This window comes from Bombus vancouverensis, chromosome 4, assembly GCF_051014615.1.
Source record: "Bombus vancouverensis nearcticus chromosome 4, iyBomVanc1_principal, whole genome shotgun sequence".
Lineage (NCBI taxonomy): Eukaryota > Metazoa > Arthropoda > Insecta > Hymenoptera > Apidae > Bombus > Bombus vancouverensis.
In genome coordinates this window covers 553,877-797,669 of record NC_134914.1, presented here as the reverse complement: position 1 = coordinate 797,669, position 243,793 = coordinate 553,877, and the positions used below count along the sequence as shown (strand labels likewise).

Here is a 243,793-nt window from a genome sequence, read left to right as displayed (position 1 = left end):
CACCGTAAACGATTTTTTGGTTCGTTTTTCTATTCATAATAGTTCTTAAGAGATCGGCGAGGTCGTCAACAAGGGTTTCCATCCTGGTGCCACTCACTCTTTCGCACCCTGCCCCGGTTAAGGCTGGTGCAGGGTTACGGGGAGCCCCACAAGAAGGTGAGGTGAGTGGTCTTGGCAGATACGGGCCCACCAACTTCTCCGAGTTTCTCCCTACCGGATCGGAAAACTGGCGGGGGCCAAAGGCGCCGACCAGTCACCATCCGGCTATAGGAGAATATCAGATTCATCGGGGTTTCCCAGGGCGTGGTCATACGCCCTGAGAACCCGTAGCCGCTTCGTGCTCCCCATAAAAAGAGAACCTAGCGTTAATTCTACGTGGAATAATCGTTAACGAAGATTCAGATTGGCACGTAGATTGTCAATTTGCAATCGTAAACGAGGGTGGATCCCTCTAGTCGTTGCACGAAACAGCCCCTTTCGTTCTAACAATTTCACGAGAATCGTCCTCTGTACGTGTTTCTCATTCGAAAAATCCATTCTATATTTAATTTAATATTCCTAGTATCATTGTTCGTTCGAGATTTCCCGAATTCCTTTTAAGCGTAGAAGTTGATTAAATTCGGTTGAATAATTGAAAGAAAAAAAATGAAAAAGATGTAAAAAAAATACATAACATATTTAAAATATTTTTCATAATAGAATAAACAGTGGTAGAGTAAGTAACCGTTCCAGTTAAAAATTGATACGGTATCGATGGATTGGAGGTGGAAAGGAACCGCGTTGAAGAAATGGGTGCGAGCGATAAGAGTTAGCTCGATGATTGTATTTTAACAAGAAAATCCTCACGGCTCGTTGATCACTACCACCTGCTCCATGTGATAAGAAACCAGCGACACACATTTATGGCAGAGGGAGATCCGTTCGTGCGTCACGTTTACATCGCTCACTTTTTTAATTTCAAACATATTCCCTTCTTGCAAAATCCTCATATAATTGCGAAACGAATAATTTTCTTTATATAATCTTTTAATTTCTTATTTCAATTTAATGTTTATAGACTTGACAATTTTTCCCCTTTTTCGTCACTTTTTTCCCTCGAATCGTTAGACATTAAAATAAAACCGTTGATTATTCTGGCTGTTTTTTTTTTAAACTTTTTCTTGCGGAAATTCTTTTTTGCTGGTGTAGAAAATAGATGAGAAATTGTTTCGATGCCCCTTTCCACGAGTTCGGGTAGATCTCGTTTCAATCAATCGGTAGCCCAGATTCTTGTTCATTTCACACCCCCGTATCGCATCATTCCCGTGCGCAACCGTGTCCTTTGCCTCTGTGGAACCCCGTGAAAGGATCCTGGCACAGTTCCACGTCGACCATCAGGACCGTCAGAAGCCTTAGAGAACTTTTTCAAGATTTTCGATATCTAAAATAATAATAATAATAATAATAATAATAATAATAATAATAATAAAAGACGAAGTTTTCTCGAGGATTAAACTTTAAACAGCATTAAGCTTAACTTATAGATTCCGCAGTTTAAACTTAAGAATTCCAGAATTTACAGGACGTTCTTGAAAAAGGATCGGTAACATCTTAGTGATTATTTTACGAATATTCAAAGTTTCGAGGCACAGCGACCGATTTATCGAATGCCATGACGGACGTGAATAGCAACAAAGTGTCCAACGAGTCTTCGAAAAAGTCGCTCGAACTGGCGAAGAAGGAGTTACGCGCGATAGTGACGAAGATTGAGGAAACAACACTTCCTAGCAGGTCTGTGAAATTGTTTCGCGCTCAATGTCTTCTTAGACCCGGAGGATCGAAGTTCCGCAGGAGACACCTGTGGATCTTGCTGATCCTCGCGTGGATTCTAGGTCAATTCCTCTGGAATTACGTGCACACCGTTCGTTACGACAAGGTGAGCCACGAAATCAATCCTTTTCGTTAAAAAGAAAGATAAGAAAGTCGACCGATCTGAGCTTTAAAACAGATCAATCCTTGGGGAAATCGTTTTTTCAGTAAAAGATTTGTTTTTATCTTTGCTTCTTTCTATACGTACTTCAATCATATCATTTTTGTCACGCGATTGTAAGAGAATTTTTAATTTTCTGTCTTTTTTTTTTTTAATAGAGTTAATCGTTGTTTGTGATATCTGACCTATTTTCGAAGAATTTTAGTAAACATTTTGGCAAAATATCGGTCTTTATCCTCGCGTTTCTTCCTATTCTTAAATCGGTTTTTAGCGTTAGTAAATCGATTTTTGTTAAGGGTTGAATATTTTTCAAGTGCCTGGCGGAAGTACCTTCGTTCACGCAGAAAATATTCCGGCCAGCCGAGGATTGTTCAATGTGTCGGGACGTTCAACAGGTTGACAGGATATCAAACGTGGATCCTGCCATTTTTGAGGAACGGTACTGGCTCGTCCAATTCCCCTAGTTCTTGCTCCACTTACGCTCTTGAATTAATTTTAATCCCCTCTCGTTCTGCTTTATTCGTCCGTTAATACACAGAAGTATATGTGAAATTCAATTTTATTATTTTCTATGTTGGAATCTTTTTCATCCTTTTGTGCTCTCTTTCGAGGAATAGATATGCGTATTCAGGAAGACCGGTAGTGATTACGGATGCCATGACTAACTGGACAGCAACGGAAACATTCTCGTTTTCTTTCTTTAAATCGTTGTACGACGGAGAGGACGCGAATTGCCAGTTTTTTCCTTATAAAACCGAGTTTAAAAGTCTTCAGGACGTGTTCGATATGAGCGCTAGTCGATCATTGCTGGAGAAAGGGACGAAGCCATGGTACGTGGGCTGGTGAGTACAATTTCCATTGTAATTTTCATTTATTTCATTTTTCTATTTTATTTAATCGATTTTATATGTACATACATGATACATGTGACATAGATATAATATAATTCATTAGTAGCCGATATAACGTAGATCACGAGTAAGATTCTTATAACGCGAACGCATGTTTCGTCGAAATAGTTTCTGAAAACAATCAAAATAACTCCGTGTCTATTAACGAAGCAAGAAGTATCTCTATTAACGAGGTAATACTGTATTACGATATTGTGCTATATAACCTAATTATAAATAAACGCTGGATTAAAATAATCGTATTATTTTGTAGCATTTCTATAGATTATACATAAAATAAAAGAAAAGATATAGATCTATTTTTTTTTATTTATTTAATTCTTTACATTCACAATTTGTCCAGTTTGGACATTTGGTAGAATTTTTTAGCTGTTTGATCGTCATTTAGGTGGCAACCCCCAGTGGGATACCATCTTTGTGTTTGTTAGGTATAGATTTATTTGAAATTTATTTTAAAGAAAAAGGGTAGTTTGTTAGCGCTAGATTAGGAGAAAGGATATAGGGGATGGTATTAAATGTCACTGTCAGTTAAATCTGGTGATGCTTTTTGGCCAAGGTTTTAGTAAGTGTCCCGAGAGTCTGGATAAACGGTGCCCGTGAAGAAGGCAGTTTTGGGGCTTCAATAACTGCCCTAAAGCTCGCGCGTATGCACACAATCCGGCTAACGAGCTTCCAAGCGAACTATGTAGTTTCCAGCGGCCCGTATTCATCGAAACGATTACCTAGAAACTCATATTCGTGTCGAGCGACGCGTTCTTCGTTACCTTTCCTGTCTGATAACTTCGCATTGTGAAGTGGACTTTGTATTGTTTTGCACAGGATGATATAAAAATATCGTTACATGTTAAACAAGGGAAGAGAATTAGAATCTATATGTTAAAACAAAGCGAGAAAAAAAATTTCGTACATTCGTTGCTAATAAACTTAAATTCATAAAAAATTCTGGTAATTTGGTTTGCAAATAGATGCAAATTATTAAACATGTATATATGTATAATAAACTAGCTGATAATAAATAAATATAGAGAAATACAATATAATTATAATTCTTGTTAAAGGAGTAACTGTGACGAAGAAATTGGCGGTGTGCTCAGGAAACACTATCAAAGACCGTATTTTCTGCCTGTCACTGCAGAAACAGAGAAGACCGATTGGATTTTTATGGGTAGCCAAGGATATGGGGCCCCTATGCACGTAGGTACTCCTTCAATAAATATTTATTTTCATTCCCTCCTTTTATCGATGAAATATTTCGACTTTTTCAGGTGGACGACGTGGAACACCCTTCGTGGCAAGCTCAGGTCAAGGGTGAGAAATTGTGGATGTTGGAACCACCCAGAGAGTGTCATTACGCTTGTTACAGGTTGAAAGTCGTAGTACATCCTGGCGAAATAAGTAAGTCTGGCTCGATTTCTTCACTGTGAAATTTCCTAATGATCGATTTGTCGCACAGTTGTCCTGGATACCAATCGCTGGTACCATCAAACGGTAATCGTTTCCGAGGAGATGAGCATCACTATCGGAGCAGAATACGATTAGAGGAAGCTACAGGGACGTTCTAAGGGCATTTCGATCGCTACGACAGCCTTTAACGACGATACGTGTCACCAAGATCAATAAAGTTGTTTTGTCTTGATATTCACGAGTCTGTCATCCTGCGAATAATTTCTAATAGAAATTTCACTTGAACCAAACATTACAAACAAAGTTCTCCAATAACAAACTGTCCTGATAACTCCTACTTTCGATTGACACTTTACAAAATGCCTTATATTTATCATGATTTAATTGCCAAGAATTTTCATCGACCGTTGAATAATTTCCACTTGCAAATGGAATTTTACAAATTTAATCTTTATCCATCGCAATTTGCAATACACGGTCCTTCAACTTTGAATTTACGACGCTGAACGAGCCGGAAGACGCGAATGGACTAAGCCAGGATGCTCGACGCGGATTCCACGGTCCGTGGCGAGCAGTTGATCGGTTTCCTCTAGGAGGTCGGCTGAACACGCGCCAGGTAACGTATGATCACGGGCACACGCGTGAATCTATCGAGTGTGAGGGGACGTGAAGGGGCTGCAGGGAACCCCTGCCGTAGCCACCACCTGCCGCCAGGTGCGACTTCACGAGACATCTGTATGAGGGGCCCGTGCCGCGTTTCCTTTTCACCGTTGAGTTCTCCACAGTTCACAAGCTCGTTGACCGGTGTAGGAACATTAGGTGTCTGTCTGGAGCCGAGGACAGGCTTATTACCGAAGTAATTGGTCGAAGCCGACGTTCGATGCACGTTACTGGCCCTTTGATAAATTTGACAACTAGTTTCGGTTATTGTCTTCGGAGGGGCAGATTATGCAAGCGTTGAATTGATTTTGGGAGATCTTTTTGCATCAAATATGGAAGAAAACTAAATAATAAAGGTGATATTAGAGTAATTGATTCGAATTAAAGAGTAATGACACGTTGCTATACCTTTGATAAATTTGAGAACGAAAAGGTCACAGATCTATTAGCAGTGGTAGACGTTTTCTGCTAATACTCGTCGAAGGGCGCTCTTCCTTCAAATCCCTCGAATCTCTGCTCGTAATAATTCTTTTAATATTTGGAATTTATTCCAATAACTTTTATTACCTTAAAAGATATTTTAAAATATCCTTCTCCAGAAAGAATAGGAAGAAACAAAATTAGAATAAATATTCTTTCGACTATCGTTAACTACAATTAATATGATTTACCAAAATTTTCAATCAAATCGTTTAATGGCTTGTTACGTGAAAACGATCGTAGATTCGTAGATGGCGACTGTGTGCAGCGAAGGCAGATGCAGCGGAGAATAAAAAATGGCCGGAAACGGGGGATGCATCGAAGGAGGCCCGAGGGCTTCCTGTTTCAACCTAATTACATTCCATTCGACGCGGGCTATGTAGAGGGTGGAGACTGGGTGGACGCGCAACAAAATCTCGTTAATTCATAAAAATTCTCCGTCCATTTCGCGGCAGTCTTTTTGCCCGCGCGAAATTAAAATCCTCCGCGCGGTCGAATAATCGATAGCGGAGGAACGCGCGGGATTCCGTCGATCGAACTTTCCTGCTTCTTTTTCTGGCGGATAAAAATGCGAATTTTTATCGAATGCGGCTAAGTGGAAAAACGCTTGTGCTGTTCCTAATTCTAAATCGATATTTGAATTTAAGGCAATCTTGGTCGATCCCTTCTTTCAGTCACGAATTCGAAAACATATCCACTGCAGTAAAATGATACACTACCGTTTACGTATCCAGATACTTCGATCGATTTATATCAACGATATCTAAATTTTATGTTGCCAGATTATTAACTTATATTTATGAAAAAGACATAGATTAGACATAGAAAAGACATAGCAATAGCGTATTCTTCTACGTACTATACATATATTCTTTAGTATACACTTGTACTATTTAAATGCCAATATCAGGATATTCAGCGTATTTTATCACTGTATTAGGTATACAAGTTCTATACAAACTTTACGAATTCTTATTGTAAACTACAGAACCGAGAACCAGGAAAGGTTGATTTCTATTTCAAATAAAATCTAGGTCGCTGTGGTTTGAGTTTTCTAAATGGAAGATCTGCACAAATCGAACGAGATCATAACGCACGAAGCTATTTCGCACCGCGAGATGCGTCATTCAAGAAATGAAGTTTAAGGGGTGCGCGGAATGTTCTCGATATTCCATCAAAGGAAGCGAGGAATTTCAATAACAGCAAACAACTAAGCCGAAAAAGTATGTTAAAAATAACCACAACATTTTTTCCAACAACCGCGTTTTATTATTCTATCTCCTTTAAAAAACGAGGAAGAAACCGCTGTAAATTCGTAGAATAAAGATCGCAAAGGCAACGCTAGCGCGAATTATTTATTTAAAAACCGACGCCAGCGAGACACGAAAACATCCCGTGGACAGTTCTAACAGGAAGATAAGTCGATAAACCGATCGAACTTTCGAGTTTTCGCGTGATAGCAGCACGAGCGATGTGATTCGCTGTTTGCGGCACAGTTTCAGAAAATTTCAATGGCCGTCGAGGGTGTAGGGTGCGCTCGTGGTTCGCGATGACCACCGACCGACGGTTGCCTGTAATGGCCCGTATACGTGTGCCTAAGCGTACGTACGCGTTTCAATCCCCACCGTGCATCCCTCGCAGCGTTGCCGGCCTCTCGGTCTCACCCGTTTGCGGCTATGTACAAATTTCACGTTAGGTACATATGGTTTCCCTGTTTGCATCTTGCTTTCTCTCAATCAGCAACACCTACAAACGTGTTCTTCGGAGGTTCTCCCTTGTCCCTCGGCCCCTGTTGCCCTCTTCGTCGTTTCAGCCCCCCTCGCGTCCTTTCCGTCTCTCTGTCGTTCCATATACTTGTGGTCGCACATACTTGGCACGTATGTGTTAGCAACTATCTGCCTCCCTTTCCCTTCGTCGCTCTGCGATTCTCTTTCGAGGGACACGTACGGTTTCACAAGCGCGTCGGCGTTGCGCTCAACCCTCCTGCCAACCGTACACGAATTTCTGCCTTTCTTCTTCTGTATCCCATCTTTGCATCTTTTTCACGTGTTTTCACGTTCGTACATGAAATTCTTCTTCCATTTTAGCTTTTTTACGCGCTTATACCTTGTTGAATTTACGGGGTGTATTTTTGTATAGTGTAGAGTGTCCACGGGGATATCCATTTTATTTCGTTTATTCTGTTCTCTTCTTTGTTTATCGCTCTTTTAAACGGGTAAGTGTAAATGTTATTTGAAAATGTTTCAGATTATTTCTATCTTCCTCGCCCCTATAAAGTTAACTTTACACGAGTATCTATCGTGCAACGGACAAGCTTTTATTTTCTTCTCTCTCTCTCTCTCTCTCCCTCCCTTTCGCTTTAGAGACCTGTGCGCGTGCATTTTACTTTCACCTTTTGCCTGTTCGTTCGCACCACGGCGATACCCAACGCTCTCTCTTCGCACCCCCGCCGTTTTCACACATCGCCATGTTTATATGGAAAATCTGCACAGAGTTATTATTAGCCGGCCCTCGTTTCGCCGTTTGTATACTGATCTTACGCCCACGCTCGTCCCTTTTTCCCTCGACCGTTCTACTGTTTCGTCATTAGAGACAAGGTAACTCTAAACTATCATTATTTGCCCACCATATTAACACCCTTATCTCTCTTTTAAGCCGGTATGCAAATTTTATGCTCGTGTGCTGCCTCTTTGTATATTTATCTTGGATATACCGACCATTTCTTCTTCTATCTTTATACTATGTATAATAGTCTGTGGTGGTGAAATAGCGAGGTCGTACGTTATTGCATTAAGCGTTGGTATCGATCGATGTCGCGACAACATCGATTAATTCTGTTTTATCTGGTCAACATTTCTTAAGGCGCTATTTAAACAATTTGTAGAAAGATTTGTAGTTTCGTGCTTGATTAACTTTACGACCTTGCTATTGCTCTGTTAAAGAACATACGTAACGTATATACAAATTCGCGTGACTTCGTGGAAACGATAAATTTGTAATTATATGACTCTTTAACCTTCTTTACTCTGTTCTGTTCGTATTCCAAGATTCACGAGTCGAAATCTACAAATCTGAATTTTATCACCTTACTTCGCCTGCACAGTTCCAAATTACGTTCTATCAATCTCGAATCTACCACTGGGCTAAATCTAACCAGTTTCAGCCATTTCCGCGCGAATTATCCGCTTTCGTTTGCTGTCTATACGTAAAACTTCTCGCTGTTTCTATCTTTTTTTTATCTTATGTTCCTTTAATTCTCTATTTTCAAGGTCCGTTAATCGAAATCTACAAATTTACCGATGCTTGATATTCGATTTCAAACTACGTTCTATCAATCTCAAATCTACACTCTGACCAGACTTGTTCTATGATTTCCACACGAATTATCTATTCTCGTCTGTTATCCGTATGAAAAACTCTTTCTCGCTCTTTTTCATTTTATCGTCAATTCCTTGTTTCCGAGATGAATCAATCGAAATCAATGAATTTACCACTCGATATTTCCCATCCAATTCAAAACTACGTTCCATTAATTTCGAATCTGCCTACCTACCTACTACGATCAGTGATTGTACTTTACGATTTCCACGCGAATTATTCGTCCTTGTTCGTAAAAGTGTTCTTACACCCTCGCCACTCTTTTCCATTCTATTTTAATATTCTAAATTTTTCGTTTCCAAGATCCACCGGCCGAAATATGTGAATTGTCACGAATTAATTCATCGATCCCTCACTCTTCTCACCCAATTCCAAACTACGTTCTATTAATTCCGAATCTGTCCCTTACTAACCCGTTTCTACGACTTCCGCGCGAATTATCCATTCTCGTTAGCCACGCATACGTACGCAAAACTCCTTGTCCACGTTCTCACCCTCGATCCACTACCCTCTGCCTCGTTTCCGTGTTTATGGCAGCATGCGTTTACGTGCATAGGCCGGCCGTTCTTCCTCTTTCGCCCTCGCCACCTCACGTTCCTCTTCTCTGTCTCTCTACCACGGTTCGCGTGTAACCACACACATAGTGCTTGGTACATAGGAGTCAGCCTGCGCTCGTGTACCTCCTCTATGTACGTACGTATATAGTACGTAGGCGCTTGGTACATACATATCGGTCGTGCTATCGATTATTTTACCCATGTGGAACTTTCCCCTATCCTCCGGTCGCCCCACTAGGCGTCGCGACGCCCGGTATAGAGCGCGATATCGACGTTACATCGCTGCCTGCCCCTCTCCTGCCTCTCCCCTCCACTGGACTAGCCTCAGGAACGGCGAAACTGGACGACGCTATCGTGCCCTCGTTTCAAGATCGACCCTCGATTTTTCCACGTTTTTTCTACTCGCTTCATCGTTTACACGATAAACGTTCTTTGATCGTTATTATTATCAAATATTATTCGCGATTAGATATTATTTACTCATGACCAGACTATGGACTCTTTATGCAAATTCACACTGTTATGGAAACTGTTACGAAGAAGAAATCTAAGCAGAGATTTGTTTAACACTGAATATTCTAACGAGAAATTTATTTTGCGAACGTTATCTATCTTTGCGTATTACGCGCAGTTTGCATATTTTTGTACATTAACACTTTTTCATAAGTGCAGGAAAATTCACCGTGTAGTTGTGATACTCCGTTTGAGAGGAGTGGATCATAGGGGAAAGTTGGATCATGGAATTTTTTAGCTTTACCCTTCATAGAAAGCACGGACTTTTCCAGAGGAACTTGTGCTACGTTTTGTGAAATAGAGTTTATGTAGGTTCAGGTTGTAATTTAAATAGTCGGTTAATCATTTAACAGGATAATAAATTAACCTGTTATTCCTAGTGTAATATCGAAAAATAAGGATAGAAATTTTTTTTCGATTACTTACAATTTATTAATATTAAACTGAATACACAGATATAAATTGGACAGAGAACGATATTTAACGGAAACTAAATGCAATACTCGTATCTATATCAAATAACTTTACAGTTATTTGATCACTCTCGTCACAACGAATCTAACACACACACTCTCTCTCTCTAACAAATCTATCAATTCTCACGACTCTACTCTTCGACGACTCGAAACATCTAACGACTCTACTCTTCGACGACTCGAAACCTCTAACGACTCTACTCTTCGACAACTCAATTAGCTCAAACGACTCTACTCTTCAACGACTCAATTCGCTCTGACTCTCGCAGTACACTCGCTTTTCGACTCGCATACTCCGACCTCCCGGTCGTCCGCCCTTGAAACACGAAACCGTCCTTCTGCTCTAACGTTGTTTCTTGTTTTTCTCATATCTCTGTAAGAACCAGGTGACTTTAATCACATAGGCGCTCTTAAATGTAAACGAACCACAGAAGGACGACGTACACGGTTTTTTCTATTTTCAACCGATCTCTAATTCAAATCTATTCTACGATATTACACTAGTTACTTTGTAATTTGTAAAATCTACTTGTAGGGTGTCCCTTTTTTTTTATTATCAATTCTTATTGTCACGCAAGGTAATTTATTAGTAATGACAACTTACTTGTTAAACTTCACTTTTCCAATAGAGCCTTCGAGATGAATTTTCCTGTTACCGATAGATAAATATAAAATTTGATCAAATTTGAAAACAGATAGGACTTTACGTTCTGATACGATTTCATATTTATTTAAAACTAAATATTATAATGATTCAGGAATGTTTCTAAAAGATTCTAAAAGACTGGGATGTATTCTGCTGTTATTTTTTTCGAAAGGATTAAAATTGCTCCTTACAGAACCGCAGGGAAACATAAGACAAGTGTATATTCTACTTAAACGAGCAAACCAATGAGAAATCGAGTCGAGATTCCTCGAGATTCCACAAAAAGTGGCGTGTCCTTTCTCTAAAAATTGACCGCTACATCGAAGGGAAATCGAGCGGCGGCTCGCGAATCGCGTGGGGTTTCTCTCTGTCGGTTTGCTGGGGCGCAACGCGTTTTTATTTCTCGCTGTTCGACTTGACTGGCCGATATCGATTTTATTCGGTCGCGAACGCCGATGGATTTCGTGCGGATTGTGTTCTCCTCGCGTGGCTCGAAATCGGTCACAGGTGTGTGACCATTTCGATTCCACCGATCGATTGGGTTACCTGTTCTGTCTCGTGCGCTAGTCCAGCACTTCGCGCGGGAAAATATCCCAAAGTTCGCGCGCGTTGTTTACGCTGCGGAAAAGTTTTGTCACGATTTTATCAGTAATTTTCCAATTAAAATACACTTTGTCAAAAGTAAGAAAAATATTTCAGTCAGTATTGACGATAAAGGATATTTATTTTCCAAATCGTTTATTTCGAAATATTCGTTACTTTTGTAGAGGACTTGTGTAGAGGATGTTTGACCGTGAGATTTATTGGACGAGATTGCTCGTTGTTGAAACCGTCGAATATATTTAAAATAATAAATTAGTATACAGGCTATATTCGCTGAGACGCTCGTACACTGTATAAGTCGTAAAATAGGATCGCTAATGGCTTGTTAATTAGATTGATAGTTCGTTGGTAATTGGTTGATAACTGATCGACGACTGACTGTAATTCTTCCTTGCGATCGCGTCCGCTTATTTATACTGGTCGGGGGAGAGCCGAAAAATTCAAATTCGTCTTTGTTCGACCGTTGTACGTAGCGGCGACATTGTTTTGCTCGGAGTTTATTTATTCTTACATTACGTGTATCCTACCGACCTTGATACTCCGAGGCAAAACAACAATATGATTTGTACCGCTACACTTTATCACATCATCAGACAGTTAAAATACATAGCGCTATAGAGAACTGAATTGTAGAAGTCAGCCGATATACTGCAACAGGGTAATTATTATAAAATAAAATTGACTTGCCGAAGGTTTGAATTGTAGAAATTAGTGCATGTATCGTTCATTACACGCTAATTACAATTGCGTTAATTAATTCGAATCTACCTAAGCGTACAACAGTTTAGTTGCTTGTTTACCGTTAAATGAGACCTGCCCTTTAACGAACAAAAATAGCCGGCTAGCGTTTGCAACGGTACAATAATTTACACGAAACGTGAATCTACAAAATGTCGAGCAACTGTCTTTTGTCGTAGAAACCAATCAAAACTTCAACGGCAATCGACACGATATCAAAGATAACAATTCTAGCAATGAAAAGATATTGCTAGTGATTTTTTGGAGTTCTACTACAATAATCGTTGTACATTCGTCGTATTACTTTAATTTTCATTTCTCCTGTACCAACGCCTGATTCTTCCTGTCCGCTATATATCCTTTGCCCTCCAAAACTTTACTCCCCTGACTCTTTTCTCTGATAATTGACTTCTTGATGTTCATATTACAGATACTTCCAGTTAATTGAAGCGCTTAAGGGAAATATAAAGATAGTGCGTGTATCTTTCGCAAAAACAATGGCTTTTTCTATTTACACGCTAGCCACTACATTTCCGTGACAAAATACACAACGAGAATAACAACGACAACGAGATGACGAAAAATTTCATCAGGTAGCGAAACGAACCGTCGCGTCGTAATATTCAACAACAACGGATGAAAACTGCGCAACGGCTGCAAGAGGACAGGTTTTCCTTGGATGAGCATCCCTTAGGCCGGGGGTACTAAGAACAGTCAGTCAGTCCCTGAACGACCCCTTCGTAGCGTTTCGACCTCGTCCCGCTACCCCTCCCGACCCGTCCCTCCTCTAGACCCCTGCGTATCGAGTTCGTTACAGATCCCCGTCGCAAGATCTCCACCCCTCTTTGTTCCCCACCCGATAGACCCCTTCTCGTTCACCTCCCCGCTGGCCCTGCTCGTCGCGAAGGACGCACGAAGCGGCTCGTCGGCACGTAGTAGTCGCGTTCGCGATTTGCGCAACTCCGTGCTCGCTTCCTCTTGTTCGAAAGCGAGCGGATTCCTCTCGCTCCCTCCGTACTGGGGTTGGAGCGCGCGCCGTTCCCTAATCCGCGGCTAACACACCTGCGATTGTATCTGACATCGACTCGTTAACCAGCTAATAGTTGACTGCAACAAGGATAATCATAAAGAAAGGCAGAAGGTTGAAACATCTAAAAATTCTTTTTCGAGATCTCGAGGCGGAAGATCGTGTTGCCGCGAGTTGCCACGCAGTTTCTCTCCTTCTTAGTCCACCGTTGCAGGGGTGGCACTCTACGAAGGGAGGATAACAGACAGAAAGAGAGAGAGAGAGAGCGAGAGAAAGAGAGAGAGAGAGGAGGTGGAGAAGGACGGTGAGAAAGGGTGACAGGTTCCGAAGGGGTGCGCGCACGCGTGCGCGTGAATGCGCACCAGCAACGGTACAGGCAGGGATCGCGAGTCGAAGAGGATCACGGTCGGGGATGTTCGTTCCGCGTGCTTCCAATCGTCCACGATTCAACGATTCATCGACCGATAGGCTTTGCTCCCCACCGATACGGCATCATCGCGGTCGAAGCCGTTCCTCGATGGCTGGAATCGAACCGGGAGAGTAGAGAGTAGTACGTACGGTCGCGACGAAATCGATCCGACGTCCGCGCGACGACGCCTCTTACCGCCACCCCCGCCATTGATCCGACCTATCGACGCGTTCTCTCCCCAGGGTCTGTCGCGATTGACACGCCGCTTCGACCGATCGCTTCGAACCGATCGCGCTCAGACTGGCTAGACCGTGAGCTTTGCCACACGCGCAGGGGTCGCTCGCGTTCGAGAAGACTCCGGGAAGAGGACATCTCTGCTCCCTACCCTTGCAGGGACGGGGATGCGCGTTTCGATCGTGTAATTGCGTCGAAACCTGTGAACGAGACGCGCTGCTTGCGACAATCGCATCGGTACACGTGGAGCAACGCTGATCGATAGACCGCTGCTGTACAGAGCGGTTCCGCGGTTCGATTGTCGATTGATCCGGAGATTCGGTTCGAGACTACGAATTACGTTGGAGTGTACTGGTGGTTTTATCGGGGGATCGAAATACGTTCTAATCCGGATCATCGTTTCATCGGGAAGTATGTTTAAATCGAAGATTATCCGGAAAAACTAAAAAAATACGAGAAAACACCGTAAAGATTCTAGAGAGTGGAACCGGTTGAAAGAAAGAAGAAAAATGTTTAGAAGATCACACGCAGAGACGTTCGTGTAATATCTGAAAGGAAGTAAGAACGACAGTGGCACCGATTAGCTTTGGTTTCGTGGAGAAAAGAAGATCGAGGTGGACACTCGATAATCGGATCGAGCTCGGAGACAAGGACGCGCTCATCGGTCGAGGATAGGTCGCTGGGTAGTCGATGTTTATGCTCGAAGTATCGGCGCATCGAGCAACGTTGGTCACGAGGTATCGGAAAATCGATAGAAAGCTGACTGACGCCAGAGTGGTAGCGGCGGCGGCGGCGGCGGCGGCGGCGGTGGCGGCGATGCTGGTGGTGGTGGTGGTAGTGGTGATGGTGGTGGTAGTGACAATGTCGACGGCGCGCACGTAGCGGTCCCTCGCATCCACGACGACGAATATGCCATCGTTGGCGACATAGACTCCGTTGGGGGTGGCTCCAGTCGCTTCTTTCTCGGCCGGGAGATCGAAATATTCCGCGGAGACAATTTCACACCGAAGTCAATTTCACGCATCTTTGAGACTTTGCGTCCACGGAACACGGCGGACGCGTACTTTGGAGAAGCGACAAAGAGAGAAAGAGACCGAGAGAGACAACGTGTCGTGGAAGAGGAAAGAAACAGAAAGAGAGAGAGAGAGAGAGAGAGGACGAACAAAGGAAGGAAGGAAGGAGGATAAGAGAGGTCGCAGAATACGCGACTGCGTTCAGCTGGTTAGTCGAAAATCGGAAGAAAGATCGGCTCGAATCCCGCTCGTGCGAAAAGGGGGTTAGGTTTTCACGTGGTGATCCGCAGTGTCTCGGAGGAAGAGAGAATCGCGCAGGTACGCTCACCGGTGGCTCGCGAGAGACCGAGTGGTGGTGATGGTGGTGGTAGAACAGGGGTGTACACGTCGGTGGCGCGGATGTGCCCGTGAGCGCGAGATGAACTGAGGGACACGCGAATAGAGACGATCGGAGGGAGTCGGAACGAAAGAGAGGGAGAGTGAGGAAGAAATCAGAGGGTGAAGAAGAGAGAGAAGGAAGGATATACGGAGTGGCACGAGTGGCGAGTCGCGAGGACGAAAAGAGGAGAGGATATAGTAGTACGGTACGAGTCGCACCTGGACCCGGAGGAATCGTGCTTAGAACGTAGCACGCATCAGGATTGTCGCGCAGTGAACTCGTGAACCGAACTTACGAAAGACCGAACGAACGTGTATTAGCGTGAAAGAAGGAGAAAGACAGAAAGAGAGAAAGAGAGAAAGAGAGAGAGATAGAGAGCGTGAAGAACGCACGAGCCCGCCGCTAAAAGCGTGTAGAGTGAACCAGGTGGTAAAACAGTGCTACTGGTGGTGGTAGTGGCTGGTGGTGGTGGTGGTGGTGGTTGTTGTTGATGGTGGTGGTGGTGGTGGTGGTGTTACTGGCAGTGGATCTGGCGGCGGCTTTGGAGTCAGAAGGGAAAGGGGCGGAGTGAAACGGAACGGAAGGGTCCCTTGGACAGCTCGGTATACCGGCGGCCACCTAGGGGGAGGGAGAGAGAAGAAGAGAGAAACTGACGGAGCGAGACGGATAACAAGACTCTCGTTCCTACCCCCCTTCTCTAGTCGGTTGCCCGCGCTCGCCTGCTCTCTCTCTCCGTTTCGTATGCTCTTTTTCCCTGGCACTCTCTCTCCCTGTCGCTCGACACGAACTAACGTATTCACTCGAGCGCAGAGTGTGTGTTCTCACTCGCTCCGCGTATGTCATGGGCGCACGGTGGTCGCCGCCGCTGTGGTACCGGATCTCTATGCCGATCCGACGTGCTGAATGTGGTGGAGTAACAGTAACAGCAACAGCAACAACAACAACAACAACGGCAACAACAACAACAACAACGTTTGATTCATCCACGTCGAAAGGAGTAGTGGCGGGAACAGTAACGGTAGTAACAGCAGCAACTGGCAAGTCGACGGTGTCCTCGTGCACGAGAGACGTCGTCCTCGGTCGCGGTCACGGTGGCACGACGATTCTGATTCGCTCGAGGTATCCGAACACGAGGCAGTGCTCGTGCTGCTGTTGGAGGTTTGAGTCTTTGTCCTCGTTGCTCGCTCCACCTTTGTCTTCGTCCTCGTTGTTCTCGTTCTCGTCGTCGTCGTCGTTGTTGTCATCGTCTTCGTCGTCGTCGTTGTCGTCGTCGTCGTTGTCGTTGTCGTCGTCGTCGTCGTTGTCATCATCGTCGTCGTTGTCACCGTCTTCGTCGTCTTCGTCGTTGTGTCGGTGTCCGTCGCGATCGTTCCTTCGGTGCTCGTGAGGTAACGCAATTCGCGACTAGTCTTCCGCTGAGTGACACGCCGCGACAGTTGTGCCAGACGCAGACCAGAATCGACGAAAGGGAGAGAGAGAAAGGACGAAGAAACGAGTAGTGGTGTGATAAAAACTGCGACGCGAGAGAATCGTGTTTCGGGTACGCGCGTGATTATTCTTACTATTACGAATATCGATAATATCGTTATCGTACGGTTGATAATAACAGTATCGCGGAGGACCGTGACAGCCAACTGTAGAGAACGGCTGATCGAAAAAGAAAACGGAAGTGGTGAAAAATACACGACACGGAGCTCGCGAAGGTGCACCGACGACGTACAGCGAAAGACAGAGAGGAAAGTGCGCGCGCGATATTCTCGCGGTGAAACGATCGTATCCCCCGGTGTGTGCACGCGGTGTGTCCGAGCACGGGAGAGCGAGTGCGCGACCACCCGAACTAGATGTGCGTAAATGGAAGGTATAGGGGACATAGCCGATCATCAATCGCATAGCGAGCAATTACTGGACTCGGTCGATTCCCCGGCGGCGATTTCTACGCATGGCCGGGGAACCAGTGGGGGTGGCTCGAATGGGAACTGCGCAGGTGGAGGAGGGAACGGAGGTGGTGGAGGTAGTAACAGTGGTGGTAGAGGAACGGTGGTCGGTGGGGGTAGGCATCACCATCATCACCACCACCATCATCACCACCATCACCACAATCAACAGCAACAGCAACATCAGCAACATCATCAACAGCAAGCAACGATTCATCTTCATCCCCAGCATCATCATCATCATCAGCAGCATCAACATCAGCAGCAACAACATCAGCATCAGCACGAAGGCAGCGGAGAAGGAACGGGAGGTAGACACATCCTTGTCGGTGGAAGTGGTAGCAACGGTGGAGGTGGTAACGCAGAGGGTATGTCGTCTTCCGCGTCGCAAAGTCCCGACATCGCGTGCGCGAGCTTGCCGCTGGAACTACTGGCGGCTGGCGCGCTCGGCGTCAAGGAGGAGCGAGAGCTCGTCTCCGCGGAGGATTTGTCGTCGTCCCAGGAGCCATCGGGAGGCAGCAGCAGCAGTAACGGAGACGCCGGTGGCGGTAGCAGCGGCACGAGTGGTGGTGGTGGTGGCGGCGGCGGTGGCGGTGGCGGTGGCGGTAACATTGGCGGCGGTGGTGGCGGCGTTGGCGGCGGCGGCGGCGGCGGTAGTAGTGGTGGTGGTGGTAGTGGTGGTAGTGGCGGCGGTGGTGGCGGTGGTAGCAGTGGTGGTAGCAGCAGCAGCAGCAGCAGCAGCATTAGCAGCAGCAGCAGTGGCGGCAGCGGCGGAGGTGCCGTCGGTGGCGCCGGTGGTGGCAACGGAAACGGCGGCGGCGGTGGCGGTGGCGGTGGTGGCGGCGGTGGCGGTGGTGGAGGTGGTGCCGGTGGTGGTAGTAGACAGAACGCGAGGGAGTCCCTGTCGGTGATCGTGCCACCTCAGGACGTGGACGTGGACTCGCGCGACGCCGACTCGGAGCTCCTCAGTCCGGGCAAGCTAACGCCGACGTCGGGGATAAGCGTCTCGGTCGCGAGTATGATCGACGCGACGGACTTCAGGGCGATGCAGCCGGAGCCGACCTATCAGACACTAACCTCGGTCGCGGAAAGGATGTCACCGCCTGGCTTCAGTCCGGGTTCCTCTTACGCGACCCTGACGCCGTTACAGCCGTTGCCGCCGATCTCGACGATGAGCGACAAGTTTGTATACAGTGCACACGCGGCTGGCGGCGTCACCGGTAGTTTCGCGGTCATGCAAAACAACGGCCTCGGTAACATCGGCCTCGGGATGGGTAGCTCGCCGTACGCGTACGACAAATTGCCTTCGATGAGCATGTCGCCGCCGCACAATTATCCTTCTCCGGGCGCGGGCCTCCAGCCGAGTCCTTTGTCGCCGCAGAGCGCCTACAGTCAGAGCGGATTGAACTCGCCGCACAAGTCCGCCAGTCCTCACTACGATCCGGCCTTTTTGCCGAGGTTGCAGCAGAGCCCAGCGGCGTTGAGTCCAGCTTCGCCGCCGACCGTCTCGGCGACGGCCACTTTCGCGCCTTCTCATCATTCCCCGCCCACGCATTCGGTGCCCGCTGCTTCGCCACCACCTATGCAGGCCCAGCTGCAGCAACAACAGCAACAGCAACAGCAACAGCAGCAGCAGCAGCAGCAGCAGCAACAGCAACAGTCGATGCCGCAACAGACGATATCGCACACGCAGCACGTGCAACACACCTCGGTCGTTATGAAGACCGTTCCGCCACCCGGCAACGGGGCCGGTGAGGTCGAGGAGATCAACACGAAGGAACTGGCGCAGAGGATCAGCGCCGAATTGAAGAGGTACAGCATACCGCAAGCGATATTCGCCCAGAGGGTTCTGTGCCGTAGCCAGGGCACGCTCAGCGATCTACTGCGCAATCCGAAGCCGTGGTCGAAGCTCAAGAGCGGCCGCGAGACCTTCCGACGAATGTGGAAATGGCTACAGGAGCCAGAGTTTCAGAGAATGTCAGCCTTGCGACTAGCAGGTTAGTCCTTCAGTCGAAATATCTCTTATGATACAGCGACACACTCCTTTTCTCGTCACCTTTATCTTTGCTAACCTCTCTAACTGGAACAGTGTCTGCAAATGTACTTATAATTATATATTATGTCTATATTCTAACCAAAAAGAAGAAACAAAATCGCGCTATCGTCTCGAGCGCGCGCGCGCGTCTAATCCGTGAACGCGGTCTAATCCCTGATTTACGGCTTTCACGCGTATATCGTTGTCGTTCCCCGCGACGCGACGGATCCAGCGTGTCGCTCGCTTCGGGAATCTTTTCGTTATGATTCCCGCCTCGAATTTTGCCTTCTTACTTGATCTTACCTTTGCCAATCGCGAATGCGAAATGCTTGCCAATCCGTTCAACAGATGTGCATACATCACCTTCTCAAACAGTCTCTATAGCTCCACGTCGAATCGCGTTTTGCTCGGATATTTCCAAGCTACCCAAAACCTCTCGAAGTACTACGTCTCCGTAGAAAGCTAGCTTATACTGTTCAACAGATTCTGTTCGACTCGTGTCATAATTCTATTCTCCCTTGATCCCTAAAACGTTCAGAAGAATCCAAGATCGAATGTCGATCGTTATTTATTCGTTATCGTTATTTTATATCGTTATTTGGAACGACGAATACGACAAAGGATAACTGTCATATACGCCGAAGGATGTCCGGGTGACAAGAGGACGTGGTGGCTTCGTGAAAATCACAGAGATCACGGACAGTCGGAGGACGGACGGATAAAGAGAGGAAGCAGGGCGGTCTCCGTGTTTTGGAGACGGCCAGACGAAATCGGACGAGCGCGTGCACGCGCGTAAGAGACGCGGGCGGAAGCGCACACGTGGCACCCACGTGGAGAGGCGTTCCCTTCCATATCATTCAGAGATAGACGCGCGGAATAACACTTTTCGAATTCAACATCCTTTGCCCCGGCACAACAGCGCGTACAGGTATTGATCGTGGTCACGCGGTGTTCGCGGCCAGGCGCAGACGCGACCTCGACGACGCCATGTTCGCCATGCCGCCGCCACGCTGTCCGCCATCCCCTCTCCCGCCTTCCGACAACCCTTGTACCATGTCCAACCGAGGAGCGTGTTATCTTCTGCTCCGTGTGATTTCGCGCCGGTGCGTGCGCCCTTCCGCCACTTCTTTCACATTTTTACTCGAACAAGTCACTCGATGACAGTATTATTTCCATCGTTTTGAGATTTTCCATTGGTCGCAAATGGTCTTCTTTCAATGTTCTTCGATATCGAGATTTCACGACGGTGCATGAGATATTTTTCTTTACAATTATTATTTCATACAAGATTTCTTCTCCTCGTTTCGGTTAGGGGTAAAATACTTGTAATTGCAATCTTGTATAGCGGCTATTGGAAATTCCGGTGGGATCTCAATAGGAGATGTTGACGCAGGGTATTGGTTTCTCGGTCTGTTTAGGTAACGAGGTTTAATGACCCGGCGAATCGTTGATTGATGATCTAAGTTTCAGCGGCTCATGGTTTTAGTTTGTACAATTCGAATAGGTTCTCTGACTTCTAATCATCTTCTTGTAGTGGTATATATGTGTATATATCTATGTAGAAAGTGTCATTTTCTGATTATAGGGGAATAGGAGATGAACAGAGAATAAACGATAGTAGTAACATCTGTTCCAACATATTGACCATTGTCTATCTTCTCTTTTTAATTACAAGTCTTTTACGATAACGCGCGAAAACAAAAAGAAAAACGTCGTCAACTTTCGAATCAACAGCCACGATAGCAACATTACTTATCGCTATATAATAGACGCAACGCGACGTAAACGTTAGTAATAGCTGTGCTGATATCGACTGAAATTTTCTCTATCCAACTCTAAATCTTTGACCCTATTTGCTATCAATCCCAATGACCAAAACGAGTCGCTATTTCAGACGAGAAATGACTTTTCTGATTCTAACTGTCGCGTATATAGCAAAGAAGGTCAAGACACAGAGATGGCAGGGGGTCAGAAATAAGAAAAGCAAACTCGCGTACAGGGAGGACAAACATTTCTCCCAAGCAGCGGGCTCTATTCTCACCCTCTTTCCGCCGTTCCTTTTGTACGATGGCAAAGGCGTAAAGATAATGTCGAGGAGGGGCCAGTAACTATTCTGTAGCCAGTCGAAGCGCTTCCTCCATTCTCCCTTTCGCTCCTTAAAGCCTCGCATAAGGGTCGCGGAAAGGCCAGGAGCGGGGAGCCAGAAGAAAGCGTGGAAGAAAAGGTGGCAGTAGCAAAGGGTTCGTCGACGAAACAATGCTGGGAGAAGAAGGGTTCGATCCAATGCCCTTCAGATTAGAGTCCCCGCCATTGTTTCTCACGTTTCTTTTTCGCTCCGTTTCCAAGTGTCTTGGTGTCGTCTCATTAAAAACACGTTCGAAAGTGGCGCGCGCGCGAAACACAGGCGGTCACCCCCTTGGGAATCCTCAGGATCTCAGCCATCCCCTTTTCTAGGAAGACAACCCATGGTAAAGGTTATTCGATTCCTCGATCGATTCTTCTTGTCATTTTTCTTGAAGAAATTTGTGTGCCATAGAATTCTATTTCTATTTGTAATCTGTACGCATCGAGGCAACGGTTTATACAACTGGGTTTTATGTAATACTGCCGTTCTAAAATAAAATATTCTAGTTTCAAGATACATATCATCTGTTTTTTTATCTGTTTTTAGGTAAGCTTATATTATATGTATAGGTTGTTGCAAAATAACGACCAATATCTTTAATTGTTTCTTCAGTTTCGGAGTGGTAGATAAAGACATTTTAATCAAGGAGGGCAGAACAATAGCAGTTCATGTTCCGATAAATAAATTCAGCCGGCGGTTCATTTAATAGAACAATAACTAAATAATTTCATTTCAATAAATACACCGTGGATGCTTATGCATTTATGAGAAACAGGTGCCAAAATATACAAAATGTGTATAATATCCAAAAAACGTATGAAATATTTAGAGTAAAATAATCTTTATAATATATAATAGATGAAATAAATCTCTTAGTTTAGCCTCTATTTCTTTAGTTGCGTTCATAAAAATACAAAATTGTATAAATATTCGTATGTTTCTAATAAATGGAATTCCGATAAATTCAGTCACACTGTCAATTACCAGAATATTCTTCTTCCGTAAATACGAAAGTATCGTGTCAGAAAAATGTAACAAATATCAAATGCAAATGTATAAATTTATCGAGAATTATTCAGGACAGATATTTTAAAGTTTCCGTTAGTCCAAATTTTGGTCAGCTGATCGTACGACATAAATAATTGACTTTGCTTCGCACTTTCATCGACGCGTAGTTTTCTCAGAACTAGAAGCTAAAATTTCCACAAGGAAACTACGATTGTTACAAATGAAGAGGACGACTGCGATACCTAAGAACGCTTTCGTTTCGCGGCAACTCGTGCACAGCCGTTATGTATACGGCCTCGTAAATGATTCAGAGCGAGGATCGATGGGAAAGCGGTGCTAATTCCAGTCCCCGTATCTTCGGTTTGTACGCTTGCAATAATGGACGCGCGGCTGTAGTAATAGTCGTATCGATCGTGCCGCGAACTCCGAAGCAACAAACGTTTCGCATTCACCAGCTTTTTCCTTTTTCTCAATCCTACTCCAGTCGAACCTTCGACGCTGTGCCAACCGAATCTTCACGAGCGAATTCAATTTAGACTTTCGATCGGTCTAATTTCGATACGAAAATTCGGTCGAACATGCTTATAGAACGCGGTCGTATCTTTTTTCATTCAAAGACTCCACTTTTTTCTAGCGTATCTCTCCGCGAATCCATAACGCGATGCAACGTTTAACGGGAGAAAAGGTATCGTTGACGACTCGTGCTAGCGCCAAGATCGATTGTTCTCTCGATTGTAAAAACACATTCCACGTGTTTTTTTCCTTCGTTTTACGTGCTCGATCTATTCGTAGATCGCAGAAACGTCATCGGCGACCTCATTACCGTTCGGCCTGTAACCTTGAGGCGACTTTTTCCTGAAAGAAGCAAGCCTCTAATTTAAACTTCATTAACTATGCCTGTAACACGCGTTCCAGGAGCAAACAGCATCGACGAAGATCGAAGATAATAAATCATTTGGCGGTAGACGAAACTTCTACTAGGATTCTATTTCTTCGATATTCATAAGAATATAGTAAAATATACGAAATTGCATAAACGTTCGCAATCTAATGCGATTTACGTAGGTGGGTTTTAATTTTACGAACAAGTAGACGAATGAAAGGATCGCCGGAATTTATATTGGAAATTCGTTTTTATCGAAGTCGTGGCAGCTACTGATCGAAATTTATTCGATAATGACTGTCTCTGACTTGCCTCTGACTGTCATTTGCGCTTAATCGCGTTCACCGGTGTTATCGATCGTTAAAACGGGTCAGGTACATTAGTTACAGAGCCAGCGGGTCTCTCCTGTCCACGTATTTACTTTTCCCCACCCTGATGTGTCATTATCCGTCCTCGTAACTGCGTCTCTGATTTCGGTTTCCATGATCGGTGCTCTTTCAGCTCGCGTGCCAACTTTCGCCCAGGGAAAATTGCCAGATTCGTCGTCTGAGCGGTTCCCGATTTTACAATTAACTTCGCTGTTTCAAGCATCGATATGCGACGGATTTTTAATCTGTTTAGATTATTAGTCTGGGTTTTTATCTTCGCGGCTCAAAGTTTGCAGCTTCGAGGTTACATTGTCTTATTTGTTGGTATCTCTGTGATATGAATTTTTGCATATTTTTCTGACTTTAGGAACATCGAAATTTGGGTATTTGAATTGACTCAGCTAAAAGTCGGCCAAAATACTCAAGCTAAATGAGTTCAGAATTTTTGTGCAACCAGTCGTCAAAGTTTCAGCGATTCAATGCCAAAAAATTCGATCGGGATAGATTAAAAAATTTGAGTTTACTTTCAAGTTTATTGTTAGATAGTCGTATGTCGATGATCATGCAGGCATGCCAGCAGATCCCAGCCGGTTCTAATCGTGGCTACGCGATGCTCGCTCGCGAAAGAAATTACAGATGCGAATGACAGCTGGCTGGAAAGGTGTCGTTCGCAGGCCCGAAACGCAAGGAATAAAGAAATGGCGGCAAGAAACGAAGAGATATCGAGAATAGGAGGGGAAGCACGAAGGGGGAGAGAGAGAGAGAGAGAGAGAGAGGAAACGGTCGTGTAAGCAGTAACTGCCGTAAGCAACGGGGACGAGCGACGTCACGGCCCCTCGTGGTACCCACATCATCTGTCGTCGTTGTAGAGGTGCTTCGAGAAGCGACAACGAAAAAGAAAAAAAAAAGATAAAAAGGGAAAGGAAAAAATATTCAAGAGGTTTCGTCGCGATCGGCGCCTCGTTTCAAGGATGCGTACGCGCAAGGATCACTTCCTGTGAACCTCTCCTCACCCCTTCTTTCCGTCTATTCTTTCGCGTATTTCTGTTTTCGTTCGCCGTTCACGATCTGCTCCATAAAATCGAAGGTGGATCCCTCGAGTCTCTCTCGTGCTCCCTTGTGACCTCGATTCCGCTGCTCCTGATAACGCCCTCGTGGCCGTTTGCTGGCAGCTGCTCCCGTTTTGATTCTATTCGATTTGGGCTGTTGCGAGTTTGCCACCGGAGTCCTGTCGAGAGATGGTAATTTACCGGTGAAACTTCTTCGCGTGGAAGGGATGTCCCGGTGTATAGATTTTAGGTAGTATTTACTCGGAGTTACGACACTGTGTCAAAGCCTCTACGATAGCATGGAAATTCTCGTCTCTTAAACAGAGACCTAATTGTTAGTCGTTGTGATCGATCGAAGGACAGATGGGAGATGCAGAAGGAGTTCTTTAAAGTGTTCGTTTAATTCTTGCGATTGAAAAAATAGAGGGAAAAAGTGGTATCGAGAGAAGATTCATCGTTGGCGTAGTGAAAAATCTCGTGGAAGCACGTGCGTTGGTGCTCGAAACGCGTTTCCTCTCGTCACGGACAATAAAGAGCAATCGATGCGGGCTTTTACGCGACGAAGAGGACGCGCAGCGTGGTGACCGCCGCGGTTTCCGGCCCGTAGTCACAGGACAATTATTTTCAACGTGCTGGCTCCCCTGTTCCCTCGCAAGATTCCTCCTTTTCCAAGTATAGAATGTCCCCTATGCGCATGGCGACCGCTTCGTTTATTAATAACAATCGAAGACGCCGAAACCCGACTATGCTGGGATTTTTCATAAAACTCAACACTCTCCAGTATAGAAAATATAACGTAATTTTTAAGTATATACATTTGAAGTATAATTCGAAGCACGTTGCACGCTGGTCACGTGGTCACGGTGAGACTTTTTATAGTTGAAAGTTTCAGAAGGAAAACAATCCTTGTTCGCGTTTCTCTTTGTCTAAAAAAGCGAACGAATACTGTGATATCTTTAATCTCGCTGTGTCTTTTAGTCATTTCCGACATGATCGAAAGATTGGAAAATGACGTAATAATTCAATCTCTAATTCACATAATCTAGTCCAAATTGGCATCGTTATTCGTTAACTTTGTCTGACCGAATTTATTTGATTTTCAAACGACTCTAGCCCGTGATAATATCGTTGGGATGAACATAGAGTTTGAACGAACACAGGAGGAAGATGGGAACGGGTTCCAGGTAGTCGTGATCGCAGCACGCGCCGAAACACGACACTGATCGCTCAAAGAGGCCATACATGCGCTCGCATGTGCGATTCGTACGTGATGCTGACGCATGGCCAGTGAATTCCGCGCGTCTTGAACTGCCTATAGGCCATCGTTTCCGTGGCACATCCTGCCTGGCTTCGCGCGAACTCCGTTTCCATTTTCTATCAGTAAAATTCAGGGCAGATGTCTGTTTCGCAAAAATTTAAGTATTTTAACACGATGTTTTCGAAATGTTCCATGCGAAAGAATATCGTTCATTCGCTAGGTATGTGACACGACCGAGAAAAATAAATTTCATGGGAAATCTGTCTAGAATAAAATTTTTGAAATGAAAAATTATTAACATCAGGAACCCAGATATTTTATCTCATTGCAAATTCCGCTGGTGATTATTTTAGCTTTCTTATTTATATCTGCTTTTTAGTTAAATTATTTTCATTAGTTTCATTAACTATTTCTCATTGAAGCACCGAATGTACTCCGCAAATGAATCACCTATTCGGTCGTGTTATACATAATTTTTAACAATTGTACCGAGTATAATATTTTTCGAATCTTGAGAGTTTCTTAGGCGTTAAAACAGCCCCCTTATATAAACATTACAATTTCATTATGTAATTACGACATTCCCATCTTAGTAAACGTCTCATTTATAGACTTAATGTTTGAAGATTTCCAGAACGAACAATTTCAAAAGTGTATCACCTCCGTAGAAAACCGACGATATTACCTTCAATTCTCTGTTTAACTCCGCACGAAGGATTATCCCGTTACACCATGAATTTTACCTCGATCTATATATCTGTCAAAGCGATCCTTTTAAACAAAAGGTCAGAGGTATTCTTTCACAAAGCTCGAAGCTTCGATTTCTTCTCTGGAAACCTCTGTTTTTAACAATAGATATATCCAAAGATCGGAAACGTAGTAATAATTTACTCTACTTTCGTTAATCAAAATTTGACCTTTTACAAAAAAAAAAAAAAAAAACTCTAACCTCTTTGACAGTTCGTATATAGCTCAGAGAGTATCTTTTTTATCCATTTTACATTTCAAAACTATCGATCGGTGATTCTGCAATTCGAAGAAGCAACGTTATACATACATATAACATCGCGAGCACGAGGGCAGTGACGATTCAAAAGCGGCACGAAATCGATCGATGGAAACTGCCTAGACTACCGAGGGCATTAAACATCGATCCCCCTGGGAAAATCGATTTTTTCCAGAGCCGACAGTGCACGCGCCAGAATCGCGTCCCGGTCGAGCAAGTTTGTTTTCGGATAGCCGTCGACCGAAAGAAAAGGCTATTCGGTAAATAAGCGGTGAATGGCCGCCACAAGGGGAACCAAGGTGCAGATGTCACGTTGGGAACACCTTTTCTGGAACAGCTGTTACGTCGATCTACGGCCTAGGAAAATCCTGACCTTCCACCTCTCGTTTCGCTTTTTATGATCCTAGCCCATTATTAAATCTAAGAATTCAATACTGAAAGAGGAGCTGCTTATAAACGTCGAATTCTCGGACATGTAGTTTGCCAGCTCGTAGTTTGACTACTTGATAGCTGGCAAAAACTGTAATTGCCTGTTTCGTCGGTTGATTGAATTTCTGAATCGTGCTGGAGGTTTTGTTTCGATCAGGGAATTCCTATGATTCTTCTGGTTTCGATTAGGGAATGTGATTTTCATTGTAATTGTGGTATAACGAAGGTTAGATGTGCTTATGGCTTTTGTTGCAGTTCATGGCGCAGTGAAAAGACAAAAATTATCTGATTTCCATCAGACAGTTTTAGTGGTTCTCGCAATAATTGCGTTAAATGCTCTTTCGAATTTTGTCGCAATTTCCGATGAAATGAAAAAATTTCAATTTTGCCACGAATGTTTAAGATCTCTCTGATTATTTTCCGTAAATAGTGTTGCGATGAGAGCGGAAGGCACATAACAACATATAGACGGATAAAAAGACGAAATAGATTTGTCGACTTAGTTAGGTAGTAAATTATCGTAAGAGTATCAAAGAATCGAACATGTCCGATCATAGTCAAAGTAACTTTCTAAATACCGAAGAGGAAGAGCGGCGGTGTATTTGTTCCTGCTATGAACGTTGATTTTCACATCGCGTTCTCGCGAAGGCATTGTCGCGGTCGCTGGAAGCGCGGCTCGAATTAAACTTCACTCAGGTCGTTGATAAACGAAAGGCGACACTGGTATGTTTTACGATAAGCCCGATCTCCTCGAACGACACGGCTCGGTAAACGTTAACAGGAATTCTTTCGCGTCGAACCAAGAAAAAAAGAGTGCCATCGACTCCCGGTGATCGTCGCGAGTCACGACTCTCGTTCCGATGTTTCAGAAGCGACTCGCCTTGATCTAGAACGAAAAACGTCGAATCTTCCCCGTTGTTTACGAGAGTTCTTTCGAATTTTCCTTCCGCGATAACTTTGAGCAATTCGCCTGACTTTTCGAAATGTTATCCTCGTATCATCTTTCTTCGAATTCGTAGAAAGATTTTAAGCTTCGAAAGTTCTTTCACACCTGGAAAGTAACAAATTCCGACAATTACGAAATATCGTTCACCCCGTAGGATCTTCGATAATTTACATATGTACCTTCTACTCTAATAAAAATTTCAAAGATTTCTTCAACCTTCTGAAACTTTCAAAGGGACTCCATATATCCTGATTAAAGTTACCTAAAACGAAAATCTTCGACGTATCAACAAAAGAACAAATAAAAGAAGAGAAAGGAATAAAAAACCTTAAAGTATCATCGAACCTGTTCAAAGAAGCTCGCTAACGAAGTCGATTTCGCGACGAACATCATCGAATCTCCTGTCAAGGGTTGGCCATAGGAAAACGAGAAAAAAAGGAGAAATATTTCCGGAAAGTTTCGTGATGAATTCTCCCTGAAACTGCCTTCCGCAAGCTGACTCATCCTCCACGTCATGCATGCGGTATATGCCTATGTACACCACACGGAACAAGTATTACACAATGTCTCTTTCTCTCTCTTCATCACATTTGCAACAGATACACACACACACACACCAAACACACACACACATACAAACCGAATGAGAGAGAGAGAGAGAGAGAGAGAGAAGACTAACACACACGTACGCAGCCACGAGGTTGTAGCGGCCCTCCTTCCTCTCTCTTTCTTTCTTTCTCTCTTTCTCTCTGTCTCTCGCTTTCTACCCTCTTTTCCAGCACGTAGACGTAGCGTAACAGGGTTCTCAGTGGGAACCGGCTTACTGTTACGAGGCATACATGTCAGTCTGCTACTGTTACGTACGTGACTCGCGTATGTACAGGCTGGTACCACCAACGTGGAAGGGGGATGATTCTTCGCGAGGGGCAGAAGGGAAGAAGGAGAGAGGAAGAGGGGTAACAAAGAGAAGAGAAAGAGGAAAGGAAAGCTCGCGTCGGCCCTCAACTCTTTTTGCGGCACCGGCTCGTTCCCGTTCCGTTTCGTGTTAACACTCGCGCGCACGGTTAATGATTAGTTCGCGCCGCGTTTCGCCGGATCTACCAGCCGCTGATGGCTGTTATTCAACGTCGAGATCGGGACTCGAACTTGTCAGTCGTAACCCTCTCCACCCCTAGGCGACTCTCATCGTATTCAGGTTTTCTTCGATCGAGTTCGAGTGCCTCGATGGAAATTGTTTATTGCGACATCGAAACGACAATCTCAAGTGGATTTCGTGATCGAACATTGGATTCTAGGGGTGAGTTTAGGACAGTCGCGTTTCTCAAGGGCCGTAGTTCGTTGTTTCGCACCGATTAGCCGGCTCGTTCCTTAATAAACGATTTCTATAATTATAATAACGTTTCTGTAATAATATTTCTGATTAGAATTTGTGTGTTCTTCGAGGCGTCAATCTCAATCGCCACGAAACTAGTTTTATTGCTTTTGACTTTCGTCTCGTTTCCTTTAGTTGTTATTCTATTTAACTTTGATAGTTATCGATGAACTCAAAAAAAAGGCGAGATGTTCCTTCATTCCGAGTTTCCAGCGCGAACCAGACTTGGGAACAATTTACAACTTTGTATAATCATTTCATCGTATATCCGGATGATTATTCGATGCTGGTTGGTGAAATTGTTCAGGACGTTCGTTGAAGACACAGCGGGGGATGATCGAGTGTCTTTCAATTTCGTCTGAAACGATGAAACTTACGAGGGGTGACTTGAGAACGCACTTCTTGAAGCGGTTTAAATACTTCGTTTAGAAGCTTATCTTCCGAATTTCGTTTGGTTGGGTCCAAGTATCCTTGTCATCGATTACCATACTACTAAAGATATTGGTACGAGAAGAAACATTCCTTGGAGAAATATCTTCAACTTCCGCAACATGACAAACCCTTGTAAACAGGAGAAATATAGTGGAATTTCACCAATAGAGTCGTATATAACGCAATTAAAAGCATTACTGACTGGTGTTTTAGAAAAGTTTTACATCTAGATTAAATTTTATGTTCAATGTTCAGCGTAGTCTCTTTTTCTTTCCATAGAATCTTGGTCATTTCTGTACAGTTACCAAAAGCATCAGGAAATTGTAAAAAGATTTAAAAATGCAATTTACTTTCTTCGAGATGATCACTCGAATTTTCTCCTTACATCCCGTAAAATAAACCAACGAGAATCACTCGTGAATGTCCCCCCCCCCCCCCGTCATCGTTCGAAGATCGGAAGTCTACACGGAAGATCGCAGCGAGCTGGTCTCAGAAGAATCTGCAAAGCTAAAAAGAAAAGACAAAAAGAGAAAGGAAAAAGAAAGAAAAGACGAAATTGTAAAGAAACACGCCTGATCTCGAGGCGTCAAGCGTGAAATCGATATCTCGTGGGGTTCATCGAGTCCCAAACAGCCGGAACACGTTTTTCCGAATACCTGTTCGTCTCGAGCCAGCCAAACAGATAGACAAAGACACGCACCACGAATCGATCTACGTTTCGCGATATCGGCAATTGCAATGGTTTCGTTCCGCGTTTCTTTCGCCGACTTTTCCTTTCAGTTTGCCCGCGAACACCTTCCTTCTCTTTCCCTTCGATCGCTCCCTCCGCTTCCGGTATCTTCGATGGAAATTCGTTTTCTACCCTTTGCTACCTTCTCCTTCTGGTTTTTTCTGTTCATTTCTCTTACCACTCTATTCTGTTCTGTTGCTTCTATTTCTTTTTTTTCAGTTTTACAGTGAACTGTTTTTTGGAAAGTATAATGTCAACCGGATGGTGTCTTCGAAGTTGAGGTCGGCTACGAATCGCGATAAAGAGATATTTTATCGCGAGGGGGATGACAAGTTAGTCAATCGATCTTTGGTATTGATAGAATCTTTAGAAGTTTTCAAGTAACGAATAGGGCACGCGTGGAGATGGAAGAATCTTTTGCATAACGACGAGCAAATGTAAAATATTTTTAGATCAATATTTTGCAACGATGAGCGTAGAACATGTTTGATTTTCTAATTATAAGCCACCTTTTCGATAATGAAATAAGGATCGTGCTTCGAAGACGCCCTCGATCGGCCAACCTTTAGTTTGTATCGATAAGTTACCGAGTACCTCTTAAGCGAACGCGTGACATACCCCTGCTTTGTGTTTTATGATTTCTTTCTCGGCACGTTTTGTCTCTTTTCCCGATTTTCTTCAGTTTGTTCGAACAAGGAAACGGAGAACGAAGTCACGTACTACGGGAGAAAGAACGATCGGAGAAGAGAGAGAGAATCGAAACGGTCGCGACGCACCGCTCTCGATGATTTTCGTCGTCTCACCCTTCCTTTAACTGCACCCCGGCGCGAAATAAATATCTGAATCGTTTCCTGGCGTCTCATTAGTTCTGCAATCTTTTCGTTCCTTTCTTTGCTGAAGATTCGCGTCGTAAATTTGGTTCTTAAGCTTATTTAGAAAAGAACACTTAGAGAATTGGAAATTCCAAGTGTAATTTTGGAAATGTAAATACTTGGAATTTTTGAAAGTTGAAAAGCTCGAAAATTCGAGAAGTTGGAACTTTGAAAATCGTATATGAAAATACTTGGGAATACGAAAATTTCGAAACTCGAAAATTCCAGCGTTAGATTTCCAACATTTGAAAATTTGAAACTTTGAATGTTCAAAAATTTGAAATTTCGAGCGTTCGATAATTTGAAAATTCGAGAAAATTTCAGTCGATCTTTAACTTTAATGCAAAGAAATTCAACTTTTACGCATGAAACGAAAGGCAAGGGAGGCGTCGAAAATCAAAGCGCGGGTGTGAGCGAGACGCGAAAGAAATTATAAGGCGAGGGTATACCGCGCTATGACGGAACGTCACCAACGCAAACTGATTTGAAGTTTAAACGCAAGGTGTGTGTCTATCGGTTTGGTTTTAGCCCTGAGCAACTGCTCTGAAAGCGGAGGCGAGCCGGAAGCCATGCTGGATATCCACCACCCAGGAACCGGTCTCGAGTCTCATCACCAACAGTTTCACAACTCATATGGTAATATCAAAATACATCACTTTAATATTTTACTTAAATTACACATCTTCCATCGTCAAATAGATAGACAGATAAATAAAAATACAACTATGTAGATTATCCCAAAGAAACCTTCCCTCTTCGTCGAGGGTTCGATCTTTATATCGCAACAGAATTTTCCCTTCACCGCCAATCAGCTGATGATGAAAGTAGAAATATGTTTTATTTAAATAATTGGAAGAGAACGTAGGAATCATTTGTAATGTTTTTATTATAGCGCCTTAGAAGCTGCAAATGTCACAAAGAATAGATTATTGGTCGAAATCGCGAGAATTTTACTCCGATGTCCAATCACCTCTGAAACTTGGCAATTATTCGCAAAATCTTGTCCTCCTAAATATTTTTAATAAATCTAAAAGCTAGATAAACGATTACATCCTTAGCGTAGCCATTTTAAAGCCCCTTTAGACTTATCATTCAGCCATCTTAATAGTAGATTCTCGCGAATGCTTGATCCAGCGTTTTATCGGCTATTGATATCTTACGTCTCGTCGCGTCGCGTGAAATCGTGGGTGAAAGCTTTTGGGGAACCAAGGCATATCGTTCTCATCCTTTTCTTTTTATTTTTATTGCCTTTCCTTTTTTACTCGACATATGTATCATTCATACAGATTTTTCGGTCTAATCGATATTTCAAACGATCCTTGTCGCGTATAATCTCAGGCTAACCATTTAATAATTCCGTAGCTGATAAATTGGGTCGTGAATTTTCGTTCTCTGAAAAACAGGCTAAGAATCAAACGAATGCTGTCCCGTTAGAAATTAACCAGTGTTATTTGGGTTTAGAACGAGCTGTCTGTTCGCTTTCGAATATCAATTAAGGATACATAGATTTCTATATTCTAAATTTTATAATACATCTAACATTATACATTTTTTCAATGAACCTATTATTCCTTGTAATTCGTTTTAGCTATTGAAAACGTTAAAACTTTCTTTTCATCGTATCTCACGATAAATATAAATGTTCCAAAAATTGTACAGGGTTTAGTATTCCGATAGTCTGTGCATGATAAAGGTGAAAATACATACAGATACAACCGTCCAAAAATGTTAGGATGGTCATTGTTTCGGTTTCTAAATTGGAAAAAATTAAATATATAATAAAGATATAAAGATATGGGTATTTGCACGATAAAGAAAGTATATATACGCTTCTATTATATTAATGTTTTTATTAAAACATGCGTACAATTAAAAATTCGCAACGTACACGAGATGTCAAGGTACTACAGAAGGTTGTACAGAAAAGGAGAACATTAAGATAAAGAGAAAAGCAAACTTCTAATTTCGAAAATATTTAAAATGACGGATGAATGATATATAGCTTCCTTTTTTTTTTTTTTTTTAAAGGAAAGGGCATTATTTCATTTCCCTTATGAAATTATTTGTATCATTCACATTTTTATCATTATGGATGGAATCACTGTCAAAAATTACCGGAGTAACACGTCTTCGTCTCGTGGATCTAATAACGAGTTCGCTATAGCAAAAAATTGCACTTTTAACGTTCAAAATTTCCATAAATTTGCGACGAAAATTATATGATCGGCGAAAGGAAAGAAAGAAATCGAGATTATATTCCGTAGATTGAAATATGCGCCAAAAATTCAAATTCGGAGAGGGGAGCGCGCGATTTCAAGCGACAGAAGGAAAATCCGCGTTATCTGGCACAATTGAATTAATTAATCGGCCCCCGTTTTCTATCGATCTAGTCGTCATCGAGGCGTTGTGAATAATGCGAAGCTCCGTTGGGCGTGCAGTATTTTGATCCCGCGAATCGCTCGAGTTCTTCGGATCCTCCCTGAAAATATCGCAATCGATCATGCCCGCTGAAAATTCTGACTGGTAGCCGCCATCGATCGATCTTCGATCAATCCTCTACCTATTAACTACGACCTACCAACTTACGAAAAATTCCACCAAAGAGAATTCGACATACATTTTTACATTTACTGTTAACAAATTTAACTTTGCTGTCATCCTCGAATTTTTAAATGTCGATTGCATTCTCGTTTTGACAAAGGAAAAGATTTCAAGGAAATTTGAATATTTAAACAATTTTTTTAGCATATAATTGAAACGAGGAATATCGTATATCGATGGTGATTATAATATGATAACAATAAGCTAACGAAAGTTTCTAACGACGGAAACGTACAACTAGGTTAAAAGTCATTCAAAACGCACAGCAAGATTAACCCTCTATAGCACTATTTAATTTACAATGTACGTGCCTCCATCGACCTTCATTTTTGAAATTTTATTTTATTTGTCCTTTATTTAATTAAAATCCGTTTGATTTATATGTTATTTACCGTTTCAATCAAAGTGAGAGCCTAAGATCTATCGCGATCTTTATCTTTACAAGTGAGCAAAATTCCAGTTGTAGGGGGTTATAAATCTCAATATACGAATATTATCATCATCATTACCATCGCCATGGATTTAAATACTAATAATAAATCCATCTATACGATTCTCCACCTCCGCGTTTTGCAATTTAATCACCGATTCATCGTCTATGCCGTCATTTACTCCACTCAAAATCCAAATTCAGCTCCGTGCAACGACCGGCAACTAAAGAAATCTGGCAAAAAAAGAGCATCGTTCCCCGACGACCAATTCGAACTTTCATTTTTCCTCTGTCGTTGTGATAGAGAACGATGCCAAAGAAAAGCACAGAAAAGGGCGACTCGGGGATGGGTAGAATAAAATCAGACTACCGGATACGGGCTCAAAAATCCAGCCTTCTCGTCGCAATTCGCGGAAGGAACGAGTCGGCGCTCGCTTCGATTCGGCTTGTAAGAAAGAGCCGAACGAATGAGAAAGTCTAACGTGCTCTTCTACCCTGCCGAAGTTTAATTAGGTGCGCCTGCTGCCTCTGTGTGCTTTTGTGTGTGTGTGTGTGTGTGTGTGTATTGCACGCGAGCCGATACACCACGGATTGCCAGTCTGTATCGAGGGAAATGGACGCTCGACCGGTGCGGTGGATACGCCGTCGGAAGAGGGTAGCCGGCTTAAAAGGACGGCTGCTGGGGGTGGCTCTCTCTGGCACACGTACGCACTGGTACACGTACATTACCGCGAAAAAGTTACTCCGATGACACACAAGCTTCGTTTCGTCTCGAGCTCGATGAATCAGCAGAGGTAGATTTGAAGTTTGTGTTTTTAACACTATAGCTAACAGAGTGACCATACTGATCAGTTGATAATTGAAATTTGATAGATTTAGAAAGGTACATTTGGAGGGATTTGAATGATTTTTGAATAAATGTTTGTTTTCTTCCTTGAACTACGTACATTTTTAGTTTGACATCATTTTTCAAAAGCATCTGAACATTCGCTTATTGTAGACGAGATATATTTTAATTACGAGATTAGGGGTAAATCGAACTGCGATCTGTGCACATTTTGGTAACCACACATTTCACACAAATGCATAAACGTCCTTAATCCAATTATTAATTAATAAAGTATTATGAAAGTGAGCTAATTTCACTACATGCTAACATATCACTCTTTCCAAACCACCTCCAAATCTTACCCGCTGAACAAGCCTCGCCCGTTTGCTTCGCATCCGATAACCTTTCCTCCGTCGTATACGACCACCATAATCATCGTCGTCTCCCTATACGCGAACTTTTGGCCGGCAATGTACCAGCGCGCGTTCGAGTGGCTAGATTCAAATGGACTGGTGCACACGTGTGCATCGAGGATGTACGTGGGCGATGGGGTGGTCCGGAGGCGGAGGATCACAGAAATGGACCGTTGCCTCGAGCACGAGTCGCTGCTATGTCACGAGGAGGCGGAAGAGGAGGAGGAGGTGGGAGGCGGAAGAGGAGGAGGGGTGGGAGGCGGCAGCGGGGACGGAAGGGCTCGACTTTTGTACACGTCAGATTGAAATTTAGCGTAGGATTTGAATGAGGCGGCCGAAGAGTAGCGAGATTACCTTCCTCGTCCCGCTGCTTCGACGTGCCTCCTCGACGTTTTTCGTCCGACTTAGCCGTCGTTTCGACGCCGATCGATCCCTTGCCTTATACCACTCTCCCGATTCTCTATTTTCTCCATTTTCCCCTTTTTTTTTACAGCTTCTATCCGCGGCTGTCGTATTTTTTTTATTTATCTTGGTGGAACGTTGGATTAGAGACAAGTCGTCATTGGGAGTTGGAGATTCGTTTCCTTTATTCGTCACCTTGTTGTTTCAGAGAATGGTGGAATTTCGTGAAACAGGATATCTTGGTCAGGTTGGAGGTGGAAAGTTTCTTTTCCAACCAGTTTGTTAGGTGTTTTGTAGGGATAATTGGAGATATTTTACTTGGAAATAGAATATCCCATGTAAAAAAGATTAAGTCTGAATGGTTAGTTATTATGTTAAGTGCCACGTTATTTTAATGATTTCCACTTGTTAACCTTTTATTTATGATAAATATGACGATGCGCAAGATCCACGAAAGATACATGCAACGTTAGGCATATTATCCAAGTATCTGATATAAAATTCCAGTGTTTAACAGGCCGAAAAATCTGCGCGAGTTCATCGAACTGTTCACTGTATCTTGGAAAATCGCGCCTCGTGCGTTCCTCCTTTATTTACCAATCTCGTCAGACTCGACAGAAATTCGGTCAAATTTTTCCACTTCCACGACAGTCGCACAGAAATACTGTCAGCCGATCGTCAAGCCTTCCAATCGTAAGGTACCGATAAATCATATCGGTAGCGCTCCTCGAAAATATTCGCTCTGACTAATAATTAGTTGATTGCTAATGAAGTTAATTGCTACCGCACGCGGTTGCTACCCAATCCGAGCTCGCTACGAGATATCGTCGGGCATCGTTGACTAGTGTCAAACGCACGCCGCGAGCAACAATATCGTGCGCTGCTCACCATGCGACCGCGAAAATTCCAATGCCTTCCGCCCCTTTGTACCCTTTTTGCCGGTATGGCGATGCGAATACACGCGGAACAAATTTTTGGCATTTAGATAAACGGTCGTACGTTGAAATTCTTGTCTTCTCTCAACTGATTCGGCATTTTTCGATCGTTGAGGAGGAGTTAGTCTGAAGATGACAGTCTGCGCTGGAAGACGAGGACGCGATGTACATAAAGTATTTAAACATACATAAAAGATTGGTAATATTCTAACGTTAAAGTTCACCTTGCTTCTCTTCGTCTAAATGAAAAGATTCGTGAGAATGCACTATCCAAGAGGATGAACGCTCTCTAAGCGGCGCGACCGAAGATTTCGAGAGTTTCCTAAACTTTCCACGAAATTTCATCGGTGTCGCGACTCTTTTAAACTGCGCCAATTAACGCGGTGTGTTTCGAGGCAAAGTTTCGTCGCCCGTGAGAGGAGAGAAGGGGTGGAAGTAAAGAGTTTAAGCGGCCCTTAATTCGCGGGGTCGATTGTACGAAGGACGACGTGGGAATCAGGACGGATGTCTGGCGAAAAGTTTCGGCGGAGGGACACTTGTCTAATCAGATCAATTTTTCGATAATGAAGCGTTGTTCCCTTTTGTATCCGCCGGGGTGGACACTCCACGTGGGGTGGCGGATCGGAAATCGAGGTGGAACGCCTCGTCTCTGTTTTAAAATGTGTCTTGAAAGTCGTTAATGCCTTTAGAGCCTCTTCGTGTTTCCTAGATATCCGATGACCGATAGGGATGGGGGTTCTGACTAAGGGTAGCTCCGAGGATACGGAGTAGACGGAATTCCCTTTTGTCTTCTTCGTTTTCTAATTTTTACTAAATGCTGTAGAAACAGTTCTTTCATTTACCTTCACAAATGAACGAAGACATATACTATATCTATTTTCATGTAATCTCTCTTTGAAACTCGGTTGTAATTAGAGAGAGCGCAGTTTACACATTTTTATTAAACGCTTTATATCTCCTAAATATTAGGTTACAGCATATGAAGTGTTTGCTGTATCGATCTTTTATATCTCCTTTTCTATTAATATTTTCTTTTGTGCAACGATCAAGTCATGTTTTTAGTCAGATCGTAGTTCTATTTCGATGTAATTTATACATTAACAAACATTTTTGCAATATCGTAATTTAGAAGACACGGTATAGATACGAGTAAAATATTGTATAAGATTGTCTCGATCCATATCTTTCATACTTAAAAAACTTTCCACTTCAGAATCTTGTTTTTAGCTTAACGACCTCGAAAGTTTTCCCATTTTACAGATATTCCTCAAAGAACAAGCTTTCCTGTCTCAGTTTGACCATCAATGCCATCCTTACAAAAATTTCGACGAATTTTATTAAATTATGCTTGACGTAACATTTAAACTTTCTCTCTATATTTTTACCTTTCACTGGAACTGTAATCGCGGATGATTCCGTTCAATCGAAGAAAATAGCGGTATTCCCTCTCTCGGCGCGCATCTCTCTATAATACGAGGAACAAACGTCCCAGGGAAGATATCAGTGATTTTTCACGCAAAGGGGAGGCGACTTACCTCGCGGCCCACTAAATAAATGCGGTGGAAGCTCTTCGAATCAATCTTAAACCGTGCTCGCGGATTGCTTCGACGACGTTCGAGGGTTTAAGTGAGTTTGAACGACGCCCGCCCCCCTCCCCGAGTTCCCAACCCTTCCCTCGACTTTCGTAACCATGAACGCGGGTACGTGTGAAATATTATTGCGACATTTATCTCGCCGACACGGAGGCATTTCCGAGCAGAGATTCCAGGAGCGTAGAATTTTCTACAACGTGCCCCGGAATCTTCGATCAACTTCTTCGAGTATTTACGGAGATGGTAGAAACTTGAAAGGTGCACACCAAACGCATCTAGATTAAATCTATACGATATGTCCAACTTTTAAAGAAACATCCGTGGAAAAGATATTTTTTGATAATTCTTTGTTCGTCTGTGAAATTATATTAAGTTAAGAACAGGAAGTAACAGAACGTAGTTAACTGTTTTCAAGATTGGATGGGACGTTTTGTAAACGTCCTTTTACCAGCTTCGCCTATGCGTCTAAATAGATTAGCCACTATTTCGTACTATTCTTGGTTAATTATAATACAACTTTAAACAAAATTATCTTACCGTGTTAGAAATCTGGTTATTTTGTTCCACGCGATCATTCATTTTACAAGGAAGCGCTCCATTCAAACAGCCCGATACATTTCCCGCTATTTCGTCGGAACTTGGAAAATTGACAGTCGTTATTGGACACGTGGAAACGGATACTCGATAGGCGAGCAGGGTCGGTCGAATTATTTAGTTACGTTGATTACAGAATGGCCGCGTTAAGGTCCATCGAAAATGCGCGCTGATTAGACGGCTTTGTTATCGACGTTTCGAACGCTCGATTAACTGCGCTTCGACGCTCGAAAAGTTCGCATCGTGAAAATTGCACGACGCCCAATTGCCCAGCTGCCTTTTTGGAAACTTCTTTATTTCTCTCTCCGTGTTCGATGTAACACCTTTGCTACTTCTCTCCCTGTCTCCCTCGATCGTCTGACGGATCAGCGAATTCAAAAGGATGAGTTTAATTTATCTATCTGATTATCGGTGCGATCATTCATTCAAGATCGATGTACTTCGTTCTATTATTTGCTAACCGCGAAATGAATTTTACTAAATTATGCACCACGCAGCAGCTTTTCGCGTGTCTTAATCATGAGCAGACGTCGATGTTGATTGACACTCTCGTTCGATTGATCAGTCTCGCGAATTCTCTATTTGGATCTTCGGAGACCAAGCGATAAAAGAACGATCGCTGTAAATTCGTTGAATTGGAAAATTCGTTCCAAAGTGAAAAATTAATCGAAGCAGAAGATTCTACACGGAGATGTAAATATTTGAAATATAACTGAAGCGAGGATAAGGTTTCCAAAATAGAAAAGTTTGATTTTTATGGAGATCCTAAACTCACAAAATTTCAATTAACGTTGGTAGCAGAAACTTAATAGCTGAAATCAGACGAATCAACGCCATTGAAAATTGCCACTAGCTCGAAGAACTTAAAGAGGCAAATGGAAGGCAGAGGGAAATGATTCGTGGAGGCAGAGCTAGTATCGCGAGCGTAGGGTAGAAAATTCCGTGTAAGTAGGTAGAACCAAATAAGACAAAGTTATAGAGGGTTGAGTGGGGTGGTGTACGAGCTTGGGTTGACTGGGATGGTGCGATCTAACGGCGGCGACGTAGTTGCTTCTACCGAGTAGTTGTGTAACGGAGGCCACAGGGACGGCGACACGGACGATCGGAGGGTGCTGGCGGGGGTGGTGGTGCCTTTGTAACGGCGCGGGGCACCGTGCATGTAACGAGTTTCCAATAATGGCTCAGCTGCGTTACGCCATTGGCCGCTAGTTTCGTTGCCGGCACACAAGTCGAACCAAGAAACCTTACCGTCCACCCTGTCCCCTCGACAGCCCTCTCTGAATCTTCGATCTTTCGCGATTTCAGCACTTTGCACGACTTTTCGACCGTTCCCCTCTCCGTCTCTTTTATATTTTTCCTCTATATCGTAGCTGTAGGTCGTACTACGGCCGATCTCACTCTCGTTGACTCTCTTCCTCGTTGCACTCCCATTGTCTGTTTATTAAATTTGTTTAAACGAGCCAAGAATTTCAAGGAGAAGTTTCCTGTTAAACGTTCGATTTAAAACATCGATTCGGTCTGATTGGTGTTTTTCAGCGCCGAAGCGGCGATTCCTTCCAATTAGGAGTTATAATTTTTGTTCTGCAGTCGAGTTCCAGGATCCCGAGCCACCACCCCTCTTTTCATACTCGCTTCCTTTCAGACCTCGGCCACCCTCGACTCTTTCACCTGCCTTATTAGACGGTAGTCTTTTCTTTACTTGACGATTCTTCCCCGGCCGTTGCTTCTAACCGGCAATTTTCTTCCTCGATCTTTCAACCCCTTTTCGAACTAGCTTCGACGTAACTTCGGCGTCGATAGATCTTTTCCGCCCTCTCTCTCCTTCCTACCTTCGTTTCACTGGCCATTCCTCCGTCTTTTCCTTCATCGAATTCCGTGGTTCGATTCAATCCACTATTTTCGTTTGTTGGCAATCTTTTCTTTCAGGGTATTTCTCTCTCTCTCTTTCTCTCTCTCTCTCCTTCTCTACGTTCTATTTCGATCTTGACGAGTCGATCGTGTTCCTCTCGCGACTTAATTACCCCATTTCTTTCTTTCTACCAAGGATTCTCGTATTCTATGGAATTTTTCCGTTTCGGCTCTTTGATCCTTTTGTGTGTTCGTTTCCTCCACCGCGACTTTCGTCGAGTTCCTGGACTAGTCTCCGCGCTCTCACTTCCGTTCTCCAGTTCCTGCTAGTTTGGATCTAGACACGCGCCGCAGAGAGTTACGGTTGTTTAAATGGTTCCACCGCTCCTCGATCGATTTTGTGACTCGAGTGCAAGGTACACACGCTGCTCTCTTAGCTTGGAGCAACTGGACGCAACGATGCGGCTAATTTTCGACAGCAGACCGGTCTTTGACTTCGACGTGAAATCGCCCTACACGGGTTGCCTTAATGTTGCGGTGTTCGGGAACGATCAGTCGTTTATAGTGACGTTGGTCGATTCTTACGTGAGATCATCGAAAGCGACCTCTTTGAAGTTGCTAAAGTATAACTTGTCGAGTAAATTCCGTAGAATTTTAACATAAAACTATTTTAATAGAGTTTTAATACAATAACAAACTTATTGACAAACTATAGGTTATATAACTTTTCGTAAGATTGTAAAGGAACATTAGATTGTTCTAGCATGGGTTGGATGTAATGTGGGTGGAAAGAAATTTTTATGGAATCATCCGAGTAAAATTTATCGAGTATAGAATCATAACGTATATCGAACATTAAAAGAGAAATCTGGTCTACAACTGTTCCAACGAATTGCAAGGGAATTACAAAGGATTTTTTTACTAAAATACGCCTCTCGAGCTTCGATTCCTCATAATTCCAGTGTCGAATCCAAAAAGTTAGCCTCAGAAAGCCATGCAATTGCATTACTGCATTTTCAACCTAAGAGACCGCTAATCGTTCTCTTCTAGCTTCAAAATCCCTCCCGAACCCAGCTGCGTCCGATGGACCGAAACGAGACCGCTCCGTCTCGAACGGAGAACAATGTTCCTCCGGTTTCCGCGGCTAGGAGCCTCTACTTTGTCGCCGCGGAACGTTCGGTCATTGATTTACGATGTTGATTTATTAACCAACCGCCTCTCTATTCCCTCCATCCGTCGCTGTGTTCTTCCTTGCCTCCACGTAACCATCGTAGTCTCGATGCTGGAGATCCTCTGGTCTCGAAACGATCCTATCGTTTCGTTTCCTATCGGCGGTTACCATTACGCTATTATTTCGTTCCGTGCGGTAATTGCACGGTCATCGTGCAACATTCGACCGGGCGAAATTATCGGTGCTCGCACAATAAAGAAGAGGCCGAGGAGAGGGAGCTATAGCAGTAGACAGACCGTAGCAGAGATTACACGGTGAATAGAAGCTATCTGCTATCGCTGCTCGTCGCCGCTCCTAGTGTCTCCAACGAATAATATGTATACATATATATGGTTGGAAAGGCAATTACCGATCGCACAATGCCTTGATTCGTTGGTAGCCGAATCGTATGCGGGAAAGAAGCCGATGCAACCTCTCCATATCTTCGACGGTTTCCACGTCGATGGCGAAACGGCCTCGACAGACCCCGCTCTGGAACAATTCGAGGAACGTCTCCAGGAAACGATGAAACGGATTATCGACTCTCATCGTTGGTGGGTGGGTACTTGTCGCACGAAGGCAACCGCACGCGACAACAATAACAACAAGAATAAGAGAGGAAAGGACGGAGCAGAGCAGAGAGCAGTCAGGACGAAACGAACGAAATTCATGCATCCCAGGCTTTTAACGAGTACCGAGTGCCGTGGCTCGCTACGTACGGGATTTCTTGGCCGACTTTCACGGCTATTATAAGCTCGAGTATTTTCATTATACATTTTTTTTCTTCCTCTTTCTCTGCGGCCACTTCGCATTGATACGCCTCCCTCTCTGTTCGCCGCTCCATCCTCGATGGATCCCTTTTCCACCCTACCGATACAGCGTCGCGGATCGACGTAACGATCCACTTATGGAAAATGCCACGGCAGAAGAAGAAAAGCTCTTGTCGCTTCTACTCGGACATCAGACCATCCCAATCACCTCCTCCTCCTCCTCCTCTCTCTCTCTCTCTCTCTCTCTCTCTCTCGCTTTCTCTTTTTACCTCACTGCTTCCTCTCTTTTCTCTCTCTCTCTCTCTCTCTCACTCTCTCTCTACTTCCATCTCCGCCGCATTCTCTATTCCGCCTTTTTTCGGAGAGAATCCTCTTAGTGCTCTGGTGGCTGGTCGTCCTCTATACTATCGAATACCGTCCCGGTTTATAAAATCGCGCCTGTCCTCTGCATTTACATAGATTGCCCACTTTGTTCTCCTTCTTCGACTTCTTACACCCTGCTGGTTGTTTTCGTTTCATTCCTTGATCGTGATAATTTTTCTTTCCGTGGTAAATGGTCGAAATTTGAGAATATAGCAGATATTATTTGAACTAATGTAATAGCATTTGGAATCGGGAAATCGTATTAAGTTGAAGTAAAAGGGCGAGGGTGTCGTTTCAACGATATTCTTCGTCTTGCGACTACGAATTATCTTTCTCCGATACATTTTTCCATCGAAACATGATGTGTTGATTGAGAAAGATAAAAAGACAGAGAGAGAGAGAGAGAGAGAGAGAGGGAGAGAGAGTTGGAGAGAGAAGCGAGGTAAAGAGAGACGGCAGCGTAGCCAGGCCGTCGTAACGGGAGCATCCGACCGCCAATTAATTAGCCAGTTAATTAAACATTTAGACGCCGCTGGCGGTCGCCTAAAATTTAATTCGGCCATTAATTAATGCAGCCGCGGCGCGCGGGCGGCGTTCGAACGGAGCAGCGACCAGCTCGACTGGGGTATAAGGGGGTGGTAACGGTGGGCGGTTGGGGGGATGGGAGGAGGACAAGCTGGAAAATGCATTATTACCGAGGCTTGGTTCTCAGGTATTCATATTTGGACAAAACCGATAGAGAGCTCGCGCTTATCGGTGAATTTTTCTAGCTGGAACGCTTAACGAGGAAGGGAGAGCTCCGATAACACCGTGTATCGGACGAAGGCCTACATAGGGGGCCGGTACGCCGAAGTGGGAAGGGTAGAAAAAAATATTAAGCGAATAAAAAGCGAAGGAAAAAGGAAAGGAAGAAAAGCGGGAAACAGGGAAAAAGAGTCAGAGAGTGGCAAACGAAAAAGAAGGAACTCATTAACGGGGTCCAAGCCGAGAGGGATTCGTTTCGTTTGGGGACGGTGGTTGGGGGGAGGGGCGGGAAGGTGGGGTGGAGGTGGAGGGGACGACAAGCACATGTGCGCATAATGATCTCCGGCTATAGCCAGGTTATGTCGGCCGCGGGCCGAAAGGTTGCCTTTAATTAGCATAACTACCGCGTACCAACGTTAGCCAGAACGTAGCCTGGCCTAGCCGGCTGGTTGGCTGGCTCTGGCTCTCTGGCTCTGGTATGGTGGTAATATGCGCCCCGACTAGTCCTTGAGTTATTGCCTGATCAATAATCTATATGTAGCCAGCAACAGTAGCGTACACCGTACCGCTACACACCGTAGGGCGAACTACTACCGCCGCCACCGCCGTTTCTGTCCACGTAAAGCCGAGGCACCGTGCGCTCTCGCAGCCTCCGCGGCACTCTAAGCTTCTACCGATGAATATTGCAGCTGGGGTATCGCTCTTCGTCGATAAATCTTCCGCTCCTACCGTGCAAAACAAACGAACGGAATGAAAAAAAAATATATACATATTTGTATATATCCTATATGTATATCTATATACGTATATTGTATTACATAATGTGTGTATGTGTGTGTGTGTGTACACGTGATGGAGAGTATATACATACGCGGTGTATAGTACCTACAAACATGATAGGAGGAAGAGAGAAAAAGGAATCGGGTAAGGGTTAGAGGACCAACAGAGAGGGTGGCCAAAAACAGAACTGGGCTAACTTCCGGTCCGCGACTGGAATAAGCATTAAGAGGTAGTAGGGATACACCGGCTCGTGTCCGTGTATACATATTACTTCCCACCCGTTTTCGCTCCTACGTTCGCAGTGGGAGCATAACAATGCTCTCTTTCTTTTTCCCTTTCTTTTTTCCTTTCTTTTTTCTTGCTGTTTTATTTCTGGCTCGGTTCCTCTCTTCCTCGCCTCCTGTCCTTCGTAGAAATGGAATGGAAAAATGCATCCAACCGCCACGCCGGTTGAATGTATCGCAGAATTTTTTCGGCCGGGTTATATCGGGACTCGCCGTCGATTTTTCTGCTCCTGGCAGCCTGCTCACTGGATGAAGATTACGTGCACTCGTAGGGGTGGGAGGGGATGGAAGAAGGTTTTCTGCTAGTTTACGTCCGGAACGGTTCGCGGAGACGGGTCGAATCGGTTGATATTGCCGATTCTATTATGTATCAGCGTTCGTGGCAATACCCCCTGCTAAGATTTTCAATCGCATTGTTTAAATATTTGTTTGTTTAAATATTGGTATATTCTTTCTATACTTTATTCACAGAACTCTTCAAATCAGTAAATTTTACTGATAATAAACTTTCGGGAAAGAAAATTACAAGCGTTTTATCGTGTCTGATTCAAGAATTTATTTGTATCGACAGGTATACATTTGTTTGTATCGTTTGTATTGTTTGTATTGTTTGCAAATTATGTATGAAGAATTAGTAGAAAAATATTTTAACTAACTTATAAATCAAAGGAAAGCAAAAAGAAAAAAAGAGAAATTGAATCGAGTAATTAACAATGTACGATAGATGTATTTTAGTATTAATAGTTAATGTATAATGTAAAATATTAATATTAGTACTTTTCATATAAACTTTCCGCGATTGTATTCGAGTCAGGTTACTTGGAACGCGATAGAATCAGTAGAAACGATCTACCCTGTCGACGATCGAAATCGCGACGCGACGGTGTGTTACGCGGATTATGGTCTGACCTATATCGGCTATTTCTACTTCCACTTAGCCCGGCAGTTTCGATATTCGGACGCCTAACTCGTAACGAAATACTGCTCCACTGTGTACTTACGCGAATTATCGTTATTGTAGTATTAATTTCTAGAACATCGTTAATATACTTCTACCGCGAAAGTCTGAACGAAGCTCGATACGCGGTGTAAACTTTTCATGTTTTCAGTCAAACGTAGTCGTACATTAAATAACAACTGTCTTTTTCGACTTTCAAGATATTTGAATCGAAAGAGAAGGAAAGGAAAGTGGGGAGATTCAGAAGTAACGTCGATTTTCGTGTCACCCTAATTCGATATCGATTCGAGCAGGAGCCGTTTCGCGAGCAAGCTCGTCAATTCGGTGTTCGACGTCACTCGAGCTCGTCAATTCGCGTCACCGTCCGCCGAAATCGATTCCATCGAGTCCGCGAGCCTCTTAATTACCACAATAATCATAAATAATGATTGCGACGCGAGTTACCGCTACACCATTCACGTGCTACTCCGGTATTTCAGTATTGACGCATGAAATACTAAAAACAGAGAATCGCGAAGACTCTGGCGGACAATAAAATGGCAGAAAAATCTGGGCCACCGTTGAGAGGTTCGCACGAACCTCCAGTGGCCCCGAAACGTCGCGGTTAATCTGATTATGCGCTAATTACTCGTTACGCCATGAAACTTATCATTGGATTTACGTGACGGAGCGCGCACGTTGAATATTTCACAACAGGTCGGTCATAACGCAGTCGTTTTCAGGAATCGACTACTCGACGGGCTTAAGCGGCAAGCCTGGATCTCTAACGTCCGATTAGATAAAGAAATTTCGGTTGAAGAGATCTGATAACGTGTAACAAATTTTATATTGAAATGTTGCTTTATTAAATAAAACTTTAACCGTACATAGCTTTTTCAAAACAACGCACTATGTAGTTAATAAAATAGTTTTCTAGTGATTCGATGCATTTTTTCATCGATTTCATTCCTACGAACCTTATTATTACAGGTTTATAGGAGTTATTTGTTCTAATATAACGCCTTCAAAATAATTTATGCATTAATAAGTTATCTATCGCATACTATTCACCAAATGCTAGATTTATACTCATAATTTTCACAGCACTTTTCCTAAATCTAAACTAATATTAGAACATTGCATAAGTATTTTAATTATTCGTCAGTTGCTAATGAGATTTCGATACTGTTGATACAAACCTTTTTAACATTCGATGTACGTAATTTAACTTTTTCAGAATCGAATGTTTGGTGGGGTTGGGTCTCTTTGACAATTATCGAAACACATCTTTCCTGATCTTATGTGCAAGGTAAAATGCACCGAAATTTGGATCAGCTGTATCGAACACAAATACACTTTTCGATGAATTAGTTAATAATATTGTAAAGTACAAAATGTTGCTTATATGCGTCGAGCGTGTACGGGTTAAAGCGAATTTCTTTCTTAATGCGATCGATGATTGACGTTGTCGTAAAATTTAGTGTCTAATATTGGCCCGCCGAATTCTAATTTTTGGGAATCCGATACTTTGAACGAGAGTAGGTTTAGCGTTGACGTGTTTCCGAAATTTTTATTTTTTAAAATTGCATCTCCTTCCATTTTCTCTTTTTATTGTTACAGGTAATGGAACGGGGTAGTGCTCTTGCTATTCTTTCTATTAGAAATAATCGAACTCGGTAATTCCTCGGCATTCTTTCCGCCACGGGGAATCGATTTTGGCATTCACGGTATTGTTTCCATTAAGGGCACTCAAACTCGCTATCTCCACGGCGTTCCTTCGATATTCGCCTCGATAATCGCACACTGCCTCCCATTAGAAATGATCAAACCCACTGTTGCTTTCTCTGTACATTTTTTCTTCCTCCTTTTATATTAAAAACAATCAACTAACTCGACTGTAACGAGCTTTCTAGGAAAAAAGTCTAGTCAACTGTTCGTTCCATCTATTTCGGCAGGAATGAGAAGCTGTATATCAGTGAACCGGTTACAATTCGAATTTTCTAACGAAAAAGCAGAAACCGGAAGAGCGATGTCCTTTGGAAGAATTCGTGTGTTCCAAGGTTCACTCACCCTGGATCGACGCGTTATCGTCATCCTTCGATTCCTCACGTGTACGTGTAGTCGCAAGGCGGGGGTGAACAGCGAGGGGGTAGAAATGAGAGGAAAATAGAGACGGAAAAAGGGCGAAATAGGGGAAGGGACAACGATAACGAGGAGGACAGAAACGAAAGAATACGGAGTTTGAGTTGGGTATATGAGTAAGGGTGAGATAGGGGAGGGGGGATTGGCGAATTGGGGTGCTATCGAGAATTCCTTGCGTTTCGTAGCCAGAGTGTACCGGTGGCTACTAATTTCGAGGACGACCAGGTATAGAGAGACGTCGTGGTGGCCTGCGACGCGTTCGAGGAAAAAACGAATAGGTTGGGGGAGGGGACGAGCGATTGGAAGCGGATGGGGGGTTGGGAACGGGAAAGGCGCGGGAATGAGGCAGAGGGAGAAACGAACGAGACCGATTGCGCGAGAAGGCGAGAAAGAGGGAGGCGGAGAAACGAAGAAAGAAAGGGTGATAGGGCCAGAGGGGGGTGGAAGAAGCAAGAGGGAAAAAGAAAGCCACCGAGCGACCAGTCCGGTTCTGGTTCGACGCAGTTCGGTTCGGTTCCTAGCCAGTAAGCGGTAGATTAAAGAGAAATGGCTACACGTTCATATTGATTTTTGTCCTCAGTTCGCGGGTGGATACGAGAGAGGGTGAGGGTGGCTGGTCGAGGCTGACGGTGAAGCGAGCTCACTCAGGAGGAGGAGGAGGAGGAGGAAGAGGTGGAGAAAGAGGTAGAGGACGAGAAGGAAGGAGACGGAGGTGGTCTGTAAGCGGGAGAAAGACAGACTCTATCCTCCGGTTGTCGTTCTCTTTCCCTTTCTCGTCTCTCCCTTTCCACCCTCTTCTTGTTCCTCTTTCTCTTCGTACCTCTACATATATCTCTCTGGCCTCTTTCTCTTTCTCTTCCCTCGTCCTTCCCCTGTTTCGTCGCTGTTCGTCGTCGTCGTCGTCGTCGTTGTCTCTCTCTCTCTCTCTGTCTCTGTCTCTCTCTTCCCCTACTTGCCATCGCGTCTCACCCTCTGCAACCCGTGTTTCCCTTCATATACCCCTCGTCCTCCTCTCGATCGAGACTAGAGGTCTTTCTCTGTCGTTGGCGCGCGTTTCTCTCTCTCTCTCTCTCTCTCGCTTCTCTCGTGCCACCCTTCCCGCGGCTCTCCGGCTTCCTCCCTGGCCTCTTCCTCCTCCTCCCAGCGGCTTCTCATCCTACGCTCTTCAAGCCCCGTCGCCCCCGCGCTTGCCTGTCCGCCCCCGCGCGCCTCCCACGTCCCTCCAGCCGGCGCAGGCCGTGGTGCCCGCTATTCGAAGCCCTCCTTTTCTTTCTCGCCGCATTCACTGCTCCCGGACTCCATCCTTGTCCCCGTTCCATCCGACGCGGTCTGTCAGTCGGCGGAGGGATGCCACCCCCGCCGGCTGAAAACTCGTCAAAAAATATACATTCCACGACGGCCGGCAATACGTCGATGCTTGTAACCGAACGCGCACCGAACGTCGACTGGAAACGGAGACGGATGGAGAGAGAGGGAAGACTAGCTGAGAACGAAAGAGAAAGAAAGATAGAAAGGGACACAGGGTGTAGGGGTAGGGGTGAACAACGGAGAGGGAACCCGGAAGGATTGATAAAAAAGAGAGAAAAAACAAGAAATAGAGGAAAAGAGGGAAGGGGAACGAACTGATAACGATGCAAATTTTCCAGGTATCTGCCTCCTAGGGAACACTGGGCTCGCGGTTATTCCGCTCGGGGGATGCGGCAAATGAAGTTGAGAACGTTCGCCGGTTGTCTAGTAGGGGGTGGTCGAACGAGAGACCCGATTAGCCGCGTTCCCCGTGTGTCGTTCAATGGCATCGTTGCTCTCGTGGACACCATACGATCGTGATCAACGCGTTTTTCGAATATCATTAAAGAACGTTGGATAATAGGTCACGAGTGGAAAGAAGAACTAGTCCCAGAAGGTCGTTAAGGGTCTTTCTCAAAAGTTGTCGAAATTTCGTATTCTATCTGTAATTCTATCGGTCTCTAATCGAAGATCGCCTTCTTATTTCTGGAACCGTGCTCGTCGATGCTCGAGGGTAGTTTTCTTGTACCCTCATGAATTCCTTAATGAATCTTACCATAGTCGTGCTGAATTCTTAAAGCCGATCCGTTTTCTAGTCTGACGGTCTTACCGCTCGGGTTTTCTATTTACGGAATCAGGTTGAGCCATCGGCGAGGGGGGGGGGGTGGTTTTTCATGTCCATGAGGTGCCGCGAGATAAACAATTAACCGCGTGCGGCGAGCATCGTTAGCTTCCTCCGTTCGCGATTTCATTGTATTTTCCCAGCTGTTGAACGATCGCAACGCCTGAAACGACGCCTCGAGGGGGATTAGAATCCGGCTGCTCGCCCATTGCATTTTTTCATCCTCTTTCGCCATTCGATATGCTTATCAAAAAAAGGAAAAGGTGTCTTCTTAGATGCACGTTAATCCTCGCGTTCAAAGCGTTAGTTTTTCTTCTCCTCTCCTTTTAGAGCTAACTCTGACGAATAGACTTCAAGCTACATCGCAGATTAGAAAGTGTTTCCTCTTATAGATTTAATTAAATAATCGCTTGCCGTCAACCTGATTGTCTCCGAAATTTACGACTTCTCGATATTTACGACTGACAATCGAGGTTGATATATCGTGACTTTAAAACGTATTCAGAGACGATTATCGCGTTTCGTGGCACGCTAATTTTGCAATATACCGTTTGTTATAAAAATCACAAAAATGTCTGGTAATTTGGTTCCCTTTTGAAGTTAAAATATTAAACGGCTTGAACAGAAAGTTCTGAATGAGCTGTGGGTGACCCATGTGGTACTAGTGAAGAATATTTTGGACATATGGTTAGATTTTCGATAGATTTTATTATCCAACGATAGAACGAGGATCATTGTGTCGAGATATGCGAACAACTCGAATCGATTTACGCCTAGCAGCGAGTTCTGTCGCCCATAAATACAATTCGACCGACCTTGCGGTTTGCATTCTAACTCCGGCCGCGGCTGCGGCTAACGTAATTATTGCACCGACTCGGAAATTGCACGTATGGAAAATCAGGTTTAGATTCGGTCCATCCAACAATTCACCGTCATCCGGTCGAAATCGTTCTTCACTCTTGCGTTTCGTTTTTCCTTCTCGCTAATTTTATGTTTCATCCACGTTTACTTCGACCGAGGAATGAAAAGAGTCAAGTTGTTAGCAGATCATGAAACGTACACGGTGTTAGTGAAGTGCACAAGATCGACGTGTACGAAAAGTAGAAATTCGTTCATCACCCATCGAACGTTTGAATTCGAAAGAATCCCCGGGAAAATCGTTGCAGGAGGAAACGGTGTTCGAGGATCGCCGATAGGAGCTCGCGAGAGAGAAGCACGAATCTACCGACCAACCAACCGACCCAACGTACAGACGAACGAACGAACGAACGAACGAACGAACAAATGGAAATAAAAAAAGAAGAGAAAGAAGAAAAAAAGAAAATATCACACGAATATAATTCTACCAGGCTGAAAGAGAACTGGGAGGTAGGCAGTAGGGTTGGGCGAGGCTGCGGGGCAGAAATAATTTCTTCCTTCGACGCAACTTCGACGGGGACGAACGGACGAAGAGAAGAGGGCTGGCAGTCTCCTCTGGCGGAACTTGACAAATTTTCAATAAGATCGCTAATTGGCCGGTTATTTCATCCTCCGCGAAAAAGAATTCAGTGACGCCGGACTTGGTCTCCTCGCCACCTCCTCCTGGCCAACCCACCAACGTCCTCCACCTCCAGCACCCACCGCCTCTTCTTCTTTCCTTTTTCTACTCCCTTCAGCCCGCTCCCGCCGCCGCTGGCCCGATATTCCCGCTCATATCCCCCGGCTATCAATGTATAGCCGCGTTATCGATCGGGTCCGGCTTTCATTTTTTGCTTATTTGACTTTTCGGCCCGGGCTTTCGTCCGTTCGTTAGCTCTTCTTCGAGGGCCATCGAACGACGCCCCACCGCAAATAATTTTCCAGATAAGCCCGCGCGAGCCGTTGCGAGCCGCGCCGGGCCCGGCCGGAAATTTTTTCGATCCTTCCCGCCTTCAGCGTTCGGAGACGGCCGCACTAGCATAGGTTTATTTCCAAATTTTCTGCTTATGACGATTGTCTTTGGCTTTTCAATATTCTTCGGAAGAATGTCAATGTAGTTTAGGGTTTGGTCAATCGGTTGGGAATGGTCAGAATCAAGTTTGTGCTTTATTAATCGCCCCTATGTTATTTCCATCGAAACCTATATCCTTAATTAACCCCAATTAATATTTTTAAATTAAATTTCACAAGACCTGTTTAAATCACGAACATTAAGTTACATTTTATTCGAAACAGTAATTGATACCTTTAGATCACGTGTGTCAGGTTCTGAATTTTCGACACCTCAAGCTATATTGTAATGACGAGCAATGATGGATAGTGAATTTGATGAAACAAGCATATCAGTTCTAATACCATCAATATCATGCGACAATTATAACTGATTAATTACATTCGCAAATTTTCCGCGCAACAAAAAATGTCTCATCCGTAAATATTCGTTTGAGTGTATTCCAAATTCTCGAAGCTGCCGATCTAAATTACTCGCGCATACCGAAAAGGACCCAATCTCGCAATCTCGAAATCGAAAAACCATCGCCGAACCGACACCAAAATTATTCACCGGCGAAGTGTGCCTTCGAGTCCGCGTGGAAAAATCCGAAATGAAAAATTCCCGGATAGAAATAACGCGTTTCTCCGGCGTGTACATCGGCCAAGTTCATCGATTCCTCGATCGATTGCGCGGCTTACAATTACCTCGGCCACCCCCGTGGCCACCCTCGGGCGCGTTACAAGCGAGCGAAGCACCGCAGCCTTCGGAAGTCCGCCGGTATTCCGGCGTATTATTAATAAAATATTGTAGAACGCTTTATAAAAAAGTGGCTGGCCAACTAGAAACAGAGAGAATGATAGAGCGAGAAAGAGTTGATAGAAAGAGAGAGAGAGAGAGAGAGAGAGAGACAAATGGAGAAGGAGAGAGAGAGAGAGAGAGTGAGTCGAGTCAGGGGTGCGGTTCGAGGCAGAGGCTCGAATAAACCACAGATACCCGCGCTATAGAGAGCTCGCGCGCTGCCTGAAAGAGAGAGGACCCTGCCAGGAGAGCGGAGAGGCAGAGGGGGCGACCTGCAGGGGGTTGGAAGGGTGAAAGGTGTGCGCTGCGGGGGACGGGGCTTGGTGAGAGAGAGTTCTGGAGTTCGAGCGATATATTGCGACTAAACCAAACTGACGGAATGCCAAAACTTTTTTGTAATTAAATTTTTCACCGCGGTAGAAAAGCCTGCAGGTTAGGGAGGGGGTTTGGCGGAGAAGCAGAGGGTGGCAGCCACTATGCACACGCCGTCGTTGCACGGCTTTTTCGTCGACGACGCGCCGCGGTCCCAGCGCAGATTTTTTCTTTCCTGCCTGTGCCCTCGCTTTTTTTCTTCTCCGTCTCTCTTTCTCTCTTTTTCGTATTTTCTTCTTTTTTTCGGTTCTGTCCTTTTCCTTCTTTTCGGTTGGCTCTCATCGCTCATCAATCCCCTGGCCAGCTACGGCGGCCTTTGTTAATGGGTTACAGGGACCAGACGCGTCCTTCCCGGGGAAAAATAATAATAGTTCGGCGAGCTATGTTGCGTACGGCTACGTTCTGTTCGTTGCTTTTCGAGTTTCTCTTTTGTTGGTTTGCTTTTTGTGGCGAGCCGGTTCATTCTGCGGAACGATGGGGTGAGGAAGGTTGATTGGGTGTACGATGCACATTCGTGGGATGAGTGTTCAGGCACGTCTTGGGATTTCAGGTATTTGGAGATTGATCGTGTTAGCTTTAATCAAGACGCTCTGTCTTTGGATATCGTAGAATACGTCGAATTGAATACGAATCGTAGATTATGGAATCGTAGAATATCTGCGAAATTATATTCCGCGGCGTCCTTCGATTATCATAATCTTAATTGTTGTTCTTAGTCTCTCTTTTTCGTCTTGGAATTTAACGTATTTGGAGCTTAATCGTATTATATCTAAGAAAAAACTCAGCCCTTAGATATCGTGCAATATCTATTAGACTTTGTTGCGTGATATAAGATTAATTATCGTAATTCTAATGCTTACTCTTGTAATTACTATACTCTATTATTTTTCTCTGTTCTTCTTTCTCCAGGCAATCAAACGTTTCGCCTTTGTATCCACTTCAATTTCTAATTATCTCCACTCTTAAACAAAGCGAGTCACGCCAAACTTCGATGAAGTACCCCTAGCCTCGAACCTTCTACCCCCAAAACACTCTTTGAAAGCAAGAACGTAGACTCGTGCCGGTCGATTTCCTAGCCAACTGCTCGCCTTAAACTAGCAAACAGTAAACTCAAGGCAATGTCGTTTTCTCCGTCCGGAAATTTAGGAAATTAATAAAAGGTAGGGACCGATCACGGGGGTAAAAATTCTTTGGTAGAAGCTGGGTAACGGGGGTGAAATTTACGCGGACGATCGCGCACGTGCCCGGCCAAGGAGACCGAGTAAATTACACTGCGAGTAATTACGTTGTCAGAATTTTATGCCCGGCATCTCCGACCGAGTTCCTCGAACAAACGATTCTACGACAGTTCGAAAAATGCCGTCCCCTTCTCTTTCACGTAAATAATTCACGAGAGAATGAGAATTAACTCCATTGCCGGACAAGGGGTTCTCTACGCGACCACGCCGTTCCTTTTCTACGTGAACGTTGAAGTTGGTGAAAGCTTCGTCGATGAGACGAAAAAAAATGTTTTATCATACCGAAGAATCGTTATGCTCTCGCGAGGAATATGTTAGCATTTGAAGAGATTAGAGAAAAATATTAGGTTTTAATGTATGAAATGTCAGTCTGAACGTTTTATATCCTTTAATTTTTAATTGTATTAAGACACGTACCGTTTGCTTACAGTTTGATTTAGATGAGATTGAATGAATCCATTTATGCTCTTTCGTTGCGCGTGTCTAAATTAGTATGCTCATAAGGTTTGAATAATCACAATACAAAATGTTGCTGATAAATAGGAATTTCCGTTTTGGAAAAAATGCATTTGTCTTAACGAACGTGTAATTTGAAGCATGTCCCTTTAGCATTAATTTCTTTTTCTATAGTGATCCATTTATGTAAACGTGAGGGGTTGAAGTTGAAATTGAAATAGTACGAAGTTTAGGATATCAAGTACGAAATGTGTAGAGAATGATATTTTACAAAATCTTATCGCGCGAATTCTTCCTTAGAAACAAATGGAATCTTCAGATTGTCCACTAGTCTCGAAAATCAACATGACACGTAACGCAATTATTCTAGCAACTATATCTCATCTGTTACCTCGCCCCGCCAGCCATCCTCTAAAATCACCCTTATAATTAAATAACAAGCACCGACCAATCCGTATCTCTCAAAAAAAATACTCCAATTACTATTATCCAATTAACCACCACCGATATACTCGCACATACGTATCACGCGAAAATCAGGGAAAATCCCTTTCATTTCTGTCTAACCGGACCCTTCGATTCGCGAATATCCAGCTTGGAAGCCGCGATCGATCAAAGCAGAAAGAAAATTTCATGGAAAAAACGAGCTCGAAAAAGGAAAACGAGGCAAAAATGAGGAGAAACGAAACGGACCTGCGGTGGGGTGGTCAAAGGGGTGTAGGAGAGGTAGTCAGTTCCTGCGGGCACGATCGTTCGTTGGCCCACGGAACCAGTCCTTCCGCCCGGTGGATGAAAAATGTGTAATTTTTATTAATTGTACCTTTATTAATTTTCGCCGGCGAGTCCTCGCCACCGAACGGGGGTTGGCGGTAAGAGGGTGGAGACGGGCGGCATGGAACGCGGCACGGAAAGCGTTACATGCATGTACGGCACGTGTGCGCGTATATACGGTCTCTGGCTGTAATAATGGCCCCTCGGCGCGACGTCGACTCCATTTTCCTCGATCGGTTCGTGTTCCGTCTCGATGCCCCTGACAAAATTGTTTCGTACCGATGCTTCTGATAAAACGGACGAGCCAGCTGCCGGTCTACTCCGCCCCCTCCCTCTCTTAGCATCACAGCTGAATTTACCGTTTTGTCGCTGCTTTTTCCGTCTTTTCGATTTTGGAGAATTTTGAAGCTTTTGTTGCGAAGAGTTTTCAATCGTAATAAGGACTTTGTCGAACGGGTGACGTTATTGGGATTCTTTGGAGTACAAGGTTAATCGAGTCGCCGTATGGAAGATTTTGGCTTCGACCGATCGATGAGCAAAGTTTGTCCAAAGACCGAATTTAAGAGATGGGCTTTTGCTTTTGGATTCGTTAGAGGATTAGAAGGTCCTAGCGCTCCTCGTCGAAAGCTTTGGCCACTTCGATCTTTGTCTTTCTTTTTCGTTTTGCCACACACGTGTCTGAAAAGTCGATGTTCATCTTATCAAGAACAATGATCTCTTTTTTCTCCTATCCTCGTGTCACGATCTACATCCGAAGCAGCATGGATCGTGGATCGTGCAAAGCGCGGTACAGTCTGCAGCCGCGAATTCGATTAAGAAATTTCACACGGCGGCCTGAATTTGAAAACGCCGTCCAACCCGCTATCGAATTAGTCCCGAGGGAGAGGGAGAGAGAGAGAGAGAGAGGGAGAGAGGGAGAGGAAGAGGAGGGAAGAGAGAGAGAGAGAGAGAGAGAGAAAGCGGGTACGTTCCTTTGTCGTGCCGCGTGTCCGCTGTACCAATTATTCTCCTCTTTTGTGCCATGCTGTGAGCGGACGCCTGGTATGGAAGTAGCTGTATAACGTTACCGGTAACTCAATAACGATCGGAAGGGCCACCGGTAACCGAAACCGGAAGCGCACGCGGATAAGGAAACCCTATAGCAGCCGCGAAGCTCCGTGCCCTAGTGCGCTGCTCTCTGTTATCTGTGTAGTATGCTTGGGCCTAGAACGCACTCGATACGGATTCAAGGTAACGTAAAAAGAGAGAGAGGATAGTGGGTAGGGAATTTTGGTGGAAGTTACGGATCGGTGGATTGAAAGGCTTCGAATTCGAAATTTATTCAATTAAGGATTAAGTAATTACATAACGCGCAATATTATTGAGAAACGTATATAAAATAATTTACATATTGCCCTTCCAAGAGGCAACGAATTTATCGGAATAACAAATCGAAATTAAAAAAGACTTCTATGATTGAAAAATGTCAACGTCAATAGGTACTTGGATCCTTTTATAATTCATAAATAAATCCATTCAAGATATGTAATAATCTATAGAAACACGTAATATATTCACAGAAGATTTGTATAAGTATCGTAATACCTTCGCGGGTCACTGTCTATAAAACTAGGGATCCATTTATTGACTTTTATTTCGTATATCATTTGTTTGAAGCAGCGTATAAACTTTATCATTATTCTGTTTGCAATAGTATCCTATAATGAATTTGCACGAAATTCCAGTTTATGAGTTTATATCCAGTTACTGCGTGGTCAAATATTTAATATTGTTTTCGAACAAGATGCTACCAACCCGTCTATCGTTGCACCTCCAAGTTCAGTTTCACCAATACCAGATTTAGAAACGAATAATGGGGCAGACTCACATACGTATTGCGATATGATTGTTTAATGGTAAATTAAATTGATTAATGTAACTTAATCATATAATCTCAAGGGATATCAATATCATTATATATTATCAAATCTTGATACGAACTGTTTGGAGATCTAAATGTATTAACCATGTTATAGATCTCGAATTTTCATATCACTGTTCTTCTCCCATTTCAATAAACAACACGACATTAGACATTTTAAGAAAATCCTTAGAGAAATAATTCTCTTGCATCTTTTTCAAACTTAAGAAGCTTCGCTAGAATTTGCGGTTCGAAAATAATCCATTGAACCAATAAGTTCGATCCATTCTATCGTACAAAATATAGAAGCAAATGTTAATATTATGAAATTCATCAATTCCTAAAAATTCTTTTCTACGTGCAACCTCTCCACAGGGAAGGTTAAACAGGACACTAGTCCAAGGTCCTGTCGAAGTCGGAATTTATCGACGTTTCACTTTCCTTACGACCCGGATAATCGGCGTACCTGTGACGTGCACGATCCACGCCCCCGCGATAGGATCTTCCTCTTGGGACTCTACTAGCGGAAGCACCGCTTTAACGCTGATTAATCGTCTCTCAGTCACCTTTCAAAATATCTTTGAACCACTTCTCAAGTTGCTTGTTTCTTCAACTTCTTCTTCGCCAAATATTTTTCCACAATTTCCATTATTTGACTAAAGCAAAAAAGCAGATAATACAAAATATTTCAAAGGAGACTCGTTTCCGTTTTCGCGAACGGAACGCGTTGGAACATTCGAGATACGTCGAAGGATGTCCGGGAAAAATACCACGAGGCCGATATTCGAGGGTGGAACGGTTCCGGTTCTCCTGGATCGCGACGGTCGATCTAGACGCTCGAAGTCGTCGATCCTCGACGTCAGCCGGTAGCGCCGCTCGTTTTCAATGCATATTAATCACACGGGGATCGCTGGCTTCGCGATCGCGGCCATTCATCAAACCGGGAGATTCCGAAATCTGCTACGCAGCAAACTGCAGGCCCGCCTCTTCGACAAGCGTCACCGTGAACGAAATGCGTTCCTGCGACAGAAAAAAAAAAGAAATAAAAAAGAAAAAAGAAGAAAATCCACCGGATCCTTCCTCGATGCAGTGCAGAGGAAAATTCGAAAGGCGCGTTGATTGCCGCTGATATTTTCTTGCGTTTGTCATTCGTAGATTTAAGAGGTGTGGTGGTGTGTTTTGAGAATTAAGGACGGAGAATGATATTAATTTAATATTGCTATTTGCACAGGTGGTGCTATTTATTAATTACGTCAACACAAGTTTTCCTCGTTGACAAAGAAGGATATAGATTTAAGATGACAATTTACAAAGATGATTCATTTTTTATTATTTTTTATTATTGACGGAGTTATTAAGAAGAGCATCGCAATTTACATAAGAAACACGACAAAGACTTCTTTATCAGTTAATTATATCAAACAACATTTTGGTTAATCAATTAGATGTGCAAGAATAGCGATTTGTCTTTGATTCTTCTAGAACAGTTCGAACTATTAACTAGGCTCTGATTCCTCCGTAATATTGTTCAGGACACCCTCGTCCAATCGTCAGAGTTACAAACATTCTCATTCTCATAGCAACACATTTTCTCGAACAATCTCTCTTACGCTCCGTACGTCTCCACTTTAAAAATCAACCTGACAAATAATCCGCATCTCCGCTCCTCGACACCCTTCTACACGGCGCAAGAACGTTACCTCCTCAAATGGTTAATTAACCCGCGCTCCTCGTACGGAAAAAATAATTCAGCCCCGTTAACAGCCAACAATCTCCGCTCGATCGAATAGCTGTACTTTCGTATTAATTACGATCCTCGTGCAACGCTCCACCCTCGCCAATTCTCCATCGTTTACTTTCATAGATTCAGGCAGTGGGCCAGGAAAATCCCAAATTTCTCCGTGCATACGTCCTCCTCCGTGTAACGCACACACGTATGCGCTCGCACATGCTTAAATATTTAAGCGCACGTACACAGCGGCATGCACAGGCGTGCGTTTATCGTCCCGGTTTACCGCGGAGGGTGTATTTTTATTCGCATAATTAGATACCCATCAATCCTGCCGATGGCAGTTCGCCCCGTCTGCTTCCCTTGCATTTATAATATACCGTGGCTGGACGGGGGTGAAAAATGTGAGAAGAAATATGCTAGAAGCTCCGTCGTATATAAATGTAGATATATAGATACACATACGTGTATACGTATATATGTATAATATAGAATCGAAAGGGGTGAGAGAAAAAATCGTTGGGGCGATTTTTCCGTGGATTCTTCGCCATCGCGAGAAAATTATAAATTATAAACGCGTATCGAATGGAGCGGAGTAATCGGTTTCCAAGTTTAGCCAGGAGCGGCTCGATTCCAGCTTTCTGTACGTCCCTCCGCGGTACGTACCGCAGCTAGGGGTGCAATAGGAACGAGAATATGGGGGACACGTGCCGGACAGATATTAGGCATTCTTCGGATACTCGGTATGGAAAATTGCGCGGGAACGGAGGAAACTATTATATGTCGGAATATTTAGTCTCTTATTGTTTAGGGATAATCGATGAGTTCACGGATAAAACGCGAGGGGCGAAAGCCTCGCGGTTCCAGTTATCATACTGTACTCACATGGAACCAAATTTTTCCCTATTTCGAAATGTTATTAACTTCCGAACCAGGTCGATCAAACATCATCTGCATACAAAAACCGCGACAAAGCGGATGCTCCAACTTTCTCGATGATGTCATAGACCAACAGACCACAGAACTCGTCCCGAAATGCGGATCGATCGGAAATTATTTGAAAAGTCACAAGTCTGCCCGATGGCGAGCAACCGCCGCATCGCGTCGCGTCTCGTCGCGTCAGGAAATATCTAAAAATCCGAAGCAAACAAAACAAGGCAAACAAACAGAAAAGAAAAAAAAAAAGAAAATAAAGAACAAAAAGCAACGAAAAATAAGTTTCAACCGGTAGGAGAAACTAGCACAGTCCGGTAATGGCTTAATATCGCCTTAATAAAAGTCGAGGCAGCGGTATACCGGGTTTGGATTAGTTCATGTCGATGGAGATATCCCGGTCGCTAGACGCTGCCACCCTCTCTGGTTGTCGCCCACTTCGGAACCAGCGTTGTTAGCCGGATATAAAATATACACGTCGCTAGATATCCTGGCTATAGTTCGAATATGTGTGCGCATTGGCATATTAAGAGCGTTTCGTTCGGCTCTGTGTCCGAGCGTACACATGTGTGTCTGTGCGCGGTCGCGCGCTCGTTCGCGTACCAACCTCGAAAACCAGCGACTAGGGGGTAGGTATTGTGTTTATATGCATATCGGGGGAAGCCTCCGAGTCTCTCTTGTACTCGAACTCGGCGTTTTCCAATATTCCAGCCGAAACTCTCGACCGAAAAGCTCGGCCTTCGAATTCGTGTGCCTGCCCAACCCTTCCTACCGCCCCATCACCCAGCCACCCACACCGCCCGCCTCTGGCCAGTGTACATCGAACCGTCATATTTGGACAAAATCGAACGTATCCTATCTAAACGTTTGCCCCTCATCCCCGTGCCTCAACGCGTCCTAGGAACCATATGTACGTTTTTTAACAGCCCTCTTCTTTTTCGACTCGACGGGGGTGGCTCGTCGAAGCTCCTATCTGAAGCTCTTCGTTCAGTTCTCTTCTGAATTTAGGCTTCTTTTCTCTCTCTCTCTCTCTCTCTTATTCTGGTCAAAGTTGAGCCGTAGCGTGCAATTTTTGAGAAGCGTTCGATCGCTATCCGTAGTTCGGATTCGTACACTCGAGATGTCAGCTATTTTGAGGACCGAAATGGTCTAGTACTGTCGAGTAATTAGACGATCAAAAAATCCGGATAGTAGAGTTTTTTTCAGTACGATCGGTGGAAGCGATGTAACGAGGTCAGAAAATTGGTTAGAAGATAAAGTTTACAAGTTTCAATGCTTGACTCGCTTGTATTATAAAAGATCCTCGCCAGTTCTTGGAACTGACTTAATCGACCGAGTATCTGATGCTAGCTGTAGCCACAGTTGCGGCTAGATCAATTAGCGTGTCCACGTAATGCTTTAATTTGTGACCACACTGTATCTCTCCCATCAAGAATATATGCATGTGACTTGCACTTTAGCCACTTAGAAGACATATTAGTCAAATTCATAGATTGAAAAAATAGGAAAATTTGACGATATTGCAAATATCTTTAACATTTTATATTTTGGAATTTACGAATATTTACTTGTAAGAAATAAATTTACAAGACTAAGTCAGTTTTTGTAAGAAATTGAGCATTAATCACATATCCAGATAATCGAATTACGAAATTTACAGTAATTGAAGTTGATCAGTGTGGCTTTATGATGTTTGGAAAATAACGCTAGAAATATAATTGGCTAAACAAGTTCCCCACTCGTGGCCAATTAAGCCACCATTACGTCATCGTTGCAACCATCAGTACAAATGTACAAATTTTTCATCGAGAATTCTCAAAAGGAACTTGATATTACTACTTCTTCTCTCAGGAATTTCAAGTTCAATTAATTCCTGTTTCTGACTTCGACAAATTTGACCTAGTTTCCTCGACCCTTAACAACCGCACCCTATTTTCAACAACACCTCGACCCTTTCCCCGATTGTCGTTATTATCTCGGAACTTGTCGTGCACCATCTCTCGGCCAAACCATCGAAGGGGACAGGAAACGCGGTGGAAGGCAACAGTGCACGCGGCGAAGATCAATCGACAATCGTTAAAGCCCCGAAACGGACGCTGAGATCCAAAGATATCCGTCGGGAAAAAACGCAGTTACGTCCGCCTGTCGTTGGGTTGGTCTGCTGGGGGTTGGGGGCGAAAGTATTCCCGAGCCGAAGCGGTAGAAAAGATAGACGGACGCGCGTGCATACAAAGAGAAACAGCGTTGGAGGGTGAGGATGAGCGAGAACAGAATGATAAAAGGAGAGAAAGACAGAGAGATATCTGGGGTACTGGAGGGAGGATTGGAAAGAAAAATCGGTCCGCTCGGTACGGCGCGGCAAAGGATTTATCCGCGGCCTCTCGACTAGGATTGAAATAGTAATATGTTATTGGTAAGCTCTCCTTTTACATCGGCAGCGCCAATAAACGCTGCAGACAGGTTAACGAACCGTTCAGCAAGCGTGCCGCGAGATAAAGACAGGGAGAAAAAGAGAGTCGGAGAGAGCCGTCAGAGTGGTCCGCGAGAGGAAAAGACAGACAGCCGGACGAGGCTGGCTGGGTGCAGCGGCAAACGGCGAAAGGGAGACGACGGAGGAGAAAGAGTATCAGAGAGAAAAAAAAAAAAAAATAGAAGTGACCGTGGATGAAGAGAGCTAGAGCGGGGAAGGAAGGGTAGTTGGGCTGGATGGAGATAGAGCTGGCAGATGTGTAGATTGAAAAGGGTGGGAGGGTGAAAGGTGGGAAGGACGGGAATAGAGAGAGAGGTCTGTAGAGGTGGCATCGCTAAACTGTCGACTTCAAGCTTTTAATTCGCGATCAAAGGCCTGTAACGATCCGTCGGAAACCCTTTCGCGGCGCTCTTGCCGACGTCAAAATTACTTTTAAATTCGCCGGGCCCTGCCCCCGTCCCTCTCTATAGCTGACCTCTCTTCCGTCGAGTCGATCGCCAACCACCCCGTTCACGATCCCTAACCCCCATCGATGGCCTTCGCTGCTCGTCCACTTTCCCGCTTTTTATAGGGCGGTCTATGGCCGGATACCGAATTCGGCCCGCTAGGTAACGAGAGAAAAACGACACGAACAGGTGGTTCCGTCAAAGGTAATCGACTCCCTTTGTGGTGGATCGAATTTGGAGAATCGTTCCTCCTGTCCAGTTCTTCGAGAATTGTCTGGGTATCTCGTGACGATCGTACGAAGTAACTTCCGCTAGCTGAATTACAGTTGTAGGCATGTACGAGATGGAAATGAGTGTTGATGATGCTTAAGATTCACGAGTACAGAGTAGCGGAGTAGAGAGGCGCAAAAGGAACGAGCGTAAGGGGATAACTTCGTAAGAGATTGAATCCTTTATAGAGAGGAGGTCAAAGTTTCATTTTTAATGAGCAAAGATTGCTGAAATTTCTGTAGTAATTCCATAGTTGAAAGGACGTTCGACGAAAATATTTTTTTTGTTTGGATTAGTCAATGACTGTCGAATTTTCCAATGAAACAACAACGTGCTGGATTTGGGTAGTTTGGAGCGATATATACATAACGAGTATATTTGACGAAATCGAAGATCTTAAATCTTTTCTTATCGTGGAGCTAACGTAATATTTTATAAACTGTTCGTGTTCGATCCGTTGCATAAAATTCTTTTCACGGTATTTCGAACGTTATTCTAACTCGAGCAACGCGTCAACGACAACGATATGCCTCTTTGTTCCCCCGCAGCAACTAATCTTCTTTTCAGATATCTGGAACCTTGGCGTCATTATGGACATCCGGATATCTTAACTTCATATTGTATCGAAATTAAATATCGATCGATTTTGCAAGTTTTAATCGCATTTATAGAAGAAAGAGATTTCATAGTGCGCCAAGGATCTGTAATGACTTTCACCGAGAGTCGAGCGCCTGGATCGAGCAAGTCCGAAAGAACGCGAACGCGAAGAGACAGACCGCCGAGAGAGTGAGAAGAGAAAGATAAGCAGGGAGAAACCGCGCGGATTGTCCCTTTCGATCGGGACGCGTGCTCTCTGTTTCTAAAAATTTACAAGCAAAATAATACACTTACTTCAAATTTTTATCGAATCGAAAAGAAAGCGAGTCAAAATAGAAAAAAAGTATAATCGAAACAGAGAGTGAGAGAATGAGAGGGAGGGAGAGAGAGAGAGAGAGAGAGAGAGAGAGGAGAGTGAGAGAGAGAGAGAGAAGAAAAGGAGCCAAAAAACGAAACAGATGATCGAAATCGAGACGAGCAAAGAGTACAAGAGAATCACGAGAAGCGGTCGTTTCGCAGGGGATCCGTTGCCAGCCCCTACAGATTCTCCTGATCTTCTTTATTGTTCTAGCGCCGCGCGAATATTCACCCCGTTCCTTTCGTTTCGAATTTAGAGTGGACTTCTGCTCGCACGTCGGCACCCTCTCGTTACACGGCGACCGACTGACAGGCCGCGCGACTACTCGACGATCCGTGTGCGCAATTCCACACGTCGCCGAGGAAAGAAAAAAAGGCAAACGAGTTACCTATTTCATTCGACTGGCGATCACGCGCCCCCTCTCGCGGCTCCCCTGTTCCGCTTTCCGTCATCCTCGAAAGTCGATTCCGGACGGACTTGCGTGACAGTACGAGAATTCTTCTCCGAGAATCAGTTTTCATACTTCTATAATATCTAAAATTTCCATTATTTATGATTTTCTGTGACGCGCAGTTTGAGACTTGAAATTCATGTAATACATTTCTACCAATTATTCATTTGCTTATTTAGTTAAAGAAACGATTTAAAAGCAGATTGTTGTTTTTGGTATTGATAATTTAATTATGGAAAATTTCGTGAACGATAATCGGAGCGTTCTCGTGTTGCCACAAGCATCACTTCCGAGACGATCGATGATTTTTACCCGCGAACTGGCTCGACGCTTCCATAGTCAAGGAACGCCGGGGTAAGCGCTGCGTTCCCGTCGGAATTCGAGGGATTGAACTCGGTGCGGCGTCGACATACCCCAGGCACCCTGTGAACCCTGCACTGAAAAGAACGTGAAAACTCTGTGACCCGAGAGATGTCATGGAAAGCAAACTTCGCGAAATCGAAATATCTCTTATATACAGAAACAGGAAAAAGAGAGAAAGAGAGAGAGAGAAAAAAAGAAAGCAAATCGAATTAGGAAGAAGGGCTGCTTTGGGAGCCGACCGCGGTGACCGACTTCAACCCCCCTGGCGTGGAAACGAGCACTGAGAACACAGACGACGGCTTGCGACGGGGGTGCAAACTCGTTGACAGTAGAGAGGGTTTCAATCGAAAGTAAAAGAGAGGCAAAAAAGAATTGAATGGGGGTTAGTAGCTCGCACCGCCCCTCACCTAAGAGACAGAGATTATAGCGTGAGAGATAGAGACCAACTCGATGCAGAGTAATAAAGAAACAGCGCAGTAGAGACCGATAGAGAGACAGATAGAGAAAGAGCGAGAGAGAGACAGAGCCGACCACCTGGTGAATGAACGACAAGAATTAACTGAAAAAAAAATCGAATAAAATTAAAGAATGTCTATATATATTCGCTCGTGTTTTTTGTCAACAAAAAAGACATTGTTGAAATCTGAGAAAAAAAAGTTGCTTTTCGTTTCTCGTCACCTCGAAAGGCCGTCGTCCGTCCCTGACCCTACCAAAGTGTGTTTTGCATTGCAGACTACCAGATGCGCAATGTTAACGTGAGATCGGTCAACTCTAAACGAAGGAAAACACCCTCCTCTTCCTGCTTGTGAGTCTCTCAGTTTCGGTGTTTCGTAACTAATTCCACCTATGATAACTACACTGTTCTCTATAAACCAGATTATATTGTTATTATATTATTATATTATATTATCTTATATATATATATATATGACGTTGTTGTAATGGATCGAGACGTACGTTGACCTTTGACCTTGCCTTTATATATACATATATATCCATATATATATACAGACATATATTCTCTCTATACGTTACATACAACTTACATACAGACATTCTGTGTGATCACACACGATACACATTAACATATACCACCGCGTGTCTCGCATACTTCGTCAATTACGCAACTGATACGTGCGGGACCGATGGGAATTCCTGACCGAGCCGAGAGATATTCCAAAAATTCTGTGGTTTTTTTCATTGAACGGAATAGAGATCGCTTCTTCCACGAAATGATAATGCTTCGAATTTGAAAAGAATTCTATCGCGCATCAGCAGTGATTACAATAAAGGAGCTGTTGGAGGAGCCATTAATTGGAGAAACGACTCAAAATTCCCGCGAAATTGCGATCTTCGCTCTTTGGAGTCAAATCGAGGATACGCATTAATGTAGAAAATATTTTTTGCAGAGAAAATCTAGTTTCAAAAGAAAGATCGAACGTTCAGCTATCTCGATTTCATCGTCTACTCTTGCGAATGAGGAGAAGGGATCTAATCAATGAAAAACGACCCTCTTTTTGATATTTCCTGCTCGCCAGCCAAGTTACCAGCGGAACTCTGCGCGGACCGGAAGCAACGCGACACCGCTCTCGCCTTTTTCTCTTTTCGTTCAGGTCCGACCTGCCTCAATATTGATTTTCGATTCGAACGACCCGACGGATCGATCGATCGATTCCCCGCGGTTTTTTATCAGTTATTTTCGTTTTGCCACCGCGAACGCTCGTAACAGGCTTCTTCTTCTTTTTCTGTTCACAAGCCCTCAGTCCCAACCCCTGCGCATTCTTTCTTTCTTGTTTCATTTCCACGATGACCCATGCAGTCGCCATGATTTTGCATCGCCTTCGAATCGTAATGGCGGCCCGTGCAGCTCTCGCGATTCTTTCCTACCTCTAAAATAACGATTTCGTCTTGTTAATTAAATACTATATCAATCCATGGAAGGAGATCAACTCTACAGAGTATAAAAGCTTATTAGGAAAGCGACTTAAGTTAGATAATTTTTACAAGTACATCAAGCTCGTCCTTTTTGAAGAGCACTAATCTTCGATTACGAATTTGTGGTTAAATGAATCGAACGAATGTGCAAGTTTCAATAAATAAAAAAAAATTGATTTCCTAACCTAATGAATCCTTCGTTCGCGAGATCTGCACGAAACAATACCTCAACTTCTCGTCGTGCGAAAATTTCACCAGAGAAGTAATTACATTCTGAGAAATATAAATTAAAAATATAAAAGAGACCGTGGAAGTTTAAAAAATTGGGTCTCTTACCCGTTTTATTCTTCGATCCACTCGAGCAAAAAAAATGAAAAAAGTTGAAAATTCACCAGCGCGGTTCGTCGTCGTAGATATTTCCGAAATTATTTGGATTGTCATTGGTTGCTTTCGTGTTTTTCTTTCATCGTCGATTTCGCGGTTTCTTGAAGGAAGTTCGGTATTATTTTCCGAGGGAGGATTGCGAGCACCGAGCGATCACGCAGACGTACGCTGCGTGGTTCGCTCGAGCAAAGTTTCGTCTCACTCCTGATGATTGATCCTCATGATCGATCCACTTCCTTGACGACTAGGTTCTCGCTACTCGGTCGCGTCAGAAGCTACGGATGTCCTGCGATTGCAGGCCTCGATCACAGGATGTCTTGGCTCTGGCGCGTCGCGACGCCTGTTCCTCGTCGTCGGAATCGATTCATCGCGTAAAATCGACGTTGATTAGCCGCTTTTCTGTTTTGAATTTTTATAGTTATATTTCGATGTTTCAAAGACGGAAGATCGAGCGATTATTTTTGTTATAATCCATTTTGTGATAATGGATATTTTGGAAATCTCTTTTGTAAAATGGCAAGGATTTTTGATAGAATCGATTTTTTGAAGATTAAACAGTATCGAACATCGAAGCTTTCTTCTAGATCAGACTTGTTTCTTTGTCAAAACATTTTTTCCCCTCTGAAGTGCGCGAAAAATTGGAGGGATAAGGACTCTCTTTTCTAGCTAGAAATTGAAATAAACCGAAACAGTTTTTTTTTCTTTTTTGATAATTTTCCTATTTACATGAAAATGGCGGAAATATCCAACGGAAACCGCGCTGTCGCGGAACCAATCTTCGAAGCGTAAAATCCCTCTCAGAGGTTCCGACCGCATCCGTTTACATCCGTTTGCATCAACTTTCGTTTCCCTCGTTTTGCCGCCAAAATAGCAGAGCACCGTTACAAACAAACGCGTCCAGACACTTTCGTACACGTCCAAATACACCGATGTATCACGATCGAGTGAGAAGAAACTCACAACGACACAGTGCAGAGAACAGTAAACAGAACAGTACGATTCCATGCACGTTCGCTATACCTGTATGAACCGTAATATTATTTATAATCCGTACACGTGACTATGTATACTCACACATATCTGTACACACATGAGACGCACACACTCGCAGATACACGTGTCTGTACACCGTATTTTTGCTGCTGCTTCTTTGAACGTAAGCTTTAGATTGGAAAGAGAACAGCGACCAGTCAAACACGAACAAAAGACATCCACTTGTACTCACGTATATCTAGTACAGGCATACATACATGTACATGTACAAACACAAGACACGATCAAACAGATTGGGTAAAAAAGAGAAAGAAAATCACACGACGACCAATCACCATTCTCACGTATGTATATTTTTCGAGAGCAAAGAGAAAACAAGAAAGTACAAAGCCTGACAAGTGACACGTACGGAGGCATTTTATTGAGAAGCCGCTCGAGAGTCGCGGTTGTCGAGGTGATAATACCGAAAGAGACAAGAGAAAAAGAAATAAATGGGGGAAAAGCGAAAGAATATACCGAGAGAACGCGACGGACAGAGAAAACGAGAGAGAGAGAGAGAGAGAGAGAGAGTGAGAGATAGAGAGAGAGAGAGAGAGAAAGGTGATAAATTGAAAGGAAGAGATAGATGGAGTAAGACAAAGGGAAGAAGAAATGTTAATAGGCGTAAAAGAGAACGTACGAACGAAGGGAGGGAGAAACGAGTACGAAGGCGGGAAAAACCCGACGACGAGCCCTCAACTACTCGAAATCGCGCGAACCAGCTACAGGAAAGTTGCTCGAGGAGGATCCGAGATTCAGGGGTTGATTTCGCAACGATTGATTTCATTACTTGCTTTTGAACTTTCTCATCGATTCTACACGCGTGTATTTATCTTGAAATTTAACCCTCTATAATTAGAATTTTGTTCCTTTATGTGGAAGAAAGGTTACATATTCGTTGCAATTTTTCACTTTGCTGTGAAATCGAAAAAATGATGATTTTTACAAAGAGATTGCTTGTTTTTGAGACAGATTCAAAGTGACGAGCACATAAACGGGTAAAGTTCTTAGACGAAATTCGATCTAATTTAATTTTTAATTATTTATATTTAGATATTTACTCGCTATATTTATAGTGCTTCAAAGTACAAGAACAACAAAGAGAATAAAATGTAGAAAATATAGAGGGCGTATTTTTGTAATTTTAAAGCCAAGCATAACATCATAGAGGGTTAACTTTTCCCGCGAAGTTGCTAACTAGTGTTCCATAAAGACTAGTCTTTTTCGTTGTTAACTTTGAGACACGTTAACGTTCTGCATTTCTCATATTTTTTTATAGCATTTCACTTTTCTAGTTTGCTTTTTAACACTATTAAAGACGTGATTATCCTAGTCTCAGGATAGGCTCGGATATCGTGGTCCTATAGATATTTGTAATCGTGATAGAGAAGAAAATTCGTTTGTACGTAAGTCCGAGCGAAGTAAATGGCGAGAGGCCGATGCGGTCGCCACGATCGATCGATCTCGCAGTGTTAAAATGCCCCGACCTTGACCCCATTGCGATCAAAATGGAGGACAACCCCGGTCTCTGATTCTCTCCTCGAGCCGTTTCCTGTTTTACGCGATTCCCGTGCTGCGCCGCGCTTGAACCTTCTCTCTCGAACGCACCAGGAGATCCTGATGTATCGATCGGTGACCACGCAGTTACACGATTTAATCGAGGCTACTTGAATTCTAAATTCACTGCCAGAAATTTATTCCAAGCTTCTACAAGGATGGTTGTTTAAATACTTTCGCGAATCGCTGTGGATATAGTATAATAAATCTGTCTCGTAGGACCACGCAGCAAATTTGTAAATTACGATTAACTTGTCTCTCCCCCTTTTCTAAAGCATATTATATCACATATTATCATTATGAAGAAAAAGTCCTCTCCGAAAGGCTTGACGTAATAGTTCTTAACCAGAAACAAGATTGACATTCCAAAAAATGACTGCATAGTTTTTGATTTTAACCAATTTTGAATATTGGTAATCGTATTCGTCCGATTTTCAAGAATTGCCCAGCGGGGCAATATAAGCAGAATCGTATAAAGTAATGCTTGAAACGTGTTCGATTCGCTAGGAATCTCGATCGATATTCGAATTAAGTAACACGACGAGGCACGCGCGTGAGTCGTCGATAAGCTTCGTGGATAACGGTTCGAGAGGCTGGTGCACGAGGAATCGCGGAAACGGGCTAGATCGACGAGGCCTCGTCTATTCTAATTGGCTTCGAATATTACCTCGAAGTCGAGGGACGAACGATCGACCACCACGAACCAGCTAACGCGACTCTCACACGCGAAAAAGTACATGCTACGCCAATGACCCAGAAACCGGCTACAACATATCGCTAATATAGGCGGGCCTACATCTACTGCACGTTTCAAAAGATTTCTTTCTTTCTGCTTTTTTGAGAATTCCGTGAATTGCTTTCCGTTTGTTCTATACAGGGTAATACTAAACTGTGCTGAATACAGATTATATTAATAAAATTCCGACAGAATTGTATTTATATAATTTTATTAGAATATTTGGTTTCTTTATAAATTAAAAAAAAAAAAAAAAATGGTAGAGGAACTATAGCTTCGTAAAAGTGTTCGAAATGAATTCTTTTGTTTCTGAACACAAACAGATAATTAGGAATCAACCTATAGAAACTTCTCAACCCTTCTTAGAAAGATGAATCAGTCTTTCGAAGAAATCAAACGGATTAGCCTATATCGGGTTAGGTTTGAAAACAGCATGCGTGTGGAAGTTTTAAGGGAATACAACTTATTTAGAATGCGTTTGACCATAGACGGTCCACTACCACTGAAACATTTCATCTTTCCTTATTCAAATATCGATCCGTTCCTTTCCTTTAAAAAAGAAAAAATGTTCAGTTTATCATTATACTGAAATCATAATTTATTGATTTGATCAACGATATGATCATTTATTCATCTTATTACGGAGGATTGAAAAGTTATTGTAGAGTGAAATGGACAGAAAGTCGACGAAACGAGGCACGAAAGTCAGAGAAAGAAGGAGAAAAAGGGGAATCGATCGACGAAATGTCGCGTTCTGGCGTGCCGTTCGTTGTACTTAGATCGGGGTACCGAAATCACCAGCCAAGTAGCCACACTCTAAATTCGAAACCAGCTGCCAATCGGCTAATAAAATTACACCCGACAAATTGGACAGCCGGATTAACCGGATTTAAGCGCGGAGGCCTCGGCGCAGACGTCGGTATCAGGACTCTAAAACGCATTCGATTTATCCCGAAATTACTTCTCGCGAATCGAACCTTCCTAATTAACATTCTGCGTCGTGAAAATGTCGAATTTTGTGCTTATACACGAATATGTTATTGCATTATAGTAACTCTAATTATTCAATAATTACGAGTGCGAAATAATTGCTTGAAAGTATAAAGATAAAATATTTTCGCAAAACTAGATATTATCGTAAAAAGAAAATTACGTACTACAAGAAGAATTCGAATAAATTTCACAAAGCTGTGAGAATTGTCAAAAATTGAAAAGTAATATTTCCAAATTGTGAGAAGGCATTCGGAAATAAAAGAGAAAAAGGTTGAAATATCGGGCAACCTCGAATAAACCGAGTTCCGAGCAACAATGAGTCCTTCGAAAGAGTGGTGTTCCGAACAAAATTATTTTCGAATTCTCGCGAGTCACGAAAGCGGTCGGCGGAGGGGTACGGGGATGTTTCGTTATACAAGAGAGTACTGGCCCTTTCGCAATCTCTTGCCACGGTTTCGGCAAATTTAAGCCGACGTATTGTGCTCCGACCTCGCTGGTGACACGAGTCATCCTCTCGACTGGCACTTCAGTGTACGAGCCATCCTTTTCAAAGCTACGTAGGCAAGGGGTTGGATTTTTTTAACACTGCTATCTTCCATTCTGCAACGAGACCTTACAGCCTACGTCTTTTGGCATTGCCTGCCTTCTGGATTTTCCTTCTTTTCAACGCGATAAGAATCCTAGTTGAAATTTTAATTCCATCGTCATTGATACTCCGAGCGACGATGCTTTGAACCTTCCTCTGAATACAAAATTCAATTATATCGCGAAAATATGAAATTAATAGAAAAATTGTTCGCGAACGAATTATACGGAAATTTTCCTTAAATTTCCTCTTTTTCATTTTTCTTGGAATTATTGAATTTATAATTCCATTGAAATTAATTCGATCGCGTTTCGGAGAGAAAATGTGGAAGAGAAATAACACGATAAAAATACTACGGAGTTTCAGTTAGGAAGAGTGAATTGATTAACATAGAGGTTACCTTTTTGTCGATTATTTTTTCTTTTTTCTTCTAACGAAAGCGGTAGGCTCGATCGTTGTTTTAACGCAGAATGGAGGATGCGAGAACTCGATAGTTGATCGCGTTTCGAACAGTCGTATTCTACGAGGCCGGCGACGTCGCGAACCGTCGATGATTCTCCTTTGACCCTTTTTTTCTCTCCCCTTCCACGCGGCATGCTCGCTTCGCTGTGAATTTTTCGCTACCCGCGTCTTCGTAAGTGGAGCGAGGATTGTCACGATCAAACATTCGAACAAAGTGGTGGTCGCTTCGATTTTCGAGACAAAATTTATGGAAATTAAGTATTATCGAGAGGGTTGGTAGATAATTGGGTGTTTCCGTTGGGAATAGAGCGTGCTTTTATGAAAAAAATTATCGAATTTGCTAGTGATTCCAAATCTTCTTAATGGCTCCTTTTTCTCATAAAATCACTTCCCCCCTTTTACTTAAAGCTATTGATTATAAAAGTTTGATCAATTCATTGCATTCTGTCTAGAACTACGTTCTGTGTACTATATCTTGCCGACAAATTTTAGAACATTAATAAGTAAAACACGAAAAGTTTAAAGCTTTATCTTTACCAAGCTTGATCCAGAATATACAAACAATAGCTGCCGTGGATCACTGCCTACCCGTGCAAAGGGTCATTGCAGGAAGATGTTCGCGTGAGAAAAAGGAGCTAAAACTTTCAATCTCACCGAACGCATTGGCGAAAGAACCCAGGATAGAGAGACAAAATAGGAATGAACACCACAGAGACACCCTTTTTGTCTATGCTTTTGATCACGAGCCGAAATAAGAAATCGACAAATAAAGAAGCATTGTGCATAGAAGAGCTCATGAAATTCGAAACAATATCGAGATCCTCCTGATGATAATATGAGAACGAAAGACGAATAAAGCGAAAAAAAAAGAACGAACTAAAGGAAGCATTTAGAGAACGAGAGAGTTTAAAGCAAAAAGAGGGGGGATGATACATACACGGTGTGCCGGCAAATCGTTGAGAGGAAGATAGAAACAGAGAAAGAGAAATAGAAAAACAGAAAAGAGAGAAAGAGAGAAATTTCTCAATAAAACGCCACCGAGCTATCTCAAGTCTCTATATATACATATATATATGTACAGTAGCATTATTGCATGGCCAACATATATATATATTCTATATGATATAATTATTATTATTTTTATTATTATTATTATTATTACTATTATTATTATTATTATTAATATTATTATCATCATCATCACCATCATCATCGTCATTATTATTATTATTGCTCTTAATTATTATTCATTATTATTATTCACTATTGTAAAACACGAAACTATGTTGACAAAACGAATTTCCCTTCCGTTCTGCGTCTTCGAGTCTGTTCTCCGGCGCCCCAAAAACCGTTTCCGGGAACATCTCACGCGGACGTTCCTGAACGTAACCGGGGCGCCGTTCGGAGCGTAAAACTTTGAGGAACAGGGTAGTAGTCGAGAATGGTGCGAGATTATCTGAAGACGGTGCTGGGCGGAAAACATGAAAAATGGGTACATATTGAATAAACGGGAGGTAATTTCCTTTCTTCTCGAATGTCGAGCTCGTCACTGTAACTTTGTCGACATCTTACAAATTGATTTCTCCAATTCGGATAATTCGGATCAGATCCCCAGCATCGAACGAATGGAAAGAACAGAAACAATCTCGCCACGTGGGTCATACATAGGGTGTCCCCGAATTCTCTCATGCTTCTCACCCTCGAGACCAATAATGACAACAACAAAAAAAAAAAAAAAGAAAAAATTCAAATCGAAGAAAGAGGAAAAATTGAGATAAAATTAAGGAACGTGAATAAGCGAAAAAACGAAAGGAAAGAGCCACGAAACCGGTGTCGATATCGCCCGCGGATCAGATCGTCGCGCGAATCGTCGACGATCGACGTGAAAGAGAGGGGACGAGAAGAGAACGGAACGAAAGGAAGGAAAGGACACCCTAGTAAAACACGGCGATCCTTTCGTACAAATTCGACGACGACAGACGAAAGTTTGCTTGCTTGCTTGCTTGCTCAATTCCCAGGCATGGAAACGGGGACGATAATGATATATATATATATATATATATTATATCTGTCGTATATGTATATGTATATACATACTCAAAAACATTAATACGCCCCCGTTTCCGGTGCCCCTCTCTGTCTCTCGCGTCTTTGTCCTTAGAATACGACACGAAGACGTACACGGGGAAAGAAATGAATGATGTTTAGACGATCTGTTGTTACGGAAGCCGGTGAAACTTTTACGTATCATCGATCGATCGAGTTTATCTAAATATTTTATATTTACCTATATATCCATTTATAATAAGCTAGATTGAATTTTTTGTCAAAAATGCGGAATAGCCGTTATTTAACCCCTTTGGGGAATTTAACTAATGACAAGAAAAAAATAAAATTAACTTTTATTGTCCTATTGTATTTATGCACAAGATATGCCTATGGTATTTTTTAGATATTTTAATATCCTTCAAGAGGTTAATTCAGACTTTTGAAAGATTACCGAATACCGAGATTATCAGGATCTCTCATTTCTAAATTTTTTATACAAAATCCACCTTAAAGAGATCTAGCAAAACGAATACAAAATCCGTTCGTTTGGTTTTTCTCGGAAAGCCATGGGGCCGATATCGATCGACGTCGCGAAAAAGTTTTCGCCAGCTTCCGGGCCTCGAATGCTGTCTTACATTGAACGTGAGCATTTTGTTGCGAGTCGACCATCCCCCGCCAGATAAATCCCAGTTTCTCTTAGAAATCCACCGTAATGCAGAGAGTGCCCTTTATCATTAGCTGTTAATTTGAGGTCCTTTGCGCAGGTAGTGTTTGCCCCCCTCGCCCTTATTCAACCAGATACCATGTATTGTTAGTCGATACCCTGTAAGACAAAGCATGAATGTTCAAGCCCGTTGGAAAAAAGAAGTCGCACATTTACAGGCCGTCAGCCACATGTCGACGCTGACACTCGACGCGTTCGCCGACCTGTCTTCGCGTTTCAATCTTCGACGATCATTTCCATGCTTATTCTTTAGCCTTTTTATTTTATTTTGTATAGTTAGAAATAAAATGTTGCAGTTTAAGTATTTCGAACACACTAAGGTTCGAAAGAAAATATTGCAATTTATGTATTTTATCGAATAGATGATTTAAGAAAGTTCGTGGAAATTTGCCATATTTAATTCGTAATTCTTTTGGATAAAAACGCGTCGAGGGTTAGTGGACAAGAAACAACAGGGGTACACGATACAACGATTCGAAACGATCGTCTCGCTAGGCGTGGCGACTGATCGGAAATTCGATCGATTTCCGGACGCTTTCGATCGTCTCGAACGAAATTTCAGGGAACTAAAATATGTTACAAATTGGTTATTTTTGACGAATCAGAACGAGTTTAAATCGATCGCGATTGAATCTTGGACCATTGAGAGAATACAGAGTCTATATCATTTATTAAGGGAACTTTGTTTCACGTTTCGAGAAACCATACATATAACGTTGTTGCATCAAAAATATCGCAACTTAAATTTCAGCTCAATTTTGTTTCGAAAGGGAAAGTAGGGGCAGGTTTAGTAAACGCTAGACTAACTAGCTTCCTCGAAATGGAATCGTAACTCCGCCATTTCGATAGTTTCCCGTCGAACAGATCGATAAGGAGCTTCGGACAACCAGTCGGTTATACCGCATTTGGTTTCGCAATTAAACGTGTAACGAGAAAATCGCTAATTATTATACGTCGAATAATACGATTAGGGTACAGAAAAAATTAGGAAAACAAACTGATTAAATCGATCCATCTCGTCCATCCGTCCAAGAAACTTCGGGAAGCTTCCGTGTATTTCAGAGAGGTCTGAGTAGTTCTGTGCTCCCTTCCTTGAAACTTGCATGTCGAACCTCGGTAAATTTATCGAATATTGCTACAAATTGGTGGAATTCGGTATGGAGATTAACAGAGTCGAGTGAAAAACAAATTAGATTCTATTTCGATGCTGGCGTAGCTCGGTTTGAAGAAATTCAAAGAAATTCGATTTTGTAAGTGGAAAGCAGGTGTGCTAGTATATCATAGACAGTTTGCGAACTTGTCACCGTTGACGTCTACTAGGAAGACTCGATATGATACGTTACGATAATCCAAGTTAATGTATTTGGCGCTGTATATTAAGAAACAAAGAGCGATCGCTGATTTTTCACTTCAAGAAACATTTGTAGATCGTTCTTCGATATTCGCTATATTTCTAATAACTAGGATGGTTCGTAGATACTGCTTGAGATAGTAAGGAATAAAAATTAGATCAGACAGAGGTGAAATTTGATTAAATTGTCGTGGATCGAAGACAGGTGGCAAGTGAATCGCACCAGAAATATTCGTGAATGGGTTCTTCCGACTCACCCATGATTATAGTAATCAGGGACGTCAGTCTACAAACACTACTTGAGTTAATGAAAAAAGACATTACGACAGAACGAGTAGACACGAGTGGACAAAAGTAGAATCCGACGAAATTGAGTTTGGATCGATGAAAGATAATGGCGATTTTTCATTTTACAAAATGCTCATTATCGCTCCTTTGGTCTTTCTTACGATTCTGGCGACCATAAGTGATTTATCAACATTGTTTGGACTACCGAAAGAAAAGTACTGAATTACACGCGAATGGACAAAAGTGAACTTTCTCAAAGTTACATGTGGATCTACAAAAGATGGCTAGCGACGATCAAGAGACAAGTGGAAAGAGTCCATGAAAATTAACCATCGCTGGAAGCTGGTCATTAATTGAGAACGAGAACAATGTTGGTGGACAGAGAACTCTCTTATCGCAGAGGGGAAACTTTGGAAGAAACTGTACGTGCCGGTGTAAGAAGAGAGGGAAGGTGGTGAGTTGCTCTGGGGGTGGCGCAGAACACCACGAATATCGGCGAGTTCAAGCAATAAGCGATAAAATCGAATTGCCTTCATAAATCTGCGTGCGAAGCGAGAAAATCCAAGGAAGGAAACCGGTGTGGGTGTTCTGACTCCATTGGAATGCGAGCCTATCAGGCAAAAACGGGAGAGGCCCGCTACGGAGACCAAGTTCTCTTGCACGAAGTCGCCCTTCTACAGGGTGTGTGTAAAAATACGAATAATAGGAACAAATGAAGATACACGAAGAAGGTGAAAAAATTGGAAGGTAAAACGAGTATCGTAGCAGGTGGAGGAAAGGAGAAACTAAAAATTACGGTCAAAATGTGAGAGATATGTGTATTAAAAGCATTAAATAGTGGATTACAAGGTTAATTATGAAAAAAAAGGGAAACAGAAAAAATATTAAATAGAACGCAGAAAAACCACCTTTGTAAACGGAAAAAGAGTGCGGAGAAAAGATGAAAAAATAGATACAAAGAGTAAAATAAAAAGGGGATACAGAGCATAAAAAGTAGATGAAATTGTAAACAATGAAAAGAGTTGGAAAAAAAGAAGGGAGTAAAGGAAAATGGTAAAAGGAATAAATAGGGGCGATATAAAAAGAGCCAATGAGAAAATCCATAGGGAAAAGCAATACGATTAACCAGGAGTATTGTAACGAATGTAAATTCTCCGATTCCTCCTGGAAAAGCCCTTGGTGGTACTCTCTTTCAAGTTTTCATGCAACCCTCCGAGCGTTAGTGCTCGTTCAAGCGGTAACTGCATTAAAAATAGAGGGGACGAAGCGTCCGGTGTTCAATCGCGTTAGACAAACTTCAAAATCAAGATAATACGTGCAATTGCGGCGGATGGATTAACGGAAATGAAGCGGAATTCAATTTCCGGCTTGCTTGGAAATTTCCCTAAAAATGGCAAGATCCAGTTTCGCTGTATCGGCGACGCCATAAAATATAAAACATTACCTCGAAACGAGCTTAAATCCAGCGCAAACTACCTGTGACCCAACAAATTTCTGTTCGTATGAGAAATAAGTTAACTTTGTCTGCGAAGAAGAAGTAGGAGATTAAGAAAGAGCTCATTTTCCATATTCCGATGAGATACGTCTTTTACCTTAAGTCCATTGGAAACTAAGTTCACCGCTTGTACTTGACAACGATATTCGAAGAAATTAAAGAGAAAGGATCCAAGAAAGTGTTGGAGACAAAGAACCAGTCGACGAATCCCCATTGTGGAAGTGGTCTCGGCGACACACCCGGTGTATCGATGGAATGGGGTGGAAGAAAGGTCGGAGACCAGAGACAGAGAGTATCGGGATCACGTGGGCCATGTAAATGCGCGGCCGCCTTCTCTGCGTGTATTATTTTATTATATAGCAGAAGCTATTGGTGCCACGTGACGCCAGCGGGCTCCTCGCTCGAAACGCAATCATTCTTGAGTTATTCGGGAAAGGGGGTGGCGGCTGCGATGGAATACGGGCCGGCCCGTCTCCACCTATATGAAGAAGACGTCTACGTGCCTTGCTCGTGTCTCTGACAAACTTCCTTTTGATTGGTCCTGGCCATCGGTTACGAGCAGATCGTACGTGAATTCGATTCCGACTCGCGGTCGCTTTAATGGAGATCCGTGCTTTATGATCTCTCGTAGTCTTACTCCATTTTGGGGTGTGCTGAGTCTGTGATTCGGCAATCGAGTAGACTTCATTCTCCTCCCACGTGATTTCACTCTGCAGTTTCCGATGATGTTTGAAAATCTAGTACTCTCGAATTTCGGAAAAAGTAACAACATCGTATCCGCTTTCTTCCACGAAGAAATTCACGCTTGGAAATTTATTTCTATCCTCACGATCGTTTGCCTCCCCTTTAAAAATTCACGATGCCCGACTAAATGTTCCATTATCCGGTTGTTTTCCGGCGCGGCACAGAGCGGCCACGGGGTCGGTTCGAACATCTCAATACACGCTAGATCGGCCAGGCGAGCCGATCAAATTTTTCCGCGCGACCTGATCCTCTTCGGGACGCTCGTCAAAGTGGCTGGCCGGCTTTTCACTCGGCGCACAAAGTGTCAGCCATGGATTATTTTCCGAAAAGTTCGCGGCACCCGACCACGTCAGAGATTTTCTGCACTTTAGAAGAGGGAGATGGAAAAAGAGCAGTATGATAGAGAATATGAAAGAGAAAGACAGAGAGGGAAAGGGAAAGAGGGAGAGGGAGAGAGAGAGAGAGAGAGAGAGCGAGAAAGAGCTCTCGTTAATGCTTTATCGCGCCGTGCGCCCGACTGGATTTGGCCCACTTAGCCGTTTCTGGAATCCTTCGATCGATCCGCTCGTGACATCCGGTTCTTGCTTGCATCCATTTCGAGTTCTGCTCTCGCAACGATGGATACAAACCTGACAACGCGATCGTTCTTCCGCCTGACAATTTTAACATACCCTCCCTGCCCCCATGGCCCGACTGAACCCCTCGTCCGAACCTGACTGTCATCGGTTTGTCCTTTCCCATTGATATTACCATTCGTGGTAAGAATAGATTTTTAGTACCCAGAGGACAGAAACGAGAGTTCGTATATTTCCACTTCACGTTACATCGTCGATTTTCTGTTAGTTCTATTAGTTCTGCTAGTTTTATCAGTCGATGGAAGATATAGATTTACGAAGAAGGCGTCGAGTTTATCATGCCATCTCTATCAATTTTATATTTCGATTTTTTTTACATCGAGGCAAGATCGATTTACAAAACTTCGACTTACAGAGCCGTTAACTCCATTTCTTTACTCGCGGCGAAACTTCTTATCCTCCCTATTGATGATCCACCTAACCAATCATCCTGATACTCTCCCGGAACTCGATTTATCCTCCCGAAGAATTCCAATTACCTTTCGAAAAAGAACAAACTCCCTATCCCCTATGTCAGATGTAGAGAGGCAAGAAAGGGGTGACAGGGTGAAAAATCAAACGGGGCCGGCAGGTAGCCGTGTCCGCGAGTCGATTGTCGCGACGATCATGACTTTTCCCTGCTACTACCGTGGTAATAACGAACGCGTCAATTTTTCGTCTCTGTCCGGCTGTCCATCCTTGCGAACAATCCCCCGCACTCCCCAGTCAGTTTTTCCTGTTCCTGGTGGCATTTTTTTCGCCAGTCTCCTTTCACTCGTTATCGGGTGGTTGCTAATGGCACATGATTGCCTTTCCACCCTCGTCTACAATGTTTTCGCCATCCTCTCGTACACCAGTCGCTGCCACTTCATTTTCACGGATCGTTCGTGGGACGGAAGGCTCTTCCACGAAGAAATTTCAATCGGGAAAACCACGTTCAACCGCGATCTTTCAATTCGAGAGGTTGGATTTTAAGATAGTTCCTTCGGATGGCAGATTAATCGGAACCGAAGGCTACTGCCCATAGATCGATGTTATTCGTTGAGTTTTTTAGTTGGACAGAGTGAAGCGGACGTATTAAATGTTTTTCGGGGCGGGCTTGTCATTGGCAGGTTTAGCGATCGAGAAATCGACGCGATCGAGAGTATTCTATCCAACGAATCAGCTCTTCGACCAATTTTTCGTTTTGTTTTGGCTATTAGGATGTTCCTTTGGAAAGGTATCCGTTTTTAATCCGCTGACATGCGCAGTTGTCCGTCAGACGAGGTAAGGCATTGTGCCTGTTTCTTATTAATTTAAGCGTTTTATCGATTGCCATTCTTCCTAAACTTTTGCATTTTGCAAATAATGAAACCCTGAACGAGAACCGGAGACTTGGAAAAATTGCTGCAATTTAACGTGAACAACATTTAATGTGAAAAAGTTAATACGTCAACGGGCTAATAAATGATCTTGCATGATCGACACTTGGACTAACGATAGATAGAATATCCTTGCTAATTTCGAAGAAAAATGTACGATACCCGTTTATTATCCAGATTAGGAGAAAGATCTATAATCGCAGGCATCGAGTATAATTCGCAAAAATCGCCAGTTGACCCTTGATTTTACGAGCGCAACGGTTCAAGACGCTAATTTGCAGGGGCTTGCGTTCGATTCCATTCGGGATAGACGAGATTTTTTTCGGTCGTCCAACCGATTTGCTTCTACCTGCCGAAAAGGTGGCCCATTATCGGGAAATTTCAACGATTTCCAAGTTTCCAGGTATAGATCGAAGTTGGACAAAGAGAAAATTGACGAGTTATTTAATCTAATATCGGCTGCTCGATCGGAATTCGTACGCGGGAAAACCATGTACGCGTGTAAACGTTATTTTTCCCATTCTGTTCCTTCTTCCCTCTTCGTTCCCTATCTCCCTTTATTTTTCTTTCCCTCTTTCTCTCTCTCTGTCTCTCGCACTCTTTTTTTCCTTTCTCGTCCCCTATTCTCGTTCGCAATTATGCGCCATAACGTTGCGAGCGTCACAAAGAGCCGGCAGTGATTACGCGACAATTTCGAGCTAATATCGCGATCGTTATTATTTCAGAGAACCTGTCGATCGAGGGACTGTGCGTTAAAATCGCTCTAAGCCGCGGCTCGATCGTTTTACAAGAGGGACGAAACTCGCGATGGGAAAGCGTTTTCATGCGAACCGATTTACAGTAGCCTTAATTCACCATTTATGCATTCGACTCGTCATATATCTATCTATTCGAACGTATTTATGATATTCGTAGGTTTCCAACGACGACGAACAAATTTAGGTACTGCTTCGAATCATTGGATTCTTGAAACGTGAATGATTTCCTGCTTTTATGAATTAGTACGGAAATTGGGAAACTGGCAAATTCTCTGCTTAGAAAATTGCCAAGTCGAACGATCTCTAATTAGATAATCCGGAAATCGGTTACTTTCTAATTAATAAGTCTCGCTCATCTGTAAAACTATTAATTGATCGATTAATTACAAAAGACGGATGATCGAGAAATTTATTAAATCGCCGATTTCTTAATCGAAATACCGTGACTACGAACACATTTAACAGAACGCGCGCGGTGTTCCAAAACTCTTCTGCAGTCTTTTGGGCTCTCGGATCTAAATCCGCGGAAGAGTCGGTGCAAATTTTGCCGGGTCTAAATCAGCTCTCTCTCGTTGGTTGGACGCGAGCCAACGAGAAAAAAGAAAAAGAAAGAACGGAACAAAAAAAGGGAGGGAAAAAGGAGAAGAACGAGGAAAACGTGTGCTCGACGAGACATAATACCACTCAGATTCGAAACAAGGCATACATATCACTCACTCGAGACACGAAACGAACTACACGGACACTGAAAACTCGCTTTTCCAAGGAAAATGCATCTCTCTTGACACTCTTGCATCGTCTCACATGTACACACAAAATTATATATATATATATACATATACAATATATTTATATGTATATATATAGATTATATGTGTCCGCCCCCTCGCCCTTGTGCCCTTTTGGAACCCTTTAGTGAGATGTTTATCAGCTGTAGTACTATCAGTTTGAGATATTCGTGTTATGCAAGCGAATCCCTAAACCCCTTTTTTCTCTCCACTGACTTGTTGTACGTGTTTTTACTTCTATGCCCTTGACAATCTTTTCTCAATGTTAATGTAATATATATATATACAACATTCCGTATGTATTTATGTATACATATAACAAGTCGAGATTACTTTTTTTGTTTGGCTGCGAGAACGTACTTTGCAAAAAGAGTAATTTTGCTCGTGAACGGCAAGCTAGCGTTCCAAATAAAAGATATGAATAATGATTGCTAAAAAAAGATTATACGTAAAGAATAAGTATTATAGAAACAAGAAGATATATGTATGTAAGAAACACACATAACAGAGATAAAACAGAACAGGAATGAAACATTATACACACTTGACAACGACATTTATAATCGACGACCCGGTAGTAAAAAAACAAACAAAAAGACAAAAAAAAAAAAAAGAAATAAAAAGTCGGGTCGTCAAACTAAACGAGTTCACCATTGATTCACATTCGTCTCTTTTTTCTGCTTTCAGCTGCACAGATTCCACAACGCGCAGGTAAGTACGATCAAATTACGTTGAAAATCGTTTCCCTTCCGTTTCTTCCATCGTCTTAATTGTGCCGATCGTCAATTAGACGCACGTCACTGTGCGCTCGCGAACCGTGTCTACTTGCAGGGAAGAAAAAATCTTCTTACTCGTGTCCATCCTTTTTCTTCTTTCATTTCTTCCGTTCCTTCTTCCTCTTTCAATACTAGTTCGCCTTAAAAGAGAAAATCTTGAGGTGTTTCATAATGGTTACGTATGGAAAGGGGATAGCTGGAACTGGGGACACAATCGATTCGCCGCCTTCTCCATCTCATTCGCGCGGCTTTCTTTTCATCCACTAATTACCAATTAGTTCGTGTGTTTTCGCGGTAATGTAACTGTGCCACTATACTTCTCTGGTAGTGTCTTTGTGGAAACTTTGATTTTATATCCGTTCGCGTTTTATTTTCATCACGTTCATTGAATTTTTCCATCTTAATTTCCATCTTAACTAATAACATTGAGTTTTTACAAAAATTAATATTATTTCGAAGGCGAATAGATCTTCAAAATGAATTTCAAGTTAATTCGTTTTATCGTTCGTTTTATTTTATTTTTCATTATCATTGTTCTCTTACACGGGTAAAATCGGTTAGCAATTTTTTGTAATGATCCTTCAAGGGATAGATCGACTAAAGGATCGTTTGAATTTTAGCATGCAAGAGGAAAGACGAGATGGCGAACCAGGGAGAACAGCCCGCCCCCAAGAAACCGCGCCTGGTTTTCACAGACCTTCAGCGCCGTACTCTACAGGCTATTTTTAAAGTAAGTCTTGTATAACTTAACTTGCGTTTTGATCGATACCTCCACCCCGTTCTCGATTGTCCCAGGCGAATGGATGCTCAAAGACACTATGGCGAATTCAGTGCTTGTTCCTAAGAGCGTCCTTTGCCCTTCTATTATCTAGTTCTTTTTATTATTTCACCTTTCCATTTCTAATTTATCTATTGGAGTAATAATATATTAGGTAACTATTAGATTACCTAAGCTAATACTAGGTATATCCAAATATTTTCTTATCCTATAACAGTTTTAAGAAAAGGTCATTCGCGAAGTTACATTAAACGTTAAGCAAATGAAAAACGTTCCTCCCCAAAAAACATGTTTGTGTCGTATTCATAAATAAAATTATGTAACTTCATTTGAAAATTCATTTATATAGCTTGTCCTAGGAATTGTTGTAAAAAATGATATAACTGTCATGAAATAATTAAATTCGAACGTGTGAATTAAATTGAAATAATTAAATAAAACGAACAATGAAGGACGACGGAACCAATTCAAAAATCTTTTTAAAAATTTATAAATCCGATTTCAAATGATGAAAACCGACTTCCATAGGGTGTATATACTGATAACAGAGTACCCCTCGTATAAACGCTCACGATCGGCCGAGTTTTGCATGCGTTAATGGAAACGCTCTCAACAAATCCTCACTTAACAAAATTACTACGTCGTCAGTAAATTATCTGGATAGACACCACGTGTATCCCGCATTCTATTGGTGCACCATAATAACAGTGCACTGAGGGCATCGCCGAGTCGTGGCCATTTTGGCCCTCCGAATCTTTTTAAGCTGATTTAATACTCGTCCGGCAACTCGATTCAGTTCTTTGATATTTCGCCTGTATCATTGTGATCGCTTCTTACATAGTATTTGAGATACGTAAATTATATTTCTAGAAACGGAACTGAAACTCGGATATTTTTTCAACTTCAAAAATTACATTGTAATCAAATTTATGTATTTTTTTCCCCTTTATATTTTTCAATTTTTTAATTGGCTCTATTTGTTCTTTGTGGAATGCGGATAGTCTATGGTGATGTGAATGAGACCGTGATACCAGTGCGAGTATTTTAGTTACTATTAACCCTTTGCAGACGACGAACCCATATATGCGTTCAGTGTAAGTTATCCGCATAGCCGATGAACTCACATATGCGCCAGGCGAAAACAATCGACACGGCCGATGCGCTCGTGTTATGTATGCGTTCAGTGTGCCTTTACCCGATGCTCTCGATACAAGCGCAAAAATGATAAATGTTTGCGATGGATAAGTGCGTCGAGAGTTATCACTCGGCACTCGTAACAATCTTTATTTCATACGTTTCAACAAATGTATTTTCTGTTGCTCGAGGTACAATTCGTTCTCCTGCATGGAACTCGATGTCACGGTATTTTAACTTCGAAATGTTTTCTTTGAGAGAAGATCGAAAAATAAACAAATATATTTTTATTTTTGAGATACGATATCGCAGAAAAATCTCGGAGCAAAGTTTTGTTCGGCAAAAATTATTTTTCCGAACAAATGCAAAGATTTTTTACTCGCTTGGTTTCTTCCCATAGTTTATCGTAAATCGTTCTATGTTTTATTTTTAGACGATTTATTAAGATAGCTATTCGCACCGTATACTAGTATCTTACAAAATATACGTTTGCATCTTCTGTATACATCTTTAGATGTTAGATTTTAAACTATGCTAATGTAACCACAACAGCCAAGTGTACGTGATAATCAAATTTCAAAATGTTTCATACAACGTACACAATGTATTCGTAAAAGGTTCTACGTATGCTCAATACTTTCGCGAGCTGCTACAATTACAACAAAATAAGACGAAAAGAAACGAAATAAAAAAGAAAAAAATAAGCATTGTTAAAAATGCGTGGGTTGGATGGACGTTATCTATTCTGGTTTTCGAGCGTGTGACTGCGATCATGGTGGCGATCGACGCGTGTGACCAAGGAATCGGCCGCGAAATTATTCAACATGGATCGATAGAGGCGGCTTTACGCGCGACAGGGCTGAAACTAACCCAGCACCCTCGTCCTCCCGCGTCGTCACGCTGTCCCTGCGTTTTTCTCCGCGTGCACGCGAGAAATCAGCCTCCCTTTATTAATGCATGCGCCCTGAGAACGCTTCGACGGAGAGAAAAAGGGAATCGAGTGATTTCGAACGAAGGATATCGCTCGTAGTAAAGGGAATCCTACAGAATATTATAGATGAATTACCGATGTTTATGTAAATTTATGCTCCTACCGATGCTCGCAAAGAAATGTAACTCGAATAAAAGTGTGAATTTTCTTTTTAACGATGTGACATACATTTTGCTGTTGACATTTTACATGTACTTGGAGACTTGCTTATTTCTAAGAAAATGTATCTTAACGTCAGAATTACGGATAAGTCGAACTAAAGTGTGACATTATTTTATAATATTTCATAATAATCGTAGCTAAGTATAGCGAAATATTACCAAAAGATTATATTAAAGATAAACTTTCAAAAATTACGACAGATTAATATCCTCGCTAATTAAGATTGATAACGTCATGAATTGATAGGGAACTACGCCAAATGTTCGCTATGAAGATACATAAATACCGTCGTTATTAGAAAAGGCGAAGAAAGAAGTCGTCGATGACGTCGTGGAATTCGCGTTCGCGGCTGCTCACTCGATACCTTGCTCGTCGAATCGTCGATATCGCGGCCATTCGACTCCGCGGTCTAATATTCTATAATCCTCGAAAGGCGCACAACTGTTACCAAGTTAGCGTTTGCATTAATCAGAAAGGAAGAACGAAGGTGTTCAATGAACGTGTAAGAAATTCATGCGGAGAGTCTAGCTCGTCTTCGAAATTAAGCTAATTTGATTTTTTAGTAAAATATAAAGTGAGACTCGAGTCTGATCCGTTCTATACTCGATTAAGTCGCCTCGATTCGTTTTTGATCCGGGTATTGCTTGGTTGGATTCGGTTCGGTGTTCGGGTTAAGTCTGGATTTTAATCAAACGAGGTTTACATGAGAGTTAATCAGGGTTTGATTACGGTTTCTACACTACTATAATCCTAATCTACGTTTTATTTGATTAAGCTTTAAATTACTTAACTTAATTTTCGATTTGGCTTCCATGCTTTGCGAAACTCAAATTACATCGAACTTTGTATTTAATTTAAATTAAATCCTTCAGCGTTTAACGTTTTTTGTGTCTTCAGAAAACTTTTTCTTCTAAGGAAGAACCTATTGTTTCATAATGCTTTTTCATAATGAGACATGTATAATATGAATAATAATATTAGTTCAATCATACAAGAGAAGTTTGGTTGTACTATATAAAGTTTTCAACAAGATTTCGTTCTATCACCCTTAAATTCGAACCTGCCACGGGTGAAACTTAAGCTAATTTCGGGGTCAGTTTGAACAAGGCGCAGTTTGAGATACGATCGCGGGACAACTATGAAAATAATGTAGATGTTCCGTTGGAAAAGGGAAAAGCGCTGGTTCGGCCGGGCTCTTTGGAAGTATGCCAAATAGTTGGCGAATTGACCTTAGCCCAGTTAACGCTTCTGCTCGATCTTTCTCGCATTCCGCTTCTATTTTCTGCTCGATTATACGATTCTTAAACTTCCTTGATCCCCTCAATTCGTCTAACAAAGCTATCAGGAACGCATGTTCGATCTGCTATCGATAAAAGCTCCCTTATTATCTTAAAATTTTCTCGAATTTAAACTTTGAAATGTTGTCAATCGGTTTTATATTTTCAAAACTAGTACTTACATTTACTGAAACTAACTTTTTTAGCTCCTTGTCCAAAATACGTTTTCACCCGCTCGAAATTAAAAAGGATAGGATCGTTGCATTAATTATTTTCTTCGTCCCTGCATAAAGTTCTTTTACTCTGCGATTAAATATTCCGTTTACTGCTTAACAATTACTTATTTCATTCCATAGATTAGGCCTAAATTGCCATTTATCTACTTAAATGAATACAAATTGTGCTAGAAAACAGTTCTACGTTGTATGTACCTTTAAAAATGTTAAAAATCAGCAAACTAATAGAAACTTCAATAATAGGGGTTTCATTAATTAAAAATCATAATTATTGTAATTATGTTTAATAAAACCGTTCTTCGCATAAATAAATGGAATTCCAATTACAAAATGAAATAAAAAATCAATCAGAAATATTCTAGTAAACAGATACAGAAAGGGCAAAGTTTCGAGTTAGAAATATATTGAAATATTTAACACGCTTTTTAATATTGTACTACTTACGCAAGAGATGCTAGTTTGTAGAGTATAAACAGCGAAGAATTTTAGACATGGTTGTTCGTCGTTTTCGAGATCCAATGTGCACCCCTTACCCCATGACACGTATGCAACCCCCTCCACGTCTCTCTTTCTCTCTCACATACGGTTTCTCAGGCGCGCACAGTAGCTGTCAAGGAATAATCACGATCCTCGCGCCGATAGTGTCCCGTATTTCCAACAATTGATACGCCTCTCTCTATACCGAACTGCTATCCCGTAGACTGTAGACAGAGGCGACAGACCTTCGTTTCGTTGCGTTACACGCGCTGAATTACAGCCAGACAGGATATCAATACAGTTCCTTAAACGTCTACCTTGTTTCCAAGTAAATGCAAGTAATTCCTTGCTCAGTCGCTCTTTCACTAAAATTTTAGCCACTCCTGGGAATCTACATTTTCCTCCCTCAATTTACCACCATGTTCGTGTATGATCACGTGTATTAAGCATAATTATTAGTTAATAGATAAGTATATTTATAAGTTTGAATGGAATCGTTGATTCCGTCGTTTCATCCGAAACGGAATCGACGCTATTAAATTCTATTGCTCCCGCTCCAAACGAATGCCGAAACCCTCGTGGAATAAACACGCGAAACGATTAACCCCGATTAATCCCTCTTCGGCGAAAACGAGGCATCCTGTCCCCAAAAATCCTGGCACGCGAGACTCAATCAAACGACTCAACCTTCTTCATTAAATTATCGTCCCCGCTTCGCTCCCCTCGTGCTATTTCCTTTCTATAGCCATTAAAGAAGAGGGGGAGAGGGTTAAGTCGACACGAGGGAGCAGGCTTGTAATTCGTGTTGGATCGAGCATCCTAATTTGATCGGTTTTACCAGGCTAAACGATTGCACTTCGCACATAACGCGTTAATTATTGCGTTCTGCTGCACGCGCATCGGGCCATCGGTTTGTAATAATTGTTCCTTCGAGCAATCGATACTCTCCCTCCTTCTCTCTCTCTCTCTCTCTCTCTCTCTCTCTCTCTCGGTACTCCGTTCGTGTTATTGATCGACCTACGTCGAGTAAGAAACGTCGCATGGGAAGAAAGCGTACCAGCCCGTTTACCACATGTACAGAAATGTTTACCATTCGTCGAGTCCGTGATCAGGCCGCGGATTTCTTGTTTGATTCTTCCGGTTCCGGCATCGTGGCCCGCTTTGCGGAACAAAAATAAGTACCGACTGGGAGACAGCGTTTGACTTCTCAATTCAGAGTGGAGAATTGTAGGTTGAGATGCGCCGAGAGAAGGGAAGGGATGAATATTAATTTAGCGGAGGAAGAAGTCAAAGAAAAAAGGGGAGTGCTTCGAGCACAAAGGTTCCTATTTGATGCGTTTCTTCGGCGAAAGATTCGTCGAGGACGTAGCACGGAGTGCTCCAGCTTTTTCTATCGATATTTATTTATAAGATTCGGCTTTTTCCAAGTTCGAAGCGAGCTTCGAGAAACGACGACGGCGAATTCTTTTATCGGGAACTATCTTTGTTTTAACGATTATCGTTAAGTTTGAATTAGCACTAGGTTCGTTCAAACGATTGGATAGCGGGTTATCTAAGCTATTATAGAATAGTTAGCCTTATTATGGGTTTGCTAGAAATTTATAGGATTTTAGAGACCGAAAGTCACTCTTAGATCATTGACGAATCTCAGCAGCTGCAACGAATATTCATTGATCCGGAGACTGTTCCATAAATAACGTGCTTTGCAGTCTGATTCATTAATCGATCAGTTCAAATTCTTAAATCTGGTTGATTCCTTAAAATACGTACACTCATCTGAAATAGTCAAAATAGATTCTTTAATCTAAAAAGCCGATCGTATCGTTCGTAAGTCGATTGGGATTATCTCGACGATGCATGATCTTTTGACCCTTGGTTCATTTATTCATACATCGAGAATATTCAAGAAAGTTAGCTTTTCGATCACCAATGAATAAATTATATTAGAGGAGAAATATATATGTCGGAGATGAAAGAACACCGGAGCCTTTGGAATTTTGGATAATCCCGCAACATTGTAACCTAGAGTCTACTATAGCTGTAATTGAACAATTGTAGTTATTCAATCCGATTGTAATCGTTCGAGAGTTGTGATAATGAGCTTGGGTTCGAGGCGACAGTCAGTCGCCGAACGTAGCCGCGGTCACGGGATGAACGCTTTGTCTAACAAAGGCATGGAATAATTCTATAGCTCTCCTTAAAAAGGAAATAGTTGTAACACTCGACAGTAAACATTCCAACGGTCTCTGTCCCGTAGCTCGCCACACGCAGACCCTATTCTTCGAGTAAGATGATTGCCAGATGTCGATGCGTCTCCGCAGTACATGTTCAGCTAGCTCGAGGGCCCGTTATAAATCTTAAGATTTAGTCAACTAAAGTCCTTCAAACAGACAAACAGTCTTTGTCCCAACTACGGGAAAATAGGGGAGACCTATTTTTCAACGAGCGGCGTCTCCCACTAGCAACTTTCCCTCGAGGGCGGCTAGCATCTTTTTCTAACCACCGATATGGAGATTGACCAATTAGCAGCAACGCCAATTTCCCTTACTTTCTGAACGAAGGCTTTTCTCGACGAATCCGATGATCTCGTGTCCTTAGACACACCCCAATATAGTTTTCCTCTGTGGCATCATTTGCACGGGAAAGTCATTCTCGCTCGCGATCTCATGGCTTTACGACCAGTGAATATTACGCGTCCGACTTAGATTTTGTGAGTACGTTCATCTATCATCCCGTCGACCGCGGATTCGTTATTGAACCTAGGATCATTGTCATTAGTTTCTCGAGTACCTAACTACCACGGTTACTTGTCCGGTTCTATAATAATCGTATTTGCACTAGTCAATGTCTTCTCTATTGCATAACGACAACGTGTAATCCAAACGAAGATTCGTTTCACGTCCCTAACCCTAATTCTAATGTAAACCCGACATATATATTTATATCTATAATTTCTTGAACTCTGTATGTCGCGTGGTTGTGGTACATAAACATACAATAATAATTGTTATTTTATCACAATATTCGTCCATTTTTAATTATTTTAAATCGCATCGATTACCGGGGTCAGTAGCGAATGGTACAATGGGTTTTTGTTATTGTAAACGTGAGGGGCAGTGACGAACCTTCAGTTCTTCAGAACCATCCAAAACGTCTGCTCGTAAATACACTTTACATTAACTATACTACTAGCGTGTATATCATTCGTTTGTTTTTATCGTGTAGTGAAATATTTTAATAACTCAAAATGTAATTACTGCAAAGTGTGCAAAGTGAAGTAGTGGGCATAATATTTTTCAGGTGGAACAAATCTCTATTCAGACTACGTTTCTTTTTGTTAGTTCTTTAATACGTTCGTAAAAAACCCGTATCTTCTTAAACGTTTTCAGTTGAATAACGATCAAATTAACAGAATACATATTTCACGTCAAACTATCTAAATACCGACGCATTTCAGGAGACCAAGAGGCCGTCGAAAGAGATGCAGGTGACAATCGCTAGACAACTGGGCCTGGAGCCGACGACGGTCGGGAACTTCTTCATGAACGCTCGACGCCGCTCCATGGACAAATGGAAGGACGAGGACCCGAAGACCGTCGCAGTTGAGGAGGGACAGCTATCACCGACGATAGGTATCGTGCAACGGGAACCAAGCGACGTTTTGTGACATACGTCCGACCACGAGGAGTACCAGGACGAGTCGCCCGAGGAAGATCTGTCCTTCTCGTAAGGGCGGCGATCTCTTAACGCGACGCGACGTTCGCGATATCACTCGAGACGCTCGACTGACCTGGAACGTCAGTTTTCAACAATCTCCGAATTGTTCGGGCCGCTCGCCTGCTAGAAGACTCGTTTCGACGACGTAGCGGGGACCGTAGGCCCGATTAGATGAATTTTCGGAAGGCGGCCCTTCGTACCGCGTAACCTAGCTAAATACACACATGATTACGTTCGAAGAATTCGACGAATTCTCGAACGCGTAGAATGGAAAAGCATTTACATCGCAGAATTTTGTCAGACACAATGTGCGTAGAACTGTGGAATATTTAAGTCCGAGAGAGGTCGTAGATTGAGCGAAAAGCAAGCAACATAGAACGTAGAGTTTTTGCGAGAATAATTATTCGATCGCTTCAATTTGTAGTGAGCGGATCGATCGTTTGACTCATTGAGGACTAAGTAGTGAAATAAAGCAGGAACATTTCAAATGACATTATTGAAAAACGTACGTAAAGTAATTCGTATATTTTTTTTATTGACATACAGGAAATATAATAAAAACGTTACAAAAGCACATCATACGAACCAGAGACATAAAATCAATATCCGTCATTCAAACGAAACAATTTTATTATGAGGTCATAAATATCTCAATCTCTTCAAAATCCACAAAATTATAGAATGTAAGTAGAAGACATAATAACGAAGAAAGTATGGAGCAAACGTTTTGAAAATTCTCTTTCGCAACCATAATTAAAAAAAAAAAAAAAACAGGATTTAATAACATAAATTGATCTATTGAAAAACAAATTTGCAAGTATTTATTATTATTATTAACACTACGTTGGTCTTCAATGGGTTAAACGGAATACGTATAATAGTGAAATATTTAGGTTCGAGAAATTTCAGAAACGATGAATATCGTAAGGAACGTGGAACACGGAGTTTTCGTGAGGATAATTATTCGATCGAATCGGTTCGCGATAATCGATTACGTTTAATGTGTTCGAACTTTCATAATCTGGCGTCGATCAGGGCGCGATATTTTCAAGCATTTTAAGAAAAGAGGGGGGAAAGAAGCAAGCAGGTTAGAGAGCTGCTGAGGAATCGTGCACACTGGCGTCATTATCTTATAGCCAAGCTCCGGGAAGCACGGTCACTGTGATAATTTTTTAACGACAGAAACGGGTGGCAGCCTTGTTCGTGAATATTGCAGTTCAACCTCGCTACGTCCCGCGAAATGACGCATATTTCCCTCAATGTTCGAAACACCGTTTGCAACTCGATTAATTTTTCAAAATTCTATCGTTGATCCACGAAACTCTGATTGTACATTCAAGAAAGAGAAGAAAGAAAAGAAAAGAGGAGGAAGTTATTGCAGAAAACCACGTTCCAGGGTGTGAAATCGAGCATCGTGGAGTCGCGTCGAAAGAAATCGTATGGATTATCGATCTTTAATGGCGAGAACGTTCTCTCCCTATTCGTTTCGCTCGAACGATTTGATTTTCGTTCGAGAGTCTGATTCTCCGGGAACTTGGTGCCATAATTTGCCATATTAGAATAAGATATCTCGATTCAGAGCATTTTCTAGTCCACGCGTGTTGGCATGGTCCTCGACGGATCGGCCAATTCTTTTATCTAGTCAAAATTGCAAGAAGTGAGCCTCAAGTTCTCCCGAAGAACACGTGTTCGAGGTTGTCAGCCTTCCTCGAGAATCAGAGCTGAATTCTGGCGCGTTCAACTCCTCATACCCTTGTGAAGTTTATTCCTACCCTAGCGTATTTAGATACTCGTTGTTTTTCCATTGAGGGTTGAACGCGTTAATCCTTTATGAATTAAGAAATACCACACGCAGATCGTGTTAGCATTTGTTTGATCATTTCGAAGAACAGGGTGCAGGTAATTCCCCGTGCCATGTTTCATACGAGATAAAAGAAATCGCGAAGGATTTCGGAGAATATGTTCAGAAAAAGTCTATAGTTTATATTTAAAAGGAAGAAGAAAGAACCTTTTTAATGATCTAGGAAGACTCTCATAACTTTGTACGTCGCTGTTTTGAACCATCCTTGCAAAGATAGAGAAGCTATTCTTTTCGATCTTCTCACCGGCAAGAAATAAAGCTCCGTATAACCAAACCTCCGTTCTCAAAGATTCCTAAATATTTTTATTCTCAAAACGGCGACGTCTGTAACCTCGAATAGTGTTCGAAAATTTTCAGAAAAGCGGAAAAATGTAGAATTGAATAGAAAGGGAGAGAGAGAATCGTGCGAAGGATCGATGATCAAAAAGGGTGAATCAGGACTCGTCGTGTCCTCGTTGGTCGCTAAAGGAATACACATCGAACCCATGAAATTTACCGAAACAAAAAAAAAATGGACGCGAAAGAACAGCTTCGTTTCTTAATACACGCTCACATTAATCCACACCTACACACATACATATATAGACACTATAACACTGAGACACCGAAACTAATTTAATGCGAGATAAAAAAAAAAGGAGAATAACAAATGTGGCATCGTGTCGAGGGTGCACGTGCCAAGTGATATATTCTACGTACGTTAAATGAACATTGTATATCAGAGTGGACGCTGTTTTGTGCGAATCGGCGAAGAAGAGGAGTAGACGGAACACGGGAGCTGATCGTTCATGAGAACTAGCGGTCTCGATATTCCACGACATGCGAAATCGCAGGGATGCGGATGAATGCGGCGCGCGCGCGCGCGTGCGTGTGTGAAATAGAGTGAACTACAAAGACAAGAGATAAACGAGTAAGAGAGAGAGAGAGAGAGAGAGAGAGAGAGAGAGAATGAGAGAGAAATTGAAAAAGAGAGAGAGAGAGAGAGAGAGAGAAACTTTGCGTACCGCACTAGATACCGTACTGCAATTGTGCTGTGCTATTGTACATAGTAGTGAGTGGGAAAGAGCGAGAGAGACTTTCGCGATTCAGGAAGGCGGTGATGGAAGAGGAATGAAGAGGAACCAAGTTCCAGGGCGGAAGAGGCTAGTTTTCGCGTTTTCCGATTGCACGCCAGCCATTCCTCTTATTTTGCGTTTAATGGAGGTTTGGTTAACTGCGTGTGATTTTGCCATGTGATTTTGTAGGGATCCATTGCAAGAAACGTTGCATCCTTTTTGCTTCGCGAGATTTTTAAAATCCTCGAGGCAGTGGGAAATTGTACGAAAATTTATTTAATGATATTTAAGGGTTGGAAAGGAAAAAGGGTAATATATTTAGTACTCTAATTAAATCGAGTGTGCAACGATTCGTGTGCAAAGATTCCACCGCGTAATAAACGATTCTGTACTAGTCTATACAACTATTTCTTGATTAACAGCGTGCGAATTGTAGCGAAATTAGAAAAAAGCGACATTTTGCCCCACGTTCTTTCGGTTCCTCGTGATCGACGTTCAATTTCTTTACCGTTTCCATAGAGAAAGCTTCGACCCTGGTCAGCATGCAACGAAACGAGGAAAAGCGAATGATAGAATGCTACAGGGATCTGGAAATAGGGTTGATCGTTAATGAGTCACCGCGTATGACGGAAAGGCGAGAGTTCTAGAAAACTAATCGTACCAAAAAATGAAAAAATAACACAGATAAAATAAGAAGAAACGGAAGCGTGCGTCGCGGCCGTCGATTATAAGATCATATATAGTACAAAGTAAACATATATTATTGTAATAACGGTTTAATTAACTATAAGGGGAGCGTCGCTGTTTCACAAACCAACTCTGAAGAATGTTGCGCGAAATCGTGATACACGTGGACGAACGTTTGATTCTCCGGGTTTCGATCAAGTGCTATTGTCTTTGGTAGCGTGTGCGCATCATCAGGCGTTGAAAGACCAGGATGATTGCGAAGGTTACAGTGGATAGGAGCGTCGAATTCTCATGGAAGTTTCCTCGTCCGCCACGATTTGTCGGACGTGACCACGACACCGCGATCGAAATTCTTGAGGTAGAAGAATGTTGAAAGAGAAGGTATTCGCGCGAACGATGCGTCAAAATTTATGAAATAAAACGTGATTAGATATTGTTGAATGTGAGCAGAACTGGAAATGTCGTTCGAGAGACTTGGTTCGATGCTAAGAATCCTGAATTACGAAAAATATTGATTCAATTCATACAGTAGACAATAAGATACTATTTATAAATGCTAAGGATGAGACAGAAATTATGTATTTACATAATCATTTGATGAGGTTTTACGAAATTGAAATTATGGACTTGATTAGATGAACAAAAACAGAGGCACATTTGTAACTACTGTTACAACTGTTAACATGTATTAAAAATAAGGAAAATGTAAAAGCAGGAATTTTAAGAAATGGAAAATTCTGAACCAGCAATAGTCGATTTAATAGTAAACATAAAAAAAACAACCATCTTAGGAAAGAAACCAGAGATCGAAGGATTACAGAGGATTAGGAACCAACTTTCTAGGCACGAATTCACAAAGAATACCTCACAAAGAAGCAGCTACCAATATCGATCTTAAAGTGTCATGAAATCCAGTATAAACCCAGAATTGTAAAGAAATGGTGTCGCATCGTTGAAATAAAAGAACATTCGCGTAGTTCGAGAACTCGGAAATGGAGGCGATGAGGAAAGTAACCGGAAGCGGAGGAGAGGAAATGGCAATTGTAAGATTGTTGTGGCTCACTCGGGGGTGATATATGTAGGAAAATTTTAGGGACACGGATGGGGATCACGGGAAGGGGGTGAAAGAAGGTGATAAGGCAACTGTCTGTACGATAAATCTGTAAATACGAGTTTAATTGCGGTTATTAATTAATTGTACTCGCAATTGCGAACAATGAACATTATTACTATTATTATTATTATTATTATCACGAGAATCATCATTGGCATTACCATTATCATCTTCGTCACTGTCATTATTATTGCTATTACTATTATCATAATTATTATAATTATTTATATTACTTTCATTCCTATTATTACTATTGCGATTTTTATCACTGTAACGAGAGACAGATATAATTGATTATTAATATAAATGTATTGTAAACGCATTCTTTGTTGAACAAGATGTGTGTGAAAGGGAAAGGGAAGGCGTGAGAATGAGAGCGAGACTGAGAGAGATGAGAGAGAGAAAGAGAGAGAGAGAGAGAGAGGGAGGTTTCAATTAACTTAGAAAGAGAAACTATTCGACTTTCCGAACGAAGAGAGCTGACGTGTCGTTAAGAAAGAGAAGAAAGAAAAAAAAGACGTCGCGTTTAAATCAGAAAACGACTAAAAACAACGGGAAAATTCAAGAATGGAGAGTGGGCTAGCGAAGGGGTGGGTTATCGTAGGAAAATGGGATATCGATGGAGACACACAAACGCTAAGGTTACATAGACGCGAAATAAAATGAAGAACAAGAAGTTAATAAAAAAAATACAGAAACCGCTAAACGTAAAGCAAGAATATAGTATATAATTATATATATACTATACATAAAAATATAAATATATATAAATATATAAATATAAATATGAATATAAATATAAATATAAATGAATGATATATTATATATATATAAATATATATATATATATAAATGCCATTTTCAGGCAGCCGGGGTTAGTTAGGATCGGGGTGGGGTGGGGATGGGCTTCGGGGAGGGATGTATAATTTAATACAGAGAAAAAGACCCTAGCAATGGAGGGAGCTCGATCGTCGGTCGATCCACGGTTTCGATCGATCGACGATTGTCGTACGCATTAAGTCGCGACAAGAGCGGGCCGCGGAACGACACACGGAGAAAGAACACAAAAGGGGGTGAGAAACAATACGAGCATGAGACGAAGATAAATGTGTGTGAATCAATGATCTATTTATGTAACGCGTTCGCGGTGCGTAATACCTCGTCTCGAATCGACGATCGACGGCGGAAACGAGTGGCAAGAAAGAGAATAAAAGAAAATGGTGGCATCACATGTAAACACCGTAAACTGTAAAAGAAGAGAGAAAACCAAACGAGATCGCTGAATGACTATAACGCGGACTATAGGGGGAAGAATTACTTCGACGAGCATTAGCGACCCTTCGAACGAACGAAAGGTTTAGGGAGCGATGAAACGGAACAGGAGGTGGCGCGTATGAAGCTCGAGACGTAGGCGAATGAACATATTATATATAAATATAAATATATAAATATATAAATATATATATTAAAAGGCAGAAATAATAATAACGATAAGGAAGGGAATAAGAAAAAGAAAATGACAACCGTAGAGACTAAGAGAATCTATTTCGGGTCCGTGTGTGTATACGCGTTTTTTTATATTGCAACGACGCAAGTCGGGCGCGCGAGTTTTAAATCGATAGAAAAGAAAGGACGAAAGGGGAAAGAAAGAGGAGGAGGGAGGGAAGTTAGAGGAAGATGGAGGAGGGTGAAAGAATAGAACGAGCGTAGCCGTAAAAAGTTAGTCCTTGGACAGGGGTGGAATTGTTTTGGGGATTGACGTTGGACAAATGTTAAGTAATATATTATATTATTATATAGTACGCGTCAAGATGACGAATGGTTCAGGGAGGGGGCTGGTTTTTGCTCTTTACTCGACTAGTATTCGCTCCATCGAACGAGACTCCCTTTTTTCTAGAATAATTTTTCTCGTTACGTTCTCTTGTGTTTATTGTTTTTTCGAAATCTCTTTAACGCTGTTTTACATGACTTTATTTATGTATTATTATTTATTATTATTTAAATATTACTTTATGTATAACATAGTTTATCACTGATCGATTATTTTACAAAAATTCAAACTATAATACTCTATCGTTATGGTATTAATGAAAATATAATCTACTTCGATTAATTTCATAATCATTTCAGTCTTCATCTAATACATATCCTGCAGATTAGAACGATGTCAATTGACGTACTATTTAATTATCGTAAACGACGCTATACTTATAAATATCGACAAAATCTAAGAAAAAGAAATCTCCTGATCACGTTAAAGGAATATCAATTCAGAGTAATATTAACAATTAGTCGATCCTATTAATCATCGCGACATCTTATCTCTAATCTCCATGAGCCAATTATAGTATGAGTAGCGAGCAAACCGGAGAGCAGAAACGTAAAATCTAGGGATGAAGTCCGAGGACTTGTGGCCGCGTTTCAAAGCCGTTCATGAACTATTTATCTGTTGATCGGAGCTGAGAATTGTGGGCGAATGGTCGGGGATAAGACACATAACACCATCAGTAAAAGCGAAAAAAAATGAAGTCTAGAGAAGAAGGTATGAATGGGATAAAGAGAACAGGTGAACGGTTCGTACGACAATAAGGTATCGATTAGTTAATCAGAGATGAAATAATGTAAAATACAAGTGCAAAAGCAAGTATACATTATTATATTTATTATAATACGAGGGTTCATCGTGTCGGTATCCGGGTTAGGGAGGGGAACGGGGGTTTGATTCGAGAATTCGAAAAGCAGGGAATATCTTCGAAATCGTAGAACGAACGTATTCTCTTGTTCAGTGGAAAATTGAGAGGGAAAGTTTGAAAGGACAGAAGGAAAAGAGAAAGATGAGGGAAGAATGACGCGACGGAGGAGGGGATTTTCACGGGGCGAGGCTCCTTTTTAGAGTTTTTAAACGCGAAAATGCACTGCGCTGTGAGAAAACGTATCGCTACGTACGGTCGCGGAACGTTTGTTGAGGAGGGAAAAGAGTGGCGACCAGACGCGGAGCTGCACGATTAGTGAAATGATCGATGGGAAAGTGGAGAGATAAGGAAAAGAAGAAACGGAAGAGACGAAAGGCGTGTAGAAAGTAGCTGGAACGAGGGGATCGAGGGTTTATCGATCCTCGATCCCTCGCTTTAGCGGCGTCCTTTCCTTTTTTCTCGCTGACGAAAGGACGACCGGCTGGATCGATGACCGCGGATCGATTTCGATCGCCGCGTGAACATACCAAAGGATCGTAGATTTTACGCGAGTAAAGATGAAAAAAAACATTATTTATTGTTTACACTTATGTATTCATTAGTGAATGACACACAGACACACGTACACACGAATACACGAATACGGAATGAATGGAGAGTGAATGCGTGAGTGAAACATAATCAGAGCCTGGTTCATGAACCTGATCAAGAACATCGGTGTGTCGTTGATTTTGCAAAAAATTTTCGAAATAACGGAAACGAATGTGTGAATAAATGAGAGAGACAAAGAGAGAGAGAGAGAGAGAGAGAGAGAGGGTGTGTGTGTGCGCGTGTGTGTGTGTAAGAGAGAGAAAGAGAGGAAGAGTAAGAGGTAATTTGTAAATGATGGAATCGAAGTTTCCCGTAGGATCGTGTGGATCGATCCGTCGGGGGGATCGACGAGAGGCTAGTTTTTTCTTGTAAGTGACCAGTTTGTTAGCATCCGCTCGTCGATCGACCGATCCAGAGATCGAGAATCCAACGGAATCGATAATTGTTAAACAAACTTGCGAAACGTTCGATCTTTTCATTTGCTATTGATTAATAAATATAGAGAAGATAGACGAAAGAAATAGCAGACAACGCGAAAAAGGGGGGGAATGGAGATCGAACGATCGAGCGGGAAATTCGATTGCAGCATGCGAAAACGTGTAACTATGTAATAGAGACACACAAGTTCTGGCGGGTCGGAGGGCGATTGTAAACTACTGTAAACTACGATGTTACTACGTTTTACCAAGAGCTTATTGTAGTCGAGAACCATTTAAAGAGAAAAAGAGAAAAGTACCGTACACACAGTGATACAGGGACATAAGTACACGCATACACAGACATAGAAGGATGGGAAAAAATGGAGGAAAGAGGTAAAAAAACCATATATCGAGGCGAGAGTCAAACCAATCCAAACCAAACCAAATAAACCAAAACAAACAAGATAATGATAAAAAACACAAAAAAAAATAAAAAAAATGGTAATTGAGTGTAGCACGAAAAAGAAACTTCTTTACACTTTTGCACGAGACGTGTGTTGTACTTAAATTAATTATCATTGACATATGTAATTAACGTTTTATTACTTAGCAATTAAACTTAATTTATTTATGATTAATCGGAGTCGCTTGTGTTGTGGCACGCCCTTGTTGAATAACCGATCTTTAGGTGAAGCTCGTTTGTTGTTTTACGCTCCCTTTTGACTATCGAACAGAAGAACGAGGAGGATGAATAATGTGCAATTCGATAGCGTCGAAATAAAAATTAAGAGAAACCTAAAACCAAACTTCACTAAAACAATTCGAATCATCTTCGATCTTTTAAGTTCTTTTTACTAACTCAATCGTCCTCTGTTTCGTTTCATTTTCTTTCTCTTTTTTTAATAATCCTTTTTGTCCTTGTTCTTTTACCAAATTTTATTAAAAAAAATTGTTATTAAAACATCAAATATGTAATTTGTATAAAAAGAGTGTAATTATATAATGAATGAACATTTTTTTGGTTGATTCACTGTTCTGGATTCACTGTTTACGCAGAGAAGGCTTGTATACCAGTAATAGCTTTGCCAAGTATCAAAGCATGGATATCGCTCGTACCTACGACAAACGGTATTAAACAATAGCCTTTTATCCTTTGTCAAAGGATCTAATATTATACAAATATTACTTTCAAATAGTCCTCTCTCCTTTACATACCTTCGTAGGTAATAACGCTTTCTAAATTCATTACATGTCTAATAACATGATACTCGTCCGATATTCCATTGCCACCTAACATCTCTCTGGCAACTCTCGCGATTTCCAGGGACTTCGTAGCAGAATTCTTCTTTATCATAGAGATCATTTCCGGTGTCGCTCTAGCATACAAAATTATATTTATAAAAATATAGTCAAGCGATCTAACGCTAATTAATTGACAGACATCTTCACTTTTCTTCTAAACTAATAATTTATTCGTTAATTATGTATCAGCGACCTGATCCGCACTCTACCAATTGACGTTCAGTATTTGCATCCTGTTTGATGAAAAATTATCACACAGCCCTTACTTGCCCTCGTCCTTCAACCTGCCCACCCTCAGGCAAGCCTGAAGACCGAACGCGATGTCACACATCATGTCAGCCAGTTTTTTTTGCACTAATTGGTTAGCAGCTAGCGGCCTGTTAAATTGCTTCCTTTCCAGAGTATACGATCTGACGATGTTCAAGCAGGTTTCGGCAGCACCCAAAGCTCCCCACCCGATTCCGTATCGAGCGTTGTTCAGACAAACGAACGGTCCCTGTAGGAATATTTCTTCATAAGCGATGTCTACGCCTTAAGCCGATTTCTTTTTATCCTATATAATATCAAAATAGAGATAGCCTCTATTTTTGCTTGACGAGGTTAACATATTTTTCTCGTTTCTAACACTTTACATTCTCCTATATAAGAATTAAACTTAATGACTCTGTTACGCCGGGCGACTCCCTGCCTGGCCCAGGTCACACACCGCGGGTCAGACGGACACCAGATGTCCGCTCTTCCGTACGGCGTACCCTCAATAGCCTTAAACATCCGTCATAAACCCGAGTCACTTGCCTGCTAAGGTCCTTCAAACAAACATCTGGTTCCGAGGAATTTCTAAAGACTATTGTCTACCACGGCTTAACTAAGGAAAGTTGGTTTTTCTCACGCACGCTGCAACTTTCCTCCCACTAACCACTTTCTCTCGAGGGCGGTTAAGACCCTTCGTTTAACCAATTAAAAACGAAGCCTATTCCCTCACTCTCCTAAACAACATCGGCACCAACAAATCCGATGGTCCCGTGCGCTAGACACACCCATCCTTAGTTTTCCTCCGACACATCATCGGCTCCCAAGACAGTACTGATTTTACATCCTTCGAACGGTCAACATCCTTCGAGCGGGTAGACACACCCGCAGATCAGTCACTCAATCATCTCGTACACACGCACCAGTGTAACTATCCTCGTTATAAGTTGTGGAATAAACGGTGAAATATAACTTACTACTGTGTCATATTCAATCAACCACCTCTGTTATCTTAACCGAAACAGGGGAACGACTACTTCGCGGCGTCGATTCACCGAATCGTAGCGAGAATTTACGCCTCTCGCTGACGCGTTTTCCTCGCGACCGCGTCTCTCCGCGAACGGTCGTAACAGACTCAATCCAAACTGATTCAGTTGATATTTCGAAAACTACTGAGATAAATTTAATCGTTGACCCAGTAATTTATAGCGTAGGTAGTAATTTATAGAGTATTTCTCTATTTTATCTTTCATATTCATTGTGGTATGTTCATTTGTGTATCACTCGCGATGCATATGTATTATGAAAGTGTAAATTCTTCTTTACTGATATCTTCTTCTGTCAGACTTACTTTGAGACCCTGGGTATTTGGAAGTAGATTCTCTGCAGGCACCTCCACGTTGTCCATCAGGATCATACCAGTGACGGAAGCTCTTAACGAGAATTTGCCTTCGATTTTTGGAGTAGACAGTCGGCCCTTCTCGTTGCCCTTCCTCTCCACGATGAACCCCCTAATGACACCATCCTCGCATTTGGCCCAGATGATTAGTATATCGGCGATCGGAGAGTTTGTAATCCTAAATTTAATGAAATCAATTAAGAAGAATGCTTCTAAACGTTTGGAAATCGGTTTTCTAGCGAACAGCGCCTCTCTTGTATCGCAATAAAATTTATTAATTTTGTTTTTGAAAAGGAACTGAAAACATATGGAAATTCAGTTCTAGATTATTCTGCGAAAAATTGATCAGAACTGACCATGTTTTACTTCCATTAAGTTTGTAGACCTTCCTATCGGAATCATAAGTTGCCTTGGTCTCCATGGAGCCTGGATCGCTTCCATGATTGGGTTCGGTTAACCCGAAACAACCGATGAATTCACCAGACACTGAAAGTAATCGGGAAAGTCGACTATTTCATTGGAGAAGACACTTCTGTTTACGGCATCTCAATAATCATAGATACTCTTCTCGATCATAGAAAGAAGTAGACAATCAAGAAACGAAAGATTTTTCACATCCTCGCACTCTCAGCAGCATCCGTCCGCTATTGTCCGCTATTATTATTGTCCATCATTATTCCTATGAAATACTCTTTCCATTCAGAACCCACAAAGCAGCAGTTTTCATCATTCATCATCGCTCCTTTTCCATACTTAATCTTAATTTTTTTATTCCTTAATCTCAAACATACCCAATTTTGGCAAAAACCGTTGCTTCTGCGCTTCATCCCCATGCTCATAAATAGCGCCAGCAACCAAAGAAGATTGTACCGACAGAGCAGATCTATATCCGCTATCCACAGCCTCGACTTCCTTTGCTAGGAGACCATAGGCTACGGAGGAAACGCCAGCCGCGCCGTACCCTTTCATAGTACAGCCCAGTGCGCCCAATTCACCCATTTCCCTTATGATCTCTTTGTGAAAGATTTCCTTGCGATTTGCCTCGAGTACACGGGGCAAAAGTTTCTCACGGCAATAAGATCGAAACTGATCTCTCACCAGAATCTCATCTTGCGTGAGCTGAGATTCCAGATCGAATGGATCTTCCCAATTGAAAGTGGCTGTTTTGTTTTATGAAAAATAGTAATGAAAATTAAACTTAACTTGAATCGTTTACAATTTCAAATTATTATACAGGGTGATTGGTAACTGGCGGTACAAGCGGAAAGGGGGCGATTCTACGCGAAAAAAGAAGTCGAAAATATAGAATAAAACTTTTTTTTAATTTTTCTTTTTTTTTTAATTTTTCCATCGAGACAACGATCTACAGTGAGATCCGTTATGACGAGACGTGATAAAGTGCAGGCGTACCGAGCGAAAATTCAAAGTCGATTTTCTCGAAAACAAAGCCTCAAATGAAAAATTTTTATTCTATATTTTCCACTTCCTTTTTCGCGCAGAATCACCCCCTTTCCGCTTGTACCACCAGTTACCAACCACCCTGTATAAGATAGTAAACTTTTCGATAGATTAAGAGCGTTAACTCTTTTATTTACAAATCTAACATCTTTTCCCATTTGGATAAATAATGTTTTGAATTTCTTCATTTTCTTAAAGTTTTATATACGTGGAATATCGCATCGAATATGTCCGACAAAATTTGAATTTTTCATGAAGTTTTCGTGAGCAGGAACTTTGAGAGAAAAAAGTTTTACGATTTTACATTTTTCTCGATACTGTCTTCAGACCTGTCTGCAACGAATTTTTGAAATTTTGATCGAATATTTTGCATAATGTATTTTGCAATGTACCATAGATGTTTTTTGATGACGTAATTAATAAAAAATGTTCTACATTTTATTGACGATTCTAGTTTATCAATTAAAGGATGTTTTTTTTATTGTGAACTTCTTGTTTGAATATGAATTCGAGTTATTGTTTCTATTTTCAAACGCTTCAGAATAGACAAAGAATAATGTATTTTCTTATGTTTAGTAGATATTTTTTTCCATATTCAAATGCATATGTACATATTTCCGTCGGACAACATGGTATCTCTATTTCCGACGCGTGCTGCCACCTGGCAACTAACTACAACATTTCCAAACTGCAAGAGCGACCGACGGGACATGAATAAAAGTAAAAGCAAAGTGAAAATGGCAAAATAATGAAAAAGAAGACTTACGCTTTCCTTTGACTGCAAACGACACTGAAATTTCTGGTAAGTTGAATCGTTTATTAAGAATAATAACAGTAAGTAACACAAACGATACATGTGATAATGAATAGAACATTTCCATTGAAGATAAAATTGTAGATAATTATCTTCCCTCACTGTCACAGGCGTAATTGTACTTGCATAAAATAAACGAAGGATACGTCTCGAAGGAGTTGCACCAGAAAATCGACAGCATCTCGATAAAAATAAAAAGCTTCGCGCGAAGCCTGCCATATTCCTAGTCGACTCAGAGAAAACTAACTTGTTGACCTCAGCGGAGTAGCTTGAACTAATAACCTTATCTCTGAGATTAACTCGACCTTAAAGATACCAGATACCAAATTAATCACATACATCCTTCGCTTTTGTTCGTTCTGTTAAATTTTTTATCGAAACGTTGTTTACTAATATAAAATAACAATAACAAGCTGATTTGTAATCTTGATAATATAATTAGTAAGAATGGCCACCGCTGTTTGGCGGGAAATTTAAATTTAAAATCGACGTAACCGTGAAAATTTCTCAATACGAATTTTAAAGTTTTAAAAAAATATGATTTTATTATTTATAATCGACAACGAACAATTTCTCGCACAGATTAAAAAGAAATTCGGTTCTGAAATGGCTAAACAATTGATTTGATTGTTGATTGATTGATTGACTTCCAACAGATGTTCTTCATAGAGTATATTTTATTTATAAAACTTTATAACAATAGATATATAGATCTAATGATCAAATATTAACGAGAATCGCGCTACTGACAATTCTACACCGTAAACGATTAAAACTGCGATCACGAAGTGGAGACATGAGAAACGATTCCAGGTTGGAAAACGAACGAACGTACGTTAAGAGAAGCGATTTGTTTCGTGGAATGTTTTATGCTGATTCTTGCTGATTGATTTAAAAGGCACTTCGATGATTTGTGAATGCAAAACTTTATCGTTTTATGATCCGATTTTATACAACGAGAATATCGTCTTTTTGTGCTAAACCATCCGGTAACTTCTGATTGTACACACGAATATTGTGAAACAGATAGCCTAGGGATTCCATAATTGGTTTCACGATGGCGTGTGTCACAGCACTGAGAAAATTCCTCGTCGCCGCGCAGCTGATCTTCCAAACGCGGAGGCATGGCGCCAGACACCATATATGCTGAAAATTTCCTTCTATTAATCTCTTTTCTTGCAACTAAATATTATTTTTATAATTTAGTGGCAAATTGTTAGTGATAAGCGGGCAATAATACAAATTATCAAAATATATATTCCCGTTCATAAGCATTAGAATACTTACAAAACATAAGATATGTACATCCAAAACATCGTTAAAAACATCATTAAAATCTTATTTACCCTTTACACATTCCAATATCTCTACTCATCAACTGACAAATTAAAAACCGAATTGTGGAAAGAAATTTTCGATTGCCTTGTACATTTATCGTGATTAAAAAATAATAGTTTTCATGCTCCGTACATCAATGTATTGATATATTAAGTATCGTATAAACGTGTGCTTGAAAAAAAAAGAACGAAACTTCTAAGAAATGTTTATACAAAGTAATATAGAAAGAAAGAAATTCTTCCACTGGAAGTCGATAGTAAAGCGACGACCTACATTTCCAATAGGCTGAGAAACAAAAATAATCGTAAGCATCGCGACAATGTTCGTATAATGGTTGTATCGTGTAGGGAGGCTAAGAACGGTGGGTAGCACTGATCGATCAGAAAATAGAGAAAAAGGTCGACGACTCACCTGAAACGCGAGGCAGGCAAACGTAAAACCGAAGCAAAGGGCGAGTAAAGGAGATATGAGGACCGAGAGAAACACGTAACAGCAGCTTCTGGACAACCGGAAGCAGTGACCGCTTAGACGCCACGCGCACTCTGGACTGCGTATTCCTTCCGGTTCCCCGATCACATCATCCCACATCACCTGTATTATAACAATAATCGTCACAATTAATGTTTTCTTAACGACATATATCCCAAATTTTAAGCTAGAATTTCATTTTGCTGCCTTTCTGTCTTTTTCACTTTTCCCTACTTTCTACTGCTTCGTTCATTTAGAATTCGTTGAACGATATTTTTAAAAGTTCTAGAGTAAGTCGGGATGTTCTACGAACTACGACAAGCAGCTTTTTTTAAATGCCAAGGTCACTGTATGTATACGTACTTCCCCGTACTCAAGTTCGCGTGTTTAATTCGTAATCACGACACTTATCTCGATAAAAAAAAAACGTATTCTTTTCGTAAATAAATTATCAGGTCTTTCTATCTTTCTTCTCTTTCGATTCTCCAATACGACACTCATAAATAAACTAACCTTTTAACCCTAAAACTTAAAACACCCTAACAAGAGCAATTACAGTCCGTTTATTTTAACTTATCCGAAAATAAAAAGTTTTTGTTCGCATAATAAGCCTAAATTTATATGCGAGAAAAATTTTTAATTTGAATTTTATAATTTGATTTTTGTAGCTATACCGGGAATCTTTATGAGTCATTTATGCGACGTTTAATGGTGCAAAAATGCACAGAATGCGCGGATACGATATGCAAAAGTATAAAAATTATTTAAATATTTAGTGGGTAAAGGTAGTGTCTATTTAAAATCTATTTCTTTAGTAAATAAAATGCTGACAATTTATTTGTAAATATCACTAGTAAATAAGAAACAAAAATTTTGAATAAAAATGCAAGAATTTCTTCCAGTGTTTTATTCCCCAATCTTTCTGCCACAGAACCAATATAAATAACACGATAAGAATGAAAGAACCATAATAAATGACGTTTTATCAACAACGTACCTGAAGGTGTTTGTTCAAGCTGTTAGGGTCCCGGTCCTCCAGCTCGGTATTGCTATCGTCCTCGTTGGAGGACTCTGCCTTCTCCATCCCTGGAAAGTGGAAATTGCGACACGTTGGCAGGGAACACTTGAACACGCGCCTGAAACTCGCTAGCATCCTGTCTTTTGCAAGTTTATTTCAGGATTCGTGAGTTCAGGATCAACGTTGACTTCACGCGGTGTTCCAGGTTGCTGGTCGAGTAGTCGTGGTCAAGTGCGTCGCCATCGCGAAAACACTACGCGCCATCGCGGAAAACCACCGTCCGGCCGATCCATAAGACGCCATTGATCTACCGCGCGTTAAATAATACAATGTGCTTCCAGAGACGGAGAGTCAATGCCAGGATCGTCGGTCTTGAGCACACTCGAGGGACTTGTTGCAGCCTCGACACGATCCCTTGAGAACGTGCACGTTTTGGATGGACGTTACGGGTCGGCAGTTTCCTCAACGTCATAATATCTACTCTACTGCGACCCGGTACGTTTACGCGACTCGATAATTTACGTTGCTCGCGTTTCCCACTTTCTTAAACAGGGGTGGCGCGGTTGGAGTGGGTGGCTCGAGGAAGTTGACAGTAAAAGGTTCTCAGGAAAGTTTCCACGATAGAAGTTATGGCTATTGACATTCTCTGAGTGATTCGGCGAATACCAGCAGGAATTGGAAGTTGAACAAATTTTTAAGAATAATAAACAGCATAACCCTCTATGTCCAGAATTATATGATTTCTATCTTTTACTGTTACTTTGGTTTTACTTCTAGACTGTTTTAATAACACGTATGCTAAGCATATACAGGGTGGTTGGTAACTGGCGGTACAAGCGGAAAGGGGGTGATTCTACGCGAAAAGGAAGTCGAAAATATAGAATAAAAATTTTTTTTTTAATTTTTTTTTAAATCTACAGTGAGATCTGTTATAACGAGACGTGATAAAGTGCACGCGTACCGAGCGAAAATTCAAAGTCGATTTTCTCGAAAACAAAGCCTCAAACGAATAATTTTTATTCTATATTTTCCACTTCTTTTTTCGCATAGAATCACCCCCTTTCCGCTTGTACCACCCTGTATATCTTTTACGTTTATCAGCTTGTAAAAACATACGTTAGGTACAAATACTTTTATATTCTTCAGGACATATTATTAGCAGTTAGGGTCCCTAAAAATAATATTTTTAAGGAAATTTCGATACCAAAGCGTATTCAGTTCAAAGCAATGTTTTTTTTTATAAAAACGACAATTTGGACTTTAGGGTATCATCAAGACGTAAAGGGTAAACGATTTCAACTTTTGCATACTATGAATTGGAAACTAATACAAACTACGAAGAATTTTTAATGAAATATAGAAGTAACGAAAAGTCATTCGTAACTATCGATCGCTAACTTCCGATTGTCACGAAGATCGCCGCAAGCTATTAATTATGCAGCGAGCTTCTGATTCCGTGTATTGAACACCTGCTCGTTCGTTTCATTCCATTTAACCTACATTATGATTCGTAACTTTGTTTCCCACCCTTCGACATTTCTGAATGATGGAAAGATATAGTACTGTGTAAATTAAATATTCTCGCCATGATTGAACATAACAAGAATATTTACCAGCTTTAATTAACATTTGCAGAATATAAACTTCAAACTAAATAATCAATATATTAATATTAATATTAATTCACCAATCGTTTGTATTAACAATTGTAACAATTATTCCTAACTCCTTTTTCATCGTAACAGTTCGTTGGTTCAGTGTACTTGGCTGAAAGTGGGTGGATGTATTACTCACTGGACTCCCCGTTTGCAACTCGTGATCCCCTTATCTTGTTTGATTGTCTTTTCCAGCAGGTTCACCAGACTGCAACTCTCCCTCTTTCTCGTTCACACCGCTGTCTTGCTCCTCACGATCGTGCAGGTGCGAGGATAATCCGCGACGTAGCGGCCGGACAACGGTCAGCGCGGCTGCGCCAGCCGTTTCAACCCTCTCTGCGTCGTGCGACTCATCGTGCAACCACCCCGACGAAACGAAAGTGAATGGCCCGTAGCGTGTACGATCAAAACGCGACACCGCGTTCGATAAAAGGGACTATTGGGGAAGAAATGTCCCGCGTATAATTATTCAAGATGGATTACTTGTTTCTTTCTCTTTATAATAATGGATGTTGTCATTTTGAGCATTTTCAATGGCATTTTTTCTTCACGACGCATACTGAGATGATATTTGCATCGATATGCCGGAAAGAATTATTTTTGTACGCAAATCATATTGAATTGAAGTGAATTTTTATTTTCGTACAGGATAAACAGATGAGATAACTACCTAATAAAAAATGTAGCTATATCTTGAAATCACATTATACTTATCTATAATAAGTATTAACTTATTATAAATAATTAGCCATGTCACTGCGCCACGCCAGAAAAATTACTGAAAATTCTCAATGCGAGAATTGATTGTAAATTTTAATAAGTAAAAAAAAATCTTGAAATCACTAATTTTGTGTACCCTATATCCTTGAAGACAATTTTTATGTTTCACTAGATCGTGTAACAAGTTCATTCGCGTATAATCCATTTCATAATCCATTTCCAATCAGCAACACGTGTCTTCTTTTATTTTATTATCCTTTGCTTCACAGAAAGATCGCAAACGAAATGTAAAAGTTAAAAATTGCGAATATATATTTGTTACTGTATATCGTATATATATATCATGGTTGTTTCGATTTCATTTCCTATTTCTTCCTTTTCCTTTTTATTGGCTGTATTGATTTTTAAAGATCGCTACATGCGAAGCGCCTGTGGATTGAAACAATAAATACTTACGTGGACGATCATTGATATCGAAACGTATGTTCTCATATGGCACACACGGTTATTTCAAGAAAAATCTTTTTGGAGCACTTAAGCCCTTCTTGTTAAAAATGTTTTCAGTTCTGCTTATTCATTAGCGGGTAAAACGTGTTACGTACGTCGATTACGATAATTCTTCTGTACAGTTATATAATATTGATAAAAAATGTGATTCTCGCCGAGCATGTTTGTCGCTCTCAGAGATAAAACCTTATATAAATAATGTTGCTCAATAATGATACAAGTTCTTCGATAAGAAAACGAAATGTTACCGCATCGAAGGGAGTCCCGTATACGGCGACAGATGGAGCAAGAATGAACTCAAGAATAAACTTACCGATCGTGTAAACACTCTGATCTACGAATAATGCAAGTAGAAATAATGGAATTGAGCTTGTTCCATTCTGAATTCTGTCTTTCACCTTTATTATCAACTAACACCTACACTTTCTTAATCCCAAACGAACAATTTTTGTGATTAAAAATTCAAGGAATTTTTCGTAAAATGGAGATTTCATCGGCCCCAGGTTAAATGAAATTTAATCCTGAAGTACGCAACTTCATTTCGACGATGGAATATCTCATGTAATCGCGTACCATCGGACTTGTAATATATTTTATAAAATTTCATGCAACTGAAATTAAGTTGAGTTTAATTCTAGAAGACAGATCCTGCAGGTGGACCGAACTTTCCAAAGGGACTGAAAGAAAGAAGAAAAATAAATTGTCTGGGTGGCGAAGATCCGAAAGAAGCGACAACGATGCGAGAGACGTGGTAGAAACGAAAGGAATGAGGACGATGATGGAAGAGAAGGAACGACAGGGAACGAATGAAAAGAGCGACCGGATGCAAGAGCGTCTGCTGGAGATAAAGATAGCTCGCGTTTTCTTGTTGCACCGCCCGTCTCATAAACGTCATCTTCCTATTACCGAGTTCCACGTAAACGCATAAGAAAGTCCTTTGATGCTCAGCCACTTCTCAAAGGACTCCGTTCACCAGGAATTCAGCATGGATTCGGTTCGGTTCGAACCGAAAAATCCTCGAGCGAAAAACAGTTCTCGTTAATCGGATTCTGACGGGATCTTTCAATCGACTGTGAAAGCGTCTTCGTTGGTTTTGGGAAATTCCACTTCCCCGAACACCGATGAGTCTCGGATTGTGAACACGTTAACGAAGATGTAAATGGACGAATTGTCGTGCTTGTGAAACGAAGGATGAAGTCGAAATTGAAGTTGAATATCGCTTGATACATTCGCCGTTATTAACGTACATGTTGCATTATCCAAAACTATAAGTATTTTTATAACATAAAATCATTTTTACTTTTATTCCCGTGCATTGTGTCACGATTAATTGCACGAAAATTTTTAAGTTAACGAGCATATATTCTTCTTATTGACAGAACCAGCGTTAATTCGTATACCGAAAACGCTTTTAGTTTCGAGAATATTAACGAGGAAGTTAACTCTTGAAATTCGCTTTTTTCGTTTGTATACTTCTCATACTTTATACTTATTCTTTGTTACTGGAACCTTCATTTTCATATCCTTGCGTCTTCCTTATTGCCGCAATTTTCCTTCATAACGTCTGTACGCTGACCTTTTTATCGTTGGAATTCATTATTTGCTGTCCTTACGTTATTAGCAAAGCCGAAACTCTTCTCATTCGGCGAATAGTCGAATCGAAAATTTATTTGTTGCCCTTGCATGCAATTCAGTTTAATACTACATCAAAATGGAAGAAGCAAGCAGTTGGATCGAACGAAAGAGGACAGTTCTACGAACGAGTGTCCTCGCCCTCTACGCTGCCCCCACTTGTTCCGGACACTTTGCGGAATGCCGGCCTGGAATGTCCATTATAATGGCACGCGACGTCCATTCATACATACATCCGTGGCTGTCATTCGCAGAGACGCGATCGCTTTGTCTCGCGTTTTGACGTCCGCGCCGCGTGACAGATTGAAGATCGATGCGACAATGGCCCGATATTTCCATTATCCGTTAACCTGTCCCAGCTAATTCCATTGTACCTGTTCGCCGGCGACAGAGTGTACTGCCACACGCTTTCGTTCTCTGTTCACCATCGGCAAACGAAATCGTTCACAATCGGCCGGAGACTCATGGGGATTCTCGATGCTTAGTGACATCGAGTTTCTCCATTTAGTATCGCGTTTCTCTTCGAAAGGCGAATAAAACGCTGGCCCAAGTATTAGATAACATACGAAGATCACAGGAAAATAGATAAGTACATTTCTGTTGATTTTCCACTTTGACTTTTAAAGTTTCATCCCTTGTTAGAAGTCGTAACTTTTCTGGCAACGTTAATTTTACGAGCATTCATAATAAATATAATAGCGTGCGAATACTTTTTACAGCCATCGTATGCAGAGAAATCGATCTTTTAAAAGTTCTAGACTGTAGACTCTTGAATATCTTAATGCCTCCACGCTTGGTTAGGAAATTGGAACGAGAGCAAGAGTGAACAACGTGCTAGTAAATGAAAGCAACGACGGGCAAAATGTCACACGAAGACGGATCGGTTCCCTTTCACATGGAATTCATTCTCAAAGGTAAAGTTTTATGTAAATCTGGTTGCCGGTTATTGTAGCAACTTAAGAAACTGACTCAGGGCGTATTTCCAAATCAGCATATGCTCGAGTGCGGCTGAAAACCGGAAAAGGTTTTTAAAGATACGAGTTTGTGGGATGTTCTCCTGATCCCCTTTTGGTCCCTTTCTTTCTTACGTCATCCTCGAGGCTGAGTCACGTCATTCCCCTCATCCATAAACTTCTAACACCCTCGTTCACGTGCCTTAAGGAGGTCGAGTCACCCCTCGGCTATTCCACTAAAGTACACCTCAACTTTGTTTCCCATTTCCATGTGTATGTGACTATTCCTAGCGGAATTATCGAACTTTGCGTCTTGTTTGTTTAACTGTTTAGCAGAGATTAGGCCACCTCGCAAGGTTTCATCATGGATATTGTTATGGACTTTAGACAAAATATAGTATTCGTTATAATATTTAATAAGTAAAACAATTGGCTACCTAGGTTCTATTTTTTATATTACATTGAGAAAAATATAAGTTTGCGTAAATTTGTATATCCAATCTATCGTATAATCGTTATAATAGTTATAACCGTTCGTAGGTTGCACATAACAAGCCTCTGTTCGAAAATCGAATAGAATTGTCACAATGTGATATATACCATAACTCGTATCATATCGTGCTTTCAGAATCATAAACCCAGTGGAGCAAGGCCAGACCGGTTATCGATAGAAACGAAGAAATTAACGTGACGGCGCAGTGGTCGCCCTTTCAGCTCCTCTAACCGCGTATAAAGCATGTAATTCAAGATTTCCCAGGGATCGGTTCAGTAACGAGCGCGATCGGATCAGAATTGCGTCATTGTTCGCTTGCATAACTAAGTACAAGCACGTTTTCCACATGACCGGGACTTTTGCACTAACTGTACCGATCTTCGATCATTTCACCGTGATAACTTGCGTCGATCGACGATTGATATCAAGTTGCAATGAACTTCGAAGAGAAACATTTGAAAATTTGCAAAGGATCAAACAGAGAGTTTGATTACTTTTAAAAATGCAGATAACATTCGTATGGCGTAGATATTACACGCAATAGTTCACACGTAAATCATTTTTTAATCCATTATTACTTTTATTATTGTATTCTTCTTTTCATTTAAATATTCAGACGAAAGGAAATGTCGAATGTATTTGAAATTTGAATATACCGCGGATGTATTTCCTAAATATATTTATATATAACAAGTACATGGCTTGAGAAAGGTGAGAATTGTGTACATAAGAATCGAAACAGTTTGCAACGGAAATCATTCGAGTGTCGGAATAGAAAGAAAGAGTATCGTTGCCGTGTTTGACTTACTTTATTTCAGTTTTGACACGTATTACGATTATAATATACTAGGTAAATAATAATGAATAACGAAAATAAATAAATAAACATAGTAAGTGAGTGTCTGTGATAACATTTTAAGGTCCTAATTCGGCGACGAATTTAATTATTATCGGTTGTACGACTTCATTAACATAATAAATATAAAATGAGGTGAGAGATATTCAATAAATAATATAGATCCTAACTTTTTGTTGTCCGTATTCATCTTTGTGTTATAATCGTATTGTATACCACTTCTGACCATAAATCTTAGAACACCCGCTGATATTTAGTACAATGTAACGCTTCCTGCTCCTTTTATTTTGCACTTAATCTATTATAAATCTGTTACTCCATCCGCATTTCTAGAGCTCTCTTATGGTACAAAATACTAAATAAGAATGTTTTGTTAGAATTTTCCGATTTTAACAAGCAGCTTGTATGTTGATTATTTAGTTGTATGCAATTATTTTTAGATATTTTACAATATTTTATGTTCAATTTTTGAAACATTTAACAAACATTTTCTGCTAAATCCTTCAGCAGTGAACGTTACTCTATTTTGCCCGATCGCCCTTGTATCCATAAGAGACTCATCAACAAATAGGAAAAATGTTTACGTCACAACGACAGCGGATTCAACAGAGCTACCGTCCTAAATATATGAAACACGAATAAAGTTTGAGAAATGTCGCGTAACTTAACAAACAATATTTTTTTATCTTTAGATCTTCCATTTAATTAACAAAATTATCTTTATATTTATAAATTATACGTATATATTTCAACGGATATTTTATTCCACAATATTTTGCTCTATAACATTTTCGGCAAATACCTAATAAAGTTTCAGCAATTAGAGGTTCAGTAACGAAGGGATAAAGAAGTTGTGAAACAGTTGCAGGAGCTCGGGTTCAAGGAAGAAATCAAACAGCGGATCGAGTTCAAGCTGTCGCTGTAAGGTCATCAGAGCGGCGGACAGCACAGAACTCTCGACTTCTTACTCCTCTTCGACATCATCGTCTTCCTCAGACTCCGAATGTTCACGGTGTGAATGTGTACGGTGCTGTAATTCAAATTGCAGTCGTCGAAAGCGTGATTGTTCAAATCATGATCATTCATGTAATAGTCGTCACACCTGTAAAAGTACACCCAAAAGACGAAGTAAGTCAAACGCAAAGAAACAAATTGCATTGTTATGCAAGAAGAAGAATTCAAAGAGGAACAATTCTTCAAAGAGAAAGCCTCGACGTAGGAGAAGTAAGTTTTCTTAATATTGATACCTGCATCTTCTTTATAAGAAAAAGCTTTTCTTAAAATTACATCTACAACATCTTATTTAATTTTCATTCCTCAATCAGGCGACTAAATGATTTTTACTCTTAACGAATTACTATTTGTATTTGAATTCTCACGAATCGATCAGCATCTATTTGCACAAGATTGATTGGAGAATCGTGACTGTTCCAGGAAGTTCGTCGTCATCTTGGTGCTCGTGTTCGGGTTGCGATTGTTCGGAGAACTCGGAAGACAGCAACGATGAGTACGCCGTTACCTCATCGAGCAAAGCAAGGAATAAATCACGTCGTAGAACAAAATGATAATGGAACCGCATTAAGCTCGCCCTCGTAAACCCAATTCATTTGGTCACCAATCCTGATTTTAATATTTTTGTACATAACAACGATTTATTTATTAACTTTTTCGTATTTATTAAATTATACCGATAATTAGAAATGTCATTTTACATATTTGAAATATTATATTCCTTTATGACTTGATATTATATGAATAGAAATTTAATTAAAAATGATAAGAAGAAGGTGTATAAATATTGTTATTTTAAAAAAGAAATATATAATATTGCGTGAACAATAAAGGAAAACGTTTGTATGATACCGAGGCAACTTCTTGCCCAACTTTTCTGCTGGCTTGAGTCATACGTGCGCCCTATGTTAGACTAATTGCGCGCACGTGTGCCTCAACAGCACTCTTGCCTGCAGTCGGGCGTATCATCTGAACCGTGAACGATTTTACGAACCGAAATCCCCATTTTCCTGCTATACAACCGAATGTCTTTCGCGAAATTCCTATCTGATCGATAGTGCATTGCGTTGGAAATTGAGAAACTTCGTTTCAAAAGAAATACGTGAAAGTACTATAGATTGGCAGAGAATAGGAAGATCGTATTACAATTTTCCAAAAATTACAAAATTTGTGTACATTTAAATATGGATAAACTTTAGTGTAAATGGAAATTTTTTAAAATTGTTTAAAGATTTTCTCGAAAGGTACTTCGACGCATTACCCGAAATATGTGAAAATATAAAAAATATCTCTTTACAAATATCGAAAAAGAAGCTCTTGAAAAAAAATTGATTGAAAGAAAAATTTTGTAGAAATTTATAGATCTAAAAACTGTATCGTGGTTTTCCAAAGGTTAGAAAACTCGCGTCAATGTAAAGATTAGAAATATATCGGAAAGAAGTGCGAGGAATGTTTCGTTACAGCATTTTTCATTTATGACAAACTACAAGCTTTAATAGAAAGAAAATTCTAACAACTCCTCAAAGATAGGCAAATGTAAATAAGAAAGAAAAGAAAAAGAACAACATCCTCGTCAACCATGTTAACCCAATATCACATTGAACTTTTCCCTTTTTTACTTCTATTAAACTAAAGAGACTCTCGATACTAACATTACGAAACAACGTAGCGAAACGAGAATCCATCGCGTGAAATTGAATCGATCTCGAATGCAAAGTTGGACGTCGTGTAGTGGTATAGAAACGTATCTTGTGCCACGAAACAGATACAAAACAAATTCTGACGGCGTTTAGTCCCACAGGGGTACGAGTCACGATTATTTATCGCGCTTGAGCCGAAGGGTACGTTGTTAATTGGATTTAAGGGTCGACATCGTACTCCCTCGGCGGGATCAGGCGATTTCCCTGCTTTTCCTGCTTCGTATTCAGCCGTCCTGAACGTTTAATCGTCGTGCCCGATATTATTGCTCGACGTTGAAAGAAGAAAGCGAGACTAACGGAATTCGATTACGCAAGCTGATGGAGGCGGGAAACTGATCCACCTTGGCGGATTGCGACGATTCATTGGTATTTAGATAAGATTATTCGCCAATACATGCTAAGAGATACCTTCGCTATCGATAGTGAGATTTTATTGCCACCTGCGGTTGGGCTAATACGTATGCACGAAGCGAATTACAGTTACAGTTTGTAACATGCACATAGGCTCAGAAAAATCAAGTATCGAAACACGTGTGGAAAACTCTGATCATATATACTATATGTGTTAAAAATGTGTTAAAACATACAGTATATGCTATACAATATTAAATATTTAGTATTATCACGATCAAGTCTCGGTATCGTAAACGACTGACAGTCTCCGTACGCGAATTATGCGACAAGATCCTGCTCCAAATTGCGGAAAAGTCGATGAATAAAGCAGAAACGCGAAACAGCGATCGTGCGTGACGAGGAAAATCGATCGGAAGGCAAGGAAAGAAGGAACGTAGAAAAGGCTGCACTCGCAGAACCAGTCACGTGCGACCATGCAACGTGCTGACTGCACTTAGGTTCATGGTCTGTCTCTACCTTGCCACTGCAACTAGGAGTTGTGACATAATAGGCTCTCGCCACTTCACAGGCTATGCCATTCGTGTTAACTGCTGTAGCACTGAGAAATCGCAAAATACGCTACGAAATTCCCGATCTTTCAGCTTCTTTGATAAAACTGTTCTTTTTTTGTATTTGATGATACGGAAATATTTAAGAGTCGAACACATGCGATCAGATTTCAGTTCCTATAAATTATGTATAAATATTTACGGAATTTATATGGGAACACTCGCCATGGGTACGTCATCGTTTCCATCGGATCGTCAAATTTATACAAATATTTATATTGTATCTATGGTCTTCGTCTCGGTTCTGTTCTTAGTTAGACGATTTTGATTTAATATGGAATATCCAATTCTTTTTTTTACGCTACTTGACTTGATCTGACATACTTCAAACGGTGTCTTTTTAGCATATCCTATACACAAGAACAAGCATAAATACAAGCTTAAAAGCATCTCTCATTCATCGTTTTGCGAATATCGACAGTAAACGACATTACAATGTTATTAAACGAAACTGGGCGATATCCGGGGACCCGTTAGGATGCATCGGGGACAAGCGAATTAATACATACTAGATGCCGAACATACAGAGCTGAATAACTTCTTGCCTTATAATTTACCGTTAACGACAATTCAGCTCATTCATTGGATTACAACATGGACGGGCAGCTGTGTTGGGCAACGAAAACTCTGTTAAAGGTCCCAATCCAAACGCATTGTGTACAGAATCTAGGTAGGAGTAGTTATGGTTAGATAATGGCAACGCTTTCAGCATATAATTATCGTCTTAGCTACGCCGTATAATACATCGTTCTCTGCTCCGCATTCGCATGTCGTGAGCGCAATCGAACATTTCTCTCGACATGATCCCGTTTCAACATATCCACAACCCGTTCCCTCTCCGCCATATTTCTACATTCGTTGTTCTACGATCGTAGATTCGATCACCAGATTAGATCGACGGTAGAATTACTATAATACGCCAGAATTATTATAATAGCCAAAATCATGAAAATCGATTAGCAATCTTCTCCCTTGTTGTATTATATAAGATATTTCTCTATTTACCCTTTCTTTCATATCCTAATTCCATAAATCTGAAGCTCGAAACCTCGAAACCTCGGCATCAACCACTTCGCTGCAAATAAAAATGGAATTTCCGTTCCTGCAAAAAATACCAAATAATACCACGATATACGAAATACCATTGCATCGCTCTAAATACATACGTACCTCTGCTCTCTCAATCGTTGCTTGTTACAAACTGCTGCCGGGTTTTACAATTTGCAAATGTAACTGCATGTTAAATTACAGTTAGGACGTAATATACAGTACGATAATAGAAAATATGGAAGAAAAGAAGAAAAAAGCTTTACCCTTATAGGAAGACCCGGCAATCCAAAAGCGATGTTCACGTGTCGGTCATCGTGGCTTCTACGGGACCGGCAGGTTTTGTCGTTACGAGCTTACGCGGCTACGTAAGAATAATTCCATTTTCAGTGATATTGGCCAGCGTAACGTGACCAATGTCCACGTGGTCGCAAGCACGTGCACAGGACGCGGGACTGTTGCATAAGCGGCGAAGTTAGCCGAACTGAACCGAGAGGGATGACGAACTACATACTATTCCTCCGAGCACCCACGCTTTCCCTGATTTACGTGCTCTTTTTTATAAAATTTCTTTCTCTACTAAAAATATTACTTACGTGTCTAATCTCGCCCCCTTTGACAGTGTCCTATCGTTAATGGATCATCATCAAGATTCTATTATCGAAATATTAGACTATTATGATATGATTAAATTGGTTTTTGAAAACCAATATGCAATAATAAAATCGACGTACGTCGTTACCAAAGGCTGTGAAATAGTTTCGCTATTTAAAAAACTACAAACATTATTTCAAGGAGTGATATCTAAAATCAACGAGTTCATTAATGTGATTGTAGAGAAAGATATATTATATAACATTATATACCATATAATATACCATTGCTAATATTTTAAATCAATATTATCTATGAATTCCATAAAAAGGTGGTAAATACTGCTTCCACTTTTTAATTTACTATCAGTTTGTATTATGATAAAACATTTATACGCTATTACCAAAAATTTACTTTAATGTTCGTACACTGATGAACAGTAGTGTACACTATACATGTATGCCACTATAATATCGTTGAATGAGTACATTATCGGGGACCACGAAAGAGAATCTCCATAGAGACTTCGAAAAAGGATCGGAGTGGAAAGCAATTTTCTCAACGTCTCGCGACTAGCACGCTCGCGGGAAATATTACGTTACGATGTTGCACAACGCTAAAACGAGCCGCCGATACACGCGAAACGGGACCTCGCGTAATGAATCTTCATTCCTATAAATAGGCATGTATCAAACTGTCCGGATTCCTCGACACACTTCCAAGACACTCGCGCGACTCTTTAACAATGCAGAAACTCCGCGGCGAAGTTGTTTTCGTCGATATGTTGGAAAATGAGTTGAAGATGATTCAATGTCTAGGCAGACTCAGTTAATAAACAAGTAAACGACTTCCTACCACATTGCTCTAAAAAAAAAAAAAAAAAAAAGGATACGAACGAATGGAAAAAGAATTAAAAAATGGGAATTAAACTTATAAATCAATATTTTTGAAATGACCAAAATACGTATTTAATTCTAAAATCGAATAAAAAGATGTAGTTGTGATAAGAAGAAAAATATTCCTCGATCATGTTTTTCTTTCGCAATGTGATGTCATGTTTGTTTGTTACACGATGCTCCATGTTTAACAGACCGTAATATCTGATCGTAGCAATCGAGTTCACACTTAGTACACATCAGCTACAATGTTACGTTTACATATATAGCCACCTATGACTACAGTGGCAATTATATTGTCTCTTTTGGAACAGAAATTTGAGAAGCCAAGTAACTTGCTTCTTGGCTGACCTATGTAAGTCGCTACGTTAGATAACCATTTTGATTTCGAAATGTATAAAGTAAAGAGAAGTTTACCATGGAATAGTTTGAGTAATATAACGTTGAATTCGAACGGGAGCCAGTGCAACTTTGTCGAATGGCGTCCGTTCGAGTGGTACCGTTCAATGTACTACATTTCCCGGACCGCGGTGCGGCGCGGCGCTAAAGAGACGAATCGGTTGACACTGCCGGTCCAAGTAACGGGACGACGGAAGCTGTCTGAGCAACTTGTTCTCGGGAATCGTATACCTGGACAATCTGACACAATTGAATTATTACGAATTCATATGATACCAGACGAGAACCACACTATGAATCATATCTGCTATTTTTGTAAAGGAAAGCGGTTTTAAGATTCCGTATGTTGTCAGTCAATTCCATATGTACATTGCCATTATTTGGTGCTTCTTCGTCTTCTTCAAAATTTCAAAAATAATGTACTCGTCATATTATTGAAACATAGCTCGTCTTAATAATTACATCTTTGAGTTCCACAAAATTTCGTCGACTTATCAAAAGTCTTACCTACATCTTTTAACCTAATAAACTGATGAGTTATGTTACTGTAAACATGTAAACTAAATCATAACGCTGAATTGCGATGGTATCTCTGTTACATATACATCATATTGTAGTTATTATAGTTAGGTAGTTTTATTTTATAGTTGTTGGTCAAAATCATAAGACACGATCGTGAAGATTTTTTTTAGACTTGTTTAATTACCTCGCGGATTAAAATACTTCCAAGAAGCCGAGTAACCTACTGAAGACTAAAGGAAGCTTGGTGCCGCGTGCAAGAGGAGAAGAGGGTCGAAGAAGGGCAGCGGCGCGAATAACGAGCGCCTTTACGAAGCCTAATTCCGTCTCTGAAATTGGCCGGTTCCGTAGGGTACGTGGCCTGGTTCGTGTCGGCGCCGCGCGTTTCTAGGGTGCGACCAGCGATGGCTCGGGGGTTGCGTCGGGGTCGTTGCAAAAGGAACGGAATAAACAAAAAGCTTCTGGCCGGACCAGAAATAGCAAGACTAAGCGGCAACAACGGGACAAAGACTGCGCGGCGTGAGATTCGCCACGACGCGACGTACTGCCCTACTTGCTCTCTCGAGGATGGGACGGGGACGGGACGTTACTACGTTAAAAAAATCCACTTGAACTTCGCGGAATTGTTATTCCAATGGTTGGACCGGTTGCAAGTTCATTTTCCTATGAAAAAGATCTTCTATTGTATTAGGTTGCCCGAAAAGTTTCTTTCGTTTTATAAGGAACCAATAGACGCACAATGTTTTTTGTTTCATATTAGATTATTGAATTATGCACGAACATAATAATAGAAATACAACGAAATGGATCATGCCTAATTCAATAAAATAATATAAAACAGAAATTGTTGTTCATCTATTATCACCTTATGAGACGAAAGGAATTTTTCGGACAACCTAATACATTAATTTGTACGTAAGTTTCTACTTTTTGTATTGTGCATTTACTCTTTATTAAAAAAGATTCGCGAGCCTCGTGTTCTTCGCTACAAGTTCCAAAGACGCTATAAACTACTTCTAAAACGAAAAGAGAGAGAATTCTCGAAAGATTACAAGTCGGGAACGGATTCAGGAGCGGAATCTTCTGCTGCTAAAAAAATTCTACGTAATTCTCTGTCCATTTTGCATTCGGTAGTGAGTAAATCCTGGGAAGAGAGGAGGAGGTTCAGTGCGAAAGCGGCACGCTGTGCTGGCCGGGCCGGTTGACGTAATATAACGCACGGAGCGCCTCGTGACTCGTGATTCGTGACACGTAAGAAGACAGCCGAGAAAACGGAGGCTGGCATTGCCACCGGTGGCACGAAAAAGTAGGTTTCTGGAGCAAACCGAGAGCACGGCCGACAACCGTGTCGTCGAAACTGCATCGCGGAATAGAGTCCGCGACGCGAACTGTAACGCGAATCCGCGGACCGAGAATTTCGCAAGGGCAGTCGAGCACTGTTCGATCGCAGGGGAAAATCGGCCAAGGGGAACGAAGGATGGTCGACCTTTTGCACGCTGACTCCCACCCCGCATCGTCGCTGTAGCGTTTGATGTACGACGTTTTCTTGCATGCGAAAACCAGAAATGATCTTTTTAGAATTACTATTATGATAAAGAATAAGGCGTCTCATCTTCGAAAGTCTAATGTAATTTGTGGTAAAACGAAGAGTGTTATTTTGTAGTTTTGCAGTTCGATAGTGTACTGAAGATTGGAAAGAGCTGAAAAGGTATGCGTCTAAAGTTCACGATAATTAATTTGTATGTCGCGCGTGATTTAGCATCGCGTGTATCGTTCTTCTATTCTCAAAAGATTTCTTTTGGACGGAAATATGATAGAATTCATATATATGATTTTTCTTTTCAATTTTATACGAAAGTTTTTCTTAAAACGTTTATTTGTATTTGAAACAAGTATGCTTGTTCGTATATTAAAATTCAAAGATCTTAGCGGGCAATAAATACTGTTTAAATAAATTTCCTCATAATATACCTTCAAATAAAATTATATAATATTATGCATATATCGAATTATCTCAACAGTTAGCCTAATATTTATTCGTCACGCGGTTTAATCGCGAACATCACGATCGAATTCATGCCTCGGCGAGAACGTTTTTCCCTCGATCACCGCTAATGGATCGCTACCGGTAAATAATCCACGTTTCGAGCAGTGCACGCGAGCACTTAATATGTAACACAAATGTATTCATATAGCAGCGCAAGGTAAGTTGTTGCAATCGAGCAGTTACGCTATTACATAAGAATCGCGCAAGCGTGATGCAAAGACGAGGTGTAAAAGAACGAAGGGAGATAGAGGTTGGGAAATCGACGAATCGAATACATTGTACCTTGACCCCGCAACTGAATCGCAGTTGAAAAGCAGCTGAAAAATCAACCAACCACCGCCGTTTCTGCGTTAGATCGCAACCGTTGCTCTGAATCATCCCGCTCTGGCATCAAACTTCTGTAATTTATTCGCTGTGTTAAGTAACGTGTTAAGGTTATTAAGTAAGTGTGCCAGGACTGCCACCATTGCTTCTGTTTTATGAGAATCGTGCTCACTCGTTGGGAAATAGGATACGAACGAAGCGATGCAGGCGAATCGTATAGTTTACTCGAGTAGATAGTCAGACAAGTGTCACGTGTGTTGAGAAACCGTCACGTGTCTTCATTATAAAATTCGAGTTCTGCTATCTAAACGCGTTATTAACTGGCCAGTAGAATACTCGTGCCTGTACATTGCACATACACTGTCCAGCACATACATTATGCATACGTGTTAACGACTGCATATTGCAAAGTCGATGACGAAAACAATTATTATACTTTCGACCGGACAAGATGTTTACGAGACGAAGTGATGGCAAGGATGGTTGAAAATTACCCGGCTATCGTTAGATCTAGCTTAAAAAATAGGAATTTGATTTCCGAGGATTCTGGCCATGAAATGAAAACGATAGAATAGCTTCTGGCAAGACAACCGTGAGAGACGGCACTTAACCTAGAGTCGTCGATAGGGTATGATACGAGAACTTGCTTTTAACGTGTATATGAAGGTCATTGTATAAGTACATAATGTCTATACATCCGTAGGTTCGAACGTAAGAATCTTATCGTATTTATTAATGGATGATATAATGGATATAAAGAATATAGTAGGGAACAATACGATAAGTCACAGCTCCTACTTTTGAAAGGAAAGCAGTTTTAAAATTCAGTATGTAATTAGAGATAAATATGTAGCTATTCGAAGCCGATAAAAATATTCGTTTTTGCTGTGCAGCAGCTAACCGTATCGAGTGTGTTAAAAACTTAATCGACAACGAAGAAGATCGTTTTTCATTCTGTCGCTGTAAATCGACGAAACAAAGATAACCGTTGTATCTGTGCTTTCCCAACGGGCTTTGCACCCTTGCAACTGGTATCGACGAGATATTTCAAGCGACGCCATTTATTAGAGTCTTCGCTATCGACACTCGACACAACGACTCCCTTGCTGGCGAGGCTCGTCATCGTACAACCTCGACTGTCACGGTCTCGGTTTTCCGATGAAAACATCTAGCAAAACGTTTCGGTTTCTTCATCAACGTTCACTTTTCCGTCTTTTTCTTTTCGCGCCACCAAATGATCGTGATCCTTAAACGTTATTTCTAGCGGTTATTGTGACCCGGAGATATTCGTCGAGCTAAATTTCTAGCGAATCAAGCGATTAAGCGTAACACGATTTTCGTCGTTAGACGCTTCCTCTACCTGCTGACATCGTCGAGTTAAGTTTCGAAAATGATACCAATGCCATTACATCAAAGGAAGTGATTTAAAATTCACCTACATTTCGATGAATTTTACACAGATACGTAAATTTCTCAGAGTCTACCGGAGTCTACTAAATTCGTAATACGATTTTTGATCTGTTCAAGATTCGCTAAAATCCATTTGCTCGTACCAAGAGTCTTCCTATTAAACAAATGATCAAATTCTCGATACCAACTTATATCTCGTGAGAACTCGACATGTTTTCGCACAAAACCGATTAACGGCGAGTGCGCGCTACTCTAGGATTTCCTAAGCGCGCTTTAGCCAGGGGAATGGTAAAAGTTCGCGGCGCGTATGCGCGCTGACACCCGCGTATTATGTCAGATTTCAAGCTTGTTACGTAACCCGTCCCATAAGCGAGTTAACGAGCGAGCGGCGCGTTCCAGGGCCATGCCTATCGCCTCCTCCTTCACCTCCTCCTTTTCCCCTCTTTCGTCCATCTGAATTTCCTTGCCTCTCCACGTTCACCAATGATCATTGGGATCGTTGAATAAATCTGGGTTAGAGGAGCTATAGTTTATAAACTGTACGCGAGTTTCATCGTAACAGTACAATATAATAATTGGTAATGTGTGATCTATGTAGAATGGGCATTTTTACCTATAGTTCTTGAATGTCAAGTGGCTTTGACACCATGTCACCTGGTCGAATGATCTGTGATTTTCGTCTAATTGTTACGAGACACTTCAAGTATCTTTGACTTCCAGATTTACGACGATATTAGCCCTTCAATTTCTCAAAACACCAGTAGCTGCCATTTTTCACTTACTTTATAACACGAGCAAACTGTTTGGTTATAAGCTCTAATATATTCTAAAGACGAGTTTAATATCTATTTCAGTGTATCCAATTAACAATACTATTATGCCTACAGAACCTTTGATTTGTAATTTTTAAGGAAATTAATTTCTTAGAATCCGTTGTTTCGTCGATCAATAGAGATAAAAATGAGCAAAATCTTTCATATTGCGTGATAATCCGAGAGAATCATTCTTAATATGAACACAATTAGTTCTTTATCACGTTAACCGTAACATACAAGAACTGGAAATTTTTAGATGATTTGACAGTTATAAGATACAGTGTATATGTACAGACATACAGCTTACCACGAGAGCATTTGATACATATTATTTAACTTTGTTTGCACAGACGTAACTATGAACTTTGAACCGTCTTTACGAGTAATTTTCCACTGAGAATTATCGTACATGTTAACGTGATTTCGCCCGTTAGATGTATCCTGTCTGTTGATCGTGTGGACGGCATTGATTCATTCACTCTCACCACGAACCTCGTATATAGTTAATTGGAGGAGGAAAATTAGAAAAATCAGCGTATGACATTCATGTATGACAGTACTTATTCGATGATTCACCATCGCTGAATAGAAACAACAAAAACGTTTTGTGGAGTGATTAGTTTCTTGCGAAACGTTTGGACAGCTTGGGATCTCGCAATGTTATTGACGTATTCCGCGACGTGCAACGAACATACCAGGCGATGCTTTGATAACAAAATCAGCCTCTTCGCGGGATGCAAAAAACAATTTAACGAACGCTAGCGATCTGCTGCTGCCATTTCCGACTCCGTCCGCGACAATACCAGTTGACGATGACGATTGCGAAGAATGGTCTTCTTCTTTCTGGTTATTGAATAACGTAACACCTTCCACAATTATCTTTTTTACTAGGTTGTTTTAAGAGCAAAAGATGTCACGATCAAATTTTTCGATTTTCATTCCAGATTTTCACACGAGTACGAAGACCAGTCTGTCACTTTTAGATCTTCGCTTATTTTTTATATACCGCGTAAATATGTAGATATAATAGAGAGAACTAGCTATTATTTATTTAAATTATTTCTTGATCTTGAAGTCAAATGGATTTTAACAGAAAGATTGAGATTAATCGATAGAAGCGAATCAGGATGCAGTGTTGACAGATGTCCCAAAGTACTGGAAACTCACGTGGTCTAACGCACCGCTACGACCGAATCTTTTCTCATATCGCCTCTGTCTTTGTCAGTGGAATGAAAAAATAAGATCGACCTCAAACGTGGGAGGACGGATAACCTCGGTGTGACGTTAAGTTAGGTCAGTTCTACGAATTTAGCGTATTGCATCAGCGGCATATCGCTCAAAGTCAGTCGACAAAAGTTTACAATCGGAACTTTTTGAACTCGAGAATGTCGAATCTTGTTCTCGTAACACGTGTATTGCCCACAGCCTTAATATTACAATGGACGTAAATATCAAATAATTTCAGCGAAACTTTTTTCTCCTTCTATTTCCTCTTTTTCAATATTTAAATCAAATATTACATATTTTTTTTTTAAATAAAATTCGACCAATCAAACAATCTTCACGAAATTTAATTAATTTTCCTTATCGAAGGACATTTAACGATAAGGTTAACATAAGCAGATGTATTTAAACTTGAAACGACCCGGTAGCCGGGAACGCGTTGTTTCGAGGTCTTGATTGTTTTTCGCCAGCCTATGAGTACGCGTGTGTTTTTTTCGAACCGCTACGAGTGCAACGATAACCGACCACGCCATTTATTGACGCACTTTCGAAGCGCCTAAATACGTCTCGATTTTATACCGCATACTACTGAATGATAAAGCTACATTGAGTATTTTTATCGTGTCATTGTTATTCGCAATCGACCGATATTTCATATCTTTTGTTTGTTGCTTGTCGATATTCGTCTGTGGCAGCCACCATTATGGCGTGTTACATTTGGAAAATCTCAACAAAATTGATAGTAATTATTTCCATTTCTTTTTATAGTATCGTAATCGCTAACAACGACGAATAATTCACGCAGAGAATTATGCATAGATATAAAAAATTTATTCTGATCGATGATATCGAAGATTACTTAGAATCCTAAAAGAAGAGTTGGAAATTTATTGTTTTACCATTGGAGCGGTTTAAAAAAAGGAAAGGAGAAAAAAGAATGTAGAACAGTTACGCAATCGATACCGTGCGGCAAGGTCAGTTACATCGGCTCGCATCGAAAATATCGAAACGAGTAAAAAGTGGCAACGTCATTGGCTCATTGTACATAATACGCGCGTTGCGCAATCGGTATCGATCGAATTTGCGAACATAACAGAGGATAATTATTTCTTACGCTGTCACGGTACGACGCGTAAACAACTCTCCAATGTTGAAAATAATTTAAAAAGTCGTTGTTCCTACATTTTTCTGTAAAACTATTCTCTGTCTCAAAAAAAAAGAAAATATTTTAAGAAAAATAACGTTTTATATACCTGGATAAAGTGATACCAGAATATGGATAACAAAGGCCATCAACGATATAAAATCGTACAAAGCATAACAAGCTTTTTTATCGAATGAATGCGTTGGTGTTCGTAACATGTATATAACAGTTCGCAATATGTAATAAATTAATTAAGTGACGCGCGATCAATTACTGGGCTGAGAAATTAAAGGAGAGAGGAAGGAGATGGATGAAAAGAGGACAAGATGATGTTAAATGGAATATGATAAACGAGCATGTTTTGGAAAATGTCTTACCGCGGTCTTCTTGCCTTGCGCCTTAATGAGATACACCCTTGAAGCATATATATGTATATATGTAATTAACGAGCATGTTGCGTGTCCTCTTACTCTTGTTTATCATTATTGGCCTCGAACACTCTACGTAGCACACACTCGATGTTTATTTCTTTTTCTTGGCATATTCTTCGTCTGGTAAATATTTATGCATCATATTTTTTGTGAAGTTTAGTAATTTAATATATGTACATTCGGTATTTAAATTACTTATATATATTAATTATTTATATTTGTAGTTAGATAATGTTGGATAACATTTGCTTCTTATTATATTAAACGATATCGGTATACGTTTCCTATGAAATGCATAATATATTCATAAAAATGTTCTATGGTAAATAGACGAGTACTTTCATAAACTTTCATAAAACGTTCAATGTATTTTTATATTTGTTCTTAAAGACATATCATTTAAATTTACTAACCGGTTGAAGATATACATATACTTACAGTATTATAATATATTACGTCGATGACACAGTTTCCAATTTCGTTTCCCTGTTGCACAGCGATTCGTATGGTATGATGTAATCACGCGGAACAATCGAGCGAACGATTATAACGAAGGCGAGTAATTCGTATGTAATTCGTCGATCGGCCATTTTATTCACTCTACGAGGAAATCGGTCTACAAGAATTACGCATCAATTTATCGTGCGTTACTCACCAAGCCGTTGCGTTAAATGAGCCGACAGATGCCTCGAGGTCCTCTCCTCGGATCTATCGAACCTACAACTTGTTGAAATCAGCGAACCAAGAACGCTTACGATTCTATTTCGACCGATAGCAGATCCACGATGCGTGGGTGGAGCCACATTCGAGCATTCGAGCTCGGATCAGGCTCGCTGTGACAACCTCGGACATTTTAGGACCTGTCGCAGCTAAATTTACGCGAATCTGTTACAATATAGGCGTTTAGCTAATGGACTGCAGCTAATGGAACAACGTGGCAAAGGCGACACATTCGTAGGAATTTTTTTGGCAAAGTTAGAACGTTCGATTATTCGTTTGAGAGTGAGGGATGTTGAGGTGAGAGTGAAAATGGTTGCAAACCTCGAACTCTGAATCCGAATCTAAAACGAACGAAATTGAGGGTAGATGAGCCGAGCGGAAAAATCCGCGAAGCGGGCGGATTAAAGACGACGAGCGGAGAAGCGGCGCGGAGAAGCGGCGCGAAAAAGGAGACGCAAACGAGGCGATTGCAGGAAGGACAGATATAGATTAAACAACAACAGGCATGGCAACCTCGGCTGCATTTAAGAACGCAAACATATTTGCAGACATCATCCGGGACTTGATAACGCGTTATCAACGGCGGTTACGGTACAGCTGATTGTCATATAGCTCGTTTATCACGAGCGCGAGCTACAAGCGTGAACTTCGCGAATTTGCTATTTTAATCGGTGCCGTGATGTAATTGTATGCATAATAGTGGTTGCAGTTAAATATAGTCGGGAAATAGTAGGCATCGATCAACGAACACGCATGTGCAAACTGAGATCGATCACTAAGATCAAATTTTATTTTCTTCTTTATTTAGAAAAGTAAGATCTTTTAATTTTCATCTTTTGCGATTTTACGACGGGCTTTAAAACGCCAACGATATTTCATGTCGTTCCATTTTTATATTGTTAATTATAGCATTATATTCGTACTGTTGTATTATATCGAAGAAAGAATTATACATTGCCATTTGATATTTTCATTAAGTATATTTTCTAAGGCATTTTTATTCCTAGAATACATTTTGCGGAAAATATCTCGCGTAATCTGTATCTATAAAATAGATTGTTTCGTATCAAAACTTAATTTGACAGAAATACATATATCGATGTATATGTGATTGTCATTACTTGAATCTTTCAAAATTGAATACTTTTTGATGTACGAAAAACATCTTTTGTTTATCAGTCTATTATAATTTCGCGGGGAGAAACAGGCAGGGATACGTTGTAACGCGCGTCTCTCAATCGCACAATCGCACCGATGACGCAAAGCAAAGAGAACTATCCGCGGTAATGATATCTGGCCGAGAGGTGCAGTTAGCGCGGTAATAGCTGCGCTTACGTAATCGCGCGCCAGGTAAAAGCGGTAATTTATTCCTAACTAGTTAATTGGCCGAGCGTAATTCCAACCAGGGTATCCTAATTACACGCGCGAGTCCTTCGAGAGCGGGAGAATGCTCGCATCTACGATCGATGGGAGACAATGTCGATGAAACTGTCGTCGAAAGCGTGGGTAGAATCGATGACAGTCGACATCGGGTGCAGTGAACCGTGGGGAAAGGTTGTGACTGCTGGAACACGACTACAACATGGATTTCCCAATCATTTCTTTTTATTCGTTCGAAATAGTGAATATAGGACGTGTAACCTATATTTATTTATCAATCGTATAAATAACGTTTGTAAACTATTTGAAGAATAGTAAAATTTAAGTTAACCCCTTGCCTTACAATATCGAACTGCGTTTCACGTATAAAGAAAATTGCGAGAAGAGGAAATTCTTCGGAAATTAGTCGCTTTTATAGCAGTACGGATCGAATGGATGGTTCTTTTTTAATATCGATAGCAGCCGGTTGTTGCGTCGACGTGTTTGTTTAACAAAAGTCTAGACTGCGGCAACGCGAAAATATCCGCCGATGTTTTGATAAGAGGATACACGCAGCGCCGGGTCGTCGAACCAGCCTTGTGCGAGGTGTTAAACAATGCCTACGCGTCGAACGGAAACCACAGATTCGCTTGCGATGCGATCTTTAAGATATTATGCGATTTCGAACTTCGTATGGATGTAAAAATGGAAAATCGAAAAACATTCCATCTATATCGATAGTTTATGGAATATTGTAATAAATACACGATATACACATAAATAATTCTTCAAATCATAGGTAAATAGTGTTTTAATTACTAAGTGATCCAAACAACTTGTTCGGTTAATCTGCCTCAAAGGAAGCCATACAAAAAGCACCCAATAAATTTATTTTGGCCTAATAAGAAAATACTTACGAATGTTTAGAAGAATAAGTTGCAAAATATATCTAACAGGAAGTAAAAAAATTAATTTTTTATTAGATCCGACAGATTAATATTACAAGCCTCGAACCCTAATTGTTATGTATTTATTTTTGTATGCAATGTATTTTTATATATGAATTTTTTCATCCGCTGTCATGCCAACTTTGACGAAAATAGTCTCAATCAGTGTGGGGCTCGTTACGTTATTTCCACGGAGAAATGTTGTGATGAACTTCAATCACCGGAGGTTACCATCGTTCATTATATTTATATTTTTGCAACGAAGGGGAAAAGAAGGAAGAGAATACGAAAATCGTGGACGAGCTATACCGCAAACACTTTCTATACTTAAAAGCGTATACTGATATTATTGCTAATAGAAAGTATAAACAACGATTGCGCAACGTGACGCAATTCGTTATCGGACAGGAGAAGCGCAGAAATGATTTCAATTCGCTGATTAAGCTATGAACAATCGTTCGATATTCACATAATTGATATATAATTGGTGGGGCGCGACTTCGTTTCACCAAACAAATGTGGCGATTACATTGATATCATTTTCAGTGTTTTACAAAGAAACTTGGCGACCTAGTCTGGTGCATAGTATTTATATACATACATAGATAACAGCTATCTAATTGAGGAAAAGTCATAATTGTGCCCTGTGACGTAAAACGACGCGACGGTCCAGCCGACGATCGACGAATGGATAGGCTCCAGGGCACGAAAATATTTGTATTTTCGCAGCGATCCGGCTGACGACGTTATTTTTCTTCATGGCCACTATCGAGCAAGCAAACGAAAATATGGTAATCTCTGCGAAGGATAACATTTGCATGCCGTTCGTTACACGGAATCCCGTGCAAACTGATTGCACGTGATTGTGCAACGGTGCTGTGCCTTGAAAATAATTAGAAAAATCTTGTAACGAAGGCAATTTTTCTTTTTCAAGTACCATTTTTCGTTCACTTTCTTTCTATGGAAAGATAAAGAATGATACGTGATTTGTATAAGGTTGTTTGACGCGAGATGAAAACGGTCTGACGAGTTTGGAATTCAAAGATTATTTGCCATTTACAATCTCCAACGTGATCTCGATGATTCGTCGGGCTGTAATCAATGGGAATTCCGGGAAAGGTAGAGGAAAAAACAACGCATAAATGAACATTGGCTAATATCCAATGAACGTAATTCTTGACGTCGTCTCTTGTATCTTATGAATAATTTCACGATCCTAGTAGAAGTGGAATTACTTAGTGATATGTATATTACTAACAGAGGAAATCTGAGAACGTGTGATCTGGAAAATCGCACTAATAACGTGAATTAAAAGGATAATTGTAAATTGGAATTTCTGTAAATCGTATTCCTGCGAGCAATTCTACTAATCGTAATCTTCCTAATACGTCATCGATACCTTTACTACATTTTGTTGCGGATGATGATTTACTTTAAACTGTTCTTTAAAATCTTTTAAACGCACCAAAATATTGATGTAAAAATTTATGGATATGGATATATATCAGCGCGGTTTTAATTATCGTTTCTACATTGTTTATTTGGCGTTATTCGAAGTTAGATAAAGAAGATTCCTTTTTTACTATCACAAAGATATCTTCACGTGATCAATTCATGTGAACTATTGTAAACATTGCAGGCACTGTATTTAGAAAGAAATAAAGCGTGAAATATGAAAATGATATGATGACAAAGACTCGGATAATCAGCGGCATATCTTGACTTTATCAATAAGCAATTCATAAAACATTTTATTCTAGAAGACAATTTATCAGTGTTCTAAACAAAGCAACGGTTCAATTTCAAAAGAGTGAATTTCTTTTTGCAATTATTGTTTCGAAAAGGAAAGAAAATCGCTGACCATATTGGCAACAGATTAAGATAGAAAGTTTAATGTGACAGAGATTTGTAAAATGTATAAAAAATGTAACAGAAATTTATAAAAGGAAGAGAAGAATTTGAAAGTACCTATTTGGAAAAATTTTTACGTGCATCTACATAGAAGAATAAAGTTAGATGGTCAGAAATAAAGACCAATCGATGCAGGTTTGCCACGCTGAAGCGAACTCGATTTTTATCGCGGTGCAGGGCGCATTACTCGCCCCATTTGCGAAGCGCTTTTTGCGCTTGTAACTGGCTAATTATACCCTGCTCGCCCTTCCCATCGATTTCTTCTAAGAGACAGAAATAGTGTCTGATAGGTGTTCGTGGTTCGATCTTGCACCGGAGAAGTAGTTTTCTCTCGTCTCTAATTTCGATAAAACAAATTTCTTAACCTTTCTCGCTTTCTTACATTTCAGCGATGACGACCCGACGTAACAGCAATGATGCATCGCTGATAGCCTAACCCGATCGTCTGATTTACTTTCTACATCCTTAACACATTTTGCGTCTCATTTACAATCTTACTTCATTTGCTTAATCGCCAATGAAAATTCATACATTTCGATTTAAAATATAAAAATGACTCGATTTGGAAAATTTGCTATAACTGAGAAACTACTCAATATTTCGGACTGAAATTTTAATAACATATCAAGCTACGTATCAAGCAAGCTACATTTCTACTATTACGTAGAATATTGACACTCTTTTAAATATTTTTAGCAGCGCTCACTGTAATACGCCAATTACAAGTACTTTAATTTTCATTTCTAAGAACGTTATATAATTTGATGTAACGAGCAATTGCATTCAATGCTGACATTTTAGTATTGAACTGAAAATTCAAAACATTTTTGTAACATTGAAAAAAATGTATGACATTGTCTAAAAAACAAGTAGAAAAAAATAGAAGATGTACGCGAATGAAAAATAGAAGAATTACATGATTGGCTACAAATTTGTTTAACTAATTCCCACCGATAACATTGTGAATATTACGAGTAATTCTGATTACTTGAAATGCTATCTAAGCATTTGAAATTATCGATACTCCGTTTCTAATCTAATAAGAAATCAAGAATAATCTAAATTCTTATAACATCATTCTCGCTAATATTATCACTGTTAGAAGATAAAGATAATGATTCGAACTATCTAAAATCCAGATTAAGCTATTCGAATAATTCTTTACCTGATCTTCGAAACCATGAAATAACACAGTGTCACACGCATATAAGAATTGAAAATACGTGTGAAACTAAATTGAAATCCCATATATGTACAGGTATACCTATCTCCCTGTGATATGAGATAAATCAAGCACGAATCCAGGGATATCGGAATTCGATAGAAAATCGGGCAAAGACTGAATCTCTTAAAAATCGCGATTTGTTAGGTCAAGTTTTGAGAAAAGAATTTCGCAACGGCTCGCGTGATTCGGGATGATTCAATCGACTCGATGCGCGATTGCGTATTATTGGCGGTCACGAGGACAAGAAGCGCGGCCGTTTCGACCGAAAGCAGTCGACACGGTCACGTGCCGCTAATTCAAACGGCGAATGTTCGTTATCGCGTTCTTTTCCCGGCTGGAACGTGACAACGTGCTGGTTATGCGAGCTTTACGCAACGTTCCAATCCGTAATACACCAACGTTTTTATACCCGACACTCGTTGATAATCCAACGGTCACGTGTTGCCAAGACGTTCTTGTGATTCACGTACGTTCTTGTGCTGACGTACATTTCTTGTCAGGAAATACATATTATTTTTCTCCTTCTCAGTCAATCTTCTATACCAACTATTAACGATTTTTATCTATTCAGTTATTTAGCGAAGAGTGTTAAGTACTTGAAGCAATACGAAAAGTAAACAAGATAATGACGATTACAAGGGGAGACGAATTATTTAAGTGACTAAAGCCTGATCGTGAATCAGGTATGGTAATCTGTGATTCAAACTGGCGTGTATTTCATGACACGAATTTTTGTTACCTATGTTTTTAGTACCTACAGCCCTAAACGATATACGTCTATGTACCATTTTTTTCTTATTTATGCCAATAGAACATACTGGAGAACTTTGCCTGAAAGAATATCCAACATATCTATACGTGATTAAGAAAGAATATCGAAAATGGTAATATACGTGTCTACGTTAAATATTCCGAGTATTCGTGTTATTTCATTTTCAACTTGGTTTCCAATCTTAAAATATCTTTCTTGATACTTCTTCTTGATAATAGTGTAGTAGTCTTTAATAGCCGAATTGAGTCAGTCGGTATCAATAGATATTTATTACTCAGTATTATCTGTTTAGAGAACAATGACTCAATTAATCCTTCACTCGCAGTTTCTCTATTTTTATTGTTTTGTGATAAAGATCTTCGAGATCTCAAAATTTTCCATTCCATAATACCTACCTAAAACCAACATTGTCTACAAATAACAATATTTTCGAAAATAGATATACTAGATGTCTACGCTTCGGATGAAAATTCTATTTTTTCATTCTACGCTATACCTCTTTTGACACGACTTTCTTTTACATCTTTTTTCAGAAACCTGTGTACTCGAATAAAAACAGAACCAGTGTACATTCAAACGTCTCGTAAAAGCATAAACATACACAGTCTATTATGTATTCGAATGGCGAGACTGAATAACTGACAAAAGATGGAGTTAATTAGTTTGGCTTCCGAGAAACTGGAATACCTAATCGATCAAGTTTTTCATGTCAAGCGTGAATAAACGTGGGAATAATTATCACACGCATACGCGTAACACCACAGTCGGCCGCGATAATTGCACTCGCTGCAAGTGATTACAGGTACACCGGCACGTGAGCACTGTGTTACACAATCACGCACGAGGATTACGCGGTATGTCGAGCCATCGGCAGATGCTGCCCACGATCGAACCCATCGCTCATTTCACATATCCACTATCGCTGTAGTTTGCGTTACGCGTGTCAACGCGTGTTTTGAATTTTTGTCTCTATCAGAGATTTTTTAACCCTAAACTGTTCCGCCGATCAATGATTTGAAAGTTGAAAAATTTATGATCTTCTTTACTTCGTAACGTATGAATCTTTGTAACGTATGAATTAGTCAGGGTAAGCGAGTCTATCGTGAACATCCCTTTGAGGGGTGGCTCTCGGTTGAATCGACAGCTGATACGTCTCGAGTAAACTATGTGATCATTATACAACACTCAGTATTATGCCACAGCCACTGATACGATCGCCTCTTACGTATAAATAGGTCTGCAAATGAATTTCCTGGCGCGTTTTGTAGATCTCTGCTCGGCCAGCTATCCGCGTTCGTCGACGAACTATCGAATAAATCTCGACATGGCGGTGATGGCCGCCTGTTGCCGACCTACGACAACTCGCTAACATACTCGCTCATATTCCGCACGTGACACGAGCTGGAAGTCGCCTCGCAAGGCCGCGTTCTTGTATTCGGCACCGTTGCTGCCGCGCGATACTTCCTCTTTACCGATCCGTCTCCAATGATTATTTCTTTCACGATTTCTTACTTCGATCTCCGTGCTTCCAACCTGTTGCTTGATTTTCCTTCGCTGAAAGATTCAAGAATTAGCTGAAGATGTTTATGTAATTTCACAGTTTTCTGAATATGACTAAAGTAATGAAACCTAGATAGAGATTTGTTGCAGCTGTTAGCCTCAGCTATTGTAACGAGTTTAGTAGAGCCTTTTGCATCCGAATTAGTAGACAAAGATATTCGGTTAACGAAATTTTCGTTATTAGATTGTATTTATTGAAATACGGACGAAGGAAATTCTTAGTCCAGTTCGATATTTAAATGTCAAAGATTATCTGACAGTATCAAAAATATTTAAAGCGAAGTACAATAAAAGTTTCCTTATTCGAAGCTCCCTTATGAGAAAAAAGGCAACAAATTTTTCATGCTGAAATTAGTATCGATCTGATTAAAATATTCTCTTGCGGATCTAAATTATTTCATATATTAAAAAGTATCCGATTAACAATAAAAGGATATACAATTAATAGGTTTATAGTTGATTACTACTACAAGTTAAATTCGGATAATTGGTCATGGACACTGACATGTTTGGACAAATTTTGAAAGGTGAGAAGGAAAGATCTGTGTTAAATAATATATTTGAAAGGAATAGTCCTTGCTAGACATAGATTTTATAATTTAACACGATGAATGTACTCATGAAGATAGATTTCAAAGCAGTTAAGTATCCATAGCGATTAACCTTGGAGAAGCTTGGCCTTGAATGGCGGATTCAATCTGAATATGGAGTACTTCGTATATTCTTTGTACATTGTAGTATCGATCGCTGTTTTTATGCCACAATAATAAAAATCGAACAATGAATACTTTCGAATAAAATATGAAACGTCGCTTATTTATCATGAAATCTTCCGATCTTTGTTTATTAGGTTATAAAATTCGAAATAAAAAGTCGAAAATCAAAGAATGCACTTAAAGATATTGTTCTTTATGTTGTCATTTTCAAAAATTTCAATTGATCGTAAAAAGAATGACAGCGATCGTGGAAGGTTAATGTATGTGTATCTATATAAAAATACATAATCCGTTCGTAAATCGAGCGCGAATAAGTCAATCGTAAACAATCGCGGGATTCAGGATACGCGAATTATCGACGATGGCTGGCGTAAATTATGATCAAGTTCGGGCCAGACGGAAAAAATCGACGGCCCTGGCGATTGGTTCAGGACGAAGGACATCTAGCTGCGCTCGCAGTCCCGACTCCCGAGCGCGTCTTTTATTTTGCGCGCGGGAACCTTGCCTCGTCGATCTTGGTCGTTCTCTACGATTGACGACTCTCGAGCATCAAGCGTCGATATTAACGTCGTATTTTACTTTAATCCTGCGTGGATATTTCTTGAGGAAGAAAGGAAACCACCGGAAAAATTGAAGCTTTCGTAACGAAAACGACCTCTGTTTCTCGAACTTTTTAGACAATAACCTATTCTGCTAGGTGAGTGTATACGTAATACCATTCTTCGAATGAAACTTCAATCGCACGTAATTTCTTCAAAATATCATATTATTATACTTGAAATCAAAGTAGTTTTCACATAATCTCAATGACATCAATTAAAAAGCAAAAAAAGAAAAAGAAAAATAAGAAAGACCGAATATTTTGCAGTTGATCCATAAGACTTAGACTTAAACGACCCGTTGCTAGATACAGTACCTGATAGAGGGGAGATGCTTGGCTGACTTGGCAAAATTGATCGTGACTTTTCAGTAAGGATGGAACGTAGAAAATATCGGATCCTTGAATCGTTTCCGACGTAATTTATCCGCCGTAACAAGCCACGCTTTATCGATGGAAAAGGCCAGTTCCTTATAGTCGGATCTCGATTATTATTGGACGATTATCATCGAGTGAGATTAGTAGCCACGCGTATCAACTTATTCGCATGATCTTGCGGATCTCGTGGATCGCGCGGGCAAAATACGATCACCGCTACGATCGTGTCACGAGGAATCTTCGTCGCGATTTTTCATCGTGTCAAGCCAAATACGATGATCGCATTTCGATCTCGGGACGAGAAAATAATCGTCCAATGATTTATCGACGTCTAATGGTACTCCGCCCGATGGTTTGTAGAAATTTCATCTTGTCCATCGTGAAATGCACGTATCTCTGCGATTTGGTCATCAACTACCGGATAATACGAATCCTTAAAAAAAAACTGTAGGTATTACTCTGTTGTTTTACTGTCTCGATCGTTTTAGAAGAAATTGGCTAATTCAGATATGCTTATCATTAGACTGCAGAAATTTACGTAAATGCCTATTTTCATGAATACAACTGAACGAATGGAAGCTAAATAGATTTACTCCCACATTCTGTACATTTTTATACGATTAAATTTGTACAAATAAATGTACAAACATCCGCGGTTTACTTATCAGAATGCTTGTTGAAGCAACAGCAACGCGACGCGAAGCACAGTCGCCGCAACTTTTGTTATAAAATCAAGGTTGCAGGCTTTCACTCGACGCGACACGACACGTCGAGATGCGAAATCGGCGTGGAGGAGCGGCCCTTTCGAAATGTCGCGTCGAAACAAGAGACTGAAAGAGGACGAAAAAAAGCCGCTGGAACGGAGGGAAATGACCGTATCTTCTGACAGGAATAAAATCCCCGAAAATAGTCACGAGTCGCGAACCACTCGTTGCAAGAGCCTCGCAAATTCCGCTCCGTGTTATCCAATCGTTCTATTCACCGATGTTTTTCATCTAAAACGACATTTCGCTTGCTACATCACCGATTAGGATCCTGCGTGACAAGAACGTGATCGTGCACTTATTCCTCTACTTACTCCTGTACTTACTTTTTGCTCATCGATACAGGATCGCGGGGGTGTTCGGGGAACCGAGGCAGTTCGCAAAAGCGTTGAAAGAGTCAAAAGTGTCTCGCGACATAGCGAAAGGGGAGCGTCCAGGAGAGTCTCGGTTAGCCCTCCGGAGCACTCTTTTACGATTTTTGTCTGCTCCCGAACGATACGATGGCTGCTCGGGACTTAGCTCCGCTGTGATTTATCCGTCCGTCCGTCGTGTCTCTTAAACGACCAACCATCTCTCACCCCCCCCCCCCTTTCTTCCACAATCCTTATTTTCGTCGCCGGTTAATGATGCTCGTGAAGCATTATTTTTACCATGGCCGGCCTTTTTCCTGCGTTTCTTGTACGTAGCGCGAGTTACGCTTTTTAAGCCGCCTGATCCGTGCGCGGCCACGACCAAACGAACCAGCCGGATTCTGATGATGTACAACAAGCAAATGCGCCGTCAACTACACGACGACGTTCCGAAAAGACGTCGTTCTCGTCCCTTCGTTGAAACGAACCTTCCCTACCTCGGCAGGAATCTGCGGTGCTCTTCTCATTTTGTTCTGTTTGTCGCGTCCCCTTAAACTTGCCATAAAAAAACCACGTTTCGCGTCATCATCGCGTTACCAAGTGTGGATGACGAGACTCTGCGAGTGCATGGGGATTTAAAGTACTCAGTGCGTAATTTTTTGCACCAGCGAAAGTTTCCAGGATTTAAAACTAGATCTCGATGACGTACAATGTGTAAACACGTCATCGAGTTTGAAAACATTCCTCCGACTCGTTTTTACTCGATCCTTTCTCATCCCCTTCAAACGTTTCCTGCGAAACAAGTTAAATTTTTGCTGCGATTATCGAATCGAAACGCGGATCATCGGATATGCATGAACGTTCTAATCGATGCAAATTGCAGCGTCAATGAAGGAAACTATCGCGTTACGTGTGTCGAAGGATCGGAACGAAGCCGTGAACACGAACGACCACGCGACTCCCGAGTTGTTAACGTTTTTCCACAGCCATTATCGTAATACATAATACTGTCCTTCTGCGCGCAAAGACAGCCACGGCTAACTACCGCCTCTGTTTATGTAAAATTATTCGTATTCAATTACCGGTTACGTAACATTCTCATCGGCGACGATTACAGCTGTTTTCGTAATAACGCGTTCGAAATAGCCATCGAACGTGCGGTTATCTTGTTCGTCTATTTAACTATTTTGTTTATTTTAGGGAAGGAACACCGTTATTAATGAAATGCCCAAGATCCGACCGATTTTGTAAACAGTTTTTCTTAATTATCGTGTATTTCTTTGAAACATATGCTCTATTTTACATTGATATGCATAATCGCGAAATAAATTACAGGTATGCGTGTTATTCGTGCAATTACTGATATTTATAGACCATTTACATTTCATATTCATAGTACATATCAAGCTTGTATAATCATAAAATCTTATTAGATACTCGAACCTAATTGGTATTACGTAAATGTAATAAATACAATGATGTGCGAATACTATTTGTATCCACTGTATATATAAATTTTCCATATGTAATATTTGCCAATGAATAAAGCATCCCCGAAACAGAAAAGGATCCACGACTCAGAGAGAAGCGCAAGTGTGAATTGCGCAACGTGCGCGTAATCAGCGTAGCAAGAATAACGAATGTCTTTGAATAAACTGCAGAAGGCTGGGAGGCCTAGACACAGATAGGCAACGTCCGTGTGATGCAAATAGCAAGAGATTTCGTAATACGGTATTAATTGACGTTGCCGCGTACCATCGCGTATTATGCAAACCGCGCGAAGTTTCAGCTACTCGTCGATCCGATCGGTGAATTCCGAATCCTTTATTACATTTACGCCTTGCAATTGCGTAGACACGTTTAGACAAGTCGCTTCCGAATCGTATCCAAGGTGGGTAAACCGGAAATGCCTTGGGATATACACATATTTTACTCGAATGTATTTCACCCGACCGTCCTGGTTGACGTTAATGGGATTAAGATCGATATACAGAGTGGTTGGTAACTGGTGGTACAAACGGAAAGGGGGTGATTCTACGCGAAAAAAGAAGTCGAAAATATAGAATAAAAATTAAAAACAAATTTTTTTTTTTAATTTTTCCATCGAGGCAACGATCTACAGTGAGATCCGTTATAACGAGACGCGATAAAGTGCACGCGTACCGAGCGAAAATTCAAAGTCGATTTTCTCGAAAACAAAGCCTCAAACGAAAGATATTTATTCTATATTTTCGACTTCTTTTTTCGCGTAGAATCACCCCCTTTTCGCTTGTACCACCAGTTACCAACCACCCTGTATAGTCACAAATTCGAGTCGAATCCGATATCTAAATTCCTTTGCAAGATTCGAAAGGTTAAATCGAACGATTACAACGAAACAAATTACACAAGCTTGTCCGACAACGAATAAACGTGATCATCGTTGAAACGTCTTGTCTGGATGAGCAATAAAGCCGCCATGATTAAGGACTTAATTCGCGGGTCTCAGAAATCGCGATAGTTGGAGAATCGTCATCGATAGCCGTGGGGCCGAACGAGAGAGGAGCAATTACGGACCGATCTTGGTGCTATTGTTGTTGTCTGGGCCAGCGTAACGGGCTATATTTTACCGTTACCGATCACGACTCGTTCTGATTCATTACAGATCCGCCGGTATCGATCGATAACTCACCTACACGAATCTAACGTCGACCACGGTGTTTCGGGACACGGTCCGTTAACAATCGACAAAATCTTTCGTCTAACGGTGTCCCGGTCGGCTTCTAAGCACGTTACGCAATCAGTCTTGTAATACCGTGGCCGCCCAATCGCGAAACCGCGATCGACCTTCGCGATCGTCGTGTCAAATTCACGCTCTGAATGCAGATACTGATATAATGGCGATGGTATCGATGTCGAAGAACGTTGCTGAAGTTTCTATATAGAACCACAAGATGAGACGATAAAGCATATTGCGCGATGATAAAAGTGATAAAAGGATACAGACGTATGAAATAACAAATCACTAATATACTTAACGTGTTCGCTATCATAAGAGATAATTGAGCTGATTGATTTACATTGAATTTAATTCTTAACCCATCGTCGATTTTTGATGCATCGTCGTGCTCCTTCTGGCCCGGATACGCTCACCGGCGACTGGCGGCGACCCACATTACGTGGCACGATGCGCACCGCGATGCGATGCGATGTGGAGCAAAGGTGAGACCTCTTTTTAGAGAGCAGTCTCGCCGGAATCATGAGGAGACCAGCCGAGAGCCGGACGGCTCCCTTGTACAGGCATCACCGTTAAGATACGCATCGATAACCCGCCTGAAGCCAGCCGTCCATTCAGAAGATCGACGGCCCACCGGTTGGCTATTTTTGGACCGCGACTCCTCTTTCTTTTTTCTGCCTCTTCTTCTTCTTTTCTTTGCGTGGTATCTGCCTCGCGACGCTGGTCGAAGGAAGCCTCTAGAATCGGATTCGTTGTTCCGCTTTCGTGCTCTCCTCAATTGGCTGCTTGAACTGAGCGCATCAATATCGAGTAGCCCGGATGACTGTGTTAAATTTTCAAATCTATTCAAATTTAAACGATCATAAGAGGTTTATCGGTGTTTATTAGATATTCTGTTTTAGGCTGCCGGACTGATTCTGATGTAAAACGATTCGCGTGGATTCGAAACGGTCAGAGACCGCTCTCGTTCAGTTACGCAACAACGAGAACGAGCACGACAACGTAGACGAGGACGAAAGACGACGACGACGTAACGCCAATGGAAGTCCGGCAATTAGTTAAGAAGACGAGCAATCGACTTCCTGCAGCTCTTTCATCGACGTTGATAGGGTGACCGTCGACGATGAGGCAACCGGCTAACGGAACACAGGCTGTTAGGCAACCGGGGACATCGTGCTCGAGACTCTGTTCTCTCTACCGTCTCTGACAACTGTTGCACCGTTCTCGTGCGAATATAGATGATGCAGAAGTTTGGAATTCTAATCCCTTTGTATTGTGATCTTACCATTGGCTACGTGTGCCCGAAGTAGCGGACTGGATGTAGAAATTGATCGATGTGTGAGAAACACGGAACGTTTAAACGTGTAGAGTGCAGGGAAAGGTACAGACTCCTCCCAGGCAGTTTTGAGATTGATTGAGATAGGAGAACAGTTGTTATTTCGTATTTTTACAGTTAATTGCACCAATACGGGATTGCAAGGCAATGGCTTAGATTTAAATTGGTAACTTTCCTTCTTGGAATTTGTGTACATTTCGTTAAAAAGTTTAAGGTCTGTTAATCCTAACGTCGCCCATTAAGATTGTTCCATACTATTGTTGAAGGTAGGATCGAAGTTAAGTACGTATCTAGAGTTTGATTGATTCACAGTAACGGCACATAAATAATAGTGAAACTTCAGAAGTATTAACAAACTACTGGAGAACAACGATACGTATCGCCTTCTTAAGAAATCAATATATTACGAATTTGAAATAAATGTCAAAATATTTAGAAATTAAATTACCTTGCTTTCTTTAAATAACTGAGCATTTATATGTGCATACGTGTGTTAACACTTACAAACGTCAAAATATATATTCGTTCAATTTGAACAGATTCGAGATATTTTCTAAAGAAAATAAGAGCAACACACCGGCTGATTAACGTCAATTAACGCTCTCTTTCTCCTGGCAATTATTTACCACGGTTCAATTAACATTCCCCAAGCGGTCGAGGCGCGGCGATCTCGCGCAGCGTTCTTCAAAAGTTTCGAATGATTCGAGGAGAGGCGAGTCCTTGCCACAGGAATGCGCATTCCTTGTTCGACTCAGACCCAAGGCTGCCTTCTCGTCGTCTTCCTTTTCGATTTCGTTCCAGGAAAGCGCGAAACCTGGCAGAAAATGAGCGCGCCCGGTCGATTCGTGATAATTTCACCAATCTTCACGGCTGGAAACCAGGAAACACGGCACAAACGTTTATTTATATTCTCAATGCCATATGCGTCGCGTATTTTTATGGGCGAATCGTTGCTGTCGTCGTTGCCCATCGCTTCCTGTTGCTTGTGTAACAGTTACGCGCTATCATGGAGGACGTGGAAATGAACTGACATGAATATAAAGAAGCCATGAGTTTCGTCGAGTAATTGTTATTAAATATAATATGTAGTAACCCTAGTTAGCGACTGCAAGTGTCATACGAAATGTGAATTCGAAAGTTTACGCTATAAGGTTTCGATACGACGCAGCATTACAAAGATTGGGATCAACAAAAGTTCTCTGGCGATCGAGCACATACGAAGATAGGCATTCAGGAAATACAAAGAAATCGATGGATCGGTTGACGGTAAAAAAAAAAAAAGAAAGAAAATAGGTAAGCTGAGAGGAAAAAAACACAAGGACAAAAGCGTTAAGGAAATGCGGAGGTGCGTTTGCACGCAAGCGCGCAAGAGCACGCGGGAAACTTTGTGACCCATTGGCCCAGATAGCGAAAGCAGTGACGCCTTGCTCGATCCACATCAGAACCCGGCTGTTGCATTCCCGTCTTCGATTGGGTTTGAATATATTCGAATTTCAACTATTACCAGTCTTTTAACTTACCTGTAAACGTCATCGATGGAGTTTATCGAACAACCCATTTTAATCCCTTGCAGTTGGAAGGTCAGTTGTAATAAATGAAGTAAGATTTGTTAGTTGTCCAACAGATGGAACGAATAAAGGTCTTAATACTTATGACCGTGTACAGTAAGAAAAGTAAACGTTTTACTTATAAGCGATAACTGTAATAGGTCTTCGATACTATCAGATCAAAAGACTCTCGAATAAAGACCTAATCATTTAATTTTCGCAACGTCGATTAAACTATCGGATTAGGCAAATAAAGAGAAACGTCTCGATGAAATCCACGGTGTCATATAAATATTCGTTAGGATCAGAATACGTTTAATTGGAACGCAGGAAGAGAACGTTGTCCCTGATATTTGCTCACCTCTGACCGGTATCAGATCGCGCGGATAGAGGCTTGTTACCAATGCACGCCGCGTTTCATGGTCAGAATTTCCATAGAGAAGCCAGGGTTATCGCTTGAGCGCGGCATTTTCCGGGATTACGTAAGCATCCAGTTGTCGCTTGCCAGCGCGAAAAAAGGATTACGTTCGTCGAGATCCCAACCTGTCGTTTTCCGTTTCTTTTTCGAATCATCGATTCACGTACACGGACGTGTACTTTCAGAGATGAACGATTCTCGAGAATGCAATTACGTCGACAAAAGAGGCGCGGATCATGGAATTTTCGTTTCTTTAGAACGACGTTTTCGTCGCTAGAAGCTCTTTTTAAATTCGATTCTGACAAACACGAAGAATACTAATCCCAGTGAAGTATTTTGACAGTCAAGATTCTTAATTTCGCGTGTGGTTCGAGTATAGTCAAGGTCGATTCGTGTTACGTAATCCATAAGCGAGTATCCATTTGAGACCTTGCGCTTCTAAAAGAAAAGACGCGATTGTTTGCGTACATGTTCGTGAATATTACGTGTATCATTAAATATAGGGCAGTATATAGCAAATATATAGCGCTCCACGTGTTCCTAATCGATTCTTCTCGGTATATTCCATGAATATGAATAGAAACAATGTTACATGAATATAATTTGGTTAGAACTTTAGTAAATTTATGGCGAAGATACGAAATGAGGGACAATAAGCGACTTGAAATTTCCTGTAATCCGACGCACGAAACGCGTGGACGAATGGTGCGTGTCGTCACGATCGATCCTATGTAGAGCGGAGGACCGTTAGAATTGTTCTCCTTATTATGCAAACGACTCTCCATCGTTTTCTTCAACCGTGCACTAAGTTTTTACTTCGAGGCTTCCTCGAATCAATGTACCTACGTTGAGTCACGATCGATGCCTATCGTCAAACCATCGACATGAGATTTCTTTCCTTTGTCGATGAATTAAGAGATCAAAGTATCGGGAAACGATCGTTTCTCGTGTCAGAATAATGAAACAGAATCCTAGATCCTATGAATACGATGATCGTACCAGAGAATGAATGTAATAAGGCGATTACGTAACGCGATGATTGATAAAAGACTCTTGAAACAAGAGTTTGTGTAGGGAATACAATATATCCAATGCTACTGACGCGTATGTTGCGTGTGTATGAATAAAGGGCGCTCAATCGTAAACCAACTAGTGATAAGAGATACATATTATGTATCTCTCTTATTTTGTTTAAGAACGATTTAAGGACAAAAATTTCTTTTAAGACAGCCTGCATTTGATAGCAAAATAATAATTGAGCGGATAGAATCTAACAAAGAAAAGAAAAAGTATCAAAGTAAAAGCCAAAAGTGAAACGAGGGAAAAACAAAAGAAACAGCAGTGTCGATCAGAGTCGACCGTGATATATCCTTGACAATCTGACAAGGACTGGCAGCCTTCCGCTCGATAGGCTCCACGGAACAAAGCACAACAGCGGGGAAAAAAGGCTATGGCAGAGAACGTGCGGGCTGGTGCAGGCCGAGGATTTACCTGGCGCGATAAATTCAGGTACGCAAGGCCGCGGAAGCCGTACACGTAACGCTTATAACGCGTTGCATGGCTCTAGTCGTTTGTTCTTTCGCTCGTTCCTTCGTGTTCGCGTTGAACGACACGAACGAGAGATGTTTCTCCTAGTTCGAGGTCCTTTGGTTATGTAAATTTAGCGGAAAACGATTAACGCGAAGTTCGCGAAACGTTCGCGTTCCATGAAATGTAACGTGAAAAAGAATTCGATATATTCCCTATCGTGCATTATACGAGTCGTTTAGAGCTATACAGACCTACGAAAGTATTCGAATACTCGTACCCAGACACATTTATGAATATATCACGTGTGTCGTACGAAACATTGTGAAATTTCACTAGCGGTGTTGCGAGGCTATACTGTCACGATTATATCGATATAGTTTGAGCCAAATCTGAAAATATGTATAGAAATTACAAGACACGTATTTAGTACATTTATTACATATATACATTTCGTCATGCTTAAAATGGCTATTCATACTTTACACCGATATTTTACTAAATAATATATCCACGATAGACAGTTTGTAGTTGTCATATGTACTTTCAAATTGGTTTTAAATTTTACCAATGTAATTACGGTCGTGTCTCATTAGGATGAAATAATTGATACCAACATGACAAAATATTAAGTAGAAAGATGCGCGTTTCAATTTTTGGTACAATAAATAGATGAAGCCTTGTTTGCATTTGGCAGAGATGCTCCGATATACTACGTCTTCATTTTGCCACAACTATGTCTATCACATTTAAAGATCAGAATATTGCGTATTAAAGAAATATCCTATTCTTTGCGTGCTTAATTTTAAATTGCTTACAGAATTTTTGTTACACTTTGCAGGAAGAGCAAGGAACATTTGATAAAGTAGATTTAGGTTCGATGGAAGTGGTTAAGTAGGTAAGAGGTGAATTCTTCGGGTATACATATGTATATCGCAAAGATTACGGTTGCTTAGGGACTCGAGGGTTCTGAGAACGCATTGCGTCATCTTAATTCGCGAAAATATAGTCAAATGTAGTCGAAGAAACGTAAACTGCCTCTTTAGAGCCGACGATAAAGGTGCAACAACACCTACTCGAGATTCTCCGAATATTATAAGGAATCGTTTCCGGCTAGAAGCTCCACTAATTAGAACCTGTACTATATCGCAATGATTCATCGAGGAAATTCCAAACATCCTATATTATTCTAGCGAAATGATATGAAAATCTACTCGATCGTTGGCCCAAGATAATCAATCGCTTAACACGACGTAAAGTGCCTTTACGATTGCTCGACCTGCGGCCACATTAAGCATTTCCTCTCGAGTCAAAACACTGGTTATTTCAGGCCCAAGGAATCGAGAATAGGGTTGGGGCCAGCTGCATCTGGACGAATCGGGGCTGGCAGGTGATGGCCCGTTATCGGAGTTCTTCGTCTGCGCCAAACGAACTGCTGGCCTGTGAACGCGTGTACCGACCTGTACACGCTTATTATGTAACGATGTTAACTGTAAATATTTACCGGACCAGGCCCCCACCCACGGTGGATAGTCAGTGGCTCGTACTCGCGCGAGCAGGCTACAGAAAAGTAGACCGAAAGAAGTGGACGTGGCTTGGTGGAAGTGGGGTGGCTAGATGGGTTCGCGGCCACGAGGGACGGACCGGAAGGGCGGCGAGAGGAGAGGACCGTTTAAAAATACCAAAGTGGAGCACTCCGCTACGCTCCTGGAATCGATTAGCAGCGAGGGGCCTGCATGGCTACGCCACTGTTCCAACAAGCACGCTGTATGGAAATTTTGAAATACAGGCTCCCGATTACTTTAAAATAGGGATAGAGATATTTTGGTTAGAAGAGGATTGTGATCAATTGTAGTTGAAATTTAGTCATCGATATATCTTAAAATATTCTCTACTATCGTACAATGGTCGTCGATATAATGGAAAGATATATTTTCAAATATTATTGCTAAAAATAATAAATTGAAATTTCTATATACATAGTAACAATACTTGAAAATACATCTTTCAATGTATGTATATGTTCACAAATAACAAAGTAGTGTATAGGCTGTACCGTTTCTTTCTATTCATCGCGTATTAAATTGCTGCGAAGAATGTCCAGGAATTAAATTTTCTTCTTCATAATGAGTTTCAATCGATCTTTCTTCCTGCTTTGATTTTTATAGTCCGTAGTTTGTCTCGGAAAGATCTATTTAGATTCCTTCAGTTGAGATACAAAGCAAATTACTCGCGATCGATCTAACGTCATCCGACTAAAGTTTGTCAGATAGTAAAACGGTAGATTTGCTGCTCGAATTTACAGAGGAAATCGAGTATCCATTAGCACGACGCAAACCAAAATTGCTTTTCAACCGTTGCGTTCGCAGTGCATATTACGATCGTGGAAGAAGCGATCCAAGACGTAATTTATTCTTCCTTTTCCTTGTAATTTGTTTTTCTGATCGTAAGTTAACTGTCTTTGCCATCCCGTTGGCATTCGAAACTGGGGAATCGACACTGGCATTGAGGAAAACTTCCGGAAAACAGTCACGTCTAAACAGATGTCCTCGTGCTGACTTCTCTTCGTCCATTTTAAATAGAAAAATCCAGTCCCAGGGAGCAGTCGTACGGAAATTCTATTGTTTCTTAATCTCGATTGATATTTGAATTATCAATAGATAACGAAGATTAAACGAATTTATTTGCCCCTAGGTGTAGAAACTATAATCGTTTCACCATTTCGCTTGATCATATATTTGCAACTTCCTAAAAGACTATATTCTTTGTCTACACAAAGATCATTTAAAAATTATCGTAGACACTTTTATACCCGAGACAAACGTGCCATAAAGTTTTAAATGCTTAATTAAAAAAAAAAAAAAAAATAGAACTTTGTTTCAATTAGGAGGATACGGAAGCGTAGTTAGCGTCCGTGCCAATGTTTCTGGTTTCGTATCGCCGCTGTATACCTTATGTTATTTAAACGCGGTATTCAGACTTTTGTGCTCGAGCAGGAACATTGCGTTGGTTATATAACACACGTTAGGTCGTGTCTAAGTGGTATCGGAAACTTAACCGTGTTTGTACTTCCATTAAGATGTCTGTTTGTCCTGTTCCGAAGATGGAGCGAGTTTTACTTTAGAAATGTAATTCAGAAATCTACAATCGCAAAAGCGAAAAACCAAAAAGAAAGCATCGACAGAAAGAAAGTCGAACGAAACTGATCAATATAGACAATGATCCACGTTTCAACGACAACGTGAACAATCACACGCTCTCTTGTATTATCTTATCGATACCAATTTCCATTCCACTGCCATTGTAACCGAGGCAGGATTTCAAAGACGGCTGAACGTGACCTTCCGAACGGAGACCAAACGATCGCGGTAGCGCAGTGGCCAATGTCATTGACATTGACGAAATCTCGGGACCTGATGAACCTTTTAGAGCAGCCTGTACGTTACGTTGGGACCGTGGCTTGTCATGTAAGTGTTACATGTGCACTTTCTTCCAAGGAGAGCGAGCGAGGCGATTGGCAGCGGAGAGAAAGAAGGAGAGGACGATCGCGTGAAAGTTGCGGCTTGAGCAGGAGGATTATGGCGGTCGGCGCCTCCGCCGCGCCGGATCCAGGTAACAGCCACCTTCCTACGAGCAACTTCCTTCTCGCATTGAACTTGCGCCTCTGCTCTGTCAAGGAAAGATCCTGACCCGGAATGCGCACAGGAACCACCAAAACACGATTTCACAATCGTGACGTGTCGCTGAACTTTCGGACTCGGCCTGTTACGTTCGACGTGATACTTTCTTTCCGCTTTTTCTTCCTCCTCCTTCTTCCCCTGCCGCTTTTATCCATGCAACGTTGTTACGGTATTTAAGTCTCGATAGAACTTTTTAGTTGATGGTGAATGGCCTTTATAGGTTATTTGAGAGGAATTTGCTGTTTTTTTCATTCGAGACATTTTTACCTTAAATCGATCTACTTTGGGATTCTACGAGTCTAAAAAGATTTACGCTCTTTCTATAAACGAGGAAAAATTATCCTCTTGGACTATCTCTAATCTTTTAATTTTTTCTTCAAGAAGTTATAAGTCTAATTTCTAGGGTCTGATTTCTGATTGCAAAATTACTCCACCAGGCGATGTTACGGCAGTAGGTGTTATCGAACTCGAACAAGGGAATCAAACGAATCGAGAACGTAGAGTAAAATCGTATAAAAGAGAAAAACGATCGTTTGAAAATTTCGCGTTTTCCACGCTTGTGTATGTACGAGTGTGATCGCATGGTACGCCACTAATCGTTGTTCGTCGTGAACCGCTAGTTGGTTCAGTTACGAAACGAGATATACTGGGATTACGAAACGAGAGGTCGTAATATCGCGCGGCGATGTAGGCGATTCGATGCCGAGAGCTCTCCGCGCGTACCGTTAGATTTTCTCCGCGATCATTGTCACACTTCTCGAACGATACGCCCGTTAACCCTTCATGCTCTCCGTATCCGCTTAAAGCTCCTCGATCGTAATTCCACTTGTAAATGGAAATTGTAATTTTTCAAATAACAAATAGCAATTTCACCAACGATGTTAATATTCTTTAGATTTATAGGAGTTCTGAAAAACGGAATATTTATTTATTTACGGTATATCTCACTCAGCTTCTATTCTTGATAGTTCGCGACGTTCTCCTAAGGAGTATAAACATAATAATCTTGAATTACGGAGATACCGAAGCAAGCGGGAAATTGTCAATTGCGAGAAAATTCTTCGAGAAAAAGTACATTAGTCGACAACCTAGAATTTCTACTTTTCCGTAGATGTTGTAAACTTCTGTGAGTCTCGCGTTAACAACAAATTATCGAGTTCTAGAATGGTAAAAACCAAAGAAAGTTTCGCACGGGCAAGTCAAGAGAACAGGTTCGGTTTGATCGGTTTTTCAACGATGTCGCCATCGACAACAGCTAGAAACACGACAAATTTCACGGGGATCTGTCAATCCAGTTTGTATCGTGATGTTGAAGCATAGTCAAAGTACAACGGCCTCAACAGAACCTCTTACATAGCGTCGAATCTTTTCGCAGTTTCTTCTATTATTCTCGAACGAACGCGGACCGTTCGCGATGGAAACATGCAAACAAACGAATGTGAGAACCTGCGCGATAACGACCGGGAAAGGAGGAAGCGTAAAATCGCGATCGATAAATAAACGATCCACTATGCTGCGAACTGTGGATCATAAATTACGCGCGCTATGACAATGTTTGAATTATTTTTAAATCTTCATAACCACGTATTCCGGCTGACTGACTTTTCCAATTTCTGGGATTTCAAATTTCCAAGTTTTCGGATTTCCATATTCTGAAATTTTCGAATTTCCAATTCGAATTTTTCAATTTTCGAGCGCCGATTTTTTAAATTATCCAATTCTTCGATAATCTGAAATTTTGCTTCCTAAACCTTTCAAGCTTGAAATTCGCAAATTTCCAAATTATCGAATTTTATGTAAACTAACGATTATACAATATCGCGGTTCGATTCACTCGCGTTGAACCTAAAATTTATCAACTGAAGATTCTGCTTTCGGTAACGTTCTAACGACCGTCTATTTTCGACGTATTTGGAAACGTTGAATTCGGAGCAAAAGGAGGAGAGAAGAAAAAGTAGAGAAGTAATCCTATGTTCGGTCTTTTTACGAAAGATGCAGCATCGTGGAACGAAGTGTTGGAATAACTCGTAGTCGAGGCTAGTCAGTGAAGCGTCGCATCCCTAGCTAAATACGCCTCGCATGGCCGCCGAGGGAGGCAACTTTCACGTACTTATACAGTAATGGCAGCGCGTTAAATGTAATGCATCGAGCCTGGTCTTACCTCACTCCATCATTTCCAGCGGACTTTCCTTCGCGTCGCTTACTTATTACCTTTCTAACTGCCACGCCGGTTGAATTTCTTCGCGGAAGTTTGACCGTGACGAGGTTAAGATCCCCTCGACGCTTTTTCCGCCGAGAAACTACCTACAAGTCGATTCAAAATCTTTTACGATAGAAGGTACCTCGGTATTGATGGTACAAATGAAAATTTGTTCAGCACATGTGAGTTTGACTAATTACCAACTGGGCGTGAATAAACAACCAGCAAAAGACGATAGACGATATTACATGCGTAAATAAGTGAAAAAATATGCGTAAATCAGCAATAAAATTCTTCTCTTTAAGGTACACACGTACTTCATCAATTGTCAAGTTTCATTTCCTCAGAAACGAGAAGCGTTCTATGAAAAATTTTGTTCCATATCTTTTTCCATTAATTTTCGCACGTAAAGCAACTTGCTGTCGATTATTCCGAAATTAAACAAGTTCAAGCACAGCTTGACAAATTTTCAGACTCGACTCTCTCGGAAACGAAACCTTAAATAAACAAATTTTATTCCATATGCTTGTACCATCAAAATCGAGACACCCTACATGCATGTTCTTTAATAAGCTGAAATGATAAATATAAAATTCTAATGGGTTCACCTCTTCTTCTAATAATCTAAGCAGATTATGTATCGCATTTCCTGTTGAACCAGCAGGTATTCTAATACTTACGGGAATGGCAGTGTATTCCATGGAAATGATTAAAGTAATTTTTCTGTCGTTGAATCGCTTTGTGTATAAAAGAATTGCTGCGATCCGGTGCCTTTGTACACGAACACGTTTTCTGTCGCGGCATATCGTATCACGAAGTCTGCAGAAATAAGAATGTTGCTCGTGGAATATAGAACTTCTTCCATTACCTACGTGTCGTTTCAAAGAAGAAACCATTGACGGTCAATCGTTTACACTTTACACGGAAATTTAAATTAGAAAACCTAATATGGTGCCGCGATGATCTTTCAATTTTCAAAGCTTCGAAGATAGGCTAAACATTCTCCGGAACTTTTTCCGCTGGTGAAATTGATTAACATAAATTCTTTCGACCGATACGTGTCTCACCGAAAACGGTCTCGCCTGGCATCTAACGACCGTTGGTAAACATAACAGTACCGCAACCGCTTAATTCGGCACCTCATAGGGATAGGGAACACCGTTAGTCGACAAGAGGCCTTAACGATTTCGTTAAATCTATCTTTTTGAAATGTCCTTCCTAATACGTCCTAAACTAATCCAGCCACTTAGCAAATACCAAAATCGAGAAAAAAGGATCTTTTGCCTTATCGTTGAAACGATCATTACGTTTGAACTTTTGAATTCTATTTTTGTTACTTTATGTACGCATGATATGATATACCTAATGCAATTAATAAAGACAATTTTATTACACAACTTGTTTCACAAATCCAAAGGTGTTAGATTTAAAACATTAAGTATACAATTTTGTACGAGTGCCCCGTATGTAGATCGAATTCATCGTTCCTATAAAATAAATATTTTCTGGCACCGATATTCAATATCAACGGATCGTTGACAGTTCAAAATGTAAAATTGATATTTACGACGAAATGCTTGGAGATACAGCGATTTGTTCGGTGGTCCTTTAATTCGCGATGAGTAGCAGGGTCGAGGCCACGAAAGACAAGAATAACAGCGGTACGTCTAATTGGGCTTCGCGTGCGACGGGCAAGGTAGTGACCTTGATCTATCTCGTAACGTTACGTCGCGTCACAAGGAACCGTACGGAACCCGTTTTCGGGCCTGTCCCGTTACGTCCGCCGACAAGGAACCAGGTGTTTCGCGTAACAACCGACCACGTGGTGGGAGGCAAACGAAATCGTTCATCGGTAAGTCGCGTTCTGGGAATTGGGCCGCTTCGTGAACAACGCCAGGTTCAACATCCAACTTACAACTTTACGTTCCAATCATTTAACGAGCTATTCTTACCCCTTTACGGGAATTTGATCGTTTCTACTCGAAATCGACTTCTAAATCTTTGTTTCTCGTTTATTAAATTATACGAAGATCACAAGGGAAAAGTATTACGATAAATTCGTTTTCGTCGACTTCCCGATTTTTAGGGTAGGCTGAAAAAGAAAAGTAGCACTTTACTGACATATGAAAAATAGGAGATTCGAAGATACGAGCCTAATCACCCATGACCTAGGAAACCAATCGAAGGTCAAATTCCTACCCCAAATGCGTCAATCTCGCCCTTGGTGAAACCATCTGTCTGAACACCCTGACCAAGCATGCTGACGATGATGATCACGGATGTCCTTGCCGCGGTTTTCCGTTCCGTGGTGGTGAAACGACGCGGAACCCGTTTCGAGGCAGTCCCGTTACATCTATCGTGGAGGAACCAACAGCGAGAGAGGCGCACGGTACCGCGAGAGGATGAACGAATGAACGAACGGCGCGCAACGAATGGTAGGATGAGGTGGAGTTGGAGAGAAAAGGGGGTTAGTGGGAGGGGGAGGAACGTCGCGGAGCCAGTTTTCGAACGGTCCGGAGAAAGTGGTGGCTATACATTTACTGACCTACATTACCCTGGTTTCGTCCCCACCCCGAGCGACACCCACCCGTGAGCGTGCCGCCAGCGCACAAATTGTCCCGTTACACACCGGCCGCACGTACACGTCATCGGCGTGACCCACAAAATGACACCCCGCTGCACGTCCCGATCCTCTCGCCCGCAAGTTATACCCGCCCGACCACTGTCTTTTATTCCAAAATTATGTCACGCGACCACGCCGAAACCAAAGAGGATCCGCCGATCCGACCATCGGAGATTCCGCAACGGAGACGAACATTTCAATGAAATTGGAAAGGTAGAGGTGTATTTTGAAGCGAGAAATTTTGGTCACGTTGTGAAAGTTAGTTTATCTTGATTTAAAATAACGCGTGTATTAGATGGTGTCAGGAACGAAGTACAGACATCGAGAGATATTTACGTGCCCGTACCTAACACGCAGCTCTAACAAACATGGTCACAACAGGCTCAACCAACCCACTGCAGTCATGCTGTGCATGTCCAGAACTACTTGTCAGCAACGAAGTACAGTAAGACTACGCTTGTCTGAGATTTTTATCAAAATTTTGGATTTTCACTGTATTAGAAGTCGTGTGGCTACGAGCAGGAGCTGTTACGGCGTCGGAGAAAATGCGGATGAATCTAATGCGAAATGAGGAAGTCGCGAAAAACGTAACCATGGACCTCGTAATTTTGATTAATAAATTCGACGCAACTCAAGCGATAAAATCGCGCGATAAAGCGAATCCAAAGAAGTTTGCCAATGTAATCGCAACAACTTTACGTAATTCCTAACAGAATCGAGCGAACAAGGTGTGCTCGTTATAATTAGAAGCGGAAATCTCTGAGACAGAAAGAATCGCAGAAAAACCGGGATCGGAGAGCCAAGTCACTCTCGTTTTTTCCTCGCGGGCCACCGCGCCAAGATTGATTTTAATAACTATGCGACGCCGTTATCTGCTTCGGTATCGTGATGGCGATACAGCTAGGGAGCCTTGGCATTATTTTCTCGCTTCGCGGTAGGCGCGTTACTTAATCGAGTTATGAAACTCGCGCGTCGTACATTATCGACTAAACGGCAGATTAGAGCGGCGAAACGGAGAAACGAGCGATCGAAATACGGACAGAACCGTCTCTGCTCTGCCCTACTCTCTTCCTATGGCATTTGCAGCGAATGTCGTCAATCGCAATCGTTGCTCGATTCCTTATGTAGCCTTTGCAACAAACTTTAGTTTACGTCGTTCTCGAGAGTTGGTATCGTTCGAAGATCATAGAAAAGAGCATGATATGGTAAAATAGCGTTATTCGAGTCATCCATACGTCATTCGAGTCATAAAATTCAACGTCAAATTGCACGCAGAATAATCAAACTAAGATTATTGGCCGAAGAGATTTTCTAATCCATAGTTTCTTCATAATTTCATAGTTGTATTAATTTTAACCTCATGCATTATCAATATCGTAATCTTATTCCGTATCAAATCGTTTGACATATTCAACACCGAAAATGACAAACGTGATAACGATCGTGAGACAAATAAACTTATTCATCGATGGACTCATCCTGTATCACAATTGTGATCCGAACACAAACCCCAGGAGAATCGCACGACATAATCTCTCCTTTTGTTCTCCCGTGTCAACTGTGTAGGAGCGTATTTTCTTTCTTCCACCGCGAGGAAGCCACCTTTCGATTATCGTCAGCGTCGTCCTCGATGATGTAACGGTTCTGCACATTCGCCCTTGACCACTTTTTTTCCTCATATCTCGACTCCCGTTGCACCGGATACGACATACTTTCTCGCTTCTCTCTCTCTCTCTCTCTTTGTCTCGCTCCGTCCATCCTTTGGTTCTTCCTTTTTTTATTTTAGATGCAAATAACTCCTTTATCGCCTCTTCGAGCGTTCATGATTGGGAGAAAAAACGCCTCGCGGCGTGAAATGGGACGGTTTAACCCTTTGGCTTAACATACCTATCGCGCTGGCTACGTCGCAAAGGATCGAGAGAGAGACTTTATTAGGTCGGGACGGGGAAAGTCTTTTCGGTTCTCATCCATCCGACTTCTAATTTATTTATCGGTACACCGTACAGCGATGCTTAATTGACCGAACGGGCAGCCGTCATTTCGTTCCACTGCTCCGTGATCGAAGCGTCCCCGTCGTTCGCATTAAACTACGTTTACCGATGCTCTAACCGGGCTCCCTTTGCACAATCATTTTTATTCTAAGGGAAAGGAATTATGACCTAACATCGTTCTAAAGTTTTCGAGTTCTGTAAAAGTTCGCTTCGTTACAGTGCTAATGAAACTTCAAAATGTTTCCTATAACATGCATAATATATTCGTAAAAAGCATTGACATACGCAGACGATATTGTGCTGGTGGCGGATAGAGAAGAAGAGCTAAAGGAGATGTTGAGGAGACTCAAGAAATTCTTGAAGGAAGCCGATTTGGAGCTGAGCACGGAAAAGACTAAAATAGTAGTCTTTGAAAAAAGAAGGAACAAAAGGAGGCAAAGAAAATGGAAGAGGGGAGAGCAAGAATTAAAAGAGGTGGACGAGATAAGATACCTAGGGTATATACTGCAGGAAAACGGAAGTGATGAGAAGCACATACAAGATAGGAAAAAGAGAGCGACAATTGCAATGAAGGAAACATGGAGCGTGGGAGAAAGAATATTCAAACAGGACTACAAAAGGAGAATGAAGATGTTTGGAGCACTGGTAGAGAGCGTGGCGCTGTTTGGAGCAGAGGTATCGGGATGGAACATAGAAGAAAGACTGGACAGAGTTCAAAGGAGATATGTGAAATGGATACTAGGCTTAGATATGACAACACCAAACTACATACTGATAGAGGAATGTAAATTAATAGAAATGAAAGAAAAAGCACTAAAAAGAGCAGCGAGGTACGAAGAGAAAGCAATAGAATCAAAGAAGGAATTAGTAAAGGAGTGCATAAAGGAAAGAGAGAGAGAGAATGGGGAAATAGTCAGGAAGGGAAAGAAGCAAAAAAGAGAAAGAAGATACTAGAAGAGGTAAGAAAAGGAGGGACGCAGATAGAAACAAGAGAGGAGCAAGAACGGATGACAGCAGACCAAATTATAGAAGAAAGAGAGAAACAGAAGAGAGGGGGAAAGGGATAAGGGAATCCAAGTACAACATACACTACAGAAACATAGCCAAAGAGAAATTACCAAAATACTTAGAAGGGAGGATGAAGTGGAAGGACAGAAGAATACTAGCAAGATTCAGATGCGGAAACGAGACTGGAAAGAAGAGGGGGAAAAATGCAGACTATGCAGAAGGAAAGAAGAAGACCTAAGACACGTAATAGAAGAATGTGAAATAACGGGAGGACCAAAAGACATAGGAAAAACGCTGAACGAGACTGGAGAAGGTTTAGCAGAACTGAAAGCAATAATAGAGAAGAGAAGGCCGATGACAAGGAGGAGGCACAACAAGGAGGCTAAGGACCAAAGTGGCAGTAGTTTTTAGTCATTAGTTGATAATTTATAGTTCCTAATGCTTAGTTTTCAGAGGTAGAATAAGCAAGGTAATGCAATAGAATTGGATGTAAAACCGAAAGTTCGTCCAAAGCCGAAAGACACGGACTAAACAATAATAATAATATATTCGTAAAAAGTTTCTGCAAGCGTCTAAATACTTATGTCAGGTATACATACACCCGATGGATAAAGAAAATATCCTTCCTTCAGTTTTAATAGTTGCTGGAAAAACGAATAAAACGATAAGCGTAAAGATAAAAATCCATCTTTGACGCGATTAAACTCAAAGTTGGAAAAAAACAATGCAATCTAAACTCATTTAAGGAAACTTTCTAAATGACCGTGACACGATGGATCCCGGTAAAATCCCATCGATTTAATATTCTTCGACCACGAAAGAAAACGCGAAACCAGATGCGGAACAAAATACGATTCGTAACAGAGGTACGAGTTCGAGAATAAACCAGGAGCTCCGTTTCTTCGGGCAGTGTCGATTCCACGAGTGTGTCCGTTCCTGTTTCTTTTCTTCCGCCACGATGGGACATTGAACCACGACATCCGATTCGAGGTCGAGAAGAGAGTCGGAGGCTCGGGTAAAGTTAGAAGTTCTTGGCTACTCTCCCTGCCTTACCGCGTCGCGACGCGGTATCGGATCGCCACTTTCTCCTGCGGTGAACGCAAACACCTCCGTCCAATCGATCAGCCGTCTTCTTCCTTTTTCGATCTTTCCTTCTTTCCTTCCTTCTTTACTTCATATAAGTATTCTTCCTTCCTTTCTCCTTAATTCGTATAATTGATCATTCACTCAGTCAATTAACAATTCGTACAATTAATTCGTTTATACATGTTTTAAGAATTTGAATTGAACATCGTTTAAAATTCTTAGAAACGTCGTCCGTTTAGTTTCACAGTCGATGAAGTTACAATTTCATTTTCTGTCGAGAGATTCTCTTATAATCTCAAAAAATATATCGACCTTTTTATAGTCACAAATACGAAACACCGCATTTCATGAGAAACGGCAATGCATTGGTGCCACGGTAATTCTAGGCCTACCATTTGTTATTCAACTTGATTTTAATGTTAAATATCATAATATCTGACAAAATTCGTATTTAGAGTTTCAGGCACGTTCCAAAAGAGACCGCCCAACAATTCCAATTCGTAAAACGATACCTTCTCTAGCGAGAAGTATCTATACTCTTTTTCAATTTAAAACTCGATCACGCTTCAATTTCTCTGCGACAGACATTCTATAGCAAAGTCCCAGGGGTCCCCGAGTCGAAATCATTGAGACTAAATCTCAGAGACGACGATAACAATCACGGCGCTAATTGGGCCGCATTTTCCATCAGTCGCGAGAAACGAAGCGAGCCAGAAAGTCGAAACGAGGGAAAAGTGTATATCCCCCGCGAAAACGAACAGACGACAACTGGATTTCCTCGCGAGATTTCAGCCTCTGCTTTCACTCACGCCGTGTCTTAATTATAGAAACCACGATGGAATGGAATCGAGTGTCGATCACGCAGATTCAGGGTAATACGTTCTGTTCCCAAAGTGTTTCGCTGCCAGGGACCGAGGCTCCGCTCTTATCGAACGTCCTAAGATTGTCGAATCTGGGTCACAGTGGTTTGTTTCGTGCCCCACATCGTTTTTATCTTCTCGTGTCGATGACATAATCGAGGCTACGGCCGAACGGGTCAATGGGTGCTGATAAGCGCACGATTTATGGGTGATAAGAAGGAAAATAGGAAAGACGCGAAGATGATTCACAAAAAGCTATTTTCTAGATATTTTTTTCTATATTTCTTCTGATGGCGAAAGATATTTACCAACGTGGAAATAGCGCAAGAAATTGCAGGGTATTTCGAAATGGAGAAAGTTTCTTTAATTTATTCTACGACGACGATAAAGAAAATACGAAAATTCTGTTCAAATACCTTCGTTCACAGCTGTATCGCCTATCTTTGTCTATCGTGGTATGTTGTTCATCGGAACTTTTGGGTTTAACATGTGCCCAATTGTTTTTCCATGATTCAACACTTCCCCACCTAGGTCACATTCTAAATTTTCCTTTTCGTACATTGCACTAGATACGCGTCGATATTTGGAAAACGAAGCTACCGGTAAATCCCAAAATTGGTCCTGAAATAGAAACAAAGGAGGCGATGCATCGAAATGACGAAGAAACGACCAAGCGACTGATCCACTTTGTCGTTCGAATAGTCAGAAGAATTCGATATTAGTCACTTTAAAGGTGGAAGTGGAATGATCACGACCTGGAAATCTTGCAGTTTATGTCGCGAGCTTCATTCTTCTTTCCTAAAATTAGAATACATCGACGATGGTTGATCGCTACTCGAACTTCCTTCTGTGGATTCATCTCAAACAAGAAAACTACGAAAAAAGGTCATGCTGCAGGAAAAACACGTGATTCTCGCGTTGACAAATATCCAACTTTCAGTCATTCGATGCTAACTTAAAATTATATCTGATTTCATGTCGCGAGACGATTCGAGCACGTTCCTGTCGGTGGCGAACGTATTGTTTGCCAGCCGAATTATTTCGTGTTGTATCTCGATTACGATATTACGAAACAGCCATTATGTAACGGGGCGTTGATTAGGTGATAAGTGGAACGGAATGCGACAAGTTTACGAACTGGTATAAAATAAAGAAGACAAGAAGAAAAAACCACAAGGAAGGAATAAAGACAAATAAGTGGGGACCGATATAAAGATTCTACTTTCGAGTGGATCTTGAAAATTGTTATTTTTTCACGCTGGATAGCATCTATCGATCGAGATTAGATGTTACATACGCTAACAATAGCACGATAATGGGTTCGAAGTACGAGATCGTTAACGTACTTTGATTTCCATAAGAATAATTATAATAGAATCATTCGAGAAGTACGTGATCTGAACAATCTCAGCTAAAACAATGGCGAGGATGACGTTTCTCTCCCGAGAGACAATTTTGGACGGCAGCTGATCCACGGGATGTCCGTCTTAATTCAACGTGATAAAATATCCCTTAATCTTTAGAGGCTGAATGAAACGTCACATCTTGCGAATTTGGTTCAGTAATATCGTTCCGTAATGATATCTTCGCAATGTTACTTATAAACCTAACAATCAATTTACCGTTCATTTATCATAAAACTTGTCGACTCCTATGAGGAGATATCCATTAACACCTTGACTGCCACGTTGGAGCGCTTGAACCTTTTACGATTGTAAAAATTGTATGAAAATTGACAGTTAGGGCATTTTGAATGTAACCCACTGAACAATTAAGCAGTTTTATTAGAACATCAATGAACAAAAGAATGAGAACAAATCTTGCATCTAACGATGCACTGTGTTTGCATCTATATCTTTGAGGGGTAATCTACGAATATTAAATATTATAAACACAGCTTAGAAAATAATCGTAATTATAATCATATAATGGAAGTTAGAAGTGTGCACATACCTTACTATTACATATCGAACGAGCAAATACCGTTCATTAATATCTTCTACACGTGCCAACAATGTATTCTGGACGTTTTTCTTACGACGAAACAACGAATGCGAATTGTTTGTTGAAATAAACGAAGCCTTGTTATAGTATGTCGCTATCAACTGTTACCAAGACGCTACGGTGGTCACCCGTGACCATCAATAAGATACACGGTCCATTGGAATGTTATCTTACATCACCAATTTATTATTATTTTGCCATTATATGCTTTGAATAATAAAAATACTGCCGTATGTAATAACGCCCATTGCCAAATACATGCTGACAGTTTATCAATTTTTAATTCGTACAATTGTAGCGTATTCGTATAACTTCTAATTAATGTATTTCTTTTCCTCGCAAGAGAAGGATATTTTAAAAAGTCGGATAGATACTCCGCTTATCGATATATCGCTCCAACGTCGAACGTCAATTTTGGAGACTTTTCGAGTGTCTCGATAAATTAAAAGAAAGTGATCGATCGAAAACTCGATTTTTGTTCGACACGAGACTTCTGTTACGCAATATTTGTCCCTCTTGAAATATTAATCGTAAAATCTCTCTAGTAATTATACTTCAGCGAAAGATCGTTTAAGGTTCTATTTATTGCGATTAAAAATACTCTGATAAGATCTTGAACTGGTAAGAAGCACATAATTCAAACTGTTTTCGATACAGCAACAGGTTAAATCGAATTAAAACTCCAAGAGGCTCCCTTATCGATGCAATCACACGCGTAGCTCGTTCAATTAGTCGGTCATCAAAAGTTTGATCGAACGTTACGACCGATTCACCGACGAATAGCTGGCCGATGATTGCGTCGATCGCAAAATCCGCGGCAACTAGCTGCTCTGCTCGTTACGCTCCGTTAGAAAGCATCGTGGAACACTCATCGTGGCCTCGTTGCCTGTCACGACCAAGACCAACGATCGAACAGATCAAGATTTCCGCGCAATTGATTGGAAAACTAATCGAGATCGCGTATTTGAGCTTCTCAATCTTGACTCGAGCTTGATTTTATTGGGTTTCTCGCAATTGTTCTTTTAACATCGGATAATGTTAGCAATGAATTGAATTGGTAATTGAACGTAGAATATGTAAAATATCCTTCAAAATTTTGAATAATCAGAAACTATTTTGTGCATAGATTTAATGTATCGTGTAACAACTACTCTTTATGGAAAAACTTACATATACAATGAGTTTACATATACAACGATACGATGAATCTATTTAAAGATATTTATAGACCGATTTTCCATGTATTTGATAGATCGACAACAACTTCTGTAGCAACAAACTACCGTAACAAACCTCTATGCAACCTACCGTCACCAGTTGAAAAGTAAGAAACTCGCTTCCCTTCGTTACATCACGCCAAACCCGAATCTTCGTCACGCTCTCGTCGATCCGCTTGCTTTCTTCCCGCTTTCCCTCGAGAGTAACGTCCAATGACTGAAATCGAGGGTCATGGAAGGTTCGAGACAGTTCGTGTTACGCGTCATCGTTACAAAAGTATTCGATGCCCTGTTTGGACGATCGAAATTTGTTGGGCAACGATGCCGTGGCGACACGTAACGCTCAGCGCTCAGCCGGGTAACGAGGATAATATCCAACGAGGCTCGAAATACAGGCCACGATTAGAAAGGCCCCCGGTTTGACGCTGGAGCACAACATTATAGCCCGGTTCGATGGTGTTTTCGCGCGGCAGTCTAGTTTCAGGCCAAAGTAGGCCTCGTCGCTGCCTACTATCGTGCCACTTGACCCCGATACACCGCCGTGCCACTTCTCTTTCACCGGCATATCCTTCGTCCTTTCCCCTCCCTTCTGCTCGCACCTCACGATCCTCAGTCTTCTACCTGTACACGTATAACTTTGCGATAGGAAACTCGTACAAAACCGTATACATTTTGGATCTTTAACTTTTTAATTTATCGTATTTAATTCCTTGTGTTATCTATCTCTCCTACTTTTTCTTTCTTGCCGTTATTATGAGAAACGAGTGCGTGCATGTAGTATGTGAGAGCAAAGATTATTCAATGTAGCGAAAATAAATGATCTTTATACATAGATCGTAATATAAATGGAAGACTGGCATGCAACCATTTGCTTAGTATAAGTGGCCTTTTCTTCTCTTTTCTTTTCTTGTTAACGGTATTTTTTAAGAGTTCAATCTGAACTATAGACGTGCCTCCCTCGAATATGAATTAAATAAGGAAATAATTATTACAATAAAGGATCTTTACCTGTTCTGGTTAATTGTATATAACCAATACTTCCTAAAACTCATGAATTGCTAAGATTAAAATTCTATATTTTCCTCCCCTTCATGTTACCAACCAAGTTTCATTCCATTCATCGATCACCGACGTAATTCAGAAACACGGTCCTTTGTTTTGCGAAGAAAACGTGCCCTTGTAGATGTACGTTGTATAGAGCGGATAGAAGATACAGAGGAATTTTCAGAGAAGGAAAGAAATCGCGTGGGTGAGCCAGATGCTGTCCAGCTGGAGCGACGATACGATTCCCAAGATCGGTGTACGCCTTTTATGTACTCGGCGAAGTAGCAAGATGTACCGATTCGGGGGACAATACCCGGTGTGAAACCTAGGCGGGTTCGTTAGCCGTAGTTGGTGCACCTTGTGCGATCCGTATATGGTTTTCGTCGATAGGATAAGATCGATCGAGAAGGGAAAACGCATGGTGCGTGAAACGACGAAGTACCGTGGTACTGAAATTTCGATATTTTCTGAAGTTTCGTCTTTTGTTTCGTATTTTGTTTCCGATAAATCGTTAACAATACGCTTTAAGTAGGATACAAATATCTGAAAGCCAAGAGACGGTTAGAGTACATTGCAGTTCAGTTATATTACAATATTTTCATGAACTTGCATCGATGTGCTTAAAACTTGACCGTGAGTGGTGTAACAAATGTTATTTCTTCCAAACCTTTTGAAGCAATACAAAATAGTTCTGGTACTCAAGGACATCGTGTTTAATTACACAAATAGAAAGTTTCATCGTGTGTACATCGTATATGGTTAGGTCAGTATTTTTGTTGTCTATATAAAAATTCGTTAAATTAAAGAGAAAGAAAAGAAGATCGAAGGAATATCGAAAGCGTGGATCTGACGAAATTCTGTTTCGAATCCTATGTGCTCGATCAAAGACCCTGGAGCCAGTTGCGTAACAAGAAGGTAGCAATGGAACATCGACGATCGGAAAATCAATGAACGGAAAGTTCAGAGGGAACGGGCGAACGCCGCGGCTGGCCCTGAACTTGAATTCGGCACACAGCCGGGTTGAAAACCACTCGGGTAATAGGGTTCAACGTCTTCGAAAGTTTTTCGAGAGTGTCCCACGGCCAACTCTCTCGAAATGCCACGGCTCGGCCGTACGCATCATCCGGCGCGGCGTTACACGCGACGACGTGCGTGAATTACGCGTCGTCGATCAGGATTTCGAAATCAGAGTTCATTGCCATCGTTCCCTACACGTGCCTTCTATTTACACGTGTTATACTCGTCTGTTCGATCGAGATCGTTCGCGATATAGAAATTGAGCTGGAAGAATGAAAAGCACGATACGTATGACGATGTCGAAGTGTCTTGAGTTTAGGGGTTGATGTTTGGATGCTGACTCGACAGCATTTCTTTGATATTTAGGAATAATTAAAATTGAAATTAATTGAAATTAGTTAATTAACCGGGTCGACCCTTAAACAGAAACTTAATATAAATATTCAGATACTTTTTATCTAATTTTACCAAATTTCCCGCGATTTTGTCACTTGTATCGGGTTTCTCCTGAATCCTTCGTACATTCTCGAATACATAATGTTAATGATGTGTATACCTCTGTAATATGTAGCAAATGTTCTTTAGCGAAAGTATTGACCATTTAACTGTTAGCCGATCTCAGGTCTATATATAGAAATGCAAAGAAGATCGATAACATTTTGAAACAAATCGTTTGAATTATATATAGAGTCGTAAACGTGTAACGATTAGGATCTCCGTAAATATCGACTCCCGATTAAAATTGTTACTGTTTTCTGTAGTTTGTATAAACATTTCCAAGGTGAAACGCCTCTTCAAACCTTGCTTTATCGTGACATCTTTCCCTAATCTTTCAAATTGTAAGATACTTTTCATTTCAAATGAAAAATGCTCGGGCTTGTTTCAATCTACACTCTTTAATTTACATTGTCATTTAGTTTTAATAAATTTCTAAATATTCTCAAATATTGTTGATAAAACTTTAAAATTCTCCACGCTCAATTTCAACGTAGCAAACAATCAGTTCAGAAAAGTCGTGAAAATAATCGCCTATTGCCGTATCGAACTCTCTTTCCTCCGACTGAACGCTGTAACGACGTGACTGGAAGTAACAAGAACTCGAGGAAACTAAATCGTTCGCAGAAACGATCGAACAACCGAGATCCATCAGATTCCGTTTAATGGAACTCGAATAATGGAATTGGAGTTACGGTCTCATCGATGGACCGGCGCGACGCGACGAGAGTCTCGCTCTCTCTCTCCTCTGCTGGAAGAGGAGAGGCCCTCTCAGGGACCCGGTTTACTCCACTTTCTCCGCGGAGTACGCGATGCTTTTCACATTCTTCTTGCGCGCGGGCGCACAAGCGCGATCGGATATGACGTGAAAATCCCGCGCGGCGGTTTCACGTTCGAGATCAAAACTTTCTCTCCGGGGAAGTGTTGTGCCGCGCTGGTGCATGCGCCGATAGAACGGGCCAAAAGTGGGTCGTTGCAGTGAAAACGTCTCTCCCGGTGATCGATTATCGAGCGACGTTTCTGATATCTCGTCAGTTTGCTTCTTTCCCTTTTTTCCCTTTCTTATCGAATGGTTCGATTTATCGTATTTGGGACAACAATCGCGTTCACGGTCACAAACGAAAATGTTCATCGCCCTTGTGATGTTCAGAAAAGCGTTATAGACATTTTGTCAAGTGTAACATCGACAAACACTTTTAAAATCGAACTTTTTGCCGGATTTTAAGAAACGCCTCTGCTTTATAGATCGTTATTAATAGAAATGCATTTTTCTAACATTTATTTTTATTTTATTACTTTATGAGTTTCATCTTTTACAGAACGTTATATCTATCCAATTATCTCCTTGAATTTCCACTCAACTCCTTATTGCTCTCATTCGATACATTTTTCGACCAATCAGTCGTGAAAGCGAGCTTCTAGTAATCGATTGATCGATTGGTATCGCCTAGAACTCGATTCCAAGACGGCCGTAACAGCATCTGTGATTTGATTACCTTGGACCCTGTTTACAGCACTGATCTTCTTAGCGGATCTCTAGAATCTTCTCGCTTGTAAAAACTGTTTACCGATATATCATGTGTGTCATGGTGAGTAAGTACCAAAATAAAGAATTTGTCGTCATCGATAATGATTACCGATAATTAACAAAATTGTAACCATGTATAATAGTTATTAACTGTTGAGGTTATTTGATATGTAAACAAAGAAAACTCGTGGATAAATTGTAAGGTAGAAAATATATTTAAATAGAAGTGTAATTATAAGTAACAATACAATTTGAGCTGGTCCAGATCCGCACGCTAGCTGTGTTACCCAATAACTGAAAACCCCGAAGCCAACGTCGCCCGTCTACTGTTTATGGTGTGTCTTCGTCGCAGTCTTTTGTCTACACGCTGTCGATGGCTTCAGTGCTTGAGAGTACTAAAAAAGACCAGATGTAGAGTTTTCTTAGAAGTGGAGACCACTTCGACATCAACAACTAGAATACTTAAAGTTTAATATTTTTTAATTGTCCAATTTGTTGGAAAATTTCAAGATTTATCGATTACAGTCTTCCACTTAACCAAATATTGATCTTTCTTCAATGACAATTTCCGTCAAAATTCTAATGGTATTCTTGATCCTTCGTTCAGATGCCGCTGTATCTAACCGTGATTGGTCTATACTAACGCGAATCGACTAACCGGACTTCAACAACGATTCATCGTAGGATCCGTCGTTCCAGAGGCAAGATAATTGCCACGATTCATCGAAGGAGGACAAGTCGTGCAAAAATCGTTCACCGGAGAAATGGAAAAAAGACTTTCTCCGCGATGCGATGGTAACTCTCGTTCCGCGCCTACGAGTATAACCGTCGCTCGGGTAATACTCGAGGCGAATTAGTGGCGCGATGAAAGTGCGCAGCGGATACGTATAATCATTTAGGTAATCGCTGTGAGACAATCTCCGCTGTGAGGAGAAAATCATCGGTGCCGACCGCTCTGCCACGGCCAAGGAAAATTGCGCTTTCGACTCTCCAACACTGCCGCTCTCCTGCATCTACGACACACGGGGAGAAGGGAGATGAGAATCGCTACTTTCGTGACGGGAAGCCGGTTTATCATTTCGTTTCTCTCCCCGTGAAGATTTCTAATCTCTCGGATCACATCGTGGTTGCTTTCTGCTACGGAAAAAACGCCATTATCGCGTAACAATTTCCAAAATTAGCTTCCGTTTCCGAAAAGGATAGCAAACGAAGAATTTTCAGAACTTTGAATTGTATGGCATAAAGTTAATGGAAATGAAAATTTTCAAAAATCTCCGTAACTCTACGTGAAGGGAGAAAAACAGCAACATGGGCATCACTCGCTCGAAGCCTAGTACACTCGTTGATAAAACTTTCTAGACTGTAAAAGTCAAATCGAAAGGTGTATTATAATACATACATATATATGTATAAACTCGATATATGATTTCAGAGAGTCGGATAACGCTTAAGGTCAGATTTACTTCTTTTTATTTGTTGTTTATTTTCTTTTAATAGATCAGTTAAGTAGACAAAATATGAATAGCGCAAGAACGAATAAGTCTGTACCGTACATAAGCAACAATATGTACAAATAGAAAGACCACCGATTCGGCTGATGAGAGAAAGAGGAACGTGCAAACCCGGTTAATTTCACGTGGATATCGAGACATGACAATGTGCTCGATCAAATTAAAACAGTAACGACAGACAGCGTTCCCTCGTAATTTGTCCCTTAAAGTGAAACGTGTCGCGGCGACTCGATTCTCTAGAAAAGGACTCGGATTAACCGGTCTGCCCCGTTGTAAAAGCTCTTTCACTCGTTTGTACGAGTTACGCGACGCTCACGGTCTACAACTTGCAGTAACTTGGCGAGTAATTCTCGGGTAACCGACGCCGGTAAGCGATGAAAGTGCAGCGAACGTATAACCACTTGGGTAATCGCGCCGGAGGAGATAGTCAAAGTGAGAAGCCGTCGGACATCCGACGCGTTCCGTCGAATCAGGACCAGTTGGTGAACGTCCGACGATCCGTTGGCTGGTCGCCAGCGAAACACCGCGCCGATTAGAAACGGTGTCGTACGACGAATAAAGAAACACCAAGGGAGAAAGGTGCTCCTTCCATTTGGCCGCGGATGAAATTCGAAAGATAGTACGAATCGTAGAGTAGAGAGAAATTTGTTCTTCTATCGTCAAATAGAAGGATGATTGTTCTGATTCTGGGTGAAAAATCGATGCACAGGCCTACGAATTTCAGCTGGAAAGAGTTCCGAGGACAGAGCGTTCAGTGTCCCCACTGCTTCCCCTTGAAACGCGTAACAAACGGCACGCGATGCACTTTCGTGAAACTTTCAGCTTTCCATCGGCCGCGATACAAGGGGAATGGAAAAAGAAACCGCGTCTCCCACGTTGCTGTCTCGGTCCCTCCGGCCTGCCCCCTATTCACCACGGGAAATTAACGCGTCTCCCTAACGAGGCCGCGCCTAATCGCCCCTTGGCCGTTCATTGTTCGTTTCAAGAACAAGACCAGTGAAAATCGCTGGAAAGTCGACGCCTGTTTCCCTTGCTCCGCCGCCTTGGCGATCGAATCCGCGATCCATCGACCTTGCCTTCTAAGTTTCTACCGCGTTTCTCTCGTTCGTCGAAACGTTTAATCGCATGAATTTTACTATTAAAAACATGGCGATAATATAATTTACTATTTGTCATAATATACAGGTGTGTCACTGCTTGCATTGACGTTAGAAAAATTAATTATCTAATTTTAGTTAAAGTAAAGTAGTGTTTAAGATAAAAAGTTATTATCCAACAACTGATAATTTAATAATTTAGAAATTAAAGAATCCGAAGATAGAGAAAACTTGTCAATTACGAAATGAAGGCGCGTGACACTTGCTGATAGTTTCTCAATGATATGATCGTGAGCAAGTTAAAACACAAGATTAAAGAGAAAAATCAACAATTATACGTCATGGAGATATAAAGGTATTGTTAAATATCAGCTTATCGCGACTAGATATGACAAGATTGCAACTATCCATTGTATATATTGTCCTTCTAAATGATTTTTACATGAATCCTTAGTCATCAAAGACCTTGGCCTTGTTGTTTCCTCCACGCTAGTTCTTCTTCCGCATCGTCCGCTCCCTTCAAATTTGTATGTAATTAATCCCCATAATTAATCCTGCGACGTTAAAAGTCGATATATGGATATTGCTCGAATAATCGGTTCGATTCAAAAACAAAGTAAACTCTCGACGATCGTAGCTGTTCCATTGATTTCGAAACCCTACGGACCCTTTCGGGCAGACTTGACGCTACGTGTGTCGGAAACGATCGGCCGCGACGGCTAAGAGAAAGAGAAAGGTGAAGTGCACGCAGGCTGCACCGGCATGCGCGTCCGGAGAAGAAAGTGCAACAACGATGACGCGTGGCTCCCTTCTCGTTTGGTCAGCGATGGGAGCGATTTTCTCGCGAATCTCCTCGATCAAGTCGAAAGCGAACTTCGCATCCTTATTTCATACGAATCGCAATATCTTAGCGTTAAGATCAAATCACCGGTTAACGATCCAGCTGTAATGAACAACACAAAATAGCCAACCTTCGAGCCATCCGTAGACCTAAGGCATCGAGAAACTCTCGTCTATGCCCCGAATCGTCGCTAATTGTATCCCAGAACAGCACCATTACCGATGTCTAAGGTCTGCCGTCTCAAGTCCATTCGACGATAACGATCAACAAAGAGTCGATCTCGAGACACAAAAGCATCGGAATTGATCCCATCGCTAGCTGGAGATTCCCGCCTTCGATTCTTCGAGCATATACCTTCACGTGCCACCTCCTATTCACTGTCCCCTCCTTCTGTCGCCGGTTGCTTGCTCCTCAGTTCCTCAGGCAGGAAACACCGACAGAGAAACCAGAACCTACCTCAAGATGCTTGCACGACCTGAATCGCCGCGTCCGATAGTCTTATGACGAAGCGCTTTGCCTACGGAAAATACATATGCGTCCTGACGCCGAGATTTACGCAATCGGCCTGTTCGACGATGTAAATTCGTCATAGGCGAAGAGGATGTCGATCATTTTTAATTGTGGAGAGAGGTGTGTGAGTATGAAAGAACGAGACAGAATCGATAATCGACGGAGATGATGTATCTTGAGATATTTTGGGGGATTAATTGGAGATGTGGAAAATTTTAAAAGAGTAGGAGTATCTGAGAAATCTAAATTCAAATTCAAGGTTTAGTATAAAATAATCGATTCTATGTGAGGAATGGAATAAAATACAATGCCGAGACCGGCAAGGACGTGGAAGGATTAATAAAATATGTCTAATACAAGCGATAGAAATCATAGCGCTTATTTGTAAGAGATGATACAAAAAGAATAAAATTGATTTTATTGAAACTGATATATACTCTACTTTATTCGTTCTTCGTTAAAATTCTTCCTTCTCAGCCAAAAATTTAAGTTGTATCCGCGTAAGAATTAATTATTTCAATTATCATATTTTTATCGATTACCATTTCCTATCGATTAACCTCGAAATCTACAAAAATTGTAAGTAGCCAATCGAAACTCCGATTTATTATTCCTCCTATTATTCTTCTTGGTTATATTGAAATATCTACGGCTCCCCTGTTTTCTCTGTGCCTTAAGCACAGCTATATTGTACAATCTGTTACGAGATAACGAGTAGGCACCTTCAAGTAAATGAAGAAAGACGAAGATGACACGAAGAAAACGACAAAACTTCGGTCCTCTTCATTTTCCAAATGATAGATAGAGAATTTTAACTAAGAAGAGTAATATTATTCCTCCGACGGTGTGGAATGGATAGGAGGAAATTATCGAGTCGTTATCGCGTTCTACCATACGGTACAGCACTTAATTATGCTCGAAACCGTCATCGATCACGCAGCATCGATTTTTACGTCGACAAAAGGAACGATTCGGTCCGGAGCCGGGGCCGGGGCCACAAGAGGAGTCGATCGATCGTGGTAACAGGAACGTGGTCTTCGGTTTATTTTGCTCGTAAATCGTTCGCGTCGGATTCAATTACCTCCAGTGCGGCGCGTTGTGGGTTTGCATTTCGCGGTTTTAGTATGTCACGTGAAAGTTCCGGCGCGCATCGGTTCGGCTTGGTTCTCGCGCGCCCGTGTCCCTCTGTAACGGTTTCGAATCGGCGAAACGAGGTTACTAGCCGCGGAAAAATCGTAGCTACGCCTCGCCTAGAAAGTCGACCGTCGCCAACGTTGGCCGAATCCTTTAGCATTAATTGATCTATGTGAAATTGTTATATATTATTTGTGTTTATGTTTGCATTTTGTTTAAAATACTGCGTTAGTATATAAGACTGTAACAAACATCGCAACACGTGGCTCCCAGTATCGTCCAATGTATGTCGAAGGAGATCGCATCGAACGAGCATTCCGTTTAATTTTCGCAGAGACAGCGCGTTCACGGCCTCTGTCACGTTTTTATAACCGTTGATCGAGTCAGTTTCTAGGCGTACATACTAAGGTTCGCATGATTGTTACGTAATGGCTGGGAAGATCCATCCTACCGTCGCGTGTCCACGAACGCAGCCAATAAGTTTCGAATCGACGGAACGGCCTTCAGGAAAATAGGCCAGCCGGCACACCGAAGATAACAATTACGCTCGATGGCGAGAAGGAGGCGAGAAACACGGCCGTCACGTTGAAAACCGATACGTTTCACCGTGATCGCGTAATTATGTAACGAAACGGGATAGATCGCAAGGCCTACCACGTGTCGCAGCGCACGATCTCACGAATCAATCGCCGCGAAGATCGACCCGTATGGACGATACTCGCGCTTTGACGCCTTTGTTTCGTTTTCAACCAGCGCAGCGCGAGCGATGCAACCGTTCTCCAAAACAAACGCATGTCTACTGATGAAGGCGCGAGAAAAACGCGATTACATTGAAACGGTGCTTTTTTTATTTCAACTCGTTGCTTCTATATAAAATAAGTAGTCGCATATAGTTCGAAGAAATGACGCATTGTGGTTCGGAAAAGGAAAATTCTAAAAGTTCGCACGTAATAACGATTTGGCTAACCGGCGGTTTGCTATTTCTGATGTAGCGTGGCAATTAGAAACGTGAGTTTTTTGTATTACAATCTTAATTCGATGGACAGGAATTATCAAACCAGGCTACCTGTTTCGGTTTTATTTTTCACTTGCGCATAAAAGTTTTATTTATTGTCTTGTATTACACTACGTTATTCTGCATCAAGATTTTTCATCGAACGGTTTGTTTCGCCTACTGCGTATTTACTATTGTGATATTGTATTATAAGTAAATAAACAATAAAATATCTAATATGTTGAAGTCACAGGTGTGCTGATTTAGGAAAATATAAATCGTCCAAAGTTAACTCGGTCAGCAAAACGATCCCTCTCTAAATAAAATACGATAGTTTCGAGTATCGTTCGAACTTTGGACTTACGAGGAAATCGACTATCCGCAGAAGCTTTGCGGAGCAAAATTTTGTCGCGACGTCCGGGTGAACATTAAACGAGTCTAAAACGCAAGCCCCGCGAATTCTTCCGTTCGCAAGAGCGAACAACAAACGACACGCAGTTTGAATGTATTTTCAGACAAAGTCCAAGGAGTTGTGTTACAGTGACGCAAGCGTTGACGACGCCTCGTAAAATCGACGAGAGAAAAACGTTGTTTACTCGTCGCAATAAACCGTAGATTCCGATATTCGGTTGCTTTCACCGCGATCGATATTTAACAATATGCGCTCCCGCTTCGTGCTTTATTTCGAGGGAACGATCGTTAAACCAGAACAATAGACGGTAAATACAAATGAGCCAATAAAATAAGGTCGACCCTTTTGGTAAAAAAGCAATCGTTTCCGTGCCTTCGATTTAAGACACTCTGACGATTATTTTTACGACATTATGTATTAAATCGATTTACGTCGAGCGAAGCTTTTAACTTTTAAATCGTGTTTGAGTTAGCGTTGCGATAAGAGATACAGGTGAGATTTCCTACATATTTCGATAGACATATGTTATACGTTTGTACATATCACAATGTTCACATGCAAACATTTCTAATCAATATGAAATTATATGTTAAACATATAAATATTAGATACGTTAAAGAATCAGACGAATATTTCTAAACAATTTTTAATTGCCACGTTCGGCTAACGTTTATAGAAAACTCCACTTTAATAGTACAACCGCTCATCCCAGTACCGCTATGTTTTAGCTTATATTTTTTAAAACATTCGTTGAACTCCTCTGCTTATAAATTTTCCAAATTTAGATTGGTCCAAATATTACATTATAATGAAGCAATAATATGATTAGGAAATCGCCGTAACTCGAGAAAGGTAGTTCCATACATCAAAAAGAAATTGCAACAGAAAAACCCTAGAAAATCTAACGAATCTCGTTATAGTCTCGCAACTGTTACGCTTATGCGTATCTCAACTTGCTCCTACCATCATTTCAATATCCATACCTTGGTCTAATCAGCCACGTAAACGATTCAGTTCTCGAAGAACAGTGCTCCAAGCCAAGCGCCAAGGCCAACCATCTAAATCGCAATAAGTCGACGAGGCCAGTCGACTGTGCTTGATTCACTCATTACGTATGAATCAACGAATTGATAACCGGTCGATCGGTCGCGTAATGGCACGTTGTTGCGAATGCCGGTCGTCTGTTTCATCCTCGGTGTTTTCTGTTATGGAAATTGCTCGAGCCTTTAATCACCGTTAGCGAACGACGGCATTCGATATTCCGTTTCGTCGAGGGACTCGTTTATCGGCGATTAAACCATCCGTGGTCCCGGTGGAACGCGATATCAGAGTGTCCTACATACAATGTACAAAACTATGCGACGATCCATTATATCTTCGGGTCCAGAAGGGAAAATCGTAAGCGTCCGATCGCGTTGCGTCACCGGTTGTGTATGCACACGTACTCGGGAACCATGAAAGCGCGACCTAATCATCGCATGGCAAACAGGCTCACACTGATAAACCGTGTTCCGTTCCATTATACAGGGTGTTTCTCTCGGCTGGACCAAGCCACAACTTTTAAACTTGATATCCACTTCGTTTATTCTGCACAACTGAAAGGCTCATAACAAAACTGATCCTTGCACATGACTAGCATCTTTACTTTTTCTTCAGTACGTTTCAGCATTTTCGACAAGGTATTTATCTTTAATTATATCTATCATGGAAAAACTATATTTAACTAATTACTTTTCCATCTCAGTATCTTAATATTTCAATAGAACTTTTTATAGGTAGCAATAAAATATATAAGTATACAAAGTGGTTGGCAACTGGTGGTACAAGCGGAAAGGGGGTGATTCTACGCGAAAAAAGAAGTCGAAAATATAGAATAAAAATGTTTCGTTTGAGGCTTTGTTTTCGAGAAAATCGACTCTGAATTTTCGCTCGGTACGCGTGCACTTTATCACGTCTCGTTATAACGAATCTCACTGTAGATCTAAAAAAAAATTAAAAAGAAAAATTGTTTTTTTATTTTTTATTCTATATTTTCGACTTCCTTTTCGCGTAGAATCACCCCCTTTCCGCTTGTACCACCAGTTACCAACTACCCTGTATATGGTTCAATTTAAAAAGATAAAATTGATCTTAGAAGGTCCGAAGTTCTTTCACTTGAGGAGATAAAATCTTCTATCGTTTCGGAGTTAAAGTTTGGCCTAATTGCATAGAACACCCTATATAGACGATGTACTATCGTTGGATAGAAAAGTGTTCCGCAACGGAGATCTGATAATTTCGTAAGCTTTCGACTGATTGCACCGATCGACTTGATGGTGATTTCAACGACCATTGGTAAACTGCGATCGGGAAATAAAGTATGACTGGAATTGCAGAAGAGTTGATTAGTAATTGTTGAGAACAACGTCAAGGTCGGTAGATGAGAAACTGATATTTCGATCTATTGTTGTAGTTACAGGTGGATGATTAATTATTGCGCTTATAAAATGGATATAAAAGAGGAATAAATGGGACAAATCGAGAATAAGATGAAGCGACTCGTTCTAAATACGTGAAAACAGAGATTAGATATAATTAAATAAAGCTCTGGATTATCAATCGAAAAATGTTGTTCTTAACAATTCTATTCTATCCGTCTCTTTCATTTATGCTTGGAAGAAGAAATATCTAAAAATCTGTTACATTATACCAAAGTCAGAATAATTGGAGATGACGTATAAATTTATCGCTTCTGATTCTGCCTCTCGCACACGCTAATAAATCTAAATAAAAGCGCGTTGATGTGTAGATAGAATAATGTTTCTCCAATTATAAATAAAAGTGAGACACTTTATGATTAATTTAGATTTTTAATTTTAAGCTGCGAAATAAATGAACAACGGTTTGGATATACGTAATAGTCTCGTGATCATAAATTCAGGATTACGAGCGAAAACAAACCAAAGGACGATACTTCATTTGCATCTCAACGACCGAACATGGCATTCGACTTCGATTAGATTCATTTGAACGGGCAAGAAAAGGATGGACCAGCGATAGCGCACGTGTAGTTTATAAATATTACAAAGCGTCGAACAGCATTGGATTGCTGACTGATAAAACGAATAGGTGTGTATGGTATATACGCGTAGGCAGCGGCGCATCAGACAACGATTATCACCGATGATAACCTTGTTTGAGGTGACATTAGACAGCGTCTGGCTTCCCCGCTCTTTAATTGCGCAATAAACTTGATTTCTCAGTCGTGTCGAAATCGACTTTATGGTACCTCAGTGAGCAAACACGAATCTGTGTTTCCTCGTTGAAAGGACCGATGAATGAAATTTAGTCGAACTATTTTCATCCCAATATATTCATTGTTTCCTGTCGTTCTAATCATTTCTTTTATTAGGTTATACTTTCTCGATAATCATGATATAATCAAGAGTAATTCATATCTGTATAAAGAGCGAATACGCTAAAAAATACGAAGATAAAGTGAAATATTCTGATCAATATTTCCGAGAAGGACTTTAGCACGAAGAATGACGCATATTCATCCACTCAAAGCGTCAGATCGATACAAAGAAATAACCTACATCAAATGTCGAAGCAACAGCTTAGTAAAAAATTTACATCAATCAATATACGAGTACCGTGATATACCGGGTCTGCTGTACTTTATTTGATATCGAAGTGTGCTCCATTTCGTGATAACGCTTTATATAATACAGGGTTTTCAAACATTTGGTACATAAGATAAAGATCAAGATTCGTTAGCAAAACCTTCGACGAATTTGTATCTTCTGGAAAAAGGAAAACGTTATCAATGGAATTAGCGAGCTTCAAACAGATTCCAAATAAGCTTTAAAGACCCGACGCTCATTTACGAAGCTTCTTGAGTAACCAGACGATTACACGAGCTGCGAAATTGCGAAGCAGCACCGCGAAGAGTGAACGATTCGAGACACGTGAACTCGGCAATCCGAAAACGACGTGGCTGAATAAAGAGAAGGAATCGGTCACCTATTTTTTCAACCAGGGGAATCGTGATCGCGTCGATGCGGTGACGATGCTTGGATAGGATCGCGAGGAAGGAACGAAAAAAGGAGCAGGAGACCGGGACAATTCCGACCGCGAAGGAATCGAGCAGGGCTCGGCCCAATTACTAGTGCTAAAAATCGAAAAACTGGCCGTGAGCCGGAAATAGCCATCGTCCAGCGCGCGCGCCGCACTTCCTTTTATGTCGTCCTCATAGCCATCGTAGTATTTGTGTAACAATAGAATTAGCCGGTGAGTAGACCAGTGGGACATGGAATGGAAGGGAATGTAAAATAGACGAGCGTTAAGAAGCTTGAAGCGCCGATGGCTTGAAATAAACGCGAGATAAACGTCGATGGGATAAGATCGAGGGTTTCGGGGAAAGCGAAAGGGACGTTGGCTCTGTACTTCGACCTTTCGCGGACAAGTACCGGTTACGTTGAATTTTCAAATCTTTCGTTTATCTTTAAAGTACGTTTAAAACGATATAACGAAAATGAGTAAGTGCGTATATAAAGTCATGTTTTTGTCTTACTGTGAATAAGCAATTTTATAATGAAAAATATTTCCATGTTTTTAGGATATAAGGCACGAACGCTTTAGATAACTCGAAACGCGCGTGAACGTGCAAAGTAAAAAGTTCTGACGTCTCCACGCTGTTTTTTTTTTTTTTTTCTAAGACAAAGGAGCAGGGTAATTAGTCCACCGACAGATGGTATAAAATTTTAATAGCCACCATCAAGGTCTCTGCTAAAATCGTCAACGTTGAATTGCAAATGAATGCTCAACGCAGACCAGGCGACTCTTTAATTCGAAACTCGAATAAAGCATCACAAACACACTAACACGCGCATCGAATAAATTGGTTCAACGACGCGACGTCCAAATAATTCTTGGAATCGAAACGTTGTATAGCTGTTTCGAGAACATGTACAGTAACAGGAAATTCCTAATCGACGTTTCCCGATTCCGTATTATTCGCTCGATTCCACGAGCGAACGATACGATACGATCGCATTCAACGTCGAGAATACTCGAGCAGCCTGCCGCGAACTTGGTCAGTCCCTTCCGGTTGGGAAGCTGGCCAACGCTTTCTTCTTACCTACTACTGTAACCACCGAATAACGAACTGTAACGACTCCAAAGTTCTCGGACCGCGATGGTTCGAACGAATTTATGGATGACTCGGCAAAATGTCGCCTCTTGCGCGACTTCAGATATCCTTCATTGAAAACAGCTTCGTTTCATAATACCGATTAGCATATTATTCTGTGTCGCGAACAGATTATTTTATATTGGAAACACATAGTGCAACATACATATGTATTTCAAAATGAAAGAAACTAAATCGAAAGTGCCGCACCTGTTTAATTCGTTACTAGCGGAGATTCGAAGAAACCAGGACGAAAATAGACAAAGACATGGAACATAGTACGGCGACCATTCTTCCGGTTGACTCACGGTATAGCCGATAACCAACCGCAAAGAATAATCGACTTACGTGTTCTTGGCCACGTAGGAAACGGAATGATTTTCGTTTGATGGCGCGAAATGGCTGACTGTCTCGTTTCCGCTCAACTATATATATGTGTATATATATATATATGTAGTCTACATCCTCGATGTTACCAATAAACTCATCTCGCTGGGTATACTCGAAAAGGAAAACGCGGGAATGAATTTTTCTATCGGTGACGTAACGAGTTACGCCGGTCGATTGTCATTGCAATTATCGTTTATTGCGGCACCGCGATGTGCCGTGCGCGACTCGCAACAATAATAGCAGTTATTAATACGTAATGTTCGTTATCGCCCGACACTCATTGTCAGTGATATAACGCGTAAACATCGATCCAAGCCAAGGAGAACGGTCCCAGATAATTTGTTCGCTCGACGAGGCTGTCCCTCGTCGACATCGATTAACTTGCCCGTTTTTATTTCTTTTTCGAGAAACGTTCGTGATATTTTCACTTGCAGATACTTTCCTTTTTTCTTTTGTAAACGACTGGTACTTTTATACATATATAGCTCGTGTATATCGTTAATTTCTCATGCAACGCCCTTGCACTACTTTCTTTATCGATGGAATTACAATCCAATTGCATTTCAATCGAAACTGCCACAGATTTTTGACGCGTGATCTTTGGACGTTTAGAATTATCACTGGGACTCGAAAATCGTCCAATCGTCCACGATGGTACAGCATAGCCTTGATTATACAAACTAATCGCGACGAGTACGCTGCTCGGATAATCAAATTCGAATAGTTGAATAGCTTTGTTGCTATATGATAATTCCTATTTTGAAACACTTTATGCAATTGGTCTCTCGGTCGATCGATGTCGCACTCAAAAGTATGCTTAACAATATTATAGTCGCTATAGCACGGCGGCTATAATATTCAGTCGAGCGCAGAATGATCGACTGGAAGATCAAACATCTTCTCCGCTGATTTTTCCGTTTTCGTTTCTGAAACGTCGACCTTCGCGCTCGTCCGTGAGCATGACGGAATTTTCTTCAATCCACGTCACCGTTGGCTCACGATTGCCGTAATGGATACCACCTGCGCGATATTTCAATCTCGGGCTTCCAACCCGGCAGAAACGAGAAAAATCTATCGTTTCTTTTTTTCCTAACGTTTCCCGCGGAAGGTTAGCAACGATGCGTCAGATTTTTCAAGAACGTTTCTGCAAGAACACCGATAGAAAATGGAAACAATCCCATGGACCGCGGAATTCTCTTCCTGCTCGATGATGATCGCATCGCGTCGTGTACGATCAACACGATAACGTGAGAAACACGTGAGTGGAATCGTATCGTCAGAAAAAGTTCATCGCTGCTGAAATTATTTTTCCAGGATACTCGTTGTCAGGAAATTCAACGGAAAGGCTTTCGAAGTTATCGATGAAAACTACGAGAAGCACGAGAGTGGAAATTTCCTCTATCGTCAGACGTATTTGACATATAATCGCGATTATGACGGACTATATTTGCTAGTACATAATTAAGATATCTTGAAGATTATATCTTGAGCCCGTTACTTCCGAACAAGACGTTTATCGAATCGTTCACTTTGTAATTACAACATGGGCGTATCGTTGCGTTTCGTTTAAGTGTAACTATAAATTAGTACTTTATACTATAATGTATCAAATAATCAATAACCTATAAAGGAAAGTGGGTACATATATCGAATATAGGCTAATTTTAAACCAAATATTCATCAGGTAAATTTCTCATTAAATATTTAGAAATATGGTATATTTCAGATAATTTTCTTCGTAGGTAAAAAAGATAATAAACAAATTTTCCTCATATGGTATCGATTTATATCATTAGCGGTGAATCGTGAAAATACTTGCGCATTGAGTATAAAAACTTTTTATGAATATACATAGAACTATCGTCCAAAACTTCCCGAATAGAAATTTCTTCGACATTTCCAAAGCTAACTCAAATCAATCTCTTCATTTCCTTCGATAAGCCAGCAAATCGGTCTCGCCGCATGTTCAAAAGAAGCTGAAGCGCTACCGGCAAAAAAATTCGAGATTCAAAGGGTCAAGAGGCATTGACGGGGCACCGTGCGCTTCCTGCTACCAAAAATATCGCTGAGGGCGTTACGCAACCGGATCGGCGCGGCGTGGCACAAGCGGTACGTGCAATCGGGAATCGGTCTCGAGGCCGGCTGGGCCAGAAGGCGGTAGATAATCGCGGGAGGCGAATTCCGTTTCGACGCGTCGTCGTTGGCTTGCACGCGAACGCGAGCAATGTCGAGCGATTGTGTCACTCGCAGCACTGACCTCGCGCACTTCGACAACCTTGCGCGGTTCTTTTTGCTAACTCCGTTCTCGCGAGTCACGATCAGACCGCATGCGCGGACCCTTTCCTCTCGGCGAATTGAAATCGTGTAATTTTTCGTTCCACTGCTATATATGTATCTCTTTACTGTCGATTATACCGTTATCGCGACGATAGAGGCGGAGGTATAATGGAACGCGAGGCGATCGGTGGCAGAAATGTCACCGGCGATCTTATCGGTCCGCTCACCTTCGACATTGTCTCCAGGTGGATAGGCTGATTTATGGTTATGCAGAGGAATGGAAATATGAATAATGGTAATCAGTATCGTAGGAGATAAATTAGATTGAGATTATCGGAGAAGAATTTGGGTTTCTTGGAATTTGTATTTTAGGATGGACGCTCCGGTTTGTAATTTTTATTACCACTTTTTAATAAACATTTCTGTTATCTATCTTTACGTAACATTTTTGCTCGATCGCACCAGTAGAATATATCTGCAATGTTTGCCTGTTAGATCTTGAGAAATCGTACATAACGAAAATGGAAAGTCAGCAATAATTACTAACGTGATATAATATATACGTATACGCGACGAGAAAAAGCGAACGCGCGTGAAAGTTGATAATATTCCGCAGAGTTCCGTTAGCTTTTTCTGTAATCTTCCAAGAAGCAAAAACTTCTCCGCTTTTCTTAAGCGTTTCGCGGAAAAAAATCTGTGTCTCGAACTTTTAGTCTAATCACGACGCGCTTATCTGCGAACTCTTGATATTTCCTATGCGAATGTCAGGGTCCTCGGTAAGGGTAACGCATTAATACAGTAATTTTTTACGATTTTTTTTATAGTACGATCGACACATAGATTGACCAGACTTGATACGCGAATGACAGAGATTTGGTTTTATCACTTAGCCTCGATCTCAGGATTAATGTTGTAATTCGTATATTGATCTCCTAATACCAAACTTTGCCCACTTCTTCCAATCACACTTTGTATACCTTGTATTGGTCACTCACACGTATAACAGTTGTGTCTGAAAACGTTAGAACACGTTGCTCAAATATTTTCGAAACACTGGCATACCATTCGAGATGGTCAAACTATCTAATCGTTAGGCCAAACAAAACTCGAGATAACAATGAAAATGGCGGTTCTACGAAATGGTCAAAATTCCATGGCATGATTAGAAGCGTCTCGAAATAACACTTATCTTTCAACGTAACCGGAGATGAACTATCCGATCCTACGAAAATCTCTCGGTCGAAATTCCAAATTTCTGTTCTTCGCGAAACGCCTAAAAATCTGAAACGCGATCACGCGTATATATATATTATATATATATATATATATATATGTACACCGATGTTTCTCGGTGTGTGCGTTTAGGAAGATGAAAATAAAAATGACCTATTCCTCGAAATACCGATTTGCTGTTCTCCTTTTGGCAAGAGACAAAACATAGACGCGATCTAAGTTGAGATTGGGATTGGATTTCGCACGAGAATCGATATTAGGGATTCTTATCGGATGCGAAGCTGGCTCACGGTTAACGTCGATTGTCGTTACTAGACTCCATTTCGTTACATAATGCCAATTACACAAGAGTTGCATGCTGCGGTCGGATCAGGGCCAGCGCGATATTACGTAGCAAATAAATATATAATTGGGTTGGCTACATATCGTAGGCTTGATCCAAGGCTGGGTCCATGACATAGAATTTCAGTATTCCGACGTACCGGCGTGTATTAGCCGATTATAACGGCGCTGATTATTGCGAAATCGCCTGGCGAGGAGAACTATCAGCGAGGGCAAGCAACGGTGTTCACCGTTCGTCCAAGTTCCATGCGATCTCTCACAGATTTCGCCCAGAATTGTTCGATGCTGTCCTTCGAATCGATTTTATGTAATATTTCCACGATAATTCGATTAACAAAGTTTATAAGAATCTGGTGTTTAGATTAAAATGATTAGATTAACGATATTAATTAATACGATATGTCTTATTTTTCTCATGTTATCATATTTTTTTTAACATATTATCATACCGACGTGAACGATTCTAAGAATCGCGTATTCTGATTTTAATCGGCATTAATTTAATTTATTTCTGGCCAATAAGATATACGTTAGGGTATTACTTGCTAAACAATTTCAGTAAACGAATCCGACATTCTAATAATCAAACTATTTCGCCGATAATCCGCGATAGATCGTATTTCGTACGAGAACAGCAGGTATCCTGATACGAAAATAGTGGAATACTTCGGCACAAAACGTCTATCGTAGAAAATGATTCTCCTTTATTCCTCATGCATGTACGTACGTACACATAAAAGAAAATAGCAAAGTCTCGTTAGACACGAAGTTTACTCCTGCAATTAGTCTCGTCATCGAGAACGTTATTTATAGAGAGGGATAATCATCGATGCAGACGTTGAAATGCTACGCAGTGCGGGATTAGCGGTACGATATAAAGATGCATCTCTGGCTATTGGAGGCTGATTACTTGGAAGATGACGTAACGAGCGATAGAAACGATTACAAAGACGATGGCAAGATCCTCGCAACGGCGAAACAATGGAATGTTTAATTGAATCGTCCATCTGAGAAAACTCCGACAGCGATTTTCTCAACAGACTGCGTCGATTATCCTATACGTGGAAATAGATTCATTTACACTTGGAACGATCCTTCTATCCGATCGAGACGGTCGCCTAAAATCAACTCAAACGAACATCCATAAGAGAGCCTGCAATCTATGCGAGACAATCTTTCAATGAACAGGAGGCAATCCCTTGGCGTCGGTTCAGAAAGATGAATTTTCGCTGCTACTAGTTCGAACATAGCTGGTCTCTTGACCCGACAAATTTTTTAAGAAACCAATATCTCAACGGCAGGAAAGAAAATCGCCCAACATCCCTACAATTTGACCACAAATAGATATTTCTTAAATTAAAATCTTAGATATTTGCGAAGAGCAGGAGTGTTTGAAAAGACAGCACTGTCTACACCTGTCATCGAGATTTAACGATATACATCGAATGATGTCACTGTGATATACTGAACATATTGGCATTACAAACATTTACAAAATCATGATTCACGTTGAATGTTAATGTATAACAGATAATACGTATATCCACGGTTCGCTATTTGTAATCACCTTTGTAACAAGGAAAGAACGTTCTATAAAATTCGCGAGTGTCTGGGACAAATTTCTTTCTAGCAGATTGTATATTTGCTCGTGTGATAGCGCAAACTTTAAATTGCGAGTGCGTTTCGACCAGTCACACTGTACGTCCCATTGACGAGTTTGGTGAACGATGCAACGAGTCCTTTGAAGCAGACAAGCCTCGTTCGATGAACCTCTGCCAAGTCACGTTCTCGGAACAGAATCAGCCACGTGTCGTCGCGAACGGAAGAACTTGCGATCGTCGAACCGTCGCTGTTTCACTCGATTTTCGATTGCGACGCGAAAGCTTGTTATCATCGACTGTCGGAGACTTCCCGGAAACCGTGAATCCTCACGATGAATCGCGTTACATCCTATGCTTTGAATGTTCGCAAAAAGTAAATTATATCTTTATTTGCACTTTCAACTGTTCATCGAATTATAACCATATGTAGCAATTTCATTGCCCTAGCTAGAATGTTTCATGGATATCCATATAGGAAATATAGAATCATATTGCCTTGACACTTTGTTAGAAAATGTGGACAATCGTGAGAAGTTTGAAGAATTTGGGGATCTCGAAAAATCCGGGAAACTCGAAAAGTCTGAAAGGTCTGAAAAATCCGAAAACTCCAAAAAGGGCGGGAAGCCAGAAGTTCGAAAGCGGGAAAATCTATAGAGTGCGGAAGATCTGAAAAATTTGAGACAGTTTCAAAAATCAGGTAATTACGGTTATTTGAGGCTACGAAAAGATCAGACTTTCGATCAGCCGCACGAAACGATCGAAAAGCTCTCGTGTTGTATTCGTAGTTTCGTCCTATCGGCGACGAAAAAGATTTACGATCGTGTTTCGCGTTCGTCGTGTCCGCTTGGTCGTTCGCATCCAAGACGTAGAAGAAAGTTTATCTGACGCAAAATAAAGCGACGTTGCGACAGCGGCTCGCCGATAATGGCCCCATGTTGTTGCGAGAAAAACAAGTTGAACGTCCTTTTGGCGATGCGATCTCTCGCTGAAAACAAGCCCGGTTCTTTTCCGTCATCCTGGCCGCGATTGTTTGCAAAAACGTTTCGTTTAGTCGAATCTAAAAAGAAAAAAAGGTAATCAGGCCGCGAAGTCAGCGGAGAATCGTTTCGTTTTCGCTTTCTCCCTGCCCCTCCTTCGGTTAATTGCGACGCTCGTGAGAAATTAAAACACGTCGCGTGGCTTCGTCACGTTCGAACGCGATTCATCGACGTCGTCTTTTTCTCTCGAGTGAATTGCCAATACGCGGTACCGGAATCGGCGCCTCGGAGACCTTGTAAACCTAGTTAAACTCGCGACGATCAACGCGACTGAAGAGAAGGTCATTACAAACGAAAATCAATGCGTCGAAGGATACGCGATTAATATTAAAATCGCGCAGGCAGGAAACTCGACGATCGACTGCGATCGAAACGAGTGTCTTCGAATTTTTCGAGAAGGAAGCGATACCTATCGGTCCTCCGTTAACGAGACCTCTCGCAGGGATTACACGGCTCTCTTTCTTTCTCCTGGTTTCGTTCCACGCTTCTCTTGTCTCGTCGTTTTCGTTTCGTTCGACGTGGTATGACTGGATGCACACGGTGCACTTTGTTTGCGGAGAGGAGAACAAAAGGAGAAGGATGATTAACGCGTCGACTGTCAAGGTGTCGGGGAAAAAAGATTTTCAGATACCTTTGTCTCCTTATCGTTCGATCACCGTACCAAAGACCGACGTTTCGACACTGTGACGACAGTTTCGATCCGCCTATGGAATTCTTGCTGAAGTATATTAATCTTTGGTAGACAGAGCATAGAGCCAAATTAATCGCGATTGATATATCGTATAATTAATTTAGAAATGCGCGATATTTACAAAAGATATTAACAATATTACTTTACTAAAGCGAATAGCTACATTTCACGCGAATAACGTTTCTATTTACGTAGTCGCCGTCATGCGCGTTTCTTCTTCGAAACATCATATTGCGTTTAAATATTGCTTTGTTCTTTACCCGATCGTTGTCTCACAACTACATCATAAATAGTTCTATGACCGTGTGTTTTGTGGTGAGAGACTTCCCGTAAATAACCGAGAGACGGTAACCGAGGACGAAGAAAGTTCAATCGTACAAAACACAACGAAGAAACAGATACAAAGGCAGTACGGATCGGAAGATTCCCGTATACAATTTCCAGGTCCGACGCCAAATCGTCGAACTGAAAGGCTGCAGCGCGTCGGGAAGAACGGCGAGGCGCGGCGGCGGTGCGATCGCGCGCGAGGGTTTGAGAGGGGGTTGGGCGGGAGAGCCTTGGACAGGCTGTCCTTGACTCAGCACAGTTACCCCGGCTCGAAGTGTGACGTCATTCTGCATAACTCGCCTAATTGCATCGTTGCTGCCGCTGCCGCTGCTGCTGGTGCTGCTGCTGGTGCTGCTGCTGCTGCTGCTGCCGCTGCTGCTGCACTCAACTCACCCCGCTCTTCGTTCCCCCTTTCTGCTCCCACCAGCCGCCTCCCGGCTATTCCGTCCCTCGAGCCCCACCACAAAAACCGCGAATCCCTTTCCGTACGAGCCCACTTCCCTTCCACCTCCCTTCCTACCCTGCGAGACCTTCCGATAGCGCTAACTAGTCCGCTGCGTCTGCCTCTTTGTTTTTCTTTTTTTTTCTCCTCTCGATCAACCCCTTCTACCTTCACATGGCCTCACGTCAGTGGTATGCACACACCACTCGTCGTCGTACGGTTTTGTTTGAACGTTACGAAACCGTCGTCCAAACTCCATCCTGTTGGCAGACAGAGTTCTTAATTGGAAACGATCTACCTGCGTCCACCTACCTTGGATCAGTCCGGGTGATTAGGTGAGACGGAGGAGGATTGTGAGCGATCATAAGAGGAAACGAGACCTGATTCCACGATGGACCGTGTTTTATGGCCAGACCAGGGTATTCATTTCTGAAATCGAGTTTAAGGGCTAACGATATCGCGATATCGTAAACGCGCATTGATGCGCGGTGATCGTCGTTTTTCTTGCAGGATCGTTTCTGCTTCCTGTCTGACGAGATGAAATCATCCCTTTGAGTCTAACTCAAAGGACGATGTGCATCGTGAAGCGCGCTTGCGTATAAACGATTTCGCGGTCGTTGGGAAGAGTATATAGAGTGCAGCTTCGATAACTCGATCCTTGGATCAGGGATTTCGGTCTTATTTTCGAACGTCGTGTCGCGTCGTTGAACGCAACAACCGTGACCTTGCACGGATGTCGAAATATACTGTACTTTGCTCTATCGAGCGTCGTCTCGAACGATGCTCTGTCGTGATCGCGTGCGCAGCCACGTGCACGTGCGCGTTGTTTGTGAATTTGGCCAGTCAGCGAATCGCGTGTAGCGTTGTTCGACGCGTGATGATGACACCCGAATTGCGTCGAGACCTGCGTCGCGTCGCGTCACGACGAGTAGAATCAGACGTATCGAATCAGACCGCGCGTTTCAGAACTTGCCTCGACGGATTCGTAACTTCGACTCTTGCAGTTACATATGAATCGCATATGATGCGATTATGCGTTCCTTTCTTTATTATTTTTCTATCGACCTTTCGCACACTTTTTCGCACTAACTTCGTACGTATATTTACTCCACCAAACAAGCGTTAAATAGACGATGAATAATAGAGATCTTCGACGCTAAAATTATCAAATCTGTAAAAATAACAGATTTCGAATCGCTTATTTTAGCAATCAATAAAAATATGCAAATACGCGAAAGTATCGTAGCTTATATTCTTCTTAACGATATCACGTTCTATATTTTTTCCATATATTCTATATGTAATATACCTATTCGTATACATATTAGTAGCGCTAGTGTTAAATAACGCAAACAGGAATGAGATCGATTATTTAAGACGATTATGACTTCCGACAAGACACGACGGTAATGCCTCTGCGCAAAAAGACACGACTGGCTTTCCTTGGTCAGCCACTCGGCCAGTATTTTGCGAGTCGATTCTTTCCCAATGATGACCCTGAACCCGCGGCTGTGTGATCCGCGAGGTCATGTCAAAAAAAAGTCGAGTATGGTATCGTCCCGACCCTGGATCGACGAAGCCCGGTATGGCACAGGCAAGGCAGCTGGGACCGTGAAAGAAAGAAAGAAAGAAAGAAAGGAGTCATCGACTCGCGTTTGACTTGGCCTTCGGTTATTAGCAACGCAAACTGCACGCTGGCCAACTGCAGCTTTTCTGCGTTGCCACTATATCAGACAAAGCGGTCGACTTTGATTCGATGCTTCTGTCCTCCGTTCTTTGTTATTTATATCGAGATAAGAAAATAGAAACGAAATTCAAATTAAAATAAATCTGTAGCAGGTAAATTTCAGGACAGTGAAACACCGAACGAGTCACCTACGAAATGAAAAGAAATTGTCCACGAGTTTCAAATACGCGTTAACCCTACTCCAGCGATCTCCGCTTTAAATCCTCGAATTTAAGGTATCTGCTAACGATAGAAAAATACGATTCGGTGGAAAATGACACAAAAAACGCAAAGGTATCGATCGCAGTGCACTGTACTTTTAATCGCGCGCGGATATTTGCTGGCCGCGGATAACCCCGGCTATAAGAAAGACATTTTCCTCGGTTGCCTCGAGTGGCATCAACGTCGACGTAATTCTTTTTTACATCCGTTGGCGATCGCCCGGTGATTCATTGATCCCAACCCCCGTCGAGTTTTTGTCGCAACAACGCGCGCAAAACGGACGATAGAGAAGAGAGGATCCTGAACGTCGAGAGACACGATAGTCAAGGGAGAAGAAATAAAAGAAGGAGAGAATCATTGAAATTGCGTTACACGCAGCAGTGTAATCGACAAACGTTACTGACGTCAGACCCGCGCCTGCGCTCGAATATAATTATCTTTATTACATCTCCTTTCCGAGGACACAATCAGCGTGCCGCGCCGAGCCGCACCGCGCGCGGTGGCGTGCGTAGCAGCTCGACGGCCACTCGATTCCGATCGAACGGCGTATTCGTGAAAAAATGTTCAAGGACGAGGCTATGTGTGCACCACTCATCGGCTGGTGAGATGCTAACAATAAGTGCAACGCGTCTCGCGGTGACGGTGCACGCGAACCAGTCGATCTTTCTCTGTCGCGCGAAAACTCTATGCCGAACAGATGGGAAGAGTATTTACAGGAGGTGCTTGTTACGCTTGTGGAACGAGCCGATCATACACTCAGCGACGCGATCTGCGACTTTGTTTATAAGTATTGGAACACCTAATAGAAGAAAAATTAGGACCTTGAATCATCGTCGTTCGTGGGCCACGATTAAAGAAATAGAATCTAAAGAGATTTGTTGGACAGAGTGTTCCATCTATTTCAACATATTCCAATGTTAACGCACGATTCTTTATTCGTTGTTTTCTAGAATTTCCTGACAATCTGGGTCAATTGTCGCGTTTCGCGCGAGACGTACGAACAAGAATATACATTCTTAGAAGGGGGTCAAAGAAGGGTCACATACAAATTTGAAAGTATCCGAGAATAAACGATTTAGTTTATTTTGGAAAATTTCGATCTCCAATCGGTGATTCCAAAAAAAAAACGTCCGAATGACGCAACATCGTAGCCTGCGACCAAAACGGTCAATCGCTACGTATAAATATTTTCTGTGCAGCGTGTTTTCCTCGGTGTCGATCGCCTTTCGAAGAATTCCGGTGGAATCGGTCGTTTCGAGGACAAAACGCGCCAGGATCGGATCATCAGTCTGCAGGCAGGAGGAGCGAACGCATAGAGGAAAGGGAAGAAGTGGACGGACTCAATAGGTGACCTTGACGGGCAGAGAGTCCTTTAAGAGCCAAATGGTCAACGTTCCAGGGACCTTCGAAGTCTCGTAGTCACGGACGGCCAAACTGCAGTCGAGCCAGACGCTCCCAATAAAGCTCGCTCGCATCTGCCTCCACGGTGCACCAGCCCCGCTCTATCTTCCTTTCTCTCCAGCCGATTACCCTCTTCGTCGTTCTTCGAACCGAGTCCTCCTGCCTCTTCCCCGCAACGCGATCCTTCTCTGTCTTTTTCTATGCTGACGAAACTAAATCTGGCCGTTTCGCGAACCGAGGAATTTCTCTTCGATTCCACGGCCAAGAGCTTTCCCTCTGATCGACGTATAATTTGGTTCAAAGAAGAACGGAACCTTCGGGGATCCTTGAACGCTCGTAACCAGTCTCGATACGCGGCGCAACCGAGAATACATTCATCTCTAAGCTGACTTCGATTTAACGTAGCAGATGTTACATCGGAAAGGATAATTCGGCTCATTGGGCTTCGCATAAATATATATATAAAATGTAAAAATTCCGGTACCGATATTCTCCTGGAATGTTGCGAAAGACGAGGTCGCATCGAGAAGCGAGAAGACGATTTAATCTCGCTCAACAGCTGTCCCACGTCGCTCTCCGCCACTTTTTGCATTATTCCGTCGCGAAGGAAAATAATATAAGTCGACAGTGGAGATTTACGCAGCTTTTAGATCTGTTGATATCGAGCAAAGTTTTAGAATCTTTGAAGAAGATTAACGAGACTCGTGGCAAAAACGAATGGCGCACTTGGCAGATCTGGCTGCGTCATCGAGCACGCTCGAGCGAAAAACCGCGCGATTTCGCGCTAACGAGGATCGATTCGATCCTCGCACCGTCGAAGACGAGCTAATTAAGCGCGGCTCGTTTGCAAGCCCCGTAATCGTTACGCAAGAATAGCTTTCTAAGACGTACGCCGAAGCGTAGCGTGAGTTCGATTTCTCGATCGAAAGACAGGGCTCGCGAACGGGCATATTCAATTATGCGCGCGCGGCCGCGTTTCCGCTTGCATTTTCTTTGTTACCACGCACAACAGCCGTGCACGCGATAAGTCCTGTCACGTAAGTAGCGACTAAACGGCGAAAGGTGAGAAGACAATGCAATCGTGTAATTGTTGATTGTCACGCTAATGCGTGAACGTTCTAAGGATGCGCGATTTTGCCAAACGTAACCGGTTCATCGTCCAGGAATCACAGAGGAGTAGGGCGGGAACGAAGCATTCGAATAAGAGAGTCGCGATGCTAGAATCTGCATTCAGCAGATTTGAATAATGTACGTTGTGTCCGAAATACAGGATGAGAAAAAGAGGAAAAGCGTCTGGCATACGTAACGTCGACTAATTAATTTAATTGCACTTAAAATGCGGATACACGTCCTCGGAGGAGGGCGAGTAATTATGATAATAACGTTTTATCGCTTCGCTCCGGGAAGTGTCACCCAAGCGGATTATTAATTCCGTTATACAATTCCCTTGGCCAACGGCCGAATTTAATTCGTCGTTTGGCAAACCGAACGATTCAACACGCGCACGAGCGCCTGCTGACACGCGTGACTCGGGAATTGTCATTCGAATTTCCAACAACCTTCGTCGGTGTCGCGATTAAAAATCATTAAACGATCGTTCGTGTCGAACAAAGAGAATTTCGCTCGAAATGCGCGCGGATATTAAACACGTTGATGTTTTTATCGCCGAAATTAACAAAACGATTGCATTGAATATCGAATACCGGTATTTCTCCTATGTAGAAGTAATCGTTCTTGTCGATGATACTTGGTAACACCGTGGCAATTACATGTCTGTTTATCGCAATGTTTTAACGGTCTCATAATTTACAATGTCCGATTTAGTGCTTTGCGATCGTTCAACCAATTCGGTTACAAAAGAATTCGAAATTGATCATTTTCCGAATTGAAACGTTATAGATTCTCCGAGCGTATACTTTAAACGCTCTAAACTGCCCAAACGCTCTGAAAATCCGACAAGTCTAAAAAGTTTTCTACGACTGAAGTGTCCAAAAAATTTAGCAAACCTAAAAAGTTTACCTTGTCCGAAACCTCTGGTAGCTTTAAAAGATCTGAAAGATTTAAAAGGTTGGAAAAGTTGTTACCTATTTGGATAAAAGTTGGATAAAAGTTATTATCTGTTTGTTTATTTACGGACTACTACGCTATAGTACACATCGATCGTTACGATAGAGGAAAAAGTTTATCTCGGAAGAGCAGAAAATTAACTGCGTCTGGAGATGTAGCACGAACAGAAAAAGTTAATTTCTTCGCAGTAAAGATTCGCGCTTGCGATCGACCCATTGGTACAGTTATGTCGATCATACGAGGTGCTGTGTAATTTCTGTTTTAGAAAAGGACGCAGTCTGATCGAGGACCGAGATACACATAGATGAAATTGCGATGAAATATCGGGCTTATTTATAATTCCATTAAGCACTTTATGAGCAAAAAGTATATCTAGCATTAGAGGACGACGTTGAAACGTCGTAAGATTCAAACGGTCTAAGATTGAAAAATGGTTAGAGTAAACCAGAAACGCGAGCAGTTGAGCGTAGAAATCTATGCTGAATACCTTCGATCATATTAACAAGATAGCGATGATAAGGCGACCAGATAACAGAGCGGTACTCCAAACGAGGCCTGACCAGCGCACAATATAGCAATCTAAAAATATTAGCTTTCTTACTAAACTTGGACGTTCTATAAATGAAAGCAAAGGTCTTGAAAGCAGCGCTGGTAATTTTGTTAATGTGAGACGTAAAAGACAGATCGAAGTTTTTGAGGCTTGAAGTGTCTGAGAAATGTTTAATCTCCGGAAATGCCGAAAAACTCGAAAGATGTGAAGCGTTTGAAGGCTTTGAAGAGTTCGACGAGAGGAAGATTAAAAATTTAGAAAAGTCTAAAAATTTCGTTGGATATAGCAACGCCGAGACCGTGAAGACCTCGGAGATTCCTAGAACCGCAGAAATATTCAAGGAAACGTCTGGAGAGTGCGCGTCGAGTCGACAGGCATCGAAACGAGACGACGAAACTGTCGAGGCCTGACCCTGGATTTTTAAACGTCGCCCGTTCATCCCGTGGCGAACGATCCCAGTGCGTTCCGGAGATAAAGCCATTAATTTCGCGGGCACAGAAGCAGCGTGCCGCGTCGCGGGATACAAGCACAAGGGAATAACGTGATACATAGGTGCTAGTAGCGACGGAACGATGTCTCGGCCTGGCCGGTCGCCTTAACGTTTTACGATTTACCGACTGCAAAATAAAGTACACCAGCGAGGCAAGCAAGCATGTCGCTAATGTCAAAGCACAAGAATTAACGGCTTCCCTGCCCGCTCGGATACAGGATACACCTTCGTTCGCGTTCGGGCTTAACGCGCTTAAAGGCCCACGCACACTGCGCGTTACCCTCGTCCGCTCTACGGTGATTCGTCGACCAGACCCATCATCCGCTTTGTGGACCAGTTGATGACGTAACGGTCCTTCAACGGTGTAAGAGCTAATTCTTTCTATAGTTGAAATTTGTTCGTCTGATCTTTCGATATAGGTGGAGATAAGAGGTCAACCAGGCAGGTTAATCCCTAAGTTGAACCAAAAATTGATTCGAAGATCGATCTCTCGACGATGAGAGAATTGCGTTGCATGAGATTTATTCGAAATAGACAACGAAAAGAGACTTTTCATTAATCAAAAATCGGTTTATCAATACGAACCAAATGAGTTTCAGCTATCAAACGGCAGCGAACTGTTGAGGAACAGAACGCTGGTCAAGACCGTAAATTAAGCGTTACAAAACAATGACGACGTTACGAATATTTTATTTTCAATTCCTAGAACTAACGATTATTCGTGCCATCTCTTTCTCGGTTTGATTCCTCAAAGGCTGATACACGATTCCCCAAGATCCGATACTCGGAAGTTTGAAAAATAGAAACTTCAAACGGGTCTTTCAAACTGTCCCCAACCAATCAATTTTAATTGCTCTAGTTACTCAAACGAATTAACAAACGCGAAGGCGTGTGCAGCGAAAGTATCGATCGACACGAGCAAACAGCACCGCTATTGAAATGGAAAAATGGTTGCCACGTTTATCGACGGGTCGTTTGGGCCCGAGGAATATCTTCATTCGACTGTGTGGAGGCCTTAATTCCGCGGCGAGATCCGGCATTACGACGGATATGTTACGACACTCGGCCGGTCGTATCTTTGACTGTCAGGGAAGCTGACGCGATACGTTCGCCGCGTAATGACCGCGAAAAAATTCGTTTATTACACCGATAGACCGTTGTGCAAGACAATCTAATCCGTTGCAATAATCTCCGCAGACATTTAGCTAACCTTTTCTTTAGAAGTTACGAAACGCCGCGCCGCGAGTCGAAATACGCCGCGCGGTGCGTCGAGCTCTCTGAACGCGAACGATATTGCTACATCGCATTGCCGCGGTTATTGTTATTATTTACAATTACGCGGTGAACTAGTGCTCGTATCGACGACTCGGATAATTGGTTGCTCGTACAACTTTATTGCTTGCTCGCCTAACGCGATAACGTGAATGAGAAGTCCGCTTTTCATAGGAAACAGAAAAAGAAAGAAGGAAAGAAAGAAAGAAGAGGTCGTAACAGAAAGTGGTCCTCGTCGAACTTTACTTTTTCTCCCAAAGGGAAAGATACATCGATGTCTTAAAGTTTCGTTCGAAAAATTGGAGAAAAGTATCCGATTTTTTTAAACGAAACATTCGTCGTACTGTATAATACTGCGGATGTTATACGTATATGTTACATACGATATTATATTATATATATATATTTTCTTCTTTGTAGTAATTAGCTCCCTAATTACATTTTTAGTCGCGAGCCCATCAATTGCACGAACAAACTCGAGAAGGGGGCGCACGTGGAACGCATTGCGTGAAATTTCGGGAAAAATGTCGGATCGACCGGAAGTGACGCAGGCGGCAAAGAGTTAAGTTTAGGCGAGTGCAACGGACTTTCGATTTGAAATTCGAGATTTCGAAGGCAGGGATTGCAGCTACGTCGCCGCTGGAGACGAAAATAAAAGACTTGGTAAGTCGTATTTCAAATTTCCTTGCGCGGGATCGCAGTTTTACCGTGGCGAATCGCATTGGCCCTTAAACGCCACAGACTGATCGATGACGAATAAACGTTCCTCGCTCGATCGATTTCTCGACCTGGCACCGATAAGTCGAGCGATAAGGAACGATAAGGAAGGATCTCTGCGGACAAAGTAGTCTGGAATCGCATTATTCGACGGACGATTAAGCTGAATTTACTCTGTTTCACTTTCGAGGAACACGGCGGTTCATAAACGCTGCTCTCATCCGCCAGTGAAACGATCGAGTATTATCTGGTTACACTTCTATGGCAACCAGCGATTTCTAAACGATTTTTCTGTACACGTTTAGGAATTGTAGCGAGTTCTCGTATTCGTTCACGAGATGTGTACTGTGCTATCTGTCCTACTCTGTCAAATGTATGTAATCTGTAGATAAGTAGCCCAACGAGGTCGTCGCTCGGTAAAATCTATTCGACAACTTTTATATCTCAGTACCCGAATAAGATGAAATGTCGGAAATTCTTTTGACACCAAACAAGGAACAGCGTCATGTTAACTAGCTCAGACCTTATTGCGTTAAGTAACCGTCGGTATTTGTATCGTTTTCTGCATTCCTTGTTCTTAATTTCGTCAAATCAATGAGTATTACGTATATTGATAAATATTAAGACGCTTAAAGGGAAATAAAGCATCTAAACTGTAGATTATCGAGCTGCGCGAGTAAGCGCTAATCACAGGGCAATTACAACGAAACACGTCGGTACGGTTTAGTTTCAGGATCGATTCCAAGTGGCCAGAATTCTCGAGTAACCGTGAACAAAAGGATCCATCATGAACTATACAACGAGCGTACTTACCAGAGGCGCCAAGGAAAATTTAACGGTTCAAACCATCGTTTTTCGACTTTGTATCCAAGCGAAAAAGACTACCAGAGACAGGCACAGGAGAGGCAAAGAGGGTGGTTCGAAGCCGACAACGCGCGATATTTTCGGGTCGGCCGTGGCTAAAAACGCGCGGCGAATTTCGCCCCGGTCCGGCGCGGCATGGCGCGGCAGCGAGTCGCGCGGCCGCAACGCCGCGTTTCGGCTTCGCACCGCTCCTCTCCGCTCGCGCCGGTTCAACGAGGGTCATTCCTGAGTCATAGACCGGACGAGCCGGGCCAACGAGCTCTCCGCAGTCCCGGCCTCGGAAACATCGCGGTTTCTCTGTCTCTTTTCCTCTCTCCTCCGCCTTCCAGAAATTTCGATGACGAATTCCCCAGGCCGGCGACCAGCCACTCCTCCGCGTGTTCCTCCGCGTGCCGGAGCCGTGAACTTGAAACCGGCCCACGGGGAAACAGGGATTACGATTTCGACCTTCAACCAACCGCGACGCCGCGTCGCGCCGCGCCGCTAGAAATATTCGCCACCTTCGTCGAATCGCTGGCCCTTGCATCAGTTCGGCTTCGTTTCAATATGCGAAGATGCTGGCTGCGTTTAGGCTTTGAAGCAGCTGCTGCAATAAGGATGCGGCTCCACTTTCCACTAATTTCAATGGATCATCGAAAACCAAGTCAAAGACGATCAAAATCAAATCATTCTGTACATGGCGCCATAAATTTATAGTCAACCAATATTTGTAGCAATAAACTTTTGCAAGTTTGAGTATGAAACATATACGATCCGTATCCTTCTCTTCAGATAAATATAATATTAGAGCTGCTTTCTTATTGCTGTGTGCCTTTTATTTGGCGACTGGCTAATGGTTGTAATAGCTTGGGTAAATGGGGTGTGATGCAGATAGAAATAAAGAATCAGGCATCGTTAGAACTTTTTTAACATGGTGTAGGAATTCTGCGGTACGTAATTAAATCCGTAATTAAAGAACTTTAATTGTTAAGAGGTTACACCAACCCGGCAATCTCACAAAATCCGATTTTAATAAGTAAAATTAGTAAATAATCCGAGAAGGTCTGTAATAATCACGTACAAGGAACGTATAATTCGCAGTAAGACGATAATCTTTATAAATTTCCAAATTTTATACCGATTCCTCTATTCTGCATGGGGATTTCGATGTTCGAGGTATCTAAAACTTTGTAGCCTTATCGAACTGAAAATGTCTGAAAAGTTGGAAGGTGGCGAATGATCGATACATCTCTTGGATATCGCGAGTCGAGTACTCGGAGCTACGTAAATTCCATTGTAAATACAACAAACCTCTGTGCCCATCGATTGACCCGAGGATCTTTAAATGTCAAGCGATCGTCCTCGTCACTTGCGCTGCAGCCATTTCGAAAACAACGCGAAAGATCTTAAACGTTGAAAAGCGAGGCATCGATCGCGGCTCTTGGTACAAAGAGCGAGATCTGCATCGAGCGGACCGAGAGTCGAATAATCGTTCTATTTCGAGGTCCTACGCTGGAAACGTGAGTCGGTGACCCGGTGAAGTGCCTCGTTCCCGGTCACATTGCCGCAACGTGACGGAACCTCGATTTCGGCGTTCGCCTGCGTCATCGCGATGCGTCGTGGAACACGTTCGCCTAATCCTCGCGGAAAAACACCTCTCTCCAAACAGCTCACGTTGCAGTTTCAGCAATTTCGTCGAGTTCAGCCGATTTCTTCTCCCAATAAAAAATCAGTGACCGTAACGGAACGAAAAGGAAACGAGAGGAAAGGGAGAACGAAAAAGAGAGTGGAAGAAGAAGAAGGAGGAGGAGGAGGGTCGCTGCCGTTTCTTCCCTCTTTCTTCCAGTTCCAACGCATTCCTTCCCTCCCGTTTCTTCCCCGGTGCGTAACCTTCAGCCGTGTATTTTTTTCGAGGGCATCGGTCGTGAGCGACGAGAAGCATCGGTGCAACGAGGCAAGGGGAGAAGGTTACGCACGTGCAACTTTTCGCTGTATTATGCTCGCTGTGCCGATGATGCGGCCGCATTTTAATGAGCCTCTTTCGCGATGCGTTCGGCTATTTATACACGTCCCGCGGGACGTTTTTGGTCGTTCGTTGCGATCCAAACATAGTGCATGTATGTACTACGCTTACGATTGCTTCGACTAGCGAGATTTCTAGTAGACTAGTTTCTGAAATACAGAACTCGGTCCAGTTTAAACGCAGTGGCTCGCGAAAATACTCGAACACTTGTATGTCGCGTGTATTGTACGAAATATTTTGAAATTTCAGTGGATGTGCAATGAGACTCGACTATCACGATCATATTGATGAAATTTGAAAGAAATCCAGATTTACACATATATATGCAGGAATTATAAGCTATTCAATACCAGTACGTATAGGTACTTCGCAGATATTATAGAAATCTTTAACGCTTATCCGTGCTGTGTATTAATTTTTGCTTAATTTCAACGTTTCGAACGTTTCGTACAACGCGCAGAATATATACACAAAAGTTTCCTATGGTAAGAGTTCAAATACTTTTAGCGAGCCGCTGTACGAACGCTGTAAACACCTTGCCATAAACAGCTCTTGAATTTTAAATCAGTCGTGACTGCCAGCTCCGTAAACATGGATCACGTAATATTCCAAAATCCATTAGAACCATTCCCATCGCATTCCACTGTCCGAAAATTCGACGCGCCGAGTCTCCAAATTCCGCGAGAAAAATGGGTCAAGATCCAAGGGGGCGAGGATGGAGGGTGAAAGGCTAGCGGGGCCAAGGGCGGGGAAAAAAGGAGCATCTCCCTGTAAATACAGACGGAGAGCGAATTTAGTCGAAGGAAAGAACTGGAGGAAGATGGACTTGGCGGCACGACGAGGCAGCGTCGAGGGGAGAGAGCGTGGCACGGCGAAAACCGTGAGGGAAAAGAGAGGAGGCGAGGCGAAGCGCGATGCAGCGGAGCAGGAAGGTGGCGAGCGAGGTGGGGTTCGAATCGCGAGGATGGAGCGTAACGTGCATCGGGGGGAGCGGGAGGGGCGCGGAGGCGGCGGCGGCGCGACGGCAACCGCCGCTCTGCCTTGAACCTCGCACGGTGCATTGCCCGTCGCTCAAGGGCGTCCGCCGCCCGACCCCTCCCGCCGCGTCGACGCCCCACTACTCGCACCCCACCGCCCGACGTCGACAAGCTCGATCGCTGCACTAGTAGTCACCGCCTCCGCCGCCTCCGTTTCTGCTTTCGCCGCGGTCTTCGTCCCCGAAACCGGGGACAAGCCGCCTCTCTGTGCGTTCATCCGGGGCGCGAGTTGGTCTTTCAGAAAGCTGAAAGAGGGTGGTTTCTCTAGACTCGATAGGATGCTCGATGCGTTGAGAAGGAATTTTCTTTGATGAATGATACGGAGGGTGGAAGTTGCCTGGCCGGTCTGATGGGTTATCGGGTCGTTGGGTTTCTGGGTTTGTCGGATTTGCTAGGTGGGAAAGAGTTCGATAGGTTAGGGATAAGAAGGCTAGATTTATTACAGGCATAAAACACCTCTTCTAAGGGAGAAATCTTTTTTTTAGAAATGTAAATATGTTTAAAACTGTTCGCTTCAACTCACGAAGATACAGTTATCTACTTAGATAATGCAGGGTGAATTGACTATTTCCACGCATGTAATTATTTCCGATCGAATCGAGACAGCTTCGTACTACCTTATTATCCGCAAACACAGAACACGTAGTCCCAACTGCGACTTCAAGATTCTACGTGAAATAAAATCACAGATTTTCAGAGCCAACGGAAGAAGAAACGTTCCATCCACAGCCAGAGATACCTCTGTTCATAAGCGCTCTAGTTTTACGAGCACGTTTCTCTTGTCCAGGGTTGCATTTACGGGACGCTATCGCGTTCGCTATCGCTTCACGATCGCATCGATTCCCTGCTCGCTTCGCTGAGAACTCGCGTCACGGTCGCCCGGGCAATTTTCCAGAGACAAAGAGCGCCGATCTGCGCGTGGGTGGACACGATCCAGGGTTACGGGAATACCTGATCGCGGATGGTCGATACGTGTCGTGACCGCCTGGCCCCAGCCGAGGCAGATCGAGGGGAAACGACGAGCAACGCGCAAAAGAGCATTCCAGGAATCGGACGAATCGACGGCGAGGACAGATATCGCGGTGTGTTCACCCCAGTGGCCTTGAACACGTTGCCCCATTGCGCGCACACTCGTCTCTGGTTGCGTAAGAGTCAACGGTTGTTTTCGACTCGGCTCCAACAACCCTCCTTGCACGTAACCAAGGCACTTCGGACGAGATAACAGTGCTAACGCGTTGTTACGCTCTGGATAACGAGGGAGCTGCTGTAGGGTCACGTTATGGATGGTTTATGGAGTTTACGCGAAGCGTATACAGTGAACAGAACCGGAGTTCCCTCAAGGTCACTTCTTTCGATTCTATCGCTTTTTCATACTCTTTGGACGTTTATAAGTCAAGGAATGCTTATTGTCAGTTAATACACTTGGCTAGGCATAAGTGGATGTAGTACACTGCCAACCGCTACTGTTACAGCACCTAATCGTTGCATTTACAATCCTTGACTATTGCGTTAAAGTAAGGGACAAGGGATACAACCTTTAGAATTTATAGGTTACTTGCGGATTAATGAAGAACCTACTACAGAATGAGATCGATATTTGACAACTGTGTGTAACGCTAAGTTATATAGAGGTATTATGTTTTAAAGATTTTATTACAGCCGGCTTTTATCGATACTTGTATTTGAAATCAGCAAATGTCCAACGACTTGCAGACACGAATGTATCTTTTAAGATTTCTCTTCTCAGAATAAGCGAGGAAAATACGGCAAATATTTGGCGTAGTATTCACAGGTGAAACGTTTCCTGCAGCTTTGTTCTCTTGCATACACGTGCATGAAAACAGATGAACGAACGCGGTCTCGCGAAACATAGTCATATTCGTCAACAACGCGTTCATCGAGAATAGTTGTTGGATCAACTTCTTCGAGTGGGAGTTTTTTCCCGACGCCCTTCAGCGATCGGTCGTTCACAGACAAACCGTGGATCGGCTACTCGAACGAATGGTTTTTGCGCGATACGATCGTTTTGTTGCACCGTCGCGTCGTGCGAGAAAGACGCCAAGGACGAGGTGGGCACTTGCAATTGTCGTTGATTACGCGCCGTGATCGCGGTGGCACGCAGCCCTTGGACGAGTGCATAAATAAACGACTCGCATAAAGACGACACTTGATATTACAGGTTTGCGTGAAATCGGGTGATTCACTTGGCGGCCGGTTACGTGGCCGCACGCGTGTGCCGTAGTTTCCCATGACAGCTGGCAACGAGTGACACGAAAGCCTAGAAACTGGTTACATCATTGCGGTATTCTCGACTAGCTAGTCGGCAGAGATTCACGTGCCTACGATCGTACGGCGCACAGGTCCGGTAGATCTAGTCGCACGAGTCAACTTTTCGCGACTATAACCGACTGCCTGTGGCTTAGGTTATTCGTTTCGCTACCGGTGATTCACTTTCACATCGAGTTAAATAGATGGAAAGCTAAACAATTATTTGGCCTAACATGTAAGAAAATTAAGTCATAAATTATACGGAAACGCAGCCAATCTCAATCTCGCATATGCGCGAAACCTTTTAAAAATCCGTAACCACGACTCTTCGCGTGACCCTGTAAACCAGGACCAAGAAGCGTGGTCGGAGGGAAAAAGCTGCGGAGCGTGAATCCGTGCTCGAGCAGGCAGGGTGAACACGTAGAGAGCTCCCTATGACACAAGAAGTTAGCAGCGCAACTAGTTGCATAATCGGTTGCATTCCCGGTACTCGGTTCGTAGGGTTCACGAATACTCGTGCACGGTGACAGCGACCGCACGATGGAGGGGCGGCGGGTGTGAGAGGAGGGCGAGTTGGAGGGAGTGAAGGAACACGAAGGGAAGCGTGCAAACTGGAGGTGGTGGATGAACGCATCAGGCGGGGGAGGTGGAGAGCCGGAGGAAGAAGTAGAGACGGACGCGACACGTAGGCGCTTAGGGCGCGTTCGCACATGCGAACGCGGACGAACGGGCGAACGGAGCGCGCCACGGGACGAAGAGAGGAGAGAACGCATCGAAAGAGGACAGAGGGGTGGCAATCGTCGAAGGAGGGGACGAGAAGGTTGAGGTTATAATACCATTGGAGCAGTGGCCGCATGACCTTGCGTATACGTCTAGGTCGACGAGCAACGGTCATTAGGCGTCGTCCATCGATTCTTCGACGAATTTCGTCGTGACGGTGAAAACGGTTAGGTTATCGTTCCAGTGCGTGCGTGTGTTCTAACGAGTAAAATATTTAAACACTGAAACGCACATGCTCCTATGAAAACCTACGTATGCATATTAGAACTTTGTTTATTCCAGAAGGGGGATATGTTTGGATCAGAAAACAGTTCCGATAATACAGGCTCGCTAACTATTCCTTCTGCGCTTACTTAATAATTCGAATAATAAAATTAAGCTAGCTATTGATTGTTTCGATATGCCTGTAAGAACGACAGTTCGTCGAAACGAGCATCCACTGTAATCGTACCCCTTACTCGTCGTTTCGCGTGATTGCGTAATACGCGCAATCGCCACGTTTATTGGAAGAAACAAGCCGGATCTTCGGCTTACTCCGACAGATAACCAAATAACGTTGATTAATTGCACGGGACTTAATCCGGTCTGACGTCGCGAACGAGACGATAGCGACAGCGATAGTCGGGAGCAAGATTCCCAGACATAGGCGTACGCGCGCAGTTTATTTCGGTGTCCCCCCGACTGCCGCACCCGGCGAGAGATTCGTATCTCGATGTCTCCGAAATTAGCGGTCGCAAATATCGTTTATCAAACTGCAAATAAAAGCAACGTGACCGATTATTGTCGGAGAGGCGGAAACGAGCTCGTTTGGCTCGACGATCAGGATATACCAGAGAAAAAAATTTGCACATTTACAGCCGCGTGATTGACCAGGAGATGACCACATCGAGAATATATTAAATGAAGCACATCGACGAGATTTAATTTTTTCCCTGTTTTTTCTTTTTCTTTTTTTCAGAAATTCTGTTAAACATGGAATATTTTAGAATAATTCTCAACAGTATCGTGGCGTAGTTCGTGTTTACTCGTCACTGAATACGCATTCGTTTATGCGAATGTGTTCGCGCTGTTCTTGAATATGCAAAATCCTCCGTAAATTACGCAAAATTCTCGCATAGCCTCGGGATCGTTCAACCGTCGTTATATAATACGCTAACCCATCAATAAGGTTTGTTTACTTCAAATTCGACCGTTGCATCACTGTGTGGTGGCCTTTATCGTCAATGCCATTCAAAGATCACCCGGTTATAGGTCGTTAAACGATATATCGTATATATAATAGGTCGTCTCTCGGTATTGGTCACCCGGATTCTTTGTTAGAAATCGTCAAAGATACGCGACCTTGACATCTTTTTGCACTTGTAGCCGAATAGTTTCGCCAAAATCTACGAGTTTTTCTCTTGTTTAAGTTATAGTTGAATTATAACTGTTGTATTTGTAATTTACAGCAACTGGGAACTTCTCTATCTTATGAGAAACCTCCGAATTACGTAACTACCCTACTCCCGTATCATCGTATGCACTCTTAATACTCGAGCGTCTCGGTCGATTCTCAAGTAGATACGCGACGTGAGCGGTAGCCTAGAGAGTCAACAGCGGTCGCATCTTCTGATATAAGAGAGGCAGGCGGTGCAGCTAGTTGCATAATCGCATTCTCGATGCTCGGTACTGCGGCTGGTAGAGTGCACGTAGGTGGCTGGAAAGGCAGTCGACCGACGGGGAACGCTAAGAGTGAGATAAGGGGCGAATAAGAAGGCCGATGGTCTCGGGACGAGAAAACAAGACCGTGCACACCGTTGACCGGCCCGTGGAACACGGGAGGATGTTTCGAAAGAAGGGTCGGGCTTAGTAGCATTGGATCGGTGACCGGATGGCCTTGTAAATATGCGCCAGGGGCGAGCCGCAGCCCGATGCGAGCCGGTCGGCCGATATTTCTGGACGCCTGCTTCGAGTTAGAGGAGACTAGTTCCAGTTAGACGCATCGAAACGCGAGAATTATTGGCTACCCTTAGGGATGCGAGTTCTTCGCCAGGTTCGACGATGCGATGGATGACCTTGGAAACGGTGTTCCATACGGGTGACGCAGAAGCAAGATAAATCCAAGTTTCTACGCTGAAAGGGAGTTGCTGATATAAGATGAGATAAAAATTGAGTAATACGGATCGCTTATTATAGAACCTCGCAAAATGACTAAAAGTTAGAAAATATTTCGACCTTTCAATTACACGCGCATTTTCACTGTCAACTGCTTTTCCTCGTAAGTCGAATCGTATTTGCTGCTAAACCGAGCGAAAAGATTCGTTCGTCGATGATCGAATATCGTTAGTTGTGACATTAAACTTGTATAAACTCAGGCATGAAACGACGTCCAATTTTAATGACAATGCTTAGGGAACGATGACCCGCGTGGAAAAGACTGCACAGCTAGTCCAGCGCACTAGAACGCGGCGTCATACTAGAGTAACTCGGTTGCATAATCGGGTGGTAAGCGTGCGTGCGTGCTCCTCGAGCTTGGAGGGCCCGCGAGGAGGCTAAACAGGAAGGCCAATAAAAAAGATTGGTGCGCGGTGTAAAAAGGTTGATGGCTGCGCATATACGAAGCCAGTCGAAGAAGAGAAGAAGAGAAGAAGAGAAAAAGAGACGGAGCTGGAGAAAAAGGGAGAGAAAGAGAGGTGGCGGTGTCGGCAGCGAACAGAGAACACAGAATGCCGTTTCTGTTGACGAAGAAGGGGATAAGGAGAGGAAGGAAGGCAAGCGACGAGGTTAGTACCACTGCACTGGAGCGGTGGCTGGTTGACCTTGTATTTGCGTGGCTGGAATAAGTCTGGACCGATACGCCGCTCGCACTCTCGCCTCCTTTTCATCCTCCTCGTCCTGGTCTCGTGGTAGTCGTTAGCCGAACAACATCGTCGCCGCCCGTGTGGCCTCCCTTCTTTTCCGAAGGTCCGTCCCGACACCGGGGCATGAACCGCCAAGGCATATTTATAAATACGCCATTCGCGTGTGTTTCCGTCCCTGTTCGTCTCGACGTTTCGTTGCATCGCGGTGTCCTCGTTCGACGTCGAGGCAGGAGAATCGCGTCGTCGCGTCGTCGAAGAGAGACGTTACAAGGCCCGTTGGCACTGGTCGGCCACGTCGCTACTAGGCAGATCGTTCTCGTGTCCAACGGGGTTGGGAGTTGAGAGGGGTGCGAGAAACCGAAAGGCGCGACCAGAGTCGAACGACCGCGAGGTTACGGGCCTGGTTCAAAGCTCGCCGAGAAGGACGGCTCGGTTCGTGGTAAATCTCTCTGGCCAGTGGCTCGACGCGATCAACCTTTCCGTTCGTTCGGTCGGCCACGAAAAAATTGACGCCAGGAATGCCTGACTCCGCGACTGATTTAAATACGATTTCGATCCCACGCGTGCGCCGTCGCGTTTCGTTTCTCGTACATCAGCTACACTTACGAGAATCGATACTTTGAATCGCGTTAAGAGATTCATCCTCCCTGACCGTGGACTCTGTACATTTAAGCTTCATAGAGTTTCGACAGAGCCTCCTGTGATCGCAAAACACGGGTCTCCATCGACCAGGTTTTTTCCTCGTGCCACGACCGCCAACAAGCCGGTTGTTTTTCGCACCGCGACGCGTGCCTTCCGCGTGCTGCTCGTTTTTAAGCCGTACATCGATAAAAGAGACGCGTTGCGAATTTATCATGTTGCAACCGCGCTAATGCAACGACGCGTACGTTTTTCTGTGAAAAACGACGGCTGGTTGCGTGGCCGCCGTTCTAAGATAACGTTACCGAGAAATACGTACCATATCGGAAACAAGAATGTTTTCAAACGTTATCGGCTTGATTATTCGTTACATTAATCGAGCGTGGCCGAAGCCCTCGGCTCCCGCTAAAATTACGCCGCCTTGTGTCCGTCGTGTAAAGAGATGGATCACGAGTTCATCGGTGAAACGAGAAAGGGGAAAGGGGAAGAAAAATATGCTACACAAGAGAACAGGTTCATTGTCCGGGATGAAAAACGCACGTAAATACGTATATTCGAGATACGGTGTTTGCACGCTGCTTATTTAACGCTGATTAGCGCACGTTCGATGGACTCGCGAAATAGTCTTTTATCTGGCCGCGCGGAAACTTCGAGTACGTAATACCCACGATAAATGTGCATACGTATAGACAAAAGTATACGTGTGAGCCTGGCGAAAGAGTCGCGAACAAGGACGGGCACCAGTCAGGGCAAATATTTTTCACGCGCGATTGAGATATACATAGAACACGCTTCGTTCGATGATTGCTGATCTTTTGCGTTTCTCGCTAATTGGGAAGGGAGCTTCTCTTTATCGAAGAACAGAGTTCCTGATTCATTGACCTATTATTTGTTATAGAATATTACTTTTATCTCGAGATGAGATAAAAAGATTTATTGTGTTACTTAACTCTTCGTAAGCAACCTAGGTCGTTTACTTTTCTTGAAAAATACAACGTAATAGAGACTTTGACGCTAGAATTTTTTCAGACAGACTTTCCGCAAACCTAGAAGAGTAAATAAATTTACAGCAGATACGAGCGACTCAACCTATCCACGAAAGGTGCAAAAATACGCTCCTTCATTTTTATGAATTCTATGTGTCAATTATATAGGTACTATTTCACAAAATAACAAGCCCAATTTTAATAAGCCAAAATCCATCTTCGAAGGACAGAATGTTAGAGAAATGGAAAACATTTCGTACCGGCCATTCGTAACGATACGATCTCGATGGAAGAGGAATGTCGTCGGGTGACGAGCACCTTCGATTCGTAGGTACACGCCGGTTGGGGAACGGGGCAGCCTGGAGACTCTAAGACCTAGACTCTAGACAGATCGCGAATCTCTACCAACGACAGCAGGCCAGCTGTCGGATCCCGGTGATCTCACTTTCGGGGAATGTCGTCCGAACGTTTCGCCGAAGTGCATCGTTCGTTGTCGCGACAAACGCTATCGACCTCTTGTATCTTCTACACAACAAACGAGAATCGAGAAACAGGCTGACCAGCCGAAAAAATAATTTCTCATCGGATGAGTAATGCCGAAGTTCGACGGGACAGATTTCGCCGTTTCGTCCAGCCAATTGCAACGAACAAATGACGTAAGGCGTAAGAAAATCGAAAGTTATTATTTATATCTAAAGGTATTGGGTACAGTGGCGGTTCGATTCGAAATCGATGATTGTCCGTACTGGTTCGAAACGATGAATCGTACGAAGTGACGCACGATCGTGACGTTCATTAAATCAAATATTTGCACAAGGCGGATGATGTAAGGCATACGGTTTCCACATTTAGACGTGTTTTTACGAAAGAAAGGGGTATGCCTCTTACAAGCAACGTGCGTGGCCGATTGGGCTGGATGCGGATAGTTTTGTTCTATCAGCATTTTATACGTATTTTAGCGCTATATAGTTAAGTATGTATATTGGATTATGCGGGGAAGTAGTACGAAAGAACGGACGATTTCGCCTGCGTCTATTACTACCTATGGAGATTAAAAATTGATAAACTCTTCAATTGCTTGTTCAAATCGAGAAATGTAAGAATAGTTCGGGAAGATTATCTTTCAGTTCCCAACGATCTTTCCTGAGGCGACTGCTGGAGGAAAAGAAAATTCTCTCGATGTTTTTAAATGGAAGTTGATGCGAATCTTTTTGTTAGCTTTTATCAAAGCGAATAACGTTTACTTAACGCGATTTCCTTTATTCCGCATACTGTACATTCACGATTGTCACACATCTGGCAATGAGCGTTATTTTATCGCTACGCGTTCGTTGCTCTGTATTTGGTAGTGGTGCACGCGCGAGAAAAATCACTAGTCCCTATGAACGCACGCTTTCGCCACGCGAGGCAATCCGTGGATCGATAAATCGACCGGGTGGAACGAGGTGACCGCATCGCATGTGCAACGACCGTACTTCCATCCACGTCCATCTCTCGCGATCTCGTCGCAATAAACGCACAACCAGACAGGTTACGCAATCTTCTACGATTGATCGCGTTTAATTCTTTCCTCTTCTCTCTTTTGTTATTTTCGCGTGTGCCTCCGGTGTCCGATTACGATTTCATCGGCCTGGCTGATCGTTTTCCGCCATTCGAGGTTAACCGATCGTGCCATGCGTCTCTGCGTACGTGACCCGATTCGGTAGAAAAAACGATCACTTGGCAATTTCAAATTGCCTTGGAAATTTAAAAATTCAAGAAATGGAATCGTCGTATCATTTCTACGTAATGTTCGTATGCTGCATTTCCATCGTCAAACGCACATACAGGCAAACACTTCGAAATTCTTTCACAAAACGACAACCATCCAAATCTTCTAAAATCCCACGTCGATCTAGAGAGGGTTTGCATGGTAACCGGCCGAGGGGTCCGGAGCGCTTAAGGGCGTCCGAAAAGTCGATCGGCTCCATCGAGGAAGAAACCCGCGTCCCGTAATCGAGAAGAGAGAGTCGGGCTGACCGCCGCTGCCCACGCCTGCTCGATAAACAGAGACTCGACCGTGGGAGGAGATGTTCGGAGACGATGGAGAAGAAGAGAGAGAAAGGCCCGGCAGCTGGTTCCACGAGCAACGAGGACGGCCGTTGAAACGGCGCAGCGAGAGTCGAGCAGTGCAACGCAATGTGGGGGAATCGGAAAGGAAGAAGAAGAAGAAGGAGAAGAAGAAGAAGAAGAAGAAGAAGAAGGAGAAAGAGAAGAAGAAAGGAAAGGAAGAGAAGGCAAAGGATAGCAGGGAGAGAGGAACAGGAGAGAAAGCAGAGGGAGAGAGAAAGAGTGATCGAACGGCGGAAGGGTAGGGGTAGGGTGTCGCGCGATAGAGCAAGGTGCAATGCTCGAGCGGCGCTGCACAAACAGCGTCGGGCGTCGCAGTCCGCACCAGCCAAGGTCACCCGGGTAATGTCCCGATGCCCCCTATGCAGGACAAATTCAGCCACTCGCACTCGACCGAAAGCGGTGACGAGCTTGCCCCGAGGTGGGGCGCAGGGAGCACGAAAGCGCGCGCGCGCGCGCTCGTCGACACGCCAAGGCAGAGAATCGGTACGAGCGAGAGAGAGAGAGAGGAAGTTGAGGTTAGGCTGGGCCACGCGGTACGGCGACGCGCATCACTCTGGTCATCGGAGTTCACAGAAACGTCCATGTTATGCAACGTCCCGTCGGGAATAATGACGCGATGAAGGTGTGCGCGCGCGCACGTGCACATGCCTATACGAGAGCGTTTCTTCGCGCCACGGGCTACTTGCACACACCTACTGTACCTGTGGACGTCCCTTACAGGCTGCCATCGGTGTAACTGGCCGTGTGAACTAGTGTGAACTAGCGTGAAGTAACATGGAGGCAAAAGGGAGGGTAGAAGAATGGAAAGTAGCTGGTCAATTTGTTGGGACAAATTTAGAGCGGTCAGGCCGAGGGAAAGAATGCCGTCGCTGCCGATGACCTTGAACATGTTTGTCCAAAAGAAGTCAGTTATGCAAGATCGCGTCGCGGATGACCCGACACGACGTGATCCTCCTTTGTGATGATTCTCGGAACTTATTCGGCAACCCATTAACGCTGACTAACGACGATACGTTACTTTGTTGTTCGTTTCGGCGAATCGTGTTAGCCTCTGAGCTCGGGTGCTGCTTACCAAAGTCGTAACGATCGATTGGGTCTCATTATGTTACAGGAGATAAAGGGGGGCTGAAACGTGGAATAGAATACAGATTAGATTGGGAACACATTCGGGCTTGGCCTTCCAGGTCTTTGTAAGATGAATCACCGCGGGTTAAGGTCTACTGGGTTGGACTAGGTCTAGGATAGACAACAAAGGCCTGATTTGTGTCTCGTTTTTCGTACAGATCTTTCCAAGTCTATATTTGACATAGGTTAGGATTCGATCTTAAAATTTGATTGTTCCTTGACGTTACACCTACTACTAATTTTTCCGTAAATAATCCTGACACTAGATAAACAAATGAAACAAGGAGATTGTTTGTGAAGGATCGATCATCATTGTCAAAGAGGACGGATGTTTTCCTTTCGACTAAAAACTGATCGCATCTCATGAAAACACAGTCGATTTCGGGCCGTTCAACGCTTATTTTGATGGCGAAGTGATGCGTGTTATCAGCGTCTGTTTCGTGGAACATTTTGTTCACGACGCATCCGCCCGCTGACGACACCGGATGACGCTGAAAGTCAACCGTGTCTCCAATAATGAAACTGTCCGCTCGGAGGAATAAAAATTACGTTGGCATCGGTCCTGTGATTAGCGGGTCACGGGAAATCCTGGTGGAGTGTACATCGAGCGGACTCAATTCTCTCGGTGCTATTGACTTTGACACTGACAATGAGTTTCGATCTGCCGATCGTTCGGGCACTACCTTCGAAGGTGCTCCATGCCAGAAAATGTTACGAATGTCATTAGCTGCCACAGTTTATGGAACGTTAAAACGGATGGCTTAATCAGTTCAATGTAAAGTACCGAAACTAATATCTTTAGTATGATATTTTTGTACACATTACAGAATATTCTAACATTCCATTAGTATTTAATGAGACGCGATTATCATAATTACGTTGATAAACACTGTTAATGAAGGGCATTAACGAATGCTCCTTTTTCGATTCAAGTATCTCTTTAGCCATCTATAACCGTTATGTATCTATTGTTCTTAACGATTTCCTACCATTGTATTATCATACTACGTTTGTAATTACCGACATTCCAGATTGAACTAACAAACTGCAATAGATCGTAATCTTTTCCCCTCATAATACGCAAACAAAATTCTTGTCAAAGAGTAGGTGAATAGGTCTTAACACGAAATCTAAAAGTAAATACATACAGTCGGTTACAAAAAAGATTCGGACACTGTACAATTTTTATTTCTGAGCTCTATGTTTTCGATAAATGTACAAAGATCGACAAAATCGTATTACGTTATATCACATTGCACCATATAGATAACAGTAGAAAAAAACTTTCAAGTTATTACTTATTGTTGTGTAAATATTAAAAGGAATACTGAGAATTTTCATGACGCAATAAGTTTCGGACATAAATACATTCAGGAATTGGTCTAATTTGATTGCAAGTGCGCATCAGTTTCATAATGAGTCACTATACAAGATTTGAAATACGAAAATTAGTAATATTTCGCTACGAAAGGAAAAAGTCAATTCGTGAAATAGCGGGTATGTGAAAGAAACGTTTGGAAAAAGAATGAAACAAATCAGTGTTGATTATTTAAACAAACTTATTTCCACTATGTCAGAGCGTTTGACATCGTGTCGTCAAACATGTAACACTCGACTAAATATATTATTTTTCGTTTTATATGTATAATTAGCATTAATATCTAAAACTTTTTGGGTCATAAAAATTCACTCTTTCTCGGTGTTCCTCTTAATATTTGCACAAAAATGAATAATAACCCAAAAGATTTGAACAGGTTGAAAAGATCTGAAAGATTTGAAGAATTCGAATCTTTTTATGACCGACTCTATAGGTATAAACAGATACGCATCTTGAAACTCGATTTGCGTAATAGTAACTTCCGATTATGAAACGAATGTTGAATGGTCATCCTCTGTATAGAACCAGTGTCATCGTAAACTATGTAGCCTCCGGAAATCCTCAAAATAAGAACGCAGCTGCATTTCGCAGTTTCATTGACACGTGTTAAGAACGTGATTCTTAGAAAGATAAATCTCCTTACCAAGTGGCGCAAATATGCCTGACAGAAAACCCACAGCTATTACCCGGATCATTTACAATCCAAGTCATCTCGAGCAATTATAACATTTCGGAAAACGTTTCAGAAAACGCAAATGTTTCGTCTCTGCGAAAGAAGATAACACGGCGCGCCATGTGTGTATAAATCGGAGGGGCGTTTCGTTTTGTTTCCAGCAGAATGTCAGCGTTGGCCGACGCCCAATTAGCCGGTCTTTTTGCAATATCATTGCCTTGACTCGCGGTCTCGGGCTGCACGGCGATTCCGCGAATAAAGTGAGACGTAGTTTCCACGGGACTAGGGAAAATCTGCGAGATCAAGAAACACGTAGGTGATCTACCGCGAGTCGAATCGAAACTGTTCCAATTTCGAGCGAATTAACCGAGTCGACCTGGCCGCGTATGGAGGTTAATTAACCGTTAACCGATAACCAATCCCCTTGTCTCTTTGAGAAAGAAATAACCTAATCGAGACGAATGTATCCTCTGCGAAATATGCGAACGAATCACGGGTTAACGGTGACCCGAATGACGACCGTTCAACACAAACGAGTGGAACGGTACGACAAGAGAGAGAAGCAACGATGAAACAAGCACATTTATTTATCGGTGAGCTTCTATTTTCGATGCGGGACATTATTGCTTTTCCTCAAACGCGTTACCTTTCTCTCGCGCTATTTATAATCGCGATACTATACTCGCGTACTCGCGATCGAGTTCGACAAAATGCCAGGTATATAAATAGATCACATTGCTATTATTTCACGTAATATCCTACGGCCGATACGTAGTAGTTACAGATATAAGAGCATCGGTAAATAGAGCGGAATGAACTCGAAGAAGTACAGTACTGAAACTACCATAAAATTCTCCATTCTTATATAAATACAATGAGTGAGATACAACGCGAGAAAATTTCATTACAAGTATACAAACCGAGAAGATAAACTTATTGAAAATAGAGGGGGACTCGTTCATTACTAAATCACTGTTACAATTTCATTTTATTGGGTCGTGAATTCAATTTTTCTGCAACGAGATATTCTATATATAAATATGCTCAAGCGAATATAATTATCTCTAGATATACTTTGAAACGCACTTTCCATATTGACCACAACGTAAGACGCAGTGTCTGTGTATACAAATAGTATCAAAAATTATCGTCCCTGAATTGATAACGTACGATAGAATCACGTAAACGCGCAATTTCACTGGCAGCCGAGCAGAATGCGTATGCAAAGTAGTTTTATATAATTTCCAACGCAATGTATACATAATTCGTCGCACTTACGTAAAGGCTAATCTTCAATCATTCTCCGTTTCGCGTACTGTTATATGACACGCTAATTACACACGTGAGGAGCGCAACTGTGTTGTTTACTACTTAACGAGTCGCTCGTCGCGTCGCGTCGCTTCATAACTCACTGCAGAACCAATACAGGCAATACTTTAATTACCTTTTCATACTTCCAATGAAACATCTCTTTCGATGCAATTGTGTTAGAAAGATATACATTCAAAATATTATGGCAAATGCGATTAAAAAAATAGAACTTGCGCAGAAATTTATTTCACCTGCTAAGTATTGTAACGAACGATATACCTCGGATATTTCGTGTATTCTGTTCGTTTTTATACCTTCGAACATCCATAATCTAATTATTAGTTGGTAGAGTATCGTCTAAGAAGATTTTGATAAAGACATCGCAGTTCGAAAGAAATTTGCAATGAATCGCGTAGACAAAGGAATAGACAATTCGAAGAGACAATGCCACTGTGAGGTTCAGACGCGCCAGAAGCATTTGCAAAAAATAGGTACGAAAATTACGTCTCGTTCTGAAACCACGTTTTCGAACCACGCGTCTACTTTCGCCTGGCTAGCCAAAAACAAGACGCTCGTATGCTCCTCGACGAATGTCCGGCCATTTACATGCAATGTCTCTTTCTTCCTTTCCAAAATCGGAATATTTCGAAATGCGCTTTTTAAATCACGACTGAAATCTGAAAATCTGATAATTCTGAAAATCGTAGATACGAGTGAACATTTTAAGAAATTCAGTTCAGTTATGTATTGGAATTCTGAAAAATACCATTTCTTTAGTTTCACGATTAACTAACTTTATTCTTTGGCACGATACGTTTTCGTGATTTGAAAAAATATAGCGAACGTTTTCTAATAATACTAATGAAGGGCACGATCCAGCGTAAAATTTATGTCTGTCCTATACCGGACGAAACTACTCACACCAATTCGAAGCGACATTTCTTACGAATAGACTGCAGATACTTATCTATTTTTGCATATTTTATAGATGTTTTTGTATACTTTATCTAAAAATATTTTAATTACATAATTAGTCAATTATCTATAAATACATAAACATTTCTCAAATTTATTTATGAAAATTATAATATTATATTTATGAAGAGATAGCGTATATTTATGTAAATACATAATTTGAAAACATTCTAAAAACAGAAATTTGAATAAAAGTATATATTATCTTCTGAACGTTGTAATTTGTATTTTATTCTTCATATTTTATATATCCTTTTGTTGCGATTTATTTGTTTTTTCACAGTAATTTCAACGCCGTTGATATTTCTGTTCAGTACCGGATTTAACTACAGATGCTGTATAAGTATAAATGTTATAAAAATTCTTGTGCAACTTATGATAAATATTCTTCGTGAGTCAGCCCGATGTCAATCATTTGTTATTGTATCGTATGTAATAACGATGATGTTGAGGAAAGTACACTCGTTTCATGTGATGTTGATTCAATGCAACATTTCTGTGCGTAATCATAATACTATTTTTGGCGAGTCAGCCTCGTGCAATCATTCGTTTGTGTAATAATTCTGATGATGCTGATAGGGCTATGTTTGTCGTACACGAAATGTAACTATTGATGATTCAATGCGATATTTCTGTTAAAATCGTAATACTATTATATGTAAAACGAACTAATGCAATCACGTTGTCGTAGCAATATCGTAATGATTTTATGCAATACGTTGAACCAATTAACGATATTCTATCCAAAGCGATATTTTCATTGCAATGACATTATTATTATGTACAACATCACATTGATGTAATGGTTGCTTGCTTCTGTAACAGTTCTGAGGATTGTTATCTAAATGCCAGTTATGTTAAGCTTATATCACATTTACTTATTATGTGTACCGAACGATTGCTACAGGTAATTATTTGCTACATTACGCTTCCACCTTAGATATTTATTTTTTCTTACTCTATGATGGTTTTTTTTTATTTTATGCAACGCTGTTTGCGATGTTAGTGGTGGTTTATAAGAGTCACAAGTGCTCGAACTAACCAAGATAAGCTGAAACGCTTCATCAAAAAAAAAAAAAAAAAAAAAAAATGAATCAATTTAAATATTCGTCTAAACTACAGCGTGTTTTGTAACCACGCGAAGCCACGTAAACAAGATGTATAAATATTAAAACGCAACGGAACGTATAAAAATACGTTGAATTCGTGTCGTCCAAGCAAACGTCCTCCAATAATTCCTATCCCAAAGCTTCTTGTTTCCCTTGAAACTCGAATAACAACGAAACACGACGAGTTAGTCGTACGTAATTCGAATCGTTACCACCTACGACACAACGAAACTTGAAAATTTGACTATTTCGATGAAATCTAGCAAAACTCGATATCTAGACGGATTTTTTCGAATAACAGCAAATCGTGGAGTCTCGTTGGGTTTGTGCGAAAGGTAGCTGAACGCGGCCGGCGCGAATCGATTCTAAGCCCTCGCAGATTTATTCTCGTTGACACACGAGCAGAATAATATTGCGCTGCACAACAGAGTTTATGAGCCATGTTCCTTGAGTTATTTCCGTCCCGGCAATCCGACGATGCGTTCCTAAACGTGCAACGACCCCATTCGAACCGTTCATATCGACAGACATTCCACCGTGATGTCAGTCGATTAAAACCGATCCGACCGTTACGTAAGCGTGCACCGACGACTACCAAATGCTCTATCCTCGTCGATCGATACGCTCTTCGTCGATCCGCCGCCGGAAACAGACATTTTTCCACCGAATCCACGCGAAATCGCGAATTTCGCTCGTTATCGTCGCCGTTCCACGAATAACGTTCGATTTTCGCGACGATAGCTCCGGCAGCCGGCTAAATTAAAATCATCCGACCAGGTTTTTTTCCACCGCTGCGTTGGCTAGACTGACTCGCAAAATTTAACGTTTCGTTTGGTCACAGGTAGAATATTACGGATGACGACGCCCGTGAGAGACCCGAAATTCTACCTCCCCTTCTTTTTTTCTTCGTCTTTTACCTTTTCTTCTCTCTTGCTCCTGGATGCCTCTTTTCCTCTCATTCTCGGCCCCGACGAACACCAACGAGGCTGACCGTGCGTGCTGCCAGCTTACGAGCCACTTGACGTGACCTTGCTTTGTCACTGACCTGTCCTAGGCGGTGGCTGTGGGTTGCTGGCCACAGCGACGCGCACACATCGGCCACGATGCATCAACGTATGTATGCGCATCATCTGCTGCCTCTCTCTCTGATACGCCGGCTCCCTTAGGCTCCGTGCATAATACTTCGTTACGCGCGAACTTGACACTACCAGAGGTACGAGAGAAACGAAAACTGCGAAATGAAAAATACGCATGAAATTCGGCAATCGCTGGTAGCTGTTTCGTCGAGACGTTTCTTTATTTGAATCAACCCGGGATTGGTAAGGTAGAGTCTATAAAGTCCTAGCAGCGTTTATCTTCATACTGATTTGGATAGTATACGCGTCGTAAGGTGTTATACTAACCAATTTAATTATTATCAGTTTACGTATAATGTGAAAAAAATATGTGAGAAATGCGGGAAATCTTGGCAAGATTAATGAATGGAAAATATCAACAAACAGAATCAAAATTAGACAAACGCATGTATACGGATATAGAAAATGACAAATAAAAGCATGTAGTCGAATTGCTTGGAACGTAATATGAAGGAAAGGAATGATCACTTATGTATCCACTGATGACTTTGATTTCGTGAACGAGCGTCGATGTGCGATGCAACGGCACCTTCGATATCCACAGTCAGAAATAGCGGGCCTCGGTAAAATAAAAAAAGCCACTCCGTCACGGCGCCTTACTCGATTTTCTCGAAACTCTTACCAACGCCCGTTTTCGTGTACACACGGACGAGCCTTCCAGCGTGCGCAGGACAATGCCTTAACATTGGCAAGCTTCAACATTGTTATCACAACGTTGCAACCTAACACGGAATCCTCGTATTTTATTCTAAACTTTTCTCTTATTTTTACCTGTTTTTTTTTTTCTTTCGTAAAGATTATGCAATGATTTTACGAAAAGATAAAGTTCCAAAGGTTCCTGTATAGCGATACGTCGAACGTGATTGAACCGTGTTGCAACGCGACTGCGTAATCTCCAGATTCAGATCTCCGTAGCGAGTGAGCATTTATACGTGACAAAGTACCCGCGGAGATGTGAACCACTCGAATGTGTACTTGTTTTCTTGCCTTGAACCGGGATTCTTATCCTCGTGACACGACGCAGCAAAGGCCTTATATTTGTAGCTAACCGTGATTCGAAAATATTAAATCGAATTGAGTTAAGACTAACTTACAACAAGGGTTAAGAATGGACTAGGATCGTTTTAAATAGATAATAGTGTAATTGTTGAAAATGACAACGTGAGTTCCTGCTCGCCATGCATATGCAGATTCATTAGTTATAAGAAATGGTAACTAGAAGATAATCCTAGTTACAATCGATAGATTTAATCGATAGGCTTAAGATGCTTTTTTGCTTTTATCCCTAGTTTTTGTAAGCGCGTGCAGTAAAGGTTTTTTTGGCTCAGAACGGTGTGATAGATTTATCCGTTCAATAAAATAATAACTATTCCGATCCTACCTCTGAGTATAGAAATAACAACAGTAATACCGGTTAATTATTTCGAAATTATTTCGGCCGCTTTCAATGACCTTAAACTATATTATTATAAGATCAACATTTTCAACAATTTTTCCCATATTGTCACCGCCGCTTGATCTTAGTTTCCAAGATATTCGTAAAAATCTTCGATTAAATCACTTGATTCTGTAAACGGCTGCATTTTTATATAGCCCACGCCGAAGTTCGCCCATTAATAAGCAAGATAACCATTTTAATGTTGCATAAATAAAAAAGAAAAATGTATGGCTTATAAATTGGGGCAGAGTAGTATCTACCCGGCTGCTATTTCGCCAAAGATAATTTTATATTTTCTTTTTATGGGTTGTTGTACATTATCTTGATCTTCAGTTGCTTAAAAATGTAACGAACATACCTATCGTCATTGGAAAATTGTTTACAGAAGGAAAATTTATAAAACAGATTGTTAAATAATATTTGCATATAGTATTATACGTAAATTGCTTTATAACTTGAAGGCTAAAGTAGAACAGCGGTTGTATGTGTAGGACAGAATTGTTTAAAATGTTTGCCAGTAATTTACCAAATGTTGACAACATACTTCAATGTCATTGAAATCGGTGAGATCAGCCCTATTTCCAATATGTAATTACCTAACATCGCCTAACATTGCCGACGTTATCCGCTTCACGTCATCTCATCCTTAGATTGCGGATGTTTACGCGTTTATGGGAAATTTAAAAGCGCAAAAATATTTATCTTATATTTCGTCTCTTGTAATTCTTCTTATATTATTCTTCCTCAAATGTAGAATAACAGTTACGAAAAAAGACGAGTGTTCGTCTTCCTATTAATTACAACATTGGAAGTTTCACTTACTAAATCTATCTTACTAATCTCACTAAAGGTGTATACACGGTTTAAAAGTTTGCTACTACTCGCGATTTCAGGTGTTCACAGAGGTCCTTGTATCCGCATTAGTTTAATAATTGTTAAGAAAAATATCATAGAGGAAACGATTAACAGGCTCGGAATCGAAATTCCTTAAAGAGTTGAAAAACGATAATCAGTGGAAGACAAATGACTTTAAACTAACGATAATTAGGATAACAGCCAAGTGAAAGTAAGCAACGCTATAAAATGCTGCTATCGCTGCTGTTGTTCACGTCGTATTATTAATTCTTGCGGGACAAAAGTTTTCTAATAAAGAAGGGTGGTCCGGAAGTAATAAAGCATCGTGATCGATATCGTTGCTTATCGCGAATTTCGTTATTCCGCTATTACGAACAATCGCTGTTATAATAAGCAATTCTTATGTATCGTGAATTTTTCTTGCTGTTTTACTCGAATTCATCGTCGCCTGACTTTTAATCACGACATACCAAGACACAGTTGTTTGTCGCTCGACTTTGCACGACTTAAAACAGGAACAGTGAATCAGATATGCCTATTTATCAATTCTGAGGTAACCGGCGCGGCGTGCAATGCACGACCAAACAACAGATAAGGAAGACAGTTTCCACAAATGGTACGTGAGTCATTGATTTTCCGGAGGACCAGCTTTTTTTTTTTTTTTGCCAGTCACCAGATTCTCAGGATTCAAAAAACGATGTACGTAATTCTGCGACTCTTGTCGAATCGAAAATAAGTCGCGGCGTATCGAAAAATGTTCGAATTTGTTCGAACGATCGCGATTCGGTCTTCTTCATCGACTCGAAGAGATCAAATAGACAATGGCTACTCGATCGATATTTCTTTTCGTACAGCTGATTCCGCAAATAAATTTCACGAGATTGTATAGAAAGAAATCTGCGTATTTACTAAAGTCTCCGTAACACGATGTGATGGTATGAAATAACACCGTAGAATGTTTATAAAAACAGTTTGTACACAACAGCAAGGATCGAGAAACGTGAGGGGAAAGCATGAAAAAGAGAATTTCTACATACGACCTTAGTTTCCTTGATATTTCCTTGATGTTTTTTATTGTATCGGTCATTTGTCGCCACGATCCGCACGAATAATCATAATCTCAGAGGACATGTTAAATCGATATTACCTCACGGAAGAAATTTTTGGGCTGATGGTGTTTACGAAGAAACATCGAGGAAATAACGGCCGTGTTTGCGAGTTGCTAACGTCTGTTCTTTCGAATTCGAGGAATCGGCTTCGATAAAGACGCATTACACGTATTAGTCTTTTGATATCGTCTCTGTTGCATTATCGCGTGTAATCACCGAACTCTGCTCGTGGAAAAATGTCTGAAACGTAATATAACATCGATAACTCGTTCGATAACACGAAATTCTTGTAGACAAAGAATTTGGAATGGCATGTCGTGTATTTTGCAATCGTTGAAACCTTTCGAGCTCGACGTGAAAAAACAGGCACATGTAAACGAGTAAACACAGAAATCACACTGTTAATTGACTTTCTCTCACTGGCTGAGAAACCGTGTACTCGTCAAAATTAAACGATACCTCGTCGAAATTTTCGCCTTAACAAATACGTTATATCACGTTAGACGGGTTACTTTGAAACCATTAATGTAAAATGTAAAACGATTTTGAGAGCAAGTTGTTCAAGTACAAAGAGGGAACGATCTACAAAAGGAAGAGTGGGGAATATGGATAGATAAGAGGAATTTAACTGAGATCTAAATAAAATAGAATTAAAATAACGACATTACGCTCGTAAAACACGAGTGTATATTGACAGAGGTAAAGGTCGAACGTTCCTCGCACATTTTCCATTTTACCAATCTGTATGCGAACACCGTGAATCGTATTACGTTTTCAAATTGCTAGATTTCGCAGACAATTTCGTTCGTGTGAATTACTAACGCTATACGGAACAACGTTTAAGCAGATGAATTTTTATGAATAAAATACTTACATATCTTTTGTACCAACAGTTAGGTTATTCTCCGTAGTAAAAAATGTTAGATTATAAAAAGATTCGACTTCAGAACAAACACAACGCAAACAATAGCCAGCGTTGTTTGACCTCTAACAAACATGGGAGAGCATACAACTCTGATACCACGCTATTTTTCTGCTTCTACAAAATAAATCAAAATGAAACATAGCAAATTTTCTGTCCCCGATAGTAAGCTACATAACAGACAAAATCCCATCAAAGTCCACTCGATAGCTTTCACGTGATGCGAGTACAAATAGACAAACAAAAGTTCCAAAAATTAGTTCTTTTGCACTTCATAGCTTATGAGTTGTTCCTGGATCACTGTATTTTATCACTTTTTATTACTTATACAGACACAATCTCTCTACTGTTTTATTATATACCATAATGCAAATATTGCTTCGATAAGTGAAAATTACGAAATATGTCAAAATGATTGGGATTAAATCTTTTGTCTTTTTATAGTTACTAAAAACATGCAAATATATTCGATATTATTAACGTCTACTTTTATTAAGACGCCAGTACTTTGTTTCTAAGATTTTCTAAACGAACAAACACTCTTTCGCGTGCGAAATATATTAAAACAGTACAAGTCATAGCTGAACGACAATTGTCTAAGGACGCGAAGACATTTTTTTCTACGATGCAACTGCAAAATTCTATGGAAATGTAGGTATGTCTAAATAAACAATTAATGTATTTTGTAACGCGAGGCTCCTCGTTTATCCGACCGGTGTTCGTTATGGTTGAAACGATAGAGTGCGAGGATCGGGCTGAAGGTAATTGACTCTAAACGGGAAACTGGTCGAGGCACGGGGAGGCGCAAATCGAGAGAATCGAGCCGACATAATTGTCGTCGTTAACGCCAGATTCAATGGCGCGTGAACGTGGCACGCAGTTAACGTTATCGAAGCCGTGCCAGGGCAACTCCGACAGACGCGCTCTTCCACAGAACTTGGTACACGCCGCTGCAAATTAATTAAGAGATTAATTAGCGATGACTCTGCGCCACGCTAATGCGTCGGTGGCGAGAAAACCGGCTCTGTCGGAGAACCTTCCCTAGCATTTCCTTTATTGCTGTTTCTCTGCTACTATCGTTTAGAACGTGACTTCTACTTATGTAACATGTATCAATTTTGTGAAACGTAATCTTGTATCGGTACTACCAGTGAGAGAATTTATATAGAGAAGGATTCGTATAAAAGGACATACCTATAGACCTATAGGCTGTACGTAACAGACAGACGATAACGGCACCGCATACAGATTCTTCCGTGGTCGAAGGGGAATTCGTCGAGGGACGAATGGGTGGCAAAATTCTGGCGCTATAAAAGTACCGTTTTAGCTTTGGAACCTCACGTGGCCGAAACACCTGGCCACTCACGTGGACTCGGCACGAGATTCGAAGGACAACACAGGTTGGGATCGGAATAACGCGATCGTATTGCCTAACCACTCCTTTGTCCCTTCACACGCAAAAGAATTACGCGAGCGATCCATTGATTCCACGATTAGGCGACACGGCGATCGATCACGGGCTTATTCCTTGTTCCTTGGTGAATTTCAAACCTTCTATATACGAGATTCGTTTAAATTTCCTTGTATAACTCTGTCTGTTATTCTAATCTTAGAAACTTTGGAAAGCTGAATATTTTTACCGTTACTCATAAATAGCCATTAAAGTCAACTGTTTGCAACATCGACGGTATTCGTTGAAAAATCATATGATTCTTGGTGAGTACGATTGGCCGATGATTTGGACGATCGTCAGGTGACAGCATACATGCGGTTAAATCAGAATATACGATAATAAAACCTAATTATTTAGAAGGTTATCACGAAAGTTTCCACGAGATAAGCCAAGAGTCCTCGTCGAGTCGTGTGCCTGATGTATCGCGTTTAAATTTTGGATTCATAAAGCGTTTGACAAGTAATGCTTTAAGAATCTGTCTATAGCGAATTATTGGTTCAGGTATTCGTATAAAATCAACGCGACGCGAAGTCGAATGATATTGGAAAAAATTCAATAGTGATAGAAACGACAAAAGTCTATGTTGTATTACAAAGGAGAAAGGATGGCGAATGAAAAATGGTAGCCGGGGAAGGGCGGTATGGTGAGAGTTTCTCCAGAGGTCATTGACAAGCTGTGAATTCGCGTTCGAACGAACAAAACAAGGTAGCAGGTTCCACTGGCACGCATGGCGCAAACCGGACACGAAAACGCGGTGATCGCTGGCGAGAAGATTCCAGAAGTCGCATTTTACGAACAAAAAGCGAGTAAAGTGAGGATAAATATCCGCCTAGTTTAAAAAGTTCGATTTCTGCGTAGTCCGACGAATTCAAGGAACTTTATGACGAATCGTACGTGTCGAACGACCACTGACTTGCGTGTTACGGCGCTGATGCAACGTTACGAGCCGCATAGTTTCGGGACGGATAAGAAAGTCGGAAGTGGTACGTTGACTCGATGGAATTCGGCATTGGTAGTACGGATCCACGACGGGAAAGGCGGAACGAGCAGTGCGCAAACAGCGAGGTGTGTGTATGACGAGAGTGGTTCAGGGAACTCTCGAGTGAGAGTTTCGTCGATGCTTACTAGCGAGGATTCCGTGGTAAATCAGGGTGATCGACCTCCGCTACCGAAACCAGAGTTAACCTCGATACGGAACTGGCAAAAGCACCGGACGAGGATTCGTCGGAATCGACCCGAATTCGAGAGACGATAACAGGAAATGTTACCGCAAAACTGATTCTAAGATATATTTCTTCTGGAGAAAGAAGAGAGGTTTCCGAAGAGACGACATGCAAACGTTTGACAAATTCATTGAAATAGATTGCTCGTGGTATAGAAATTGAGTATTTTTGACAACGAAGATTCGACGCGGCCGACAGATTCGAATTGTTAGATTGAAATTGTTATATAATATTCAGGGAAACGATCGATCGATCAAATATTTATATTCTTGTAAAATAGCGGTTAAATTTAGGCGATGAAAGTTAACAAGAATCATTCGACAAGTATTTCCGATTCACCTGAAACGGCTCGACAGACCAGCCAACCTAATATCGCATCTTTAAAAGAAAGAATTGCATACCAGAGAAACTTCAGGCGAAAGAACCAACTCTTAAATCAATCGATCGATCGATCGATCAAACAACGAGCAAAAAGCAGAGACACGGGTGTCTGAGTAACGAGAAGTTCCATCGGAAGAAAACAGGTGGAACAAAGGGGCGAGCATCGGCGTCGAAGCGAGGCGAAGGAAGAAACCATGACATTGATCGTCACGCGATCCAGATGAGTCGCTCGGAACGGTGTACGGCGGTTTACCTGTTAGTGACATAACGCTTGTCGCGGATGAGCGCGCATACGAGCGCGTCCGTGTATTTTCCCCGGCAAATATTACGAGAATAATTCGCGACTGGCCATGACGACCACTATCTGCGAGCGTAACGAGTGCCGAAGGGGAGTAGCAAAGGAAAAGAAGGAGAAAGAGAGAAAGGAACCACCCGGCTGAAAGGAGGTATCCATCGTTTGTGGCGAACCCAGAACAGGGACGAGAAGAGAGAGAAGAGAGACTCTCTCGCGGCTGCGGCCAGTGTCAGTGGCCTTGCTTTCTGCGACCCACTTTCTCGCTCGAGCCGATGCTAAGCGCGATCGCTACCTTTTGTCGCGAAAACCAATGCAGATCGGAGACCCGACCTTTTTTCATGGCGCGAGCAAACGATTTGTGAGTGAAGATTAGGTGAAATTGTTTCAGCACTTTCAAAATTAATCGTGCAATCGATTTAGTTTCAACCGTGAAGTGGACTCTTTAATAATGAAGCAACGAGCCCGATAATATAGATAATAGTATGGACTCGGATACTTTCGTAGTTTTTTCAAATTTACGATTCAAAAATTCAGAAAGAAATTAAGATATTATTATTAACGTAAAAAGCTTTCAATAGAAATGGAATATGTGCAATGGTATTCTGCGCTATTATTTCACAAGTCTATTCTAAACCATTTACTACTTCACTTTCACGCGAGAGATATCTGTATACCGATCTCCTTATAATTGGTCGAAGGAAAAATGGAGGAGAAAAGAATGGCTGAGCATATTGACAAGCATTCGACATGAGGTTATTGACACCTGTCGCCAAGAAGGTCGGTGACGGCGACGAAGGTGACGCCAGTCATTAGAAAACGCACCGATGCTAACTTGGCATTCCCATTAACATTTCTATACGAGCATCGCATCCGATGTCGTAATCATATAAAACTTGCGCCGCGCCGCGTCGCGTCGCGTCGCGCTGCAGTAATTGGACATAATCGAAGATCGATGAGATTCTTCGCTGTATCGATTACGATGAAAATAAGTCAATATAGTCGACTTACTTCCACTATGAAATTCCGATTTCTCAACTTTCTCCTAGAACTCTAACTAGGCTACTCTATAATTAAAGAAAATATGAAAACGACTATTAAATAAATGACTAATAATTTAATATTTAATAATTTATTGTATAATCGCGAAACGTATACGGTAAAATGTTGTTCTAATATAAACAAAGTTCTACTGTAATTCCCTATACAAATTTTTAATTCAAATATCGTTGCAGCTCTAATATGAACCAATGATGAAAGCTCGATACTTGAAATTTTTAAGCTTAACAACAGTAACCACGTTTCTGTATAGTATCGTTTACTATGATCCTAGCGCGATTCGCTTCCTCCGATCGATATCCTTATGGAAGGCGGAGGATCCGTAGGACGCAACAGGATGGCGCGTGTCAGCGCATTCTTGGTCGATCGTACCTCGGCGAGGAGAAACGTGTCGCGGACACGCGTGTGCGCACGTGCGAGATAAGGCGATCGCGCGCGATATACGATCACGCGCATAGCCAACCGCGTGTTTCCAGAGACGAGACTGCGGTCACCGGCGACCATTCGGTCTACCGCTATTAACACGCGATTCGTCGGCAACCGATGTTACGGGGTGAAAAAGAACCTCTTGTCCGTGAAGAAGTCTCTTTCTTGGCAGAGACACGCGACAAGTTCCGTCGCGGAACATATGTTCTACATAGCTTTCTGCCAACTCGGCTGAGTATTTGGGACGTCGCTTTGAATTTACTTTCGTTTAGAAATTTAGAACATTGTGGTTAGATGCGCGAGACGAGGTTGGTTTTCCCGAGGAATTCCGCGTCATCTATCGAATCGAGATTTGTGGATGAGTGCGAGGATGGCCTTAGGAAGAATGTTTAGTACTTATAAAACCGAGGATATTTGCAAATATTTTGTAACTACTACATGATTTTCTCGCCAGCGCTGTTTGTAACAAATTTACGAATGGTGCACCAACTGTTCCAAAATATTTTACATTGCGATTACCGTGATCGGCAGAAGCTTCGATTTCGCGATATATTCATCGATAAACTAACGACGAATTATTGGTGACTAGCAGAGGAGAAGGAAGGAATTGCGTCAATTTATGTAATTTGATCTTTCTACTTAAAAGGTTGACAAACACAAAGTAAAGTAGAAAAACGTTTAATCTTACTCGTCTCTTTTCACCCGCGGTTTCCTCTTCCACGCACGAAAACTGCATTTTTACACGCCGGTGCACGCGATGCCTCAAGAAAGTGTTAGGCGTGAGGCTAGTGCAAGGCGATTAGCGTGTACAGGCGTACCTCGTTAACGTGCGTCGCGCTCGCTTGCTCGTACGCGAGCGAATGATGGAACGGGTTACGTAAACTAGGAACTTGGATCGGTGGAAGGCCAATGTCCTGACCGGCTACCTTTCGTAATAACGAAACGAACGAAACGATTTTCCCCTTCGATCCTCTTACGATCAACGATAGAAAGGATATCGCGAAACGTCGCGTCGCGCGTCGCTTCGTGAGAGACGAAAGAAATCGCGGAGAACGTGTCCGTGGTGAAAAGAGCCTATTTTGTTGGCGCTCGATCGCTGGATAGATCACGGTGCCGGAACGCGCTTTCATGAAAGTGCGCATCGTTTCCTGGGCCTTTCTACTTTATCGATTCGACGGGGAAAAGAGAAGCCGCAGAGTATCGGATTAGAGAGGACCGCTCTTTCGAAAGGGCGATTCTTCGTGGTTGCTTTAATGCGGTTGAAGCACTCGTACAGCGCCTCGAATAATAAAGGAAAAAAATAACAGCTCTGTTGCTTTTATATCTCGCGTCCAGTTCTGGTTCGGTTTATTTGTTTGATTTCGAGCAGCAGCGAGGCTCTTTTGTCATTTTTATGGATTTTGCAATTGGCGATTTTGCCAAGTAACTCTGTCGCCTTCTGTCTCGGCGATTGAAGCAACGAGTACATATGTTTATCGTATACGAAACTATCAATTTGTTTATGCAAGCAGAGCGTTAACATTTTGCGGTAGGAACGAAAACGAACGTTAATCGATACTATGTGCCGGTCAGTCATATTGTATCATCATCCTATAATAAATTCTTATATAAAGTAAGAAATGAAAGAAATAAAAGAATATTTTTGTTCTCAATAGTCCACACCTTGACTATCGTAGTATTAGATTGTCCGAAAAGTGTCTTTCTTTTACAGACTCGTCTTTTGCAACGATGCATCTTTATACGAATACGAAGCCTAATCTGTCGAACGTTGTGATCTTTATTTTGATAGAACAAAATGGATCATACGTAATTCGATAAAATAATATAAAAGGGAAAATGTTGTGCATCCGTTATTTCCTTATAAAACGAAAAGAACTTTTCGGACGACCTAATACATATATCAGCGTATTCCAACGAGATTCTTGCGTGCAATTCGATGCAGAATCGATCCGAGATATACACAACTTTCCACGAAGAAAGGGGAACGAAATAGTGGTTAAGCGACGAGGATTTTCTGAAAGCGTAAAGAATTGCCGGCGAGAAGAAAGAACCCGCGACTTCCTTTTGCCAAACGGATGGAGGAGAAGGAGAATTTACGACGTCGTTTGCTCTCGTTTACTGGTACACGCCATTGGATTATTTTGTTTTCTACTAGCCAGGCCGCGTAAACTTAATTAACAAGATCGTGGCGAAGTAAGAAAAAAAGAAGAGACACGAGCGTAATAAGTGGAAATTAAAGCGGTGTCGAGTGATAGCGTGGCAGGAAAGCAGCGGAGAAAACGCCGTCGAAATTGCTTCCTCGTATCGGAAGCGGTGTCTTTCACTCCCGAGCCTCTTCTCCGCGCTCGTTGGAAACTCGTCGCCTCGCCCACGATTCGCGAACTTTTGCAACCCGCAACCCGTTTTCCGGTAGAAAGCGCGACGCCGTGTCTCTCTCCATTTGCCCGACTCGTTGACATTAAGACCGTCCAAGTTTCCAGATTCCGTGGGACAAAGAAAACCGTTGTTCCACTTGGAGAATCTAACCTTATCATATCAGGACGTATAGGAGTAAAAGGTATTTGAAAATGAAAGTTCATTCTATGAAAGTGCAACGCCTATTCAGGATTATAGAATATCATCTGTCTCGTTGTTAATTAAATCATTTGCTCGTGACTGTCTGTTGAGAGAATTCTGATCCCAAATGTTAATGATTTTAGAAATTTCATTTTCGATGCTAATTAGAGACAGCGTGGCATCTAGGGGAGTACTTTCGCGCGCGACGAGGCCAGAGAGACGCTAATCGAAAAGAATCACGGCGATCCGTGAGCGCGGCGCGCCGCCGCGCCGGTGAAGAGGAGGCGCGCGAAACTTTCGAACGTTGGAAATGCACTTGCCGCGGAAACTTTCTTTCGCGGACGCGGACAGAACGGGAGGCCGAGAAAGCAACCGACTGCGCGTCGCAGCCGCATTTCATAACTGCTCAACGTTCCGTAACGCGGTAGAATAACCGACACTCACGTTCGCTAAACAACACGAAACACCGCCGTTCACGCCGTCATATCTGCGATAATCTACCCGCCGAACACATAACAAATGCTTATAACACGTTCGCAACACGTCTGTTTACACGTTACATTCGTCCACAAGATCGATTATTGTACAATCTTCATTTCTCTAAAGACTTTCGTATTTATGGATTAATTTTAACTAACGTGAAATTATGTATAGATATACGAAGGAAATGTATTTAGAATTGGAGAAGCGTGAATTCTTCCCTAATATATAACTAATCGTTGGCAAATGATACGATTCTCTCGATTCTGACTTCTCCCATATAACGCGACACTCTTACAACGGATTCGCTCTAACGTGCTTTGAGAACCGGCGAAATCCCCAACATGCAACAGCGTATTGCTACGTATGTACTAATATCTCGTACAAATTTCCATCAACTACTTTCAATCTCTTTCCAACCATCCGCCTCCTTAATTAGACAATGGTTATAGTGGATAAACGAATGAAACATCTGAATACCGAAATATGTATATATAGGATGGTTGGTAACTGGTGGTACAAGCGGAAAGGGGATGATTCTACCCCTGAGTGAAAATATAGAATAAAAATTTTTCGTTTGAGGCTTTGTTTTCGAGAAAATCGACTTTGAATTTTCGCTCGGTACGCGTGCACTTTATCGCGTCTCGTTATAACGGATTTCACTGTAGATCGTTGTCTCGATGGAAAAATTAAAAAAAAAAATTTTTATTCTATATTTTCGACTTCTTTTTTCGCGTAGAATCATCCCCTTTCCGCTTGTACCACCAGTTACCAACCACCCTGTATATTTGATTATTCCGACACATTCGTTGGAACGATAGTTCGTCAGAACACGCATTCGTGCCAATCATGATTTTAACCTTGAAGGCGCTTTCTCAAACAGTCAAATTTGCCGAAAATCCCGACCTTGCTTAACAGAGACGGGTTCGGAGCGATATAATCCAAGTGGAAGTGGCGGATCGATCAGGCGAGGAAACGTTATATGCCCATTGACGTCGACCATCGTCTGGTAACCGAAACCTTGGCCAAGGATCGATCGGTTCGCGGCGGTAGTTACGAAATCGGGACGGTAGAGGCGAAAAGACACGAATCGTTGCAGTAAAGACGCAATAGGATCGACGGGGTCGTTAAACGAGGGGTTAAGCCAGCTTTCGACATCTGGGCCGGTGTCGTCGAGCGAGCAGGAATTTCGCCGATTCAGGGTCCTCGTTTCTGTCGCAAGCGCAGCCAGCCGAGTCGCGTTCGTCAGGTTACACTAACGGGGTCAACGACTTTCTCCGATTACCTGCGCGTGACACTGTCACTGAAGTTGCCTACCGATTTGCAATTTCCAGTCCGGGGCCCGGCGGGAAATAACGCGCGTCCGTAGAGAGGGAAAATCGTCGAGAGAAACATCGTGGCTAGGAGAAGAAAGTCTGTCTCTGCGTCGACGACGCGATGCGACGGTGATGCTTGGAGTGGAACGAAAGGAGCGATGTTTGAAGCTGGTCGTTTAGGCACTCGCATACGATCCGTGATATTGCCTATTGCTATTGTCCGTTATTATTGAAAGTATCACTGTCAGTGTGCGAGTCCCTCTTAAATACTTTGAATGTTAATCGTAAGTTCTAGTTCGAAATAGCAGAATGTTCGTCTCTTGATCTGGCTGCAGTGCTTAAATTCTTACGTTACAGTCTTAATCTAATTTCAACAAGATTTTGCCACTTCTTAGTATTTTCCTCAAACATAGGAAATTTGTTAAATATAGGAAAGAATCGAATCGAAGGAATCGAAGATCGGTCGAAATTTAGTATTGTACTTTTCCTATAGTATATCGTATGAAGCTAGAATAATATTTCGAACGAATGTAATTGCCAAAGATAATACTCGTTAATATGAAATAGATATTCCGCTAGAAAGGCACCTATCTACAGCAAGCATCAGGAGAAAAGTTATGAAAAAGCCAACGTATTTGAGTGGCAAAGCCGAAGCCGACGAGATTGGAGAATCGCAGCTGAATGAATTTGCATTCCTCCGTGAGCTCTAGAATCGTTGCTCTAGAAACTGTAGCTACGGAAGGTGGGAATGGCCCGGAAGGGTAAGAAAGCGGAACGGCGAGTACCGCGTTACACGTACTTGAAACTTGAACGTGGCTCGTGACACGATGCCTTGCGAACGTGTATTTTCTTCACGGGCTCCGATTGTTTTCTGCTTTCGCAACTGGTACGCTTCAAAAACACCGCCTACGCTCTAAAAATAATGAGCAATGTTGGAACAAGACGATAGACCTATACGGTCATTCACGAAAATGTCCTATAGAATGTCCTATTCGATCTTTACAGAATCGCAGAATACAAATGGAAGAGGAAACAGTAACGACAAAAGCATCCGGCAAATTATTGAGATTCCTTTCGATAATCACAGTGCGAATTCGATAGAACTCTACAAAAGAAACTGCGAATAAAATGTGTCGTTAACGCGTCGCTAATCCTTAATGAGTTGACATTCCGAGATTATTAAAAGAGTTTCAAGACTTTCGTGTGAAAAGAAGGAAAAAGGGAGGAAAGAAACAGAATCGTCGAAAGCAGAGAAACTAGAAATCGAACGTCTATTACTTAACATCGAAAAACGTAATAATCGAACGGAGCGAGTTTTCTCGGTCGTGACGACGAAGAATTTCTCTCTAGGGACGTTTTCGTACGCGGATCTCGAGACCGCACGCGAACGGAAACGAGAACGAGCTGGTCGCCAACTGGGAATGGAAGAATTGCAGTTTCTGGCTGGTTTGATAACGCGCGTAAACGCGCGCCGGATAATTACGCGAGATACAACGGCCTCGCTTTCACGCCTTGCGTCCGTCCAATTGTAAAAGTATCGTGGCCAATGAACCGTGGCGAAAACAGTGTCGTTCCCTATCGAGGACACGTCGCGCCGTTTTCTACCAACGTTTCCAATTACCGCATTGTCGCGTTATTTTTCTCGTAATTTATTGGACCCACTGTGAAAACCAAGCTTATCTTTACCTTGCTCCGTTTCATCCACTGTTAGGCCGCTCCAAGATTATATCAAACTATTTTTCACGCTGTAAAGAGATTCGATCGAATTAACAATGACGAACGAAAAGTAGACCAAGGTTGGTGTTATGTCTGCTATCTGTTCCACAAAGAATACAATTTTCGAAGGAAGGAATTACCTCGCTTTAGAGAATATCTCGCTTTACACAGTCGTTTCTTCTCGTTTTTTCCGATCCAGAGAAAATATATCAAAGATCTCGAACGGAAGGCGTGAAAAGAATATCAACGAAAATCCGGTAGACGGAAACGATGAACCCTCGGCCATAATTTCACAACGAAACGGGGATGAACGATGTCGACAGGACGGGAATAACTAATGGGAGTGGCGCGGGGCCCGACATTTTTCAACATCTGCCGAGGACAAGTAATTATTTCTCTTTCCAGAGGCAAGAAGCGCGCGGACGAAATCGATGCGACCGTAGTACCGTCTTGTCCTCGGAAATTTCGTCGGCTGCTTCTCACCGAGGAGACCGACGTCAATCGTTCGATAAAAAATTCCACGGACGCGCAATCTGCTGAGCAAAATAAGCTCTGTTCGCCGTTTGTGGTCGAGGGATCGCTGCCATTAACGGTCGGACGATAACGAGCATCACAGGGCAAAGACACGAGAGCAACGGGTGTTGGTTATTATCATTCTCGTTCAAGGACCCTGATCAACTTTCTTCGTCGACATCGTCTCTTGTCAGAATCATCGATAGCGTTTGTTATAATGGCTAGTGTAATTGTTCTTCGGTAACGAGTCAAATCGGTCGAGCTGTTTCAAGCTTTACCGATATAACAACGATCGAGTCGTGTCTCGCTACAATGCTAATAAAATGTCAAAATGTTTTGCGTAACGTAAATAATAAACTAAACGTCCACGATATAGATACGTGATATACGTGTGTATGTGTACGTACTACTGTCAGTTAGATATAAAAAGTCACTTGCACGAGATGTATTTGTGTGAGTAAAAAAGTTTGCAGGAAGAAACGATACGTGAAATAAATTCATGAAAGAAAGGATATTGTATAGAAACTTGCACTCACGGCGTAGAGTTTAAGAATGACTGTCTCACACGTATACATAGATTTTATGCTTGTTCAAGAAAGTGCAAACAGCCGTCAGTGAAAAACGACGCGGCACGTTCTTGCGTTGTTCCATTTGATACGCTTTCAAGTGAAAGGATGCTGGGAGAAGAGAAATAAGCAGAGGAGGCAACGAGCCGATACTGATTATCGACTCCGATGGCCGACGAACTCGCTCGTTTCCGGCTGGTTTCGCACGAACACTTAGCCCGACCCATTGCCATCTCTTATTAACGCTATTACACGACTCCACGCGGCCAACAGTCGTAATTGATTCGCCATTGTGGCCTGTTCATCGAATTCAAAGGGCGTAAAGATGGCAGAAATTGTCCTTGGAATCGATACAAGAGAAACACATCGGTTAAATCATTTTGCCAATTACCAAGGAAAAATACTTTTTATGCTACTGATTGTGACATTTATACGTAGGTATATATTCTTCCTCTTATATATTACATCTTTAAATTTCTCATAATTGGATAAACGTGCATAGTTTGTTTCTGAATTACGAACCGACTTATTTTGGTAATAGTAGGAAACGTTAAATGAATCGTAACTTGTTCAACGTTGGAGTAGGTTTAAATGATCGCGTTCAAGATGATAAAGTACATGATACTTAAAACGTAAAAACGAGAAGAATATGACTACTATCTTGTTTATAACGGCCGGGCATAAGAAAGCTCTTTGTGGCAATACTAAAGGCGAGGTGACGATGACGCAACGGACAGCCATGAATTACGATAATACGTCACGCGGAGCTACTAAAGGATTAACGTACAATAACGAGGCCCGTGGACAGGCTTGGAAGGAAAGCTCGTAAATGTCACGACAGCCGAGTTCTGTGAAAACAACGTCAGCGCGTTCCAATGTAACGAATCGATGCCATTGCTACGATCCAAGGTTCGATCTTCTACTCGAGTCGACTAATCTCGTCCAAATCAAATCTCACGAGTGCTATACTTGATAGAAGCGATATAGCGAAATCAGAAAATAGTTAAATTTATAACTTCTGATGACCGCAACGATTAATTTACGAGCCTTGAAAACCTTGTTGAGGACTGTATGACGTCAATTCAGAACTAATGCTTTCTTTGTAGTATCGCAAGATACGATTATTCGAGTTAGCCGGATACTTGGATCAAGTTAAACAGTATCGCTTCTACCAACTACATAGACATGTACACCCTCTTTTTTTCTTCACGTCCTCGAAACAAACCTCGTTGCGACCAGCTGGAACCGAACTCGATTCGCGATGGAAAGTTGAACGACCGCGAATTGCATCAACAGGACAGGCAACCCCCGCCTTTGCCTTATCGTTACATCATCGTCGACGTAACAATTCATTTTAGAGAGGACTTTTTGCGCCGATCGATGAACGGCAGCGGCAATTGCACGCCGCGACATGGCGGGGTGGGATTAAAATCACTTATGGCAATGACGAAGCTACGACATGCGAGAATTACTCGCGCAACGATTAGTAGACAAATTTATAGCCGCTCGTAAAACGCACAGTCGGTGAATGAATTACTGTGCCTCGTAAAGTACACGTGTGCGTGGTCCGTGTGCGGCTCGATGCTGTAATTTGTTGAAAAAAGCGGATAGCGCGTTTCTTCCCGCCGCGTCATCGATTCCGATTAGCCGACTGCTTATCGACGGGTTAAATAATTACTCGGCTATTATTACAGCTCGCGGCTGATAGTTCTCATAATATAATATGGAGTTGGTAAACAGTCGAAGGAGACGTAGCTGGTAGCGTAGAAGTTTCTCGAGTGAATAGATCAGAGGTCTTGATGAGACCGTTGGGATACGTTTGATTTCTCGATAAAAGTATGACAAAGAAATATTATGGTGGAATAGGAAAAGAATGTTGAACGTAAAAGAATGATGGAATAAAATGAGAAAGGTGAATGTATTGTCTAACGTATGTCTATTGTAGCTTCAGAGTATAAATTCGAAACTTGTACGGATACATTTTCTGAGTAAGTTTAATCAATATATCGATCATCGGCTTGAGTATATTTTATTACAGCTGTACAATAAACTTATTATTATTACAACTGTCGTTACTTTATTATTGCCTCTCTAATTGTCGAGTTGCTCCTTTTATCTTTATCGTTATTTATACTGTAATCAATTTACCCAACAATTTAGAGCGTCGCAAGATATCTCACGGACAAACAAAACCAACAAAGTCGAGGTTAAATAGTGGAAACCACTCAATTAACCCATTTACTAGCTGGCAGAGCCTCTTACATTCCGATGAACCTGATAACCTACGATCACCAGCTTAACGGAAACACCATTTTCGTCCGAAACAATCATAGTTTCTAGCTCAACGTTTCCACGAGCTCAGGCCAATCAGACAATGGTCGAAGGAAAAACGAATCTCAAAGATAAACAACATACAAACGCAACGAACCTTGGACACCTTTTAACGGTTTCCTAAGGAATGTTCCCTATCTCATCTCAGCTGGGCCATTGCCGCGTTATCGCCGATCTCGATCATCTTCCTTTTCACCGCAGATATTTTCTCTGCACCGGGAGTCCCTGAAACGACGTCGTGACACGGCTGCTCCACTTTCCTTAAAGACGTGGCCGCGATGCATTAAACTTGTATCAACGGGATGCGCGAGTTTCGGCTTTGTTAACTAGCTTCGTTTCGCTTCACAGACATGGCCCTATTCGAATAAATGGCGAGTAAACAGAAGGAGAGAAACAGTTCGTCGAAAAAGTCAGCAAATCCGATACCTGGAATTTAACAAATGGCCCAGCCAATTACGTGCTACATTACGAAATCCGACGTCCGGTGAATAAGAATTGGCCGAGAAAGTAACAAAAGAAACCACAGCACCGGTCGCTTCCTCATTGCTGTCAATTGCTGTAAAGCGACGCGGTAGAAAAATTTCGTCTTCGACGGGCGTGGAGGAGGAGTGGAGGAAGATCAATTAAAAAGAAACGCTTAAGGCTGTCGAATCGGTAGAACGTGCAGAGAAAGAAAATGGAAGAAAGTGGAGTAAATTACATAAAACGTGGAGAACCATTTCCCTGCTCGAATAAAAAAGTTGCGGCAGTGCCAGGCGCGAACAACGAAACGATCGAATATATCGAGAAAAAATGACCGGTTCGAATGACACTGTTTCTCGATGTAAATCTCTCTAAATACGATAGAAAGAAGACGAAGCAAGCTGAGCCCTTATGTTCCAACGCGTTGTTTATTATTAACTTGTAACTGGGTTACAATAAATATACTACCCCCCCCCATAAGTGTTGAGATCGAATTTGAATTTGAATGAATCTACATACGCACCTGTAGTATAGTTATAACGTTTTATCATGTATGGCTGTAATAACAACACAGAATAAATATTCCAATAATGTTCACAATCGGTATAAAATATAACCGAACCAATCCTCTCGGAATATTACTCGGAAGGTCGAAAAGCTACCCCATGAGATGTAATAAACAGAGAACAACGTAATGAGAAACTCGGCCAGGGGCTACTTTTAATAATGTCTTGCTTTCGAGAAAGTTTGAAATTCGAAGAAGATGCACTCAACTAACACGGCAAACAGACTTATCGCCTCACCAATTTTTCGATAGAAACTTCACAGATCGGACCACCCGAAATAAATGCAGCGTGACTAGAGTAGAGGCAGATGTGTCCCAGATAGGAAAAAACGAAGAGTTTTACCGTTTGGATGCGTCGATCCTTTCCAGCGGAACGGTATTGAGGAAGGTTACGGCGAGAGGCGAGGATGACGCAAACAACGAGCAAGGCATAACCAGGCAGAAGCAGGCATAACGGAAGAAGGGAGATAGCACCCCGACGTAGGACGAACAAGGACGCGAAGATATCGAAGGGGAACACCATTGCAGGGAGGGAGACCCTCCGGCACAGGAAAGAGGGTGTCGGGACAGAAATAGACGAGCACGCTTGTGCAGAGGCCTCGTGAGGCTCAACCTTCGAAAACGCGATATCTAAACCCGTAGATGCAAGTAAACCATCGACGATGGTTTTCTCGGTTTCCAAGTTTTAACTACCGACGTGTAACCCACCCTTCCTGTTCTCTTCCGTTTGTCTTGTCTCAATTTGATTAATCTAACTTTGAAAAATCTAATTTGGACGATGACGATTCGACGGTTTAAAATTTGAAGGATTAGGGCTCTTCGTAATTGACAATTTAAAATTTGCCAATTTCAAACTTTGAAACATAACAAGCTTAAAAATGTTGAATGTGGTAATTTGAAAATTTGAAAACCCGAAACAAGGCTTGCAACTTGAGAACAAAACTTGAATATTTGAAAATTTAAAATTTAAAAATTCAAAATGGAAAGATCTCCTTTCTGCGGAACCTCGACAGTAACGTTTCGGAACGAACGAACGAATTTCGAAAGAAATATGTACATACCTCCCGTCGTTCAATCGTATCTATCGATCAAACTAAACTAAAACGATCGCGTTGTTCAAATAGTCACTACAACAAATTTTACGACCCCGTTCAATAAAAAAAATCACCATTCTCTAGAATCGCAAGCTATAAATTCCAGCTTGTGTCGTCACACGTGTAACACGGTTCGTTATTACATTGCTCGTTCGAGCCGCTGAAACGTAACGATTTCACTGAGTGTTTTTTCACGACGACGCGTTTGCATTCCGAGAAAAGAAGCAGTGCTCGAGGGAGCATTGCCGCGTGTATAATGCGCGCGCGCGCGCTAAGCGGAAACGTAAGTCAGTTAAGCAGTGTAATGTATGTATGGTCGCTGTCGAAGGACCGGGTTCATCGACCACTTTCTCCGACCCCGATCCTCTTCTCCCTCGGCTGAAATCGTCGATCGGTTTTTTCCGCGGGTCTTTTCGCGGCCGGAGGTCGCCTAAAGCCCCGCGATACTGTGCAACGAACATGAGCGTCAGAAAGGAAAGAGAAGAACGCCCGATGTCCGCAATAACCGGCTGTAAACTCACCTCGTGTGACTTAACCCTTGAGTCATCAACGATTGCTCCAGTCGTTACGATTTCGAGCCCGTGTGCTTTTCGATCAGAGACAATGACGCATCTATCGGCAACGATTTTGCAACGCGAATTTTGCAACTGCCAGAGTTGTACTCGCTCGGACGAACTACACGCACCGCCTACCACTAACCTCCGGCGTTTAGCGCGTAATCTTTCGATCCATTAGCGCCACCGTGTTCATTCCGAAACTTTGTGATTTATTTGTCAAAATTAACGCTTCGACGATTAACAACTGAAAAGTTTGATTCTATTTAGAAAAACTTTAAGAGACAGATAATAGATAAAACTACGATGAAGGAAAAGAAAATGAGAATCTGAACGAAGGAGAGAGAAAGAAGAGGAAAATTATGTTGGTGCGGACGAAATGGTCGGCACTTTCGATTACGCGTTATTTCCGTCGTGGTCGCCCACGTAATCCGAATTCAAACGACGGATTCATTCAGAGTGCGAGTCGTGGTCGTACGAGCGAGGACAAAAGAAAAAGAAGAAACGGGCCAGATAACGTGCACGTCACGTGACCACGTTCTAAAGCCGACGTTCTAACCGAATATCGCGGGACGATTCCGTTTATCGCGTGGCCAGCACCGGCAAAGAAAGAAACGCCAGCCTGATATGATCCAACCGCGCGATCAGACTAGCCAGGATACAGCAGCGACGTTTCTATCACGTTGCGGACATCCTGGATGCATGTCCGAAACAGCCTCCCGTGGCTGGATGTCGTTAACCTTAGCTGCGGTCTGCGTTGGAAGAACTGATAATCGCATCGCATTTCATCCGTTCGTTACCAGAGCTACGACCCCGTGAAAATAACGCGTAACGTTAGCTTTTCAATTGCAGGTATTTCGAATGCTCCGATAGAACCATATCTAAACGATATTCACCGTTTAAATTTTCTTTCAATGAAAAATTTCCATGATTTCGTTGGATGGAAAGGAGGACGATTAAAAAGGGGAATGGAAGAACAACACTCGACACGATTCGCTTTGTAAATGTTTTAATCCGCCGATAGGAAACAGAAGATGGGAGGGGCGGGAGGAGGAAAGAATTTACGGAGTGGCACTTGACCTCGCTGGTTTGGTCGAAAGGGAATCCTCGTGCCGATCGAGGGCAGATTGATGGGCAACTGCCGTGTCAAATCGAGTCGAGTCGACGCGATTTACTGGATAAATAGAGAGAGGCTGCGCTCCGAATGCATAACTGGTCTAACCGGGGATCGCATTACCATTAACCTAGAATATAATACCGCTATTAACCGATGATCGATGATTGCCAACGCAGAATCGCTAACGGAGTATTTTGATCGAGATTCCCTGAAAGGTGACCCACTTACGCCCGTGCTCGCTCGTGAATCTCCCACTGCGGAAATCGTTGAAAGGGAAAGGGGGATGGCTGACGGGAATATCGAAATAATTAATCTTTTTGTGCTGCGGCCCGTTTCGAAGCCCGTTCAATTACGAGTCAAAATGAAAGGAACGGTTCTCTCTCGAAACGAGCCTCCTCCAACATCGTTGGAGCATCCTATCCCGATGCTTGTTATCGATAATGAGCGGTTAACAACAGCGAGCGAAAACAATGAAACGGAAAATCGTGCCGTTTACCACGATTGATCGTACCAAAGAGCCGGAAGTCGTGGGTTCTCCACGCGTAGATATCGTTGAATCGTGCCGCTTATTCGCGTCGGTGGAACATGCTTCCCGTGCTAAGCACTTTTATGTTCCAGAGGTACTCTTCCACGTTTTCCACTCAAATTTTACGCTACGACTATACATGTCTATGCAAATTCGTATCTTTATCGACATAAGTAAAGGAATAAAATTTAACGGTATGTAGAAATTTGATTCATATACTAAATATTAATACAACGAGTGCTACGATTGAAACGGTGATTCGTAGGGGGAGGCTATCGCGATCAACGCGTATCGTTAACGTTACCACTGAACGTGACACGCTACCGCGGAGAAGAGCAAAGAAAAGACACGGAGCAGATACGAGGAGGCAGAGGGAGAGACACGAGGTGAT

The 243,793-nt window shown here is 41.9% G+C and overlaps 5 protein-coding genes and 2 long non-coding RNA genes across 10 annotated transcripts; 4 read left to right on the top strand and 3 right to left on the bottom strand.

Moving 5' to 3' along the window:
- Nucleotides 1-1,410: 1,410 nt before the first annotated feature.
- LOC117161406 (uncharacterized) lies at nt 1,411-4,504 on the top strand. The gene is made up of 6 exons (XM_033342916.2): nt 1,411-1,915; nt 2,284-2,408; nt 2,587-2,811; nt 3,939-4,074; nt 4,146-4,275; nt 4,334-4,504. The coding sequence occupies exons 1-6, from the start codon at nt 1,652-1,654 to the stop codon at nt 4,417-4,419; spliced, it is 966 nt and encodes a 321-aa protein (XP_033198807.1). The 5' UTR covers nt 1,411-1,651; the 3' UTR covers nt 4,420-4,504.
- A 10,363-nt stretch (nt 4,505-14,867) lies between these two features.
- Nucleotides 14,868-98,956, top strand: LOC117161427 (uncharacterized). Its single transcript, XM_033342964.2, has 5 exons — nt 14,868-19,328; nt 32,373-32,480; nt 84,494-84,517; nt 85,203-85,312; nt 93,095-98,956. The coding sequence occupies exons 1-5, from the start codon at nt 17,249-17,251 to the stop codon at nt 93,302-93,304; spliced, it is 2,532 nt and encodes an 843-aa protein (XP_033198855.1). The 5' UTR covers nt 14,868-17,248; the 3' UTR covers nt 93,305-98,956.
- Nucleotides 98,957-102,358: 3,402 nt separating this feature from the next.
- On the bottom strand, nt 102,359-107,387 carry LOC117161428 (glutaryl-CoA dehydrogenase, mitochondrial). 2 transcript variants are annotated; one of them, XR_013058129.1, is made up of 9 exons: nt 107,143-107,387; nt 106,949-106,981; nt 105,516-105,884; nt 105,081-105,210; nt 104,677-104,902; nt 103,343-103,572; nt 102,990-103,150; nt 102,634-102,890; nt 102,359-102,569 (listed from the first exon to the last, which is right to left on the bottom strand). XR_013058129.1 is itself a non-coding variant. In XM_033342969.2 (8 exons), the coding sequence occupies exons 1-8, from the start codon at nt 107,213-107,215 to the stop codon at nt 102,823-102,825; spliced, it is 1,290 nt and encodes a 429-aa protein (XP_033198860.1). In that variant the 5' UTR covers nt 107,216-107,387; the 3' UTR covers nt 102,359-102,822. The 2 variants fall into 2 exon arrangements, 1 of the variants encoding a protein (XP_033198860.1); XM_033342969.2 differs by having other exon boundaries at nt 102,359-102,890.
- Nucleotides 106,784-112,321, top strand: LOC143302405 (uncharacterized). The gene is made up of 3 exons (XR_004465015.2): nt 106,784-106,984; nt 110,162-110,315; nt 111,671-112,321. It is a non-coding gene; the product is annotated as an uncharacterized LOC143302405 (long non-coding RNA).
- LOC117161430 (caveolin-3) lies at nt 107,656-110,165 on the bottom strand. The gene is made up of 3 exons (XM_033342972.2): nt 109,800-110,165; nt 108,746-108,925; nt 107,656-108,142 (listed from the first exon to the last, which is right to left on the bottom strand). The coding sequence occupies exons 1-3, from the start codon at nt 109,953-109,955 to the stop codon at nt 107,945-107,947; spliced, it is 534 nt and encodes a 177-aa protein (XP_033198863.1). The 5' UTR covers nt 109,956-110,165; the 3' UTR covers nt 107,656-107,944.
- Nucleotides 112,322-116,632: 4,311 nt separating the features above from the next.
- LOC117161431 (uncharacterized) lies at nt 116,633-118,363 on the top strand. Its single transcript, XM_033342975.2, has 3 exons — nt 116,633-116,771; nt 117,499-117,860; nt 118,071-118,363. Exons 1-3 carry the CDS (start codon nt 116,767-116,769, stop codon nt 118,199-118,201), a joined length of 498 nt encoding a protein of 165 aa, XP_033198866.1. The 5' UTR covers nt 116,633-116,766; the 3' UTR covers nt 118,202-118,363.
- LOC143302573 (uncharacterized) lies at nt 117,604-132,441 on the bottom strand. Of its 3 annotated transcripts, none has more exons than XR_013058158.1 (7): nt 131,815-132,441; nt 131,598-131,759; nt 131,106-131,443; nt 121,623-121,811; nt 121,480-121,542; nt 121,315-121,411; nt 117,604-117,738 (listed from the first exon to the last, which is right to left on the bottom strand). It is a non-coding gene; the product is annotated as an uncharacterized LOC143302573 (long non-coding RNA). The 3 variants fall into 3 exon arrangements; XR_013058159.1 differs by having other exon boundaries at nt 121,623-121,720; XR_013058160.1 differs by lacking the exon at nt 117,604-117,738 and adding an exon at nt 118,960-121,218.
- Between the last annotated feature and the right edge of the window lie 111,352 nt (nt 132,442-243,793).

Bases quoted from the DNA above. Each gene is read 5' to 3' on its own strand.
- LOC117161406 (XM_033342916.2), top strand. From the start codon at position 1,652: ATGACGGACGTGAATAGCAACAAAGTGTCCAACGAGTCTTCGAAAAAG. The intron at 4,075-4,145 runs GTAGGTACTCCT...CGACTTTTTCAG, and splicing joins GATATGGGGCCCCTATGCAC to GTGGACGACGTGGAACACCC. The intron at 4,276-4,333 runs GTAAGTCTGGCT...TTTGTCGCACAG, and splicing joins AGTACATCCTGGCGAAATAA to TTGTCCTGGATACCAATCGC.
- LOC117161427 (XM_033342964.2), top strand. From the start codon at position 17,249: ATGGAAGGTATAGGGGACATAGCCGATCATCAATCGCATAGCGAGCAA. The intron at 19,329-32,372 runs GTTAGTCCTTCA...GTTTGGTTTTAG, and splicing joins GTCAGCCTTGCGACTAGCAG to CCCTGAGCAACTGCTCTGAA. The intron at 85,313-93,094 runs GTAAGTCTTGTA...GACGCATTTCAG, and splicing joins CTCTACAGGCTATTTTTAAA to GAGACCAAGAGGCCGTCGAA.
- LOC117161428 (XM_033342969.2), bottom strand. From the start codon at position 107,215: ATGGCAGGCTTCGCGCGAAGCTTTTTATTTTTATCGAGATGCTGTCGA. The intron at 105,885-106,948 runs GTAAGTCTTCTT...AAAACAAAACAG, and splicing joins GTTTGCAGTCAAAGGAAAGC to CCACTTTCAATTGGGAAGAT. The intron at 105,211-105,515 runs GTATGTTTGAGA...GATTACTTTCAG, and splicing joins ACGGTTTTTGCCAAAATTGG to TGTCTGGTGAATTCATCGGT.
- LOC117161430 (XM_033342972.2), bottom strand. From the start codon at position 109,955: ATGCTAGCGAGTTTCAGGCGCGTGTTCAAGTGTTCCCTGCCAACGTGT. The intron at 108,926-109,799 runs GTACGTTGTTGA...GTTATAATACAG, and splicing joins GCTTGAACAAACACCTTCAG to GTGATGTGGGATGATGTGAT. The intron at 108,143-108,745 runs GTGAGTCGTCGA...GGAAATTTTCAG, and splicing joins TTGCCTGCCTCGCGTTTCAG to CATATATGGTGTCTGGCGCC.
- LOC117161431 (XM_033342975.2), top strand. The intron at 117,861-118,070 runs GTAAGTTTTCTT...TGACTGTTCCAG, and splicing joins AAAGCCTCGACGTAGGAGAA to GAAGTTCGTCGTCATCTTGG.